The 271,171-nt window shown below is 46.7% G+C and overlaps 2 protein-coding genes across 2 annotated transcripts; one reads left to right on the top strand and one right to left on the bottom strand.

The window, feature by feature from the left end:
- The first annotated feature begins 39,561 nt into the window (after positions 1-39,561).
- Positions 39,562-120,244, top strand: LOC120836735 (neutral ceramidase). The gene is made up of 17 exons (XM_040205767.3): positions 39,562-39,949; positions 90,113-90,256; positions 91,656-91,835; positions 99,320-99,447; positions 100,546-100,623; positions 104,225-104,345; positions 104,770-104,892; positions 105,780-105,866; positions 106,681-106,785; positions 106,924-107,005; positions 108,216-108,328; positions 110,115-110,209; positions 110,401-110,440; positions 111,407-111,739; positions 112,013-112,066; positions 112,703-112,791; positions 119,478-120,244. The coding sequence occupies exons 1-17, from the start codon at positions 39,827-39,829 to the stop codon at positions 119,656-119,658; spliced, it is 2,076 nt and encodes a 691-aa protein (XP_040061701.1). The 5' UTR covers positions 39,562-39,826; the 3' UTR covers positions 119,659-120,244.
- Positions 120,245-122,212: 1,968 nt separating this feature from the next.
- LOC120836739 (tyrosine kinase receptor Cad96Ca) lies at positions 122,213-227,748 on the bottom strand. The gene is made up of 12 exons (XM_040205775.3): positions 227,286-227,748; positions 165,019-165,099; positions 158,385-158,536; positions 142,484-142,534; positions 140,432-140,926; positions 134,135-134,260; positions 131,179-131,332; positions 130,722-130,832; positions 129,373-129,554; positions 128,817-128,939; positions 126,182-126,293; positions 122,213-123,811 (listed from the first exon to the last, which is right to left on the bottom strand). The coding sequence occupies exons 1-12, from the start codon at positions 227,350-227,352 to the stop codon at positions 123,540-123,542; spliced, it is 1,926 nt and encodes a 641-aa protein (XP_040061709.1). The 5' UTR covers positions 227,353-227,748; the 3' UTR covers positions 122,213-123,539.
- Between the last annotated feature and the right edge of the window lie 43,423 nt (positions 227,749-271,171).

Raw genomic sequence — 271,171 nt, 5'->3', positions numbered from 1 at the left:
GTGCCGTGACACTTCCGCCCTTCTCCTGCGATGAACCGAGGCTGGGGGGTTCGATTTGTACTAATTGCGTCTATCTCGTGGTGGGACGACAGGAGATAACGAGGGGGGTGGAGCCAGGAATGTAATTTTCGCCGCGAAAGTTCGAAAATGAGAACGGACTAATATTTTTCTCTCTCTCTCTCTCCCTGTCCCCATAAAAAAAAAAAAAAAAAAAAATGTATGTCACTACAACGCGAATCTTTTTAGTTTTATTTAAACGAGAATAGGGTACATGGAAATATCACGGAGTTCCACACCAACACCGTTGGGCACAAATAGGCCGTTTGGCGTGAATGAACGCCGTTTCCTGTGGTGGTGTGGCGCGATGTAATTGCATAAAAAAAGCAAATGCCACTAAATTCCAAAGCCCTTTGAGATGCCCCTGTGACAGGGGTCTCTATTAATTAGCTTTTCCAATATGCCTGAACCCGTGTGCAGTATGGGGTTGTTGTGGCAAACAGTGCCGGCTCTCGAGCAACCACCGTTTGTCACGCAACCACCCCGCGGGCATCACACGTCGTTATGCGGTTGTGCTGCAGTGGGATGTCCTTCCCATGTCCTCGCGTTTTTTGTAGGTGTCCAGTGGACGTGAGTAAAACACTCGTGCCACCTGGAACGTGCCTAAAGCTGGCTCTTTTTTTTTGCCGGGGGAAACGAAAGTGTTTAAAGTGGCCGCAGTCTGTGCTATTGAGCCTGGTGGCGCTGACCACCGCCTAGACAAAACTTTATGACACACATCAAGGGGCCTTAGCCACGGTAGCTGGAGGCAAACGAGCGGGACGGCGCGGTGCCCGAGCGACGCAGAAAGCATCGCTCGTGGGACCTGTTTAGACATAGCGTCCTCTGCTCACAAAGCCTGGCAGTTCGACGACGGAGCTAGAGTGCCCGGTCGCAGATTTGGAGCGTGAGGATCTGGTAGCACAGAGCATCAAATAGCCATTTCTAGGGGAACCTGGACGCCAGCGCACAGCTTTTGCAGCGACGAGGAACCGAAACACACTTTCAGGTCCTCGCGTCTCGCCGCAGCGTCTAGCGGCAGTGGCGAGATCCTGCGTTTCGGCGTCTCGCCGCAGCGGGGCGCCAGTCACGTGGCTCTCCTCTCATCCTTTGTCCGCCGCTCCACCTTTTCCATTTCGGCGGCCGCTTCTCGTGGCAATCTGCCAGGCTTTGTCAGTATATAGGAGGCTATGATTTAGAGCAACTGTATATGCTCCGCTCGTGTTTTGGAAAATGTACAATTAAAACTCGTGTCCGCTTGGCCGCGCCTGCAGCGACGAACGCAGGACACTCAGCTGGGTCACTCTGTCCATATGCATCCCGCGGTAAAGCGGCAGGCCGTAGCGAAGCGGCAGTGATTAAGCGGCCGTGGCTCGTAGCACAGACGCTCCGAACATAGACACCGTCGGAAACAACTTCCTGTTGCATTTCAAAGGATATGAATAGTGCCAGTGCACATGCCTCGATCGGCGGTCAAGGTGCGTTCGCGGCCTTGACTCATTGCCACTGGAAGTTTTCCCCAGGTATAGGATGGAAACGTTCAGTTAAATCAGGGCGATGTCATAATTCTTTCCTCACAATTTGCAAATTATAGGGAAAAAAAAACTTCTAGAATTTTTGCAAAAAAAAATGTGGTTTTCGACCTTCTTTGAAGATTCGTGTCTTCATCCCTTTCATCACATTTTCTGGCTGTTTTGCTTGTTGCGTTGCTGAGCACACACCGGATCTACGATTTAGATTGAAGTGGTTTATTAACCTTCGCACAAAGTGAATCGGAATAGTTCAAGCCTTAAGGTTTATCTGGAGGACTGGATTCGAAAATAAAACAAAAAATGGACTTCTGCAGAGAATACGCAAAAAAAAACACCGTAGTAAAAAATAATAATAAAAAAACAGTGGTTCTAGTCATAGCAACAATGTGATCTATATGGCTTAATTACAACAAAAAAATTAAAAATAAACTCTGCAAAAAAATATTGTTCGTCGACAACTATTGCAATTGCGTTTTATTTCAACGCTGTAATCCAGATGGCTGGATAGCAATATGAGAATAGGACAAAAAGTAATCATTATCAAACAAAAAAAAATCAATTAAAAAAAAACGCTGGTAAGATTAATTGTAGTAAATTCTAGGTGCCATCTCAAATTTGCGATGAGGCTATCGCGGTATTCCTAGTACTTGAACCTGCTGCGCTGTCGACACATGCATGAATGTACACCTGCTGTGTAGAAGGTACCATATCCTATCAACCACGTGGCGTTGGCGGCATAAAATAGGCACCAGGCCACGTGGCCGTTTGTTCTGGCTCCGAGTTGAGGGGATAAAGAATGCCCATATTTCTCGAATTTTCCTGCCAATTGCCATTCCTTACAAAAAAAAAAAATATTAAGGCAAGTTTATATGATTATTAACGTTACGGAGTGATTCCGAGTTGTATTTAGCGAAAGTAAAAAAATCGTGTCATGGTCCCTTTAACTCTGCCCTCGATGAGGACTTCAGCGTGGCAGAAATACACGCTACCCTACAAGCTAGCCCTAGGACTGCCAAACAACACCAGCACGGAACTTCTGCTCCAATTAGGACTCTACAACACCCTCGAAGAATTATTAGAAGCACAGCGTCTGTCTCATCTGGAGCGTCTCACCCTCACAGAAACGGGCCGGCACGTTCTAACTAAACTCGGCATCACCTATCCACCGTCAACATGGAGACAAACACCCGATTCCACGCGACATACAGACCTGGCTACATGCCGACCCTATCCCCAAAAACATGCACCCGGACTACAATAAAGAACGTCGGAAGGCAAGGGCTGCCTCCCTCATTAGAGCCTATGGCAAGTTGGCAACACCACGGGCGTCACCTTCGTCGACGCAGCTGAATATCAAGACGGGCACCGCTTCGCGGCGGCTACCACAGTATAGGCGGCTCGCTCAAACGTACCGCCAGCATCGTAACCCGAAACGCCGAGACGGCCGAGGAAGAGGCCATCGCCCTGGTGACCCTCGATCCGGACTGCCACACCATCGTGAGCGATTCCCGCACGGCAATCAGCAATTACATGAAAGGTCGCATTTCGCAACAAGCACTACACATCCTACACCAAGCCCCTCACTCAACTGAAAACGAAATCACTCTCGTCTAGTTCAGCGCACGCCGGAGACGTACATGCGCACCGCACCAACCTCAACGAGGTTGCTCACTCCGTAGCACGAGGCCTAGTCAACCGTGACGGAGACAGCGCAGGTGCACCGGCGGAACGTGATCGCCTCACCAGCTACAACGACCTTACGAAATCATTCGATCTCGCAAGAAGAACCTTCCCCATCCCTCATAAGCTAAACAGAGCACAGGCAACCACCCTTCGTCTGTTACAGACAAACACGTACCCCTCACTAACAACACGTTACCACAGGATCTACACAGGATCTACCCAGACATCTACCATAGTAACACTTGCAAGATCTGTAAAACTCAGGTAGCATCACTTTCCTACATGCTATGGGAATGTAAACACCAATATCCGACAATCAATACTGTGACCCTCTCGTCGAGATGGCACGCCGCCCTGCGCAACTCCCACCTCGACGACCAACTCTGGGCTACCAAGCAAGCCTGCGAGGCGGCGGAGATGCAAGACCTCGACGTCCCCACCTGGGAGGCCTAGGTCCAGCCATATAAGCTGCTGGTTTTAATAAAAGTTTGTTCCTCCTCCTCCTCCCTATACGAAGTAGTTTAGTACTGTTCAAAGTTTCATGCCTTAATTATATATATATATATATATATATATATATATATATATATATATATATATATATATATATATATATATATATATATATATATATATATATATATATATATATATATATATGGTGTTTCAGAGAACGCAGGCCAAATCGCTCCTGCGAAAACTACTCATCGCAACGAAAAAATGCTTGTGGCGTTGTGGTCCTGGGCTAGGGGCCCATTTAGGAAAATTATTAAAGTCCTGGATAATTAAGTTATTATTTATTTTTGCGTAAATAATTTTTTTAATAACGTGTTTAAGGGCATGGTTTAAATTAGAAAATTGCTCGGCATCATCGAAAAACACTAAATCAACAAATTGCAGAACGATAGAAGGCACGCGAAGCATTTTGCGGCTTTCTGTAAAGCCGCACAAATTCGGTGGGTTTTTAAGTTTCGGTTTGCTATCGGAGCGCATCTCGGCCCCGGCGGCACCGCGCCCCGTAGAGAGATAGTGCAACCAGCCTCTGCTGCGCTGTCATCGCGCGACGCAGCAGAGGCTGGTTGCACTATCTCTCCACGGGGCGCGGTGCCGCCGGGGCCGAGGTAGGGTGCCTAGATGTCTAACGCGCGTGTGTATGAAGGCACTCTAGGCCGAGGTGCGCTCCGATAGCAAACCGAAACTTAAAAACCCACCGAATTTGTGCGGCTTTACAGAAAAATGCTTCGCGTGCCTTCTATCGTTCCGCAATTTGTGGATTTAGTATTTTTGATGATGCTGAGCAATTTTCTAATTGAAACCATGCCCTTAAACACAATATTAAAAAAGTTAATTACGCAAAAATAATTAACAACTTAATTATCCCGGACTTTAATAATTTTCCTAAATGGGCCCCTGGCCCAGGACCAGGGATGGGCAGTAATTCAAATACAAGTATTTGAAATACGTATTTAAAATACTTTGTGTATTTTGCATTTGTATTTAATTACAAATTGGGTAATGTATTTGACGTGTGTATTTAAATACTGAAACTTGGGTATTTTAAATACAATTGTAATTAAATACAATTTTGTGGGCGAAAATACATCCCTCAAATTTATTGCCACTGTCCAGAGCAGGAAGAAAACTATGTTCTGCACCGAATGCAGTGTCTCTCAATCAAGCACAAGCGTTTAGTGACTTTGTGATTACGGTGCTAGTCCAGGGCAAGAATAGTGACGAAATCGACGTTCACAGGCAGATTGGCTACATAAGTGCCTTGTGATGATTGTGATGCTTGTGATGCTTATACTTGTGATGCTTTCCAGCCTGATTCCTCTCCATATTTTTGCCTGGAACATTCGAAATGCGCGGGTCGTCCAGATTTTTTTAACTGGTGCGAGTTGCAACAATACAAAATTCTCTAGTTAGTGCTGCGCGTTTTGGTCGTCTCGGTTCTTTGTTGGTCCATACCAAAATGTAATCGACAAAAGAAGCTGCTTGAAGCTCTGTACTTTTTGCACCTATTACGTCCAAGCTGATTACATTTTTTTGTGATTATATTTCTATAACCTTAGTAGGATCTCGCACACTAACTCCCGAGTGTGCGATGCAAAATTAAAATGAGATACCCAGAAACCCGTTGCAGGCAGAGGTCGGCATTTTAGGTCGCCCTCACTCACCCTCACCCTCACAGCCACACTCACCTAAGCCCCTCACTCACCCTCACCCTCACAGCTACACTCACCTTCAGCACCTCACTCACCCTCACCCTCACAGTCACACTCACCTTCAGCCCTTCACTCACCCTCACTGAACCTCACGGCCCTCACGCACTCACCGCCCTCACGGCCCTCATGCCCCTCACGGCCCTCACGCCCCTCAAGCCCCTCACTCACTCATGGCCCTCACGCCACTCACCGCCCTCACGCCACTCACCGCGCTCACGGCCCTCACCGCCCTCACGGCCCTCACCGCCCTCACGGTCCTCACCGCCCTCACGGCCCTCACGCCACTCACCGCCCTCACACCACTCACCGCCCTCACGCACTCATGGCCCTCACGCCACTCAGGCCAGCTTCAGATGGGGCAATTTCGCCCAGAAACTTTACGTTGCAACACCAGCAACACGCGCCGCCCGCGATCACACGCAGCAACCAATTGCTGCAATTTGCCATCGTCATCATAAAATTTTATTTTTCTTACACTATTTAGACACAATTACGCGTTATAAACGTGTTTTTATGCATTAAAATCTCGTTAAGAATACTAATGCACCTTTCTGAAACAGTTTATTTCCAAAAAAACGATCGATTTCAAACGAGAACCAAGTCTTTCGGTGTCATCATCACCGGCACGAGGTATCACGTGAAAATTTTGCGTCCCTGATTAGATGCAGCCGCTTCAAACATATTCGAATTGCTCCGAGTTGCTTGCTTATTTCGAGCCGGACCCGATCTCAGCAATTCGTGTCGATCTAGGGAAAGCTAGAGAACAACCCGCCATTAACACCAAAATTGCTGAGAAAGATGCTCGATCTGAAGGGGGCCTCACGCACTCACCGCCCTCACGGCCCTCACGGCCCTCACGCCTCTCATGCCACTCACTGCCCTCACGCACTCATGGCCCTCGCACCCCTCACGTTCTCACCGCCCTCACACCACTCACGCACTCATGGCCCTCACGCCACTCACCGCCCTCACGCCCCTCACGCACTCATGGCCCTCATGGCCCTCACGACCCTCACGGCCCTCACCGCCCTCACGGCCCTCACCGACCTCACCGCCCTCACCGCCCTCACAGCCCTCACGGCCCTCACGGCCCTCACCGCCCTCACAGCCTTCACGGCCCTCACTCACCCTCACACTCATGAATTTTCCTGGTTCAGAAACTCACTCACCCTCACCTCACCTGTGAAGATGAGGGTGAGTGAGGGTGAGTGAGGGCCCTCATGAGTGAGGTTTGCCGAGGTATGGTTGCAGGTGCCCTGAAGTCGCTGACGCAAATTTTGAGGAATGTATTTGGAAAAGTATTTGGAGGAGACCAAATACATTTGGTTGTATTTGTATCTTGTATTTAAATATTTTTTTGGAAATGTAATTAGATTTGTAATTAAATACATTTTTGACGAAGTATTTTGTATTTGTATTTCAATACATATTTGCATGTATTTTGCCCATCCCTGCCCAGGACCAAAACGCCACAAGTCTTTTTTCGTTGCGATGAGTAGTTTTCGCAGGAGCGATTTGGCCTTCGTTCTCTGAAACACCCTGTATATATATATATATATATATATATATATATATATATATATATATATATATATATATATATATATATATATATATATATATATATATATATATATATATATATATTACTTACTGCAGCTCCGATTTGGGGGGGCTATGGCAGGTGTGGATATTATGTTTACAGACAGTCAAGGAATCACAATAAACCACTACACAGATAAATTCTTCAGGTTATGTAGTGACCGGACGTTTCCTGCTAACAAATTCAAACGTTGAATGGTGTGAGGAAAGAAACTATTTAAACATGTCGGTATGTGGATGAAAAGGTAAACTATTTATTTAAATCGTGGTGGCGCCTCGTTGAAGTTGGGTTGATAAACTTTATGTTCTTATCCGAAGAGTCAAAACGCGATGAGTTCATCATAAATTGCAATGTCTTTAAGCGCTCAATATCACGACGCTCAGAAAGAGGACTTAGGCCTAACACGGGAAGGTTAGAGGAAGGAGAAAAGTTTCGGTCGCACCGACCACAAATAAAACGTACTGATTAACTCCAGCCAAAACTCAAAATGAAATAAATTACTGGTATAGCTGTAGTGACACAAAATACGACCCCAGCCAAAATATTAAGTCCTGGGGACGCCGCATTCTCAACTAATGCCGATAATAAAAATGCGACCCGCCGCGAGCCGTTGTTCCTTAGCGGGCGACCAGCGGGTTGCCGATCGCTAAAGCAACGTTGGGCCGTGACGTCAACATCGTTCTCTTTTTTTTTTCCTCCGGTCCGGACGGGCGCAGCCGTTGCGCAGTCGAGCAGTGTAAAGTGCGCTTCTTTGAGTCGCTAGCACCACTACTTCGGCTTGTGATTGGCGTGTTTAGCCGTTGCTTTTATCTGTAGCCCATGTGGCTTCGGTATAGCCTTTTGGTTTATCTGCTTTTGAAGACTCCAAGACTCGTTTTAGCGAGCAACTCGGTGCGCCAAAGACTGCTGTTCCTCGAAAGATGCCAAGTACAATATTTAACAATGCCGCCCCCCCCCCCCCCCCCCAAAAAAAAAGAAAAACACTTGCCCCAGTCAAAAGTAACGAAGGAAAAATATAAAACCCTATGTATTAAAAAAAAATCGTGGTGGGGTGGGAATGTGGAAGGGAAAGAAAGTGTTCTTCTCACCTTACTAACGTTCTCTGTTTTCCTCTATAACCCACAAAAACTTTTGCTAGCTTTGAAAAGATAATGTCTGCCTATAGAGCCATTTTTTTTATTGCGCAAGTTTTTTCTTATATTGTTACAAATCGGATTTACCTCCTACACTGTTAGCAAAAATAACACGCCCAGACGTGTAAACCGTTGTCCCATAGCGGACACGTCGAAACGTGTTCGTTTTACACGAAGCCATCTGTGTTTTTCGTCTACACATGAGGTGCTGTGTAAACTTAACACGCTACACCGTGTCTGCCTTCCGCGAAACCGTTTCGAGCGTGTTCCTTATGAAACATGGCGGCCAGCGGCCGAGAACAGGCGAGAGACGAGCCCAGCGAGCCGCGCGCCTTTCAGCCGAATTGAAAGCACACAGGGAGCGTTAGTTCTCGTTCTAATTATAATGCAATTAAATGCAAAGGGGCAAGCGAGCTGGACAATAATGATGAAAATAATCCCTGGAGAAGGGGAACAAGAGGGACAAGGGACAAACATAAATCTCCAAACACAGCTAGGTGACTGGTGAGCGACCGAAAAAATCCGCCTGGTCCGGGTATCGAACCCGGGACCTCTCCATTACAAGTGGAGCGCTCCACCAACTGAGCTAACCAGGGGTTAGACGTCAGTAGAGCAAACGGGTTTTATCAGCTGCCACCAGTCTAACACCAACAAGGGTGAAGCTTGCAATTTAATGTTATAATTATAATGCAATTAAATGCCAAGGGGCAAGCGAGCTGGACAATAATGATGAAAATAATCCCTGGAGAAGGGGAACAAGAGGGACAAGGGACAAACATAAATCTCCAAACACAGCTAGGTGACTGGTGAGCGACCGAAAAAATCCGCCTGGTCCGGGTATCGAACCCGGGACCTCTCCATTACAAGTGGAGCGCTCAACCAACTGAGCTAACCAGGGGTTAGACGTCAGTAGAGCGAACGGGTTTTATCAGCTGCCACCAGTCTAACACCAACAAGGGTGAAGCTTGCAATTTAATGTTATAATTATAATGCAATTAAATGCAAAGGGGCAAGCGAGCTGGACAATAATGATGAAAATAATCCCTGGAGAAGGGGAACAAGAGGGACAAGGGACAAACATAAATTTCCAAACACAGCTAGGTGACTTATGTTTGTCCCTTGTCCCTCTTGTTCCCCTTCTCCAGGGATTATTTTCATCATTATTGTCCAGATCGCTTGCCCTTTTGCATTTAATTGCATTATAATTATAACATTAAATTGCAAGCTTCACCCTTGTTGGTGTAAGACTGGTGGCAGCTGATAAAACCCGTTTGCTCTACTGACGTCTAACCCCTCGTTAGCTCAGTTGGTGGAGCGCTCCACTTGTAATGGAGAGGTCCCGGGTTCGATACCCGGACCAGGCGGATTTTTTCGGTCGCTCACCAGTCACCTAGCTGTGTTTGGAGATTTATGTTTGTCCCTTGTCCCTCTTGTTCCCCTTCTCCAGGGATTATTTTCATCATTATTGTCCAGCTCGCTTGCCCCTTTGCATTTAATTGCATTATAATTATAACATTAAATTGCAAGCTTCACCCTTGTTGGTGTTAGACTGGTGGCAGCTGATAAAACCCGTTTGCTCTACTGACGTCTAACCCCTGGTTAGCTCAGTTGGTGGAGCGCTCCACTTGTAATGGAGAGGTCCCGGGTTCGATACCCGGACCAGGCGGATTTTTTCGGTCGCTCACCAGTCACCTAGCTGTGTTTGGAGATTTATGTTTGTCCCTTGTCCCTCTTGTTCCCCTTCTCCAGGGATTATTTTCATCATTATTGTCCAGCTCGCTTGCCCCTTTGCATTTAATTGCATTATAATTATAACATTAAATTGCAAGCTTCACCCTTGTTGGTGTTAGACTGGTGGCAGCTGATAAAACCCGTTTGCTCAACTGACGTCTAACCCCTGGTTAGCTCAGTTGGTTGAGCGCTCCACTTGTAATGGAGAGGTCCCGGGTTCGATACTCGGACCAGGCGGATTTTTTCGGTCGCTCACCAGTCACCTAGCTGTGTTTGGAGATTTATGTTTGTCCCTTGTCCCTCTTGTTCCCCTTCTCCAGGGATTATTTTCATCATTATTGTCCAGCTCGCTTGCCCCTTTGCATTTAATTGCATTATAATTATAACATTAAATTGCAAGCTTCACCCTTGTTGGTGTTAGACTGGTGGCAGCTGATAAAACCCGTTTGCTCTACTGACGTCTAACCCCTGGTTAGCTCAGTTGGTTGAGCGCTCCACTTGTAATGGAGAGGTCCCGGGTTCGATACTCGGACCAGGCGGATTTTTTCGGTCGCTCACCAGTCACCTAGCTGTGTTTGGAGATTTATGTTTGTCCCTTGTCCCTCTTGTTCCCCTTCTCCAGGGATTATTTTCATCATTATTGTCCAGCTCGCTTGCCCCTTTGCATTTAATTGCATTATAATTATAACATTAAATTGCAAGCTTCACCCTTGTTGGTGTTAGACTGGTGGCAGCTGATAAAACCCGTTTGCTCTACTGACGTCTAACCCCTGGTTAGCTCAGTTGGTGGAGCGCTCCACTTGTAATGGAGAGGTCCCGGGTTCGATACCCGGACCAGGCGGATTTTTTCGGTCGCTCACCAGTCACCTAGCTGTGTTTGGAGATTTATGTTTGTCCCTTGTCCCTCTTGTTCCCCTTCTCCAGAGATTATTTTCATCATTATTGTCCAGCTCGCTTGCCCCTTTGCATTTAATTGCATTATAATTATAACATTAAATTGCAAGCTTCACCCTTGTTGGTGTTAGACTGGTGGCAGCTGATAAAACCCGTTTGCTCTACTGACGTCTAACCCCTGGTTAGCTCAGTTGGTTGAGCGCTCCACTTGTAATGGAGAGGTCCCGGGTTCGATACTCGGACCAGGCGGATTTTTTCGGTCGCTCACCAGTCACCTAGCTGTGTTTGGAGATTTATGTTTGTCCCTTGTCCCTCTTGTTCCCCTTCTCCAGGGATTATTTTCATCATTATTGTCCAGCTCGCTTGCCCCTTTGCATTTAATTGCATTATAATTATAACATTAAATTGCAAGCTTCACCCTTGTTGGTGTTAGACTGGTGGCAGCTGATAAAACCCGTTTGCTCTACTGACGTCTAACCCCTGGTTAGCTCAGTTGGTGGAGCGCTCCACTTGTAATGGAGAGGTCCCGGGTTCGATACTCGGACCAGGCGGATTTTTTCGGTCGCTCACCAGTCACCTAGCTGTGTTTGGAGATTTATGTTTGTCCCTTGTCCCTCTTGTTCCCCTTCTCCAGGGATTATTTTCATCATTATTGTCCAGCTCGCTTGCCCCTTTGCATTTAATTGCATTATAATTATAACATTAAATTGCAAGCTTCACCCTTGTTGGTGTTAGACTGGTGGCAGCTGATAAAACCCGTTTGCTCTACTGACGTCTAACCCCTGGTTAGCTCAGTTGGTGGAGCGCTCCACTTGTAATGGAGAGGTCCCGGGTTCGATACTCGGACCAGGCGGATTTTTTCGGTCGCTCACCAGTCACCTAGCTGTGTTTGGAGATTTATGTTTGTCCCTTGTCCCTCTTGTTCCCCTTCTCCAGAGATTATTTTCATCATTATTGTCCAGCTCGCTTGCCCCTTTGCATTTAATTGCATTATAATTATAACATTAAATTGCAAGCTTCACCCTTGTTGGTGTTAGACTGGTGGCAGCTGATAAAACCCGTTTGCTCTACTGACGTCTAACCCCTGGTTAGCTCAGTTGGTGGAGTGCTCCACTTGTAATGGAGAGGTCCCGGGTTCGATACTCGGACCAGGCGGATTTTTTCGGTCGCTCACCAGTCACCTAGCTGTGTTTGGAGATTTATGTTTGTCCCTTGTCCCTCTTGTTCCCCTTCTCCAGGGATTATTTTCATCATTATTGTCCAGCTCGCTTGCCCCTTTGCATTTAATTGCATTATAATTATAACATTAAATTGCAAGCTTCACCCTTGTTGGTGTTAGACTGGTGGCAGCTGATAAAACCCGTTTGCTCTACTGACGTCTAACCCCTGGTTAGCTCAGTTGGTGGAGCGCTCCACTTGTAATGGAGAGGTCCCGGGTTCGATACCCGGACCAGGCGGATTTTTTCGGTCGCTCACCAGTCACCTAGCTGTGTTTGGAGATTTATGTTTGTCCCTTGTCCCTCTTGTTCCCCTTCTCCAGGGATTATTTTCATCATTATTGTCCAGCTCGCTTGCCCCTTTGCATTTAATTGCATTATAATTATAACATTAAATTGCAAGCTTCACCCTTGTTGGTGTTAGACTGGTGGCAGCTGATAAAACCCGTTTGCTCTACTGACGTCTAACCCCTGGTTAGCTCAGTTGGTGGAGCGCTCCACTTGTAATGGAGAGGTCCCGGGTTCGATACCCGGACCAGGCGGATTTTTTCGGTCGCTCACCAGTCACCTAGCTGTGTTTGGAGATTTATGTTTGTCCCTTGTCCCTCTTGTTCCCCTTCTCCAGGGATTATTTTCATCATTATTGTCCAGCTCGCTTGCCCCTTTGCATTTAATTGCATTATAATTATAACATTAAACTGCAAGCTTCACCCTTGTTGGTGTTAGACTGGTGGCAGCTGATAAAACCCGTTTGCTCTACTGACGTCTAACCCCTGGTTAGCTCAGTTGGTGGAGCGCTCCACTTGTAATGGAGAGGTCCCGGGTTCGATACCCGGACCAGGCGGATTTTTTCGGTCGCTCACCAGTCACCTAGCTGTGTTTGGAGATTTATGTTTGTCCTTTGTCCCTCTTGTTCCCCTTCTCCAGGGATTATTTTCATCATTATAGTTCTCGTTCGATGTCTTTTATACACAGTAAAGTCTCCAAGCGGCGGACGTAGCTGCTTGCAAAGGTACGTATGCGCGTTGTCGGCGGTCGGCGGCGTCGGCAGCTTCAACGAGCCGCTAGACACAAAAAAAAAGAAAAAAAAAAAGAAACGAATGCCGAACTCACATGGATAGATAACTTGAGCAAACTATTTAGAATCGGGCGGTAACTTGCGCCACCTATCGAGATTTCTAGCAGCCTGTTTTAAAAAAAAGACGAGTCTGTTAACACTGCGAACGACCACGACTACACAGCAACCCTACATACAACGCAGGCAACACAGCACACAGCTACACAGCACCGACATGTACATAAACACAACAACCGACACTACGCCCGACACTTCCTACTCGATATCCAATTCTCCCCGCGGCGCATATAAGCTTGACATGTGCGGGTGAGCTCTTTGGTCGCTGACCATTACAGATTTATAGGAGAATACACAAAACACGGCGCAATGGACAGCCGTGTGTTAGAACTGTTTGCATTTAAAAAGTATGGAGGCAAAATCTATAATGTTAGTCCGTTGCAATAAATAACGATATGTTAACAATAAATCTTAAACCGGTCATGAAAAAGTTCAAATTTTTGTTATTTTCTTGCTTGACCAGTGTTATGAGCAGTCCGACTGGCTTGAATCAGATAGGAAAACAAATTATTGGGATTTTGTCATTACATACAATAATAAATGAAAATGATCCTTGCGCAAAGCATTTTTTATATATTTTTGTGAAGGACATCCGGACATCCGCCCAACACTTCACTTCCGTTAGTTGCAGCAGTTGCAGATACGGGAGCAGACGCCTTCACTTTTGGGGCGTTTTGATGCAGTTTGTTGTCGTATGTCGTGTCGGTGTCGAGAAGAGCGGTGGGGCTTGGGAGTTTGTGACCGGTGTTATTCGTGAACACTGGTGTGGGGCGCTGATGCGTCTTTTTTTTATACTGCGACCACCCCGAACTTTGAAGATACACGGGCGCGTAGCACTGCATTATGCTGAATCGCGAGCTCCTTCTGTTTTGACGTCGCTTTCCTGGTACCACTCGTGGATACTGCAAGCGTTTAAACAGTGTGCACCGTTTCGCCTACATCCCCGGTGACGTACTCGACCTGTTGAAACTTATTGCTTCCGTCATTTTAGAGTACGCAAGGCAGTTATCTCGTTGGTCTGGTTTCGGTTATAAAAGCAAGGCAAAACGCTCGTAGTTCCCGCCCTCAGTACACGTTGGACATTTTCCACACTTTGACACCGGATAACTGAATGACGAGGATTTACATTCACTTCCGAGGTTACTCTCGCGGCTTCCTCACCGTTGAGCAGCAGGATGAGCTGGCGACAAGCCGCGGATGAAAGGCTTGATTGAGCATCAACAGCCCAAGCGCACTCGGTGCCGATGCGGGCGACGCGGGTTTCTGTCAACCGGGAGGCCAGCACAAACCGTGACCGTTCCAGCTTTTCGTCATGACACGGTGTTGCAGAGAGCAGGGTAAAATACAGCTACACGGATCACCGAAGCAAACGACTGCTATCTTAAATCTTGGCTTGTGATTGCGCCTTTGTAGTAGATCATCTTATTCGTTTTGCTGGAGAGACGCAAACGACGGGCATAACAAAATCGCTTGCATATTCAGCATATCTCACAAAAGCATTTACCCTGTCACTTTGCGAAAAGCGCGAAACACGGAGTCCGCACCGTCCTAAGCTTCCCGTTTTTTACCTGCTTTAGAGCAGTTTGTACCAGCTAGTAGATATGCCTACTGAAACTGAAACAGGGCAGTGCCAGAGAGAAAGAGACAAAGTTGAGAAAGCTTGCTCGCTCTCCAATTTCTCAACTCTCAAGTGATTGTACCATAATAAATGCACCAACGCGTCTTCCAAAATAAAGAAAGAGCACTACGTTCACAACATAAAAAATGGTCTCAGTACATGCATCTGTGGGCAGGTAGGAAACCTTGCCCTAATTTATTCACGCCGCATGATTGGCGCAACAAACTCGTTGCAGGACCGAATCATCTACTCGAGCGGTGTGCGTCGCTATGCAAACGCAGTCCAACACGAAGCATAAAAAACGGCAGATTTAAGACAACAATCCGGAGTCCATTATTCAATTAAAACAACGTAATTTTGTTGAAAACGCCCGCTGCTTCTTCCTCACGGTATGTGTCGGGATACTTCCACAGTTTGAAACGGAACGAAGGAAGATTTACTTTTAAAAACGCTCGCTGCGTCCTCCCGGACCAGCTGGACCGGATCAGCTGACGACGACGGGACTGTACCCCTTGAACCTCCACCACGCAACAAACAATTTGCGCTCCTTGTTAAAAGCGTGGTTCAAACAGACCCGGAATACAAAGCACCGCACCACACACGACGAATGTTTCAGCTCTTTTTCGCATCGCCGGGTTGCACCAAACAGAACGAGATCGCCAAAGTCAACGCCGCGCTGTCGTGTCCCTTGGCTTGTGGTTGCGAACTCGTGGACCCTGTGACTCCCTTCGCTTTCAAAGCACACACGACGATTACGAATGCTACTTTCCGTCTTCCAGGAACATCACAGGGGAACTTCTCCGGTCACGTCTTTACTATGTGCTCGCAAACTCCGAAGCTCTATGCGAAGCTTCTCGCGTCCCGTCAAACCAAAACAGTAGCGACGCCATGCGTACTTGCCAGATTTTCTCCGGTCGAACAAAAACAACGAAAGCCAACCGGCGCTTGCTTCCAGCCCTTCCAGCGTACATCGGCGTTGCGCTTGCGCCGTGGCTAGATCGCTTGCAGTTGAAGGTTGAAGCAAAAACGAAACCAACTGCAATGTCACGTGTTCACATAGGACACGCTTTTTATATTCATTTTAACTGTTCGGAACGAATAATTAGACCCATGACTTTATTTGTGCTGTCTAAGAAACTGTTATCAGGACCCCTAAACTAAATACAAACATGGGCGACATGAGGGAAGCCGCATTGCCATCGACCAGAAGATGGCGGCGAGCACGGTAAGCGCGGGTTTCGCCAACGTCCTGCGACATGGCGCAATTGCTTTTGGTGCATACCTGTCTCCGAGACATGTTTCTTTCCGCGGCATTTGTCTCGACGGTCCTTTCTAAGTGTGTCCCCAAGCATTCCGGTGCTTCGATAGCCGGCAATGCCGCGGTCGTCGCCGGGGGCGATGCGTGTTATCGAGGTCGGCTACACGGTTATGCGTGTATGACCGAACCAAAACACGTTTTTTACAACCTCGCATGATTTCTGAACGAATTATCCGTTACTCATCGTGTAAATTTATGGTAATTTGTGTAAATAGCGTGTTTTTCACCCCAAATATTCGCCAAATACACGGGACTTGCTAACAGTGTAGACGAACTTATGGGGTAAATTAGTGCCGTAGCTTACAAATTTGGCTTTTACGCGCCTGAGGAAAAAGAACGAAAAAACAGACGTGTACAGCCCAGCACACGTGTGTTCGGACGCCGCGGCCCGCGTCGGAGAGCCTCAAAGCTTCGTGTCCGCAGCGCGAAAGCGAGAGGGCCCCCAGTACTGTACGTCACTGGCAGCGCGGCGTAGAGCAACGCCGCTCCATCCACGGAGCCCCGATGACAGCTGCCGAGTACGGCACCGAACGAGTTCACGGGTTTTCCAGTCACTATACACGTTTGCAAGTCCGGCTTCAGGGCGCTGCCATCTTGCCTGTCTGGGGTGCGCTTGGACCAGTCATAATCCGATTACGAAGCCTTGCTAAGGCGTCGTAATCGGATTATGGCCATCCCGAGAGCGCACCCCACTGAGGAAGATGGCGGCGCCCTAAGACCGGGCTTGCAAACGTGTATAGCTTTTGGGTATACGCACTAACTCTTGCTACATATTCTGGATAACTACCACGTATACAGAATTAAAACGAAATCAGCTTTCCTCCTATCTTTAGGCGGCTAGCGCAACAGAGGTTGGTGCTGCTTGGCCCGCGTACTCGTTAACGAGAACGATCCTGACGTCACGTCCACATAGCGGCTGATTTCCACATTTGCCGGGGCCTCGAGCGGCTAGTTTCAGTTTTGTCGGCCACGCCCCAAGCAAAACTTTGAGGCGTCAATATCTTTCAAACTACGCAGAATAACGAGAAACAAAAAAATTACACCTTGTAATTCAGGGACGCTGACTGCGTTAAAATCAGTCATAATCCCAAAATCGAAAGTATGGACCGGAGTTGCCCTTTAACTGATTCGACCTTATTTTTGTCAGATTGTTTGTAGAGAAACCAAATTATAGAACCATAATCGAGGATTGGGCGAATTAAAGTTTATAAGTTAAAAGCTTTGTATCGGTGCCACACACGTAACGTATACGCCCCAGGTATCCAAGTATTTTAAGGGATTTGTTACAAGTCCTGTAAATGTGCTTTGTCCACCACGTACAAAAAATCCCAAATGAATTGTCGAGAATATTATGATTATGAGTATAGTTTATCATGTGATATAATGAACTTCGTCAGCGTAAAGTCGTATCTTAGTGGATATATGGCGCGGCCAATCATTAATGTACAATAAAACTAATACAATACAATAAAATATAATCCCGCCGTTTATCAAACTTTCTTTCTGTTTTTGCTTGTTGCGTTGCACACACCGGATTTAGGATTTTAAATTTAAATGGGTTAATAGCTTTCCCATAAGATCATACCGAATCGTCAAAGTTAATCCAGATGACTTGGTTACAACAGGTGAAAGCGAGTAAGAAATTATGTTCTATTTTTTTTTGTGGCAAAAAGTAAGATTTAGAAAAAGAAAAAATATTGTAAAAAACAGTTTCACTTTTATTTTAGATTGGTGAAATTAAAGGGGGAAAATACGATATCCTTGCAAGACACTAATGAGACTAGCTACAACATTTGTGCAGTGAACCTTCTAAAATAGATACAAGCGTTAATCCTTTTATTTTTCCGGAACTAAGATGAATGTAAAAAGAAACCAATAAAAACGTCAGAAGGAAACATTGACTCTAGTAGGGTTTTTTTTATTTTCGAGTTTTTAGAATCGTATGGGCTAAAATTGCGACACCAAAGCGATCCTGGGATGATACTATTGCTGCAACACACGCATGTACGTATTAGGCATATATGAACCTGCTGCACCTGTGCATGAGTGTGCCGGTTGCACTCCTTGTGTGGCGGGTACATGAGCTTCGACGTCCGATGAACCAGTACGCACACTGCGTCGGTCGAGGGATTGCGCTGGGTCACAGAGAAAGGCTCTTCACAGGCTCCGTGTCTCAGTTCAAATCGCATTTCTGGACTGACACATTGTCAGTAGTGCCGTGCTATTTGCTAGCTTCCTCGAGTTCTTTAGAGGGATATTAAAATGAATTTTACAGATATTTTTACTTAACTGAATTTTTTTTTGCTTTCTAGGGTCATTCTATTACTAATTTAACCCATTATTTTTTTTTTGCCATAATTTTTAGACGCATACTTGGCTTACAAAATTCACAGGAGCACCGGGAAGTCAGCAGTGACATCTCAAACCGGAACCGAACCTGTCGCTTGAAGTCTAAACGAGGAAGAGCGAGAGGTTTTGGTTGAATTGTGGTATTGTCTGCAGGGCTTACAAATGTATAACTGACAAAATTTAGATGCGAGGTTAAATTAACCTAATCGGCCACGCCGTGAATCAGTGGTGAGCCGTACACTGTAGATGCTCCGCCTATTGGCGACGTGAGCGATCGAAGGTGTCGCAGTGGTCGGCCTGCCACGATTGGCCGAACGCTGACGTCAGCAAAGGATTTCTCATCGACGGTAGTAAGAGTTATGTAACAACTTCGATCTTGACGATGTTGGCAGCGTTGGTTTCAGAGCGCAGTGATTTCAAGCTTCCACCATGCTAACTACGAACACCATCGAACTTGTTGTTCGCAAGGTAATTACGTCACGAGAAGGAACCGTATACGACGGCGCCACCGAAACATTTCGACGCCAATAGAGCGCGAGCTTTATGACTTTGATAGCACTTCGTGGCAAGCGCAGCCAAAGCCATACGCGAGGCAATGAACGCGTGTTGGAGGTGCAGCATCTACGGTGTACTTAACCTGTCACCCACTTTATAGACAAGAAAAAAAAGAAAAAGACTACAGTATGCGACGTCGGAATGATTAGAAGAAAAAGTGTGACTGATTAACAATTAACACATCTCGACGCTGAGGACTTGGAGGGAGTTGTCTGACAACTGGAGCGGTTGTCCACGCTACAAAGCTGCTGCTCTAGTGCCCTTTCCAGCTCGTGTAAAGGCTAGCCCACATGGTGCGCTTTTCTCCGCGTCTGCGTCGCGTCTGCGCCTGCGCTTTGACGTCACTTCCGGCGCCGGGACGAAACGCAGCGTTTTCTGGCGCATTCCGGCGTATCTGGAGGAGCCAGATATTTTGCGTCCACGCGTCGCGTCTCGCGCTGCGTCCAGAAGGCAACAACCAATGAACCGCCGTGTTCACTAGTTGCAAGGAGCGTTTGAATTTTCTCCACTGTTTTCGCCACTGTAAGACTGTAGTTTTCGCCACGGACCTCGAGACAAAGGCGATAATAATAATAATAATAATACTTTTTATTTGCACATATTGCGATACCCACTCGGCAGCGTGCGAGGCTAGGCAAGAAGGTTGAGACCCTTACGCAGGTGGGCCAGGTGGGCCCGCCGCCAAGTAGGGAAAGGGATACGGGAAAGGAAATAAAATAAAAACACTCAAAACAGAAAGATACACACACAAAAACGGGTAGCAGCCCTGTGCCATTCCAAGGCAGAGCGCACGCGCGCACGCACACACACACACCCGCGCGCGCGGAGTTTACAAAATTTGCACGCTCGCGGCCTTAAATAAAAACGGCTTTTAGGCCCCGCCAACGCTAGCAGCAGGGCGAACATGGGTAGTTACGTCCTTCCCCCCGCGGATTTCAGTTTATCATACCTTTTACACACGTCCAGGAAATCCTCTCTGCTCCGCGGGAGAGGCTGACGCTGCTTCAGCGGAACAGAGAGAACCTAGCGAAGTACAAAAGCGTCCTGCACTCTGGCAGGCCAAATGTGAAGAATACAAGGACACCGAGAGACAAAGATACAAAATCAATACTACCGGCAACAACCGCAACAACGTAACCTCTGTAGCGGCCAGCGGCCAGCTGTAAATGTTTTGGCGCGGGCGATGGTGATGCGCGGGCGATGGCGCCATCGCCTGAAGGTTGCTGTTGGCGTGACGGTGCTAAGGGCTGCGTCGTCGTACCAGTGGCCAGGTTTCTGTTGGCCGTAGGTGCTGCACCGCCGTTTGAAGTTTCCTGGATCTGCGACGTCGCCTCGTTGCTCGGGGTCGACTCTGTCTGGACTGGCAGCTCGGTGCCATTCTCGTCTGGACCGGGCGTGCTCCAGTCGTCGTCGTCACTCGCTTCCACATAGTGCTCTCTGGTATGTAGCATGTGCTGCCGGTTACGTCTCAGCATTCGGTGATCTTCTGTCAACACACGGTAAGACCTGGGAGCGGCCGTGTCAACCACCTTGGCTTTCCGCGACCATGCAGTGTCTCTAATCCTCACGACGTTCCCTTGAGCTAACGGTGGCAGTGGTTGCCCTTTTCGAATTTGAACGTGTTTCTTTACTGTAGTGGCTGTTACTTCGCCAAAGTCCGGAATGTTAGTCCGAAGACGCCTGCCTTGAAGAAGTTCCCCCGGAGATCGGCCGTCTTCTAATGGCGAAGCGCGGTAGGCCAGCAGGCCTAACCAGAAGTCGTCCCTGGATTCTTCAGTTTTCTTCAGAATGCGTTTGACAATCTGTACACCCTTTTCTAAGAGTCCGTTAGCCTGAGGGTAGTGGGGGCTGGACGTGACGTGTTTGAAGTATACCTCAACGAGAAGGCGGAGAACTCGTGACTGGAAAACTGCGGTCCATTGTCGGTGCAGACTTCGAGCGGTATGCCGTACCTTGCGAACATGGATCTGAGTGCCGCAATCGTGGTACTTGCGCTTGTGTCCGTCAGCTTCTCGACCTCTGGGAAATTGGAAAGCGCGTCAAACGCAACGAGGTATGAGTTTCCTCCAAAAACAAATATGTCAACCCCAACCCTGCACCATGCACAGCTCGGAAGTGGGCGCATTAGTAGTGGTTGTACTGGTTGCTTGTAAGAGAACTTTCTACATGTAGAGCAGTTCTGTATCAGCAGGGTGATGTCGCCGTTGAGACCCGGCCAAAAAACAAGGCGTCGTGCCCTTTCTTTGCATTTCTGTAAACCGAGATGACCGGCGTGAATTCTTTGTAGGATTTCCTGTCGCATGCTTCTCGGTACGAACACCTTTGTTCCCTTAAAGAGTATTCCGTTCACCACAAATAGTGCCGATGCAAAAGGTTTGAGTTCACCTTGGAGTGGCTGGCCAGCTGACAGGCTGCTGATGCTCGACTGCACGTAGTCGTCCCGAGCAGTCTCTTCAGCCAGTTTTTCTTGCGTTGCTTCCGTCACCATGGAACCCAGGAGCTGAATCGCGTGTACTTCCACGTCGTCTGTGGCACCAGCCTTGTCGACCTGACCGCCGGGAGACGCCCGTGACAGCATATCTGCCAAGACTAGGTGCTTCCCTGGAACATGCTGCAGGACATAGTCGTATTTGAGAAGTCTTAAAAAAAATATTTGTAAACGAGGCGGCATGTCACAAATTCCTTTCATTGCAACAGACAGGAGCGGCTTGTGGTCTGTCTCAATGACGACCTTCTGCCCGTAAGCAAACTGGTGAAATTTGTCGCAACCAAACAAAATGCTAAGTCCCTCTTTTTCTATTTGTGCGTAACGTTGTTCCACGTGCGTTAGCGCTCGGGATGCGTAAGCCACCGGTCGCCAGTGACCGCCGTGACACTGCAAAAGCGCCGCACCGACGCCGTATTTCGATGCGTCACACGTTATCTTCGTCTCCTTTCGAGGATCGAAATTTGCTAACACGGGCGCTGTACTAAGAATCTGCGTGATGCTGTTCCACTCGCTCGCATGGTTCTTGGTCCACTCAAGCACCGAATTAGTCTTGATAAGCGCTCGCAACAGCCCCGTTCTTTCAGACAGGTGCGGCACATTTTCCGAAGTGGTTAATCACACCCAGCATACGCTGAATGTCTCTTCTTTGGCACCGGCATTTCCAGCAGGCCTTGCAACAGCTTTGGATTGGGCGAGATACCTTTTGCTCCGATTATGTCACCCAGGAACTGTATTTCCGTTAAGCCGAACCTACATTTCTGTGCGTTAAACATTAAACCAGCTTTTTCAGCAGTTATCAACGCTGACACTAGCTAGGCGGTCATCATGCTCTTGCCGCGTCGCGCCCCACACCAGAATGTCGTCAATATACACGTGCACGCCAGGTAGACCATCGAACACTTGACTCAGTGTCCTTTGGAAAACTTCTGGTGCCGACGAGATACCAAAAGGCAGCCGGAGGTAACGGTATCTGCCAAAAGGAGTTGCGAAAGTACATATTTTCGACGTTTTCTCGTTCAGTGGTATCTGGTGGAAGCCAGAGTTTGCGTGGCAGCTGAAGTAGACTGCGCCGGCCAGTTCTCCTTCTATGTCTTCCAGCTTGGGAAGCTGGTAGTGCTGCCTCCTTACATGCTCGTTAATCCTTCTTGGGTCCATGCAGACCCGAAGTCTGCCGTCTTTTTTCTTGACCAAAACCAAAGGGCTTACCCAATCGGCCGGGGAGTCTTCTTTATTGATGATTCCCGCTTGCTCCATTCTTTGGAGCTCGTCACGAAGGGGCTGACGGAGAAACAGGGGCACCCTGCGGGCTGGCTGGACGACGGGGGCGGCACCAGGCTGCAGGACCCTGCTGTAGGGCTGCTTCAGGCAGCCTAATTAATTTATCGAAAAGGTGCCTGAAATATTTAGTAGCCTTGTACTCTTCCGAAGTTCCGATGGCGTCCACTGTGCGCTGCAGAATTCCTAAGGCTTCGCTTTTGTCCAGTCCCCGTATGGCCTGGCGACCATCTTTCACGACAAAGAACTTCACACTATTAGTAGCCTTTCCGACGGTCACCTTCCGGCACATCGTTCCAAAGTTTCTTATAACTCCTCCTGTGTACGCTCGCAGGACAGAGCTACTGGGCTTCAACGCTTCTGGCGCTCGCAGCTTTTTGTACACTGAAAACGGTAGCAGGCTGACTTGAGATCCGGTGTCAACTTTAAAAAAGACTTCTCGAGCAGAAACTTGAGCTTTGATGATCCAATCGTGTTTTCCGTTTTCGCCGCCTATCTCCAGAACGTCAAAGTCATCGTCAACGTCATCGTTGACGTCATGTCTGCTTACTTCACCAACTACGGTCGAGCTAGGACAGCAAATCGCGAAGTGATTAAGCTTCCGGCATGAGTTGCATTTTTTCCCGTAGGCGGGACACCATCTGACTTTGTGTCGCCGATTGCATTTTCCGCAGCGTAATTGTTTTTTGTCTTTTTGGGCCGCCTTGCTGCATTGCGGTGCCGCTTGTTGTGAGATAGCATCAATACGGCTGGCCGCCTTGTTCCAGACTTGGTTTTGTTTCGCCAGAGTTTCCGCTACTTTGCACATTTCTTCTGCCTTTTGCAACGTCCGACCCTTCTCGCGAAGCTTCGAATCATTCGCGCCGAACACGATCTGGTCTCTGATCGAGTCATGCAGTTCTCCAAAATTGCACTGGGCGGCTAGCTTTTTCAGGTATCGAATAAACTTTTCGACGGGTTCTTCCTCGGCTTGCGCTCTTGAGCGAAATACGTAGCGTTCATGCACTTCATTGCTCACCTCGGCGGAGTGTGCTTCAAACTTTCTGACGAGGGTTGCGTAATCGTCCTGGTCTTCCCCGTCCTCAAACTTGAAGTTGTTGAAGACGTCAAGTGCTTCGTCGCCGGCAACGCTCAGCAGGACTGCAGCTTTTGCAGCTTCACTTCTTGGACGTTCTTTCGATGCCGTAGCCTTCAGGAACAGCTCGACCTTCCGCTTGAAGCGCTTCCAGTTTTCGAAAAGGTTGCCCGACAGTTGTAAGGGCTCCGGGGTTTTGAGCAGATCCATCGTCGTCACTGCGTCGTCCGACTACGCTTGGGCCCGCACCGGCCACTTCTGACACCATGTATCATTGACGATAAAAAGGCAGTCGACAGGATCGTGTGCAGAGCAACAAGAACCTAGTTTAATGGACGTCGGCGGTATTTATCAAATAGCGCCGGGCGCAATGACTAGTGCCTTGTCATGCGAGGCGTTGTACATGATAAGCCCGATACAATTACATCAACAAACACCTACTTATCTATTAGGCACTACATATTATTTGGAGCTGAAACGGTTCACCACACCGCTATTCATATTAGCTCGCAAAGAACAAACCTCTTTATTTGACAGAGCTACCAACGGCGCACGGTCAGTTGTCAATAAATTGCTGTCTTTTTTACCGGTGTACGATGCTCTGATTTTATACTTGCGGCTTCATTATTGCACATTACAAAGAAGATGATATATTTTTAATGAAGTGACGAATGCGAATTGTGTTAAATTGCCACGTATGACGAAGAATCCGGTAAGTTAAAAAAAAAAAAAATCGGTGAGCTTTCTTCCGCATTTGCCGGTTTTCAGGTGAGCTTTTCTCCGGTGTGCTTATCTCCGGTGATCGTTTCCCCGGTGAGCTTCTCTCCGCCGCCCGCAGCTACGTGCAAGCCCCGAGAATAGCCTTAAACGAGAAGTTTGGATGGCGCCCCCTTACGGCGAACCGGGGTGACGTCACGGCGAGGACAGAATTTTTCCCCGACTCGCCCCGTTCGCCCTGTGGAAGCTGTGGCGACATTAGCTGTCGGCGCGCTCGTTTCTATTCAATTTTTTTTGCGCGCGTTTTTCGTAGGAAGTGTAAATGTTCATATGTGGCTTTATTGAGGTACGGCCTGTACCTGGAGCCGAGACTTCAACCAACATTTCAGGCACAGTTGACAGGGCAGGCAACGCATGAATCGCAGCTGGTATATGAAAATGAAGAAATATGGCCACAATTGCAGGAGCTTCACTACAGATTTACATCTCACACAATCAATGCCGCTGATGGTATGAATGAATTGGCAAGCTATGTATGCTATTTTTTTATATATCTCTGTTTTTAAACGAAAATGCCGAACCAGAAAAGCTGCATGCTGCTCGAGCAACGTGTTAAATGTAGTCTGAGCTATAAAGAGAGAATCACAAGTGAGACAGCCCAAGTACAGGCATAAAGTAAAGAAAGAAGGAACACTGATTTATATACATTTATCGCATTTCACCTTTGCCGGATTCGAATATATTTCAATAGGCTCCACTGGCGGTGTCTGTGGACTTGTTTATATCATCCCTGAAGTAATGTACAACAACCGTAAGCGAAGGTGTCTTGCCCGTTATTAATCTCTTATGCTCTAAAACTTGGAGTTTATTTAGATCAAGTTGTCCTGAAGCTAAAATACCAGACGCTTTTCTCACGCAGACTGTCACCCTTCCCAGGTTCCACATTTTCTGCTACTAGTGCTGCATCTACCACCGGACAGACAATCGAATGCTTGCTGTTCCTCCTGTTTTCCTCTATTGTCAGAGAGTCCAGCTGTAGGGAGCACACACACACACACACACACACACACGCACACGCACACGCACACGCGCGCGCACACGCGCACGCACGCACGCACGCACGCGCACGCGCACGCACACACGCACGCGCACACACACACACGCACACACACACACACACACGCACACACGCACGCACACACACACGCACGCACGCACGCGCACACACACACACACACACGCACACACAGAGACACACACACACACACACGCACACACACACACGAGAGAGCAGCAGCAGCGGTGTGGGACGAGAGGCTTAACATTGTCGACCCATCTCTTGCTCGTGTGCGCTTCCTGCGGCGATGACTGGATTTTTTTTCGGTTCCTTTCCCTTCTGAAATGTCTCAGGGTTCTTTTTCAGACAGTCAGCAGCTCACACACAACGTAAATTTACCAGAATCGGAGCCCGTACGAGGGAAGATGTCGCATCGGGAATTCGGAGCCGGTTCATTCGAAAAGTGTGGGGAGCTGCGGGGATAATCGTAAATATAAAATTGGTCCTTTCAACCTTGGTAGCGCGTTGTATATTACGTTTATATTATATATATATAATAAATTGTACAAGACTGCGCTTTTAAAACGTATATTAATGTCGGATAAACACGCACGAACACCACCGCGCCGCTCGAGAAGAAACATCTTTTTCACGTCGATATGCGTCGATGGCAGAAAGTTTCTCACGTAGTTGCGCCATGGCCTTCTTTTCTCCGACATTGTGACGTAACCACTCGGAGCGCTACAGCCTTATTTCTAGGAGGTGTTGGTTCGGCGCAGACTTGGACGTAGTTCAACTGCTCTACTCAAACTACTGTAGTTTAACTATTTTTTCGAGTAACTTGGTAACTTTCAATTACAACTTGATTTGGGTAATTAGTAGTTTAATTTAACTACTTTTTTCAGGTAACTTCTACTCAAATTACTAACTACTTTCGAAATCTGGTGCTAATGCTGCTCATCACGAAAGTTTGAGCGCAGAAATGAATAAGACGCCGGCAGACGAAGTGGCATTCCCGAACAAGGGGCCCCCTTGTAGGGGATGGCGTCCTTGGGCCAAGGTGGCGACGAGCAGCCAAAGCATAACACCGGCGCTCACGAACGCAGGTCGGGTATTCCTAATCCGGTAATGCACGCAGGCGCCGCGCTTCCAGCTGAAACAGTGAAAGACGAGGACACTCCGAGGGCTGTTGTTGTTTTCGTTTTGTAAGCAGTGAGAGAGTGCAGGCGAGCTGGTAATTAATCGACATCTTGTAAACCCTGAGATGGAGCAAGATGTTGATTTCGTGTTGTCTGTCTTTAGTGAGTTCTGACTGGAGGTTCCACAGGAATGACCTCGCAGCTGGGCGCCTGTTCCAATGGTCGCCTCGTCGTCAGCGCATACGCCTTTGCAAAGCCGGACTCCCCCGCGCACAAACCCTGGCACGGATAATCCGTTCATGGGAGCACGTTCCCGCTTCCAGCTGCAACTGTACGAGCGACGACGCTTGTTCACGTAATCGTTCGCGTCCTTCCGACCTTCCATGCCTGGGAGACCTCCTCCTTGTTAAAAACGATTTACTTGTCAGGCGCGTCAGAATATTGTAGTCGCCGGCGAGGATTGCGAGTTACCATTGGGAGATCCTTTTGTTGGACCCGGCGTCAGCGGCGAAGTATACTTCGGTTCATCTTCTGTTAAACAAAAACAATTTTTTTTTTTCAGTAGCGTAGCTCTATACTTTTTTTCACCTTATGTTGTACCACAGCGAAGGCTAGAAGCGCGAGCTCATAGCGTTGGCAGCAGCCCTTAGTGCACCAGAGCTTGTGCCGCCGAGGCGTGCCCTTCAGCAAGGAGATCGCGCTTATAGCCTCCCCTGCGGTACATCATAAGGTGAAACAGACTATAGCACTACAACGAGACGCGCAGTCGTCCGCATGATCTCATCGTCGTGGCGCGAGACTTGAACCCTTGACGGTCTGGTGCACACGCTTAGCGTACTCTCAGAACGTCGTCGAAATGGGGCCAGTCATAACAATCTCAACTTGCCGAAGAAAAAGAAAAAGGAAAGAAAGTTTGTTATAAAAGACCCTCTACCCGACGCAAACCTCACATGTTTCGTCATGGACACCTAAGATGCCGACATACGCTTTCCCGACCCTGCACAGCCTGTTTCTCAAATTCAACGGTGCCGCTCCATCCAGCGCGTCGGTGGAACGTCTGTTTAGCTTGCCTGGGGACGACGTCTTTAGAAGAAAAAGGGGAAAACTTTCCTATCAAAAACTTTGAAAGTCAATTGCTTCTGCGAGCGAATAAACTATTTTGGTGAAAACGCAAGCCATAAATAGACTTCATTTATTTTAGGCTCGCAGAAAGTTTTCATTGATCAAAACTGTTGTTCATTTTGCTACTACAAAAATATAAAAAAGTAACTTCGAAAGTAACTTCAAAGTAACTCGCTACTTTTTACAGTAGTTAGTAGTTTACTCAATTACTATTAAAATGCGTAATTTCTACTCTACTCCAATTACTTCTGGCGCCGATGCTCAGTAACTTAACTATCTTTTTTGAGTAATTTGTACGTGTCTGGTTCGGCGGAATAAAACGAGCGAGAGGGCACGCGCCCGACTCTGCTAGCAGACGACAATCCGGGAGGTTGCCGCTCTCCATCTTTGGGCTGTACCGGTGGGCTGTACCGGTGGGCTGTACCGAACATCGAACTCTCGCTCGTGGCTGCCGTTATGAAGTGGTTCGCGTTATTAGAATATTTATGGCTACTTCGAAATGAGCCTTTAGCGCTCTGTTATTTTATTTCAGTAAATGAACAACTAGCGTATCTTTGTTCCGTTACTTCAATAGCAGTGGAGTCAGCCGGCACCTCGACCACTGCGTTTATTGCGCCAGGAGAGCATGCCTTTGTTTATTATTCCAGACTTCCACTCACTGTCGCTAAATGCCTCTACACCTGTACGAACTTGGTGTAGGAAAATGGCTACAGCAACCGGATTTACTTTTCGCCGGAGCGACCGGGCACTTTGACACAGTTTGTCCTTTTTTTTTTTATTCGCACGCAGGTAACATTGCAATTAGACTCGGTTAGTCTTTTTATCGAGCATAGCATTACACGATAACTTGCATGTCAAAATCCGCGCATCTGCGCTTGAAATTTTCAAAATGGCGCGATTTTAAACCATTGCAAGTTTGAATGTCAGTCGGATGTTAGGCACAGCCCACTCCGCGGAGCAGACGACACACAGGGAGAGGGGGGAGGGGGGTATTTTTTGCTCTCTCTGCTCTGGAAGATGAGCAAAAGCTCCAAAGGGAGCTGGTGGTCGCTGGATTCACGCTTGGTGGCGTCATTATGGGACGAATTTTCGGTTCACGGACCCTTTATACGCTTGGAGAAGCACAGGCGTCTACGAGGATCTCATGCATGAAAGATTCCGCCTGTTGTATATATTAATAATGAAACTCAGAGGGAAGGGGTAAGATTCGCGTCGAGAAATTCGCTCACGCAGTTGGAGCTTCTTTCCCCCGTCACTGAACATGAATTACTTTTGTTTTTAATGAGTCAAAAAATTATATAGACAAGTTCTTGTTTGTTTTCAGACAATATTGTCATTGACAGCTTAAGAAACACGATTCTCGGCGACTCAAAATGCTTGAATTTGGGATAGTTGGTTTGACATTTCTGTCTAACATATCGTCCCATAGTTTACGCGTTTACGTGTTCAGTGTAACTTCGCAGTGCAGTGTAGACTCCATAATTTGTTCAGACACTAAAAACCATCGAAAGATATCGTGCTTTACGTGATTGCAGAGGGCAATAGAATCTGACACCGACTAATTGCTGCCGCCGTTTAAAGTTTTCACCGTGTGATGAATATACGCACTTCGTGCACATCTTTGTCTGACCTCGACTGATACAGAAAGCGACTGGTATACAGAATTATCAATACTTTTTTATCGTTGTTTTATAAAAAATCATTGCTGTGACCGCGTCTGCACCGATAGTTCCATTGTCTCTACCGCCACGCCAGACTTTCGATATCGGCTGTTTTATCCTGTCGCTTTGGTCCGAGCCTCTCGAACGAATAAATGATTACCCGACGTTGACCAGCAGAAATCGAGTGTCAGCTATCAGCTTAAAATGTCTCCTCGCAAGGTCAGGCATCGTGTGCAAAGGGGTGGATTTTCTGAACGATTCATACTCGCACTGCCGACAAGGTACGCGGCAGCGAGCTAGCGTCCGACGCTGCGCCAATGTGGGGTTCTTATTACCACGAAGATAAATGCAATTAGAAGCACGGAAAGCTTCGGTCGTGACACAGATTTGTCAGAGCGAAAGCTGCTTTATAAATGGGACCGCAAAATAACGTAAAGCGCTTCCTTTCTTATGCAACGGAGTCGTCTGTTTCGCGGACCGAACAGAGCGCATAAAATACATCAAATCACGCGTAAGCGTAGCGTAGCAATACAATTTTGTTATAGCCTTCGAGTTGCTATATCACTCTAAGAGAATCCCGAGCGTCTACTTTCCCGCACAACACTTGGAGAGCGAATCACCGCAACTTATGGAGGCAACTCAGCGAATGGCGATGGCGAAACCTATGTTTAGACCAAACAACGCAGTCTGAGTTGTTACATTAAGCAATGCAAAACGTCACGCTTGCGTTGCTCGTAATGTCACAACTCAGTCTGCGTTTCTTGGTCTAAACATATGTTTCGTCATCGTTATTTTCTGAGCTGCCTCCGTAAGTTGCGGCGATTGGCTCTCCGAGTGTTGTGCGAGAAAGTAGACGCACGGGCATTTCTTAAAGTGCATACGCCCAAGTAGTACCGATTTTGAAAGTGGGAGACCATTCTGATCCCACATTTTATTGCCCCATTTCGCTCACCAGTGTGCCATGCAAACTCACGGAGCATGTCTTGTATAGTAATGATATATCCCATCTAGACGATTGCAACTTCTTTTCTGCTAACCAATATCGATTTATAGAAGGTCACTCGTATACTACCCAACTGTTCGAATTCGTAACAGACCTTCCCTTTAATACTCACCTTACAGCTGAGACTGATGCCATCTTCAATGCTTCTGCCAAAGCGTTCGACACTGTTCCCCATCATCGCCTTCTTCTTAAACTTTCAAAAGTGCAGATCGATCCATCAGTTTTAAATTGGATATCTTCTTTTCTTAGAAACGAAAGCAGGGAGTAGAAATATATCAGTCAACACCCATCGCATTCGACTGTGCTGTTGAATCCATTGTCCACCAGGGTAATGTCTTCGGGCCTTTGTTATTTCTTATCCATATAAACGACCTCTCTTCTGCTCTAAAATCCACAATCAAACTTTTCGCGGACGATTGCGTTAGTTACAGAAATATCACTAAACGCAATGATCACAATATTCTTCAAGACGTTCCGTATGTTATATATTCATGGTGGGAAGATGAATAACACTCACAAATGCAAACAAATGTCAGTAACTAAATTTTCCACCAGAGCACTTAGAAAGTATTAATTACTATCACAACTGGAAAACGTATGATCATACAAATATTTGGCCATACATTTATGGGACACACTATCATGGAATGAGCACATAAAACAGACAACATATAAAGTACTAAAAGCACTTGGTTTCCTCAGACCTACATTCCATCTTACTCCCCGTAAGAAAAAAAAAAAAAAGAAAGAAAGAAAACGGTTTGCCCATTGAACATGAATTCTTCCCAAATTATATGTCCGCAAGCACCATTTCGAACCCCCATCAAATTACTCAATCGCGAGACTAGAATCCGTTCAAAACAAAGCAACGATCTCTTCATATGCAACATCTGCTCACTCGAAGCAACCTTCCACTTTTAGGAGAACAAAAATAACCAGATTATAATTTTTACACGAAGCCTATTACACCGATTTCCATTTTAAGTTTATTTATTTACGCCCAGTCAATTTTACGGTGGCGCTGTTTCACATCACCCAGGTTAGATCATTCGTACAAAATAGCACCATTTCAATGCCGCACGAACTCGTCTTTTTTTTTTTCCTCGTCTAGCACTTCCCATCAATGACTGGAACGATTTGCCTGATCTTATCGGAACCAATCATAATGTTATTTCCTTTAAACAATAATGTAAACAATTATTATATAACTGCTGGCCCCGACTTGTTTTTTACTGCATCATTGTAGCACGAGATTGTGAAAGTTCTACTTTTTCTTTTTGTGTTCAGTCATCCCCTTTGCCATTTTTGTTATTACCACTTCATTGGCCATACCTAGGGTTCCGCGTTTTCGGTTTCTATTTTTTCAAAATTCGGCGTACTTTTTTCGGTGTTTATTTTAAAATTCAATTTTCGGTTTTTTTCGGCGTATATGTATGCCCACAAAAGTTCATCGGCTTTTTTCAGTGAATATAAAATAAACACCAGCGGACACTGGAGCAGATGATCATTGTAGCTCTGATGTTTGTGATCACTCAAAGAATAACGGCACAGATACATGCAAAATAAATGGACACTTTATTTGGCAAATGTGTGCAACTGTAAAAAAAAATAAGAATAATCATAGAAGTACGAACAAGTCAGAAATGAAGCCTATGCCCGAAAAACATGGAACTTCTCCTTCTGTACATCATGATTAGGTGATCTTATTATAGTGCACACACCAGTACTTTCCGAGGTTCTCCTCGTTGATCCGCACTCTTTCTTTTCTGTTAATATGACCCAGAGCTTCGAGAATGCCCTCTCCAAGCTAACACTGAACACTGGCAGGCTGTGGAGATAAAGCGCTGCCTAAATCAAAATCGGCCAATCAACTAATTGTGACCGCCAAAAGAGACACGTTGCGCCGTTTTCAAGCACAGCACAATATGCAGAGCTTGCATCATGGCAGTCGTCCTTATAACGAGTTTGAAAACACGCTCGTACATGGCGAAGTCATGCGGCATTTCGGACTTCACGTTGTGATCGATGATGCGCACATTAAACCAAAACGTCGTGATGGCATTCGTGTATCCCATTCATTCGGACACGTTTCGATAGACACTGTCGTTCCAATTTTTCGCCACGGCTCCGCAGTACGACTGGGAGGTCAAGGTGACCTTTTCCGATTAAAACTGAGTTTTAGAAAATGGATTCCACGTACGTTTGTCGGTTTTTATCGGTTTAAATCGAAAATGCCGAACCTAAAAACTGACCTTTTTCGGTTAAAACCGAATTTTCGAAAATGGATTTGGCGTACCTTTATCGGTTTTTATCGGTTAAAACCGAAAACTCCGAACCCTAGCCATACCTTAATCGACTGCAATTCAGTTTCACTTCTTTGTGTTTGTTTTATACCTTTTTTTTTGTTGAATAAGGTGTGTATTATCTGTCGATGTTTTAATCCCTCCTCATGAAATGCGTCCTTAGGATGCCCCTGAGATAAATAAAATAAAATTAAAAGGAAAAAAAATGCTGACATAAGGACACCTTTCGTGCACTGAATAGCTTTGAGAGCCAATGTAGCTGAAACAAAACACATGCGAGGAGATGTCGGCTGTCGGCTGACGATCGCGTTGTTGTACCATCGGGTTCGAATGCAATGCGAACAGTGACGGAACTTCGAGCACACTACCAGCGCAGCTTCGAAGCTTGGGTTGTGTTAAGCATGGTTCAAAGTTCAAACACATCGGAATAGGACGCACACCCTCGCAGCGCCTCTCCACCCCGCAGTTTTGTCAGTTTGCAGAGGCCTCCAGGAGCCGCAACATACGTCGACGGCCACGCGCTCTGCAGTGTTAGCATTTCATTCAAACGCCATCCGTAGCGCAAGTAACCGAACTCTGATTGGCTCTGATTAACGGATAGGGGGTAGACCTCAAAGCAGCTTACATTGAGGTCTACCCGATATCCTTCCCATTACAGCCAATCAAAGCTCGGCGTTCTGACGTCACTGCAACCCCTGCCAAAGAAGCAGACGGACTTGCGCTCCGCATAGCAGATCGCAACTGCATACATCGCCAATCGCGGCATACTTCGGGTGTTTAAATAAAAAGTAAACATTGTTCTTACAGGAAGTTAAAAAGTAAGAAGAAGCGTATTGCCATAGCAAAGTTTCTCTGACAGGCTGTGTGCATTCCGAGCAGTCGGCATGAGCACATCGGCGCTGTTTCGAATTGTATTTATTTATTTGAGGGTGAAAAATAAAAATAAATATGATTTAAATCGTTAGTAAAATCGTAATTTAACAAAGATCAAAGAGCGTGTTGGTGGAAATACGGGAGTCAAAGAAAGAATACAAACGCTTAGGGACAAGGGCAGACAGCACAGTTCTTTCAATTAGCAACACACATTCACTGGTGTCTCCTTCAATAGTACTATCTCCCTTCTAACGTTTGAGACTAAAGAGGAAGATGCGGAAAATAATATTTATATACGCCCGGAAAAAAGCACTAAATCACCCCCAATACACTAGAAGATAAAGAATTTCAGAAAGAAAGAAAAGAAATACACTATTGACAAATTTAGATAGAGCGCCCTTTGACTAATCCAGCTCTGTCTTCAGGTAAAAAAACAAACAAATCAGTCGTTAGTTGTTTATACAGCAGGAGTTTAGTCTGCCAGAACATGGCGACGAGTCTCCCAGCTGTAGATGAGCAATTTAGCCAGTGCGGTACAACCGCTAGCCTGGGGTCTTTAACGTGCACCACGCAGTAGTGATACACGACCGCACGCCGGTACGATGCTCATCCAGATCGAAACGGGCAGGGGTGGGGCTCGAATCCAGGATCCCTGAATTCTGCAGCGCGAGCTTTCGCTCCACGCGCGTCGAGCTGGGTGTGCGCTTTAGCCCACTCGGCCACCGATCCTTTTTTTTTTTCTTTATCCTTTTTGTCTTCAGGTAGTTCATCTCAACTCCGGACAACGCGAGAGAAGGAGCAGCGATGTTGTGATCGTCATCGGCTATCTTGTATGCTTCAATGATCTCTCGGCCGAGCTTGTTTTTGTGTCTGCCGATCGTGCTGGTGTCCTGGAACCGGGCTTCACAGTTCGTGCAGAGGCGTTGATGCACAACTATTGGGTGAAAAGAGTCGCTCGAAGCATGAGAGACCTCGAGGACGTGCTCTCGTAGGCGGGTGTTCAGGCAACGCCCTGTCTGTCCAATGTATCGGTCATCACATGAGAAAAGGATGGAGTATACCACCCCCTCTTCACAGGGAACGGCCTGATTGGCATGTTTGATGAAACATCTTTTGAAGGATTCGTTATTGTTCACGCGCCTGCACACTTGTTTCAGGCGCAACTTGCACGAGAAGACAACTGAAGTGTTGAAGCGCGCTGCAATTGCCTTCAGTCTGTGCGCCGAGTTGTGCACATAGGGAATGCAGATAACACGTGAAGACTTACTACGGGGCTTTTGGGTGGCTAGAATTAACTGAACAAGAATGGTGCTCAGCAGACCTGGCGGATAACCAGCTTTGAGGAGACGTTCTTGTTGTTTTGCAATCAATTTGACATCAATTTTTTCCTATGAATTTAGCTCAGGAACTGAATTGGTGTATATGTCTCGTGATATTAATTTCCCGGCTAAATTTAGCGGCAAATGCACGGACGGGCGGACAGACGGATAAAATTTTGGGATTGAGGGATGGCGTTAAAAAGCATTTCCTGATTTAAAAAGAAGCTGAAACACTTCTTGGAAAAAAAAAAAAGTTAGAGGTGAATTCTGACGTATTTTTATCCCGTGAATATGAATATCACTTTCGTTTTGCCCGAAGATGTAACGAAACGCGACAAATCACGAAAAACCTCCGACCAGTCGTGGCGTCATACTAGGATCTTTGGGCTGCCAAGCGCGTGTCGCTCGTGCGAGCAGCGCGTAGAATTGCAAGCGTGCCAGGTATATTCCCCCGCACTGACACCAGTCGTGACGTATCTTTCTGACTTTTTTTTTGCAAATGGCAAGAGTGCGCGTGCATAGCTTTGACAGGCGCTGAAGATGCGCGAGAGTTAAGATTCCGAAAACTTCTTGCATATGACGTCACTCCCCGGGAAGGAGGGGCTTCAGCGGTACATTGAAAATTATTTTCTGCAGCCTCCCAGCGTCCGTGCACTAAATTGAAAAATAATCTCGATATTCTTGATCCTGGAGGCCACATGAAGACGATTTATGTGGGGTTTTTTTTTTGTTCTCAAATCAAGAATTGCTTTAGTTTCCCTTTAAAATAAAACAGCGCAAAAACACACAAGGACAAGTAGAAAAAACATGCATTCGTAGCGCTGTTTCTTCCTTCTTGCCCTCGTGTTCCTTTGCATCGCTTTATTTCCATTGCGACAGATACGCGTACCGGTCGACGCGCTCATCTCCAGACGTTGCGAAAACGATCTCGCAAAAACTGACGCAGGCAGAACGTCGAGGAAAAGGCGTCATCATACGCACGGAACAATATAAGACCTGCAGAAGAATTGCGTCGCCCTCCAATGCAAAAAAAAAAAAAAAACCTTTATTAAAAGGAAAAGAAATTTAGGGTGCAGCTCTTAGGCGCCCGTTTCCGGCTTGAGCGGCGTCGGCGTCACCGTCGGCGTAACCACGCGGTGCATTATGGGACGCGTGACGTCACTGATGACGGCATCGGCATCGGCATCGTCACTGATGACGTCAGTGACGATGAATAACAGCGGAAAATACCATAAAGTTAAACAATGGGGTACACATGTTTGGGAATATCTGAACGACAAAGAACACAATCAACAATTGACGTAAACAACGCAGGTATAGTGACTCCTTTCATTCGAAACTCCAGGGATAAAAATGAAAAACAATTGTTATAGAAGCTTTGTTACAGAAAAAAAAAAAAAAAGAATGTGACGCGTATTTTGTGACGGTGATTCAGGCGTGCGGAAACAAATGTTGGGATGATGGTGGGGTTATCAGCCGATTTCTGAGTATTCTGTGGTGATAGAAACTTTTGGAAAAGCGACAAATACTAAAAATTCAGCCGCGATCTGCAAGGATGGGTAGGATTTTTTTTATTTATTTTTATTGGTATGGTTTTAACAGTGTGATTATAGTTAGCCCGAATAAAACCCGTGAACCTGTTCTAAATTAATTCGAGGGAGTCAGTAAGGTAGGCGCTAACGGGATCCGAGATGGAAGCAGCACACTCGAGCTTCGACCACCCAAATGTTTTATAAAAAAAAATATAGTTTTTGATGACGAAGGGGCAGGAGAAAAAATACGTTCGAAATCACGAAGCATACGGTTAGCGCTATTAGTCGCATAATTATTATGTAGGTTGAAAGATCGGAGCTTAGGATCACTCAGATACTTTGAAGAGTTTACGAGCTCTAGTATTGAATTATGAAGGTTATACAGCCAAGTAAACCTAATTTTACAGCCCATGCGCATTAGTTCACACTTGTTAATGTATGGTTCCATTGAGTAGAGCTCAAATCATTTAAATATAAAATTCAAATCATGCTATAATTCGTTTGAGTCAAAATCATTAGATATTATTCCGTAGATGGCACAGTCCTCAGAAAATCATTTCTATAAGCTATAAACCGTCATAAGCCGGAGTCACACTGCTTATACATCATACAAAAGACAATGAAGCGGAGCGCTACAAGCGGAGCGCTGACCTCGCGCTAAGCGCGTGCTGACGGGAGCGTTCACCAGCTTTGTATCGCACCGTCAATACTGTTGTTCATGGCGGACAATAAGTAGCGGACGGCACGTGAGAAGCGCTACATCAGCGCATTGTTGCATGTGTGAACCGGCCTTAAGACTTGTGCTTCGAAGGCCGCATGGCAATGAGTTCAACGGGTAGACCTTTTTGCAGGCGGCATTCGAACCACGTATATTGCGGTGACTTGTGTTTGCAGACTGCCTTTTGTATGATATATGAGCAGTGGACCCCGGCTCTAGGGATGGCGTTTAACTCCTGCCACTAAAAAATGTTTTCTAATAAGAGCGCCACTGGCACAGCCCTTTTATTTGTCGGCTAACATTCCCCAGTAGATCTTATTAAAAAAAATTTAAAAAAAAATGCAAGCACGGCGTTTCGGCCGGTACCTCAAGCGCATCATGCACCTGAATGTACGCAGCTACACTCTAAAAGAAGTCTGTGCTTTTACTTTCACGCACAACACTTGGAGAGTCAATCACCGCAAATTACGGAGGCAGCTCAGCGAATGACGATGCCGAACCATATGTTTAGACCAAAAAACGCACTCTGAGTTGTGACATTAAGCAATGCAAGCGTGACGTTTTGCCTTGCTTAATGTCACAACTCAGACTGCGTTCTTTGGTCTAAACATATGTTTCGGCATCGTCATTCGCTGAGCTGCCTCCGTAAGTTGCGGTGATTGGCTCTCCAAGTGTTGTGCGGGAAAGCGGACGCACGGGCTTTTTGTTAGAGTGTATGGCAGACGTGCAAATACACGGCTCGCAGTGACGGCCCACACCAGCTTTTTTTTTTTTCTATTTGGGCGGTTTGAAGAGGTGTTGTTACTGCTTACGGCACACGTCATTTCACGACCACCGGCGACTCGAGAAACGCAGTGCGTGGGGAGCTTCGCACATCTCATTATCCTCCCGCAGCCAATGAGAGTGCAGCATTAGCCAAGGCGAACGTCGAGGAACCGATCGAAGAAGCGAGAAGCGTCAACGCGAGAAGCCAAGCCCTGAGCTTCTTCAGTTGTGAGAGACTATTCGCGACTCCAGCAAAACGGACGGCACCTAGCGAGAAAACATTCAACTGGCCGGAACATATGTCCTTTCGCGATGTCTGCTATGTACGCAATCTATGTAATCACTGAAACCACAACTGTGGCTTCCGTGATTACATAGTTGTGGGCGGTTGGCCTGACGGAACAGCTGTCCCGCGGTAACTCAGTCGTTGCTCTCGTATCATGCATGTTACCCAGGTCGCCCTAAACACAACCGACGCTACCGCGTGAACCAGGGATTGGGAGTTTATCGACGTTTGTCGGCACCCACTGCCTTTCCATAACTTCCCCGAAAAAAAGAAAAAAAAAAAAAGTCAAGACTCTGAAAGCAATCGCAAACGCGAAGACATCGTCGCTGGTTTGAAACGTCGTGAATAAAAATCGAGGCAAACCATTTTGAGTCCAATGCTTGCCTGCTGAAACTTGAGCGGGGCACATGGCACGGCAACGACCTGTTTTAGACTGCCACATCTGCCCGACAGTGGCGACTCCTATAGACCTTTGCGGAAAATCAACTTCTGGGCGCTGCCATCTTTGTCTGGTGGGCTGTGGAACGGCTTCTGAGCATGCGCTGTAGCTCTGACGTGCGGCCTATCAGGCACTGCGCATGCGTCCACAGCTCAGTGACTCGGCAGTTTTTCCCGGGTGATAAGCGATGGAAAGGCCTATAGGTCGCGGGAGGCGCAAATGGAGGTTAATTTTGTCGTGAGAGTAAACGAAGAGGAGGGGATTTAAAAACTTTTAGCGGCTCTCAGACTCCCCCTTTGTTTACGAGGGGGGGGGGGGGGGGGGAGGGGATGTATTGGCATAAATCTTTGGATACCACTTACTGCATGCTTGGCAGAGGATATGCACCAGTGCACGCGCACAAAGATACCACATCTCTGACCTCTTTCTTCTCTTTCGGCGATTCTCGCAGTGGATTTTAAAATTTTTTCCGAGAGAAAACTGTGGTGAATATAGAGAATTCCTCCGTGACTGCTATTTCCAACGAAGCCAATCGAATCAATATCTTATCATCAACGCGAAGCCAGAGCGCGCTTCGCGACCTTTAAAAACGCACCAAAGCCACTCTCGCGCTCTTTCCAAACCAGCTGACGGCTACTAACCCTTGCCGCCTGTTTGATACCTCCTCTCTCCGTCGATAATTACACCGAGGACGATACCGGCGACGAGATACCTGTGCCGTTATTCCGGTCTCAAATTGCGCCCGGTGCAAGGGGTACACGCCGCCAGCTGTTCGTCCGAGGCACCGCCAATCCGAGCCGAGGAAAGGCGAGCGAGCTTCCCGAGCGCGCCGGGCCGTGGCGCCACCGACGGCGTTCCACAAAAACCGCCAACCTAAACTGGCCATGCAGGAATGAAAACAGGCTGAGGTCGGCTGCTGGCGGCGGGAGGAACGGGGTGCTCTTTTAAAATTCGAACGGTCTAGGCACGGTTGTCGAGGTAACGTCGTCTCTTAAATTTCGGTTTCTTCTTCGGGCTCGGAGGCCATGTGGAACTACCTGATCGTCGGAGCGGTGCTGCTCGCCCGCCTCATCGCCGGCAGCGACCAGGAATACGACATCGGCATTGGCATCGGCGACATCACGGGTCCCGCCGCCGAAATTGGAATGGTGAGGTGCTCCTTTCTCGACCGATTAGATACGTTCTTTGGAAGGTTGGGGATTCTCGGGCAGATGGCTCCCTTATGACCGATGAGGAACGCATCGCGAGAACGGACCAGCTGTGTTCGGTTTTTTTGTTGGGTTTGTTTGTTTACGCGGTTGCTCGTCCCGTGTCCTCGTGTCGCGTGCTGCGGTCAGCATCGAGTTATTCGACACCTGCCTATCCTGTGGCAACGTTGTCCTGTGGGCGCGTCGTGTTTCTCCATATTCGTCGACGTAAACACGCTTTTGTTGCACGTGATTTCTCTTCTCATATGTTTCTTTTGCCATTGGGGTTTGTACTTCCGTCCAATTTGTGTTACTACTACTACTACTACAGCTGCTACTATCAATAATAATAATACGTGCATCACGATCTTAGCCATATGTTTCCAGTTATGCCTGTCTTAAGTTATGAGCTGTATTGGTGTTGAACGTAAGCGTAGCATGTAACGTAATTTGAGAGAGGATACCGTAAAACAATACGGAAATATGTAACGCAGCTAGTTATTTGTTGAATAGTAAAAACGACTCCCGTTTGAAGACACGACAAAACGTCATAATGATGCGCTTTTTCTTACTTTTTTTTCTTTTAGCGCAGTATAACACAAAATCAAAAGCAGGAGGGCTGGTGTAAGTCTGGCATCGTGAACCCAGAAGCGACGGTAAAACGCGACCAACGACAAAACAACACAGTTCCGAACACATAAAATAAAAAGTTTCTTCCATCATCGACACATCCGTTTGGAGCTCCGTGTTTGACCTTCCTCCCGTATCTTCCCCTGAGGCCGGGGTTTACAACGATAATATTAATGAGACGTCGTGACCACGTGACTTTTTTTATTTTTGCGCGTGATTGATTTAGTTGGTGATATCAAGCAAACTCACAAAGGCAGCGAGCGCCATGGCAACGCACTGTTTGCCCTGCTTGATTGGCACCATCGAGTCGTAGCGTCGGCTGCGGTTGAATTTAGTGTGAAACTAACTATACACCACCACAGTGTTTCCAAACAAGCCCGCTTTGACCACACCCGGTGTGGGCACTGCGCGTGCGCACAAACCAAATTCGAGAGGAGGGAACCGTCTGCGCATGCGCAGTACCGATAGCAGCGCCACGGCAGTGGCCTGGCGTCAGAGAGGTTAGACGGTTTATGCGAACAGACGATGTAGAATTATATATATATATATATATTTACCAAATACCTTGAAAACCCATACTGGAAACTCCCGTGGCGCGCGCGGGCGAAAACTCATCGCAGCGCCCCTCGCGAGCCTGTGGGGTCTCCGATAGCAGACGGACGCTGCAGAATGCATTGGAAGAATGCCTTTGCTATTAGCGTTACCGTTTTCAGAATGTGCAGGCTGGAACCTGTCTTGTCAAAAAGACAGTCTGGCCAGTCATACAGACACCGTTGCCAACAATAAAAATAAAAAGCAACATAAAACCTCTCGCAACGTATGCGATGTAAATAAGCTGCGTGGAGACGATTGTGCATATAAGATCTGAGGTCATTACCGAAATGGATGTACACGTGTGCTACACTGGCAAAACGCTGAGCTTGAAAGAGTACCTACCATTTCTTGCAGATGCGAAAACAAGAGTGCGTCCATAGCGCAAATAAAAATAAAACTCGTTCGCACTAATACAATGGACACATTCAGTCGAGGGATAACTTCCTACTCACAATACATACCAGCACTCGGAGGACAGTCTCGCTACTGAGTCCCTCTTTCTAATTTTACTTTACTTTTGGGAGGGAGGGAGGGAGGGAGGGGGGGGAGGGGGGGGAGGGGGGAGGGGTTCAAACACCGCACAGCGCAGCATCTTTTTTGTTTGTCTTTTTTTTCTGCATTTGTTTGCACGACCCCTGTTAGAGCTAGAGTTCCTGTATGTTAGAGCCATCGGGCTGTTTATTTCCATTATTGCTTTGTTTTGTTTGTTTTAGTAGTGCAAAGTTTTTACGAATTTATGGTTAGCGTGACCTAATGGTATTGAACAAGAGAAGTTATGTTACAGCTTGAGGACCCACACGACGTTATCTAAGGCTGCGGAGGTGGGGGCTAAAACTATAGGATCTGTTATCTATCACTTTCTAACCTTAGTGCATTGTATGCAAGTCGATTCTTATATTCACGCGAACGGTAATCCCTCACTCGCATGGTGCGATCTTGCGATTTTCCTGTTACGCTGTCGCTCGTGTGGCAAAAAAAAAAAAGAAAAAAAAATTAAAAAGGAAGAAGAAGCAGCAGCTTTGTGTAAGCTGCGGTGCTCGACGTCGCAACTGCGATATTACGAGCAGAATCGCACCCTGTGAACCAGGCTTAACACGGGCCATTTAACCGTTACGGAAATTAGTAGTGACTCCACCGGCAGGATACAATTATGCAAGGGCTGATTGAGAAGTAATGAGACACCTTCTGTCTTTCCTTGCAAGGAGGCAGACGGACAGTGTTATGCTGATATTCGTTGAGGGGCATGTCTAAACATGCATTTGGACCGTCATAGTCTCTCGCTGCGTTTACCTGATCGTCATGGCGGATGACGAAGACGTGCTCGTGAGGGTATGGCAGAGGTGTGTGATTGAATTTCGCGTTAACCTTGGAAGAGTGGTAACTGCACTGTTGCTCTCTTTCTTCGTATAGACCAGACTTATGGCCGTGTAAAATTTAACCATTTTTAAGACAGAAAACAAAATCTACGAGGAATCGTTTTTCTTCTTTTTTCGATAAAGTGGACGAAGTTGTGGGTGCAACGCTGAAAGGGAAGTCGCAAAACATTTTACAAAGTGTTACGTTCTCAGTTTTACAAAAGGACCGAGTTAAGAGACTGGACTCCACGGAGTGAACATGCGGCGAAGAACCGATGAACTTTACCCGGCGACACGTTCGCTTTGCGCGCGGCGCTGCAACCACTGTTATGACATCAAGCACAGGGCAGAAACCACCGGGCGAAATTCGTCGTTTTTTCTTTATTTTACGGAATTCCGTTTTAGTCCGAGTAATTCTGTACGGTTATTTCGCACTTAAATCACAAATTACCGCCAAATTATTGTTACAGAATTACTTGACGAAGGTATAACAGCAACATTACTTGAAGTATGCCTGAGACTGCCATGTCTCTTGGCGTCCTCCGTGCTTTTGCCCGAGTTACAGTAGACCGACAAACAGAAACAATCAACACCGACAAACTTCAAACATGTGCAGCATGCACGCGATAGTACCTTTGGCAGGCTTGACTCTGTGCTCGTGAAGTAAGCACGAGGGATTGAAAGCCTGCCAGAGATAGCTTCGCGTGCATGCTGCACGTGATCGAGGCTTGTCGGTGTCGGTTGGTTTTGTTTGTCGCTCTAGCGGGACTCGGACATTATTCGCTCTTTCTCGCGTGAGTTGAAACGTGGTGGCGCCAGTGTGCAAATAGACCCCAACCGCTTCCGGTTCTGAAGTAGACGGCGGGTTTCGCAGTATTTGCGAAATCAAATATGCACGCTATCTTCTGGAAATGACCACTTATCGCACTGTCAGACTCAACAATGTAGAGAGCTGGGCTAGGTGGTTCTCAGCGCTCGTCTTGTGTTGTGTGTTCCTTTTCTTAGTCCTCGTTGTTACGCGCTGTTACACCTACACCACTGTCAGAATCAATTCGCTCTTATGATAAACTGATGACGAGTGAAACATTAGAAAATATACGTAAACCGGAAGTGTGCCAGAGCTACCCAATAAATGTCACCACTACGTTTGTTGCCAAACAAAAAAAAAAAAAGAGAAAGAAAGGGCGAATTAACAGATTCTAGTTCCAGCCGAGCGTGCATAAATTACCGGGCGCCATGCACGAGCTGACGGCTTTTAGCAGGCCAGCATCACGCTTCGAGAGCAGGCTCCTCTTTGCATTTCTTTCATCAGCACCAAGAGCACCAACATGACAGCAGCCAGCTCCCCCCCCCCTCCCACACACACACACGCACACACACAAAAAAAGGGTGAGGTTGGGGGAGGGGGGCCTGTAGCACACTTGCGCCACATCATTATTGTGAAGGGCCTTGCTGCTGCGCGCGTACCTTCTGCATACGCCTCGCACCACTGAATCTGTCTCTTCTCGGCAAGAAAAAGTAGGAGTAACTAGATAATAACCATTGGTACGGTGCGATGTCGTCCCGTGCAAGTCATGTGTCACCGCCAGAGCTGCACGTGTGCGTTCATGTTAATGTTCATCAGATCCCTTTCGTATACACCGCAAGAGCTGTCGTTTTTGGCACACGGCGAGTCCACTCATGGTGCCGAAGACACCTTTATGAATACCTCCTACTATCTCTCGAGGAATAGGTATTTCTGCCTACCTCTCCACGTTGTTGTCGCGTTTAGAACGTAGCCTAACTTTACGGCGATAGCTCTTGTACTAGACATAACTCATTCCACTATATCTGCACACATGTGCCCTTTTGACTGCCTGTCACCGTGCAATTATAGAATAACTCAGATCCCGAACACAAAAATAGAACTGATGACAGGTAGCAGACAACCTTTCTGACGCCCGCGTTACCAAACTGCAACAAACGAACATATGTGTGAACAGACACTGTAGTCGCGCTACGGCTAGGGCGGGTTACTACCAACGGCGTTTGTCAACGGTCAAAGTGAGCTGAATGTTCTTCCAGTCTTATACTCTAATCCTATTCTTTGCTCGAAACAACTGCCTCAGTGGTAAAAAACAAAACAAAAACTTTCAACCTTTCCACTCTGGTGACGAAGGAAGACCGCGAGGCTATACTATATGGCGGGAATGAAGTGATGGCCGGCCGCAAGTCGGCCAGCCAGAGTAAAAAGGCTGGAAAGGTTGCCGCCATCTATGAGCGACGACGGCAACCAGACGACCGGCAAGCCGGTTGTCTGAGCGACGGCGGTAGCTGTCCAGAGTGTTGTGTCGACATTTGTTTGCTGGCGGACACGATCCTGGGGAAACTGGCCCTCAACAGCTCTGCTGTAAAAACAACAACAACAACGAGGATTAGCGTTGATTTAACAGGTCACAGCAACATGGCCAGGTCCAAATTACGCTATAGCGAAGATCAGCCCCAAGCTATAGGGCGCGAACATTCCTCGGAGTGGGAGAAAGACGCATACGCCCGGCGGCAATAAAGAAAGTACCGAGCGGGAAGAAAAAGAAAAGAAAAGCGTCTCGGCGACTAATGTCTCATGAAACCAGTTCTGAAGATGGGCGCAGCCAAGAAACCGTCACGGTCCCCAACGAGGAAACGTCTTTCAAGTCCGTCTCTTGTAGATGCCCCCCTATAGGGTCGTCGTCACCTCTCTCGCGGCTACGCTGGCGGCTCGCCGCGTGTCTTTCGATAACGGTTCTGTTCGAAACTTTATCTGGGATTATCTCCCGCGACGTGCCGACGGACCGACAAGCGTAACGGTAAGAGAAACAAGCAAACAAAGAAACAGTCGCTCGGTTCGCCCGCTTCCCCTTCGGCCACCGTGCACCTTTCGGCGCGTGTGCGCTCGGTACTGGACGTGTACAAGGTTTATATACGAGTTTGGCGTTTGTCTGGCTTCGTATACAACAGCGCCGCGACGTGGTCCTATTTTTGGGGTCCCCTTGCTTAATTCTTGCTTGCTCCCGCCGCCAACATGATTGCCTTTGTGGGCCGCGGTCTTCCTGGAAGGAAGCGGTGTTACGACGGCGGACGGAAAAGTGGCTGCTCCGGCCGGGCTCTTTTGCCGTCGACGAGAAGAAAGCGCCAACACACGAAGCGGCGTGTGTATACCTGTCGGGATTACATGACGGGTGGTTAGGTGGACGCTTGGTCAGTTGCCCGTTGTGGAATGTTTTTTTTTTTTTTTTTCTAATTTTTTTTTAAACGCAGAATGTGTTTGCTCGAGCCTAACGAAAAAAGCCGTTACAGGCAGGCAAAGGCATGATAAAGCATGCATAGCACGACCGGGTTAGCGTGTAGTGGCACGCTTTCTTGCGGCCTTCACATAGAGGGCAGTTTAGGGTGACCACCCGTCCCGCGACTCGCGGGACTGTCCCGCATTGAGGGCTCGTCTCCCGCGTCCCGCGAGAAATTCCAAAATCTTCAAAATGTCCCGCACTTCACATTGTCGTAACATTCACTGCGCAAATTATGGCGCTTCCAAACAACGGGCAACGGGGAACCGCGGAGGTCGCCGATAAATGCGTGAATCTCGACGCTATATAATTTTCTTGCCAAGCACTGCGGGAAGCAACCGTAGTTCTTGCAAGAGACTCACGCACATGCGCCGCTGTGCCTCTCCCCTTGATGTCAAAATATTGCGAGCGAAAATTGCTCGCCAAAAGCTGAAAAATAAACTATTGTAATGAGTTGCAAATCATACTGTATCATGCGAAAAGGTTGTTCTGGAAAGCTTTTTTTTTTTTTTTTTTTTTTTTTGAACACGGCCACAGAAGGCAAAAACCCTGCAACTCACAACGGACAAAAAACAACAACTTAAGGTTTTATTTTTGTGTTGGAGCACGTTAATATATGAGTAAGTATCGACAGGAAACCATAAGCCGAAAAATATTTACTGTTTTTTATTTCCTTTTGGTGCATTGGGGTCTGGTGCAGTCGATCTTTATGTTTTCAACTTAGATTCTTTTAATAAAATATTTACCATGACAAATAAACAAAAGTATATCAGTGTGAGTGAAACTTATCTTAGTTTAATGGCCGCGTACAATTTTCAGGTGTATAATACGCTTTCGGACAGCACAGGATATCGGGGTGTGCGCGTTGGTGAATTTCCCTTAATACTTATTTCTTGAGTCGTGAAAGTACCGTCCTCCTCTTACTCCCCCCCCCCGGTCAGAGTGGAAGGTGGTCACCCTATAGGGCAGTTTCTCCTCAGCACAGCAGCTCGACGGGGTCGAAGCGTCCTCGCCCCTTCTGCAGCGTTTTAGCTCCTTCCAGGGAGGCACCCTAACATTACCAACAGGACCTTTTCTCTCCGGGGTCAAATTGAAGCAATTTCCAGTTTATAGCTAGACCCACAGGCCATGGGGCCACCTGTCTGCTGGGACTTACGCGGAACACACCTTCCTCTTTGTCTTCTCAGAAAAACAATTTTCCAGAGACAAGCATGGATTTTTCAACATATTTCAATCGGCGTCCTTCCAGATGAGTTCGTTGGCACACGTTTTCGGTAACTGTGGACGGAACAGATGTCCAGGGTGATTCAGGCAGTACTGGGAAGGGTAACGTAATCGCGACCCCACGCGGATAAAAAAAAATCTATTGCTTTTAAGCGAGAGCAAGAACCATAGCCGCTCTCTAGCCCGGCCGTGCCCCATAGCGGGTAATGTATAAGACTACGAACCACGTAGAAAGCCTACTTCATGAAAATAAATCATAATGAATCATAATGAATCATGATATAAACAACATTAACGGTGATCAGGGAGCTTCAGCAAGCGGCGCAGCGAAAATCGAACCCTGCACCCTGCGGTGCGCAGTCGGACGTCTTTGCTTGGCGCCACGAAGAGGAGGTGAACAGGAACGCAAGCAGTTGGACTATAATTGTTACTCGTTAAAGCAGTCCTCATACCAAAAGCTATAATCAAGCAATCAATCAATCAAATCAAGTTTATTTCCAGAAACTCTGGTGGGAAAGCCCATACAAAAAGCTGTTCAAACCAGCTGGACAAGGTATGGGATCTCTTTACATACATTGGCAGCAGCAACAAATCAAGAACACATTAAAATTATACAATGCTAGAAAAGTACAAGGGCTCTCTAATGGCACACTCCACCCCTCAATAAATTTAAACTTGTCTCGATCGTTCTGACGATATTTGGGAGAAACCAGCTGAACATACAAATATCAACCGTTCATAAAAATGAGAGAAGAAATTAAATGCGCATTCAACCGCTGGACTACCAACTGTTTAATGAAAGTCTTTTTCCTCTTCAACTAGCTTTGTTTGCTCTTTTTTTTTCTTTTTCATTTGTTTCTGCATTCTGCATTAAATGAGAGTCTTCTTCTTCGACTAGCTTATGGTGGTTGAATGCGCATTCAATTTCTCCTCTCATTTGTATGGATGGTTGACATTTGTATGTTCAGCTGGTTTCGGCCAAATATGTATCAGCTCAACTTCTGCCCATCGTTCTGACGAACCCGGTGAGTACATGACTGAGTCGTGTGTGCGATACATCCACCAAAACCATTCAAAGCTCTCCAAGCATAACTACAGGCACGACACATTAGGGAGTTCTTAGCGCACGCTAAAGCTTTGCGTACTCAAATAATAGCGTCGTCGCCGATAAGCATGCCCCGATCGCTAACCACGTTTTGCGCTTTGCGCGCGCTATTCTCGCGTGCGCTATTTTTCGGAAATTGCGTGCGTACGCAAAGAGTCTTTGCGCTCCTCCGAGGAGGATTCCTCATGAGATGTTGGCTAAAGCCAAGACGAGCAGAGTTGAAAAATTGGGGCTTCCAGGGCCATGGCTGCGACCGCTTTCGCGGCGTCGTGAGGGCGACGTCAATGGCATCCTCGCGACTGCGATTTTCAATACGGGACGACATTGCACTCGGTTTTGAAAAGCCAGTAAGGTGGACAACGATCACCGGCAACTTGATGCTTGCGGCGAAGGTACGATGTGCGAAGGTCAGTACCTCTTGCCGAGGTGACGCAAGCGGACACGACCGGTCGACTGCTCGCGTTGCATAAAATGTTAGTCTGAACCAAAAAAACTTTTTTGTTTCTCAAGGTACAGTATTTCGCGTGTGAAATAAAATTTGTAACTGTATGTTGATGGCGTTGCAAGCGCGAGATACTTGGGCTTCTGCATCGCGGCGGAGAAACGCTATTCTAAAACACTCTTGTCTAGCGTGCGCTAACGCAAGCGCTAAATTTAGCGCTAGCGTGCTCTGAAATTGCGTACGTTATTCTAAAATTCCCTATTATATGTGCTCACACGGTTTATCAAAAATAGGCGTGTTTTTTTTTTTTTTTTTTTCTGCATTCTGGAAGGTTTTTGTTCCCCCTGAAGCAACAAACACCGCGAATCTTGTTTGCCGACGAAAATAAATATTATCTTTCACTGGGCACCCGCGTTACCTTCCGCATGCTACATTTGTTTGCCAACTTTTGTGACCAGTTGATAAAACTAAAAAAGGAGGTATTATAGCAAACGGAGCCGCATGTGACGTGTGTCCCCCAAGCGCGGTGTTTGCTGTGGAAGGAAGCTTGCTGAGCGTCGTCGAAAACAATTCAATCAGCTTTTGGCAACATTGAGCGCGGGGAAAGCGCAGTACTGGCGACGTGAGCGATCGAAAGCGTCGCTGTGGTCGGCCCACTACAATTGGCCGAATGCTGACTATGACGTCAGCAAAGGATATCAAATCGACGCAAATAAGAGGAATGTAAGAACTTCAATTTCGACGGTGTGGGCAGTGTTACTTTGAGATCGCTATGATTTCAGGCTTTCACCATGCTCATTACAAACACCATTGAACTTGTTCTTCACAAGGTAATGACGTTACGAAAGGTAACCGAACGAGGGCGCCACCGAAACATCCCGCCGCTAATAGTGCGCTGAAGTTGCCCCTTGTGCTGCAACAGGCACAAGGCAGGGTGTGGGAAGACGCGGATGATATGAGGCGGAAAAACCGCGCAGGTACACGTTGTCGCACCGGTAGGCTCGCTCCAGCTGCACGAGTGCTCCACCTTGCTCCCCACGCGCTCCAAGTCTTTCTATAGTGATTTAGTGGTTTTCCATGACGCTCAGCAAGTTTCTAAAGAGAACCGAATGTTTGTTTTCAATAATTAAAACGTTTTAATTATCATATTCTAGTTAGTTAACCTTCTCATCGTTACGATGAGAAGGTTAACTAACCTCATCGTAACTTATACTATGTACCCATGGCCGTATAACTCACCTACACAAACCAAATCAATGTAACTTTCGCGGCATTTTTTCTTCTTTTTTAAAACAAAATTGCTCAATACAAAAAACAAAAAAAAAACAAAAAAAACACACCTTTATATGAGGTTGAGGTGTTCACCGGCTCCCGTATCTATGCGTGCACGTCGAAACTGCGTGCTAAAAGCACGATAGTTTTCGCTACTCGCATCCCACAGTAGAGCTTGTATTAAAAAAAAAAAATTGCTGTTTCTTGAACAAACGTAATCGTTTGAATAGAAAGCCTGCGCGTGTGTATGTCCCCGCACAGGACTTGTAGGACAAAATCAATATAGCCAGCTACAGCTTAAGAAATGAAGGGTGTGGCCTATCATGATGATCATGCTCTTTGCTTCCTGATTGGTTCGTCGGCGTCCTTATCGGCCAGTGCCGCAATCTCATTGGCTAAGGAGCGATAATGAGATGCACGGGACGTGACGCCCCGCTTCCCTTGAGCTGTCGCCGACTGTATGGACCGACGGGCTGTTTGCAAACAAAACCCGTGTTTTGCCTACACCGGGTGCGGGCACTGCGCGTGCGCAGAAACCAAAATCGCCTCAGGCGAAGCACAAAGTCTGCGCATGCGCAGTGCCGACAGCAGCGCCACCACACTGGCGTGACGTCAGAAAGTTGACTTGGTCTATACATGATTAACCGACCGCGTACAGTGAATGAGAACACCAAAATAAACGGTAAGACTAAAAAAAAAAAAAAGATAAAGAAAATTTTAGGAAGAAGGGGCGTGACGTTTCAGACGCTCGTTGTTCTCTCGCGCAAATCGTCTTTCGAAACGGTGGCTAGTTGTTTGGGGCTGCGTCTTTCGCTGGACCTGCACTCTAAAACATCTGGTGCGTCTTACTTTCCCGCAAATCCTTTGGAGAACCAATCGCTGCAGTCTACAGAAGAAACTGGAATTTGGGCTAGGGGATTACATTTCATACTAAAATTTTACACAAAAAAAAAGTAGCAGGGACAAAAATTGACTGGCAACACAGGAAAAGTGTCTTGTCCCGTATACGTTGGTTCTCACTTTTTATCCTTGTGTTGTTGCTGTTCTTCTTTTTTTTTTTTTGGGGGGGGGGGGGGGGGGCGGGGGTTGCGTAAAATCTCACTGCGGAAGCAGCTCGGCGAATCATAATGCTAAGAATTTAATTAACCCCGCTCCCATCCCCCCCCCCTCCCCAAAAAAAACAAAACAAAACAACAAAAAAAAAAAACAGTTTGCGCTTTTACTTGTGTTCAAGTCAGGGTCACTCCTAAAGCAGTGTTACTGAAATTGTGACAAGTGTCGCGATACGCGTCAAAAATACCTTTGGTCATCAGAAAATATTTGGGAATACGTGTACAATACGTTACCATATAGGTCGAATGGCCGATATTGAAACACATTCGGCAAAAGTACTGCCCGCGTGCGCCGGTTGAACTTGACAGCATTAGGATGGTAGGGTTCCTTCTTTGTTGTTTTCACCAATCACAAACATTGGGCAGCCTAGATGCCGGCAATCAGAGGAATGGTAACATTTAAATTACATCACTTCGGGATTCCGATATAATTAGGACGCTATTTTATTCCAATTTTCCTTCTTCGCATCCTCGTCTATATAGGTTGCATTCGAAATTGAACGGAATCCCATCGAAACCCTCGGGAGTTCTCCGCTCTTTCCTGTCTATACTGTGGCTAGGAAATTCGTCTCAATTCATGACTGGCAAACTTTGCGGGCTGTCAGTGACGTTCATAAGCCCAATTTCACTTCTCTTTTACGCGTCCACGGTACGGCAGTTCGTCATTACCAACGCGCGGCTCTGGCGCCGCTGCGATGGGACGGCGCTGTTGTCTGCAATGCGCGTGCGCAAATGCTTAGCACACGCGAATTTCACAAATTTGAGTTCTGCGCACGCTCGCAGTGCCTTACACCCGAAGTAGGCAATTTTCCGCCTGTTCGTAAACAGCACGTTTGCGTGTAAGCACTCGCCGATTATTCTTTTTTTTTTTTTTCTTTTTCGGTGCGGTGGGGGGACGTTTCGGGGTCGACCACCTGAATATATGAGCCAGTGGAGGGGAGAAGAGGGGACCATTGTTGGGCCGGTTGAGGGTTGTATGCACTGCGATCAGCCCTCCTTAGCTGACAGTGTGGGGTGAAGCTACGTGCTCGTAGAACAAATCATGCGCATCTTTCTCTCGTCACGCGATCGCGCTCACGCCGATACACTCGCATGGAGAGCTTGACCATGCGGCGCAAAACAGACGGACGGCTGGTCCGACGAACACGTAGCATCGACCAGACTCTCAGCAGGTGCACGGGGAGTAGTAATCCGCTAAGAGGCAAGGGCCAGAAAAGAACGGGGGTCTTTAGTCGTCACTGCTCACTTTCTCTCAAACAATTCGCAACATATTCCCCGTCAAACAAGACCCGTTATACTCCGTTCACGGCTAAGCTGACAGGGAGGTAGAAACGTGTGCGTGCTTGCTGGAACAGTGATGGACCTGTTTCCTGTAGTATTCTGCGCACGCGTAAACCTTTTCCCCTGGCCCCGCTCCCCTCTTTCGCCATTTTCGAAGGCACCATCGCTCATGACCAACGTATTCAGCGTCTATCTTTGCGCATTTTCTTATTTTTTGACGATTCCGCTTTTTTTTTTCTTTTTTTTTTTTTTTTTTATCTGTAGTATCGGGCGTTAGAAGCAATGAAAACCGATACAGCGCCACGATGCCAATGTGTTCTGACGGGCGGAGGCATGTTAGACTGACCTTCACTTGTAGTTATATAATATGTAATAGAATAATGACTTTATTTTTCTATAATTTGATGAAAGGGAGGCCGGGGAAAAAAAGCTCTGAGGACAGCTTGACGGGTCCCCGGCCCCCTACATTGGCAGAACACAACAGCCCAAACAAACAAACAAATGTAGCTGATACAAAAATAACTGATGCACAAAACAGTCCTGGCAGAACACATCAGCACACAAACCTATTTACACTTTGCGGTTATTGTACGTAGTAATTTTCATGCTCATTCATGGTAAGCGAATTCAGTTGAATGTCACGACTAATGAAGCTGTTAAGTAAATGTGGTATAGTTTAACATTTGCAGACCATAGTTCGTTCTATGAGGGACCATCCTCCAATATTCGGCGTGCCATGTTTGATATGTTACAACCTTTCCTGTTAACATCACGGGAGTCGACAGGAATTGCGAATTTCGTTTTTTCTCACTTTTAAAACCAGCGGTCAACCTGTAACTGTACAACTTATGTATAGTTATAATAGCGTATTTTTTGAACAAACCAGCAGTATGAGAGTCGTGTAGATAATCCTAACCATTTTCTTTTGAAACAGGAATATCTTTTCTAAGTATCCGGCTGTGGTCGCGCCCCAGATACGGTGGCAAATAGCTGAGGTAGGAGTAAAAAGGAGAATTGTAGATAATCAGTTTGGCAGAAGTCGGTACCCGACAACCCAAGATAATTTACAGATCACTTACTGTACGTATTAATCTCAGGACATGTTCTCAGAAAAGATAACTCCGAGTGTTTTACAGCTATCAACGGTTTCTATGGGCATCGTGTTTAAAATGAGGCCAGTAATGCATGATACGGCTTTATTTTTCGGACGAAAAATAATGGCTTTCGTTTTATTACAGCGGAGCTGTTAAGGGCTAGGTTTCCCAGGATCGTGTCCGGTACGTCGACACAAACCTACCTGGACAGCTACCGCCATGTATAAGCGGCGGTGGCAAGCACACAACCAGTATGGTTTCCGCCGTCGCTCGTAGATGGCGACAACCTTTCCAGCTATAATACAAGAATGGATAGTTGGGCGAGTTGGTGGGAATTCATCGTAGGAAACAGCGCGAAAAACAAACGACGACGAAGAAGAAGCACACAGTGTATCGAATACAGCTCCGCTGGTCTTCCTTCTTCACGAGAGTGGAAAGGCTCAACGATATTTGTATTTATTTTTAATGCGTTCGACTGTGCCCAAGACTCTAGTTTCGATAAGTTTCTATTTACGTGCGCTATCAATAAATTTGGCTCGTCCACAGAAAACAAAATATGCTAGTATCGTCGGCATAAACGACAAGTTTAGCGATTTTATCTATATTGACTATGTCGTTTACATATATAATAAATTGAAAATAGCCTAGTATGCTTCCTTGAGGGACACCTGACGCGATAGGTCTAGTTGTAGAGGAACTCGCAGACAACTCCTCAGATGGTGCAAAGATACCACGTGATCACGCTCTCTCTGCGCATTCTCTCGGGCAGAGAGCGGGACCTGCAGGCCTCCAACAACGTATAGCCAGGCGATAAAAGGCAGGTCTTTGGAGACTTTTAGGAAATCGGTGTTCCGCGTCTTTACTACCGGAGCCTTTGAGGCATGCCTTTAAGCGCGCGCCCCACGGTCACGGTATCACTCCGGTGCGTGCTGAAAAGCATGATTCAAATGCTCCATTAGCGCGCCACGCGGAACACGGTAACGGTTCGGTAAAAGTCTTGTTGACTAACCCGGATAGCGCGCAACTTCTCCCGCCTTGTCGGCTTTACCGTGTACGCGGCTTTTGAACGGTTCCACTGCTCCATCGAGGCAAATGAGCCGACGATTTAACTTCACATTTTCCGCTCGTGATTTTATTCCCGTTCCTATACTCCGATTTAATATAAGCAGCGAAATCTTAACGGTTGCGCTAGAAGGTGAGTGGAAATGCCTCCCTCCACACATAATGAAATCGTCTGGAATTTCGAACTCGATTCAATGTGGAACTCGGATCGGAAGAGGCGCGATGCTCTGATAATGATTGTGTACGGGATACACAAACCTCGGATTATGTTGAGATGCCAGTCCGAACGCTTATTTCCACACATAAATGCGTTAAATATTGAAAGATGTATCGCGATGGCGTAACGCACACAGAAAAAAAAAAAAAAAAACAGTGTATATGCCGAGAATACAATATGTATCGCGGCCTGATCCTCACCGCAAAACACACCCTAAAAATAAAAAAATAAAAAATTGTTATATGTTTTTTTTTTCAGAACACGGGGATGTAGCTAATTACGCCGAATTATACTCTGAGCTTCGTCATTCGCTGAATTCCTTCTGTTGTCCGCCGTGATTGGTTATCTCTGTGTTCTGTGGGACATTGAACTCACAAACTTTATTTTTAAGTTCAATGTATACCTCAGCAGCTCTGCTCGTGAGCTTTCACCTTCACAAGTCAGGTCAGGTCACGTCCATGAGGCACGCAGACGGACATGAACTATTCAATAAACGCAAGCTGCCGTGTGATTAGTGACAGATATCTGCGCTTGCGTCTAGCCCCTTGCTTCTTTGTTTGAGATTTGTTATCTTCTCTTATCATACGGGTCCTCCCGCGGTGTCACGAGGGGTGTTCGTGGATTGCTCCGTTGGAAAGTATTTGTAAATCCTTCGATGACGATACTTGATGACGGTATACTCTTCTTGCGCAAGGGCTGAGGATTGGCTATCGTTATCGCAGTAATCCGAGCGATCTACTAAACACTTCCTATTATCTGAATAATTCTATCGCTCAGATTACTTATTACGCGCACCTATTTGATTACGCGTGCTTTCACAAGATCCATCCCCTTTCAAAGTTCCCCTTGAACACAATTCCACGCGCGGCAAGCGGAGAGCCAATCGGGGTGGGTTGCTGCATACCTTCGAGATCATGGCGTTTCCCGCGCTCCGAAAATACATCGACACATTCGGACACATTCGTATCGTGAAGGGAGGAGACATCCGTCTTTCAGCACTATAGTTGCTGGCTGTACTCTGTACATGACGCTTGACACCCACGAAGAGTGCGAATAGAATAGAAAATAGGACTTGGCGTTAAATTAAGCTCACACCTGTTATAACAGGTGGGAGCTCAATTTTACGCAAAGTCCTATTTTTAACATAAACGGTGAATGTTTGTTTGAGCGATAAAAACCGCTGCCTATTTTATGTGCGTGACACGTTAAAGCAGAGTTCAAATAACAGGAAAAGTTTGTCTTCGCAGAGAATAGAGCATTACAATATGTGTGACTTCGTAATAAGTTTAAAATGAGTCAAATCTGCGCATATCCAGTCCTGAGCATAAACCGTGCTCTATGTTGCCCGTATACTTCTGCTCATTCGTAGAATTCGCGTCAGTACAAGCCACCATCATCCACTATTATTATTTTACTCAGAGCCTCTGAATGCGTTTGTACGAGGAAAACAAAAAAGAAGAGATAAATATTGAATAGCGCATGACGTAAATACGCGCAGAAAAAGTGGATTATGTTGTCGACTTGGCTTTCCTCCCTGCTGTCTGTAGCACGTAAACAAAGTTCCGTTAACATAAAAAAAACCTTAACTACGGCAGTTGTTTAGAGCTGGCTTATTTGTACTGAAGGCGAGGGCAGTTCAGAAACACGCAGGTCGTTACTCTGCGGAGATAATGCACTGCAGCGGCGCTCCCATGTGTCGGTTGGACAGCGAAAGCTACTGCTCCAGCGAACCAATCGGAGCGTCGAAGCGGAGCACGTCACAGCATATCGCAAGAGTGCACAGCCTCCGGCAGAAAGCTGCCATGTGCACTGCTTCGCCACTTCGGTGGGGGATCGGTGGCCGAGTGGGCTAAAGCGCACACCCAGCTCGACGCGCGTGGAGCGAAAGCTCGCGCTGCAGGACCCAGGGATCCTGGGTTCGAGCCCCACCCCTGGCCGTTTCGATCTGGATGAGCATCGTACCGGCGTGCGGTCGTGTATCACTACTGCGTGATGCACGTTAAAGACCCTAGGCTAGCGGTTGTACTGCACTGGCTGAATTGCTCATCTACAGCGTGTGACTCGTCGCAACTTTAAATGGCTGACACACTACACGCTGTATAAATATCCCCACAACCCCTAATTTTTTCGTCACTTTGATCGACTCTAAAATGCTAAAGCCAGCTGCGATGAACGCCCGCATCCTCCGTTCGTTTTCCACAACCGTTCAGTCAAGCTTTTTTTTTTTTAATTTTTTATTTTATTTTAAAGATACTACAGGGCATTGAAGTCCCAGGTAGGCGTGAGGTAAAAAGAGTGAACAAAAATAAAATATATAGCACACAAATAACACGTCTATGCATCACAAATGGGAAGGAAAAAAAAAAAAGCAGAAAACAGGTCAAATAAACAGCCACTTCAACATTCAAACAATAAGCAGGGAACAATGTAAATCTCCAGTCGGCACAGGCTACATCACACATACGCACACATACACAAAAAGTAAAGAAATAAACGGCAGACTAGTGAGCAAGGCGTTCGAGACCTTGAGCCAAGTTAGTGTCATTGAACAGTTGAAGTGGTGAAGAGTTACAGTCGTTAATTGCGCGAGGAAAGATGCTATATTTTAACGTGTTAGTGCGAGCAAAAATGGTAGTTAAAGAAAACTGATGTATATGCCGCGTTGTTCTGGATGTTAAGGGGGTAAGGTAATGTAACGGACCTAAGCGCAGCTGCCCTTGTTGAAGAGAAAACAAAAATTTCATTCGATTAATTTTTCTTCGTAGCTGTAGAGCCTGGATCCCATCAGCCTGCATTAGTTGAGAGGGAGAATCCAGCCTTCGATGTTTGCCATGCACGAAACGAATAGCTCGCCGTTGTACCATTTTCAACTTCCATTTATCTTTCTGAGTGCAACGATCTTCAACGACGCTGGCATACTCCGATTCGGGCCTGACTAATGAATTGTAAGCATTCCATTTTACGGTAGTCAGAGCGTTTTTTAGCTTTCTTCTAATAAAACCCAGTTTTTGTTTTATGCCGAGGCACAAATATGAACCATGTGAGGTGACCAAGTAAGTGTCAGATATAATTACTCCAAGGTATTTATACCGCCGCTCCAAAGAAACAGGTATGTCATTGACCTTGTAGACGTAGTCTAGTAACTGTTTTGCTTTTCTTTTTTTTTTTGCTAATACGTAAAAGTACTTAGAAGAACTTAGTTTCATTTTCCCGTCATCACACGACGACATAACGGGACTGCAAACTGTGTTCTAATAAGACTGGATCTGAGCTTCAAGTTACTTCCTTAAAAATAATCAATCATTTGGAAAGGACGCTGTAAAAAAAAAAATACAGGGCAGCAAATTGGTGGTCGAGACAATTTTGTAGAAACCACAGGGGCGATTATCTATGAATGCGAATAGCATTTATTGTTGCACACCGCCAAATTTAGCGGGGAAACTGAATTGTTGAATAAGTCGTGACGTCAAATTTTCCGCTAAATTTGGCGGGGAAACTCACCACTAAATTTAGCGTCATCTTTTAGGACAAGGCTAAACTCTTGTCATCCTTAAGATCACCCTGGAGGTCGTCCTTGAGGACGTTCTGGATGGCATCTAGAACGACCTCTAAGACGACTTTAAGGGTGACCTCAAGGACGACCTCTAGGACGACCTCTACGATGACCTCAAGGACGACATCGAGGGCGACGTCCTAGAGGGAGACGTCAAAGACGACTTCTAGGACAATTTTTTGGAACACCTCTAGGGGGTTTTCAAGGACGACCTCTAGGACGACCTCAAGGAGGGTGTCTAGGATGACCTCCAGCACGACGTCAAGGTCGTCAGGTCTTTTGAAGAGGGTGCGAATGCGAAGGAGTGCGTACTACTGCTCCGCCTACGCGCGTCGCAATGTGGTGCAAGTACAGTGAGCTGAAATAGCATACCTACTGCGCATTAGGAGGCCAGATACCAGATAGACAAAAATCTGTGATCAGTAGCTTAATAATTCTATCGCATTAAAACAATACAAACACGAGTGACGAGCGCAGCCGGCAAGTTGTCAAGGCATCGCCGTCTAACGTATACTCGCATAATCGCAGCGGGTTAGCCCCGTTGAGTGCGCTTCTCACGGTGCACCCTTGCACAACGGGGAAGCAATACACGCGGAGCCCGCGACCTCGGCGGGTATTGCTTCCCCGCAGTGCACAAGGGTCGGCGAGAAGCACCCTCAACGGGGCTAACCCGCCTCGATGAACACTTTGAAAAGTACGAATATCGCAGTTCATCTCGAAGCGAATATCGAATAGCGTATTATTCGAAACTACTATTCAAAAACTCGAATATTCGCAAAACAGTAATCATTTCAGTCTAAACATGGGTTTAAAGGGACTGTGGCACCCCCAATGTGTTTTTGCCAGGCTATTTATTATGGTGTTAGAAGACAATCCAATCAATATTTTGCTACAGCATCACGCATATTTCTAAAACAGTAAAAAAAAAAAAAAGGCAAATGCTCGAAACCGAAACTGTGCCAGCGTCCAGACCGCGTAGTTACCGGCGCCCTCCCTCTCCTTTCCCCCTAGATTATGGCCAATAAACGCATTATGAACTGAACTGAAACTGGACTGGGGAGGAAGAAATATGGAGGACAAATTACTGGAAGGCACGTAGCTGTAAAGTGTTTTATTTTTTATTTTAATGAGCGTATTTGCGATTTTTAGAAGCCACAAAAAATGGGTGTCTTATTTGCAGTCAATTCTTAGTATTGAGTGCGTGCCTTCGATGACCCACGACTTTATCTTTGGTGGTTGTGTCTAAACCGTAGAAAACGGCACGTGACCACAGAGAGGGAAGTGAGCGGGACTCAAAATGGCCAGTTCTCGATCGGCGGTTTTCGGGAGGGAGGAAGACAAATTTCGAGGTGCGAATTATTTTCTGTGTAGTTGGGCTCTCGTACGTCATGTACAAATATAAACCTTGGCGAGCATAAGTACCCTGTCAGTGCCCCTTTAAAGAATGAGTTTCTACCCTGCTGGAATTTCACGTGAACAGCGATCTTGTGAAGCGAATGGAGGCTACGCGCGGCTTATTATAAACCAGGGTGAAGAATAAAAATCATAATGATATAAATCGTGATTTCAATCACCAGTTTCACTGTGAGGATTTAATTCGTACCTTACCCGCAAAAACAATCCCGAAGATATATTTTAATACTCTTTGCCTATCGTGTGATGCTTTCGGTGGGAATTTGTTTTGTATTTAGGTCAAAGAATCATCAAGTAAAAAAAGGCATAAATGTAATGCTAAACACGAGCTAAAAAAAAAGTGTTCTTTTGAGCAAATCGGAGCGTTGAGTTTGAATTCTGCCTTCCACTTTGTTCGTTCGTAACATCCTACTACAACAAAATCAGAACGCAAAAGAAATTAAAACTAGAAAAAGGTATGCTCTATCACAATAAAGTGAGAATGCGAAAAAAAAAAATGAAGGCTTTTTAACAAACTAAAAAAAAAAATCAAGCTGTTTTTGTTCTAGAGTGGTGGAGATTACATCATAAAAAAGTTGTTAATTACACTGTACTTTACATTTACAGTAATTATTTAATCCGCGTTGTTATGAGCGATCGGACGGAAGGGTCAATCAATCTGCATGTTGAGGAGTACATGTAGTTGTAAAGAATAGATTTTCTAGCTTCAATTATTTAAATGAAATAAATCATTAGATTAAAAAAAATATCGTGACTTTTTCTCAGCCCGTTATAAACACCCCGTATTTTCTGTCTAAATCTGATAAACAAATATACCGAGGTAACCAATGATATCACAAACACACACAGACAAAAGGGAAGACGTGTGGGAGTGCTTAGAGCCACTCGATGTGCCGAAATCCCCAGGCTACTTACCGTTATCTTTTTCAAAAGTTGTATAAGCCATTTCCAAAAATGTTTAGTAAGAAAATGGAAGCCAACGAGGTCCTTGATCACATGGAGATGAATATGGTGTCTGCACCGATGGAAGTACCGCACCATTGGCGCCAAATTGCGCCATGAACGAAATTATGTTGCACCTTGCGGCAAAATGCAATTTTTGCTTAAAGTTAGGCTACACATGCGCGAAGATAATCTTAAACGAAGCAAAAAAATGTATATATATATATATATATATATATATATATATATATATATATATATATATTGGTTGGTCTTGATATTTAGACAAGCAGTAGAAAATTAAAAAAAAAAATAGTACAAATGCGTATTTCACAGCGTCTCTACTCACTTTGTTTTATTTTAGGTTAGAGCACAGTCGAAGGTTCAAACACATACAACTACGAACACGTATACTAATAAACGTAAGTCACGGGAGAGTTGCTTCGCTTAAAAGATTTAGCTGATGAAGAAACTCGTGCAGAAGGATGACGAATGTCACAATGCCGTGCTTTTGACGCTTTTCGCTTGGTGTCATTGGCGGCTCGTAGCGACGGCTGCGCTTTGGCTTTAACAGTGAAACGAAATAGAGAGATTGCTCGTCAACCGCGCTGGCCCCGTCGTCGCCCGAATTTCCAGACGATGTCGGCGATGTCAGGAGTTCGAATTCGCGAGAAACATTTAGCAGTATGGTAGGATGGCGGCTTCTGGGATAATACAGAAACCGGGTGTTTTACTTCGGATGATACTGTCAAGACCGGTTAAAAACGAAGTCAGCGGGAATCGGAAATCACCTCGCTATATCCGCTATTGCTTTATAGACGACTTCGGTTATAACCACGTGCAAAAAAGTATGGGAAATCGCGATCGCTTCGTTGGAGCCGCTGTTTCGTTATAACCGACTTCGTTATAACGGGTCTCGACAGTATCGCTTTGTTATCCTGTCTGTCACATTCCTCCGTGCCGTGGCTACAGTCGCTCGCCCCCCGCCTCACACCAGCGCGCGCGCGTCGAGCTTCTCCGCTTTGCACCGGAGTGCTAGGAGCAGCGGCTGACATGGGTGAGCGCCTGGGTTAGCGCGATAGGCTCGGAGATAATGCTCCGTACGATTACAGGTCAACCTCCTTCGGACTTGACCGTAGGTGGGCCTCTGCTGTGCTGAGAAAGTAGAGAAATAAAGTAACAGAAGCGGGTCTATATTTGAATATATACTTTAGTCAAGCTAGTTCCCGTGCTGCTGCGTTCAAGGGCAGCGAACTTGGACTCAGCTATGGTTGGTACGTCGCTAAAGCACGCGGTCTCCCTTTTGAAGCACAACCGTATGTTTTGACAATGCCTGCCGGTGATTGTGCTTGCACTTTATGATATTAGAATATGGAGTTTTATTGGTTTATTGAGGGACGTATTTTTATTGACAGGCGCGAGCGAATATGCTAGCTGGATTATATTTGAAGGCGAATTTCAATACAGAGTGTAGGAAGGGGAGAAAGGCTTCATCTCAACCGAAGTATCGAGCTGTGCTTCTTTTTGAAACGATTTTTTTACCCATCGTAAATTAAACTTTCCCTGACCTGGGCCTTCTTTATTTTTTTCAAGAGAAGGCTGTGTTGTTTTTTTCGTCCTATCTATTCTTATCATGAACGATACAAAGTAATATTCTTCAGCATTACAGTGGTTTTGTCCTATACATTCTTATTATGAACTATAAAAAAGTAATACGCTTCATTCAGCATTACAGAGGTTTTCTCCTATATATTCATATTATGAACGATAAAAAGTAATATGCATACAGAGGATCCTTCAATCATTATCAAATATTAATTCATTTAACGATCGATTTAATCACTTCTTTTTATTTTTAAGTGCTATGCTAACAGATTCTGCCCCAAAAGCGTCACTGTCTGCTCGAAACCAATGTTTTGCCTGCTACAAAACTGCTACAAAAGGTCAAATGCCACTTCCATCGCTGCGTCTGATCCCGGGAACGGACCCTATTTTCTCAGTGACAATTTTTCGAAAATCGTTTTTTACTATTGAGACAGATAATTGCATTTGCTCTTCTATGTGCAACTCTTTCGCAAGCTTTTCGACTGAACCAACTCGCTCACCCCACTACAGTATTCGGTATACATTGCCTGCTTCGTAGGGCGTACCGGCAGCGAATCACGCCGTTCACTAATTAGAACTGGTACATCGTCGACCCGCTTTGGTGACCCCCACGGCAGCGTACATTCGGCTTCGACACGGGCATCCCCCGTCGCTCCAAGGTTATTGCCCGCGTCGAAACCCGCGAAATCCGACGGTCGCATCTCATGCATATGAGGGCGCAAAGGCTGCTCTCGTGGTGCTCCAGAAGAGGTGCGGCCTCCGATGGCCCCCGCCGCGCACTATCCTTGTCCCACTGACTGCCTAGCCTTGCCCGGCTTTCCCGTCGCCGGCGATTTATCCGGCCCGTATATATAGACGCGTGACTCCGGCACCGACGCTTATTAGCGGAAGGAGGCATCGGAAAGGACCGTTGTCGGCGAGGGTCGCGCCGTCCCTCTGCAAGGGCCGTGGAGGAAGAAAAGGAAGGAGAAGCTTCAGCTGAGGACTGTCTTGAGCTGGCCGCCTTGTTCGCCCCGCAAGCGTGGTCCGTAGACCCCTTCTTCGCGATGCTCGGCCGGTTCTCTTCTCTCGTCGAGAGAAAGAGGTCTTCGCGGTCGCGTGAAAGAGAATCTGGGACGTGCACGCGTCCTCCTCTTCAGAATCACTTTCTTTTGGCGACGTCCACTTCCTGGGTCTCCTATACCTCGTTGCTCCTGGTGGCTTCTTCTCAACCCTCGCTCGAGCTGCCCTCTTTTCTCCGACGCTTCGGGGCTCAAAAAAATACCGCTTACAAGACGAGGCTCGCCCATGACGTCACTGTGTGTGGTTCCCCGACCCGCCCCAAAGCGGCAAACGCGCTGAAGGCGCAAGCTAGACGGCGTTGCGTGGGGCCACTTGTGATGACGCTCGAGGGGGGGGGGGGGGGGGGGGGGGGGTTGCACGCAGGCCTTGTCTTCTTGGTAATATTACTCGAGTTGAACCCAGGATTGATGTTGGTGCGTGTGTGTCTCTCTTTCTCTCTTCATCTATTTGTCTTTGGAGTGTTGTAACTTGTGACAAGGCAGCAAAAGGACGGGTTGACCGGGAGCGGAGTCATCCGTCCGCGGACTTGACGGGGCACCTCCACGGCGGCGGTCTTTGCGGTGAATATTTCACGGCTCGAAAAAGAGCTCGCGGCTCTGGTTCTTGTCGGTGGTGGTTGAGAAGGACACGTTTCCGGAAGTGCACCGGCGGCGGCAATTCCGGACGTGGAAGGAAGGACACTTCCGCGAGATAGTGTCGTCCGGCGCACGACAGCTACCCCTACTGGCGGGCGCGGAAGTAGATCTTGAGCCCTCTGCAAGCCAGGAACGAGCACTGCTATAGCCAGGCTCTCTGACAAGACAATTACTAAGCGCGAGGGCCACGGGGAAAGAAAGAAGGGGTTCGACCGGCCCGGTATAAATATGCGTGCCCGCATTCTTGCGATAGATAGGCGCGAAAGCGATCCTGTTCCAAAGGGACCATCAGCTTCGAGATTTCCCTTTCTTCGGGAGAGTCGGCCCGGCGGTCTGGAGATTGCCTTACAAGTGCCGCCTCTGGGGCGGTGCCGCTTTTGCTGCTGGTGTGCATAGATAATCCGATTGCCCAGCCTCGCTGGTATACCGTATTTTTTGGGCTAGGGGCTATTCACTGGTGGCCATAACTGAGTCCGTGGCTGCTGAGTGAGCGCGCTGATGCCGAGCTTCCACGGTGCATTTGCAACGTGCGTTCCACATCGTCGAATAGGTGTGAGCCGGTTCTCGGCATCGCGCGATGAAAACCGCGCTCAAATATGGCGTCCGGTTGAATACCGTGCTCTGACCTCACGCCACTACGGTGGCGCTGGTGTCGGCACTGCGCGCTAGAGAGCCTTGATTGAAGAGAGAGTCCATCTCGAACCGGTTGGCGGACGCCTCCCGTGCCGATATCGCCAGTGCGCCCGCGCTGCGTTGTCGCGTGGCGAAGAGGAAGGCGGGTGGAAAGGCAGTGGCGTGGACTAAACACCGATTGAAAACTATTAAAAAAAAAACATTTTTCTTGCTTTTTTTATTATTACGGTATACACAGGCCTTACTAAGGCGTACCCACCGTTGCCAGACTTGTTCCCCGACAAAACGTTTTCCAGTAACCATGGCGACCAGACTAGCTTTTGAAGTTACCTATATGGTGTGTTTCTTTTGGGCGCAAACTCTGCCATTTCGCGTGAGGAACTGTTTCCCCGATGGAAGTGATGTCTCTTGACTGAGGGTTTTGCGGTACGTGAATTTGACTAGGGGCGCCGTCTCGGAGCATCGATTAAACATAGTGCAACGGATGAATACTCCATTGCTAAACTCTCGCTGACACACCGCGGACTTGAGTTTTGAGCAAACGGCGACCGGGAATACTATATACTCAGGGTCCTTCGTTTTCGCGATATTTTCCCATATTTACACCGCTAACATGTTTTTTTTTTCTTTAATGTAATTATTTTGATGTTTACCCGAATTTAGAAAATGCATTACACCATCTTCTGAATCACCCTTGTCCAAAAATATATATATATTTTTTTTTTATGAAACAAAAAGTTGCAGGGAAACGTACGCTATCTCCAGAGCGCGTAAAATATGCTAGATTCTGTAGACTTCATTGAACTGCAGTAACAAATCGATCAAAAAAAATATATTTATGTCCATTGCGAATTATATTTTGCACTTCTTCCCTTTCTATTTCAAAAAACGCAAAAAGAAAAAGAATGATAAACTTTGATTTGACAAGAGCAGCAGATTCCAGCGACATTGTTATGCATTGTAAAAGTTGTGATGTTGAGAGAATGTTTTCTCAATTCAAATATGTCCAAAAAATAAACGGGTCAAGGATGGAGACAGAGATGCCACGCATGCAAATGATTATGTAACCAACAAGACTTTATAAAAAAAAATCGAAAGAAAACAACCAATGAGCTCTTATATCATGCTAGAAAATGCTGTCTCGTGTACTTTAGGCTTGGTTGAAATATACATGTATTTACCTATTTATTCCTAAATATGAACTGCACAACCCTAATTACAAAAAACAATTGGTTTAAAACCCCGATTTCTCCCCGATTACCAATTTGCAACAAATCCGCGAATTTCACCCCCCGACTTTTTTTTTTTTTTTTATAAAATTGGTGACGAAAGATTTAGCGTATTCTGCGCTTGATTCGACGTAAAAAGCTGCTGGCGCAACTGGCGCTATGTCTGGATCCCAGTTTCCCTGCCACAACCAGGTACTGCCAGTTCGCGGCTGTTAGCTTTCTTTGTAAAGGTGCATGCAGCTGTAGAAGAATGGCGATCACGACGACAGAACTTGGAATTACACGGCATCCCGACGACTGAAAAAGAAAATATGATGGAAAAAGTGAACAAAGTAGCAAGGTCACTGCGCTTGCCAGAACTAACACCCACTGATATCGTATCAATGCACAGGCTGGCCTCTAAGCCTGATAAGATACCTGGTATTATTGTTCGTTTCATGAGTCAGACTACTCGAGATTTATGGCTTAGCAAACGATTGCACCTTAAAGAAGACGGAAATAATGTTTACCTTTTAGAAAACCTGACGAAACATGAAAAATCCTTACTTTGGTCTGCGAAGGAATGTGCAAAGGAAAAGGCTTACAAGTACGTTTGGTACAGAAATGGTAGGGTTCTTGTGAGGAAAGCGGACGGAGAACCAGTTATCGTTATCAAGAGCATTGATGACTTGGAGAGGTTGAGATAGAAAGGCTGGTAACGCGCCGCCATGAATTTCGCTAGTATTTTTTCCTTTTTTGTCAATGACAGACAGTGCTTATTTATTGCCGAATGAAGTGGGAAATTGCTTTAGATCCAAGTTGAAAACCCCCCTTTCTTTGTTTCATTTGAACGCGCAGTCAGTGCGTAATAAGTTTGAGCAATTTGATGCGTTTTTGGAAGGTTTTGGCATTTCTTTTGATGTGATTATGTTAACAGAAACGTGGTACAATCAAGATGACAGTGTTGATAACTTAGAAAATTACTATAACTATAATTTATGCAGAACCTCACAACGAGGGGGAGGAGTTTCAATGTTTATAAAGAAGTCCATAGAGTGCAATATTGTCCATCAATTCACTAAACTCACCGATGATTATGAAATTTTGACAGTGCAAAGTGCCCACGGTGTTTTTTCTGTTATGTATAGACCGCCAGGAGGCGATATGTCTTGCTTCAACGCTTTCCTAGAAACGTTTTTCAATTTTTGGGGGGAAAGGCATTTTAAATGTGTCCTTGGAGGTGATCTTAATATAAATATGCTGGAACCGACACGGCAACGTGAACAGTTTTCGATGTTGTACCAATCATATGGCTATATTAATGTTATCAACGAACCTACGCGTTTCACCGCTCAGAATCAAACATTGCTGGATTTATTCTTGACAAACGTTTTCGAAGTAGATGTACATGCTGGTGTGATCGGGGCCACCATAAGTGATCATCTTCCTATTTACATGTTCATTGATTCAAGTGTTAATCACAAGAAAAAGCATTCTCGTGAGTTTTATTACAGAGATATAAGTCATAGAAACCTCGAGCGGTTTCGAGAACAGATAAGTCATACCAACTGGGATTCTGTTTTTTCCAAGGTGTCGGCCGACGAAGCATATGAAAGTTTTCTTGAAACATTTTCCAACATATATAATTGTAATTTTCAATATAAACGGTATGTTAATAGCAAGAAGTGCAGAAAACCATGGGTTACACCCGATATATTAAAAATGATGCAGAAAAAAAATACACTCTACCAAAAATTTGTGCTCACTAAAGACTTGACTGTCTTATCAGCTTTCAGAAAGCAAAGAAATAGAATAACAAGTGAGTTACGACGGTCAAAACGAGCATACTACAACTCTCTATTTCTAAATGTGAAGCGAACGGAGGTTGTGTGGAAGAACTTAAATGCGATACTGCATGAAGGTAATAAATTGGAACCAATTACTGAACTAACAATTGAAGATGAAATAAAAACCGGAGCTACTTTGGCAAATGCATTTAATGATTTTTTTGTAGATTTAGTAAACAGTGTTCCTTCAACTGAAGCTACGAGATATGTTAAAAGTGTCCCAGAAAGTATATTCTTTTTCCCAACGGATGAGGAGGAAGTAATTTCTATTTTTACATGTTTAAAAAATAGTAAAAGTTGTGACATTAATGATATCCAAATAAAACCTGTTAAATACGTAATCAAATCGATTGCTTCGATTTTAGTGTATGTTTTCAATTTATCGATTCAGACTGGCATTTTTCCACGTAAAATGCAGGTAGCCAAGGTGTCAGTGCTTTATAAGACAGGGGATAAAAACGAACTGGGAAACTACAGGCCGGTTTCTGTTTTGCCAATTTTTTCTAAGGGATTAGAAAAAATAATTCATAAAAGATTATATCGTTTTTGTGAAAAGCATTCCATACTATCTCCTCATCAGTATGGGTTTCGTAAGGGCTGTTCAACTGAATTAGCCTTATTAGAACAAAAGGAACTAATTCTTAGCAATATTGAAAACAGGCTTCTTACGTTAGGAATTTTTATCGATTTTTCGAAGGCATTTGACCGCCTTAACCATGAAACCTTACTACAAAAACTGCTAGCTTACGGCGTTAGAGGTAAAGCTCTTGACATTATAAGAAGTTACTTGCAATCCCGGTTTCAGATGGTGGTAATAGATGGCTACCACTCTAATAGTAGACAAATGAAAAATGGCGTTCCGCAAGGAAGTATTTTAGGGCCGCTTCTTTTTAACTTATATATCAACGATATAGTAAATATTGACTCTAAGGTGCATATGATAATTTATGCGGATGATACTTCCATTTTTTTCTCGGGCAGAAATACTTCTGAATTGATAGAAGCTGGTAATCGGTTTCTTCATAAACTGAATGAATGGACTATTTCTAACTCACTAGTTATAAACAGTAAAAAAACAAAGTCTGTCATTTTTAGATCAAAAGGAATAAATAATATATGTCAGCAGCAGGCCCTTACCTTAGGTGCACAAACTATCGAAATGGTTAAGACAGTTAAGGTGCTTGGGGTAATGTTTAACGAATATTTGCGATGGGATGAGTCCATTCAGTCTACTGCAAAAAAGCTATCAAGAGTAGTGGGTATCATTTATAAGTGCAGGGAAAAACTACCTTCATCGGTATTGCTTCTTATTTACAACTCTTTGTTTTATTCTTGTTTTAATTATTGCTTTTTGGTATGGGGAAATTCTACTTATTCGAATATTAACATTCTTTATTTGTTACAAAAAAAAGCAATTCGTGCGATCTGCAATGAGGCTTACTGTAGCCACACAACACCCATGTTCAAAAGATTAGGCCTGATTAAAATAACAAATTATTATGACTATAAACTTATTCTCATGTACAAAACAGCATTAAATAAGCCAGACAGTATCTTCCTTTCCCTGTCCTCCTTACAAACAAAGCAGATTTCATATGCTGTTCGACACGCTGACACCTGGATAGTCTCTCGTTCAAGAACCAATTATGGTGACCAGATGCTGCAGTATAGGCTACCTAAAGTTTTAAATACTATGTCCCTTTTGGGTGTTGAAGTTGAAGTCATTTCCAAAAAGTGCTTACGTTCCAGATTTGTTGAATTGTAATATTTTAACTAGTCAAAATAGTGTACCTATAGTTATTTTTGTATCGTTACTGTTTTGTTTAATTTTGTATTTGAGATTGTTTACTCTGCGATGACTGCTGTTGCTGCCGAAGGGGAGGAAGGGACTCTGTCAAGCAGTTCCTACTGCTTTTTTCCCATCCTCCCACTCTTCATTGAAGAGAAATAAACTTGAAACTTGAAACTTGAAACTTGAAGCCGAAACTTCAAAAGCCAGTTCATCCAGCGTATCGTTTTTTCCCCTTTCCTTTTTGTGCTTTGTGCAACGTTTTTTTTACTCACTCCTTAAATGCGCATATATGGAAAGACTGATGTATAGATCTTCAGTTATGCCTAGATAGCTTACAATTAAAAAAAATTGACCTTTATTGTTAGTAATTTAAAAGGAAAATATTAATTATCCCAGACGACGTGTGCCGCTCTCAGTAGGGCCGTTGCAGTGCCAGTGACTAATATACCAACAATATTCGCGAGGCGTTATATCGCGGTGCCTTGTAAATAAACATAAAATCAATTGGTATACGAAGCGAGGCTTTAGGTCAAGACATCTTGCCCAAAGATTCTCTTCGGCCTCCGGAAGAAAGTTTAACAATTGGGACGCAGTGTGCAACGCTCCCACCCAAACGGCTTTTATCTCCAACCCTGGGGGCCTGATAGGAGGGAAGTCAACCACGATTGGAACGATTTGAGTTGTTCGACGTGACAACGCCGGCATCGCACTTTGCTGGGGCCTCATCGAACGACCTTCAACACGACCGAAGCGGGAGTTGTCGGTCCAGCCGTATGCTCATACGTGGTGACCTTAGGTCACTATATCTCGATGATGCAGCGACGCTAAGCGATATAAGCTTGGATCCGAGCCGCTATGGCTGTGTATATTAACGTGAAACGTTATTTAACTACATGTTTGGCATTTCGTGAAGCCCAGATAAAAGCGTGGCTGCAAGGCTCGACACTGGTTTGTTGACAGGTGGGAGAGGAGGAGTGAGGTGCTCGACGCGGATTGGTTAACTGGGAGGTTATGTGAGCAGAGGGGTAGGCGAGGAGGAGCTCGACCACCTGTGCGCACTGAGGGAGAGGAGTTCGAGAGTATGGAAGGCTCTGAAGATCGCCTGGTTTGTTAGCCCGATTAGCGGAGAGCAGCGCTTCATTCTAGGAACAACTATCGAGTGTACACATGGTACGCGTTATCTACGTGACGATATTTGAATGCGGCTCGTAGATTAGACCCGAGCATTGCTTGAACACTCGATTTGGGCTCGTGATAATCAATAGCTCGACAAGCATTCGGGTAGTGGTCCGTATCCAATCTCTGCAAAGACGGCAGTAGCCGAACCATAACAATGTCTGGAACTCAGCGCGTGTCCTGTGCTTTGCCAACCCCAGGGCGTGGCTATGATCAACATTGGCGGCATATAATCGACTCCAGATCACGTGCATGCTCTGGCTGTGAGTTAAAAGAATAAACGTTGCTCGCTTTTGTTTTTCTCCACTTCTATTGCGTGCGGTGAAAAACGAATGTTTGTTTCATAGGTCATTAACGTCAAGGATTTGCTATAAATTATATCTGCGCAAAGTACAAAAATCGTTGCATCGTCCGTTTAACGTCATCGGCGTGTTTAGGGGTTTTACGAATTGCTCTGTCAAAAATAAATATTTTAATATACCGTATATTTGTGCCCCGTTTTGTTTGTAACGTTGCAACCCGCCTCGCCAAAACTGCCCGTTCTAAGCTCTCGTCACGAACGACTAGCTAACACAGACGCCTTTAAAATGCTTTGAGCATTTCTTTGTTCCGCTTTGTAATTACCTGAAAGCAAGGAAGCGTATGCCGTCGTTTGAAAGTTCTTCGAGCAAATGGTCATGTTGCTTGTAACGGCCTTAAAACGCGAACCCATTCCCGATGTCTATTGTTCGACATTCCGTTGCGCGGTCAGTATCCTCCTACTTGAGGCAAAAAAAATAGACTTTTCCTAGACCAGGTATACGCTAGAGCTCCACTCTATACTAGCGGGAGCATGGAGAATAGAAGGGTAGGAGAGGGCATGACGTCAGCCGCGTAACCTCCACAAGCCATGCTCCCTTGACGCCTCGCCTCTTTCGCATTTTCCTCCTTACTCTCACCACATCACGTGACCGTAGCTAGCCTTCGTCTAGCTATGGTGTTCTAGAATACACCACAGCGTAGCCTTCGATCTAATAAAACCTACCGGACGGAGCGCGCGCAAGCCTGCAAGGAGTCCTTGTACAACCAACCATCCATTTCACACGTGACATGTCACGCGCACCAATCGCCAGACAGATCTGCGGTCACGCTGGGCACAAAATCGTTTAAACTTTTTATGACTAGGCTTCACCAATATTGCAACGTGCCCCCTCCTAGTACTTCTAACCTCCTTGAGCGGGAGCGTTTGCTGTGACATTGAGCAGAGATTGAGCTGGCGACCACAAGACCAGAAATCTGCAGCGTATGCGATATACGAAAAGTCCTGTAATTAAATTTAACATCCCGGTCCCAAATCGTGCAACGCTGTTGCTGGGCGGAACACGAAAATTCCTGTTTTAACGCGCTCACCTTTTTTTCGTTAAAACTGCTTCACGCACGGACACGCCGACCAGAACCATGCGGTAATGGCAGCACCGAGGCACCAAGGCCGACAGTCCTCCCACCGTCTCCACGCCGCCGCTGCCGTCCCCGCTCCTTTGGTTCTTCGTTCGTCCGCGAGAGGGCGAGCGGCGGACTGGAGTTGCGACGATTGTGATACTAGGACGCTTCACGTATGCAACACAATGTGCCTAGCAATTTGACATACATTTTTGTTTTAATGGAGATCTGGCTGGTTGGGGCACTGAACATGAAGGCCCGTTCACACTCCTGCGACCGAGTAAGACCGAGAGGGACCAGACCGGTTTTTAAGCCTCTTGCGATCTCTTAGGACCGGCTCCGCTGCAGCGCATCCGGTCCTAAGAAGTCGCAAGAGGCTCTAAAACCGGTCTGTGAACGGGCCTTAACGTCTAACGTACTCACCACCACGACGCCGATCGTGTCTTCGAATCCAAGGGGTGATCGGGGTGATAGACACGCCACGGGGGCTGCGGGGAGCGGCGGGCGCGCGGGTGTTTCTTTCGTGCTTTTCTGCGTAAAGCCGGGGTCACATTACTAAATACGATCGTACGAAAGACAGTCTGCACATACAGATTCGAACGCGAGTCACCGCGATATCCGTGCTTCGAATGCCGCATGGTAATGAGTTCAAGGAGAAAACTTGGCAAGCGGCATTCGAACCACGGATATTGCGGTGACTCGTGTTTGCAGACTGTCTTTTGTGTGATCCATGTGCAGTGTGACCCCAGGCTAATGCCCCCCATCTTAGCGATCCCCGGAACACCGGAGATACAGTGTTTTAGAGATTTCACCTCCAGAAGACAAGTGCCGAGCTCTTGGCGTCACGAACCTCAGCAGAATGATGACACGACACTCGTGCTGTCCAGCGTGTGCTCGCCCCAGGCTTTGTTATCTATACTCGTTTTCACCTCAAGAAAAAAAAAAAAAAGTTTTGCGCATTGTCCATACGCCGCGCGAAGTAGTTATTGGGTGATTTCAGATAAGATCGACCAAAGGATGGCTAGTCGACATTTTCAAATCATTTGATGTTTTTATATGTTATTGTCTAGTGTCTGGTATGAACGAATCCAAACTTAGTTTTGACTAGAAAAAATACTTGGGGACAGGAAAAATCGTAATGCATGAGGTGGTGGACAGTTGCATTAACGCGCACTGATGGAGGGGGCCCGTTTGAGAGTGAATAACTAAAGCGATAACATCAGGAGAACTTTAATACGTTTTAGGCGCAAACTATGGGTATAGCTTGCTTGTAATATAAAGTAATCATATTTATTTAAAATTTATTTATTTTTCTAAAAATTGACGAACATGCCTGCTCGAACGACAAATGGCAAAATTTGGAGGTCTGTATCTCATGAAATAATTTAATCATTATGATATAATTTGCAGATATTATTCTACTAATATATAGCTAATATTTAAAAAATAACTAAGGGATCTGTGTGATACAAAAGATAGGATATATTTAGTCAAACATAAAAAAAAAATCAAACAAAGAAAAATTTCGATGCGAATAAAAAAAAAACACCACCCTCGATTTTTTTTTAAATTTAGGTAACCTGTTATACTCTATTTCGGCACTCATTTCCATTAAAAACATGTTGCATCATTTTATTGAGAAAGAAGATACAACTCCCCAAAGTAGGGTCCTTTTTCAAAGCCTACACTTAGCAGTGTTTTATACAAGAACTGACTCTGAGTTCCAGTTTCATGAAACCAACACAGATCTTTTATATATTTTTATTCAGATGAGGCCAATGATAACTAAAGAAATCGTTCACACACTTAAATTAAGGAGAAACTACTGTGTACAAAGAGGTATCATATTACGGACTAGTGATCCGAGAAAAGATCATGCAGCCATCGGCCACTAGGAACTTTGTTTACTTTATTCTCCTGCGACACTATATGCTATTCCCTCTTCCGCTCTACCTTCATCTCTCTCTCTCTCTCATATATATCCCTGATATATATCCAGAACAAAAACATGTTCAAGCATTCCCTTTCTGCGTAATAGTGTTCTGTGGCTAGCAAAAATCATTTCCTCGCTAAGCTCACGATTATGGCAAAATAGTTGCCGGAAACCGCAGACGACACTCGTCGCTATAGTTCTGGCAAAACGGCCGATACAATCTTTTTTTCGCATTTCCCCGCTCGCTGTCAAGGACAAGGGGGTTCGCTTCAACCAGCAAAACATGGCCGCCGGCGCCTGTTTACTGAGCAGTCATGCCTGTCGCCATCTCACTCGCTGGCGTCACGGGCGATAATATCAGGCACAAAGGGGCACACCAACCGGCAGCATTATCCCCAAATACTCGAGCCTCGCGTAAATACGTAGAGTGTAAACGCTGTCGCCATGTTATCGTAGTAAGACCGCCCCCCCCCCCCCCTCCCCCAACGGGGGACTGCAGTACGCGACGGCGTACTAACACAACGGCGACGATATCGACATCGCGGGCTCCGAATTTTCCCATAGTTCTACTCCACGGGCATTTCTCGGAACGCTTGATATTGTGTACGCCCGCCTGGAAGGATTTCAGGCGCGTAGTTAAGATAAGGCGGTTCTCCGCGGCAAAAGAAAGCAATTTCACAAAAGCTTAAAAGCGGCGGCGACGCGTGTGCGGTGAACGCTTGTAGTTTTGGTGTAGACAGGGTGTGTGTGTTCTCGTTGTTAACACCAGCCGGCGATAAGGCACTGCAGGCGGTAGCTCAGTACAGCAAGGGCTAATCCGAGTGACCATCAACGTAACCCCACCGCCAACCCCTCGCGAACCGGTCGCCGACATGGCTCAGGCTGTGTCATGAACCACGTGGTAGAAGCTCGGGTGCTTTCATATCAGCGCGTGGAGGGACGACAGATAAGATCGACCAAAGGATGGCTAGTCGACATTTTCAAATCAACTGATGTTTTTATATGTTATTGTCTAGTGTCTGATATGAACGAATCCAAACTTAGTTTTGACTAGAAAAAATACTTGGGGACAGGAAAAATCGTAATGCATGAGGTGGTGGACAGTTGCATTAACGCGCACTGATGGAGGGGGCCCGTTTGAGAGTGAATAACTAAAGCGATAACATTAGGAGAACTTTAATACGTTTTAGGCGCAAACTATGGGTATAGCTTGCTTGTAATATAAAGTAATCATATTTATTTAAAATTTATTTATTTTTCTAAAAATTGACGAACATGCCTGCTCGAACGACAAATGGCAAACTTTGGAGGTCTGTATCTCATGAAATAATTTAATCATTATGATATAATTTGCAGATATTATTCTACTAATATATAGCTAATATTTAAAAAATAACTAAGGTATCTGTGTGATACAATAGTTAGGATATATTTAGTCAAACATAAAAAAAAAATCAAACAAAGAAAAATTCCGATGCGAATAAAAAAAAAACACCACCCTCGATTTTTTTTAAATTTAAGTAACCTGTTATACTCTATTTCGGCACTCATTTCCATTAAAAACATGTTGCATCATTTTATTGAGAAAGAAGATACAACTCCCCAAAGTAGGGTCCTTTTTCAAAGCCTACACTTAGCAGTGTTTTATACAAGAACTGACTCTGAGTTCCAGTTTCACGAAACCAACACACATCTTTTATATATTTTCATTCAGATGAGGCCAATGATAACTAAAGAAATCGTTCACACACTTAAATTAAGGAGAAACTACTGTGTACAAAGAGGTATATTACGGACTAGTGATCCGAGAAAAGATCATGCAGCCATCGGCCACTAGGAACTTTGTTTACTTTATTCTCCTGCGACACTATATGCTATTCCCTCTTCCGCTCTACCTTCATCTCTCTCTCTCTCTCATATATATCCCTGATATATATCCAGAACAAAAACATGTTCAAGCATTCCCTTTCTGCGTGGTAGTGTTCTGTGGCTAGCAAAAATCATTTCCTCGCTAAGCTCACGATTATGGCAAAATAGTTGCCGGAAACCGCAGACGACACTCGTCGCTATACACTCCGTGCGACGCGACTGGCACGCCGCCGCGCGGCCACTACCGAAGGTAGGCAGCGAGAACCCCAGAGAAAACGAAACCGAAACCACGCCGCGTACGTTGGTACGCATTGAAGTCGGAGTGGTGCGGTTGCGCTGGGTTCACAGCATGAAGTGCTGCCTGTGCTGCGTCATTAAGTGTTTCCATAGTTATGCGTCGTATCTCGTCGAGACAAAGTTTCACAGTTTTTCACCTCGCCGATGTTTTGTGGGACAGCGACAACGATGGAGCCGTGCCGTACGACGCGAGAAATTTGGTCTCCCGATCATGTCTGCCACTGTGTCCGGCACGGCTGACATATTCTACACTGCCGCTTTGCGCTCTGCGTTTGTTTTCGTACCAGTGACGCCTACATGTGTCAGCGCCGATGGGACGAACCCACACTCGCAGGTATGCGGTGCCCATTTCGTTGGAGGAATGCCCTCCAAAGAAGTTTCGTCCCCATCGTTCGTGTCGATGATATTTCCGGACAAGTATGGCACGCAATCTGTACTTCATGAAGAAAGATTCGAACGGTAAAAAAAGTGACAAATATAAATCTAAAGAAAACAACAATGAAACTCGCAATCACTGGAGAATCGACGTTTGAGTATGGAAGTTTATGGGGTGTGCTTTCTTTCTTGGTCAGCTTCCCTTTGGATCTGGAAACGCTGACACCCCGAGTTCTGTAGACAACTTTTTTTTTTCTCGGCTTTAGAGCCACCTATGGCAAAGTGGTTCGAACTGGAAGTACCGTCCACTGGTCCCTTCCTACCTGTAAAGTGTGCACCTCCCACGATGAGCGGTATTATCTGACAGCCTTTGACGGTCAAAGCCAGTTCCCATTTAGTTACGCCGCCCAAACTAAATTTCCACCTGGTTTTGCTATGCCAACTCTTTTTGTTATAATAAGTGTTGTGCCAAGTGACGGTCATGTCAAAGTACCTCTGCGCCGAAAATCAGCACCTCGCACAACAGGTTATTACACGACAGCTGACCGCAAAAGCCCTTGGCGGCCAAACCGTGTGTTGGCCGACAACCTTGTTTTCTCGGCTTTGGAACCACCTTTCATAAAGTTGTTTCAATTGGAAGTACAGTCCGCTAGTCCCTTTCTACCTCTAAAGTCTCCACCTCCTCCGACCAGTGGTATTCTCTTGACAGCCTTTTCATGATCAAAACCGGTTCAGATTGAGTTACGCCGCCCAAACCAAATTTTCACCTGGTTTCCCTATGGCACCTTTTTTTTTTTGTATAATAAGTGCTGTGTCATGTTACTGTTAAGTCCAAGCACCGGTGTGCCCAAATCTGCACTTTGCACAGCCCGCTATAACACAACATTTTGGGTCCAATATTGGATATCCCGTACAGCTTTATTTCTTTATTCGTTAGAAACATAACTTTCACACCTGCTGTCTTAAAGAAACTTGTCTCTCTTAGTGCACAAAATTAGTGAACCTCTCACTCGCCTCCAAATATCATTGTTCCAGCAGTCCTAGGTTTACAGCGACGAGCGAAATAAATTTCCCACTCAGAGCAATTAAGGTGGCGGCCGTCTTGTTTTTCGGAAAATTACTCCACCTCCTTTTTCGGTCGCAACTAGAGAAATTACCCTAATTACGACTCAAACTCAATATACAAGAAGTGGAGAACAGCTAAATGCCCTTCTGCCCCAGCACTCATGCAACGTCACCCTCAACTTATCGGCTCAAAAAGCAAAAGTTTCGTCCGTGCGCGCTTCCGCCGCCACAGCTTGGCATGCGAAAAGGCGCCGCAGGCTGCTGAACGCGCCTCACGGTCGAACGCCAGCTCCTCCGCTAGCGGCGCTGCGCGCGTTTTTCAAAGCGCCCCCTATAGTTCCCGCACGGAGTGTATAGTTCTGGCAAAACGGCCGATACAATCTTTTTTTCGCATTTCCCCGCTCGCTGTCAAGGACAAGGGGGTTCGCTTCAACCAGCAAAACATGGCCGCCGACGCCTGTTTACTGAGCAGTCATGCCTGTCGCCATCTCACTCGCTGGCGTCACGGGCGATAATATCAGGCACAAAGGGGCACACCAACCGGCAGCATTATCCCCGAATACTCGAGCCTCGCGTAAATACATAGAGTGTAAACGCTGTCGCCATGTTATCGTAGTAAGACCGCCCCCCCCCCCCCCCTCCCCCAACGGGGGACTGCAGTACGCGACGGCGTACTAACACAACGGCGACGATATCGACATCGCGGGCTCCGAATTTTCCCATAGTTCTACTCCACGGGCATTTCTCGGAACGCTTGATATTGTGTACGCCCGCCTGGAAGGATTTCAGGCGCGTAGTTAAGATTAGGCGGTTCTCCGCGGCAAAAGAAAGCAATTTCACAAAAGCTTAAAAGCGGCGGCGACGCGTGTGCGGTGAACGCTTGTAGTTTTGGTGTAGACAGGGTGTGTGTGTTCTCGTTGTTGACACCAGCCGGCGATAAGGCACTGCAGGCGGTAGCTCAGTACAGCAAGGGCTAATCCGAGTGACCATCAACGTAACCCCACCGCCAACCCCTCGCGAACCGGTCGCCGACATGGCTCAGGCTGTGTCATGAACCACGTGGTAGAAGCTCGGGTGCTTTCATATCAGCGCGTGGAGGGACGACAGTGCGATTCCGGAAAGTCTTTTTCGAAGGCCGCTGACCACAATTTTTTGTCTGGAGACTTTCCCTCTTTCTTCCTTTGACGTGGATCAAGCTTTGCCGACAGCCTCAGTTGTGACCTCTCTTTTCAAATGTACGTTTGCAGTGAGTGAGCTCCTCAGCCTCGGACTTATCACTTGTGCACCCAGTAGTTCTTTCACTTGGCAGTTATATGCCATCAGTTGGGGTTTAATTTCTATTATTTATGTATACATTATGAAGACGTCCTGGAGCTCCGAACGAGTGTTTTGTGCAGATTACTTTTGCAAACACAAAAAGACTATACCAAAGCAGCGGAATTTTCGAAGTGTTGGCGAGTTGGACTTAAACTCGTTGAAGCAAATTCTTCCGCCTGACTGTTCCACCAAAGTGAGTGCGACGGACTACCTGTGCCACCATTGCTTCATGCACATCACTAAGGAGATCTCGATGCGAAGCTCAGAGCAGTGCCCTGACATATTTGTGCCAGCTGAAGAAGCAATTGAAGATCTAAATCGCAGCATACTACCTACAGATGTGTCGCCGCTGAGACAACCAAGCGTCGTAAGAAGTCGGGACAGGCCTGCCTATGTCAAGAGAAAGCAGACAGAACTGGAGCAGGTTGCTGTCAAGAATATACGCTCAAGGCTGCGTATTGCGTACGACAGGGACGCACCATCGGGGTCGTCCGAACCAACATGCTCCACATGCACTGAGTGGGTGGACAACTTTCGGCAGGCCTTTGAAACCGCCACCTCTCTCCGGGAACGTTGTCAACTGCTTACACTCCTGCCGTCAACACTGACGAAGAATGAGGTTCAAAAGATGATTCCACAGGCCTCAATGTATCTCATCAGTAAATCCCGAAAACTCAAGGAAAAGCATGGCGTGTGGTATGAGCCGGGTCCTTACACGAGGTGCAAGGTGAGCCCTGAGAACCTGTCTGCTGCCCTAGAGTACTTCACGAAAGACGAGCTACAATGTTCGCGCCAAAGTCCCAACCAGAAGGACGTCATCTCTGTCATGCTGAACGGAGAGAAAACGTTCGTGCCAAAGCGCTTCATGACACTCTCAATACGAGAGGCCTTCCGTATATACAAAGACAAGCATCCCGATTCCGGCGTTGGGCTAACGAAATTTTATTCGTTGCGCCCTAGATGGGTCCAATGTATTCCACACCAGGAAGTGTGCGTTTGTGTGCGCTGCGCCAATTATTATCTTTGTATTGCCGCTCTAGAGAACGTTACAGGCTCAACATTCAACACTGGTGAAATGAACTCGGCATTTCTGTGCGACCCAGCAACAGAACTGTGCCTTCAAGGAGACTGTGATCACTGCCCAAAAGGCCAGTTTCTTGCACTCCAGGAACTTGATATCCCGGAGGATGAAGAGATTGTGCTTGCAACATGGGAGTCCGGCGACCTTGTGAAAAAAACTTTGGAACCTGAGACTTTCCTAAAAGTCATCCAAGTGACGGTTGGAAGTTGGTTACTTCACAAACATATCCGGCAAACGCAAGGTAAAGCGATCTACGATGAAAAACAGTGCATGCAACGCGGGAGCATTGTCTTTCATTTTGACTTTGCTGAAAACTGGACCATCGTGCTTCCTGACGAAGTGCAAGCATATCACGGAAAAAAAAAAACAAGTTTCGATATTTACATGTGTAGTGACGACAAGAAAATCTGCAAACAGCTTTGCCATCATCAGTGAGGACCTGTGTCACGACGCCGCTCACGCTTGCTTGGCTCTAGAAAAAGTGAAGGAGTGGGTTGAAGACAACGTTGCGGTATACTCGTACGTGACGTACGTAAGTGACGGCGCCGCCAGTCATTTCAAGAATCGCTACCAGCTTCACCAATTTGCAAAGGACGATTGCCCACAAGCCCAGTGGTTATTTTCTGCATCTGGACATGGGAAAAATGCATGTGACGGAGTTGGCGGACTCGTGAAGCACCAGGCCACGCTGAACAACCTGAGAGAACGTTCAGTAAGCGCAATTCAGACGGCCAGGACAATGGTGAGCGTTCTATCAAAGAAACTGAAAGGCGTGCATCTTGTATATCTGGACGAAAATGAGGTTGTTCGGTATCGTGAACAAAAAAAAGAAGAGTGGCTGACGGTGCGCGCCTTCCCTGGCATTCAGTCTTGGCACGCGTGGCGGCTCAGCAAGTCACCAACAGAAGGGACCTGTGACGTATATGTAGCACGGACAGTCGGATCTGCTTGGAAGCAACTTTATTAAATGGGTACAGCGAGGAAAACCTTAGCGTAAAGTGCCGAATTTGATTTCCCAAGGACTGCTCATTTTGAATGCAGGGACATCTTATTTATCACATTTTTCTTCACGGGGTATTTAACCTACTGTTTTTGTTGGTGGTTACTAATAATTTTTATCTGATCACTATAAAAAAAAAAAAAAATCCCAAAATGTTATCCTCGAGCAGGATAAAATATATCGGCTTGCCACGATTCATTCATACACCGAGAGCATCGAAGCTGCTCCAGTTAGGCACTATGGCATCCGTCACCTGAAATTGTTTGTAATCGTAAATACACAGCCAACCTAAATATCTTACTATTATATCTTTGTTTTTGTGTGTGGAAGTAAAGTTATTTATTTTACTCTAGATGTAAAATATACCGGAAGGTACAACTTCACACTGCATCATCTTTTCTCAAATCATTAGTCTCTAATATGATACCACTTTGTACGCTTATGTAAAATGCTGTATATAGTTTCTCCTCCCTTTTACTGTGTGACCGATCGCTCTTTTTATCAATGACCTCATCTGAATAAATGTATATAAAAGATTTGTGCAAGTTTTATGAAACTGGAACTGAGAATCACTTCTTGTATAGGACACTGCTAAGTGTAGGCTTTGAAAAAGGACCCTACTTTGGGCAGTTGTTTCTTCTTTCACAGTGCAATGATGCAACATGTTTTTAATAGAAATGAATGCCGAAATAGAGTATAACAGGGTACCCAAATTTTAAAAAAATCGAAGGTGGTGTTTTTTTTTTATTCGCATTGGAATTTTTCTTTGTTTGATTTTTTTCCCATGTTTGCCTAAATATATTGTAACTATTGTGTCACTCAGATACCTTATTTATTTTTTCAATAATAGCCATATATTAGTAAAATAATGTCTGCAAGTTATGTAATAATGATTAAATTATTTCATGAGATACAGATTTCCAAAGTTCGCCATTTGTCGTTCGAGCAGGCATGTTTGGCAATTTTTAGAAAACTAAATAAATTTTTAATAAATATTATTACTTTATATTACAAGCAAGTTGTACCCATAGTTTGTTTGTAAAAAGTTTTAAAATTCTCCTAATTTTATTGTTTTAATTATTCACTTTCAAACTTGCCCCCTCCATCAGTGCGCGTTATTGCAACTGTCCACCTCTCCCTGCCTTACGATTTTTCTTGTCTCCAAATTTTTTTTCTGGTCAAAACTAAGTGTGGATTCGTTTATACCAGACACTAGACAATGTCATATAAAAACATCAGTTGATTTAAAAATGTCGACCAGCCACCCTTTGGTCGATCTTATCTGAAATCACCCTATTACAAGATTTGGTTGTCGGAGAAATATGCAATGCTTTTGGCGTTTGCAACGTGTACGTCTGGATGACATATATGATATATCTAACCTAAAATTGCTCTACACATATCTAAATTCTTTATATAAAGGGGGAAATTAGCAATGCTCCGCCAGGAGGTGAAAGGTGACGTGGGGGGTGCTACGGTGGGCGCATTTGTTTGCCTGCGCAGTGTAAGCGGCCGTCGATGTGTACGTCGAGGCTCGGCAAGATACTGGAGAATTTGATCTTCCGCACCGGCGCTCGGTACTTTCGAAACGTTTGGATACCGATAGTGCTATCGGTACTATCGGTGCCGATTACGCTGTCGGTAATATATAGTAAACATATACAGTATTACGCAAAATGCCTCCACCCCCCCCCCCCAAAAAAAAAAAAAAAAAAAAAGGTTGCCGCAAAATTAAATTACGCTTTGCCGAACGCTCATTCTCCGCGCAAATGGAACGCTTTGAACCAGATGCCAAAATTTCAGAACTGTTACCTTATTCAAAATTTCTAAGCAATTTTCTATTATTTTCGACTGAAAAATGGCGGCCGACGGAGGTCACGAATACATGGAGCTGAATGACACTATACTGGGTGTCTCAAAGAGCGGCCAGGCTCTTTGAAATAACCGCAAAAAATCGCGCTACGGTTTTGTGCAGCGTTACCCACAGGTGGTGCGTTTTTTCTATAAAAATGTTGCAGAGGTAGCTTACCTGTGGACAAAGTAAAAAAAGAAAAAAGGCTTATCTCCTATGGAAAACGCAACGAAGCCACCGGTCTGCTAACAATGGGGCGCCCTATGGTTTGAGGCTGGTGACTTCGCGCGTTTTCATAGGAACTAAGCCTTTTCCATTTTTTTTTACTGTTTTCTCAGCAAGTTTGATCTTTGCAAATTTTATAGAAAAAATGCACCCCCCGTGGGCAACGCTGCCCAAAATCGTAGCGCGATAGATTAAGAAACCGATTTTTACGGTCGATTTAAAGAGCCTGGCCGCTCTTTGAGACACCCGATATGTTACGTACGAAAACGGGCAAAGACGGGACCCATTTTCCCACTGAAAGTTTCAGAAAATTATTTATAAAATTTGAATGAGATAACGGTTGGTGCTGATACTTTGTCATCTGTTTCGGATCGCTGGCGCTACATCTGGGCGGAGATTAATGAACGCTCGACGATACGTAGTAGATTTTTGTTGCTAAACAAACCCTGTAATTTTTGAGGGGCACGCCGTGCAGTAAATAAGGTTACAGCTTTGACTATATATTGCATCACTATCATATTATTATGTGCGTGTGTCTGTTTGTTTGTTTTCTCTCTTGAGGGGGATGCTTTGGTGCTGCGGGTATTTTCTGTAGATACCGACGACACTAAATGTTTGATACAGGTACCATAAATACTGTGTCTTAGATTATTCGATACGTCGTCGAAATCACAATACAAATGTATTACAATGATATTTTATATTGCTTTTAATTAGAATAAGAATATTATTTATGAAAATTGTTACCGAACGTTGTGGCGCATAAGAGCAGAGTGCTTGTACGATTAACAAAATGCTCAGCTTGCATTTCATGGTTTGTACCGCCGCCACTGTTGATCATAGCCACGCGCTGGGGTTGGCAAACTACAGGACACGCGCTGAGTTTAAGACATTGTTATGGTTCGGCTATTGCCGTCATTGCAGCGATCGGACACGGTACCCGAATGCTTCTCGAGCTGTCCATTACAAATCAAGTGTTCACAGAATGCTCGGGCCCACTCTATGAACCGAATTCAAATGTCGTCACTGGTGGATACTGCGATCCCCCAATTACGTCATCAAGTTTGGCGAAGAAGAGGTTGAAAGAAAACGCTCGCTTTTGTCCTGGAAATTACAACGCAACAAAGAAGTTTCTTGACCAGTGTAGTTGCGTGCGAGTGTCCTTGAGCCCCACTAGTGCCAATAAGCTCGTGTAAAGTAGACACATACACACACACACACAAAAAAAAAAAAAAAAAGACATTCCAATTAAACGTCGTTGCAGCTTCGCTTTGAAGTTCAATCTTACCGGAGCCTTTTTTGGTTCGAATAAATTAGAGTATGCCAAAGACTTGCGGCTTAGTAACTTGTTGAACCGCAGTCCAACGTACTGCCAACATCATTTATTTTTATGAGAGACGTTTTCATGAACGTTCACTGCCGTTCCCAAACACACACGACTTAATTGGGACGCATGATTTTTTCATTATCTTTTTTGTGGACTCTTGGCTACGAAAAACTACCCGCCATTTAACCACATATTTTTTTTTTGCCCGTATTCGTACAGATGTTAGAAGTTGAAAACCCTTTTTTCCTGCTAAAACGGAAACGAATGGCAGAAAAAAATATATATAACGTTCAGTTGTTCCCATTTGTTCTGCAGCATTGAAGTGCGGAAACACATGACTACTTTCCGTCTGTTGAACCCAATAAACTTCTTAACGTAAACATCTAACTAAAATTAAAACTACGTTGATGTGCACTAGATATTAGTAACAGGCTAGTAAATGTATGCCTCTCTAACTGTTACCACGTTTTACAAGCTGTTTCTCAAAGACGTCAAAGGTGGTAAATACTCCACTTTAGCAAAAGCGAAGGCTGGAGAAAAGACTACCTCCTTTCGAGCGTTCGCTCTGCTATGGGGCGTTTCCACATCAGATGGTGCAATGATGGCCCTGGTCATATTTCTTTTTTTTTATAATTATGTAAAAAAAAAATATACGTGAAATCCATGTTCTTAGGAGAAGCATTCAGCTGTATGAGAACGCCGTAGCTCATTTTCTTCCGGAGATATTCACTTTCGAAGCTCGAGGCGATGAGATTGCTAAGGTTTCGCTCTGGTACTTTATTGTACAGCCTTCAATTGCAAGCCGAAGCGTGCAGGTAGTAATACTTTTTTCTACTTATTTTATGAAACGTTTACAACACGCAGAAGAATATCAATCACCATCAAAGATTTCTGTGAAAACACATTTACGAAACACGTCAAATAAATCACGGTGTAGAGGAACATTCACAAATTATTACGTAACGAACCTTTTTACACTTCATTTGCCAACGCTTTACGATGGAGAATCGCCGCTGTACAGCCTTTGTCCGTTCTAGAAAATGTCTTTGGAACCGACGTCTTGCGGCAAAGCCCCTGCAACGAAGACAAGCTAGCTCCATTTGAGTGAAGGTTTGTTGTGGTGTTTCTATTGGGGAGGTCATATGATGCTCAATATTTTGCCGTCACAAGTTAGTTCAAGTCACTGTAAATGGTTAAAGAAAAGTTAGAAAAAAAACTGAGCTTTTTTTTTTAATTATTAACGCGCATTTTTTTTTTTACATTTAAAGAAATAAGTTGCGTTTCTGCATTAATAGCGGAACAACAGAGTGGGCTAGTCATATTGTGCTTATATATTTGTAAACTGCATTTAACGATGATCATTTTGATATATCTTGCGTCGTTTTATATTAAGTAGTTCGTTGATAAATAATGCGTGAAAATGTCTCTAAAACGTGATTATTTGACGTGTTTCGAAAACTTTTCCTTTTGCATAGAAATTTTAAATTTTTAATACTATGCGTACATGTTGTAAGCCTTTAATAAAATAAGTATAACAAATTATTACTACGTGCATGTTTCGGTGTGAAATTTACGTCTGTGCGAAGTACCTTAGCAAACCTTGGCGATCTCCACGCCTCGGTCTTCAAAAATCTATAGCTCCGAAAGAAAATTAGCTACAGCCTTCAAATATAAAACGCCTTCTGTTTCCTGTCCTTTTCAGTCACGTGGGTTCTGTATCTGGTATGCGGTACGAACAAACATTAAAACGTTTCAACCTGGAATTCGCGAGAAAATATAGGTGAGGCAAAACAAGAATGTATGATAATCACGCATTTTTCGTGAACACCTTCTAACCACGTGGCGAGATCAAAACGATGTTTTACCGCATACCAGAAGTGACGACATATAAGATGGCTGCCTTCTTGTGGAAAAGGTGTATAGCTGAATGCTCTTCCCAAGAACATAGGTTTCACATATATTTTTAAATAAAAAAAAAAAAATACATATTACGTTGAAACATCGTATGGTGTAAGGTCTCAAACACGCGGCCCGCGACTCTCTGGGACGTGGCCCGCAATTGTGCCCCGTGGCTGCGAGCTTCCGTCCTCATGCCTCGACCGCTGCATGCGTTATAAATAATGGCCTCTTGTTGTGCATTCATTCCCACTGGAAGCGCAACTTTACTCTTATGACGTTTTAACCTATTTCGCACTAACCCGTTTTCTTTCGGATCGAGGATCCTGTCGTCTTACTTACCGTTAAGACACAGGTATTTTCTTGCAATTCTGCTATAAAAATCGTCAGGAAAGAAAGAACTACCATACGAAAAGAATTTCGTTCGTGACACGTTGAATTCGGATACATCCCGAGTTTATTCAGGGACATAGTAAATAACGATTGTGTGCTTGGTCTCTAGTTGTATGGAAAAAATTCCAGCCCGTTGGCTAAATGGTAGTAATTTAAATCCTATAGTCCCGCTGGGTATAAACTCGAAGCAGTTGTATGCAATAATGAAAGCTAAAGACGGCACTGGCAAAGCGGTTATTTTACAAAAATCGAATAGCACGAAATCTCTTTTTTAGGAAATATCTGGGCGTCCCTAAAGGCCCGTTCACACCCTTGCAACCGAGTACGACCGAGAGAGACGAGATCTGTTAAAACTTCTTAAAATTTCTTAGGACGAGGGAACAGACTGGCATTGCTGCGCCCTCTATGCGGTGACCCTGCAGCCGCATTTCACAAGAGCGAAGGTTTTGTGGGATTTCCGGGGTCAAACGTGCGTAATACCTATAAGAAAGGCTCGCTTTTAGCGTTGACAAAAGTTTTCCGAGCCAAGAAAGAAAGGATAATGCGCGAGAGAAATAGAAAATATGCTGGACCGCCAAGTTTACGCTGCTACCCAATAGATGGCGCCAGTGTGTCCTCTCGTTGTAAGAGGTTTTAAGGAACCCAGTTTTAAGAGGTCGCAAGAGTGTGAACGGGCCTTTAAAGACTCGGCTGCTTTGCAACGTGGAACACCATGGCCTGTTACAGGTCAAGAATACAGTGATGTGATTGCTGCGCCAATTGTGCCAAACTGCGCCAAGGGGCTAACCCTGCTACATCCTGCTACATTTTGCCAAATTATGGGTGATCTGCGCCAAGCCTGCGCCAAAAGACCAATTTTGGTCGTCTTTTAAAACCGGAACTAAACTGAGTACCGTAATTGAGCATGTGTGAGCTAGGTAGCGCAAGCGGCCGTTCAACAAAAAGTACCCTCTATCATTCGTCCATCCGGGCTGCATAGTTTTTCCTGCCACCTCTCGTTTCACGCTCTCGTCATTAATGTGTCTCGTCTCGCGCTTTAAAAAAAAAAAAAAAAAAAAAAAAGAAAATTCAAAGATTGACGCGGGCATGAGTTGACGCTTCAGTGCCTCAGTCATTGTACAAAGCGCTCCAAGTACTTTTTGACCCTGACTCGCGAGGTCTTGTTTTGACCTGACTCGCTCAGGTTCTTTTTTTCTGTGTGTTTAGCTTGTGCCTCGCCTGCCGGCCTGGCAAGCACGTGCCGCTGGACAGTTTTTTGTCGTATGCTGAACAATTATACTTTGCATACAATTTTGGGGACCAGTTGGCGACGGAGCGGAGTGGCATGGTGTCTGTTTCGATCGAACAGCCATCTCCGCTCGCGCGACGAAGCACGTGCAAATGCAAGCCTGCCGAAGTTGCCCTCATGTGCATGCGAACATGACTGCACGACAGAAGCACTAGCCGAGACGCTTGCAACCCATTGTTTTACGTTCGCTTACTTTTGACGAAAATCTGGCACGTCGGGGACCAGTAAAATGGTGGCAAGCGGTTTTTCGGAATTGCTCGGCAACGCCCACAGCACTGTTCAGTTGTGGGATGTCTCAATGTCTCTTTGGAGACATTGAAAGTGGGAATTCATTACTAGCCAAAGGCAAAGTGAGGCTTGCAGCAGCGTTGTAGAAAGTTTCGAAAGGTAAAAAGAAAAGCACCCACTAGTCTTAATGCACCTTTGTCTTGTGTACAATTTCGCATTGTACTGCAGTAGTTACGTGTATCATCAGTTGGAGACAGCTTCCATTTATTATATCATATAACTATGGTAGTCAACCTAATGCTGTGATATTTACTAATAAGCTGGTCATTTTCAAATACATTTTAATATGTCCTGTTTGTTTCTTTTTTATCTATAACGGTACATATATGTATAATTTAACGAAAGCATTGCAAAATGTGTCATGTCATTGTCATTTCAGTTACATGTTGAAAGACTCCCAGGTGGTCTAACTTGACCATAATTTGTTTATTGCGGCGAGCGAAGTGTCCTTCGTTCGTCCAGCACTTAAAACGAATATGTTTATTTTTCTAAGAATATCTGCTCCAAAAGCCACTTTTGCTTCTCCGGAACACTGTTTTGGCTGCTCCAAAGGCCAATTTTTCTGCTCCAAAACACCCTTTTGGCTGCTCCAAAAGGTGCTCCAAAACGGCTTAGGCTAATCACATCACTGAGAATAGCAGGACAAGCTCCTCCCATAAAGCCCTCCACTCTTTTCACTTTAACAAAGCGAATGCTGGAGAAAAGACGAGTCCGTCAATCCGTCCCCGACGAACCGACGGACTCGCTCTAGTCGCTCTAGTGGGACTAGGGCATGAATAAGCAGTTTTGACAGCCTTTATTGCTAGGTCGGGATATCCAAACTGCGGCTCGCGAGCCGCATGCGGTTTTTTTTTGTTGGTCCAAGTGCAACTCGGGGCTCCCTAGTAAGCGCACCCCTCTTTCCCCTCCTGTGCCCCCCCCCCCCCCCCCCCAAAAAAAAAAAAAAAAAAAATCTGTTTGTGCATTTTTTTAGTACATACGTACATACACCTGGGCTGCTTTTCGACACATAGGTGTGTCCAGTGACCCTGTTTCCTTTATTGTAACTTCGAACCGTATACGCAAAACGGACGTCTGGAGCTGTGGCTGGCTAGGGAACCATTCATTCATTTTTGCTCAGCGGTTGAAGAAACGTTCTGCTGTCTAGGGTTGTTAGTTGTAGTCGACAATTATACTTGTCCCCTTTGGAAAGGAATCTTTCCCCCATTTCGTTCCTTGTTAAAGGTAATCCCCCCCTTTTTTTTTTCTTCCTGCGGCGCTTTGAATCTTTGTAGTTTCGTATGCGGCTCCCACCCCATGTCACTTTGGCCACCCCTGGGCTAGGCCCCATGGACAAACCAAAAGCACCCCTGGGTGTGAGAAAACTCCCGGTGTAAAAACCGCTCGTAGAAAAGAAAAAAACAAACAAACAGTGGTATCGATTTTTAAATTTAAAGTTCTATAACGCATGATACGCATAATTTGAGGAGCGATCGTTTAATACCCCTGTCAGACGGGAAAGTAAATGTCATTTTTATCGAATTCCATTCACCGCTCGGCGAATCAAGTCGTGATTCTGGCTCTGCACGTGGCGCATTAAACACGCGGATTGGCCGAGCTGTAGTCTCATTTTGTTTAAATCTCATTTAACGTGCCCGTCTGACAGGGGTATTAAAATGACATCTAAAGGAGTCGTTTCGGGGAGTGAAGACGAACCATATCTGTATCAATTTACCCGCTAAATTCAGCAGGGAAACTAAACTGGCGTATATAAGTCACGTGAATCTCACAGATAAACTTAACGTGGAGACTAAATCGGGGTATAGTTCACGTGACTTCTATTTCCTCTTTAATAAGTTTAAAATGTCCAGACGGACAAAACTTTGGGATATCATCGGGGGGTCGCCGTTAAAGAGCATTTCAAGCTTTAAAGTTTAAAGTGACGACTTCCTTTTCTCCCGCAGCTGGGCTACGCCAAGTCGGGCCAGGTGACAGCGGGCATCCACTTCCGCGTCTACAGCCGAGCCTTCATCATCGGCGACGGAACCTCGAGGGTGGTCATCGTCAACATCGATTCCGGCATGGTCTCCGACATCGTCAAGACGCAGGTATGCTTGAGAGCACATCCAGTCGATAGCATTTTAAAAGAGGAGGCCTCCACGTGACGTCGTTGTTAGCGGCGCCGTCACAAAGCGGCAGGCCCGTTCGTCTTGGCGTTGTCGCCTGCTAGCGTCGCGCTTGTTAGAGGGCGCTGCTAGAATACCAAATCAGCATTTTTGGCGACGCCAACAACCGTGCGCAGTACTGCTCGTTTACGTTGTCTTCTGTTCAGTCAATAACTCTCAAAAGTGACGCAAAAAAAAAAAAAGGTTTCGTAAATTTGTATTTTTTACGTCTGCTAGTGATGTTTGTTGTCTGTGTCTCTGGTGGGACGACGCCATTGAAGTCCCCAGGTGCGCAGGGACGAATGCCATTATAACGGAACTTCGCCCTTAACCGTATAAAAAAGGCACCCTGTGGCGAATGTGTAGAGCTTCTTTGGAAGCTAAGAAGAGGACAAAAATGGACAGCGACCTTTACCTTCAAACTCATCTAATGCACGAGTGTCGCGTGGCGTGTATTTTCCCTCTAAATTTAGCGGGTAACTTAGATGGTGTATTGGTCACGTGACGTCGATTTCCCGCTAAATTTAGCGGGGAAACTGAATTGATGTTTTGGCCACAAAAAGGTGAATTTTCCTGCTAAATTTTAGCGGGGAAACTGAGTTGACATAGGTCACGTGCCGTCAAATTCCTCGAGATGTACAGGTCACGTGACGTAACGTGACGCTACTTTCTCCGCTAGATTTAGGGGAAAATGCACGGACGGACGGATGGACGGACAAAATTTTGGGATTCGAGTTAGCGTTACAAAGCATCTCATGCTGTAAAATAAAATTTGGAACATCCTATCACAGACCACATTGGAAGCAATCGAATGGTGCAAGGCCATCTATAAGTTGTGGATAGCGCTGCACGTTTCGTGCGGCAGTGAACAGTTCAAAACACGGATGTTCTTACGTTCTTGTTGCCGCCAAAAAATGTGGTAATCAGTCGCTAGGTGGAAGGCTGCGCGCGTATACGCAGGGCTTTTAAGGTTCATTCTTTTATAGCGACGCCCCGTTAAAGCTGTCATTTTGCGAACACCATAAATGTCCGACTGTCCCGACTTTAAGGCGACAGGCCTTGCATAAATATCCCCCCCCCCCCCCCCCCCCCCCCCCTGCGCGCGTATACGCAGGGCTTTTCTATTGAAAGGTTCGTTCTTTTATAGCGACGCCCCGTTAAAGTTTTCATTTTGCGAACACCATAAGTGTCCGACGGTCCCGACTTTCCTTTTTCTGTTCTCGTTAGAGTAAGGCGACAGGTCTTGCAGAAATATCTCCCCTCCCCCCCCCCCCCCCCCCCCCCCGTCCATATTAATTTTGTTTGCCTGGCATTAACCAATACCTGCGTGGTGTGTCTGTAGGTGGTGGCGCAGCTGCAGAAGCAGTTCGGCCAGGACCTGTACCGCGAGGACAACGTGTTGCTGACGGCGACGCACACGCACTCGTCGGCGGGAGGCTTCATGCAGTACCTGCTGTACAACCTGCTCACGCAGGGCTTCATCAAGCAGGCGGAAGACCTCCAAGTCACCGGCATCGTCAGGGTACACGCCGTCCCCGCCCATCAAAATTTATCAAAACAAAACCGACTTATGTTTTGCGAGGAAAAAAAAAAAAAGTATTGGCGGAAAAAAAAAGTTTAGAAGCACGTTTTCATTCCGAAGCGCTTTCTGCGCATTGCGCAAAGTTGGCATTTCAGGCACGTCCCCCAAGACAACTGTTGCGTCTACGGGTCTAAAAATATTAACGTGATAGCGTTAAGGAGCTCTGTCGCAGAAAAGCCGGCCTCGGTGGCGTGGCAGAACTAGAAGAACCGGCTGCGACGCGAATTCGGATTGTTCGATAGGCTCATGACGTCACAGCCACATGACCTCGCGCGGGAATTTCAAACAACCCACAACGCTCACGTGAAACTTGACGTCGCGCGTGGAATGAAAGTGATTAAAAAACATGACATGTAATGCGAATTAAAGGTCGCCGCATGTCTCAAATGATTTCACTTTATAAAGTACCAATTCATTTGCCTTAAAGGAAACTTTGACTATTTTAGGCGGGATTGGAACCCACGACCTTTCGGTTGCGAGCGCGATACGCTACAGATAGGCCACACAAGGCACGCTTGCACGGCGAATGAGAAGGCGATGCGAACGGTGACCAATAACGCTGCCTCGTTCCGCTCTTTAAGGGGCGGTGCAACGATATTCAATTGGAATGTTTTTTCATTTTGTTGCGGTGTAATTTCAAGGACAAAAGCGAGCGTTTTCAATCTCTCCTTCGCAAAACTTGATAACGTAGCTGGGCAGTCGCAGTACCACTCAGTGACGATATTTGAAGGCGGCTCATAGATTCGAATCGAGCATTGCGTGGGCACTCGATTTGGGCTCGTGGTAATCGGTAGCTTGAGAAGTATTCGGGTAGTGGCCCATGTCTAATCGCCGCAATGACAACAATAGGCGAACCATAACAATGTCTTGAGCTCAGATCGTGTCCTGTGCCTTGCCAAACCTACTTTAGCCAACCCCGGCGCGTGGCTATGATCAACATTGGCGGCATATAATCGGCTCCAGATCACGTGGCCGCTTGTACTGGCTGCGAGTTGAGGGGGTAAACGCTGTTCGTTTTTCTTTAATTTTTTTCTGGAACTTCTATTGCGCGTGAGGTGAAAAACGAACGCGTGTTTCATAGGTCATTAACGTCAGGGATCCTTTCTATGAGGTATTTGCGCAAAGTACAAAAATCGTTGCATCGCCCCTTTAAAGGAGCGATGCAACAATTTTTGTACCTTGCGCAAATACCGCTTAAAACGGATCCCTAACGTTAATGACCTATGAAACACGCGTTCGTTCTTCACCCCACGCAATAGAAGTCCCAGAAAAAAATTTAAGAAGAACGAGCAGCGTTCACCCCCTCAACTCACAGCCAGAACAAGCGGCCACGTGATCTGGAGCCGATTATATGCCGCCAATGTTGATCATAGCCACGCGCTGGGGTTGGCAAAGCGCAGGACACGCGCTGAGTTCCAGACATTGTTATGGCTCCGCTGTTGTCGTCGTTGCAGCGATTGGACACGGGTCACTACCCGAATGCTTCTCGAGCTAGCAATTATCACGAGCCCAAGTCGAGTGCCCACGCAATGCTCGGGTCCAATCTATGAACCGCATTCAAATATCGTCACTTAAGTGTACCGCGATCCCCACGTTACGTCATCAAATTTTGCAAATAAGAGACTGAATGAAAATGATCGCTTTTGTCCTTGAAATTACACCGCAACAAAGGAGTTTCTTGGCCAGTGGCGTTCCGTGTGAGTATCCTTGAGTCCCACTAGTGCCAGTAAGCTCGTGTAGAGTGAAAAACATTCCAATTGAATATCGTTGAACCGGTCCTTTAAAGAAGAAGCTTAGGTGTCCTCCAAGTTTTTTTACTGACAAAATACGCACAGGAAGGTTTGATCCTAAGTATTTACTACGGAGGAATGACTTCGTTAGTTCGCGAAGAAAAATCGCAGACTCGGCACATTGCGCAATAATGCTTACCTTTTTTCCTCACACCTGTAAACGCTAAGACTTTACAACTGCTCGCGTGTTGCGCTGTATTTTGTTACTCTTTCAGCTAAGTATTGTTATCCTCATTAGTGGGACAAATAAAAAAAAACGCTCAAATGGGACCAGTTTATTAAATATTCTAAATTAATTAAAAATAGTCCACCTTCGATTTTTCTTAAAAGTCTTCCCATTTAAGCTTAATAATATGTACTAACAGAATCTGGAAGCACAGGTTGCATTATTTTTGTGTTTTTGGGGTTATAAAGCGAGAAATCTGGTCAAATAATGGGCTTGTTTGTTACCCATAGATGAGGCGGACGGTTGTCTTAAAGTCACAAATCTGCGTGCGTTTCTGTACTAGAGTCGCAGAAAATGCGCACACGGGAATAAGCAAGCGAGAGGCGCTATCATATACCGCATGCTTCGCGGGGACTGTTTTCAGTAGTCGGTGTGTAGCGTCTCTGTGCACGTCTCTGTGTTTCCTGCGGCTCACCGTTACGGTGGCTTGATTTCCGCGTGGAGGCGCCGGCAGCTTCAGTTGTTGTTGTTTTTTAATAAAAAAATATATAATTTAAGAAACTGAATATGGTTTATTAGTTCGAAATCTAGCTGCGGGCAAATTTTGCTTCCTTCTCTTCGCGTACTCAATTCTCACTTCAGGAACACCGTCCGCCTCTGTGTTGTCAATTTGTTTCTTTCTGACCACTCCCGAACATTTTTACGCTCCGTAAAAATGATGAACTCGTGAACTATGGGTCTGTACGGCACTGCGGTAGCTTCAGTCTGGGCAGATTTCTCGCTTTATAGCATTAACGACACAAAATAGTGCAACACGTATTTTCTGATGTTAGTGCATACCATTAAATTGGAATTGGAAGAGTACAAAAAAAAAATCGAAGATGGCCTTTTTTAATATTTATTTTCAAAAAAAAAAATCGTATTTTGTCAAATTTGCGGGATCCTCTTAAATTTGTCCCTCTTACACTCTAAAAAAAGCCAGTGCATCCACTTTCCCGCACAGCACTCGGAGAGCCAATCACCGCAACTTACGGAGATAGCTCAGCGAATGACGATGCCGAAACATATGTTTAGACCAAAAAACGCAGTCTGAGTTGTCACAACTCAGACTGCGTTTTTTTTTTATCTAAACATATGTTTCGGCATTGTCATTCGCTGAGCTGTCGCCGTAATTTGCGGTGATTGGCTCTCCGAGTGTTTTGCGGGAAAGTGAACGCAAGGGCTTTTGTTAGAGTGTACCAGAACAACGATATTTAGTGCAACGATTAATAAAATACAGGGCAACACACAGCGAAGTCTAAAAATCTTAACGTTTATAGTTGCGAATAAAAAACAAAGTAATCAGTTAAGCATTATTGCGCAATGTGCCGTGTTTGCGATTTTTCATTGCAGACTAACGACGGTGTTACTCCGTAGTATATACCGTACTTGGGATCAATACTTTCTACACGTATTTTGTGAAAAAAAAAAAAAAAAATATATATATATATTTTTAGACCCGTAGGCGAAACAGTTGCTTTTGGGGAGGTGCCCGAAACGCCAACATTGCGCAATCCGCAGAAGGCGCTTCGGACGCAGGGCGTGCGCTTCTAAATTGTTCAATAAAAATTAAAAAAAAAAGAAATATATATATATATATATATATATATATATATATATATATATATATATCAACAAACAAATTTTTTTTCGTCAAAATTACAAATGGTTATTGAACATGGTCGGCTGAACTCATCTGAAAACATCCTCTTTGGGTGGATTGAATAATCAATCAGCCGACAATGTCTAAAAAAAGTAGTGAGAAAAAAAAAACTACTATTTTTAGGCAGTGATTAAATCATGTAATTTTGACCTAAATAATATAAATCTGACTTTTTTTTTTACGCAAAATTTGTATTTATTTGGTTGTGGCGCCGCCGCCTACGGCGTCGCACTCGTCGAGGCACTGGAAGACGGGCTAACGGCGATTCCAGCGCGTCAGAAAGGGTCCATCCGCAGGTTTTTTCCTCAATTATCCAGCGGGATCACGTACGGTGCTTGCAAGTTGTTGAGATTTTGAAGCATCAAGGGGAAATGTAGGAAAAGTCGGCACCTTTTTTCCATTCAGTTTCATTTTGGCGCGTCCGCTTCTGCGACATCATTCCGGCAATTTGAGATTCCGAACCTGAGGTACCTTTACGGAGCTTCTCCAATGAAACGGTGTGCTCTCATCCTCTGAACTAAATTCCGACAAGCGTTAAAAGTCTGAATTCGGAAGAGCCCACTACCGCCAGAGAATTCCGATTTGCGAAGCGGCCATCTCTCCCGTGCCACGTGCGCGGAACGTCTAATTTCAAGACTATAAATAGCCTCGGCAAAGTTGTGCGAATGTAACGTTTCTAGTTCGCCGAAGACACGACAAATTGCAACAACACACGTGGTGCGCGCGATTTCGCTTAAAGCAGACACTTTCAAATGTGTAATCACTGCTGTACATACATGTGCTGTGAGGAAGTAGTGCCCGCCTGGGTGTCCAAACAGGACACTACAAAACCCGCGACTCCAGCAAATCGTGCCGCGCTCTGCCGCGATCCGCTTCCGGCCGTCGGAGGGAAATTACCCTCAAATCTCCCCCTCGCTTCCTCCACGGCGGCCTTGCTCTGCTCATCACGTGGGTCCGGAGAGCCACTCACACGCTCTGTTGGCTGTCGGTCAATCGCTCAAGGCCTCCGCTCACAATACGGAACCGCATCGGACGCCATCACGACGAAAGTGAATCTCGACAAAGAAAGCAGATCCGAGGCGGGCGAAACGCACCCTTCGACGCAGGAATATCCCAAATCCACCCGAAGCCGGACCTCCTTGGCCTTCGAGCCGAGGCGACGGCGGTACGCGAGGGCGTTGGCGATGTGAGACAGACGCAGGTGGCGTGTGACGTCAATGTGAAGAGGAGAGCAGTCGTGATCGTAAAAATTTTCACCGCTCCTGCAAACATTTTCACGACTCCGACAGCCCGTAAAAATAGAAGCGTCCGCTTCAATTTTCACCATTTGTCGGAGTCGCGGGTTTTGTAGTGTCCTGTTTGGACACCCCTGTGCACTTCTTCTACTCGTCCTTCGTCGGTTTTTTCCTGCGCTGTTCCCACCTATTAAGACCCTTAATGGACATCGCGATCTTGCGCGGCTCGCTTCCCCGCTGCGCAGCCATGGGCTTTTGGGGGGAAAGTACTCTTCCAGGGCGGGCCGTATACTTTTGGGGGAAAATAGTAAAGTACTTCTTCCAGAGCGCTCGAGCCGATTGCTTTGGAGGAAAGTACTCCATAATCGAGCACGCGCATACGATGAGTATTTGAAGAAAAAAAAGGAAAGAGAAACTGGTGAATGGCTAAGGCTTATGTGGCAGCTCTACCTCGATGTAAAATATTCAATACATGATCGTGGCTAATACTCGAGATTTCGTGGTAATTTTCTCTTGTACCGTCCAGTCGCTCGCATCGCTGGTCGTGATTTTGTTCCGAGTTCGAGGTCTAAGTAGAAATGTAGAAATATTTGTGTGTATACAGACCATACGGAGCTAGGATTTCTAAATACCCTCGACACGCTATAGCTGAGCTGCACTATAGAAGTAATTTTTGTTCCTCTCGTAGTTACCTCCTCTGTAGAAAACTTCAAGCCGCGCGAAGGCGATGTCTCTCAGCATACGGACAGTCCAACGCACCAATCTTAACGTGGTGCTCACAAAATGAGAGCGAACAAACGCGTTGTTTACAAGCACCTGTATATACAAGATAATCGATGGTAGACGCTTAAAAAGGATTGCAGGGCCCCTTTAAGGCTGTCACTTAAAGTATCATAGGGAGCTGTAGTGTAGCTCGTTTTCACGTTCCGCTCCGAGCCTGCCTAATCGCGCGTGCGCCGCGGACAACGCTCAAGCTTAGAGCGGCCGTGCCTGCGCTGTGGCGATTGTGCACCTCCGGAGTGCGGAGCGGGCGTACGAAAGCGGTCTATGCTAAAACTCGCTACTTCCCTCTTCGAACGTGCACGTTTACGGATCTTCACGACCAACTAGCGCGCAGCTGGAGGGCTCCATTTCTAATAACCTAAAAAAAAAAAAAAAAGAACATTTGCGAGCTTGACATTTTTTACGGGCACGAAATAAAAGCGGGCTGACAATTGCCTCCATTTTTTTTTTTTTTTCTTTTGGGGGTGGAAGGAGATAAAAGTACAAGGTGTTAGGCGACAAAATAAAAACGGCGACCCTTCTCACAACAACAACAAAAAGAAAGTACGTATCGTTTAACGTTTAGTTTGAGGATCTGCGACCGGGAGCCGCCAGTGTGAGCATTTTCGATGACGACCGCGAACTTTCGGCTCTAACTTTGTGTTTGACGAGTTTAGGGCCCCAGATGTCCAAGTTTCATGAGTTACCCTGATCTCATTCAGAAGTTACGAGTGAGTTTTGGGGAAAGAGAAATTTTAATAAGGAGATGGAACGAGGCTCGAGAATACGTGGCGCTAAATGACGATTTCGAAAAAAAAAAAAAAAAATCTGAAATTGGTTTATGATTTTTTAATCAGATAACGGTAAGTTCTGAGGCTTTGGCATTGGGTTCCGTCCGCTAGCGCTACATTTGGGTGCAAACCCAGCGTTGGGTCAAGCGTAGTTTATTTTCACTGTGAGAAAAACCCGGAGTTATATTTTCTCCAAAAGAAAAAGATAGAGAAAAAACCTGAACAACACCAACAAAGAATAAACTTAACAGTCCCGCAATAAGGAAAATGCCTTCATCGTGCCATGTGTCAAGAAAAATCAGTACAAGAACACGTTACACATGATTGACATCATAGATACAAGATGGAGATTCTTCTGTATCTTTATTTTCTGGGTAGCGCATTCCATTCTTCGATGACTCTAGGCTAAGAACGGAATTTAAAAACAGTTCTAATGTTCATTTGTGAAAAGAGCACACTGACGGCGGTGAGTGCTCTGCGACGTTCTACCGGACGGTAGTCTCTACTACCAGCAGGAAAGTGGTTTCACGGCTGGCGGAACATGTCAGGCCTATATAGTCGCCATTTAAAGCGGGTCTTCGAAGGGCTTCGGCTTTATATGTCCACAGCGCCCAAAGCAAACATCGGATATATATATATATATATATAAAGTCGAACTGCCAATAATTGTCAAGTTTGATTGAAGAATAGATGCCGATGCAAAAGCTTCTGATGGTATCGGTCACGGGGAGTGTCGTTCCGCACTTTATTAAAAACAACCTTTGGATGAAACCGAAAATGCCAACGAACAGCGGACTGTGTAGTAAGAAGATGCCCATGGCGATCAAAAAAAATATATATATATATATATATATATATTTTTTTTTTTTTTTTTGTTACGAAGGTAAACACGACATTGAGCAAACGATGTCCCTGTTTTCTATAGGTTCAAGTGCGATCGTATTTCTGTTTCTTGTTGTCTTCCTTGCGACTGCGCAGAGCATCGAGCGGGCCCACAAAAGGATTACAAAAGGCTACATCTACTGGAACGAGGGTGACCTCGAGGATGCCAACATTAATCGCAGCCCGTCCGCCTACGAAGCCAACCCCGCCGAGGAGAAAGCCAAGTGAGTAGCGACGACGAGTAGTGTCAAGGGCCAAAATGTCTAGGTGCGTTCAACCCGACCCGACCCGACCCGACCCGACCCGACCCGACCCGACCCGACCGGACCCGACTTGACTCAGCCAGATCGTAGACTAGAACCTAGCTTGAACCCGACCCGACCGAAACTTCTAAGTGCGCGCGATCTGACCCGACCGGACCCGACCCAAGCTGATCTCTCCTGACCCTACGCGATCTTAGGCTGGAACCTATAGCTCGAACCCGACCAGACTGAAATTTTTAGATAAGCTTGACCCGACCTTACCCAATTCGGCTTTAGGCCTGAACCTAGCCTGAACCAACCTGAGCCTCGCCCGAGCCCGATACGGCTGAGAAACGGCGCGACCCGACCCTATCGAAGGTTCAAGGTCCCCAACTCTTGACCTTTTTTCATAACTGTTGCAGGGTTTGACCCACCCCGAATTCCATAATTATAGAAACTTTCAAAATTTATTTAATGTGTATCTAGCAGTAATGTAGGCAGGGGGGCGGTTTGTGGGAACCCTGACCCCCCCCCCCCCCCCCCTTCCCCGAAAACAATTCCTGGCTACGCCACTGCTTATCTAGAGATACATATTTACCGAGCGTGCAAGTCGTCGCAGCGCACATAGTCTTCAATTCGATGAACGCGCTGGAAAGCTCCCTAAATGACCAAAGTAATTAACTAGATAGTTGTCCACACTTAGCGCGCAAGAGAGACCACTTGCGCCCATACCAGCTTTGCTGAAGATGGTGACGACATCGGCGCCATCTGGGTCTGTGCATGCAAGAGAATATTGGGGTGCTTGAATTAGGCAGCCAGCTTGAACGATGGCCTTGGTTTCGGGCTTCTTGCTCGCAATTGCTTTGACCTCGGGAGTTTAGCGAAGAACAAACACGTCCACAGAAATCATGAGCAGCACGGTAGTTGTACTTTTCATTATTTTTACGGACAATGTCATTCCTCGTAAAACAGGGCAGGAGAGGCACCGCGTCACGGGAAAAAAGATCGGTTCGATTCCGGTGGGCGCAGTACCGTCATTGAGAGTCGTGATCACTCATAACTTTGGAAATAATTTTGCAGATACAAGAACAATACCGACACGAAGATGCTCTTGCTGAAATTCACAGACCTTCAGAATAATCCCATCGGAATGATAAAGTAAGTTTGACTGCATTGTAAATAGTAATCTACGGGTGGGGGAGTTCATCTCTTCAAATTTAAAAGCTCTCTCTCTCTCTACCGTGCCGTATTTCATATATTTCACAGTAAATGCGGCATGGTAGAGAGTGAGTCGAAGACGTAGACAGAAGATGATCCATATTTGGATCATCCTCCGTCTATATCTTTGACTCACAAGCGGGACAAGAGTAGGGGACGAAAACATAAAGTATTGTATTAAAAATGTTATATTTCCTACTTTAACGCTTTTATGATTAGCGTCTGTGTTTTGGCAGAGTCGAAGTTGTACCCTAAAGTTCGTGAAGCAAAGATTAAATTCCTCAACGAAGTCTGAAATATGTTTGCTAATACGCATTTTGTTATATGTGCACTTTACTCAAAATACGTTTTTTTTTTTTTTTTTTTTTTATGCTGCGTATAAAATATCTGCACGTCCTGCGTTTTCTTGTCTCCGTGTCTAAATGACACGAAGACAAGAAAACGTTGGTATGTATAGCGTACCAACGCGGCTTTAGTCAATATCGTGCGAAACAAACTAGCCCGTTCTTAAGCTTTGTTGTTACACAAGATACTTAAAAAAAAAAAAAGTTTGAATGTAAAGTATTGGGGAGTAAAGTAGCCACAACGAGGCCGCATTTCTTGTTTACCTGTACACTAAGGCACGCCGCGAGGGCGCGGTAGCCGGCCTGGAGGTGCGCTTCTCCGCATTCCCATGTGTGCACCGCGGGAAAGCGGTAGAGTCGCAGAAATGTGAATGCGCAGACTCGGGCTGGCGCGAGTGCAGCACTCCGTGTTTACGTACTAAAACAGTTTGCAGCAAGGTTTTTGTAGCGCGTCAAGGTTGCTGTAGATGTGCGAAGCCCTTGGCATGGTGCGTGAAGGACGTAACGCCGCAACTGCGGCTGCGGTGAACATACGTCCCTCTCATTCACCCTCCGCAACCTTCGTTTCAACGGCGCATTTGCCGAAGTTTCGCTTGTGGGCGTTGTGGAAACCTCCTCAAGGTCAGCCAGCGCTTTATGGAACGATCGAGCTTTACCTTATCTTGTGCTATGCCAGCAGTTTTCTCCCATAGCCGACGCTACGACGCTATGTAGCCCATCGAGCAGAGCCAAAAGTGCGTTTTGCGTTTGCTATTTCCAACTCAACTGATATGCGCAACACCAATTGCCTCATAATCCTGCGCTTTTTTTTTTCTTTTTTTTCTGAGTGAGATTGGTCTAGCCGGTGAGATAGCAAAGGCACAAAGACGACAAGCGCCATGACGATGCGTTTTTGCCGCTGCTTGACTGGCTACATCGGATCGTGCGTATACGCTACGGAGCATTGAAGAGTTCGCGGTTAAACGGGGTGGGAGGAGTACCCGGGCGAGTTGCTTCTTCCAGCGCACCGTGTGATGCGGCAAAGCCGAACTCAGTGAGCGCTGGGTGCCGGGGCTGGGCAGTTATATTCCAAAAAGTCTTCCAGAATACAAATACTGAGATATACTTGTGCAAAAGCACTGAAAAAGTATTCCACGGAATACAGATACAGGGAACTACTTTTGTTCCCGAACGGTACTACGTGGAGAGGGCGTGGTGAATGCAAATGGAAATTTAGGCTTGCGCTCCTTTTTTTAGAGCGCAGCTCTTATACGCCCGTTTCCGATTTGAGCGTCGTCGTCGTAACCGCGCCTTGCATTATGGGACGTTTTCCCGCTAAAGGCAGCGGGGAAATCTTCTCGCTAAATTTAGCGGGAAAATTGTTCCGCTAAGTTTAGCGGGAAATTGACGTCATGTGACCTCAACACAAATTCAGTTTCCCTCCTAAATTTAGTGAAAATTTTCCCGCTAAATTTTGCGGGGAAATTTTCCCGCTGAATTTAGCGGGGAAGGTTCTCCGCTAAATTTAGCGTAAAAGTTTCTTGCTAAATTTAGTGGGGAAACTGACGTCACGTGACCTTAACACCAATTCAGTTTCCCTGCTAAATTTAGCGGGAAATTTAGCAAAAATTTTTCCGCTAAATTTAGCAGCGAAGCTAAATGGGAAGGGAGCAGGAGAAGAGGAGGGGAGGAGAAAAAGGGGGCATACCTTCCCCTCCTCCTCCTCAAGAGCTGCACTCTAATTTGGTATTACAGAGAATTATAAACGTCTTTAATTTTGATCTTTTTGTGTCATTTAATGTACTTACCCCTTACCTCAAACTTTTTAATTTATCAAAAATGCCGCTAAAAAAAACATGTCATTCCCAATGAACCACATAGTTACTAAATGATAAAGACTGCTTGCCATGCTTGACAAAAGGTGTCTGCACGAAACAAACCCTGTTTTGTTGAGAGGACAAACCTCATATTGTCGTCTTAAAATTCCTGTATAGGCTCCCTACGGGAGCCAGAGTTGCGTGTTCATCCCCATGGTGCCGTCTTTCCTGCTCAGCATGTTGAGCTGCTTTTCACGTGACTGAATTTGGCGAATAGCGGCGCCGTGTGTTCGAGGCACGCAGCACGCTCAAAAGCAGGGGAATGTACGCCGGGGCGTGCTCAACGTCTACTTTCCTGCACGGCATTTGAGTCTGCTCCTCACGTGATCGGATCTCAGCGAATAGCGGCGCGGCGACACGCGGAAAACAGATGTGCAACTCTGGCTCCCGTAGGGAGCCCATACAGTAATTTCATGTCGTCTTATATGCTTCCGATTCACCTATAGCAGGGTTAGGCAGTATCGCGATACAAATGTATCGCGATAGTTTTTAGAGATATTTACGAGTGTCTGTATCTCTGTATTGAGATACATTTGAAAAAGGAATAGTATCTCAGTAGCGAAATACATTTACAGTGTATCGCTTGTGTTGTGATACTTTGCCAGACATCGGAAAACAGTCGTACCCTTTCTCCACTCAACTCCTTTACAGCATTTGCTCTGCTAAATTGGAAAGAGTGGAGAGCTTGGTGGGAGGAGCTTACTCTGTTACTCTTTCAAGTAGCCTTCTTAAAACCAGTTTTTTTTTATTTAACGTTGGTGACTGTGATGGATCATAGGGTGGGCTCATGTTATAAATTCTGAAGCACCTTGCACCCAAGTAGATGTTTTTACCTTTTCTATTCATCGTAAAAATGGCAACAAATGTAACGAGGTACCTATGTCTAGAAAAGTATCGCGATACAAGCAATACACTGTAAATGTATTTCACTACTGAGATACAAATACATTTTTTAAATGTACATCGATGCAGAGATACAGATACTTGAAAGTATCTCTAAGATACTACTGAGATACATTTGTGTCGCGATACTGCCCAGCCATAGCTGTGAGGCGCAAATTTTTCCACGAAAGCGACGCCCACTTCGGCACCACACACGATGTCGGACAAACATCCGCTGAATTATAGCTGACAAAGGAGCCTGTATATCGTACATTTTCTTCCTTAACATACTCTTTCATTCACAAAACTCGTTTCGTCTAACTAGTCATGATGAATGATATTGAAAAACAACAAAATTCCGCATAGTTCACACCTGTAGATAGTCAACGCCGAAACACGTGAAATTTCACGGAGTCTAATCGTGAAAATACAGTATATATTTTCCGCTCCGTCTTTCAGTTGGTTTGCCGTGCACCCAACCAGCATGAACAACAGCAATAAGCTGATCAGTGGTGACAACAAGGGCTACGCTGAAATGATGTTCGAGAAGAAGATGAATGGGAACGGTTTACCTGGCAAGGTGATGGGCCTCCTATTTTTTTACACAATCATGTCAGTACTAATGAAATCAGTCTTTTTAATTTTAGGCATTTAATCGGATAATGTACAATAGCCAAAATATAGATTTTTCACAATTCATAAAAAAATTCAAAATTAAAAAAAAAAAAGAATAGCAAAACATTGACCATAAATGTTGTGTCTGGATTGTTTCCTGGAGCTAGTTTATTTGATTTGTCAACTTCTGCTTTCCATTAAACGGCTTTATATCGGTAAATGGAGTTATTTCTGGGGTCAAGTAAGCCAAGCTTTTTTAAAGAAAGTTTAATAAACATAATTTTTTCAAGGTTGTAGTGAATCAATTTTTAACTCTTTGTTTGTAGTCTCTGCATGGTGTTCAAATGTAATTGCTGTGCATTGATTTTTTTTTTTACAACATTCTATAGGGACCGTTTATAGCTGCTTTTGCCCAGTCCAACGAAGGAGATGTCTCTCCAAACCTGAAAGGTCCTCGCTGCATCGACACGGGACGTCCCTGCGACTTCGAAAAATCCACCTGCAATGGAAGGGTAAGACACGCTCTTCACAAACTCTCTTCACGGTGTGTTCATTTACATTTAAATTTACAAAATTAGAATTTTGCAAACTTTTTATAGTTGAGCAAATATTCAAACAGTGTTGCGGCGGTGAACTATGGGACTAGTGGTCAAAATTCTCTCATCGTAGCCCTTAACTGATCTTAGCTAGCACCACTTTCAATCTTCAATTTAACTCTCAAATTAATATTTGAAAACACAAAACGCTTGTTTTGCAGGAACTGTTCCTATGTGAAGAAAGGGGAAAGGACACAGGCGAGCTGGTGAACGACATTCATAGTAAACTCCAAACAGAGGAATAATAAAAACTGTGTTTTGTTGTTGTTGTTGTTGTTTTTTTTTTGTTTTTTTTATTCCTCTGTTTTGGGTTTACTATGGATGTTCTTATGTCCTTGCGGAATGCATGCCATAGAAAGCTGGCATCCATTGAAGCACAGTTTTGATCACATGCATTGGTAATTGATCCTAACTTTCTCACGGAGAGTTGGATTTGTTTTTATTATTTCTGCAAATAGGTGTGAATGCAAGCTGGTAGCGCTGACTGAGGGTCTGCTGTGCATTTCATAGAAGCATGGTAAATGGCTGGGAGAGGTGCAAAAATGCAAATGAGGTGCATATTCATGGCCACCTGATGGAGAAATGGGGTTATCTTTGGTGAAGCCTCTCTAGGACTGCAAGTTGGGCAATTTTTACAGGTTTTGGCACTTCGCTAGTTATGCATGCATGTTTTCTGTTTGAGCATCTGGGTTTGGATAATATTTTTATGTTGTCCCTTTTAAGCATAAATGCTTGATCGTATGCGCTGGTAAAATGTACTCGGGTAAAGAGTATACTTCTCATGTCTTTTGCTTGTTTTCCAGAATGAAAAATGCATTGCATTTGGGCCAGGCAAGGACATGTTTGAGAGCACTAAAATTATTGGCCAGCGTCAGATGCACGAGGCCCTGGTAAGCTTACTTTCGGAGTACGCTGAGTAAATTCTGGAAATATTGAAGTACCTCTAATTTGTTTTTTACGAGGTATCTGGGGAACATTTCTGAAATATGCAGATGAATTAATTGTGCCCATGAACAAGCACAATAATAAGAAACACCACCCTCTCCCCTAAAATAAAAAAAAAGATGAGAAAGACAAGGTTTGATTGGGGTCAATAGGGCTTTTTGAAATATGGTTGTCTCCTTAATAAAGAGCAGTCAACCAAGCTTTGATTCTTTTATGAAAAGATGCTGGGCTGTTTCGCAAATGAAGTCCAACGTGCAGTTAGAGCCAGAGTACCATATTTTATGGAGGGAATAGTTAATGACCGATTTTAAAGATACAGTACCCTACGTAGTTGCGGCAATCTGAGCAACAAATAAAGATGCTGTTCTGATTAGGTAATTAAGGTAAACGGCTGCAAAACAAATATTTTCTTTGAAACTGACACCGTTTACGAGGTTTGCTTCCCGGTCCTGGGTTAGTTCTAGCTGAATCGGCTGCCATAGTTTATCAATGTGGCTGCTAGTGCTGCCTTCAGTAAACGTTCGGGGTGCCGTTGCATTACTCACTTTGGACTTTAAGAATGATTTAGCAAGTGAAAACTTCTGGAAAAAATAACCTTTATTTTAAAGTGTCACTCCAGCCAAAATGATCATACCTATTCTTTTTTTTTTGTTACTGATCAACGCCCAACGGCAAGTGTCCGTATAACCTCTCTGCACATCCAACATCTGTTCTGTCTTCACAGCAATATTGACGTGTACACTTTCCCGTTTCTTGCAGGATCTGTTCAATTCTGCGTCGCAGAAGCTCTCTGGCTCGGTAAAGGTTGCTTACCAGACAGTGAACATGGGCAAATACGAAGTGGGCGACAACGAGGCCGAACCGGTGTGTGCCAAACTGCTGGAAATCTATTTTGCACTCCTTCGGCTCAAATGCATGTGCGGCACCAAGTGTGCGCGTGTGCATGGAGGATTTTATGGGAATGAGTTTGCCAGCTAAACGGAGGCTGACATTCAATTGCAGACCACGACCTGCACCGCAGCACTCGGATACAGCTTCGCAGCAGGCACAACCGATGGCCCGGGCGAGTTCGATTTCACCCAATGTGCGTTTTCCAACCTTCGTCGTGCATGTGCCTGAAATATGTCAGCACCAATTGTTTTACGTGTTTGCAGCGGGGTGTTTGGTAAAATTAATGTATTCTACTCATGAAAAGTTAAGTCCAGCAAGTGGTGAATGTGCAAAACACACTTTTATTGAGACATTTCATGCTTTTATTTTAGCTTTATCTCCAGGCTTTTGTTTTCAATTTATTTTTTATTGTTGTATGTGTCACCAATTGGGAGTGTGCATTGATGATAACAGTCGTGCCATATATATGGCACAAGAAGGGACTACCATATAATACTAAGGGCCACACAGGCACGTAGCCAGGGGGGGGGGGGGGGGGGGCATGGGGCCCAGCCCCCCCCCCCCCCTCGAAATCGTCAATTTTGCTGGGGCCTTCTCTCCCCCCCTCCCCCTCAACAGCATTTTGTCATGGGCGGGCCACCCCCCGAAACAAAATCCTGGCTATGTGCCTGGGGCCACATATATGCTTGCAGTGGGTTATTTATTCAGATACCTATACTCTGCCTGTATACTCCTCCCCACTCCTTACCCTGGACTCATCTTGCCAGAACACTTAACACACACACAACAGAGCGCTTAGTGGCAAAGCAAGCTTTTATTAATTTATTGCACAAAGTGAAATAAAAAGTGATGCTTCTGAGTGGCATGAAAAAGCGACTGGTGATCAGGCGTGGATTTGGGGGGGGGGGGGGGGGAAGGGGAGGAGGGGGAACACAATGACGACGATGACCCCCCCCCCCCCCCCCAAGCCCCTCAAGGTCAACATTTCTGTTTATGAAAAATTAATATACACTAGCTAAAAGGTCAGCTTTCGGTGACATGGCAGATATTGGGTCAACAGATTAAATCTGGGCAACAATTCATTTGTAACGTCATATCTCTGCAGACTCCCCCCCCTCCCCCCCCCCAGCCAAATGTTTACCGCCCCCCCCCCCCCCCCTCCCCAAGCCTGACCCATAAAACCGTCCCTGCTGGTGACTAACCAAAAAATACATTCGCCTTTTTTTTATGAGAAAAGCTTTTTGGCAATCCAATGCTTCCTATCTGAAGCTTTGAGCTGAATTTCTTGCTCACTATATTTCTTAGACAGTTAAAGCCACATGCCTTAAAAAAGGAAGGTAGGAGGGGTGCATAACTGACTTTATATGAAGAACCGGATTTTCCAAAATGTTGTTCCCCTGCAGCTACTACACGATCAACGCCATTCTGGAACTTTGTCCGGGATTTCATTGGCAAACCTTCAAAAGAAGCCATCAAGTGTCACTCCCCCAAGCCCATCCTGCTACCTGTGGGAGAGGTACGTCCCACTCAGTGAAGAGAACTTTGTGTTATACTCGCTGTCAACTCGAGAAATGCAGGGTGTGGTGGGTCTCGAGAATCTTGTTATCAGACTGCAGCCAATGAGATTGTGGCACTAGCCAATAAGAACTCCTGAAGCAAGAAGCATGGATGTATTGAATGACGCGCCCCGCAGTTCTCAAGTTGTCGGTGACCATCGTCAATTTAACTTTGGCTCTATAGTTTACTACTTTGGCTCTATAGTCTATACTAAAACACAGCTGCAGTGCCCAGGACAGGATGTCATGCATGTTCAGTTGGCCAGAGAGACCTGTAGTATTGGAGCAAGAAAATAGACAAAATGCACCAAAGCCTGGGAAGACACTTGACAAAATTACTTTCTGGTGCTGTCAGTATGAGGGGCACAATCTCTTCGTTAGACTGTGAAGCGACGCCAGTGATATTTTTATTAAGCCTAAGAAAAGTTGAAATATCCGAATAATCAAAGAAACAATACAAAATTGGTCTTGGCTCCACACACCTTCCAGTAGCCTTCTTTTACAGATGTGCTGGTCAAGCAGCGGTTGTCGGCACATTTAATCTAGATTGTGTACGAATTTACCTTGCTCGGATACATTGTTTCTGACGCAATGACCTGGCACCACCTCAACAGTTGAATGCAGTAGGCTCGCGGTAATTCAAACTCGGATATTTCATACTTCTGGTTAATTCAAACAAACTTTAAAATTTTATTGTTCCTCTATGTTCTCTTATGTGTTCATAAGCCGCTTAATTCGAACGTTTTCGTGTAATTCATGCTTTTTATTCTCGCGGCCCCGCTGAGTGTGCTTCTATCCGAGTATCGGTGCACCGCAGAGGCAACACGCACGGAGCTTGCTTCCGCGGGTGTTGCTTCTCCGCAGTACACCGGTGAGGTAGGCGAGAAGCGCACTCAATGGGGCTCAAGCGGGCACACATGAGTAATAAAAACGGGCACCACACGAAAATTGTCATAGAATCTTTCGTGGACGTTGTGACTTGGCGGCATGGCATAGGTCAACGTTACAACGTCCGTGCAAGTTGCTATGAAAACTGCCGCGCGGTGCCCGTTTTCGTCACTCATGTCCCCCGCTTAATAGTCCACATTCAAACTTCTCGGCCTGAGGAACTAACATCATTTTGTTTTGAGTTGTCATGTGCTGTCTAGAGTTCATGATAAACAACATTTTTGAGGGATAAATAAACCTATGCCATACATTTTACAAATGTTTCTTGTGTGGCATACCTGCTTGTAATCAGTAGGCCTATATGTAGGAAATCATCAAATAGCTGCTTTGTATGTGTAACCATTCATATGGAAAATCTTAATTTTATCTTGCATCATATTGTCACGTGGCGACGTCACTCAGACAACTTGAAAGAACATAAACAAAGGGTTTATTAGGCGAACTTGTGCCCTCCGAAAAGAAAGACCGGCGGGAGGCGAGTGTGGGCGGTAGCCGGCGAAGAGAATAATAATAGTAGCGGTCGGCCGGCTGCTATCTTTTTACCCGCTCATCGAACTTTCTAGAATCTTCGAATAACAACGTGCTGTTTCAGGAGCGGCGTCTCGATAAGCGTATGAACGAAAAGCGCGCACTCATGGCGCGCGTGCGTAAAGGAGGATAGATAACATTACGCAGCTCGCGGCTTGACACAGCACGACGCGTGGCAATATTTAGATGATTTTCTGATAATTCAAACAAAATTCATGGCTTTCTCGAGTTTGAATTAATGAGAGTTTACTCTATTTTCCTGTGTTGCAGATGAGATTTCCATATCCGTGGGTAGCCTCAATCATTCCCACCCAACTTTTGAAGATAGGCCAACTGTACATAATTGGAGCCCCTGGTGAATTCACGTGAGTGTCTTGACTTGGTCACTCAGACTCCCGGTTTTCCTTTCGTGCATAATTTTATAATAATTGTTACAGCTTTGTGGGCTGCAATCATTGAACAAGCTCTTACTCGAACAACTCTTGTCGCAGAAAAAGACACTGAAAAATGCATGTTCCTAACTTTTTTTTTTTTTTCACAACAATTTCATGTGCAGAACCATGTCTGGAAGGAGACTCCGTGCTTCCGTGGAGAAGGTATGTGTCGTTCTGTCTCCCTGACAAACCTCCGCTATGGTCGCTGACGAGACGAGAGTGGCAAGGCGTCTCTTCCGAACATTCGACCTCCAGCACAATCGCATTGTCTTCTGCCGTGCATTGGTTGTGCGCGCACTTTGGATGTTTATGAAATGCCGGAGAGCTATCGAAGGTGCTCGAGGCAATGGACCTTTTTCTAGTAACAAGAGCCGTCTGCAAACTACAAATGAAGGGCAGTCCAAAGTTCATCGACCCATCGGAACACATCGGCATTGTATCACTGTATCGGCTTTTATTACTTTTTATGCTCCATACTATACCGGCACTCAAAAAAGATCTTTGAAAAAGACGAGACAGGTGCAAAGATAAGTGCCGACAATGTTGGTCGCGTGGGACGGTGCCCTCAGAAAGGTGCGACAGCGGAAGGGGGGTCAGGGAAGAGGGTATATGCATATGCACAAGTTTGCCAGAACAAAGATCCACCGAAAGACCTCCCTGCTGCTTTCATCTTGTCAGTGACACTACAAGCAACAACTCATTTTAACGCAGAATGTATTTAATAGGTTGTTTTGTACGAGAACGAGCACCATGAATGAGCAGGACGCTGGGAGCGTCACACAATCCAGTTTCCCCGCTAAATTTAGTGAAAAGGTTTTGTCATGTGACCTCTGCCCCAGTCCAGCTTTCCCGTTGAATTTAATGGGGCAGGCACTGCAGGAAGGAAGGAGGAAGAAGGGAAAAGAGACAGATGGAGAGGGGAAGGGGAGGAGGATAGGGGGACGAATTGGAAAAGGGGGAGAGGAAAGTAAAAGTAAAATTTAAAAAGTAAAAAAAACTGAAGAAAGTTCTGAAAAAAAAATTGGGGTTTGTGCGAGACACATTCAACGCTCCCTGGTCTTTGTCAGCACGGTCAAGCTTGCACAAGGTTTTTGTTTCATTGACGATCATACCTTTCCCGTTACGCAGGTCGTGACGGCAAAGGACAAGGACGCCATGGTGGTCCTGGCCGGCCTGTCCAACACGTACACGCACTACGTGGCGACATATGAGGAGTACCAGGTCCAGCGCTACGAGGGCGCCTCGACCATCTATGGCCCGCACACGCTCGCCGCCTATCAGAAGCAGTTTGAGATCCTGGCGCAGCACCTGACTTCGGGCAGCAACCTTTCTGCGGGCCCTGCCCTGCCAAACTTGCTCTCCAAGCAGATATCTTTCAAGACGGGTGTCGTCTATGACGGCACCCCTCTGGGCAAGCGATTCGGTGACGTCGTGACCGACGCCAAGCAGTCCTACTCGAAGGTGGGGTTCCGAAACCGATTCTGCGAATTAAATGGCTTGCGGGGCGGTACGATTATTATGCTAGCTCACACACTTGCGACTGCTTACAACCGTGTGCCTTACGACCTCTTAAAACCACTTATGACGATTGAACACACTGACACTGGCACCTGTTTGCAATTCTACTCGTGGTCTGCCTAAAGCAAAGAGATACCGTGGTGTGGCATCTTCGTCGATTTTTTCAAGTTCGATTATGTTTCCTTATTTACTCACTTTTTCTTTTTTGTGTTTCAGGGTGAACGTGTGGTCGTGACCTTTGTATCTGGCCATCCAAGAAACAACCTACTGGTCAGACTTCTTTACAACATGTATACTGAATATGTCATTAATTTCATGAAAGCTGTATCATCAGTTATGACACACAACTTAATAATGCTGTCATTAATGCCCTAATTTCAGTTAAATAATTACTTATTTTTTTTATTAAACTTAACAAAAAAAGAAACAAAGTATGGGGGCCGTGCAAGTTCGGCGGAAAGTTTGGAAGAGGGTGGGCAACTTCGCCAGGAGAAATAACATCAGACTGCTAAGCTCTGGGGAGTGGTGAACATGTGGCGAAGGATCAGAAATTTTAAAAGCTCAATCCCATCTTTGGACATCTGTTACTACCGGGCCATAAGCTCGGAAGTTTTCCCAGTGTAGGCTTCCAAGTCGTAACCTATGATTGTTAATGTTGTCACGCTTTCAGGTTGAAGGTTATAATGTAAGCAATACCACATGTTTTATTACCTTCAACTTTACCCTTTTTTCATTTGGTCATTTCGCACATGTAAGACTTGTCGATCCTTAAGCAATATTCACACAAATTATAGTTATTAAATAAAAAGTATTCCTGTATAACATGTTGGTGCTCATGAGAGCTTGTTGGTCTTATAATGGGCATATCTCAAAGATGTTCACAAGTACCGAAAATGTGTGTTCCAGTTGGAGGGTACCTACCTGAAGGTAGAGAAGCTGGGCAAGGACGGGCAGTCTTGGGACGTCGTGGCTACAGATGGCAATTGGGAGACAAAGTAAGTTGTGCTCTCATATCCTCTTCACAACATGCTGCTACTTCTTAAAACATAGTTTTTTGTTAACTTTTATTCTAAAACTCTTTTGCTTGCATCAGCGATGCTTCTTTTTTTTGTTCCCTCTTATCACAATGATTACGGCAGTCATTGAAAAAGTGACTGTCACAAAAATACAACTCAATGTTTTCAAGTGGCACAGTCTAGAATATGCCGTTCCAGCACAAAACATGTAATAAATATGCCCCTACATAATATATTTGAAAAAAAGAAAGTCATTAAAAAGACGCTAGTATCTCTGTTCACCTGTGGCAAGGTATATGTGAGACAGTCGGGAAGATGCATCAACGTAAGGCTCAGAGAACATGCGCTATCTTTAAAATCCTCTCCGTTGGGGCATCTCGCTCTACATGTGAGGTACTGTAGATGCGCCCCGCTACTGTCCAGCACAAGGATCCTGAAGAGGTGTCCAGATAAGCGAACTCGAGAAATCCTTGAGGCTGAAGTGATTGCGACCAAAGGAGACTGTGGTGTATTTACAAGAAAAACGGGTTACAGAAATCAGCCCGGTTAGAACACGGCTGCATGCTGTTGCTCGGGTAGGCAGTCAGTCAGTTCACGTGATAGTCTCGCGCGTACGCTGCACGTCAAGGCACGAGTACTGCCACACATATAACATTTCCCCCGGCGTAATTGAAGAAACCAAAGGAAAACACACACTGCACACAATGCCGAAAACGTTATGCGTCGTATCTGTCTGGAGGACGACGATGTCTTGTGGGGTAGCGCTGTTGCACAGCGGGATTGTCGGTTGCCCTCTGTGGAGTGGTTGCAAACTCACTGACCACAGGCTCGTCGACGCAGTTCTCTGGATCCCTCAGATTGGGCAGGAATCCGTCTGATGTGGCTTGCATCGAGTTTTCACGATGATGAAGCATCTGGTCTTGGTGACGGCGCCAGATATATATGCCCCGAGCAGTCGTGACTTGAACCTGGAACGACACTGGGCCAGATTACTTGAGAATTGTGCCGGGAACCCACTTCTGGGAGCCTCTATAGTTCCTCACGAGAACATTGTCGTTCACACTAAAAATCCTTGTTCGTGCCTTTCGCTGCGAGGTCTGGACGAACTGTTGATGTCCTACTCTTCCCCCAACGGAAGGCTTAATGGCATCGAGTCTTAGGCGAAGTCTTCTGCCTAAGAACAAACTGGCAGGTGTTTCTTTTGTCGTCGTGTGAGGGGTATTGCGGTACGTCAGAAGAAACGTTTGTACCGTCAACTCCAGGGAGTCTTGCGGTCGTCCTTTTCGGAGAGCAGACTTCAATGTCTGGACAAACCTCTCCGCGAGGCCATTAATACTCGGGTGATAGGCCGCGCTCAAGATGTGACGACCTCCTAGATTCTTAATAAAAGTCTTGAATTCTGTTGAGACGAACTGAGGACCGTTGTCCGTAACAATGGCCTCAGGTACACCAAAACGACAAAACAAGTCCTGAAGACGTTGGATTGTGTGCTGTGATGTCGTCTTCTCCATCACATAGACCTCGGGCCACTTTGAGTGTGCATCTACGGCGACCAAAAACATCTTCCCCTTGACTGGACCCGCGAAATCCAAATGCACCCTTTGCCAGGGCGATGTCGGCCATGCCCAAGGGTGGAGGGGCTCAGGGACTGGCTCGTTCCGCTGTCCGCAAGTGAAAGCATTCTTGACATGCTTTCACTTGCTCTTCCAGGTCATTGTCAATTGAAGGCCACCAGATGTATCTCCTGGCTAATTCCTTACTTCTGACAATACCTGGATGACCCAGATGTATTTCTTCAAGCAGGAGCTTGCACAGTTTTGGTGGTACGACTACCCCATGCCATACATCAGACACCCTTGATGCACAGTGAGTTCCAGACGTCTGTCAAAGAAAGGCTTCATTTCCTTGTCAGTGATGGACGATGGACGATGGCCAGCCCACGTGTGTCAAGTCGAGTACTTTGCTTAACAAAGGGTCGTGGCGTGTGGCACGAGCAATGTCACGGCTGGTGACAGGTAGCGTATCTAGACGCAGAGAATAGAAAGTTTCGTTTCCTTCGGTAGATTCATCTGCCACAATGTCAAGTGGCAATCTTGACAAGCAGTCTGCTTCAGCGTTGTCACTTGATTTCTTGAACTGGAGCGACTAGCTGTACGTAGACAGCGTCACTGCCCAGCGCTGCATCCGTGCAGCAGCCATTGCTGGAATACCTGTTTTCGGGCCGAAAATGGTTTGCAAAGGCTTATGGTCTGTAATCAAGGTGAAGAAACGGCCGTAAATATACACGTGGAATTTTTTAACTCCGAAGATCAGGGCCAGTGCTTCTTTCTCAATCTGGCTGTAGTTCTTTTCAGCCTCCGATAAGGTACGAGACGCGTAAGCCACAGGTTGAACTTTTCCGTCCGGAGAAACTTGAGAAAGAACGGCGCCTATGCCGTATTGCGATGCGTCACAGGCGAGCTGCTGGGGTCTTTTGGGATCATAATGAACTAAGATCGGTAGGGAAGTCATCGCAGCTTTGATTTTCTGAAAAGCGGACTGGCAAACTTCATCCCACGTCCATTCTTCTCCTTGTCTTAGCATCTTGTATAAGGGGTGTGCCAGCGTAGAAAGTTGCGGAACGAACTTTCCGTAGTAGTTCACCATCCCAAGGAACGACTGCAGTTGCTGCTTGTTTTTCGGAGCAGGAGCATTCAGTACTGCAGACACTTTCTCAGGGGATGCGCAAACACCTTCAGCGTTGATGACGTGGCCTAGATAACGTAGTTCGTGCTGAAAAATCGAGCACTTGTCACGCCGCACTCGCACACCACGTTCTTGTAATCTCGACAAGACGGCTTCGAGATTGCTGAGGTGTTCTTGCTTTGACTTTCCGGTGATCAGGATGTCATCGAGATAGCAGCTGACACCCTTCAGGCCCTTCAGCATATTATCCATTATCCTCTGGAAGATGCCTGGTGCTGATGAGATGCCAAAAGCAAGACGGTTCATGGCGTACAGCCCTTTGTGCGTGTTCAGCGTTAGCAACTTTTTTGAGTTGTCCGCCATAACCACCTGTTGGTAAGCCCTGCTGAGGTCGATCTTTGAGAATTCTTGTCCGCCAGCTAAGGCCGCCAACAGCTCATCAATATGTGGTATGGGGTACCTGTCCACCTCCAGGCAGGGATTGAGCGTAGCCTTGAAATCTCCGCAGAGGCGTATACTGCCATCCTTTTTTACTGCACGTACAAGGGGTGTCGCATACTCGCTGGTAGCCACGGGCGTGATGACTCCCAACTTTTCCATTTTTGCCAATTCTGTCTCGACTGCTGCTTGCAGTGCGAATGGAATGCTTCTAGCCTTCAGAAACTTCGGCTGTGAACCTTCACGAAGCAAAAGTTCGGCTTGTTCTCCAGAAATGGTGCCAAGCTCATCTTTGAACAGGTCGCTGTGGTTCTCCAACAAGGCGTCCAACTTTTGTTTGCGTCTCTTCGACGTGTCGAGCCTGTTGACAGGGACCAGGTTCTTCCAGTCTAGCCGAATTTCTCGCAGCCATTCTCTGCCAAGCAATGCCGGTCTCTTGGTTTCCACGACGTACAGTGGAAGCTCCTTACTTTGGTCGTTGTGCTGCACAAAGACCAAGGCCAGACCCTTCGGCTTCACAAATTCTCCTGTATACGTGCGAAGTGTCAGCGTTGTAGGTTGTAGCTCCTTTCTTGGGAACAGCTTCCGAAATTCAGTCAAGGAGACAACGGACACAGCTGCGCCTGTGTCAAGTTCCATTGTAAGCTTCACACCGTCAACGTTTATGGGTACGGTGATCGGTTCCAAGCCCGCAGCCTTGACCGCTTGCAGAGATCCCGCGTCGTGAACGGACGTCAGCGTTTTCATCTGCCTTTGTCGTTTCGATTTTGTTGGCTTCTTGTTACCCGAACGGCAGGTGCGCTGAATGTGCCCTTTCCGGTTGCACTTGAAACATGTGTCACCGACGTGGGGGCACGCATCACTGCGGTGGTTGGTCGAGCCACAACGGAAACAACTTGACTGCGCTGGTACTTGCTTGTCGATCCGCGCTTTGTGGTCGACCCGAACCTTGTGGACGTCAGGGACCGATGCACCGCTGGTGTGCGTTAACGCTGCACTTTTAGTTGCTATTTCCATCGCAAGAGCCCTCTCTACGGCTTTCTGGAAAGTCAGCTTTTTGTCTTCTGTGAAGAGGACGCGCTGTACATCTTCTCGGCGAAGGCCGCACACAAAATGGTCGCGTAGCGCCTCATCAAGAAAGCCTCCAAAATCGCAGCTCTGTGCTAGATCTCGAAGTACCGCTACAAATTCGGCGATGGACTCACTTTCTTCTTGCGAACGCTTGTAGAACTTCGCACTTTCCGCTATGACGGATGGCTGCGGCGCAAGATGATCGCCCAGAAGCTTGAGTAACGCGGTAAACGACTTTTCGGACAGTGACTGCGGGGCCGTAAGCGACTTCAACAAAGCGTACGTCTTCGGACCGATGAGACTCAAGAAGGCATGGACCTTCTTACCTTCGGGAACCTCGTTTACCAGGAGGTATGACGCCAGTCTTTCTTCATAGGAGCGCCAGTCGCTCGTCGTATCGTCGAAAGAATCGATGTGCCCGATGCGACTCATGGTCTTCGCTGAGGGGTTGCCGCTTGATGGCCGCTCCAGGATTCCGAGGCTGGACAATCCTTGGCTCCAGTCAAGCCCCCAGCAGTAAGACGATGATCCAACCCGTGGACCCGACCATCCTCGTCGCCAATAAATGTGGTGTATTTACAAGAAAAACGGGTTACAGAAATCAGCCCGGTTAGAACACGGCTGCATGCTGTCGCTCGGGTAGGCAGTCCGTCAGTTCACGCGATAGTCTCGCGCGCACGCTGCACGTCAAGGCACGAGCACTGCCGCACATATAACAGAGACGCCTGCATCAGTGCTCCTTCGGTGACTTTGTCATCAAAAGAATTAGAGTACATGAAATATTTTCCTTAGATATTCTTAATTTGCTTTACCTTCCTCTTTCTTTTTTTCTTAATATATTCACTGTCATTTCTTTCACTGTTACTTTAATCATGCCCACCATTTCCTATTGTTCTTACTAATTTTTTTTTTTCTTTTTCAATTCTCAGTTTTTTCAGATCCTTTCACTCCTTTCTCATAAATATTTCTAACATTTACTGTTAGGGTTCTTCATCTTCCTCATCTTCCGAATTAAAACGTCAGTTGCGAGTAAGCGCTTGTCCTGTGTTGTCTCCCTCTTGTCCTTGTCTTTTGCGCTTTTTAATTTCCGTAATGTTTAACCAACTAGGCCAACAAATCATTTTGCTTCAACGTGCCCCTGATTGTTCGGTACATTTCAAGTACCGTTTCTCTGAGACACCCTGACTTTGCTCCTTAATTTCTATTAAAGAAATAAAACTGCGATACTTTCTTAGTCTGACATGCTCATAACAAAGCAACAAATATCCAAACAAGAAGATACACTTTTTATGGCATGCCACAAACACTTTGATTGTAATCACAATTGATCGAGGCACTAAATAATCATATCCTGTCGGGAATATAACTAGGGTTCGGATTTTTCGGTTTAAACCAATAATAACCGTTAAAAGTATGCCGAATCTATTTTCGAAACCGATTTTAACCGAAAAAGGTCAGTTTTTAGGTTTGGCATTTTCGATTTAAACCAATAAAAACCGATAAAATTATGTCGAATCCATTTTCTAAAATTTAGTTTTAACCAGTAAAGGTCACTTTTACCTTCCAGTCGTACCGCAGAGCCGTGTCTAAAAAGTGGAACGACAGTGTCTATCAAAACGTGTCCGAATGTATGGGATACACGAATGCCATCATGGCGCTTTGATTTAATGTGCTCATCATCGATCGGAATATGAAGTCCGAAATGCCCCATGACTTCGCCATGCACGAGCGTGTTTTCAAACTCGTTGTAAAAAGACTGACTTGATGCAAGCTCTGCATGTTGTGTTGTACGTGCTTCAAAACGTCGCACCGTGTCTCTTTTGGTGGTCACAAATGGTTGATTGGCCGATTTTGGCTCCAAAGGCAGCGCTTTATCACCTTAGCCTGCCACTGTCGAGTGTTAGCGTTGAGAGAGCATTCTCGAAGCTCAGGGTCATATTAACAGAAAAGAAAAGAGTGTGGATCAACGAAAAGAACCTGGGAAAGTACATGCGTGTGTGTACTGTTATAAGATCACGTAATCCTGATATAAGAAGGTGAATTTCAATGATTTTGGGCATAGGCTTCGTGTCTGGCTTGTTCGTACTTCTGGTTTTTTTTTTTTCTTTTTTTTTTTTTTACAGTTGCACACGTTTGCTAAATAAAGTGTCCATTTCTTTTTCAATGTATCTGCGCCATTATTCTCCAAGTGATCACAAATATCAGAGCTACAAGGATAATCTGATCCGGTGTTTGTTGGTGTTTATTTTATATTCACCGAAAAAACACTATAAACTTTTAAAGGCCAAAAAAAGAACACACACAAAAAACATTTAGTTTTAAAATAAACACTGAGAAAGGTACGCCGAATTTTGAAAAAAAAATAGAAACCGAAAACGCGGAACCCTAAATATAACCGACCAGCGACAGCAGCAGATCGTTCACAACTGCCCATAGGCCACCAACTCAACCATTTCCTCTCTCTCACGCAGGTTCTACTGGCGACGCACCGCTCCCATCTTTGGCCAGAGCCAGGTCACGGTGACGTGGGACATTCCGGACGACGCCGAGCCGGGCACCTACCGAATCCGGCACTTCGGCCACAGCCGAAACCTGCTGCAGATGGTGTCTCCTTACGAGGGCACTAGCGGTCGCTTCAAAGTAAACCCCTAGCATCGGGCCTCGACGAGGACTAAGCGCCGGAACCGCACGGGAGAGGACAAGAGTGTGAACGTCAGATGTCTTCGCCGCCGCCGTATGATGTCGTTCGTACCACGGTCCTCCACTTCGGGGCGGTGCCAGGTGCCCGTCGAAAGCCGCCTCTCCGAAGTCATAGATTTCGACGTCCGAAGGAGCAAGCGGCTTCGAACAGCTCTCCTGCCGTACCCGCGGTTGGCGCGCACCTCAGTGGTAGGAACCCCCGCCGGATCGGGCGCTCTGCTGACGTTCTACTTCCCGCTGGGAATCCAGGGTATCTCGCTGTGTTTCGGCGCTGGTGCGAACTGTTGACTTGTCCCGTCGCCTGGGTTGACGAGGGTTTGGGGTTGCTTATTTTTAATTTTGTTACTGCTAGGCTGTGCTGCCATCACTCGTTTGCCAAGCCCTACGGTGAAAGCCAGGGACCATGGCCGTCCTCAACGAAATCGGCAGGCTGACAATCGGCAACGAGTTTGCCGAACACCTGCCGAGCGCACGAAGCCAATTTCGCATTGATGCAGTAGTGAATGAGTGCCTAATCATATTGAAATTTAATCTTTTACGGTGGTGATTGATTGAAACGTCCCAAAGGGGCAGTTTATTTGTCAACTTCGCTCATGGTAGTGCAGGAGGAAGCCAAAAATAGGTCTGCGCATGTTAAATTCTTTTTACGGATATTTTTCAATATTTCACAAAGTGATTGAGGCGTTCTACTTAGGTTGTTTGAAGGAATATTATAACAAGGCATGTTGTTAGGCTTGTCGGTGGTGCATACTTGTTTGGTGGGAACAGCGCTAAAAGACGTAGGACCAAGACAAAGAATCACACAGACAGGTCCCTGTCTGTGTGTTTCTTTGTCCTGGCCCTACGTCTTTTAGCGCTGTTCCCACGAAACAAGGAAAATTTCGTAGGCATCTTATCTGTGTTGTTATGTTAACTCGAGCGAAATTAGCCCCAAAAATTGCATCCCAATTGTTCTGCAGACTGGCATGCCTTGTGATCCGGTTCCTGTAAAACTTGTGAACTTGCTTCCTTCGAAGTGCAAACAATGAAAGGTTTTGGCTAAATATAGCAAACCAGATATAATATATTTTTATATTAAAATATTTTTCCTCTAGTCACTTGTTACATTTCTTGTAAAAGAAAATGCCTAAAGTTTTTTTTTTTTTTTTTTTTGTTTCAGATGTATTTACTATGTACTCACTAACAGCCATGTTGATAAAATTTTCTGTGCACACATCGAAGTTCTTTTTCTGTAGTGACTTGCAAATAGTAGCTCTAAATGTACAGGAAAGAAACCAATGTCTGTTTACCCTAATATCCCAAAAGATAACCCACCCCTATTTTTGACATCTGTTATTTAAAAAGAACAAAAAGCTGAAAGATAATCCACTTTTAGTAATTGCAGTGCCCTGGCCAACATTGACCTTGGTCGAAATGGGGTTAGATAGCTACAGTGGGAGATCAGCAAACATTGCTGACTGGGTAGGACAGTTAGTTCCCTATGCCCCATTGCCCCACAATCTGGAAACATGCTTGGCAGATCACAGGATGCAAAAATAGCACTTTTAATATATTTCCTTATTGCACACCGGAAGTAAGCCCACTACTCATTTTCACCTGATTTGCTCTCGCTTTCAGGTGGGCTATCCCTCCAAATATTATGGTATTTTTAGCGTTGTTACATGACTAACAAACCTGCCCAATATAAAATTATTAATCTCGTCACTGAAAAGTGGCAATATTTATGTGCAGCTGCAATATGCTTGGTCTTGGTACGTCGATCAATCTGCAGTGCCAAATTTAGGAAGAAATGGTACTGGAAGTTTCATAAATATTTAGTTATTGGATAAGAGCGCCTCGTAAATATTTTTCATTTTTCGCTAAGGTGCCTTGGTTGTTGCGACTTGCTGAAAACAGTCATAAAGGTTTAGAAAATATTGTTTTGACAAAATGTCCGAAATTTTTTTATATACTGTATTCCTTTTACCGCATGTAAATATGTCAAGGTTTATCTAGGTGTGAACATGGTGGTAATAATGCGCGTTTTGTGGGATGTGCGTCCAGAAAGAAGATTGCTGCACTTTCACTTCCTTTTGAGTACTGCTCTACGCTTCTTAAGGTAATTTTTTCTCCAATTTAGTACAACTGAGTTGCAAGTAGTATGCAAGAAAACACTCTTTAGTTACCAATGTTATTTTGAGAATACCAATTTGTTTTGTCCCCACCTCCCCATCGAAATTATCGTAAAATACTGGGCATCCGCCCAATATTTTGTAACAACGTAACATTTGGAAAATGCACAACAAACATCTTTACATATTGTTGACCTAAGGGGCACCCATTTCCCAGTTTTACATGGTTATGTCCAAATTTTGAGTGTGCACTTGCTCGGGATTTTTCGGTAAACACCGAAATCAAAGAATTTTTTTGTTTTCTGGTACTTAAAGATAGTATTGTGCAAACTCAATAAAGCCGACAAAAAAGAAAAAAGATAATGAATAAAGATGGAAAACCCAAGCTGATGGTGTAAGCTTGTGTATACATAACCTTTTTATTTGTGATTCATGTAGAGAAATACTCTATCATTCTGGTAATACATTTAATACATTATTACAAAATAGAGAGACACATTCAATGGTATAATCTTATTACTACTATACACATGATGAAATGAAATCACTGCATGCAATCATTTTCTTTTCACATAAATATGCCAGTACTGCGTCATTTGTTTCCTTCTCCATAATCTCGGAGACCCAAGCATCAATCGTTTCGACTCGTGAATGGTATCGAATGAGCAAGCCAGACTGTCTCCTGGTCTTTTGTTTTGACTCGTGCTGCTTGCCGCTTTGAATGCACTTTTAAAGTGAGCTCTAAAAATGGTGACGAAAAAAGAGAAAAATAGCAGTGTGCTGCTCTCAGTGATGCATCGAAATGGAAAAGTGAAAAAAAGGTCCGTCACTTGCCAGTTGTGTCCACATTCGGTTAACACGTCACAAGCTTGAGGTTGCCTCGTATCAAGTGTAATAAAAGACCTTGCCTTCTCATCTGGCGCATTCTTTGAGAAAAATGGGAGAAAAACTTGATTGAGCAAGGAATGAAAGTGGAAGATGACCCGCACAAATTAAGGAAAAGCAAACCATCTGGGGCCTCTCAATCTACAACTTGAAAGTAAGCAGATGTTTTGCCATAGCATATCCAAAGCAGCAACAAAAAGTGAGAGAAATAGATGTTTGCTTTTTTCTCATTCTTTTTTTTTTTCACCGATATACATACACACTTTGGGCGGCATCTATAGTACTCTGAGATACGGCAAGGGGTCCAGAATTGGCCCGCGCAACCGGAAGCAATTAATAAATTCCTCTTATTGTACAGTAAAATACAACACGCACTGGAGCTGCTTCCCGTCAAAAAATATCCAACCGAAGAAAAAAAAGCGAAAACAAAAATAAACGCTCGCTTTGCACATTGAAACCGAAACAACACGACTTGCCGTGCACTCCCGAAAGTGCTAAGGCACTCTTTTCAAGAAGACCAACCTCTGCTCCACAATCTCTCCAGAAAAAAAAAAAAAAAAAAAAAGATGATCGCCGGAAGCCACAAAAGAAAAAAAAAGCGCAGTGCATCCCCTGAGATGAGTGATGAGCAAGTTCTCCCTCATACACACACAGAACACTTTTTTTTTTCTCTCCCCTCGTTTGCACGGCGACGTCGGTCCGAAGAAACGCGCACGCGCGACTGTCCTCGGGTAGGTTGGGGTAGGGGGCAAGTCGAACGGGCGTCCGCGTTGCGGTGTTCGTTGCCCCGCCCCCCGGTAAGTTCTTTGGCAGTCTTTCGGTTGCAAGTGGTCCGGCCTAGAGCTTCTCGCCGGAGAGGTTGGTGATGTTGTAGTAGGAGTGGTCAGGAAAGCGGTCCAACTCGATGTAGTCGTTCTCGCTGACGAGGAGCTTGTCCAGGAGGCAGGTGACCTCGCCGAAGGACGGCCGCTCCTTGGGGTCCGGGTCCCAGCAGTAGTACATGATGTTGTACATCTCCCGCTTGCAGTGCTCGGGCTTCTCCAGACGGTATCCCTCGCGCACGCGGCGCATCACCTCAGCCGCAGCCAGGCCAGGATACGGTGTAGAGCCTGCGGCCGAGACGGAATAAACGGTGCTTGTGAGCCACCGCGGGTGCTCGAAAACCACGTTCCAAATTAGCGTAAAATATACCTAGCATACACTTGGGTCACATTAAAGGGACCATGAAATGATTTTTCGACTTGGTCCCTGCTTGGCTTTCTTCCTCAACTCGAAAGCGAAATCACGTGGTCGTAAGATAGTATTTCACCTGATGCGATGACTCCAAGCTTCCATTCTATGTTTTAAATGCACCGTGGAGCTTGTCATTCGCAAGTGATGATAAGTGCCGTCGAAGCACTCGTTGGCCTCGAGCGCGAATTTGAATATTCGTCAACGGATTGATTGTTGACGAGCACAAACATCCGAGCGACTCGGTGCTCGTGTCCAATGCGTCAGCTGGGTTCGGCCGACGTGCTTGGGCACTGTGGATGCTTTGCAGTGAAAAGGCAGAGAGCTTTCGAAGGAAGTAAGGTAACAACTAGTCTGCTATAATGTCAAATTTTCGTACCAAAAAGGAGCCTTTAGGCTTTCTATCCTTGTGCATATTATTTTTTCATTGGACCACTAAATGACATAGGATTAGTAAGATCCCAATATAAAATCATTTATCGCAGCCCAAAATTAATTTTATGGCCCCTTAAGTGCCCACCAGCAACATTTGAAATGTTTTAAACATATTAGCTGTCCTGTGTGAATCTACTGAAATCCACTGTATAGGGGGTGTTACTATAATAAGGCCAGCTGGCCCTATTATAGTGTTATGCACCAACGAGCTCAACTAAAGCCCATTATTCACTGGACGCCATATTTGAGGGTACGGTTTAGAGTGCAAACTCGGAAGGAGCTCACATTATTAGGCTGCTAAGGCCGGCAATCTTGGTGTGGAATGCACGTTGCAAGAGAACTGTGTAAGCTTGCCATTAGCACGCACTCAGCAGTCGTGCACACAGCTATAAACACCAGTGAATGCTCCCTATAGCTGCTACGAAAGCTCCGATACGTTATTGGACCCTAGTGTATCCTTATGTACCTTGCTCCTCACGTGGAAGAACCATCGCCAATGTCTGCTCGAAGATTGACACACTCATTGATTTTATACGCGCAGAAGCCCTCTAATCAATGTGCTGCGAGACTCGTGGTGGCGTGATGCAACATCACCGCAACTGCAGCCATCGGGCAGTCGCTGCGCGACTTGTCCGTCCAGCTGTCTTCAACTTATGCGGTTTATTAGGTGGCATGTCCAAGCGGCTGGAGCGATTCTGTGGCAGCGTGCTCGCTTCACAATCGGCGAATCTGGGATCGAGTCCAGAGAAAACTGTGGCGGATGTCAGGGGATCTCTTTTCCGAGCATTTGGCAATATCGACGACCGACGCCTTACAACCACATCATTTTGAGTTAGGGGTTAGAGTCCATGGCTGTAATAAGCGAAGGACGTGCCAAGTGCCCACACCCCAGACTCCTGAGACCACCCAGCTAACCGAGGAACTTGTCCTCGTCGGCCGCTTCTCCCGTCTCCCCCGTGCAAAGCGGCGAAGCCTACCCTATTGGTGCTGCTTCAGCATTTTTGCTCCTTTGACCTAACAAGAGCCCGTTCACCCAGTTTTTCAAGATAACTTCGAAATTTTTAGTAAGCACTTGTTCGGTATCTTACGGTATGTCGGTGCCACGCATTGTGAAGGAACACCCAAAAGTAGGCAAACAAAGAGGGACACTGCACGTAAAAGAGTTTCCTCTCCGGTTTATGTGAAAGTTCTCCGGCTCATTCATTCTGAAATGGTAATGGGAATATGGTACTCTTTTATGTTTTCAAATGTTCTTGATTACCTTGAACATTTGTTACTGCCCAGTAGCGGTGTGGTTACACATTTTCACTTCATATACTAGAATGGCCACATTTGGGCAGATGAATATCTTTCTGACATACTGGCAACATGCTACAATGCCAAGTCAACGCCTCTGAATGCACAACGGGCAGTGTTTAAATTCACTTGTACAACAAAAAAAGTATTGTAAAAGCAAGGTGGCGAACATGCCGTGCATGCCGGACAAACATTCAAGAATTAGGGTGACCCTTTTCCATTACCTACAAATCTGCAAGGATATTTTTCTTTTAGATCAATCATTTATTTTAAGTAATGGGTCTAGTTGATGGAACTGAACGAAGTTTAGAAATTAAGGGCATGCAACTGACCCCTTTCACGGCTCGCTCAAAAGATACAGTAGCCTTGGGCTTGCCAGAAAACATTTGTACCAGGGCTTATGAATGCCTCTGAAACATCCAGAAGAGCTCGGCCAAAAGGTTATGCAGAGAAGAAAGCTAAGATTGGAGTGGATTGGATACAATCTAGAAACAAGAGAATGATGACGATCGTCTTACCAAGAGTGACGATTTCCCACATGAGTATTCCAAAGGACCAGACATCGGTCTTGGCTGTGAAGATGTTGTCGTAGAGAGACTCCGGTGCCATCCACCTGATAGGTAGACGACCCTGCAAAGCGGCGTTCAATTCCAGGATTTGAAAGAGTGCAATGTTGACTAGACTGCAGTCGTGACTAGCATATCGTTGATGCAAGGAAAGAAAAATGAGAGAATGGTTAGCTGGTGCATTCTGTGGGCAGGATCCAAAGCGTTGAACCAGGCGGCTGCCGTGCCAAATCGTTCATATAGTCAATTTCACCACGAAGGGGGGTGCAAGTGCAATTGGTCATGGGCAGCAGCAAGGGAATTCCTACAATTCTTAAAGGGATACTTCAACGAAATTTGAAATATTCCCGTCGTGTTCAAAAATAGGTTGAATATGATCCACAATATTCGTAAATGACAATCGCACGTTTGTATTTTGATCCTGGTGGCTGTATTTTTCGTTATAAACGGGCCACTCTGGCAAGCGCTCGGAGAAGGCCCAGCTTAGAGCACGTGACATCCAACGCAATCGACGTAGGTCGTCTCAAGACGAGCAAAGCTACGGCGAGGCTGACGTCGAGAGGATGGCCTAGTCGTTCCAGCCACCGAAGCGGCTGCTTTTGTATGAATTTTGAGTGACGGGTTAATCTTCTATAATCTTCTAGGGGGACAGTAGCGACTTCTGCGACACACAAAAGGGATTGTCGGGAAGAGGGGAGTTCCTCCTTTCCCCCAGTCTCTCGTCGTGGCCGGAGACGAGACAACCTCCGTCACTAGCTGCCAAGGTTCCTAGACGAGCATTACAAACGAGGCGTTAGCGACATCCACCAGGTGCTCTTTGCTAATCGTTTAATTCGTATTAAAATTCCTTTTCGACACTTTTTTAACAAGATACAGTAAAACCTCGTTATAACAAAACGGGATATAACAAACTAATGGATATAACAAAGCAATCATAATTCCCCTTGCTTGCTAATAGTGGGAAGAAATGGACATTGGCTATAACAAACTAATGGTTATAACGAAATAATTACGACCGCTCCTTCAACTTTGTTATAACGAGGTTTTACTGTATTGGCATGTTTCATGTGATACTGCTCTTTTGAACACATATAGACCAAAAAATGAGCGCCGAAATTTCGTTGTAGTATCCCTTTAAGGGGACACACTCCCCGGGAGGGTCAACTTTTGAACCCTTGGGTTAAAATTAATTAACATTGCAGGGTAGGCTGGTGGTCAGAGGGTGCATAACAAAATTTCAAGTCTGTCGGTTAAATGGGAAGGAAATTAGAGCAGCTTCTATCAGCAATATGCCTACATAGTTTAGTTAATCTATCGTCAGAAAACTATAACAATGTTCAAGATTTTTATTCGCTAGAGATGTAGCAGAATGGCTATGGAAATTTTTTGTAAAAAGTCATTTATTTTTATAAATTTTCTCTTTTGCAAAATTGGTCAACTTTTTGGTCTTCTGTGTCTTCGACAAAATGTCAACATTTTTTATAAAAGACATTCGTAAAGTGACAAAAAAGTTCCATAGCCGCATTCCTTATTAAATTTCAGTCAGGAAAAGTGAAGAGCATTTTTCAAAATCAATTTTTTTTGCAGAAATATTTTTTCTGGGGAGTGTATCCCCTTAAAGGACTACAGGATAGCACAAAAGGGTAAGTGTATTGCTGTGTATAAAGACTTTAGTACCACCTTGTACAGGTGCCAAAACAAGCTGAAACAAGGCTTGGTTCTCGTCTCCTCCTCATCCCATATTGTGCTCATAACCCTTCAAGTATTACCTTCTAGCATTGCAGAATACAAATAGCATACTCGGCTCCATTCACCAGTCATATATATATATATATATATATATATATATATATATATATATATATATATATATATATATATATATATATATATATATATATATATATATATATATATATATATAAAAACTCGCACCAAACACTTGGCATCAAACCGACAATAAAGGCTTTGTAAAATTCAGTGCGGTTGCTTCAGTCAGTCTGATGGCACAAACTTCGGTCAGTGAGCCTCGTTGTGTCATTGCCCGTTTCCATCTCGGAAAGTGAAATAGAGAAACTGAGCAGCATGGTGATGCCACTTCTCTCTGAGAATTGTGAGTTGCGACTTATCTCGTAGTTCCTGTGTTGTGACAGGCAATAGATGACACTCACTCTCGAAAAGAGGCTAGACTTTGTCTTTAGGAGTTAAAAATAAAGACATTCCTACAGGGGCGTCGGAGGTGTTTGGGAGATGGAAGGGTGACAGGAGGGGGCAATTGACTCCCCCACCCCCTCCCATTTTGTAAACAATTCAATGTTTATAGTAAACACTATATTGTTACCCAAAAATGTCTCAAATGTCTAGAAAAAGCTATTGCCCCCACCCCCCTTGTTTCAATGCAACTGCATTTGTATACCCCTAAGGGTTCCCAAAACTGGTTCTAGTGGATTTCTTGCAAGTCAGGTTTGCGACAGGCTGCAATGCTCAGACCTTCTTACGTCAGCTTTAAAAAGAAGCCTAGCGATGTATGGCGATTTAGTATGTTAGCGTTGAATCAGGCATTACCTCGAAAGCAAATCGGTCTTACCTCTGACTTCCTCTCGTAGACATGGTTGGTTATGACATCTCTCGCAAATCCAAAGTCAGCCACTTTGCATGTCTTGCTCTCTCCAACAAGGATGTTCCTGGCTGCTAGGTCCCTGTGGATGATCTGTAGAAGCATGAAGAAAACAATGTCAAGCAGCGAATTTGAGTCTGCAACCAGTGTATCAAATGTTTTGTTAAACAAGCATAGAATTTACTTCCAATAGAATTAGAGCTTAGTAAACAGGATAACTGGGCGAGTTGGTATGGATTCATAATGGAACAGCGCGAATTTTTGCAAGGACAGAGGAAGGAACTGGACAGGACGAGCGCTCGTCCTGAATGGGCAGCACTCGTCCTGTCCAGTTCCTTCCTCTGTCCTTGCAAAAATTCGCGCTGTTCCATTATGAAGAAATAGAGTGTAATATTTCAAGTGCGTGCTACTAGTCCGACGAAGAAACTCTCATGTTTAGCTGCGGTTGGTGAAAACGTGATTTGAGCAAGAAACTTTTCGTAATAGTACATTTCTTGTAGAAAGCCCAAAGAAAATGTCATCTCACCCCTTTGGATGACAGGTACTCCATGCCTTTGGCCACTTGGTAAGCGAAGGAGGTCAGGTCCCTGGAAGTCAGGTGCTTGCTGCTCCCATGAAGGTTCCCGTACGACCTCTCCACTCGGCTTTCTCTTAAGTACGTCTGGAGCTTTCCGTAAGGCACAAATTCCATGATGACGAACAGGGGATCTGAAAGGCGAAAAGTTGTGTACGGTCAGCCTTTGCATTACCTTGATTTGAATTTTATTTGAGTGCAATTGGGTGTGTCATTAAAAGTGACAAAGCTTCTTAGAACTGGGCCAACCAGCTTAAAACAAAAATGGGCCAGCATGTTGCTTGAGAGTGTTTCAGTACAACACGCCGAGACTGGTCCCCATTTGCTAGCTTTCAGTGCATTCGTTGAAACTGTCAAGGACAAAATTTCAGCTCCTTCTCTTTTTTTATCTAGCAGTCTTTGGTTTGAAATGTTTAAGCTGGAAGCTAGACACAAACAAACGCAACACCTAGACAGGCAGTATTTTCAGGATGCAATTTACCAGCTAACCCGGTTCTTAGCACTTATTAAATGCTAAGCGCGTTTCATGAACATTTTAATAACTGAGGCCCGCAGAGGGTAAAACCCCCGCTCCTTTGAGTCGCTATAAGAAAACCGCACGGGCATGCTAGAAAAGACTCGGCATGAGCACAATACTTGTGAAATTTCACGAGGGTAGCAAATGAAAATGTGATGGTGCATGTGTATTCATTTCTAAACCTTTGGTCGTAAGCTTTTAGTTATGTGGCATTAACATACTTCAGATGCGCTCTTGGTTTTCAAGAAAAAATATTAAGCCACAATCACACTGCTAATACATTATACAAAAGACAGTCAGCAAAAGCTGTCTGAGGTGTGTTTCTTCCTTGCATGACGTTCCTTTCGCATTGGTCATACAAAAACTGCCTGCAGACATGTTCAAAGCATACACATGTATGAAGCAATCATGTTTCGAACATGCTTGGGAACTGTCCACACATAGTTCTGTCATCACATCAGCAGCAAACACCATATCTTTCTTATGACATACGAAAGGTGTGATTGCGGCTCTAGGGTCTGTGAAGGTGTCTGCTGCATCATATTTGAAAAAGAAAGTGTCCCAGCACATGGCACACCACCGAACACGTGTTTCACAAAGTTTGGTACATGTTTCAAGGAAGGGATGCAATAGCTAGTCGCTCGCTTCTTGCCTCCTCGTCGTCTGCAACTTGCATGGACAACTTTGCCCGGCACTCATTGAATGTCACCAACCGTTTAGTGTGCACTGCTTTCCACTCTTCATGTTTAAAGTGGCTCTACTAGTCCAGGCAACTTTTCCTCACCTCTGTCGGTGCAACTCCCGAGCAAGGTGACAACATTTGGGTGTGGGTTGATGAGTTTCATGACTCCCAGCTCGCTTAGAAGATCCTTCTTCTCCTTTTCTGTTGCATTTTCTGAAAGAAATAAGGAAGTGTTAGGAACCTTGGATTTGAAGTATAAGGAGATTGTGATAAATTAAAAGCATGTATTTAATAAATTAAAACCTAATGGTCATTGCAGAAATATAGAAGAGATGGTCTATTTGCCCATGTAACCGCAGATGTAAGGAGACTTCTTCACTCAACACAGTGGCAACATTGAAGCTTTAGTGATGGTATTATTCCTTGGCATGAGGCTTTAGATTTATATGCTGGTGAATTTTCTCTATACCACGACTGACGAGATAATAAATAATCATCATGGGGGAGTGATCAAAGCAAACGCAGTAGGAAATTGCAAGAGCATTGAAAATTTACCGACCTTTGAGTGTTTTGACTGCCACAATGACCGGCTCTTCGGATCCCGTGATATTCATGGCTTCGCATTTCCAAACCTGGCCGAAGCAGCCTTCTCCGAGTATACCAATGAACCTCAGGTGATGCCTGGGGAATTCCCATTTGTTGTGTTCTGACAGCTGGAAAAAATAAGAACATTTTTAGCTTTTTTATATGACCTCTGTATTTTTCAGACATGTTACAATTTGTACACTTTTAAATAAAATTGCCATAATGCTGCGCACCTGGGACAAACTTATTTTAGACCTATATTTGCAAAAGAGCAACTGAATTATTTAGCAGCTGCTGAGTAAAATCCCGTAGAATGCCTACCAAAATGAAGAGAGAAATTGTGAAATACATGGGGTGGGCGATCTTCGAAAATGTAACAGCAAAATTTTATAAAAACATAGGTGTACTATGCTGCATAAATTTCCATAGAACTATGTGTGGGTGGCACAAGAAATGAAGGGGGGGGGGGGGGTTAACGCTTTGCCGAGTCGCGCTTGAGAGTCGCGTGAACTGCACGTGTTGCAGAGGACATGAGCTCGGCCACTGTCCAGAGAAATGAGTGAAGAAAGTGGAATAGTAATTGCCGGAGCGGCGACCATCGCTGTTTAAATCAAAGAGGAGCACGTCGTGTTGAAGCGAGCAAATAAGCAACCCAGCAAAATAAGAAATTGTTACAGAAACCACTATTGTGGGTTATCTATGAATTGCGATAGCATTCGTATAGGACAACCTCAAGGACGACATCTAAGACAACGTCGAGGATGACGTCCTGGAGGACGACATCAAAAATTACGTCTCGGACGACCTCTGGTGAAATCTCATGGATGACCTCTATACTGCATCTCATAAGTTCCGTGCAGCAGAGGCAAAAGCACAGGCGCGAGGGCCTGGCTTTCATATTTGCTTTCCTTTCACGAGCACTCGCGAAAAAAAAGCACATCTGAAAGCCACGTGCCTGCGCCAATGCCTTTGCCTTTGCTGCATACAACTCCTGAGATAGAGTATAGGACGACCTCAAGGACAACGTCAAGAACGATAGTCTAGAGGACGACATCAAAGGTGACGTCTAGGATGACCTCTAGGACGACCACACGAATGACCATAAGGACGACGTCGAGGACGGGTGTATGTCAAAACGTCCCATTCGCATTTCGTCCTTTCTCGTTTGGTCCCATTCTTGTTTGGACCTTCTCGTTTGAACCTTCTCAGAACACCCAAACCAGTTTTGTCGCATTAGGATCTATTCGCATTTGGTTCCATTTGCACTAGAACCGAATGGCGCGTAGTAAGTTTTCAGCCTGGACCGGCTTCAACGCCTGGTAGTGTATACTGCAGTCCACTTTAAGGAAAAGTATAATATGGAGTGGGAGGGGGGGGGAAGGAGGGACTACTGTGAATGCACCCTCCAGCGGGCCAAGAAAACAGAGACATACAAAGCCGTGTTTTGACACAAAAGAGTATTTCGGTGTCTTACTGCCCAGCGACAGCTACCACTTCTGGAAAACCCAACGAGCAAGTCCTGACCTTCGCAGGAACTATTAGCCAAACTGCGGGACTAAAGCACATGTGCATGTGTACATGAGCGCTTGCATATAGGCGAGTTTGAAAGGGGGAGGAGCGGACTTGAAGAAGCTCGTTGGGGGTATATGGTGACCCAGAGATAACAATGACATCTCAAAGTGCCCCTCTTTGATTTTTTTTTTCTTGGAGGATAAAACGCGAACAATGTAACAAATGCGGCTGGCCCAACCGATGAGGACGTTTTAAGAATGGTCCTCTTGAGAAAGTCCAGACGAAAAGGTCAAAACAAAAATGGGCCCAAATGATAACCACCCATCGAGGACGACGTCAAGGTCGTCAGGTCCTTTGAAGAGGGTAGGAATGTGAAGAATTGTGAGAATGAGAGGTGAAGTGGTCTCTGCGCATACCTACTGCGCATTAGGAGGCCTGAAAGTGCAAGAAATTTGGGGGGGGGGGGGGGGGGGGGGGGTAGCTAAAGAAAGCTATTGCATTAAAAGGACGGGCGTGCGCACTGCGCAATTCTAGGCAGCAGGCACGGCGCGCTGTCAGCGAGCGCAGTGACGCAAATCGGTTTTAATCGGTCAGCTCTCCTGTGTTACCTGTGTGACATCACTTCCATGACCAATTTTTCGTGTCATTGATCTCCCAACTTCGCACCCCCTACCAAGTGCAGAGAAAGACAATGTTCTAGGTCAGAAGTGATGATACACACTGGGGCACCCACCTCACACCAGGTGAAACGGGGGCCGATACTGCAGATCGCAGATGCGCTGCGATAAATCCACGAAAACCCGCTACAAACTCAAGCACGTAGATCGCGGACAAAAAATGCTGGAACCTGCTACAAACTTGTATGTCACAGGAATGGAGCCTATGCAGCAGACTCGCGTTTCGCGGTGCGATAAATATGCCGGAAATAGCTGCAAACTCGCTTGTCACCGGTGACAAGCAAGGTGCGATCTGTGGTACTGGTACCACAGATCACGCAGTTGGAGTGATTCAAGTCTGACACTGCTAGATACCTAACGGGAATGGGAGGGTGGGTGATGTTTCGGAATTTTTATGTTATGGATATTTAGCCAACTAAACGGGATGGGCGATCTCTCGAGGGAAGGCGTTCATGTGAGATTTTACTAGTGATCAAGCACAAAAAACCTGGCTTTTAAAGTTCTTCGCATACTGCTAATGCCATGTTGAAACCACACTTATGTTAGAACAGGGTTGTCGTATCAAACAGCGCTTAAAAAGTGCAGCCAGGGAAGATGCTACTGCAATGCACATTGATTGCATCCTGTAGCTAACTTGTGTAACAGATCAACGAAAACTTATTTAGTCGAGTACACCTTTGCTCTACAAGAGTTGGTTTCTGTTGTTTTAGGAAAGAAATCACTGACTGCTCCTCTCCTTACCGAACTTAGGAAGTCTGGCTCGTATCTGTTGGACAGGGCTCTCCTTGCCCTGGGGTTGTACAACGTCGTTGGAGACAGGTCGAAGTTTGGAGAGAAGTTGCTGTCCAGTCTGTCCGTGGACTTTTTCTGCAAATGCAAACAAAAAAACAAAGGTTTTTCAACAGAGTTCTTTGATTCTTCCATTCTCATATCACCAGTCCAGCTTGTGGGTTGGGCTTGTGTATCATGGTATGTGTTAAAAAGTTCAAACAAATTTTGTTCATGCATGGGATGATAGGGTAGTTACTATGTTTCGGGGCAACTTTTCTGGGTCAGTTTAACAATGCATCTCAATATCTTGTATCTTGCTAAAATGATAAATTATTTCTGTATGCAGCCTACAAGCACTGTCTAACACTTAAAGAACATGGGCTGACTTGCTAGAAAAATCTTAGCAAAAGCAGTTTGAAAGGAAGCATGCAGACTCTGGGGCATGCAAGCGCTTGATACTTGACTTCAGGCGACACAACACTGATGTGCTAACCTTGGCAGGGCTTTCTCTCGCACAATCTTTCCTATGACTCAGTTTATAGTAAGCCCGCCCAGCAACGCAAGCAAAGAGCACTAATACCACCATTAAATTTCTCCAAATTTGCCCCTATACCCATTTTGAGATGGGAGAGCATTGTACCAGTTGACAGTTGTGTGATGACAACTAAGTGATGTACGTTTAAAGATCCCAGGTTATCAGTTGCACTAGACTGGCCAAATTGCCAATCCGTCTAAACCTCAATACAACAAATGTTTTCATTATTTTACTGGCAGATAACGCAATAATATTTATCATTCATTTTTTTTCTTCTACTTGAGAACATCATAACAAGAGGGTGATAATGAGCACCTTTAGAGCCAAGAGTCGTTCAAACCCTAGCATTCACAAGATAAAGACTTATGCCCCTGTTTTATGGGTATGCTAAAGGCCCACACAGGGGCGGATCCAGACCTCCATTTTGGGGGGGGCGGTTCCTCGGCGTAAAACGGGGGGGGGGGGGGGGGGGGGGGGGGAGTGTTTATATTTTTTTGTGGAGTCATCGTTTTTACTAAACTCTGATAACATTATATAGATCTTGAGAGCTTTTGTATCGGTTTACCTGTAGGGGATGAACTCTTTGAACTTTCTGTGGCTATGCACACCAAGGCACACGCTCCCATATTTTTGACTGCATAGCCTCAGAAAGCTGGGCATCTGGCCAACGCAATGTCTCTGCTCGTGCGGAAAATCACGTGCAATTGCAAGCCTACCAAAGCTATATTCACGTGCGCGCCATACGTGCCTGCTCGTCTGGGGCACCAGTCAGGACGCTACACTGTAGCGTCCTGACTGTAAATTTGACCGTAAAATTTACGGTCAAATACCAGGCAGCTGATGCTGCCAAACTTGTACAGTAAAAATAACGGTGCACTGTAAATCTGGTTTACGATAAATTTAAACGGGGACCGTAGAAATCTACGGTCAACCTTCAAATTTGCGGTAAAAAAAAAAATTTACAGCGCGCCGTTATTTTTACGGTGCAATTTAAACGGCGAGAAAGGTGGTAGTATTCAGGTTCATAACATCATTGTATAGTGATGTTATGAACCTCGACTGAACCAAGCACGTTTTGAAGGCTTTCAGCAAGTTGGCCGAACATGTATTGTTTGTACATGAAATGCCGACGTTGAAATTCATAAATGGTTTTTTGAACTGTTGATACCGGCATAAGAAGCGTTCCGTTGAACTTCAGGTACAAAAAAAACAAAAAACAAGGTCGTATTTTACTGCCTTCCTTTTTTCTCCTGCAGACAGAGACATTAACACGTCGTAGTTATCATTAGGGGATTGCATCACGTTAACAGCACCGTCTTCATTAGAATCCGCACTAGTCGACCGAGTCGAAGAGTCCTCAACCTGAAGCGGGCCTGCAGGCGATGCGCCGTCGCCCAAGAAACCCGTCACCCGTAAATGCGCCCAGTTCAAATGTGCCGTGATCGAACTATGATTTCACACCTTCTGACAGTTGGAGCACGAACACGAAAACAGAATACTGTCGGTGATGTGGCCTTTTAGATGTTTTAGCAAAGCCTCCCTTGTGTGGCACTCCTCTAGGCGGGAGGCACTCACTTGATCGAATGACGTTTTAGCGAACGCCCACGTTTCATCGAGCGACACTTTAGCGAATAGTCGGACGCCGCGAAGCGGCGTTTTCGGGTGGGCCAAGTGAGTTCATATTTTTGTAATGAGTTGCCGCAGACTGTCGCCGCGAAGCGGCGTAAAGCGCAGCGCGACGGATGGGTTAACGCGCGCCCCCGGTATTCGCTAAAACGACCATTCGCTCAAATGTCGCCGTTCGCTAAAATGTCATTCGCTCTTGTGATATGGACCCCAATGCCTATGTCTTCTCAAAATATGACACCTGAGAGCATCATACGTAACAAACTGGCGACAGCATCCTTCGTCCACACACTGAAGAATTCGAGAGCTGAAAACGTGCTCATCGAATTGCACAACCATCAAGCGTGCTTGAACAGAAACTACAAATTCTGCAAGTAAACATCTTTTAGAGTGTTGTATTTATGCCACCATTACACTATCCTTGCCAATCAAGCAGCAGATTGATAGTGAAATACCTGCCTCGAGTATCCAGTTGCCTTCCGCTCCAAATTTTCAGGTGTACAAAAATCCGGGAATGCCACAAACGAACGAGGACAAAATGGCGCGGAGACGGGTGGGAAGGCGGGAAAATGAACTGAACGTCAGCTTTTTCCACTTCTTTCCGCGTTGTCCCAACTAACGTTCCTTTCTTTTGTTTAAGCTTCTAGCTAGTCGCATTGTTGCTCTACTGTTTGCTCTTAGTTCTCTTTTTTTTTTTTTTTTCTATTTTCAGTTAAGGCAGTTACGCTCTGCGTTGGCGCGGCTGGCGCGGACAAAGAAAGGAGGTGAAGGGGCGAGAGGAGACTCTCTGGGTTCCCGCAGCTTCCGAAAGGTCAAGCGTGGTGACCAATTAGCGAAGCGCGTCTTTTCTTTCTGTTTTCTTGCTCCATGAAGTTTTGCATTTCCCTCTCGGTTTTTTTGCTCGTTTACGGTGCATTTCAGATAATTCCTCTTCACGGCGTACTTGTAGTTTTTATTAGCGTATAGCGCCGTAAATTTGACGGTTACTTTTTACAGTGTACGCTTTCGAAGCTAAGCGCTTGTGAGCCCGAGCATGCTGGGCGACGATAAAAGCTGCGCACAATGCCTGGTTACTACTACTGATATGTCAAAAAACACCTCGACCGCACGAACACTCGTGTGGGGGAAGCTCCAAAACTAATAGATTGCGTTTGTCCAAAGGGAAGTAGGGTAAGATGGGCCAAATGAGACGCGGGGCAAAATGCGACAGTTGGAGTGAAGGCACCCAACGAAAGTTTTTGTTTAGTGCCAGCTATCACCTAGACACAAGTCTCAAGCTTCACTGAGACGTGCCTTAGCCTGTTCACTTTGCGTGAGCCATAAATGACTGCCTTTGGCAAGTCCTTTCCGGAGAAAAAGAAATGCCGATTTGAGATTGCCGAGTTTACCGCCTGTCAAAGAGGTGCATAATTCCCCGCGAGATATCGCTTCGAGAAGTACGCCCCGGTTGGCACAGACTTTCTACCAAGGTATAATTTAATTTCATTCCTAAGTTTTATTAGCTTCATGCAGACCAAATTTGAGTGTTCAGAGTGCTTTTTTTTACGGAAATAATTATTCACGTAACGGGATATGCGCGAGACAAAACGCGACAATGTGGCATTGTATGACGCGTGTGTCAATAATGTACCAGTTTCCTGGTTGTTCCTGAGTCATATTTTCCTCTCGGTGTCTAGGAGGATCAAAACGTACAAAAGAAAGACAACAGGGGCTTCATGGCGCATAAGTAACACTACGAATGCTCTTGAAAGTGAAGCAACAGCGTCACTCCCTTCGCGTTGCCGCCACACTTTTTGGCGCACCAAGGGATGTGCTTCAAAAGCGAGCAAAAAGACAAAAAATGGAAAAAGCAATAACTCCACAAAAAAAAAAAAAAAAAAAATGGCGAGATGTTTGGGGGGGGCGATCGCCCCCACCGCCCCCCCCTTGGATCCGCCACTGGGCCCACATATTGAACTCCGTTGAAGAATCGGCGAGCCAGTGCTAGCCGATGGGCACACACAGACTTGAGATTGGGAGCTGATTCACCGATTCTATAATATTTTATTCTGAAGGCCTTTTCAGTGACTGTAAAACAGGGGTATCAGACTGTCCGAGCCGTGGAAAAACGCGCACACTCTGCAAGCGCGTTTTTCGAAGAGCAGTGATGTGATCGGTTCGAGTCATTTTGGAGCACCTTTTAGAGCAGCTAAAAGTCCACTTTGGAGCATAACCGCCGAATGCAGAAACCTCACTCAAACTACACTCAAACTGAAGGGCCCCTCCACTTCCTCGAGGAAGGCGCGAGGGCCGGCGCTGGCCAATCGCGACGGCGGATCCGTCCTCGCGATTGGCCAGCGCCGGCCCTCGCGCCTTCCTCGAGGAAGTGGAGGGGCCCTTCAGTTTGAGTGTAGTTTGAGTGAGGTTTCTGAATTCGGCGGTAAGTCTACACTTAATTTTAATTCCTACCGCTGCAAATATCAGATGTTAAGATTAATCTGTTGACCTGTCCAACGAGAGACATTGCCTACTTTGCCTTCCCCATGTGCAACTTTTTGTTATCATCAATTTCACGGCAGAATTAATGGCTTGTTCACACACCTGCGTTTGACTATGACCGGCGGAGACAATACCCGGTTTTAAGACTCTTGCGACGGCTTACGACCGACTGCATTGCTGCGCAGCCAGTCGTAAGCCATTTTAAGAGGCTTAAAAACCGGTCTTGTCTCGGTCGTAGACGAATGTTGGTGTGTGAACGGGCCTTAATTCCTTCAAACACAGAACTAGCTGTTGTGTGTATAAGTACCAAGCACGACAACATTATGCTGAATGATGAAGGACAGTAGGACTGCTGTGAATGGTTAGTTTAGCTACAAAGAAAAAGGTAAACCAAATAGTATATTCCATGAAAATCATATTAGAACAAAATAATACTGAGCACTCATGATGTTTTAAAAGTTGCAATAAATCTGGAGTTTTTAATTCATATATAAACAAAGCTTTTGTCATTTTAAATTATTTTATCAATGACAATTTATATGTAGGACTTCACAATAACAAAAAAATCATCATTTTGAACAATAAATAAGCCTTAGAAAATATTCAGTCGAACTCACCAAGATTAATTCCAAGTTTACATCCAGTTTTCCATCTAATCGAGTTTTCATTTACTCCATTCACTGTGCCCTCATGCAGGTTGAACCTATGTAAAAGTACTGACTAAACCAGATATGGTATAAACAATAAGCTTATAAAGAATTTCATATAAATTTTTCTGCAATACATAAGTATCCTTGCTAAATCACGGTTTTGAAAGAAAAAGAATCAATATTTTAGTATATTATTATGCTAGTCGGTTTTATTCAGAATTTTAGTGCAAGGTAGAGTTGTTACATCATAACTCGCAAAGTTCCCTTTTCTTTTCTTTTTTTATTATATACCCGATGTCTTGTTTTGGAGAAGTGCTTTCCCTTTACTACGTGGCTGCGACGCGGTGAAGCATGACAGAAAAATCGCGATGTCTACTTTGCTGTTTTCGCTTCACTGCACTGCACCGGTGCGCGGTGGGAAGCGCACTCAACGAAACTACATAACCCACCAGAACAGACCACGAACAGAGAATATTGCGCGACTTCCGAGTATAGTCAGTATCTGATGCAGAAATCAAATCGAGTAGTACGTTATTTTAATCAAAAGTTCTGAAAATTAGGACAAGCCTACCGTAACGCTCCGGCAGTTCGGCGGGTCTTCAGCTGTTATATTGTCAGTTTTAATAAAGTGAAATTACGGATTTAACGCAAATTCATCGCATTTTGTCTAAATGTAGCACTTTGGTGCAGTTTGGCGCAAATGGCGCAGCAATCACATTATTGCAAGAGCAAAAACTGCGTGACCGCATTTGTGAAACCGCGTGAGCACAGAAGTGAACAAGCACGACGCTGTGCATCGCATCGCCGAGTGGCGTAACCATAGCAACCGTCGCTGACGCTGTGACGTAGTGGCGTGGCATTCGATCACGTCAGAGCATCAGCGGCGGTCGCTATGGCAACAGCTCTTTGCGCAACTAGGCGGCGCGACGCGACGCGATTTTTGCTCCCATGTGCTTCACTCCCGAAGCGGCGACTCACCGGCTTGAGCTTCTCGTCCCTGTTGCACCTGCGGTGCATGAGCCAGAAGAAGAGGGCGACCAGCGGCGCGAAGCCGACGACGGCGACGATGGGCAGCACGGTGGCCGTCATGTCCAGTCCGGTCGCGGGTCCCCCCGTGCCGCCGGCCCCGTCCCCCAGGCCGCCGCCGCCTTCCGGAGGGCCCCCTTTCTGCGCTGGGTCTGCTGGATCCTCCACTGGAGCGTCTGGTCGTACCTGGCCCGGCCCTGGGCGGGGCGCAGGGCGGCCGAGCTCGCCTCCGAATATCGGCGGGGGGTCCTTGGGGGGCCGCTTCTTGGGCCCCAGGGAGGGCGGAGGGGGGGCAGGGGCAAAGTGGGCGGAGGGGGGCCCAGACGGCCCCCGGTGCGGAAAGGGCCGTGCCGGTACGCCGTCTGGGGACGGGAGGTCCAAGCCGTCCGCGCCGTCCTCGGAGCCGATGCTGGGCTTCTCCACTTTCACGTACACCTCGATCTTGGCCTGCATCGGAGAAGAGGCGACGACCGTCAGACAGAGGCAAACACGAACATGGCGACATGGCCGCCCCCTTGTTTCTTCTGCTCGTGCGAGCAAACATGAGCAAAAGTTGCGTTCACGCGCATGCTGCAATCGCTTGTACGCATGGAGCACGCAGCTGTGCCCCACCCGCAAAAACCTGAGCGCGGTGAACGCTTAATTGTGCGCGTGCGTATACGACTTAGTACGGGAGGCGAGTTTCCACAACGCTTTCGGAACGTGCATTTTACACTAAAGGCTGGTTCACACATTTGCAGGGGTTGCGTTCGCAAGCAACCCAAACGACCGTAACGACGAAAAGACCGTAACAACCGTGATTCATGGATTTCTTCGCGAAGCTACCCCTTGCATCCAGTGGCATACCAACTTGTGTGTGTGTGTGTGTGTGTGTGTGGGGGGGGGAGGGCAAACCAGACCCCCCCCCCCCCCCCCCTCCCCCGAGCCGGGGGTCGGTGCCCTTGGTATCCTTCGGGGCCTCCGGCCAGTGTTTGCCCTGCCCAGTGGCGGCTGTTTCGGGGGGGGGGGGGGGGGGGGCAAAGCACATGAATTGCCCCCCCCCCCCCCCCTGAAAACTGGAAGGGGGGGGGGGGGGGCAAGCGCCCCCCTTGCCCCCTTTCCGGTTGATACGCCCATGCTTGCATCGCTTGCCATGTTGTGTACGGCGGACACTTGTCCCCGTGACTCTGTCGCTACGGTTTCATGCGAACGCAACCAACGCAGATGTGTGAACCAGCCTCTAGTCAATATTATTGTTCTCTGAAGACAGAAGAAAGAAAAGCTTGCTCTGTACGTATACATAGGTTGCACTGACGTCACGTCCCATATTTTTGGCCTCCATGTAAGAGGAGGAGAGGGAAGCTGCTTTTGTAAGAATTTTGAGTGACGGGCTAATCTTCTATAATCTTCTGGGGGGGAGAATAGCGACGCCTGGGTAAATCCGGGAGGCATAAAAGGGGGCCCTGATAAGAGCCGAGCTTCTTCTTGCCCTCCTCTCTGGTGGTCATCGGAGCGCCCTTTGAATGACGTCAGGTGCAAGCCATGTATGCGCTGAAAAACAACAGGCTGAGTTATGGCGGCCGGGCGATTCTGTCGTCTTCACGCAGCAAGTCGGAACAAAGCATGGATCTACTGATACTGGACAGAGGAGGGCAGGCTAGAAGCCCTTTTACTTCACGAGCTTGCACGCAGGCAAGACCGGCGCCTTTCAAGAGCTTTCACTAAAGTAAAACGAAGGGTAGTTGTGTAATTCATCACCGTGCGTACAGCGGTCGATTCCCGCGTGGCCATAAGCAACACTTTTGGTGGCAAAAACAAACTGCGTGGGCTTAAAAAGCAGCGCCCACTAACAGCGGCGCATTTATGGAACCAAATTACGCGAAAAAGCGCGGGCTGCGAGCGTTTCCATAGGCCATAACCCGCATAGGCATAAGCAAATTTGCGAAAGGAGGCGCGAAGATGCGAATGAAAGCCCTTCGTATAAACACCAGTCTTCTCAACCTTAGAGGGGATACTTATACTCACAGTTTGATGGCCGTCATAGGCAGTGATGAAGAGGTAGTAGTCCGACCCGGCCTGGAAAGAAACAAATCGAAACATTATATAAATATCGTAATATACGACTTCACAACGTCTGTCGTTCCACATATCAAAAGGCCTATTTATGATGCATTGAACCGTACAATTACACATTGTACATTTCTTAAAGAACAACACAATGCTGATAAAAAAAGACAAAAAAAAAACGCAACCAAAATTCGATTTTATTTTTAGCGCGTGGTAATCACATGCGGAGATCTGCTCACTACTATCAGAAAAGCAACATCGCCCTGTTGCCAGCCTCTGTAGTCATCTTTCGGTAACGGCTGATTTCGACACTACTTTGAGCACGTTTTCTGCCTAATTTGCGTATTTGTGATCCCAGAGCCAAACGAACAGTCGATAGTTTACACCAGTGACATCACCTTCCAGCAGTGCGGCGTAGCAACGCAATGGCCACGCGTGCACTGTCGTATTCATCCAGGGCATCCACGTGCTGAAATCCTGGGCGCTGAACATGCTGTGGTACTTAATTTGTACAATTACTATGTCAAGCGTGCTTGTGGCACACGAAGGCCAAGTGTGTTCTGCAAACGAAGACCTGCTGTATGTGAATCTGTAATCCCACCACCACCCGTCAGCAACGACCTCTGGTGTAAGGTTTCTCTGGAGAAATTATATTTCGCAACGGCGATTTCATGCCCACGCTTCGCCACGTGGCGCGTGCCCGGCGTCCACGGTCTCCTCCTCCTACACATCCGTAGCAGGAACGTGTATCCGCTAAGGCAGTCCGCAGCTCTCGATGCGCCGCGGTAAGAAAGAAAAAAAAAATAAATAAAAGAACACCAGTCCATTGGTCCCCTTCAACGCGCTCCCGACAAAGATCCATCGCACTTTCGCCGGACGCCTGCTCGCGCGTGTGATCCGGTTGCGCCATCGCGCGCGCGCGCGCGCAAGCGTTTTATCTGAACGCAATGTCCCGAAGCAGTCTCAAGAGTCCATCTTCAGAGCGCAGGTCCACGGACATGGGCGTGCTTTCCCCGACCCCGCTCGCTCGCCTTCGAGACGGAGGAGCGCTTTTTGGGCGCCCTGTAATTACGGGCCCTGGCGAAAGCTGCGCAGGCCATATCCCGAATGCAAACGGTCGTCGGCTGGGCCTGGCGCGTGGCAGCGTTGCCCCCCCTCCGAAAAAAGGCTGGTCCGGGTGTGCGGCCCCGCTGCTCCTCTCTCGGTGCTCTCGGGACAGCGACGGACCCCCCCGTCCATTGTGAAGAGGGCCGCACCCAAGAGGCGCGTGGACGGGCCACATCCGGAATGCCCCTCCTCGTGCCGCCCACGGAACGCTTGTAATGAACTGCCATGGCGGGGAGGACGGCGAGGGCCCGGGGAACGCGATCTGGAGCAGGGGCGCCGAGGGGTCGCCGCCGCCGCCGGCTGGCTCGTGCCGCCCGCCGAACTTCGACAGGGTTCAGGACGTGGAGGGCCTTCGCGGGTGTAGGTGTAAGGTTCGCCGAAAAGCCTGTCCCGAGTGGACTGCGTGGGCGGGAGGTGCCGGTCGGTCGAGCACTTCCGCGGCTCCGTTCGGGAGGTTGGGGCGCCTCGCGCTTGTGCTTCGGTCAGTCTCGACGGCGCGGTCGCGTACGATCGCGTGCTATCGCGAACGTGGTGGCTGGCTGGCGGCGCCTCGCTCGTTCGTGTCGCCCTGCTCGTAAAGTTGGGAAATTTCCGGGTGTGTACGACTTGCGGGGTTTGTTACGCTCCAGAAATATGCGGCATCGGGGCGCCAAATTCTCGAGCTCGGCGGGCGGGGACGAGAGATCGAACTATCGCGTACCGATTTGGAGGGAGCGGTACCCAATTTCGAAGTCCGTTAGCAACTTTTTCATTTTCCGCGCGACGGCTGCGCCCGGTGTAACAAAGATGCCCCTTTCACTCTCCGAACACACAAGAGAACGGAGGAGGGAGGACAATTCTCGCTCAGCCCTGGCCTCAAATTACCCAAACCGTCTATCAGACGTGCTTCGCACCCTTTTTCGGGCTTCGTGATCGCATATTTGCACCGCGTGTGATAGCACTTTCCGAGGTACATACGCAAGGACGGCCAGTCACGTGACCCAAGAGCTTCCCGTTGACTGGTCCAACTGGCACGTAGTTTCCATGGCGCTATCGGCTTCAAAACTGAGTGTGCTTGGAGAAACCGGCCTAGCGCTGCAGACAGCTCCAGTCCTTCTACGGTCTGAGCTACAAAAGAGACTGGCTGCTTTGTCTGCAAGTCGCGTACGTCGGACAGCGAAGCCAGCTTGGGTCAGGAACGTCTCTCGAAGTTCGGACGGAAAGAACAGCCGTGCTCGAGCGCGCTTTGACAAAGAGGGGCGCTTTTGGAAGACGTCCCGACCCGGTGCTTGAAAGGAGCTGCCCGGTGACGTCCATTGTGTCCGCATCTAAGAACCAGAACGCCCTTCCTCAGGTCGAGCAGCCAAGGGGTCTCGATCCATCTTCTCGCCTGCGCATCTCGCTGTTGTTCTTTCGAAAAAAAAAAGCAAGAGTCGCGCCACGCTTCAATCGAGATCGCTTTTGTCTCGGATTAAAGGGTCGGGTACGTGACAGCTCGATCTGACGTTGATGAAGTCTGCGGGAGTGGAACGCGGTCTTCACTGGCAGTCCGTTGACCCCGAGAGTGAGAAAAAAAAAAAAAAAGCAACGAAAGGTGCCACGTTAGAACCAGCTGTTTCTTTTTCCTATTGGTTCAGAGCATCACCGTGACATCAAAGTTCCATTTTTAGCCGGCTGCGGCACTGAATATGGACCGTTCCAATAATCACCTTCTGTGCACTGCCATCTTTGTCTTCTGCAGAGCAACGGGAGAATCATAGCAAATATGGAGATAATTGAGAATAAAGGAAAAACTAATATTAAATACATTAAATAAAATGCAAATATTAAAATCATTTCAGCATGACTTTGAAGGATGAAGTTTGAGATGATCATCCATCTAACTAGAAACCTTCTGGCACCTCATGTAGGGTGGTGGAGGTATAATAAAGTGTTTCCGAGGAACGAGAACAGTGTTTTCCAGCTCGGGCAAATGAACTATAAGCATCGCAGATAGCTCAAACTTAGGGAGAATATGACGCTAGCGGTTGAGATAGAACGCGAGAGTTTGAGAACATGACGTCGCCTAGATCAAAAGATAATTGAGAACAACAAAATTTCTCTAAGAGCCGAAGTCCAGATAAGCCTAATATCGTCAAAACAAGAAGAAATGTCACTGTGAACGCCTGTAATACCTATTTTAATAAAAAAAAATATAAAAAAGCTTGTCAGCGAGAAATAAAACAATATCCTCTTTCTTGCTGAGAAGTGTTTTTTCACTGAAATAGGTGCGCTCCCACGGCGTCTTTCCTTGTTTTAACAAAATTAGGCTTAGGTGGACGTCGGCCAATAGAGAAATTTCGTTTTTCTCAATTATCTTTTGATCAAGGCAACGTCTTGTTTTCAAACTTTCGCGTTCGATTCTAACCGCCAGCGCTCATTCTCACGGAGCTTGAGCTTTCTGCGGGGCATATAGTTTATTTACCCGGGCCGAAAAACACGGCTATCGTTTCTCGGAAACGCCATGTAATTCTTTGTCTGACAAGGGCACAGAAAGCGCGCTCTGACACAGACGTCACCATAAGCCTCGATGATCTGCGCCTTGTAAAGTTCTTTGACATTTTTCCAAGGTACTGCCCCTGGATTTCTGTCTTTTCGAAGATTGGCGTGCAGTGGCAGTCACGGGCGTGCACTGCCGGATGTCCTGCCGGTGAGGAGTTGCATGAGAGGTGTTGCATGTTCCCGCATGTCATATTCATACACCGGCCAGATTGTCCAACGTGAACTTTCCCGCAGGTGAAGGGTGTTTTGTATAGACCTTTTCTGCAAGTACGCCGCCATTTTGAATTGACGTCACTTCCAGTATGGGCAAAACATTGTTTTGCCTTTGCCACGCCAATAGAAGGCATTTAGGATATAAGCGTAACCGTCACACTTTCTCTTTTTGCCTCCCCTTTATTTTTTTACTATTTGCAGGTTGAAACGTTTGATTATTTTTTCGTCGCCCATACCGGATACGCCTATTAGGTGGCTGGGGACGAGAGTACACAAAAAAGGTCTATACTATACACCGTTGCGATCTGCTTTATATCCTTGTCTGTCTATCGCGCTTTTTAGAATTGCAACATGCTGAACAGCTATCCCACGTTAATATTTTAGTAAATTTTGACATGAGTGATGGAAACGTGTATCCTGAATTTTTGTCAGTTCCACTTGCACGGTTGTCCGCGGTCCTGAACATGTCCCGTGGGAATTGTCTTTACCCTTCCGTACATAAGTCAGGAGATTCGAGGGCCAATGAAATAACGAGATATGAGACACATACAGATGGTGATGGGAACTGGAATCGACCTCTGGACAGCAGCGCGGGTAGCGGAGCTCTAAAGCCGCGGTCACGATGCTCATACATCATACGAAAGACAGCCTGCAGACAGTGTCAGGGGCATGTTTCTTCCTTGTCCTGCCGCGTTGGTCGTACAAACAGCGTTTGTCTTTTTAGACTTAGGCTAGGTGGCGCAATTCTAAGAAGAAAGGTGGTAGGTGGTATATATATATATATATTTTTTTTTTTTTTTTTTTTATTTTTGTGTGTCCAGTCCCAAAAGAATCAATATCGGTGGTAAATAGCATTTTGCCGGCCGTGTGACAGCTGCTCCTTTAGCAAAATATCCTTTAGCGGAAAGGATAGTTAATAAAAAGGAGCTTTGGGGCGTCGTCTGACAGTGGCATTACTCTGAATCGTCAAGACGCTCGGCCGAAGTTCTTTTACTCTGGCGCGGAGTGTTTTAATATTTGTGGAGGAGGGTAAACGGCTCCCTGAGAATTCAGATAAAGCTCCGGATAACTGGCAACTATGATCTTAAGCACCAAGATGGCTGAAGTGTTGCTACTTTGGGGCATAGCTCCTTATACAATAGCTCTATACTCGTCACATAAAAAAAGAAAAGCAGTTTTTCGCATTAGTCTGCTCTGCGCGAAGTAGTTCTTACATGATTTGGTTGTTGAAGAAATAAACGATGCTTTTCAGCATTTGAGACGTGTTCGTCTCGATACAATAACAAAACTAATCCAAGATGCACTGACATGTATACCTTAATTAATCGCATGAAGAGGGGAATTAATGAAGTTCCTTAAAAGATTTACTTATCTTTTTTTTTCTTTTTTTACAATGGTTTTTGAGGTGAAAACGAGTAGTATAGTTAATACATGAAGCGAAAAGTGTCAAGAGAGCCGCCGAGCGCCTCCTGGCACCCGCTGCAATATTCGGGCGGGTGCCCGCATTCTTTGCAGAACCATGCGGGGGAGGCACTCGCACTCTCGGAAAAGACGGGGGGAAACGATCCGAGAACTGGGCCGGCACTGCCGCCGACTGTGCATTAGCGACAGTCGGCGATGCTCTATGATTACCAAGTATCACACTCCGAAGCCGACCGCTTCCCGCCGTTCCCTGATGGCAGTTCGCTGCGGCCATCAACGTCGCGGCAGCAACCGCCGCTCTGGAATGCAGACCGCTTCTTTGCTATCTTGCCGCAAAAATGCGCAAAAAAAGAAAAACAAAACGCACCGACGCTGCCTGTTTACGCTGCAGTCCGCTTACAGGAACATACGAAGACCACGAGCCAAAATGTGGCTATATTTAGAGAGTGATTATAACCGGAATGTATACACTGTACGAATCAGAAGTAAGCTCAGCTAGGTTATACAGATGACCATCGCCGAGGACGGTGTATACAATATGTGGAGCTGATATAAATGCCGCAATGCACCTGCTTCGTTCCTGAGGGATGCTTTGGGTGCGCGTAAACCGTGACCGTCACTTTGTTTGTTGGTTTGTTCGTTAATACTTTTCGGACGTGTGCGTGAAGCCGACTCTTTAGGCCGAAACGAGGCCGAGCGGAACGAACAAATCAACGCGCAGCGAAGCGCGGTGTTGTGTGAACCACCATTAGCCACTTCTTGCCTCGCATACCTGCAAGAAGAAAAAAAAAAAAAAAATTAAACGAAGCAGAGCGGAATAGCGAAGGAAACCCAGGACCGTGGTAAACTTCGGTGCACCGTGTCTCTAAAGGCGCGATGACACGGTTAATACGTCATACAAAAAACACCAAGTTCTCTGCAGATATGATGACGGAAGTACCTGCGGATAAACCCCGAGCACCTTCGCATCGTTCTTGCTTCGTGCATTTGTATACACTTCGAACATGTGTCTCTGCAGACAGTTTTTTGTACGATCAATAAGGAGCAACCGTCATACGAGGAAATTGTTAGACATCGTTCGGAAACTGTCTTTTGTACTAGCAGTGTGACCCGCGGCTTTAGGCTTACTCATTAATGAGCGTGGTGACTCGGTTGTGCTGCGTAACTTTTTGTAAGCGGATGCGTATACTTTTTCTTGGTCGCGTATTGTCGTCCTACACGCAAGACGACTCCAAAAACATTATAAAAACAGTGCTCTTGTTCGTCATCAAACTCAACATATCATCTGTTCAGTGGGCACACAAACGTTAAAAAACAAACGTAAAAAAAAAAAAAAAAAATAATAATGAGAGTATTCTGGTTATTATTCCCTTCCTAGTTCATTGTAGAGAGGTTGCATTCTCGCGGTCTGTCAGTTTCGACTTGCTTGCACATATATGCCATCGCGCCATTGCCGTCATGCTGAAAACGATTTTTGGGCCTAGAAACTTCGGACAAACTCGAGAAAAGCCATCGCCACCTGGACGCTGCTTCGGATGGCGCGTGCAAAGGTAAACCTTGCTAATGGGCTGTTTTTTTTTTGTTGTTGTTTTTTTGCGTGTGTGTGAGTGTGTGTTGTTGTTTTTTGTTTTTTTTTGCATGTTTAATCGCGGTGCAAACGTAGGGTTACTGTATTTATTACCCATGCTAGCACACGGCACGAAAGTGTTCCAAAACGCGCCTTCGGCGTCTCGGAACCAGAGGAGGGACACGCTAATCAAAGGGCAACACAAACATGGATGGATGAATAGATGTTAAAGGCCATACCCTTTGTAACGGGCGGTGGCTTGCGCCACCTAGCCTATGTCTAAAAAGACCAACATCGGATTCCTCCCGCCCTTCTGAGCTAATTTCTGCTCCTAACTGTCACCAGGCAGTGTGGGATATCACTAGGATAACCTATAAAAAATCAAGCAAAAAAAAAAAAAAAAAAACGAAAAAAAACATCATTTTTTGTTTTTTCGCCCTGGCGAGGCAGCCGCCAATTTTCCTCTGGTCAAACCTTGTGGGCGTTACCCCAGCACCGGACCCACTGGGAGACAGGGTTGAGACTTTGGGCCGGAGCCACGCGGGAGGGAGTCCCAATTTTCCTCTGTCCCGCCTGTCCCCAGCAGTGCTAGTTGGTCGTGCATCAGTCAGGTTTCCCAGATAATTTCCACCAATCTTCTAATCGACTCTTTGTAACTGTGATCCGTTTCTGTTCCGTCCTTCCATCGTCGCCAGCGAAACCCAGGGCCCTGGCCACTCAGAGAACGTGCGATGACTATGCATGGGCAAAGCGGGCGCCGCCATTGGCTGAGACCAGGGAAAACAAAAGCACGTGGGCGTGTCTGGCGAGCAAACAGACGCACGAGGACACGCAAAGAGCAGACGAGGTGGCGACTCCAGCGAAATCGACGGCACTTGGCGGTTACAACAGAAACCTGTGGCGGCAGGTTCGCTCAGCAGCTTTCTCGAGCGAACCATTTATGCACAGTACTTGGCGGTCTATGGGCGAAGCTGTAAAAGTTGCTTCGAAAACGCACACGACGAAAATCGCCGATTCTCGGGGACAACTTTTTGCGGTATTTTGAGAGATGATGAGTGTGCTCGAGCACGCGTTCCCTTATCTTCGACCGCGTTGCTACAAAAAGTTGTCCCCGAGCATAGCTTGCCCGAGTCAACCTCGGTGCTTCAAGTCGTCACGACCCCATCCGAACATCGCTCCACCACACGCGAGCTCCCGAGGGGTCGCAACTCCTACTTTGCGCACGAAGTTTACACAAAACAATTTCAAGAAATTTGAAGCTTGGGCTAGTTGGTGTGACAGATTTGAGAATTAAAACATGCACAGCGCACATTAAAACAGCATAGCGCTGTGTCTGAGTCATAGCTAGACTCAGACCAGATAAAGAAATTTCTTTATTTGGTCTCTCATCCTTTGCCCCTGTGTTTTAAATTTCAAATTTCAAGAACTTTTGATGGAAGAAATTGGCGTAATATTGGCCCAATACTGGGACAAATCACGCACGCATACTCAACACGTCTGGCACACTGGGGTCGGTTTGTAGCGAGGGCAGACTATTTTATGACATGAGCCATGTCCTCGAGCGCCCGGCTAGCCTCGCTCGGCGGCCACTGACGACTGCCGTTGATTTACGGCGTGCCGCCAGGTATCGGCAGCTGTGGAACGTTCTTCGAGCTCTTTGTACGCGGCGCCGAGTTGCCAAGGGCGTTTAGTTCCACAAAAGCGTGTCTTCGCACCCCTGCGATTGTCGGCCAGGCGGACGTCTTTACCAGGACGTATTTCAGTCTTTAGCAGAGGTCTTAAGAATAGACCAAAAGGTCTACACGAGACAGTCAATCCCTCCCGTGGCGTTCTCAAAGAAGTCGAAAAGATCAAAGCGGCGTCTCTGACAGGTGATATATAAAAAAAAAAAAGAAACCTGTGACCTTGTGAAAAAGAAAAAAAGAAAACTTATTGTAACCTACTGTAGGCGCGTGACGAGAACGGAGGCGGCTAATATTTCTGGTCGTATTTTCGAAGGGGGTTGTCATCACGGGCGCGTTGAACTCGCTTTTTGACAGAACAAAGATGGACGACTCTAACGCTCACCGGTCACCACCGCAACCACACTACACTGGGACGGTCGCCAAGAGCATTTGACCTCACCACAAGGTTGAAGGGCTACCTTGCGGACAGAACAGCCGGCCGCAGCGGAGGCTACGACCCATCCCAACCAATCGAACGCTCCGGAAGGATCACGTGACAACGCCAGTCGCTGTGCCACCCATCCCGAAGGTCACGTGGGACGCACGCGGCATTTCATGTGCTCCGACTGCTCGTAGCGTTCACTGCGATCCAACGTCACGTAAAACGGAGTTCAGAAAGAGGGCACGTCTTCCAACGAAATTCGGTCAGGTGGGAGATGTGCAATGGAGTCATACTCGTAGCAACGCCGCGGAACCGTGACGGAGGGCTGCTGTCATCTTCTTTGCGGTCCTTTGTCCGGCGACGCCGACCCCAAAAAAGGCGCGTATCGGGGACGCGCGGCGGCGTGACGTCACGGCGATTCGACCACGTGACCCCTTCTTTGGCGGTTGGGTCACGAGAGTCGCTTCCGCCCAAGCGGTTCGCGCCCGACCCGTTAACTCAAGTTCACGAGGGCAAGCGCCGCTGTGGCGGTCTGCGAGCTAACGGCGCCGCCGAGCTCGTGACGGTCGACGACAAGGACTCTTGCAGACGCTCGTTTTCGAAAGCATGGCAGAACAGGCACTCTGTCGGAAGTTTCCAAGACCAAGACGCTGTTTACAAACAGGCCCGCATTTGCACATACCAAGCGTGGGCAAACGCGCGTGCGCAGAAATCAGGCTCGCGTGAGGTAAAGCGTCTGCGCAGCGTCGACCCCAGCGGCGGGCCTGGCATGTCCCCCAAAATCTTGTCATCATTTCAAAGCCAATGAAATGGCGGCTTCAGCCGATAAGAACGCCGAAGAACGAATCACGAAGGAAGAAACGTAAACATCATAAGCCACGCCCTGCAATTCTTGATGGCCTCGAGTTACAGCGGAGTTGCTAAGGGCTATACAGTTTCGCTAGGATCGTGTCCGTACAAAACAAATGTCGACACCCGTGGCCGACAGAACACCCTGGTTGCCGCCCGTCGGTCATAGATGGCGGCAGTTGTCTAGAGTGTCGTGTTTGCCGGTTGTCTGCTTGCCGCCGTCGCTCATAGGTCGCGGCAACATTTCTTCGGAAGAAGAAGAGCGGGAATGAACGAGCGGCGATGTGCGCAGCAACGCGATTGGTTCCTTTAGGCGATAGAAGCCGCTATCGCCTAAAGGGTTTTTTTTTTTTTTTTTTTTTATTATTTTTTTTTTTAATGAACTTCGACGACGAACCGCCAGGACTGCGACATCCGGCAGTATGAGGCTCCGGGTTCTGTGACGTCATTTGTTGCCTCTTAGGGACCACTTTTGATGCATGGGCGGGTTAGGACGCTAAACGCACCAGTCGGGGGGGCGTGGCAGGCACCCTGACTATGGCCCCGCAGACACTCCACGTTCGTGCGTAAGACGCTGTTGATTCCTGCGTTTATTTTGTCGCATCGTCAGACTTGTACCGTACGCATTACAAGTAATCAAATTACTTGTAATCGATTACTTTTTGGAGTAATTTTGTAATCAGTTTATTAGTTTTATTAGGCAGTAATCGCAAGAGTAATCTAATTACTTTTTGAAGTAATAAAATTACTTGTAACCGTTACAATATGTCCACGGGATTAAACGATTGTCGATGAAACGGCTGTCGGTTAAATAACGGTCGATGAAGCGACTTACCGAAAAAATATTGTCAAAAGACGTCCTTGTTAGTGAGCGCGTTGGTAATGATATAAGTTTAGAAAGAGTTATATACGTAACTTCGTAAAGACAGGGGACGGGCCCAACATATGTTTTAACTTTTAACAAACAAATGATTTATTGCCGGTCGGGAAGAGGAAAGAGGGGGCAAGACAAGGGCCCCGGAAGAAAAATGGTGGAAAGTAAACCGCAGAGACAGCGGGAAGGAGAGGAAGGAAGGAAGCATCCCGATTTCTCTCTCAAGAGCAAGGACCACTCGCCCGGCCCGGTCAACTCCGGTCTCAGGTCTCCCACAGCGACAACGAGGCCGACGCAATGTTCTTCAATCATTCATGTCATTCATTAAAAAAAAAAAAAAAAAACTTTAATGAAACGAAAAGGGTTACAGCACGAAGAATGTCTTAATGCACGGCCATACTGCTACTAAATACACCACGCAAAATACAGCCTACAGACATTGTCCGAGGCGTTTTTTTTTCCTTGTACGACGGTCCGGCCATATGTCCTGTCAGACACTCACGTGTTCCAACATTACATATGCATGGAGCAAGCATGCTTGGAGTGCGTTTGACGCGTGTCCGCAGATATTCTTGTTATGCCCGAGTCCCACTAGAGCGACAAACAGAAACAAACGACAGCGACAAACACCGAACCGGAGTCTTTCGGGATTTGACAGGCTTTGTAGAAGAAAGGAGGCTAAGCGCATGCACGCGAGGGTATCTTTGGCAGGCTTGCAATCACTCCTGCTTACTTCACGAGCACCGAACGATTAAACACCTGCCAAACGCACCATCGCGAGCCTGCTGCATGAGGCAACTGTCGCTGTCGTTTGTTTTTGTTTGTCGCTCTAGTGGACCTCGGACATGATGGCATGATGTCTGCAATGGACACCGTGTCTTTTGCACGATGTGCGAGAAGTGTGACTGGAACTTTAGGCTACACCAAATCCTGGGGGTGGCCGTGTCTTACGACGTGGTCAGGCAACCAGGCTCCTCGTGGAGTCGCTGATACAGCCACCCTGCCAAGAAGAATCAACCAGAACCGTTTACCTGGCGTGCCTGCGCGGTTGCGGACGTTTGGCGCCAGTCTCGTCGGTTTTTTCTTTCCCTTCGAGTTAAGGAGGGGCGCCGAATGTAGTCAAGTGGCCGGTCGGCCCGGTTACAGGAGTATGCCAGTAGGACGCCGCATCCCAATCGAGGCCGCGCTGCGCCGACTTTGCATATGCTGCGAGCAAACCGCGCGACGGGTCTGGCCTGGCGCGTGCACACTTCCCCCACTCCGATTCCTCTTCTTACTGTCCGCCTAGTCCTTTTATTTATCTATTTTTGCTTCCCGTCTACGCATTGCGTTCGAGACGTTTGGTCAGGGCAAAAACGAAAAAATAGAAATATAGGTACTGCTTGATGCAACGAGAACCATTCGAGAAGCTGTCGTTGTTTTTTGTGTGTTTGACATGACCCCATTCCCGCAGTTAGAAGCCCGTTATAGTTTGAGCGAAGAAATCGGTGGCGGCAACCAGCGTCTTTCTGTGAGAGGATTTTTGTTAGACGCGCGCTGTCGAAACCGTCGAACGCACATCAACAAAGTGCCGGGGAGCCTAGCTACCTCTCCCCTCTCTATAACCCTCCCGTCTTTTAAAAACTGATTTGGTCCTCAACCGTCAACTATCGGTGGGCGCAAATATACAAAAAAAGAAAAAAGAAAAAAAAAAAAAAGAAAGCTTTCAGCCTTTCCACTTTGGTAAAGAAGGAAAAGCAGCGGAGCTGTAATATCTGCCGCCGTCACTCATAGATGGCGGTAGCTGTCCAGAGCGTTGTGTCGACACTTATTTGTCCACGGACACGAAACTGGGAAAAATAGCTCTTAACAGTTCCGCTATAAAAGTGAATGCCGTGTTTGTTCGAATGTTATGCTCACAATTTATGGACAAGGACGCGTCGCGGCTATATATGATCCCAACATTCCGACTTGCGCTCGTTCTGAACACATGAAAAAGTCATTCTGGGTGATCGTAGCCCAGATATATCGTCTTCAGGTCAAAATTTGTCTCTGTATCATTATTGGTCAGATCACCTTTTTATGAACTGAAATGGACTGACTGTACGCTAATCCGAGAGAAAATAAGCGCATGGGTCTTGTTTATGCCCTACTTGAGAGCGATTAGTGCAGAGACTTTCGATGATGCTCACCACGTTTCTCAATAAAAAAAATCTGCGGATTATGTGGTAGCGTTTCATGCCACAATACACCAGTGAAGGCGTTTTGTAAAATTTAAATAATGGGCAGTATTTGTTTTTTCTTGTTGGTAAGGTAAACGATAACAGCACTGCTACCCGTATAAATTTCACTTTATTTTAAGAAAATAAATATGTATGGGGAAGTACCTAGTTACTTTAACCACAATAGAGAGTTTTAGTAGATCGTTCCGATACCTCCGATAGCCCCGATAACGATACTATGCATGCGCAAGGGAGGCGGTGGCGGAGTATCGGGTATGGTTATCGGAGCCATGGGAACGATCTACTAAAACTCTCTAATGCCACTCCAAAATATCCGATCGGCAACGATCATTAAACACGAAAAGCTACCCTGAACGACGTGTAGTTTTTATAGGAAACGTTTTGTCCACGCCAGAGTTTGATGACTTCTAAGAACCTGTCTAGATTTTGTAATAAAGAAAAAGAAATACCTGTCATGGACTGGCGCAAGACGCGGCTTCCGCGAAGCTTGTCTGATGATATGGTGGACATGAAGGGGAGGTGTGACAATCGCGCGGGAAAGAGCGTTTCCGCGCTTCATGGTAACAAGCGCTGTACAATCCGTACTCCGGCAACCGCGATATCTTTCACTCTAGGGCTAAAAAAGAAGAAGACGCTAAAGAAATGGCTGATTCAGCATTTTATTAGACCCTGTAGACTACTGTTTGGCCGTGAATAGGAACACGACCCGTTACATGTTTTGATATATTTCCTACCTACCCTGCTTTATTTTTATTTAAATTTCTAAAGAATTACCTGGTCTTTGCAGTTCTACTGCTACTGCTAGGTTACAGATTGTACCACGGTGATTGCGACGCACGACACGTGAGAACCGTGGGACCGCACTCGGTCGCTGGGAGAAGCGAGCGATCGTCATGCCGCCCCTTCTAGCCAACATATATCAACGCGCGTTACTGAGATCTGCAGTACGAACCACCTGGCGGAAACTCCACCGAAAGATAATTTCACAGAAAATCTAAATCATACCGCCTGCATAAAAAGGGAAGAAAAAAGAAACTGAAAGGGGAAGGGAACGCGAGATAAAATGAGCAATATTTAAAAGAATTCAACGGCATCCTGCGCCTGGAACTTGTTCCTACTCGGAGAACGAGGCTGTCTATATTTAGTACACAAGCGGAACGCGAAACTCGTAATGTGTCCCGCTGCCTTGAGACGACAATCAAACTGACGACGCGACCTTTGGAATGCAAAGATATTTCCTGTTGTCAGACGTTGCTTTAAGTCCGGACGCCCTGTCGTTTTGGACATTATGAGCGGGGGAGTTTGGACGGTGATGATGATAATGATGATGATGATAAACGCCGTGCCACGACACTCACAAGTCTGGATGCAAATTATGAAAGCGATACCCGAGCGACCGTCCGTCCTTCGTGGGGACCGGGACAACAGCTGAAGCCACGGCGACCTTGGTCAAAAAGGCATGCCTGCCAAGAACTTCTATCTTTTTTTTTATTTCATTTTTTTTTCTTTTAAGATGGAAGGTGATGGTCTGTTTATACAAAACGACTATAGTCGACCATAGTCCACGGTGTGGTAGATAGCAGGAGAGTTAGCGTAGATGAAACATAAACAGTAATAAAAAATGTAAAAAAAAAAAAAAAAAATCTCGTGACAGAACATGATTAATTTTCCGTTCGTCCTGCCCTCTTCATTCTCGAGTTTTAATTATATTGCATGGACATCGTAGCTAATTACAAACCAAGAAAGTGACAGAATGATTTCATCAACCTTGACTCCGTGCTCCAAGCATGTCACTCAAAAAGAAAAAAAAAAAAAAAAAGACTACAACGTTGTGTGTGAAGCAGCGCAGGACGTCACTTGGTGCGATGATCGAGCATGGTTTCATCTCTTCCAGTGGGAATATCGCCGAATACACGCTTGCAAATTATTTACGTAAATATACGGTATACAGGCACAGAAAACACGATCACAATTTGGTTCGAAAAAGTCACGAGATAATATACTATTAATTGCTCGTCATTTTGTAGTGTGAGCAAAAAGGGGCCCTTGCTTACATTAAGGACGTATTTTATTGGCAGCTCGGTGCCGTCGGTTTATGCTGGGGTCGTTACCACTAAACTACGTGTGGGCCAGACACCAGATCTGGAAAACTCGGGCAAATGCAGGGGCCTTAGGCAAATGGATGACGAGTCTCCAGAAGGGCCTATGCTGGGGAGAAGGACACAGTAGCTCCTGAAGTGACAATAACCTGTCCTGCTGTGGTAATGATGAAGTGGAGCGAACGGAATGAGAGGGAACAAAAACTGAAGGTCGGTAATGGCGGCGTCTATGCACAGCTACCTGAAAGCGTCTATATGGGATGTTTTCATATGACGTGAACCCGGCATTTGGTTGTTAGATGTCAGCGTGACGAAACTCGTAAGCTCTTTGTGTACTATCGATTTGAGAGCACGATGCACTCCTCGAAATTCTCGCTTCCTGCACGCGCCAGACTGCTCGTAACAACTAAAATGGTGGACGAAATCACGTCAGTGAAAGCAGCCTATTCGCGGTGAGAAGCTCGCTAGGGGCGCTTTTGGTTTTCTTCACTATGGGCAGTTCACGTGCTACCCACGCGGCTTTGTTTTAATTTTCATAGTGTACAAAAGCTTGGCATCGCACGTGCTTGCCCCAGCAGAGGAAGTTGAAAAATCCTCAGTCCGGGTTTGTGGAAAAAAAAAAAAAAAAATCTCCCGGGCGGCGATATTCACACTTTTCCTCGCCGCAAACACACCAACTCAACTCTCTGACTGCAGCGCCACCGCACCGGCGTGACGCCAGTGCGGTGGCGCTGCAGTCGGCATGGCGCATGCGCAGAAGGTCCCCACATCACGCAAATCTGGTTTCCGCGCCTGCGCAGTGCCCACACCTGGTGCGCGAGCAAACGCGGGCTCGTTTGTAAGCGGCCTGCAGGCCCGAGGTGGTAGGCCGTCGTCTCACCTGTCCCGCGAGCGACCTGGTGAGGAAGACCTCCCCGGAGCGCTTGTTGATGCGGAAGTAGCTGGAGCCGTCGAGGAAGACGGCGGGCTCCAGGCCGTACTCGATGACGTCCTGGTCCTCGTCCCGCGTCCGGACCGTCATCACCCGACTCCCTGGGACAGGACGGGGCGAAAACGAGAGGGAATGAAACGTTCGCCGCAGACACGACGACAGAATCATCTTGATGGGTATGCTTTGAACACGTCTAAAGACGGCTTTTGTATTACCAATGGGACGGCACCCCTCATAAAAGAAAAACAAAAACAAAAAAAAAAACGACTGTTTTTTGTAGACTGTCTTTTGTATGAAGTGTCAGCGATGTATAATGTGTTAGGTGCCCACCTTAGGTGTCGACCCACGGTGGGCGCCCAAGATGCCACACAAGAACTGTTAATCGCAAAAAAATGGAAAAATACGGGATTTAGGAAACTTAGGAAAGAGGGAAACAGGAACCCGGTTGACCCTAGTAATCCCCAAGCTCAGTTTCTTGCTTTTTTTTTTTCTGTTTTCTTTGTCAAGATGACGTTTAATTTTGGTACAAGTATTTGCGACACAGTGCAATGATGAGTCGATCCGACCAGGCCAACCGGCCAACCCCCCCCCCCCCCCTCAAAAAAAAGAAAAAAAAAAAACAATTAAAAATAAATAGGTGGTATTGCACAAGGTTGCTCGGGCCTCCAAGAAACTGCATTGGTTTTTGTCTGCGAAGACTGTTGGCCGTTTGTCGGTCAAGTGTGAATAAACCCTGAGAACAAAGGGCGTTGTCTTCGTTTCCACTGAGCGCCCACTCTATATATATATATATATATATATATATATATATATATATATATATATTTGTCTGTTTTGGAGGTCGAACTATTCGGAAGATAAACGGCGCAAGACCTAAACGAGAGCCGGCCTCAAACTATAGCTCCTGGTGCCTAAAACAAACAAGCACATAATAAAAAAAGTGCCTGTTTAACGTTCTTCCATTTCCCAGAAGCACTCTTAAAAAGCAATAACCAAATCTCCCGCGCATCTCTGGGGAGGTCCACACGGCCAGAGAGATGTACTGAGACGGCTATGCACGCGCCGCCCAGTTCCGTCACCCCTAACCTGACAGCGCGGTGGAAGCTACGCGCCCGTCCGACCAATCAGCCGCCTCCCTTTCATTGACTGGCCCCGCCCCCTGCTCGCGTTATGGACTGGAGCGTAGCCACGTGACAAAATAACCACGCATGACCGGTCTCACGAGCGCGTAGCTTCCAGCGCACTGTCAGCTTAGTCTCGAACGGAGCATATATAGTCTTGGCTGAGTTTGCTTTCGGGAGTTTTCCGAGGTTCTTCCGTTCGCGCTCCGCTGCCGCTCAGAAGTGCTCCGCCAGGCCCAGCTGCTTTTGCAGACGAGGCTTTGCGGCGACACCCACGGTGGGCGCCAAGATGCCACCCGTGAGCGGCTCCCTCGCTCGCCCAACCTAGTGCGGGGTCCGCTTTTTTCGCCACGCGCATTCCTAATCCGTATTCACGACCCAGCAAAGCAGGCGAAGCAGCCGCGAGCTGGTTCCGCCGCATATGAAGAAGACGGGGCCAAAACAAACCGGTAAAGAGAGAAAATATGGAAAGGCAAGGACAGGCGTCGTGAATCGTGATGAGTATCCCTCTCTCCTTCTCTCTTTTTGCCCTGAAAAAAGAGGGGAAAAAGAAAAAAATGCCAAGACTGCTAAAAATAATGAAGACAGAAAGAAAGGTGACGGAAAATGGAAGTGCGCAGTGTCGAGCACAGACGAGTGCAAAGCAGGCAGATGCATGAGCGCTAAAAATAATGCCCGCGCCTCGGCTTTCCAGCGGCACTGTACCAGCGGAGTACGCGACGGGGGCCTATCGTCGCGATCGAAGGAGCGCAAGCGCCGAGCGACGGCAACCCAAAAGACTGCGGGACAATAAACGCGCGGGTGTTTTTGCGAGTGCAGCCCGTGCGCATTTTTGCTGTATACGAGTAGCAGTTGCAGCATAGTTGTGGTAATATTCGCAGTAATTGGCGTTCTAGTTGAAATGGTAGTAGTAATTGTTTTGTAGTAGTTTTGTATAGTTGATGGTTGTGTTGTGTAGTTGTTGAAGTGCCTGATATATAAACCCTAGTAGTTAGTGTCGCAGTAGCTGTGTGGCTAAGTGCTACCATCATCGTTGCCTCATTAAGAAAACAGAAAGTTTTGAACATTATTAATCCGCTGCACGAAGTACTTCTCCTAATATTTGTTATCCGAGGGAGAAACGATGATTTTGGCGTCTGAAACGCGTACGTATTGAAGAAATAACGGCAAGCTAATATAATATTCACCCACGTGTATCTTCACCACATAAAGGAGTAAACCAGTAATGCACCGCGAGAAGCCGAACTTTTTTTACTTCGGTACTTGAGGTGCCTACGACTATACAATGTTGTAGTAGTAGTAGAGCACTAGTTTTGTAGTAGTGCTGTGTAGTTGATGTAATAGTAGAGTACTAGTTGTGTAGTGGTAGTAGGTGTAGTATTCTTGTAGTTCATGTAGTACAGTACTTGTGAAGCAGCAGTAGTCAGTATATAGTAGTATTGCTAGAGGTGATGTAGTAGTGACAACAACAACGTTAAAATGTCACACCGATTGCATCCGCACGCTGGTTACAGTAATCCACACCGCTAGACCCCATCTGGCCAGCAAGGAGAGCAAAAACCCACAAAGAAGACGAGGAAAGGAAGGACCTCTCGCGGCTTGAAGGGGCCGAGCCGAGCCGTTCCCCCCCTCCGTGTCCGCCTTCGTGACCCGACTCCTACGATACGGCGTCCTGATTCCCGCTGAGCCGCGGACAAACCTCCTCCGCGAAGGAGGAACCAGCCGCGGAGCCCGCGTGGAATACGCGTGGTCGTCGTCATCGGCGGGTCCGGCCAACAACACGCGGAAACGTGCACGTGCGTGCCGGCGTGCGCGTGCGTGAAGGCAGCACGCGCCGCCGCTCGAGCGGCCATGGCGTGTTAGGGGAACCGTGAAGCGGGATTCGGCTGCGCAGGAAGCCGCCGTCGTTGCTGTGCGTATCGGCTCGTGGCCGCCGCAATGCTACTTGTACGAGCGAAACAGCACGCCGCCGTGACCTGTTGTTACTTCGTGGTGGCGCTGCTTTACCGTTTTGTTTCTATTTTGTTTTCACTCTTTTGGATATGAATGTGCTCTCTGTGTGTGTGTGTGTGTGTGTGTATGTATGTGTGTGTGTGTGTGTGTGTGTGTGTGTGTGTGTGTGTGTGTGTGTGTGTGCGCGCGCGTATTCGTGCGTGAGTGTGTGCGTCTGTGAACGTGCATCTGTGTGAATATGTATGCGTATGTGTGAACGTGCATCTGTGTGAACACGCACGTAGCCAGGGGGGCTACGTGCGTGTTCACACACACAACTGGCGTCTGCCACATAGACTACAGATGTTGGAACGCCGCCAGTATCGCCACTGCGACAACATGACACTACTATGACGTCATCAGTCGAAAATCAAGGGCCCACTTTTCAGTACGACGTAAACGCACCAGTCGGGGACGCGTTCCAGGCACGACAGTTGTCACCACCCTTCAAGGGCAGCCGTCAACGAATGAGCTACTCGCCCGCAGCAGCGCCTCTGGCGGCGGCCTGCCGCCGCGGCACTGGCGTCTCGCTCCCGGAACCCCGTTCCGTGACGTTCGGCGCACGTTTCAACAATACCGCCATTAGCAGGAGGATCCCTCCGCGCTGCCATCAATACGGGTAGCAGGCAACGTTTTATTAGTCCGCCTTATTTTCGTCAGTCACGAGCCAGCGTGACGTTTTGGGCTTCTGCTTTCGCTGCACCGGGCCCCTCTCGCGCCGCCATCGGGGGAGGGGGAGATGGATGGCCGGAACAGCCAAGAACAGCGCTGCCATCGCCCAGCCGACCAATGGCGCGCCGTCAAGGCCGTGACGTCACGGGCCGTCGTGATCGCGCCGATTCGTGTCTGCTCTTTTGGTTCGGTACGCACGATTTCGGCTGCCGCGTTTTTTGCCGTCGGCTTCTCTGCGTAGTTCCGCGTTTCTTTGTGTTTTGTTTCGACAGCTCCTCAGGAACCGGAACTGTAGCCGGGTGTACACGTCGAACGAGCCGATGAAGCGATTGAGCCGAGTCCTGTGTGACACTGATAGCTGCTAAATTAATGTGCGGACAGAACACGTCGCGGGTCTCGTAGCAGACGTCTTAGCTAATAGACGTTCAGAGATGCATGAATAGTACTTCTGAAAGGTGCATACGGCGGATGGAGATGTTTTGACAATGACACTAATTTCTATGTAAAGCGACCTTCAATCAGGACTATCAAAGAGTCACTCAAAGAGAAGGGAAAAAAGAAACTAGTTACCACAAAAGAGAAACAAGTCTTAATGCGTCCACACAGTTACAAGTTCACAGATATTAAATGCCACTAATATTTCTACTAGAAACAGTTAAAATTTAGTCTCAAAATTCCCCCCCCCCCCCCCTTCAAGCAGGGATTTCCTCTCTAACCGCACTCTCGTTTTTTCGTAGTCAGGATACAGAGACGTGTGCGGTTCAAAACTTCACGTCACGTTTTGACGTCACGCATGTAACGCCACGAAGCACTTCATTTTTTTTTTTTTTAATATTTAAAAAAAAATGTGAATACTGAGACCTAATTTATATGTTTTATTCGAAATACCCTGAGGCTCAAATTTCGAGACCGTAGAAATTTATCCCTTTTCAAGTGCACGCGCAAAATTTAAGAATGGATAACTGGGCAGGTTGGTACGTGTTCATAATTAAAACAGCGCGATTGGAGAAGGACGAAGCGAAAAACTGGACGAAACAAACTCTGACTAGCAACAGACTGGTTTACTTTTTAAGTAACAAAGAAAAACATACACGACCCTTTACTAAAGTTTCAAGTTAGTTGTGTAAGTAGTGTGCTCGTTCACTCACGTGTAAAGCGCACATCTACGACGCCTCTGACTGGCAGCCGACGTTTTGCTAAGTCAGGCTTATTTATTTTTACGGCATGGCATAGTTGCCAAAACCGAACGCTAAACATTTCTTTCAGACCATCTACTGAGCCACCTGTAGTAGATGTAATAATCGTAACATCGCTCTCCCACAGAAAGAAACAAAAACAATCAATTGAGGTTTGCTGACACTGGGTATATTTCTGACCGGCGCTCGATGCTATGAATGTTTCGACGTGATGTGCATGACCTGTAGGAATTACGAGGTGCTACGGGGAATATCACAAAAATGTTTTTAAAACGTTTTTACAAGGCTTTTTTTTTGTTTTTTTATGCCTTGAAGTTTTTGAGCATGTACCGATCTTCGGAGACGTGCGACAACATACATACGGCAGTGAGATGAGACGTGGAATTGCCGATTTCTCAAAAGAGCGAAAAAGAAGGAAAGACACGAGCGTTTTGGGTACTTGTACATGTTACTCGAAAAAAAAAAAAAAAAAAAAAAAAAAAAGTAAGCGATTACAATTACTTTAGGTTAGAAAAAGTATTCAATTAAAATATTTGATTTCTGAAGAAGACAAGTAATTGGCCGTTACTTGAAAAAGTAACAGTTGCTTTTCCAATTACTTCAGATTTTTAGGACGACAGATTTTTCTGCCGGTTTGAATACAGGTCTTTCTTACTATGCATTGTTGGATTAGAATCACCGAACTGTAAACTACTCATCTTCTTAATGCGCCAATTTCGGTAGACATCCTCCTGACGGGGAGACTTGGTTCGTGGATTCCTTGGTAGGGAAGTTGTAGAAACAAAGGGGCGTCATTAGGAAAGGGAGAAAATGTAGTAACGGTTACAAGTAACTTTAGTCCTTCCTAAACTAACCAGATTACCCTCGAGATTTCTTCCTAAAAATGTGTTCAAACGATTACAAAATCACCGAAAGAAGTAATTTGATTAGTTGTAATGATTATACCATCCACGAGTCTGGTACTACACTACACCTGCGGTATGACTGCATATACCACTCTTTAGCGCTTATCAGCCAGACGAAAAATGCTGCTAAGCTGTGGATGCACATGTGCGGCGTCAGATACTTCTTCCACGAAGAAAAGCTACTGCTCATGCTCAGAACGCCCTCAATATGAGCCCAGTAAACAAAGATGGCACCGCGCAGAAGGCGATTACCGGAATTGTCTATGCACCAACACGCGGACATGACGTCACACCGGTGCGGTGGCGCTGCTATCGGCACGGCGCATGCGCAGTAGCCTTACCTCGCACTAGTCTGGTTTCTGCGCACGCGCAGTGCCTACACCTGGTGTGGGAAAACGCGGGCTTGTTTTGTAAACAGTGTGTTAGCCTGAATGTGAATACTACGAGGGAATGTTCCTCGTCAGTTTGTGTGCGGCTCAAATCTTGGGCCATGCGTCGTGGCCAACGTGGGAAGTGCGTAGACTTGTAAGCGCAAACACGGGGGACGACACGAAGGAGTGGACAAGGACATGCGTATGTCCACTCCTTTGTGTTCATCCCCTGTATTTGCGCATACAAGTTCACTCGGTATACATGAAACCAGCTAACCCAACAACGAGTCTCGCTAAACGACAGAAGGAAAGCAGGACGCACTTACCGACTTTCTCGTCTTCGCCGATGACCCATTCTCGTTTGAAGTCGAACACTGGTGGCGTATTTTGTCCGGGAAAACTGTAACCTGCAACACAAGAAGAGGGAGGAAACGTTTGACTCGATATTTCAATTATCATAAACCTCTTCGAAGCCTCTTCGAAGAAGCTGTAACCGACACAGGCCGTAGCCCCCCCCCGGCCCCCCCCCCCCCCCCCCCCCGGAAATCATAAAATTTTTGAGGGGGGGCACCTCAAGAAGGTAGGGCGAGGGAAAGTCGGGGAGGAGGAAGCAAACGGAACGCTGGAGAGGAGAGGGGGAAACCTCTTTTCTCCAGCGTTCCGTCCGCTTCCTCCTCCTTTGTCTTCCTTTCCCTCGTCCTAACTTCTTGAGTTGCAACGGACTGTAACCAAATACCCTTCTTTTGTTCTCTTGTTTTTACACCTCGCGGCGCCAATCTGAGTATTTGTTTTTGGTAAGGGGGCCTCAGCTATATTCCGTACGCCGCCAAGCTGAGATTAATTAACTGAATTGAATTGAATAGCTTATGAAAAGCACTAGCTTGAGCGACTGCCAGAGTAGTTTCTTCGAATTCACAAGTAAACCGATAAAACAAACATGTTTATAACGCAAAAAAAAACAAAAAAAAAACGACGGAGAACGTCGGACACACTTAGGTCTAATATCACGAACAAACAAATCCCTTGATGTTGATATTACCATGATTTCTAAGCATCAGAGAACATTCAAGTCAAACGTTCGTCATCTATTTCCTCCACGAGTTCCCCATATATAATCAAAAACTGTTTTTTTTTTACAGGAAACAGACATGGTGGCTCATTGCATTCGTCGCATGTGTCACCTTCCTTTCGTACATACAGCAAATAAAATCTCAAATACGCGATCCTAAATACCCCTTGCAGCGATGGTGAAGTACGATTGCGAATGATCTGCCCTTTTAAACATCAGCGGGCTGACTAACAGGCGACCAAAATGCCTTCCGTTCGCCGCCCTGGGGCTATATGCGAGCCATAGCCTGCGAAAATTGCGCCTTCAAAACAGCAGGTAGGATTTGCGCATGCGCAAAAATACGGGCTAAAAAAAAAGAAAACGAAGAAAATTGGGTTGTGTGTATGTTTATACAGCCTAGGAGCTTGGTCTGTCTCATCGGATCATCGGAAGTTAGTCAGTCTCAATGGGCGTCTGGTGTCTCGGTTGCAGATGAGAAAACTTTGCCAGTGCAGTGCAACCACTAGTCTGGGGTCTTTAACGTCCACCACGCACTAGTAATGCACTACCGCACGCCGGTACGATGCTCATCCAGATCAAAACGGGAAGCGGTGGGGATTGAGCCCAGGATCCCTGGGTTCTGCAGCGCGAGCTTTCGCTCCACGTGCTCCGAGCTGGTGTGCGCTAGCCCACTCAACCACCAATACCCCCCCCCCCCCCCCCTTAAAAAAAGAAAAGAAAAAACCGAAGCATTTGTGCATACGTAGTTAGGAACATACTACATTTATATAAATTTTCTTTTTCAAATATCGGTTATTTTAGGTATCTTGTCCATCTTCTCGACAAACTCCCCTTGGAGTCGAATGCCATTGCACCAAACTTGTCCGTAGTCCAAGTACTTTACTCAAGTTACTGTAGTTTAACTACTTTTCAGGGTAGTTTATTAACTTTCAATTACATTTTTATTTCCGTAATTAGTGGTTTACTTTACTTACTTCTTCCGAGTAACTTCTACTCAAATTACAAATTACTTTCGAATTTTAGTGGTAGGTTGGCTTATCAACAAACATTCCACCACAAAAAGAGATACGATGTTGGAAGATCAGCTGATATTTGCAAAGAGGTGGAAGCATGTGGTGTGAGCAGAAGGAGGGAGAGGGCCGGGGGGGGGGGGGGGGGGGGGGGGCGACAAAAGACGTCGCAAGTGAGGATGAGTAACTGCGGAATTAGTGCCGAAAACACGTTTTTATTGTCCCGAAGCTCAAGGACGCTTGGCGCATTTGAAAAATCGTTCAGCCTTTCCACTCTCTTGAAGGAGGAAGACCAGCGGAGCTGTACTCGATACACTGTGTACTTCTTCGTCGTCGTCTGTCTTTCGCGCTGTTTCCTACGATGAATTCCCACCAACGCGCCCAACTATCCATTCTTCTATTATAGCTGGAAAGGTTGCCGCCATCTACGAACGACGGCGGAAACCATACTGGGTGTGTGCTTGTCGCCGTCGCTTATAGATGGCGGTAGCTGTCCAGGTAGGTTTGTGTCGACATACACGGACACGATCCTGGGGAACCTAGCCCTTAACAGCTCCGCTGTAAAAAGGGCTTGACCCAACTTCTTTCTAACGTAGGAACTCTCGCCCACTACAGGTGTACCGTACACACTGCATCCTCACTCAAAGGAGGCAACAAAATGCAGCAGCGGCACTGAAGCTAATCTGGTGCTCCCGTAGTTTGTGCTGTACCCAAATAGTATTAATATTGTGCTAAAGGGCAACGCAAAGGGAACCGCGTTGCTTTTCCTCCCAAAACTCAGAACATGCAGGACTTGCAGGATTCGAAAATCGTTCGAGAAACCTTAGTAATTCCATCAACGTTTTTACATAAAAAAAATAATAAACTAGCAGTGTTGGGAAATACTTTAAGTACTACTTCAAGTAGGTTTAGAAAACTTGCATTTTGCTTGAAGTAAACTTTCTGAGCATGTATTTGTACTTTACTGAAGTTATTTTTTTCTGGTACTTTCAGAAGAAAGTACAACTCCCGACTTCAAAATACATTCCCCAAATCTGAAAAAAAAAAAAAAAAAAAAAAAAAAAACAATAAAATGGCTATCTTTATGCGAAAACGCGCTATCGTCTTTCGAGGCGTCATTTGGTCATTTCTCTGAAGGAAGCAATGGCCGCTATAAGACCGACAGAAATAAGTCCGTTATAAATTTATTGTGTTAAATAGTTTGTCAGTAAGAGTAAGACAGCTACTCTGTGGCGACTTGACTTTATCTAATATTTGCCGCCATTTCTGAAAAAAAATTGATGCACCTCCGATTACCCCTAAAGCAATGCATATCAGTAAAAAAAAAAAAAAGACACCATATATGGGGTGAAAAAGCATCACGAAAAAAATGAAATACGTTTAAAATCCTCTGTAACGCCGAATTAGAGCGCAGCTCTAGAGGAGGAGGGGAAGGTACGGAGAGGAGGGTAGGCCCTTCCTCCTCCTCCGTACCATTTTTGCGATAAATTTAGCGGGGGAATTTGCCCATAATGCAACGCGCGGTGACGTCACGAGTTACTTCACACGTGACGTCATTATGAGAAACGTCCCATAATGCAACGCGCGGTTACGCCGATGGTGACGAAGACGCCGGTCAAGCCGGAAACAGGCATCTAAGAGCGCAGAAAAGTACTTCTACTTTACTTTGAAAGTGCATTGCATTGCATTTATAGTACACACTTAAAGTTTTAACACCCTTTTTGGTGTAAATGGCTTGTCCTATGGGGAGCACCCTTATTCGTGTAACAGAACACCCTAGGAAAGGGGTGTAATTCTTAGCACCTTAAGAAAGGGGTGTGATTTTCGGACATCCTAAAAAGGGGTGTGATATTCTCACACCCTAGAGTAAAGGTGTGATCTTTCTAACACCCTTATTCATGGGTGTGATTTCCGACACCCTAAAAAGGGGTGTGATTAATGTATAACACCCTAAAAAGGGGTGTTACTTTCTGACCCCCCCCCCCCCCCCCCCCCCGGTATTGTCCACCTCTCAGAAATTCCTGGGGAGAACCCTGCTTGCGACATTTATTCTTTCTAGCACTGGTGACGTAAGCAAAACTCGACAGGCTTGGAAAGACGGAACGACCGGAAGTTACTTGGGACGCGAGCGGCAGTTCATGTTTTTAAGCATGCTTGCAAAGTACTTACAAATAAGAGAGCGACCTCACGTAATCCGTGATAGATGAATAATCCGATTCGGGCAGCACAGAACAATTCGCAAACACAATGCCGGGGATGAAGGCGGTCGCTCACATTCAACGGAAGCCTCGCGATCACCGATGAGCAGCTCTCTGTCGTGATAGATGCACAATCCGATTGGGGCAGCACGAAACACCGCAAACACAATGTCGAGGATGAAGGCGGTCGATCACATTCAACGGAAGTCTCGCGTCCGCCGATGAGCAGCTCTTTGTCGAAACTCGTCCAACAAACACAGCACAATGATTCCATAGACTCCGACGAAGTAAATGGCCAATAGATGAAAAAGTTTGCATAGATGTATTCTGGCCGTTCACGACGAAAAACCACGGTCGCGAAATGGAACTCGTCAGGACCTGCTTGCACGGAAAAGAGAACACTGACGGACGCTTTTTGGAAACCGGATTTACGTGGTCCCTACAGCTCACCATAAACTGGCAAACGGCGAAGGCTATGACTCCAGTAAGCCACCAGCGCGTCAGAGCGAGTCGCGTGACCAATGTTCGTCCACGCGTTTTTGTCCTACGGAGAGCGGTCACGTGTTTCGCTCCACACCTCTGATTCGCTAGAAGCGGCCTTCGCACTCGCTCACAGCCACACGGACACAAAAGAAAGTGGGGAGGCTTATCAGAAGAAGAGGTCAAAGGGGGGTGGACAAAGCTGCTAATCTCCCTCTGCTGCCTCCTGGGCTGCACAGGGAGGGTCGCCTTGTATGTGGGACCTTGAAGTTGTTGTTGTTCGAGTGGCGGTTCCCTTTCGAAAAGTGTGGAGCCGGGGAGTGGCTTATGCTTTCTGGGTAGAACTCGTTGATCGTCGTCTTGTTTATGCGTTTGAATTCCTTCTTTCTCTTTCCTTTTTTTCTTCATGTGTTTGGAAGTGTATTTATTGGTTCAGTCAGGTGTGTTTGTGCTACCCAAAAAAAGGCGCCACTGTTTGTTCCAAGCTTCAGCGCAGTTAAAAAGAAAATGAATAAAAAGATTAAGCAAAGCGGAATTTGCTCGCTTTTTGCCCGGAAAAGACTTCTCGGGCTAAAAGCAAGCAGATTCCGTTTTGGCTAATCTTTTTTTTTTTTATTTTTAACGTCGTATTTTAGGCGGCAAAGAAATAGAAATACCTCTCCGGCATAGCCGATTGACGCAGGATACTCTCAACACTCAACTAAAAACGGTGTCGCGTACGTTATGTCAGGATATCGTTGGCGCGACTCATCCCATTCGTTAAATATTGGCTAAACCAAAATGGTGTGCGCACAATCTTTTCGAATAGATCCAATATCGGCGACATACGGTGTGTTGCCTGGGCTGTATATTTACACGTCTTCGGTCACCTTTTGCGACGGGAGGTGATTTTTTAAATCGAAGTTGAACTGATGAAACTGATGCACGCGCGACACGTAATTTTCGGCTCCTCTCGGACGAAGAGTTCGATCGGAGTTGCAAAAAACATTCTCTAGCACTTCCTAATCATACGCGCCTTTGTGTGGAGATTAATTATATTGGATGTTGGTACCGCCGTACATCAGCAACCGTTTCATCAAAGCAATAAACATGAACGGTTATAAAATCATGGGTGTAATCGACAGTATCAACATTACGCCCGTCTCACACCGTGTGGATGAAAAGTGTGTGGACGTCCGTTAAAAACCACTTGACCGGGGACGGAAGCATAGATCGAGCACTGCTCATTGTCATTTGCGCCGGGTTGTCGGGCAAAAACCGGTACGAATAAATGGCCTCTCCTTTGGCGTGAAGAAAAAAGGCGTCGATGACAATGATATTGACCGAACAGAGCGGAAAGCGGATTTGTGTAAGATTAATGTGACGCGCATTCTTGCACGTTCTCGTTGATGTCCTGAAGTTTTGACGGGACGCGGACCGATGCATCGCTACATAATTCCAAGCAATTTGAGCTACGTCTTGGTATTGCACAAAGTATAAAATCCACCGCTTAAAGCACATATTAGATAAAAATTCGAGCTTGCTAATGCAGGCGACATTTTTTTTCCCGACTCATTTCATAGCTTGCTCCTCGATTTGGGGCACATGCTGCTATACCGCGATGACGATCAATCGATGTCACGATGTCCTTACACTCTAAAAAAAAAGGGTGTAGTACTTACACCCAGTGGGGTGTATGTGACTTGTCCCATATACGACACCCCCATGGGTATATATGCGACACCCCAAAAAGGGGTGCATACATGCACCTCATTTTGAGGTGCACATGTGCACCTCAGCGGGTGCATAAGACACACCCCATCCCGAGGTGTACATATATTCCGTTTCTCACTTACTGGGAATACTGATACACCCCATTTTTAGGTGTACATATATTCCGCTTCTCACTTGCTGGGAATACTGATACACCCCATTCTTAGGTGTACGTGTATTCCGTTTCTCACTTACTGGGAATACCGATACACCCCATTCTTAGGTGTACGTATATTCCGTTTCTCACTTACTGGGAATACTGATACACCCCTCTTTTAGGTGCACATATATTCCGTTTATCACTTACTGGGAATACTCATACACCCCATTCTTAGGTGCACATATATTCCATTTCTCACTTACTGGGAATACTGATACACCACATTCTTAGGTGCACAGATATTCCGTTTCTCACTTACTGGGAATGCAGTTACACCCCATTCTTAGGTGTACCTATATACCGTTTTCCACACCCTTCTCACTTACTGGGAACCGATAAACCCCACTCTTAGGTGTACATGTGCGAAGTCAACAAAACTAACACTAGAACATTTTCCATCAGATTGACAGGAAATGTCTTTGCAGCTCTTTTCCAAGCGTTTAACCGTCAAACGACGGTGTTTTGTGTCATTTTCATGTCCCATTTGTCAACCCGAAAACAATTAAGCTGCCAATCCGACATTCTATCGTCATTTCATTATATGGCCTGGCATCATTTTGACGTCCTAACTGTCAACCTGAAATACAATTGAGAGCTTTTGTGTCACTCCTGCGAATATAACATTGTCAGGATCATGCAATATTTTATAAAATAAGCTACGAAAATTGGTATCTGTTCCTACATATTTATTGCTCAGAAACACTGGGTGAAACATATACTACAAAAATACACATTGAATCCATGCACCAGAAACGTCGCTTGTTTCTTTTCTTCTTCTTTTTGCATGTCTTGTTTTTAGTCTTGTGCCTTGGGTGTTGACCACCAAAAAGAGCCATGGAGCATTCCTGAAAAGCAAAACCCAGTTGTATACCATGATTAGATATATATAGGACACTGTCAAGGCCCCACACCTTACTTAATGAGCATTACGAAAAACCAGGAACTCAGCCAACTTCATAAATATTTTGCACACCACTTAAGAATAGTGGGGTGGAAAGTTGACCACTTTAGATACAGATGCAAGGCTGGAAAACCGAAAACACAGATAAAAAGCATGTGTTTTCAATATACTTAAACAACTGATTTCGGCGGTTTTCAACAATGCCAGCCTGTTTCTTATTGCAACTGTGTTTACTTTTTACTAATAAAATGCACAATTAGCCGAAAAATGCCATAAGCAGCCTTGTACTCAGTTGCGCCTAACCAGATAAACGAATGCCAACATCAGAGGTGTCCTAATGCAAGCTTCCTTTAAAAAAATTTGGACCATCTAAAACAGTGTTCTCAAACACATCTGAGTGTAGAGGCCAGATAGCCCACCCCCAAAAGATCGAGGGCTTCCGTAAGGCATGGGGGTCAAGAAATTTGTTAAAGGGGCCTTGCGCTCTCCACATTTTGTAACTTGCAATCTTGACAGTGACATTTTTAGCCGTGATTCATTTGTATAGTGCTCCCCTTATCCCTTTCCTGATGCAATCACAAGAATTAAATTGGTACTGCCGCCACCATACTGGCATTTTGCAAGAGGACAAGAGAACAAGTACACTGTTGTTGCCGTTGCTTATTTCACTCAGGATATATTTAAGCTCAACATGTCTCGAAAGAATGCCTTTTGCTTTTCTGAGAATTACTGATAGCACCAGTCTGAGCGAATACTTGTATTTTAATGGTGATATTTTCTGAGGGCGAGAATCCAGAGCTCATGAATTTATCTTTCGTGGTTGCTTCTGACAAGCGAGAGTTCGTGCAGTTGAAGTGCATCCTTTGGCAAAGAGCTCGTGGTTGCAGCCTACCAGCGGAATTGTCGTGCAGGTGCTAAATACTAAAAACAAAGACGGGAAGGAAAAATAGAGACTAAACACCTGAGAAATCAAAACGAAACTACATTAACTATGTGGATATGTTATAAGAGCATAGCTACGTTTCCAACGTAAATGAATAGATGATCCCACCAAGCGTTCCACGCATGCGTGACGCCGCCATAACTGTAGTTCGTAGGAGGCAGACTCCAGTTCACGCGACAGCTCATGCTGCCTCGTGCTCTGCTCGCGCAAACCTCCAGCATGGTTGTCGCGCGTGTAGAAAGACTACAGCTCCCACGATGCATATCGGCAGCGGTGGCGTACTCAAACTAGCCGGTGAGATCGGTCTATTAGCGACATATTATAATGCATGCCATTTGTAATGCTCGTTATATGAACGGGAGCTTGCAGCTGGTTTCCTGTGGGCCGTGTTCAAGCAAGTCGCGAGCTGCGTCTTCAAGCACTGAGCAGATTAATTTTACCCAGTTATCTATTACCTGCCAGTGCATCATAATCTGTACAATGGTGAATATATTCCGAGTCACTACTTGCGCGCAGCACAGGCTAAGGCAATGCCCGAAGGGGAGAAAGGGCAAGCGCTAGAAAGGCGGGTGAGGAGAGTAACCTCCTCTCCAATCTAACATTCGTAGTGCTTTCCCCCTCTCCCCCAGCCCTGCCCTCCCCTCCCATATGCCTTCCTAGCGCTCGCCTTTTCTCTCTTCGCATGGCGTTGCATTCACCTGCACTACACACAACGAGTGACACGGAGTATAATTGAAGGACGGTACACTCACAGATGTCAAAGCACTTGAAGAGTTCGCAACTTCGGTGCAATGCCACTGGTTGCACTTTTGTATCGCACTTCAGATGGGTTGATTTGCCCGAAGTGCCTGGAAAATAATAAGAATGATAGAATAAATTAATGTGCCATAAACCAGGGCTGGGCAGACACACTCCAAAAAGTATTCGGGAATACTGAGATACATCTGCTTTAAGGCCAAAAATACAGATACTGAGATACATTGTCTTCTATGCAATGCTATATCCCCGAGACACTTCTGCGAAAAAAGTCCAATTTCACAATACATGCATTACAAACTAAAAAAAAAAACAGTGCAGGATATAGTTGGTTGCTTACCTACCCAGAAAGGGCATCGGGACTATGGTAGCGACTGTGCTACAAGCAGAGCCTCTCGCCTGGGCAGTAGAGATGAAAGTCATTAGTACACGTGATCTAAGCAAGCACTTAGCCTAATTTCACAATATACGCTTAACAATCTGACAAGAAAACAAAAATCAGCAGGCTAGTTGATCGCTTACCTTGCCAGACGGTGCCTCGAGACTATGGCGACATCTGTGCTGGCAGCAGAGCTTCACTCCTGTGCGTTAGGGATTCGAGTCATTAGTACACGTGATCTAACCAAGCATCTTATGTTATCTCACACTTCACAGGTGCGTGAGATGACTTGCATACTACAAGCACAAGGAGACACTCGCGTTTTTGAACCATTAACACTGCGACACCTAATTGTTGCTGTAGTGTGACACAGTGTATGCTTCACAAATGAAAAATGCAATAAAACGTGTAGTCTAATTTTACAAATTTTGCGCAAGAAAGAGTCTGACAAATAGGGTACCAACATGACAATTCAAAGTTAGCCAAACTCGAGCTTCGCAAACGTTAGCATCCGCGGGTACAGCCACTGCACATGTTTCCGAATAGAGCTCTCAAAGTAACGCCAAACTGAGCACCACACACGCCGAAGCTGGTGAATGCTGTCCTAGAGTTCCTGCATAGGCTTCCTATGGGAGTCAGAGTTGCGCGTCTGTTATCCACATGCGGACACGCCGCTATTCGCCTAGATCCGATCATGTGAGGAGCAAAATCGAAATACTGTGCAGGAAAGCCGCCGATACGGCCGTTTCAATCTCCTCAGCGTACGTTCCCCTGCTTTTGTCTCCTCCTCCTCCTTTCCTGTTTTTCAGGAAAGGAGAAGGAGCACGTTGCTATTCGCCCAATCCAGTGAGATGAGGAGCAGAATTTCGTCCCCTGCAGGAAAGCCGGTGCTCCGGGGTGAACGCGCAGCTCTGGCTCAGGGTTGGCAGGTTGGGCTATAAACAGCCCAATTGGGCTACTCAGTTTTGTAATAGGCAGGAAAATCTGGTGGTTGGCTATTAAGCTATTTCATACCTGATATTCAACAATTTTCAAAGCCTTAAACATGATATTTCTGCGCCGGGTAGAGAAAAACAATCAACTCAAGAGGTTAGGAAAGGAAAATATCCAAATCACAAGTGTGCAAATACAATATGTGGACCCTCATTGGTGTTGGTTGCGGAGGTGCAATATCGTTTTTCCGAAGTTTTTTGGCACGATTTAATACCGCAGGCAGGGGTGGAGGCACGCGTTTCCAGAAGGAGGGAGGAAGAGGAGTGGGGGCAGCTTAACAGATGTTTGAGAACCCCCTTCTTTCGCTGCACTAAAATATACATGGGGACGCTTTATCCTCCTATTGCCTTCTTCTGTAAATAATTGTCTTATGTCATGTATCATGTTACCCGTGTTCCAAAGAGATGTAAATACCTTGTATCAAATTTTATGTTAAACTTGAGGAAGAAAACGAGAAAGGACGTCCTTTCTCGTTTTCTTCCTCAAGTTTAACTATCCATACCAACCCGCTCGTTCTGTCCCTACAAATTTTATGTGTTGGGCTATTTTTATAGCCCGACATTTGGCTATTCTTGGGCACAATATCAGGACATTTTGACGGGTTAATCTGCAAATACCTGGCAACCCTGCTCTGGCTACCGTAGGGGGCCTACGCAGGAACTTTATGCTGCCCTAGAGTTCCTGCAGAGGCAGCCTACGGGAGTCAGGAGTTGCGCGTTCACCCCAGTAGCTCCGGCTTTCTTGCACTTCAAGGCTGCTCCTCACGTGACTGAATTCGGGGAATAGCGGCCGCCGCGCTCTACCTCCTCATTTCATGGAAAGCAGGACAGGAGGAGGCAAAAGCGGGGGTATGCACACCGAGGCGCTTTCACCGTCGGTGAAGCCGCCGTACCGGTGGCTTTCTTGCACGGCATTTGGACTCTGCTCCTCACGTGATCGGATATCGGCAAATAGCGGCGCGGCGGCACGTGGAAACCAGACGCGCAACTCTGGCTGGAGCCTATAATCTCAATGCTGCACTAGAGTACCAGTTCCTGTATAGGCTCCCTACGGGAGCCAGAGTTGCGCGTCTATTTTCTACGTGCCGCCGTGCCGTTATTTGCCGAGATCTGACCACGTACCGTGCAAAAAAGTAACGTTGCACGCGCCCCGCCGTACGCACCCCTGCTTTTGAGCGCGCCGCGCGCCACGTCGGTTCGAGAGTCAATGGTCCCAGTACCCTCTCCCTCTTCGTAGTGGCCGAGCAGGGAGGGAATATGGTTTCGTTGTGTCGACCTCGGGGGCGAAAGATTACGCACGATGGGGACAAAGGCGAGTTTGGGGGAGCAGTAAATAGGTCACAGCGCCTCAATGGTTGAACAGGATGTAGCTGACGTTTTGGGTGTGGAACGGGTGGGAGAGGCCTTGCGCGCGCGTTGTTTTCTCGACACTTAGCCTCGTGTCGAGGTGGCAGCACATATTCGCCAAGAGGTCCAAAAGTCGCGTGAGGAGCTGGATCAACATGCCGTGCAGGAAAGACGGCGCTACGAAGATGAACGCTCAACTCTGACTCCCGTAGGGAACCTATAAAAGAACTGCCTTGTCACGAAGCGCCACCTTAGTTCCATCATCCCCACTGAAAATCGCATTGTATAACCATACGTGCGAGCGAAGCCGGTAACAAGCGTGACATGACGTGTAGGATACACCCGCGACGAAATGTCCCTACAACGCTAAGTCGGCGTAACGACTGTCGATGGAACGGTAGTGTCGACGAACGAGAGTCCATGTAACATCTGTCCACAAAAAGTGTTTTTTGGCGAAACGATAGAGACCCGTTGCTCTGAATGACGCCAGCTCTACACGCAAGAATAATGTCTCGAAGCTGCAATGTCGTGCTCGTTTGTACACTCAGAGAACCGGGCACCGCCACCGCGCACACATGCCACAAATACAAAGGCGAAGAAACTCTGACATAAACAGGAGAAAAAGGAAAGCACGTCCCCAGCTAGCAGGCCCCATGCCAACGAGTGCATGTAAACGGCAGACTTACCTTTATCGGGCGGGCACATCTTGGTTTGTGACTGCAGTGCAGCTACGTGCCAAGCATCGCTTCGTGAACACGATCCGCTTTGTCCAACCACCTTCTAAAAAAACACGCAATTCAAAATAGCGCGAATGAACAAAGGCGATGTCACCCGCCAGCCGAAGCAAAGTATGGCCACCGAAGCACGCCGAGATGTAATGCAGGAGGTGAGAGGTCAAGTCTCCTAGCAACACGAAGGCCAGATAACGCGCGAAACGCGATCGCTATCGCGATAGGTTGTCAGTCGGATGACGTGTAACCAGTGACTGCTAATCAGGACGCACGCTCTACTCTATTACCGCGCGCGTTTTGTTTGTTTTCTTGCGCTCTCCTGATAGCACTCCCTCTCCCCTTTTTGAAAAAGGAAAAGGGGGGGGGGGGGTGTAATGGTGCACCTGGCAACACCCTCGCCTCGCCCGCCGATTCCTTTGGGAGAGGAGGATTCGAGTGATGGGAGTGCGATTACGCTCGCCGGGTGTCTCCAGTCGAAGGGGGGTGTAAGGGTGCGCGATACACCCACATACACCCTTTTTTTCTGAGAGTGTACCGGCTCCTCTCGTAGACAAGGGTTTCTTCGACGTGATTAACTCCGACTCCTTGAAATCATACAAGTCCATCACACCCTTTCTACACGTTATGAACGGGGGGTGTTGCGACGAGTGCCTACACCCTTCTAACACGATTTCCTGAGCATATTGCAAATTGTAGGTGTGATAGGGGTGCAAGAGGGGTGTATGTAGGGTGTAAGCCTTCTCGTACACCCCTGTTACACCCACCAATACTCAAAATCGTGTAAAAAGGGTGTAGTAGGGGTGTAGGAAAGGTGTTGGTTAAAAAAAACACCATTTTAACACGATTTTGGGTGTTAAAATATTTACTGTGTACTTCAAGTACATTGGACCCGGTGCACCTACTACTTTACTTGAAGTACATAACCTCTCATCAGTGAGGTTTAGAATTACGTACGAAATTTTAAGCGCACGCTAGCGCTAAATTTATCGCTTGTGTTAGCGCACGCTACGGAACAGCTCAAAATTTCACATATTTTAAAGAAAGTGTCCAGTAGATACGATGCTACTGCGGTATTTTCGGCTTCCCCCAAAAAATGTTTTAGATCATCTCAGAAGTTCGCTCAAAATGTGACATCCTTACGAAAGTAGTATGCCAAATACGCCGTTTGAGAAGAGCGTTTTTCCGCAAAAGCCCAAAGCATCTCACGCTTGCAACGCCGCAGATGCAGTACAGTAACAATCTTTATTTCACACACGAAATGCGGTAACTTGAGAAAGAAAACAAGCTCTCTGGTTCAGAGTAACATTCTAGATTTGTTTAAATATGAAAATCTGACTCCATGCAGTACAGCATGGAGGGGAGGGCACTAGGGTCCAAGGGGAGTCTGTCGAGGAGGGGGGCATATGGATATGCCTCTCGCTTAGAGGCACAATTGTGACCGGTATCTGTAGCAAGAAAATGAATTGTAACTCAATATAATACGTCCCTCGCACATATACGTTTACGTCATTCCATAGGCGTGGCGCCAGAAACTTTGTACCCCAGCCCAGGTTTATGGTACCTGGCGTACTTGGGTAGTAAATCAATTACAGTAACTAAATTACTGTAATTTAATTACTTTTTTGGTAATTTGTAATTATAATTACTTCCGGCCAAAATACATTTTAATCGTAATTTAATTACTTTCTAGCGTCGGTAATTGGAAAATTTCAGGCACAATTACAATTACTTTTGCCAAACTTTGCAGTGCCGATGGATCCTCTCTGAAAGCCTCAGCGCTCGCACAAGCGGCCTAACTCTCGGTGAAACAGTTGCACAAAGACACGCACTCACACACACGCAAAACATAAATAGCGTCGCAATGTTTGTTGTTTTGCTGCTGACACTGCGGGCTGAGAGGTAATCCTCTTTGGAACCTACCTCAATGGCGCCGTGTTGCGCCGTCTGCTGTGCGATCAGAAAACAATGGCGTAAACGTGCCGAAATATTGAAGGAAAAAAAAAATTGAACTTCAGCTTTCAGTTGAGCTAGGAAATTTTAATTCTATATGAGGTTATTTTTATTTACTTTTTTACCAGTTTTTTACGTCTTTCTTTCAGTACTGTCGCATATTTGTATTTTCGTATTATTTTCAAGTTTATTTCCTGCTGGCTTTACTTCGTATATTTTTTTATATAAGCATTTCGGAAACTGACCTCGCACTTGTGAATATTGTCACCAATGATTCGGGAGCTTCGATTCGGTTCTTATATATTTCTGAGCCATTATAATTTCAAATGAATGTAAATAACTTACAATACCATGATGTTTGTATGTAAATGTGGTCGGAATAGCGCGTGTGGATTTAAGTTTTATATGAACACTTGTAGAATATTCATATATGTCTAATTGTCGCATATTTATTTGCCGGGCTAAGAAAACGGTCAACCTATTTTTTTTTTCTTTAGCGACCTGGCGTCTTCAAGCATATAAACTAATTGATTATTATTTATAAAAAAAATATAAGAACGTTGTACTTCATTGCCTTAAACTGTCAAGTTCTATCATGAATTAAACAAATTCATAAAAGGAAAGTACAATACGTGGCATTTATGCAGCGATGCTTAAGCCTCCTCAGACATCGGGGCAAGAAATGAACGAATATGCTGCATTCTATACAACTCGTTTAAAGTTTTATGGCTGAAGTCGGGTCGCTCTCAGAAATAAGTAATTGTAAAGTAATTGCATTACTTTTCTAATGTGATTTGCAATTGTAATTAATTACTTTTCACGTAGTAGTAATTGTAATTGCAGTTAAGCTACTTTTGAAGCAAAGTAATTGTAATTGTAATTAAATCACATTTTAAAAGTAATTTACCCATGTATGGTGCCTGGAGCGCGTCTCCGACCGGTGCACGCTTACCACGTCCCAAAGAAGCGGTCCCTAGATTTCCGCCAAATGACGTAAAACACGCGTCATCTCGTCGCCGACCGCGATCCTAGTGGCGCTACATCAGCGCGGTGCTGGATGCGACGGGCGCCTGTGTTCTGCCGCAGGTCGCTCTGCAGCTTGACAGACCACGCAAGATAAGGCAGCCAGAAGTCGGAACGCCGTGACGACAGCGACACTCGCGTTTGCTCGTACTTTTTTGCCGGAACTTCCATGGCCATCCACCAGGATCGGGACATCCGACAGCGTGACACTCAGGTTTCCGTGTTACGTCATTTGTTGGCACATCGGAACCACTTTCTGTGCATGGGAGGAATAGGAAGGAAGCCAAGCACACCAGTCGGAGACGCCTTCCAGGCGCACTACACCGAGGCCATAGAGACCCGTTTTCCTGGGTCTCCGGATACTATACATATAAGAATTATGTGAGTGGAGGCAGCCAATGACGACGAACAACGGACCACTCGGAGGGGTCGGTGGTCGAGCGTGTTGGCGCATCGCAGCCCAAAGTGGGCGTGGAGCGAAAGCTTGAACTGTAGAACCCAGGGATTCTGGGTCCAATCCCCACCCGTGCCCATTTCGATCTCGATGAGCATCGTGCACCGGCGTGCGGTCCTGTATCACACTACTGTGTGGTGCACGTTAAAGGACACGGTCTAGCAGTCGTGTACTGCACTGGCTAAATTTATCGTCTATACAGCGTAAACCAGTGTCGTCGCACTTCAAAAGCAGAAAGAGCTTACACTGTACAAACACGAACGCAATTTTTTTTAACGAATCTCTTTTAGCAGGTAAAGGCTGCTCAGAATACGGGCTTCCAATCATTCGCTGGGACCCTCATCCGTTGTTCGCGTTGATTGGCCGTCTTCGTGTTCTGCAGGAAATACACACACACACATATATATATATATATATATATATATAATGTTTTTTTTTTTGTTTTTTTTTTTCTGGTGCAGACGGCGTGCCAAGACGTAATTTACAGTCGCTCGCCTACGCCGCCAAACAAATCCACAACGTTGTTCGCAGAGTCGCACAAAAAAAGAGCATCCGGAAAACCAAACCTGCGCGCACGCGGATCTGTTCGGTCGGGATGGTGATTTTATGCGGATGACGACGAGGACACAACACCGATTATCGGGCTTCGCCCAAGAAACGAACGGCAGTCGGCGAGCCGAGCCAATCCACCTAGAAGACAGGGCCTCCGTGTGACGTCATCCTCAATGGATCCCCCGACGCGCCCCATGCGGCAAAGCACGCAGAAGCTCGACGAGCGTCGCCGCAGCGTCGCCGCGTGCCATAGCGTCGCGCTCCTTGTGAGACGCTCCGAGACGCGTCCGCGGCGACGCTGACGCGTGGTGCTAGGCATGCAGTGCTCCCTGGGTCCACCGGTGATGACGTTTGGGGGTGGAAAGGCACAGGCCTTCATCTGCGAGGTGGTGCTGGCCCAGCATAGGAGAAAGGCGCGGTTCGACGGAGAAGCACGTATGTGTGTGCGCGTGCACGTGGTATAATATTGCTTAGGGCAAGTCTCTCGAATCATCCCGGATGCGGTAAGAAGCGCACCTTGGTGGAGGAGGGTGGCGTCGCCTTCTCTCCCTCAACAGCGCTTCCCCACCCTCCAAGTTCGGGTTGCTCCGGTCTTCTTGCCGAGAGCAAACTGGAGCGTACTCACGGGGGCCACTCAACCTTTCCAAACTAGTTTCGTTGTTTTGAGAAGAAGGGACCCGCTTCTTTTGCTCCTTGTCTTTTTTTCTTCTCGTTTTTGGATGGATCCTCAAGCGGGAGGGCGTCTGAGCGCGCGCGCAACAGCTTCGCGGCAGTAATCCATTATAAGCGACGCCGTTACTCGGAATCCATTAATGACTCGTTTTAGTTTTATACTCGCACTTTCCGTTTGATCGGCGGTGTGTTAGAGGCCCCTCTTTCGTTTAAACGCACGTTTTCATTTTTCTTTTTCGAATGTGAAGGGTTAATGCGACTTGTTCGACTTACACCGTTACATGCACGCACGTTGCCCATAGAATTCGTGAAACCTCCGAGGGGAAAAAAAAAATGCTGGCCAACATAAAAGCTCATTTCGTCCACGAATATCTAGGCTGCGCTGAAACGCCGTTTGTTCATGGGAAACAGACCAGTGCTGCCATCGGTGCAAAGCGACGTGTTCATACAAGTGATGTACCGACAAGCTCGTCGGCGATTAAAGAGTGATTCTCATTTTCAATGTTATGGTACAAGTACAACACAGTTGGTGCCAACGGGACATCGACGCTTTTTTCCCATACTATTATTTGTGCGGGTAAGCTTTGAGCACCAAAGTTTCTCACCTAGATTATAGTTCACAAAATGATTGGATGTTTCGATGAAAACATTCAGCTGCAAGAGGAAAAAAAAAAAAAGAAACGTCGATTTTGTGCTTATGCGAACTGCGTGGCGCTATTTATACAATTACAACTTCTCGTAAACCAGTAACTAAATACCGTTATGTGCACTTTATTACAAGCCTTGTCACCCAACAACGAAATCCGGACATTTCACCTTTTCTGCGTTGGGACGGTGCCACGTGGTCAAAAAGCAGCCGTCTCATATGTTCTCGGGTTTCAGGATTCACGCCGACGGAGCAGTGAATACTTTGCAATAAAAACAGACAGTAAGCCATACCCGTACAGGTCTTGGCAGGTAGGCCCTTGTGACCTTTTACGACATGTTGTACCAAGATTCACTTCCACTCTCAAGCGATGTATCGAAAGGGCGTTACATGCATTTAGTCTGTCCTCTTCGCAAGAGTAAACCAAGTCGGTTCCGCATCATTAAAATAAGTAACCCGTTACATTAAAGGGAAGCTAAAGCAGTCCTGTATTTGAAAAAAAAAAAAAAAAATCACGAATGTCAAAATTATAGTCCTGATGCACCAAGTCGCCCCATCAGCGCTTTCAAAATAGCGTTGAAGCCCCTCCTTCCCGGCGCGTTCGGTGGGTAAAGGAAATCGTGACGTATTATAGAAAGTTCTCGACATTTCCACGCTTTCCGAAATCTTTACCCGAGCAGCGAAAAACGCTGCACGTTTTCTCTCACAAGCGGCAAGCGCAAGGCAGTTGAAAGTTGAAACTTCTGGGTTTGACGTCACACCACTGGTCTCTATGTCTAGTGCGTCACACCCAGCGTTTTCTTTTTTCCCCTCACGTCTGGTGAAACTATTGGGGGAAAGGCTTATGGTAAAAAAATTCACAGGGCAAAAATTAGGTAGGATTCGCTTCTAACTCGTTTTTACAGCAGAGCTGTTAAAGGGACACTGACAGGGTGTTTATGCTCGCTGAGGTTTTTAGTTGTACATGACATATGGGAGCTCAACTACCCAGAACACAATTTGCGACTCGAAATTCGGTTTCTTTCCGCCCGAAAACCGCCGATCAAGAACTGGCCGGTTCGAGTCTCGCTCACTCTCTTTTCCGTGGTCACGGGCCTTTTTCTAAGGTATCGAAGCGACCACCAAATTTAATCAAAGTCGTTGGTCACTGAAGGCACACACTCAATATTAAAAATAGAAAAAAATATGAAACCCATTTTTTTGTGGCTTCTAAAAAGCTGCAGATACGTTGATTGAAAAAAAAAAAAAAGTTCCACAGACAACCGGAAGCATTCTGTGCGTGCGGCGTATCGCGGGACTCGCGGGGACGGCGATTGCAGCGGACGGCGGGCGTGGAACCTCTATTTCAGAACTGTCGTTCGCGGTACCGGCTAATTCTGTCTGCCTTTAAAAGAGAAATTTGGGACTGATCAAAAGAATTGGTATTCATCCCGTACGACACGCCCGACCGCCAAGCCGATTTGCACGAAGACGTCGCCGAGCCGTCGCTCCCTTCTCGTGGCTGAAGACATCGCTCGCGCAAACTTCAAGCACGATGTGTCTACTTCGAGTAGAATATGCACGCGTACGATTTCTTTACTAGGTGAGAATGTCGCCAATGCGGGGTGCTACCTGATTTCGACTCGGGAGTGCTTTTGCTGGAGGAAAATCGGCAACAAACTTTCCAACTTACAGTTTACCAGCTGTGTTGTTATTGGAAAGAGATCACCCCGGAAAGTGGTGCTCAGTAGCTCAGTGGGAAAGACGTCCGCTTCACACGCGGTAGGACCGGGTTCGATCACAGTGAAACCTTTTTTTTTTTTTACATTTTCCGATGTTTGCATTTCTTCTTTTTTTTTTTACAATTATCACTGAAGAAACAAACAAAAAAAAATAAACAAATGTTGTGGACGACATGTCGCTGAATTAGATGGTATGGGATTTCCTTTTTGACACCTGCGATGTCAATGTAATCACTTTCCACAAAATGCAAGGAGCATATAAATCAGGCAGCGTCCGCTTTCCGAGGTGCCCGTAAATGTTCTATAGGAATTGCAGCCAGCCATTGGTCCCGATCCCGTTGATCGTTCGGAAACTCTGTCGCACATTGCCACTTTTTTCGGACGCAGGACATGTGAGCCAGCTCTTCACGCAACATCTTGGGTGTATTCTTTTCGGAGCCGATCATGGAAATTCCCACCACGGGCACTCACTACTCATCTCCAACTCCTCAATGTACAAAACAACTCATCTTGGAGTACAGAACAGCGAGCGGAACAAACATAACTGCAAAAGAATCGCGCGCCAAACAGTTCCCACTACGCTGCATGTCGTCTGCTACGGAGAAAAAAAAAAAAAAAAAACGCACGGTCGGGTGTTGTTACGTGACTTCCGCCACCCACTCTCTCCTCTCCACTTCGACCTCCGTGCGCGGGTTTCGGTTTCGGTTTCGAGCAGTTGCGTCTTTTGGCTTTATTAAAAAAAAAAAAAAAAAGCTACTCTGTTGCAAAATATTAATTGGGTAGTCCTCCGACACCATAATGAAGCGCCTGGCACAAAATGAAAAAAAAAATTATTTGGGGGGTGTCAGTGTCCCTTTAAGGGCTAGGTGTTCCCCAGGATCATGTCCGGTATGTCGACACAAACCTACCTTAGAGTGCCTTGATACACACGCGCGCTTTTGCTTGAGTGGTGACAAGTCAGCCATTTTTCCTCCCAAACGTTGTTTTTTTTTGTGCATTTTGAAGCGCGCGTAGTCCGGTGTCACTCAGCTCGAGCGCGTAGCTTTGGCTAATGCATAGACGCCATTTTACCACCCAAGTCATGCACCGAGTGCGCGAGAACGTCACGCGCTGGCGCGTTCAGGGCAACAATGGATGTCTTCACCCTGAGACAGACAGACATGTAGGCACCCTAACCTACCTGGACAGCTACCGTCATCTATAAGCGACGGCGGCAAGCACACAACCAGTATGGTTTCCGCCGTCGCTCGTAGATAGCGGCAACCTTTCCAGCTAACGGGAGCCAGAGTTGCGCGTTTGTTTTCCACGTGCCGCCGCGCCGCTATTCGCCGAGATCCGATCACGTGAGGAGCCGGATCAAGTGCCGTGCAGGAAAGTAGACGTTGCACGCGCCCCAGCGTACGTTCCCCTGCTTTTGAGCGCTCCGCTCGCCTCGAACGCGCGGCGCCGCTATTCGCCGAATTCAGGATCGCCAGAAAAAGACGAGATACGCTCAAAGATGGGTGCTGAATATGTTGGTCCGGAACTTTGCCCTGTGAAAATGGCGACAGCGAGAAACAAGGTCAGGTGAAGCGGCGTACACATGCGCAGAAGCTTACTGGAAAAAGGTTCATTATAATGCCACCCGAGCGCAGAAAGAGATATAGAACAATTTACAATGAAAGGGTGCAGCAGCCCCTGTAGTCGCTAAGAGAAAACTGCCCCACTTTCGCAGGACCAGTTATCGGTCAATATGTGAAGGTCGTTTGCTCAGCCTTCGGGAATCAAGTGTCGATTCCGATCGAGTTAAGTGTATAAACACTGCGTACCCATGAAGGTCAGCGCTTACGGTGAGTACCTATAACAATTACTCTAATCTAAGTGCTGCCTCGAAAGCAAATAGACCTTAAAGGGGGCCCTGCAATCAGATTTAAGCGTCTACCTTTCTTTGCGGTTGCCACATCTCTTGGAGTTCGGGCAAGCCAGCGGGCACGGAGAGAATAATTAAATATCAGTGCGTCATGTTTTAACCGGACGACGCGGAAACCTCCTCCACTTACGGGGGCGACCCGCGGTGCCGAAAGCGCGCGATATGTGACATCTGTGGTCCTGGCCTAACTACTGGTCAGAGCCGCTAAAAGCTTCTTTTTAGTCGAAATACAAAATATAAGTTCCATTATTTACGAAAGTAGTTTTTGTTCAGTATTTTACATCAGAAAAGACACAAATGCAGTTTATAAAGTATGGAAACGAGAAATGACCCGTCGACATACCTACCACCAAGCGGTGGAAAAGACGACGCATACTAGAAAGGTGTAGTGGGATCAGGTGCTGACGAGCGGCGAGCGTAGAAAGGACCCGGATGTACGCGGTGGCACTGCAGTCGAGGATCCGACCGGTTCCAAGCGTTCCGAAGGCCTTCGGCGAGCAGCTTTGGCTTGCGGTTCGGCCCTCTGGCGGTATGGCAGCTCGAAGTGGCTCCCGTTCTGAACTGATCTTTACCCCGTGTTTGCTGTCGTTCGTGGCCAATGAAGTGTCATGCCGAATTAGTGTTTAATCGCGCAGCAAATGCAACGGGAGCCGCCCTGACTGTTCGCTTCATACAGCCTATCCAGACCATGCTTTAGTGGCGCCCTTTCGAGCCGTCGACACGGAGTGCAGCAGCCGTGAGAGCTCGCTGAGCGCTGAGCTCACTACCCCTCCTCTAGTTCACGCCCACTCAAGCGACCAAGGACGTCACGAAGGTGGTTATGTTTTGCTTGTCTTTGTAATTTTAGTTTGCCTATAACTTTTAAAATTCAGTGAAATTCGAGAAAGGAACAGTTTCATTAAGTTACTACGTTCAGTGCGCTCAGGTTCGGTGCAAATTAAAAACAAGTAAAAAGTCCTTGCAGGGCCCCTTTAACCGCCGCCGTCACGTGGGTGCTGCCATCTTGGAATCACGTGACACGGTCGCCAGTAGTTGGCTTCAACTCGTCACTCCGCTTTCCTTTCCGCGCCTTGGCGAAGGCGTTACATTCGTGTGTTTCGTCGCGTTTTACCGCGTTTGTCGCCTTATTTTGTAAAGTGTGGTCCGATGCCTACATTTATACTACCTAATAGCGTGTCATCATTATGTGCACAACGTGTGCAGTAATTCTGTAACACGTCTAGACTATTTTCACCGTCGGCGTACCGTATACGTATGAGGAGGGTGAAAGCACAGGAATCAGCGTTTTCCCTGGCGCATGCTGAACCAGTCACTTATGACAACTCAAGTTCGCTCCGTGGCGGTAGAACATTCGAAATAAGCAGCGGAATGTATATTTATGATCGCGCATTTAGGATCCTAAGGAAGGTGACAAATAGTCAGCAACTAAGCGTGTTTCCTGATTTGCCTTCATGACACATCGAAAACGGTTGCTTTTGATTATACGGGGGAACTCGTGGAGATAGGTAATGGACGTTTAACTTGCATCTTATCTGATCCAACAAATAAAGGTAACGTCAACATCAGGCGATTTATTTGTCCATGTTATTACTCAAAAATAATTTAGACGTTCTTAATCCCTTCTCCGACATGAACATTCGCTTCATCTGTTCTTGATTTTAACACATTTCTTAAGACATACAATTCAATTGATTTGTATAAATGTTTTCAACACAAAGGTTGGGACCGCCGCGACGAAACAACGTTCGCATGTTGTTTGAGAGTGCCTATAGGGCTCGCAGTCGTGATATGTGATGCAGAAAAGAAGCTGTCTTTATTTTTATTTAATTATTCTCCAGTTTCCAGGGGCGTTCCAAAAAAAAAAAAAAAAAAAAAAAAGATAGCACACTTGTTCTTTCGTGAGTCGATTCCATTGTGCAATCGTTCGAACAATAAAAAAAATTAGCAAACATGTTCGTCCTAGCGCGGTACTCTCAAATTCTAAAGGGATACTGAATCGAAACTTAAAATGTACGTCTCACGTTCAGAAATAAGTTAAACATGATCAACTTTATCTCCTAATGACAATCGCACACTGGTATTTCGAACAGATGGCTGTATTTTTCGCTCTAAATGTTCCGATTCTAGCGAGCGCTTCAATATCAGCCATCGAAGAGCGCGGTGCGTCTCGGAATATCCGTCGCGCCTTGCACGACGGATATTCAGAGACGCACCGCGACTTGCCCGCGACGTCATCGGCCTCCATATGGCTAATGTACCTGAACGCGTCTCCGACTGGTGTGTTTACCGCGTCTACACCGCGTCCAAAAAAGTGGTCCCTCGATTTCCGCCTGGTGACGTCATAGAAGTGTCATGCTGTCGTCGGTCGCGATCCTGGCGGCGTCCCAACAGCTGTGGTGTATGTGGCAGACGCCTGTTCTGCCGCAGGTCGCCCTCCAGTGTGGAGGCACATTTCATTTGGTAACTTTTATTCGAGACAAATGCCAGACTACACGTGACGGGCCTGGCAGTTATTCATATCCTGAGAACGCCCGTAAGCAACTGCCCATAAAACGAATAGTTCATTTTCTAACGTCAACAAACCCAACACTATGACATGCTGTTAATTAGTACTTCAGAAGGGCCGATAGTTAAGGAAAGTTCCCGCCCGGCCTGATGGGCGATCGAAATATTTCTGAGTGCTTAATTTCTTTAAAGAAATAGGCCGGAGATAATATCACTTGTTTTTTTAGATTATGTGCGCTATTATATGAGTCAGTTCTAGCGTCTGATGCTTGTAAAAAGTCGGTGTCCGTGAAATTCAAACCGTGATCAGGAAACTCGCGCATTCATGTGTCCTCCGCGATTGAGTACTTTTTTTTTTTTTTTTTTTCACTACGCATTTATGATATTAGTTTCCTTTTTTTTTTTAATTAGTGTTATCGGGAATGGCCGTAGACGATGGGAATCATCCCCGTGAATCAGTTTTTGTCGTTTTGACGCCGAACCTGGCCGAAATTAACGACAAACATGACCAGATGCGTTATAAAGTGTTTGTTAAAAAGTCCGCAATTATGACTCGAAACCACTTGGTAGTTCTCAAAGTAGCCCACTATACCGACTTTTTCTTGGTTGTGCGCTACAACGGACACGTTTCTTCCACAAAATTAAGCGAAAATGGCATGAAACACCAACAAAGCCACGAGCGCGCTGAAACCGAAGCCAACCAAATTAAAGCCACCTAATGGGTGGATGCATGCATGGACAAGGTTGAACCCTTTGAATCGGGCGGCGACCTGCGCCACCTAGACGGTGTATTTTTTTTTTTTAACATTTACTTAACATAGTTATATATCTAGAGGTTTATCCTTGAAAGCTACCATCCATTTGACGGATGGTGGCGAGTACATTAGCCGCTAGTGGACTGTTCGTGTTACACGAGAGCTACTTTTTTTAAAACTAAAAATTGAAATAGGTAACGGGTAAAAGAGATGAGTGCAGCATTACTGCTCGCCCCTTAGCTTAGGTAGTTGATTCATCACCGTTTCGATCATAATGAACGAAGGAAGCTGGCCCCGGTGATGTAGCTTTTCTTTTAAAACACCGACAGACAGCGTGGTTTTTAACGTTACTACTTCAACGAAAAAGATTGAGTTGACCTCATTTCACTCGAGGCCTTCAGAAAGCAAACGCCAAATATTCTACACCGTGTGCCAAACAGATGGTCTCTTTTTTCGTTTTCTTTCCTTTTCTTTCTCTCTCTATAGAGGCGGGGAATCCTCCGCGCAATCTCGAATTCGGAGAACACCTGACGAACGGCGCAAAACAAAGTGTCGAAGAGGGGAAAAGTCTGAGCATACAGCCTGTCTGAGTCTTGGAAAAGTAGCGACCCAGTCAGCCCATAAAGGGGGGGGGGGGGGGGGGGGGGACTGGACAATCCGAGAAGTGGGGAGGGCGGGCGATTCAAACCCGGATTCAGCAGGCGCAGGTAACGTATACAATATACAGAGGGCATAAAGGTAAGCGTAGTGGCTACAATATCCACATTTCTCACCTCCGTCCCTCTATTCTTGTCTGTCCACTGCCCTTTCCCTCCTTCCGGTCTGTTCTCTCCGAGAGGTCTTTGTTTTATTTTTTTTCTTCCTTGTTTTTCTCCGCGTTTGCTCATCAGACTCCGATCAGCGACCGCTGACTCGTGAGTGAGCGCGCCGCCGACAGAAGCTGCAAGCGTCAACGTCGTAAAATAACGGCAAACTTTACAACAACAAATAAAAGACAAAACAAACAAAAAAGCGAGGAAGTGAAAGTCGGCAGCGCACACTATTCTCCTTCTGGCCTTCCTACAGGTTATCTTGACTTTCAGGTCTACGCAGTTTTTTTCTTCTTTTCTTTCATTCTGGGGGAAAAAGAAGGGGGGCGATCAAATATCCATTTCGAGTCAAGGCTGTCTGTCGTCTGCGCTCTTACGTGTGCGGTCAGTCAGGCTCCTGTCTCCGTGCTACTACCATCTCGCGAGAAAGTGTGCTACCGCTGGCTCCCTTTCTTGTGCACCGCGAAAACGCGGCACCTTCAAGTCGCAGTCACATCAGACAAAAGACACGCTCTGCAGACAGTTATTACAAAGAGTAGCAACACTGTATCTTCCCATCGGTTGACTCGGGCACTATCAGTAAATGACTATTGTGGTCGCCATGTTCTTTTCCGACCAGACTATTCACGGATTCATTCCGTTCACCTACCTTGAGGCCTCCAAGTATCTTATTGGACCATACACGAGAGCTTTGTGTGCGCGAGAAAAATGCGGGTCGGAAGTGCGCATGCGCAGAACGCGACAGAAATCCTAGCATACTGCGTGCGCACGTAACGCTGGGAATTTCGCGTTGCGGGCTCGAGGGCCTTGCGGACGTTTTGCGGAAAGTTGTCCAGGGATTTCGTGCCCAGCGAGAGCAAACCATTTAGAGATGGCGGCTACCTCGACTGTCAGCACAGGCGACGTTGTGTTCATCACGACTTTTCAATCAAACAGTATTCTGACTCTCTTAGGATGAAGTTCGGCTCGGCAATCATATCCGAGAACTATCGCAGTCGACCCAGATCGTCACGCAAGTGCGGGAATGCACGGCAAAAATGTTCCCTCCCGTAATATGTGTGAGTGCTGCGACCTTCTCACCACAGTCTTACTCATCGACCAGTTCGTCGCCTACGACCGGACGGCTCTTCAAGAAATCTGCCAAGTTGTCGTCCTGCATTGGACGTCGGTATAGGTCGAGCATCTGTTCCCACGATTGCACTGATAAAAGTGCCGTCTAGCGTGATCGACAGTGGCACCGAATTTCGCGACGCACTCATGGTCGTAGCGAAATGCAGAAAAACGCGGGTGGCCAGGCAGCAGCGGCTGGGATTATTTCAATATAAAAAGATTGGAGAGAGTTATTTTCAGTATTTCTTTTGGGGAGCATAGTGAGCATGTGAAAAATTTGATTAAAACGTTTACGGAACAAACAACTAAAATCAGTCCCAGCAGATGGCTCTTGGCCTACGCTAGGCCACTGGTACGTCACAATACTTCGGCTAAAGAGAGTCGATAGCTCGAGCTAGGGGCGCGTCTTTCCCGGAGGGAAGCGTTTTCCTTCATCACTCTGTAAGCTACCCAAAATTCGTGATAACAAACAGTTTTCAAAAACAATTTCTCAAACACCGACATTTTTTTACGACTATATTTGATTAATGTACCAACGCACCGGTCATTCAGTATTGATATCTAACAAGGTAACTTACAAACACCCTTTTTAGAGTTTTTTTTTTTTCAAATAAAACAACGATTTTGCCAGCGAAAAAGTGCTAGGCACTTGAGCGCAGTGGTTTGCAGTGGCTCTACTAGATGGCGCTAGTCGTATAGTGCTGAATTTTGAAGGTGAGGGAGGTATTGAAAGGTCGTTTTGAGAAAAGGAAAAAAGGAATAAAAAAAATTGGGCGACGATCAGACGGCGTGATGCGTTTAGACAGTGACAGCAAGGTTGTGACTTGTTTTCCCACCAGATTTAGCGTGGAAAGTAAATCCGTGCATAGGTCACGTGAAGTTAATTTTTCCGCTAAATTTAGCGGGGAACCTCTGTTTGTCTGTAGAGCCCGTGACGTCAGGTCACGGGACATCAATTTTCCCGTCAAATTTAGCGGGTAAACTGAATTAGGGCATAGGTCATGTGATGTAATTTTTCCGCTAAATTTAGCGGGGAACCTTTATTTGTCTGTAGGTCACGTGACATCAATTATCCCGCAAAATTTAGCGGGGGAACTGAATTGGTGCATAGGTCATGTGACGTCAATTTTTCCGCTTAATTTAGCGGGGAAACTGAATTGGTGTAAAGGTCACGTGACGTCAAATTTTCCGCTAAAATTAGTGGGGAAACTAAATTCAAACATAGATTACGTGACGTCAATTTTTCCGCTAAATTTAGCGGAAAAAGCTTTGCAGCAGCTGTACATGGGCGCCGCCATAATCGACTTTCAGTTTTTGTTTCCTCCTTGTTACGTATTACTTTACTTCATCATTACCATAGCATGCCAGGTTATTGCCAAGTTAGATTCTGCTGTGTCCTTTTCTCGAGCATCGGCCTTTGTGGAGACTCGTCAACGACCGTTTCAGTGGCTCGGTATCTCGGTGAGGCAGGCGAAGGTAAGCAATGGCAGCTACAGTTGATTGAGAGTACAGGGCCGAAAACACATTAACAAGAAACGTTTTTGCGATGACATGTAATCTCAATTTATAGGTGTACGCCACAATCAAAGACGGTTCGAGATTCCAATGCGCTTCCGGGTTGCCAGACTCCCAGCAGTGCACGCTAGCTTGGACGCTCCTAGCGTATTAAAGGACTCTGGCTATACTTTCGCATATTGCGTACGTGCGAGCCAGTATCACTAAAACTGTTTATTACGTTCATTACGACAAAAGAAACGCGATATAGGCGTCAAAAAGGCTACTTGAAGGCTCAAAGGAGCAGAACGGGACTTGCTCCGTTACTTTACGGTTGCGTGAATTCAGAAACCGTCACTTTTGGAGAACTTAGCGCACCGAACGACCAACTCAAGCAGACTGTCTGCACGATAAGTTTGTCGTTCCCCAGCATTAGCAGAAGCGACCGCAATTATAGCTTTTCCGCTCAACTCTGACCCGTACTCGTCGGGTTAGGCTTATCAAGACACGGGTAATTATGGGGACGGAGTGACCTCAGTGGTGCTTCAAGGACGCGCTAGCGCCGACCACGAGCGTTCTTTGTTCTCCCGAGTTGTCCTCGTTTCGTTACGCAAACGCCCCGACGCTTTTTTTTTTTTTTGCACTTGTTCCAGACACCGATCGACCTTCGAGCACGGTCAGCTCCGATCAGGAAACGACGAACGTCTGTATTTTACGGACGACCGCACGTTCCTTGCGGAGATGGTCGGGGCCTCAACGAGTTGCCACCCGGCGTTATCTAAACAAAGGACGACGAAGCTGACTGTTTCGTTGTTCTTTTATTTATTTATTTTCACTAAAAGTAACGACGCCCGCTGAAGAGCTTTTGACGTGGCCTATTCGGCTGGAGGTAATCCTAAGGACACAAAAAGACGAGTGCAATTATGATACAAACCTCCCAGGAGAAAGTAAAAAGGATACACACACCCGCACGCACGGACCGCACACACACACACACACACATAAAACGCGCGCGCACGCATACTGACACACAGAAAGCATCAATAACTTGCTATTTACAGCAACGACACAAATATGTTCTGAGGAACAAACTGACCTCGTCACGGAAAGGAGGACGCGTTTATGTTTGTCATATGGTTTTAATCTGATGATTCGCGTATGGCCGCGCAGCAGTGAAAGACGCCAATGCTGCTGGTATCGGCAACTTTCACGACCAAAATGGTTGCCACCTGGTTGATCGTCGTAGAACACTGCGAGGTTGGGTCTGCGGCGAGGGATATAAGGACCTTCATACTTCCACGTCAGGAAGGCACCTTCATGGTAAATCCGATCATCCAGCTCGAGCTAGGGAGCGCGATTCTCACACCGCGGTACCACCATCGCTGAAAGTTGCGAATATTGTCTTGAAGTAACCAGAGCATATGTTCTGCAGGAAAGTAGACGCAAGGACCTTGTACATAAATAGCGCGTCTATCGCTTGATTAAATATAGTATTAAGACTGTTAAACGGCACCATTGTTTACTACTCCGTTTTGTACCCCAGCGATCTTTTTAGCTAACCCAACTAGCTATATCCTTTGGAAGCACCTGCTTTTACCCTTTCCGATATGCTATTTAGTATCTCGGAATTCCCAATAGTTGTTGTGAAATCGGCAAGTCAAAATGATGCCAAAACCAACATCCAAATATACCCGCGTTTTTGAGTGCCGTGAACGTCAGGGGAAGGCAGGCTTGCAGGTCGAGCGGGCAATCTAAAAATGGACTATCTTTCTTCGTGCTGCTGCGCAGGTGCCTGGAGCGAGCTTCTAAAGCGTTCACTTAACACCATAAAACTGCTTTTCATCAGTTGGAAACAAAGTCTACGGTCCAAAGAGTGAACCTCTGCCTTTCCTCGACGCTACTTTTTCATTGTTGCCAGTAAAGACTTTCACTTTGAAAACTCGGTGAGGACTAAAATTGTAAATTCACTACCTTCGCGAAAAAAATATTTTGGCCTAATGTTTGAATTCCTGTTTTAGATATTTTCTGGTGTGTTTAGCGAATTCTCGGGCAAATCGGGGAATCTGAAGGAAACGTCGGAGTACCCCTTTAAGCATAACCTCTAAAGTGGTCACGATTGCGGTACAGAGCGCGACACTGTTAGCGCGAACAAGCGATCGCCGGTTCTTCCAGTTTTTCTCTTTGAAACCAAGGGATGTCACTCAAGTTATTATTGCTATGGAAAGAGCTCATTTAGTTCTATAATGTAAGCGATAAAATTTCGTGCTCGCTATTATATATTTAGAAGTAAAATCCGAAAATGTGCCGATATCGTGTTCGCGCTAACAGTGTCGCGATGTGTACATCATCAGTGAAGATCATCGCAGCAAGTTCTGTTAGCGAGGGCTGCTATCGTTTTTGCAACGCTCCATACGTGAGAGCTTCGCGAGCAAGATCGAACCAGGACGCGGAGAGACCGCTGACCCAGCACGTAAAGAAACGCCGTTCTGCAGTCGCCCACCTATACCACATCGGACAGGCAAAGCGCGTGAGTTGTGGGGCATTCGTGTTTTCCGCGTCGCACCGAGCAGGTTCCTCCCCTGATGTGAGCACGCAAGCGCGCAGGTGTTGATGCGCGGCAAGCAAGTGGATCGTGGCTCACCAGCGCTGTCTCTCGTTTCCCGGTGGCTTTCAAGGTCGTGAGGTGAAGGTGAAGGTCACACGCGCGCACGCGCCTGCCCTCTTGCCTCCCACGCGTGCTACCTTAGCCCGAACTGGTTGGCTCGTTGCACAAGCGGTTTCGGTGGACGGTGGTGCGTAACCGGTGGAGTTCACCTGACCCCCGCAGATGCCTTAATTTGCCGAAAGGGGGACACGATGTTTCCAGGTGCTAAGTTTCATCTGGCGTTCGCGTATATATTGTCACAAAGAAAATAAGGACTTCTCTTTTCTCCGTCGATGAACGAACAGAGTTGTTTTAACAAACAACTCTGTTTATTTAAGAGATCTAGACAAAGACTCTTTTACATAACTTTGAACATTATATAATTTGAGATTAAACTTTTTTTTTTGGGGGGGGGGGGGGGGAAATAATTCCAACCTCTGGAAACTTTCCCTGCCGTCCTCCCTGACCACACACACCCTCAGCGGGGGCCCCGACCACAGCCAAACTCGACAAACACAGTTCCACACAAAGGCGGGCGAGCCGAACTCCTCCACAGCCGTAAGGGGGACCAAGTTTGCGACCTAGCGGGCGGACGGCTCCACAGCCGAAGGGGGGTCGGACGTGCAGGTTGGTTTTCCAGAGGCAGGGAGATGTCCAAGGCTTGGTATCCGGGAGCCAAGTGCCTTCGGTGGCCGCTTATATTCAGTTCACCAGCATTCTGGGCTCCTCCAGTCCACCAATCAGAAAGTTTGGGAAGGACCAATCAAGAGGGGTTTTCTTAAAGCCAATCAAAGGCTCGGAACCTAAAGCAAATACGAACATTCCAAAAACAAGCGGATATACGAGACAGAACACATTCCAAACGAAGCTCACAAGAGCAGCCATAAACAACAGAAAGCACATTCGTACGTAGACAGAGAAGTTACACATACACAGCGCAAAACCACCTCCGAAGTAGATATCCCAAATGCAAACATACACAAGACAAAACGTTTCCAACGCGGGGTTCTGTAAACTAAGTGTAGCGTTACAGCGTTCACGTTCTCCCCCATTTGGGGTCCCCCGACCCCGGCAGAGGCCATGAGCCGTGCCGTAAAGACAAGTGAACCCCCGAAGAACGCCAAAAACAAAGTAAAGCTGTAGACAAAAAACTCGCGCGAGCAAAACTTCGCGACAATATTGTATAGGTAAGGTACTCGGTGTAGTAAAGGCACACTGGTTGCCCTTGATACGTCGCGTAAACGGCTGCGTGCGGAGTAATTGCTGCAGACATTCGCGTTGGAGAACTTACTCAGAAGCTCACCAGGAATAACTCCAGTCCAGAACCATTCAAAACAGCTTAAAACACATTTCTGGTGTTTCTTATTTCTTCTTTAGTTCTTATTTCCCTCACAGATCATTGTGATTGCCTGGTGAAGAACTGCTAAGACTTCTTCGTGAGCCATCATAAATACTTGCTGCGTTTCTGGGCACTTCTGTCCCGCTGTTTCGGGCGTTTGTGAACGTATACGTTTACTACAGCCATTGGGAGTTTAAGAAACGCGGGACGTGGAGAAGACCGGGTATTTTATTATTGCCTCGCAGCCAATGAGATTGCAACATGAGCCCATAGTTCATGCACTTCACAATAACTGCAGTCATAAAAAAAAAAAAAAAATCTGGAGCACTATTTTTTTCTTTATTTGCAAAACATTTGGCGAAGTAATCATTGGACTATGGTGGGAGCTCGTTATCTACATTGAGACTGCCTGAAGTTATAAAACACAAAACAAAATTCCTGTACAATCGCGGTTACCAATGCAGTCGGCGACTACTCTGCAGAGAAAGCAATTGAGCACGCGTGCTGTCTTTGAGCCCCTGCGGCAACCAACATAAATGATGGCACAATCTATTCACGATCGCATCACGACGAGCTACAAACGCGCCAACGGCGAACAAGACAGACGACGCCACAAAAGCGTCGTCAAAGTACTGCGGTCAATCAAAAGCCACCGATGTACCCTTGTCTTCGAGCGGTTATCGTTCCACTCAAGCTAGAGCTCGATGCGGAAGCTGCCGCGTCGTCAGGCGTCTCCACCGAGAGCAACAATATATCTCACAGATCCCTTACTCTGATTTTGGTTACTTCCGCGTCCCGATAGCATTTACTACTTTATGTTTTACTTCTCAGATTGCAAGTGCAATGGAAGCGATTCCAGTTGGATTCCAGTTGATGTTGAAGAGATGACACACGTGCCATCGGCGAATCCTTCGTAGAACGCCAGAGTAATAAATAGATATGCTGTTTAGACATGGTTAGACAGTAGGCTGGACAGTAGGCGTCTGCCGTCTCTTCCATAGGTGAGAAATTTTGCCAGTGCAGCACCACTATACATGCGGAGAGCAAGTTTTCTGCTTCTTGCCCGGGAGTTGCGGTGACGTCCGAACGACGCCGTGCTCTGATTGGCTTTGATTGAAAGAATAGTAGGTAGACCTCAATGCTAGATGCCTCGAGGTCTACCCACTATTTTTTTTTTTTCGATAATCTAATAAGCGCTCGAAGTTTTGACATCATCGCAACCCCTGCGCAAGAAGCAGACGAACTTGTGCTCCGCATAGCCTGGGGTTTTTAACGTGCGTCACGCAGTCATGATACGCGATCACGCGTCGGTACGATCTACGCTCAACCAGATCGAAACAGGCGGGGGTAGGGATTGAACCCATGATACCTGAAGGCCTAGGAAAAGCAGTAAGAACCAGGGAATTTCCATTGCACTTGCAATTTAGCCGGCCAAGAGTGGTGCTCTCCTCTCCCACCCCCCTTCCCCCCTCCCTACTCCTCTAAGAAAAACCTGGAAAAGCTAAAGCCGCGGTCACGTTGCTGATACATCACACAAAAGAGTCTGCGGCGTGTTTCTTCCCTGTATGGCGGTCCATTGGTCATACAAAAGCTCTCTGCAGACTTGTTCAAAGCGTACAAATGTATGACTATGAAGCAAGGATATGCTTCGCACGTGTTTTGAGGCGTGTCCTCAGATACGTTTGTTACCATGTCTGTAGTGATACCGGATTACCTGTATTGCGCAACACCCTGTTAGTGCAATAAAGCTTCCAACGACGCACCTGGAACTTCTTACGTGGATCTTGGTTGCTATCTAGAGCACGCCTAAAACCGAGTACCAGCGACCCTAAACCGATCAAAAGAAAGGCTGGTGTCCTCGAACATAAACCTTGCAGAGCACTCGCCGGTAATCCGACGTCAAAGTTTTGCACGTCTTCGCAGCAAGTACCAGGAATTCCTGGACGAAGTCGTACCCGAAAGGAAAGCATTCGCAAGGTGAAACCGCGGGTGGCGTAAGCCCCGGCCCGTCCAAGAGCGCAGCAGATTGAAGAAAAGCCCCTGTCAAGGACACGTGCAACGAAGACGAGGTGCTAAACGCGCTTTTCAGAAACACACTCGAGCGCTGACAGTACCAAAAGTGCTAAGACGCCCTTTTATTTATTTATTTATTTTTTAAATCTGGGACACGTTGGGATTTCGAACAAGGACGTCTGCTATCGTAAAACTCGTTGGCTCAGAAAGAAGAAGAAAAGAGGGCGAGGAGATAAGAGGCGAGCCTTTTGTTGTTACGCCTGCAGATCGGGTGAAAGGCTAAGGGGCCAGCGGCAGCCTCATTGTGCAGAACAATGGCGAGCTGCCGTATCGTTCCTTCTACTCTCACGGAGGACTACAAAGACCCTGGAAGCCGTCGCACCGTACCCTCCCCCCTCCCCTGTTCTCTCAATGACAAGCCAGACAAAACTGGGGAACATGGGTGGTCACTTTGTAGTGATACCGTTGTCAACGCTGCGTCTATTCGACTGTCTAAACAGTTATCTTCATTCAGTCTTGCCATTTCATATACTATAAGTAATACGATAATTAAGTTCGATATAAGTAAACCGATCATAATAAAAAAGTTTCGATGAACCGCATTACCCGGACTCTGTCGAAAAGGTTGACATTATAGGCGGTGTGGACTTTCCAAAAATGCAAATTTTACAAGCACTTTTTTTTTTATAGCGAGACGAGGCATGTTTTCTGCATGACACGAACATACACACGAACACTGCAAATGACATCTGCCAGAAGCCTTTTCTTCTACTTTTTTTTTAATGGTCTGTAATGCGCTGCAATGACAAACCGTTAGTCGTGCAGAGAGATGTCCTTCATCGTCTCGCTACAATACTGGCGTGCTCTGACAACCTCGCTCGTGCGTCGCACACCGCGTCGCTACCTAACGTTATCGGTCAGCACGTGCTACTTCCTTTCAGCTGTGCCACATGAAAGGTCCCACCTTTCTCTCCGCCGAAAGAACGTTCCGATACCTCGTTGGAGCGAGTCACTTCGGGTCATACACCGACTCTCCCACCGTCAAATCGCTCGTTGCGGCGGCCATTAATGCCAGCGGAGTTCTTAACGAAACGTCATTGTTTTCTCACCCGCGAAGCCGGAAGTCGAGGTCCAGGGCACTCGATACGGGGTGAGCGAGGCATTGGAGTCTCGTGTTCCTGTCCGAATGAGGTCGCCGATGTCGCAAGTTGTCCGCGCCGGCGGAACGTCTCTCTCCGCTTGAGACGTGGGGGTGAATGCCCCGTCGCGGAAATGAACGCACCGAACGGGCGCCCGCCCGTCCGTGCTCGTGGATCCATTGAACGCGTTGTTTGTCCCTTTGGCGCCCAGACTTTTCTTTTGGCCGTGCGCCGCACGCACCCGAAACCGCCAATACGAACTAGAAGACAATTGTTCATTACGTCATCGTGCTATAGTCACTGGCAGAATGAGAACGACAGGGAGGTCTTTCAGTTGTTCCGCCTCCAGCGCCAGTTTTCCTAAGGCTTCGCTTCGTCATCTCGGGAGCCTCGAGCGTGCACAGCAGCCAAAGCACGACGGAAGGCGACAAGAGCGTGTTGGAGGCCGAGCGTTCGAAATAGACGCCCACCGTTCTCACGCTATCACTGACCAAAAGCATCGGCAGTCCACTCCTGGGTTTTCTTGCGGGCGCCGCCATTTTGGTACACGGTGCAAAGCGGTTCGATTCCAAAACGCGACTCGATGAGTTTTTCGATACGGCGTCAGGAAGGTCGAGCGACGGCGTCTTGATCCGTCGTCAACTGTTTTTAAGATTTCTGGGGGACGGAAGAGCGTTTTCTGCGATTTAGGGTAACTACGGTGATTTTCAGGGCGCTAAGTATCGTTCTTCGAACCCCGGTCGAGCTGGGTTTCGACAGCCCGAGATCACGGGGGGAAAAATAATACGAAGGTATGGCGTGGTCCGAAATGGCGGCGACGCACCAGGCGATGCTAAGAGACAGAGTTTGGAGGACGTTTTTTTCACAAGCTCCGGGGCAAGCTAAAGAAAGAAGACGTCGCCACAGCCAGTGTGAAACATTAGAGGCGACGTTTTGATTTGCGAAATTGTATTAACGTATGCTATAACGGCGGTGTCACTTGATTCTTGTGGTTTGACACCATACCATCGCTACCAAGGAATAATAATAATAATAATAAATAATAATAATAATAATAATAATAATAACAGTTTTAAAAAGAAGAGAACTCGGGTTACTTCCTTCTCCAGATCATCTGCAGTAGAAAAGGATGAAGCGTCCTTTCCTTTTTACATTTATCAAAGACAAAAATTACTGTCCATACACCAAGCTTTGCGACTGTCTTTTTGTTTGTTAAGTATTTTCTCTCAGATTATCGCCTTTCAGTGTCTACACCAAAATGCCCTGCCCTGCCCCCCCCCCCCCCCCCCCCCCCCCCAGGGAGACTTGACGAGAAATCTGCAGCGTATTTTTTTTTTTTTTGGGGGGGGGGGGGGGGTGCCGAGAACATGCAGGAACAAGGGATGATCTTCAAAATGAAATCACAGCAAATAACATCGGCAACCAAGACACTCAGTCTCATTTTCCCCAAAGGACCACGGACGACCAGGATTAATTTTTTCCCGATCATCTCTGATTTCTTCGAGGTCGCGGACCTCTCATTGCGACTGCCACCCCGACTGCCAGGCATCAGCCCTCCTCCCGCTCATCCCAAACGCTCTTGACTTCCCTCTCCCCAAGCAGAACGAAAAATTTTACCCCCCCGCATGGGGAGGCTAACCTTTCGTTCCGCATTTCCCCACTTTGTTTCCTTATTTTCTCAATAAACTCGCAAACGGAGATTTCTTGTGGGGATTTTGTTCTGTTTGTACACACCCATAAAGTTCTATCAGATCATCGGATCCGAACGAGCATATAATTAAGTATAAAATTTGCTGGGCAACTGTGTTACATACGTGACACGTTCTAGCCTCACGTGACATCAGGTCAGGTGATATCAATTTCCCCGCTAAATATAGCGGGGAAACTGAATTGGTGTGTCGGTTACAAGACGCCAATTTTCGCAAGAAAATTCAGGTCACGTGACCTGATGTCACGTGATCTATACACTAATTTAACTTCCCCACTAAATTTAGCGGAGCAACTGAATTGGTGTGTAGGTTTATGACGTCCCATAATGCAACACACTGTGCGCGTTGCATTATGGGACGTCACGGCGTCACGAAATCCGAAACAACTAGCCAAAGAACGTTTCACGTTAAAATACGAAAATAAACGTACGACAGCGGCTGACAATACGGTTCATATGCAGAGCTTCATCTGTTTCCCATACACTGGCTCGACAGGAGGGACTGACGCACGATCAGCGGAACCAAAGCATTCCCGCACCGCACAGTGCTGTCTTCTTGTCAACCCGAGACGCACGACTAAACGTCACGTTGTCTGCGTGGCACCAAGGGGACAGCTATAAGGGAAAGGTCTTGACGTGTAGCGTGTCTCAAAATAGGCCTGTCGTGTCTTGAGTTCTACTTGATGTAGCTTCGGTATTCGGCTGACTCTGCAGCTTGACACCCGAGGCCCGCCTGTTCCGTTCCACGTTCGACTTCCCTTGTCCGCGACACCGAAGCAACTCGGCGTGACACGAGGAGCGCCATTCAAACTGGTCCCTCGACGGAGAGGGCGCAGTGGCGGTCATCTCTGTGCGATGTCGTTTCTTATCCGGCAATACCATGTGAGAAAAAAAAAAAAGTGACACGAAAAAAAACAAAATGTAGTCACTTTGGTGTACCAGCTGGTTTCCGACGGAACGATCTTTCTTGGACCAAACTGTTCTTACTTATGTGAAAACCAAATCGGGTAACTTGTGCTGCTCGCCGTTCCCCTCCACAAGTAACTAAATACCGCTACTTGCGACTCCATAAAAAGGGAGCGAATGTACAGTCGGGGACAAAAGTCCCCAGAACGCGCGAGCTGCGACTGAAACGCTTTGCTCTGCCATCTGCCGGCGGGTCACCTGGTTTCGAGATCACACAAAGGCGCATGCGCGTCCTACTGTGTCTGCAAGCATGTGTGTTTTTCCGCTTTTCTGCGGCGAGGCGCGTAACTCGGAATCGGGCGCGTGGTACCACCTCGGAGATAGCGCTTGCGGCTGACGAGCGTCTGCTACACATTTCGAAACTGGAGATACCACCTACGGCATTGCGCCGTATTTCGCCGTGTAAAAAAAATTGGCTTGCTCTCTATGTTTATACAGCCTTGATGGAGATGCGCCTCAACGGGTAATCGGTCTCTTAGCTGTAGATGAGAAATTTAGCCAGTGCGCCGTGTCAGCGCATCTTGCTTTATAACCAGCTGAGCTTATCGCTCAGTTCAGCAGTCGTGACTCCTTGCTTCATGAGTGCCATGTCAGTAAGCGCTATCTCCGAGGCGGTACCACGCGCCCAATTCCGAGTTAGGCGCCGCGACGCAGAAAAGCGGAAAAACACACATGCTTGCAGACACAGTATAGGACACGCATGCGCTTTTGTGTTATCTCGAAACCAGGCGACCCGCCGGCAGATGGCAGAGCGATGCGTTTCAGTCGCAGCTCGCGCGTCCTGGGGACTTTTGTCCCCGACTGTCCCCGACTTTTTCAAAAAAAAAAAAAAGTATATATATATACTTTTTTTTTTTTTTTTTTGCGTGGTGGTACGAAGTACATTTAAAATGCTCGCCAACTGCCGTAGCCAAAATAGCTACCCTGCGCACGCAATACACTTATAATATGTTCTGCAGTGTTTCTAGTTTAAAGAAGAGTATAGATATATGCTCGTGCAGTGATGCTAATCAGTGGTTGCCGAGAAAGCCTGCGTGCTGACGAAAATATCCGGATGCTCTAACGGCGCCATTTTTACGAATATCGGACAGGGTTTCGGTTAATCCCCGACGTACACAGCGTTAGAACACCTGTAATACGCCATTCTTCGCAAAATACAAAAAAAAAAAAGAGGAAAGAAGGAAGAGAAAGCGAAAGAGGGAGGGAAATAACTGATGCTGTATTTAGAAAAATTGACAGGCATATTAGTAGCTTTAACTTATGACACCGGCTACCTATCGACTACTCCATAACAAGACAAAGAGAGAGAGAGAGAGAGAGATTTAAAAAATGAGTCAAAACCATTTAACCGGGAGGAACGATTACATGCAGAATCGTAAAATAAATCGTTACGGCCTACGCTGATACGCTCTTCGAGGAAAAAGACAAGTGCCGAAAGACCAGGACAAGGTAAGAAGACGACAACCATTATGAACCAACTGGCCCAACTCACCATTTTGTTACACTCTTCGAGGTCTGTCATTTTGACAGAAGAGAGACCAAAACGACGCTTGCGGAGATCCTCTTCAGCGACTCGTTTGTTCAAACAGTCGAAAGCAAGCAAGACTATCAGGTCTGAACTCCGTGTGCCTTCACCAAGCTCAAGACTGACTAAGACCGAAAAAAAAAAAAAAAGTGCGATCGAGTGTTTCGTTTGTTTGCGCTGTAGGTTTTAATCAACAACGGCTTACCGAATGAAAAAAAAAAATTATAAGTAGGCTTGAGGTTTCACAAATTAACTGCGTGACGCCATTTTAAATGTAAGCAACAAACCAGTTTTCTAAGCACACAATAAACGCAGAGAATCGTTTGAACAGTGCTTCGAGAACTGCGCGTTGCGAGTCCCGGAAACCGACAGAAACCAGCTCAGAAATGCACGTTGAACCTTATGGGGATCCTTAGGCCTCCAGCTTCGTCACTCTTCTTTCTCGCTATCATGACCCGCCAGCGTGTGCAAATGACCCTACGTGTTGCTGGAACCGAACATAATAATGGAACGCCAGCGCTCAGACGTCCCAAAATAGCCTACTCGAGCGACCGAGTCACCACGGCGAGAGCCGACATATAAAGACATCCCAATGGGAAACCAGTTTCAGCGAACACAATACGTCCTAATTGCAATCGACACCTACATGCTTTATAGGATGACGTTCGTGTAATGAGCGAGTTCCGGGTCACATATGATCTGGGTAACGACAACGTAAATCGTGGTCCTAAGACGTTCATTCTGTTCCCTCCGACGCCAGCTGTGTTGTACGCTGCAAATGTCATCCGGGGGTTGTCCACATACATAATGCAGCGACGCGGCCCTATACATACAATGGTGTCTTGCGAATGGGCTGTTATAGAGTGGATGGATATAGTATATATGGTAGTATATGGTATCTAGATATACCACAGAGGGTGCCAAGTCAAGAAGAAGAAACTAGTGCCAATACACTGAGTAAGATGTGGTTTACAAAAGAGGGAAAACGACAACAAACCTTCACTTAAATTCAGCTAACCTGTCTTCTTTATATGGGCCTTGCCGCATGACGTCGTCTCTAAAGATACATTTTATAGAACCGACAAATACTGTACAGCGGTGCTTCTCTATCGTAAGGTGTGGGAAGTCGTGCTGGATCTAACTTAACTATATATTTCTGTTCCATTGCGTTGCTGCCTAAAACCCTAAAAACAGAAGGAAAAAAAAAGAAATTAAGAGTTTGCTTCGCGAACAGAATAATACGTTCTAGAAAATACACATATGTCTACGTGATGCCTCGTTAAAATGAACACCTCCATTCCGAAAGAAGAAAAAAAAAATGTCCATAAGCTGAGTCGTCCATAATAACAAGCAAAAAGGCATGTATTAATCCAGCCTGGCCACGGTGGCTGGTAAACGCTTTGTTTTGGGTGCCAGTCTGGAAACCGCGGGTACGCCATAGCAATGCTTGACTATCAGACGATCCACCCACACCAGCAGCAAGATGGCGGAGCTCAGGAGCCGTACTTGCGAACAACGCAGGGCGCTGATTATCTCTTCGCTGTTTGCTTCGTGATTGGTTGTTCAAAGCTCTTACCGGCCAATACCGTAACATCACTGACCACGGGGCAATAATAAGATGCATCAAGACTTCCCAAGCCCTGCGTATCTTAAGTTGCCAGCGAGTCGAAGTTCCGGAGTGACCAAACCATTGCGTCCTGTAGTATGATGATGCCTGCCCAAACGCCGATTCACGGCGAGGCTAATCCTGTTCGTGACGTCCCAAAAGGAAACCGTAAGAGGGCGCCACCGAAACATTTTGAAGCTAATACCTTTTTGTCATCCTGGCCAACATCTTAGCGGAATTTATTGACATAAACACTGCTGCTAAATGTCCCGTCGCAATATACGTCGTGTATGAACTGTTTGTTTGTTTTGTGACATCAACAGGTATAGAGACATCAGAAAGAGTTCACACACGAGCAAGTGTGGTCGGCTAGAAGCAGTGTTGTACACGTTCCTCAAGACAAGGAACGAAAGCTCGTTCCTCGTTCCTTCCGATTTTTGGAACGCGTTTCTATTACATGTTTCATAAGTGAAAAAGGAACTCGTTCCTGCTACAGTTAAAAAATGGAACGTATCGCCATATATACGTTACATTAGTATTTTGCTGATTACTATATGTAATTAGATCGAGCAAAGTTTTCTCTTTTTCCTACTTTTATCTATCCTATCAAACGGCAACATACGAATTTGAATGCCGTGATGGAAGGGCACCAAGAGAACGGAACAAGCGGAAGCGGAGTTTTATTTGTTGACACATTCACCTTCAACATCTCGGCTTTCCAACGTATACAGTGTCACAAAAAAAAAAAAAAAAATAGTCTTTTTTTTACCGCAAAATTAATCTAGGCATCGCCGAACGCTCATTCTCCGCCCGAAGGTAGCGCTAGAGGTCACAACCAGATGCCAAAGTTTCCAGCCCAATCCTATAACTTAATAAAAAGTTATAAGTGATTTTCCGAAAATTTCAATGGGAAAATGGAGCCCATTTTTGCCCGTTTTCGGATTCTTTTGCCGTAGAGCCCCATGTATTCGAAAACTTCGTCGGCCGCCATTTTCTCATTCAAATTTTTAGAAAATCACGCATAACTTTTGAATAAGGTATCGGATCGGGCTGAGACTTTGGCATCTGGTTGTGACCTCTAGCGCTACCTTTGGGCGGAAAATGAGCGTTCGGCGATGCCTAGTTTATTTTTGCGGTAAAAAAATCCCTGTAAATTTTCTTTCGTGACACCCTGCACATGTTTGTGGTGGACGATTCAAACGAGCCAAATGTACGGTTACCTTACATTGCACGAGCGTTTTACAACAACCTCACACGTCTCAATCTAACAAAGTCTCTTGTTCCAACTTAACAACAGAACTTTGCTTCTCGATGTTTCTGTCCACAAGACGAGCATGCGAAGAAGGGGGTAGGGCTTTTGGAAGGTCAGCCTTGAAAATTCGTGAAGTTTGGATTCGTTGTTCAGTTTCAAAGTGGGGGACGAGGGGTGAAGGAATAGAGGTTAATTTTTGCGTATATTTTAATTGACCAATGTTCGGGATACAAGGGTGCGTTCGATGTCTAATAACCTGTTCTTTTGTTGTAACTGTAGGTCTCTTTGTGGAAGTTGAGTCATGGCTGAAGTCGTCCTTAAATTTCTGATTGTATGAGGATCCCTGGAAGCAAAGAAAGTAGCTGAGCTTGAAACGACCCTCCTTCTGTGTAATCACCTTTGACTAAAAGTTTTGCTTTTTTTTTTACCGCAGTCTCGGACACTAAAAAAAGAATCGATGTCCGCTACCTCTCCTGCACCCGACCGTTACCCAGCGAGGGCCGCACAAAATAAACCCTAAGATAAGTAACCAAAAATTCAACGTGGTCCTGCTTTTCGTAAATTTATTGTTTTTGTACTCTTAGAAATTCCCTCTTGAAAATACAAAAAAAATTACCCCACTGGACAAAAAAAAAAAAAAAAAAGGAACACCGTTCCTTTTTTTTGCTCCAGTAGAAATGTAACGGCGGCATTCCTTCGTTCCGACTAAAAGGAACAAGTTTGAGGAACGCCGTTCCGTACAACCCTGGCTGGAAGAACCGCAAGCTGACGTAATTTGACAGCTCGTATAAGGATGCATTTATTGTAGCACCGTCCTTGGGGTTTCACGATTAGTTACTTTTGTTTTTATTATTTTTTAGGAAAACAAAATATAAATGCTGTAGCGTATACTGAAAAGGTATGGCGTGGTCGGAGCTGGCCAGCAAACCATTCTCTGCCACATTTCTGTCTGCTTGCCAAGTGCCTTTCTGCAAGTAGGTGCTTTTGTGAGAAGCTCTTGAAGTGAGCGTCAGCTCGCTTCAAGGAAATTCTCACCAATCTACTCAGTGCCATTAAATCATCACGTTACTGTTCAGAAATTCTTCACGGGCCGTATCCCGAACTGCTCCGATTCCGCCCTCCTTCTCTAAACGCATTAAGAAGTCAAATTGGATACAGTAGACATTTACGACGAAAACAGAGGTGGTAACACGTTACAAAAGAAAGAAAAGCTAAGGCGTTCGTTGTCCCTTCAAAACTCACACAAGAAAAAAAAAACAACAACAACAGAATCAACAACGCCAGAGGCTAGCCCAAGAGGTCTGCGACAAGTACAGGAGTACAACGAACCTTTAAAAACACACACAAAAAAAAACTCACTTCATCTATCGCCCCCGGCGCTTGTCTCAAAACACTGTCCAGGAGCAATCGATTCGCCTCATCCTGTTTTTTTGCGTGTCATCCTTGCCGCAACGATCATCTTTGGGGAGCAATTAAAATCGCGGCGTTCCCGCGCCCGGCGACTCCCGATGTCGATGGGCCACAAGCAGCTCGATGAACAGGCACTGAACGCCGTCGACGATGTCCAACAACAACAGCAACGGCAGCCACAGGTAAAACGGGCGTTGAGGCGCGGAGGGCAAGGGCAGGCGGGCCAGAGGGGGACAGCCTCCATTCCCAGTCTCACCGCGACTCAGCAAATGGCGAAGGCTACGGTCCCAGTAAGCCAATCAGCCCGCTCGAAAGGGACACGTGACTATACTCTATCTCAACAGCTGTACGCAGCGCTGCCAAAGCCGCGGGCGGGAGGGAGATAGAGAGGAAAGCTGCCTCTTGTTCGAATTTTAGGTTCCGGGAAAGAGAAGTCTCCTCACCCTCCTCTCCGACTGCTCGGGTTACGCTTTCGTCCCTCGTACCTTTGGTAAGCGCTGTCATGTGCTTCGCCTCCGTCGCTCTGATTGGTATCGAAGGGGCCGCAGGGTTCGCTCTTTGCCAAGTTACGGTGAAGCCGGCGCCATCCGGGCATTTCCAGCGGCGGGACACCTCTTGAAGGGCGAGTCCCCACGGTACCCACGGAATGGACGACGGTGCGCTCAATTATCTCCAAGGTTGGGGACGTGCTGCGAGAGAGTACCACCTTGGCGCCGCACCCCGAGACATTCTTCTTTGTTTCTTGGTACTGGTTCGAGACGACAGCCACGCCCATCTTCGGCAGCGTGGCCCCTGCTGTCCCTGCTGGGATGGTGCTGCAGCTCGATCGGCGTTGTTCTTTTGGCTCGCCCAGTTGTTTCGTGATGGTTTTTTCGTTCGCGGAATTGGCCTCTGAAGTCGCCTCGGGCTAGGGTCTGGTGTTGATGACATCAGCAGGTGGCGGATAAGTGCGAAGCGTCACTTTCTTGCAGCGTCTATGACTATAGCGCGTGAACTAAGCTCGAATGAAACGCGTCGAATGAGACGACTAAAAGCTATCAAGTTTTATAACTTAGCAGAAGCTGCGAAGTTATGAATTGGAGCTATTTTATGCTGGCAGTCTCATCCGGCAACCATAAAGACAATCGGGCCAACTGTCATCGCGCGCCTAGACCCGAGGTCTGAGACCTTCGTGTGCTAATCGGATAGAAGAAGGACCAGTCTTCGAGTTTTCTATTTTAGAATGCGATGCTCGCTGGGATTGAACAGCCGTGCACGACCCTTGTTCAGTTTGCTGGTTCCTGAGTTCGTGCATCGCGGTGCCCATAGATCTTTCCTGAAAACTAGGGATTCTCACCGTATCCATTTCCAGCACTCTCGCATACGTTCGCTTGCTTTCCAAACCGACGAACCCAAGTGTATACGCAGAGCTACGAATGAATTAAAACAGTGGAATGAAGAACGTTCTGTTTTGACAAAGTGCAAGAAGATGTCGATGACAGGAGAATGTCAAGACTGTTTTGTGTCTCGTTCTAAGATAGAAGGTAAAATTAACAAATGCCATGACGAATCCTGTTTTTTTTTTTTTTTTTTTTTTAAGGACACATGATTGGCGTCTAAGGTGTGAGATAATGTCACCAAGAAAGAAGTTCGCGTGAGTGCACATGACCTGGCAAGAACAATCAAAGAACGTCACGGCGTATTGGAGCGTCTACATCAAGATATGTCGATACTACACAGCTTATCGCAAATCATATCGAATACGTTTACTTTTGTCTAAGTCGGCGGTTTTTTTCGCAACGCCTCGAGGCACTTTTATCGCCAACTTTTTCCGAAACGTTCGCCACATAATTTCGGCGCTTTCTGTGCAAAGAAGTCCGGAACTAATCGGGACGGGGAATCTGGCGAAGCTGCAGGACAGGCTCGGTGCATACGGGGGCAACTTCCAGTTTACGTCAGGTCGACTCCCGAGTTTAGCTTTCGCGGTGGCAACGACCGCCGGCGACAAAGACTCGCATGACCGGCCGCGCGGTTCCTTTGGAGGGAGGCTTTCTTTCGGCCGATCCTTTCCCGAGGACCCGAGCAGATTTGAATCTTCAGCACAGATACGGGTCAAGCGGATCTTGCGACCAGAAAGAAAGAAAACAAATTAAGAGAAAAATCGCACGTCTCGAATACTAATGCGGCCCTATCTTTACGGCTAACGTCGAGGATGGTCGGGTGCCTGTCGTTCGGAAAAAAAATCAATCAAGGGCTTAAACAGTGTTAAAAGACCGCGTCCCGGATGTGAGGTATCGAGATAACTTCGGAGCGACAATGTAAAACGAAGGAAGAAAACAGAACGATGTAAAAGGGAAAATAAAAAATCATCAAGAATGACCAAAAAAAAAAAAAAAAAAAAAAAAAAAAAAAAAAAAAACATCAGCAGTGACACGTCACAAAGTCACGTGACCTGACGTAACGACGGCACGTGGCACGATGCCACGGTAAGTCGTCGTGGTGTCGAAAAAAGGAGCATCCTCTCTTTGCGGATGATCACGGATACTTCTAAAGATTCTTAATATTGCCGCGATTAATCTTGCATTTTATATTTCTCAGCAGAGAAATGCTCGAATAGTAGTGCATGGTAGACTCGCGGTACTCGAAGATTCCGAGGCCCCTGTGTGACTAGAAAAGTGCAGTGGCACTTCGTGACTGCTCTCTCCGAGAGATATTCTGTTCATGCGTCGCGACTCTCTCGTTGCTCATTCGTTTCGATGCTCGAGACAATTTGCGAAAATCTGGCTGCAAGCCCGCAACACGTGCCGCACGTGGGAACACTGAGATATCCGGTTCCCAAATCTCACGCAGAAGCAAACTAAAAACAAAAAAAAAACTTGTTAGGTTTTTTTTTTTTATGTTTTTCTTGAATCGTTTCTACGCTGCTGAACGAGGATGCAAAGAAGCACGAAAACCGGATTCCCAAAGATTCGACCATCTGCCTTTGCTGCCTGTTAATCTTAGCTGCGCGTTTGTTCTGCTCCGTATAGCCTATCCAGGTACGTTTGAGCGATTCTATTTTCGTAACCAGCGAACCATTAAATCGCTCTCAAACTGATCGGTCACCCAAAGACGCGTCGAACTTGATATAAGCTCCAGTTCCTAGACATTTCGAGCAAATGCTGGTTTCAGTGCCCAACGTTTCCGACGTCCGCGTCTTTTCTTTTGCTCAGACGAAACGAAGAGACGGGGTCTCCTCGTTTCGGCACCTTTTACTTGCTTCACCCGCGTCATAAAAACACCAACTTGAGACAATTTCTTTTTCCGCTCCTCTGTTTTCGCCCGACTGAAACGACAAGATGAACTTTTCTTAAGCGTCCGGTCACGCTGCTAATATACATCGTATACAAAAAGACAGTCTGTAGACCAGGCACGGAGCCAAGGGGGCTACGTGCCTGCTATAGACACTGTCTGTGCGGAGCTTAAGTTCGTCTGCTTCTTTTGCAGGAGTTGCGATGACGTCAGAACGACGCCGAGCTCTGATTGGTTTTGATTGAAAGGAAAGTGGATAGACCTCAAAGCAAGCTTCGTCGAGGTCTACCCACTATCCTTCAATCAGAGCCAATCAGAGATCGGCTCCTCTCTGACGTCTTCGCAACTCCTGTACAAGAAAGAAGCAGACGAGTTGCTTTCTGCAGAGGCGTGTTTCTTCCTCGTAGGGCGGTCCCGCAACATGTAGCATATGAAACCTGTCTGCAGACATATGTTCCAAGTCAACATTAATGTACGCCTTCAATGAGAGCCAATCATAGCTTCGCGTCTTGGTGACGTCACCGCAACTCGTGCACAAGAAAGAAGCAGACGACTTGCTTTCCGCGTAGGCATGTTTCTTTTTTGTAGGGCGGTCTCGTAACATTGAGCATATAAAACCTGTCTGCAGACACATGTTCCAAGCCTACATTAATGTATGTACGAAGGGCAAACATGCTTCCAACATACTTCAAGCGTGTCCAACAAGGGGGCAATTCTGTCGGGCTGTCCCGCAGCGAACACCTCGTCTTTTGTACGATGCATTCGAGCAGCGTGCGACTGCAGCTTAAAAGAGTTTCATTTTAGCGTTCGAACAGTGAGAGAAACTGACGTCCTTAACTTTATTGCAAACTTGTTGTCTATCCCAAAGAAAAGAAGGTTTATCTGGATAAAAATTAGAAGTCACAAAATCAACCGCGATACTCAACGCACTCCCTTTCATTATTATTGGCTCGTACTCGACGGTTTGACACGACAGATTCAATAAACAAACGGTGTAGAAAAAAATATACCGAGCTTTAAAAAAAGAAAAAAGAACGTGGCATGAAAAATAAATGTACGAATTAACTAAAAAAAATTGTCGGGGTACAAAAGACAACAACAAAAAAATGAATTTTGATTTTGCTACCGAATTTCGCAATCAAAATCTCCCGGCACTGTTATGTGACTTGTAAAGAGGCCACGGCCGAAGCCAGCCGCAGTCGGTAGTCCGCGCTCCACATACCGCTGGGAATTAGGCTGCGAAGACGAGGCGCGCGCCCCGCTTCCGAGAAGGCGTCCGCAGTCGACCCCGAGACAGCGGAGAAAAGGCTGCGGCGGGGTGTGAAATGTGATCCAGATTCCACCGCCATCGAAACAGAAATATACACACATATATCAAATAAAAATAAGAAAGCCACCAGAAGCCAGATATCCTTCCCGTAACAACGTAGAATGTGTTCCGAGCATGCGCAGTAGATCTCCCCTGCGATACGTCAGACGTCGCGCATGGGTTCACAGCCCTCGCCAGTTTGTGCCTGAATGATAAGCAGTAAAACAATGTAAAGAGTGGGAAAAAGCGATTGTGACGCTTTTTTGATTTGGTGGCGCAATACCCTTTGGAATTAGACGCGTGTATATATGCGTGCTACGTTGCGTCGGCGAATCGGAGATGCAGACACGCACACACACACACAGACACCCTTTAGTTACGCTTCAGAGACTGCTTCCCTGTGTTTCAACGGCCAACGGGAAACAAAACTAAAATAAAAAGTAATGGCGAGTCATTTTGGAGCTAGCGCGGCGTGCCAATCCTTTTTGTTTTCAGTTTAATGCTGTTGTGCGCGCTGCCCATCCTTGGCAGAAAAAAAAATAATAACAAAGAACGGTGTCGGCCCAAAGAAAAGAAATCTGGGTGACCCCAATGCTGTTCTCACTTCTAAGTTTACCCCCTCCCCCCCCCCACCCCCTTTTTTTTTCATTAGTTTTTTTTCAGAACCACTTACCCACACCAGGTTTGCTCAGATGATCCGAAAATATATGCGCTACGGCTTGTTTCTCTGTAAAGGCTGGTTCAGATATTTCCACTTGAGTGTGGCCGCTTGTGACTGCTTCCGACGAGAGTGATAGCTGTGAGAGCCAAAGTCCGCGCAATGCGTCATAATTGAACGCAAGTCGTTATGCCCGAGTCCCACTACAGCGACAAACAGAAACAACCGGCACGGACAAGCCCCAAACACGCGCAACATGCGCGCGATGGTACCTTCGGCCATAGCCTCGTTATACTGACAAAGCCATGGCAGATCGCCACGAGACGCGGCCGCCGAAAGTGAAACGGTAGAGCGACAGACAAGAGGCTAGGGTGCCTACATGTCTGTCTGTCTCAGGGTGAAGACATCCATTGTTGCCCTGAGTGTGCCAGCGCGTGACGCTCTCGCGCACTCGGTGCGTGACTTGGGCGGTAAAATGGCGCCTATGCATTAGCCAAAGCTACGTGCTCGAGCTGAGTGACACCAGATTGCCCGCACTTCAAAATGCATAAAAAAAGATTGGGCGGAAAAATGGCTGAGATGTCACCACTCAAGCAAAAGCGCGCGTGTGTATGAAGGCACTCTACAAGAGGCATGTAACGGGCGCCCCGCTGCGGCGAGGCGCCGAATCACACTTGTCCCGAGCGATGGAATGTCCGCTTTTGCTTCTCGCGTTCCTCTGGCTACCGCTTCTTTTCTCGTCGGGTTTGAACATGGCCTCCGAGATCCCAAAGCGCGTGGCGCGCGCTTAGGGATTTTGGAGGCTATGGTTTGAAAACCATGTTTCGGGTCCTCGCCGCTGCAAAAGTTGTGAGCTGACTACAGGCTCCCCGAGAAATGCTGTGTGCTACCAGATCCTCGCGCTCCAAATCTGCGACCGGGCACATTATGGCTCAGTCGTCGAACTGCCAGGCTTTGTAAGCGTCGGCAGGTCTTGCAGCCTCTCGGTGCTCATGAAGCAAGCACGAGTGATTGCAAGCCTGTCAAAGATACCTCGCCAAGCATACTGCTCGTGTTTGAGGCTTGTCTCATAATACATGCAGCTCAATGGCACCAGTTACCGAAAACGGGCAAAGCCCGGCCCCATTTTCGCACTGAAATTTTCGGAAAATCAACTACAACTTCTGACTGAGATAACGGTTAGTTCTGAAACTTGTGGCATCTGGGCCGGCTTGCTAGAAGAGCGTCTCAACTGAGACTGGGTGAAAGAAACCGTCTTGAGACGCGGTTTGAGTCCCGCTCAGCTTGTGCGCTGGCTTCGGCAGTGCTTCCTTTCACCCAGTCTCAGCTAAGACACTGTTTCTACTTCTAGCAAGCCTCCCTGGTTTGGACCTCAAGGACTACATTTGGGCGGAAAAGAAGAGTTTGGTAATGCGTAACTTATTAGTGCAATAACAAAAAATTGCACATTTATTTATGCTCTGCATCTCGTTCTGATTCCTCCGATAACGATACGATGCATGTGCAAAGCCGCCGACTGAGTATCGTTTTTTGTTATCGGAGGTATCAGAACCTAAAACTCCCTATTTACACCCCATTGCTCCGACTAGAGTCTTGTGGCGAATTCCACTGGTCGTTTTGGAGCGCGCCGAGATCGATTTTTCTGGAGCTCGCCTATTTCACATGGGCAATGCGGATCGAGACGGACATGTTCCACTCGTCGTTTTGGGCCAGCTCCTGCCCCAGATTTCGATCCGGATCCGACAAAAGTCACTCCACCGATTTTGGCGGATTCGACCGGAAGCCAGCCTGGTCAGCCTTCCTCGCCGGACATCTCGCATCTCGCTTAAGATTAGAAGAATTCGTAATGGCCGCTCGCGATGGGCCGCCCGCTTTACTGCTGCTTCTTCTTGACGAGTTCCTCGAGCAACTCTTCCAGCCGCAGCGGCTCGAGTAGCAGCGACGACGAGGATTGCTTGTTTGTCCGGCATGAATTCGACTGCCCTTTTCGGACTTTTCGCAGCATGAGGCCGAAAATCCAGACGTACTTGGACGCCGTTTACGAGTGTTCCGACGAAGAGGCAAGTGGGCCACGCTGATGCGCATCGCTTATCCACACGTATCTTTCACATCACGATCAAGTTCGATCGTGCGTTGAACACGTGTTGTTAGCGCCGCGATTGCGAAAACACGTGATTCGAGATTCGGGACCGCGGGAAGGCGATTCCCGGGAAGGTGAATGACGGGATAGCATCCGCCAATCCCAACGCAGTGGTCATGTTCCACTGCAGGGATCCGGAGGCGGAGCGACTCCGTTCGGATCGCGCACTCCATCTCGGATCTGGTCCACTGTTCCCGGCGAACTCCAAAACGACCAGTGGAATTCGCCGTTAGATTAGCGTACCCAAAAGCGTTGCGTACGTAAAGTCGCCATTGCGCATGTGCGTGCCCAAACCGCGTTCCGGATTGGCGCGTGGCGGCGACGCATTTTCTTTGCACACAAAATGTTTTTAGGATACACTATGCTAAAACTCGTTACCAGCAGTTGAATGTGCAAACCTGACTGAATAACCACATGGTACGTCGCGTTCACAGCATCGAATTAACGCGGCTTGCCCGAAGCCTTCAGCTCTGAGAAAAAGGTGAAGGTAGATGTCAGCTTTTGCATAACAGCGTCCCCGGTCGCCTGGCGCCGATAAAGCGGCTTTGGATAAAGTGTGACGCGCTCAACCAGGCCGCTATCGTTAATCCCAACTGTAATTTGCATGGGGAAAACGGGCGAGGCACATCGGGCGTACAACGCCGCTTTTCAGCGATTCTTTTGTGTGTTCACGGCGTCTAGTCGGTATCCGAGGGACGTCTATGCAAATTACGTGCCGTCTCGCGTTTCTCCCAAGAGCCCGTTCGAAAGATTGTGCAAGGCCACGTAGCTCGCACGCGCGGCGAAATCTCAGACTCCTTAATAAACTAAAAAATATATATATAAAAAAATACAGGACGTTTTGAAGCTTTGTCACGCGTCTTTACCCCCTGGCACCCGATCGACGCGAAGGTGAAAAGGTCGTCGTCGCACGCGCACTGTGCTTGCTGTATTTTGAAACCAACCCTCAATGCTCAAAAGTCCCCATAATACTTAAAATAGAAAGAATAAAACAGGGAGGAATTCTACAGACAACCACACTCAGAAACCTTTCTAATTTAAGTATTCATGATTACAACGCGCTCCCCAATAATGCTCAAAGGAAAAAAAGAAAAAAAAAAGAAGATCACGATGGTATTTTTGTTTTATTTTGCCTAAGTAGTGAACTGAATAAGACCTTGGTGTACCGAAAACATAAAACAGGAATAAGTTTTTGTCTAAACGGAATTAGTTTTTGTTCATACGCGGCGCATAGTAGTTCTTTCGAGATTTGGTTGCCGGAGGAAAACGCCATGCTTTTAACGTTTGGAACGCGTACGTCCTGATAAGATAACATACATCTAATCTAATCTAAAATTCACCTACATATATCTTAATTATCAAGATAAAGAGGGAAATTAGTAATGCTCCGCGAGGAGCCCTACTTTTTTTTTATTACGGTTCTTCAGGAGAAAACAGGTATAGACATATTTACTTTTCAACTGTGCCCCGAACAGACGGTCACAGCTCTTTTCGAAACACACACACACACACATACAAAAAGAAAAGACATTTCTTGGCAATGGATGATCAGCTTGCACTTCGTTTTACTAGAACTCGGCAAAGACCGAACGCTTGGGCACCCTCGAGCCAATCAGAACGACGGAGCGAAGCATGTGACAGCCCTCAGCGGGAGGAAGGAAAGCACTCCGACAATGGGAAATTGTAGTAGACCGTTTTCCCACCTCCGCTAAGCTATCCGCAACGAAGGGGCCGCTACTGCGCCTGCGCGCCGCTAGCCCTGACTGAAGAAGCCCGAATATCGCAGCGTGTTGCGGAGAGCGTTGCGGGACGGCGGAAACGCTCTACGAAAACTCCCGAATAAGTGGTCACGTGCCACGTTTCGCCGTGCCGATTGGCTCACTTGGGTTGCGGCCTTCGCCATTTTCCAAGATATGGTGTAACGAAGTTTAGTGAGGCTTGCTTGGGATAGAACACGAACTGTCCGTAATCATCAGAAGTGGCAAAACAAGCGGCACACGAAGGTTCCTGTGACGTCATAAACAAATAATCGTCCATAGTTGCCAACAGTCAAGCTTCCTTTACATGGGGCCTTGAACGAGAAAACTGTCACGAACGCAGCGATATGCCGAGTCCTTTTTTTTTTTTTCTTTTTGCAAGAGTGACAAGAAGTTTAAAGACCGCACGACTCGCAGCAGGTGTAACCAGAAAATGTCAGGAACTGACATTAGAGGGTTTTAGTATAGAATATAGATCGTTCCGATGATCCCGATAACCACAGCCGATACTACGCCGCCGTCTTTGTACATAAATGCATCGTACCGTTATCGAAGCTATCTGAACGATTTACTAAAACTCCCTGCTAAGTCAGATACAGTGGCCCGAAAACCAGCAAAGACGATCATCCTTCTGAAGTGGAGTCCAGAACTAAACAGATTGAAACATTTTTATTCAACACAGACAAAATGAGCAAAACTAAAGAAAGCAAAGTTAATCGTCATCTTTAGTGTTTAAACGTGTGACTGGGAACCACCTTTCTGGTCCCCAGGTCTTAATCACGGATCATGTTATCCTTAAAAGCGTCTTAGATTGTCTCATCACCTAACCACTGCTTATTATGTTCTCCCGTGTGTTATGCCAGCTTTCCGCAGTGTAATGCTCGCGCTCTGGGTGTAAATAAATAAATAAATGTGCTTGATTGAATATTTCGATGATATGTTCTTTTGGAGGGCCATTCGAAATTCGAGCGTTCCAAATAATACCTTCCAAAACGGCGAATTCATATCCGAGGATCATCAACGACGTCTCAAAAATCCTGGACAGACGAACGCTACATGAGAAGATCGCGATTTATCACTTTTTCCTGGAAGTCGAACGATCCTTTAACTTGGACCGAAATCGAATGTCGGAGTCTCTCGATGTTTACGCAACGAGGAAGTCTGAACGCAACACCCGAGGAGGCCTCGAGTTGTCTCGGGAAGACGCCCTGATGCAACGGCGTCTCCACCGTGCACGGCGCGCACGAGAGAAGCCAGCGAGGAAGTTGTTTTTTTTCTAAGCCGGTCAGGTTTACGGCGTGGGGGTTTTACAAGACGCATTCCGAGGCAGATGCATATCGTGGCGGCGCCTTCGGCCCATAGCTTGTTGCTAGGTGTGCGCCTGCACGCACACCGGCTTGTAAGCCAGAACATGAATGTTACTGTCTGAAGCAACGCCTGTCTCTTCCATAGACTCTCGGATTGCGTTTAAGTAACCCCGCAACACGAGTCTTTTTCTTTTTTTTTTTCAATAGGTATATGTTACTAAATGTCGAAGTTTATTTGTCCCTGTTACAAGTGAAAGGTTTTTGCGGTGACGTGCGTATTGTTATGTCGAAAGATGCGTGAACGTAATTTACGGACAGTTAACAATTTAGTGAATACTCCAAATTCCAGCGATCATTCCCAATCCTTGAGACAAGGAGCAACGACCGTGGACTGTTCAGTAAAACAACGTTTCATGAAGAAACCTGTAGCTATTTTCGACATAAGATTTGCAGTAGAAGAGGCCGCCTTCAGCGTGAGCGTACTGCCTTCGATAACATTTCGGTGCACGCGCAGACAATTCCACGACGGAAGCTTACTAGCGCGGAGCGGAGCATCTCTTGCAGATCATATCTTACAACAAACAATCGTAATTCCTGCGAAAAACATTTAAAAAAATACCGATTTGATTGAACGGCGACAGCATGGCACGTCTCGTTATGTAACATTTAAAAAATAAGATGAAGGCACTTTTCTCTCAGAACGACATTGGATATAGTTTCTGTCACGTGGTCGGTGCCACTATCGGTCACGTGACAGCCTGTCTTGACACCGCGATGTCGTCATATTCCCTGACGTGATATGCACTGCGCGACACATTGGCGCGAACAAGCGATCGCCGTTTATTTCTCTAACAGTCAAATGTTTGCCACCAAAATTAGCAGAGGGGCGGCAAGTGCTCATTGAAGGCACTGACCTAAGCCGAAAGGTTTGGTGCCCGACAGTACCCTTTCGGAGACGACTGCGAAAAAGCGCCGGAAAATCCCATAACAAATCTCTCATCAACCTCACATTCCACTGCGCGGCGTCGGGTATTGTGGGACAGTTCCGGTGTATATACATAGCTTGCACATGACGTCACGCTTGGGAAAGATGGAGCCCCGCGCCATGCTGGTGGTTCACTGCTCTGCGCATACTAAGGCGTATGGGGGCCGGTCATGCGCTGACATTAGCTTTCGACATATGAACTTCAAAAAACGTCCCATACTTACGACGATGACGTCCAGCCAGTATACGTGCAAATTTTTCGGAGTCGGTGCGATTGCGCACGCAAGGTCTAGACGCGAAGGTTTGCCGTGTCGGCAAAACGAGCTTCCTACGCGGTTCAATATGCCGTAACCAACTGGAATTTCACATTTATTTGGCAAGCGGTTCTAGGAGCCGCAATGAAAAGTTCGTTTAAGCAGCGAAGTTTTCATTTCGCGGAGCACTGGTAAACAACGCAAGGGGCGACGGCTCGGGGAGCGTGCACTCGGGGACTGCCGCCAACCGACCGCCGCCCGTCCATGGCAAGCCCCGCCGATGCGCTCCTAGCGTGGAAACGGCGCGATGAAGCGAAAGGCATAGGGCATCCACATCACGCGAACGGGCAATGCAAAGGCTTGCACGAACATGGACAACGTTCGAAAAGTGCCGTCACTGGCGGTTGTGAAATGCGTCCAAAAAGTTCCAAACTCAGTCTTGTGCGGCCGCATCCCTTCTCTGCCACCTCCTCTTCCTTGACGGCTGCCCTGTCCCGGGGCACGGCGATAAAACAATCACCGGGATACGTAAAAGCCGAACGCGGCGCAATTTACTACGGCTCTCGTTGCAAATCGCCGCCAACATGGCGGTTGTCAGTGTTCGACGCCATCTGGTAACGTAGTGCACAGCTGTACGCGCTCGGGCCGGCTCGTACATTCCGAATATGGGCAATTCCTTCTCTCCCACTAAGTGTTGAATGCACAAAGACGACATAGCGAACACATCACAGAGCTGAAACCTACCCTTTATTATTATTATTATTATTATTAATATTATTATCCTCCGCTTTCTTTGGGTGCTGAAATCGGAAAATACAAAGCCAACGAAAACCGCTCCTCATTAGGCAGTTTTCGTAGACCGCGTTTCCCCCTCCGCTAAGTTCTCCGCAACCCGCTACGATGCCCGGAACTCTACAGTCAAGGCCATGGGCGCGCAGGCGCATTAGCGGCTTTTTCGTAGCGGAGGCCTAGCGGAGGGGGAAGCGCGGTCTACGAAAACTCCCTATTCATACTCCTTCACGATGGGAAACGTTGCGTATTACCGGAAAGACGAATTAGTGCATAAGCGCGTTTTCGTAATGCTCGAATGTAGTGATGTCTCGCTAATATAAACGCCTTCGTTATCACAATAATAATAATGATAATAATAATAATTTAAAAAATGGTTCATAATGCGAGACACCAGTGTTTACCCAGTTCGTCCCCGAAAAGGGTGTTGATATTAACCGGGGTATCTGTATTAACCGGGTCGAGACATGACCGTAAAACGCGGGAGTGGCCAGGCGTGAGATATTTAAAAGATCCATAAAACGGAACTAACTTAAAAGAACAGCCGCAATAAAAACAGGGGCTCGGTACTTTTTCTTTTCTCCTCAGTTGGTGGTTTCGTATAATTCCACTCATAAAGCGATTGCTCAGTACGTGTCTTTATTGTGAGTCCCCTTTTGTAAAACAGGAGCCTTGCAGTCCCTCTGCGTATGTTGACACAAAGCTGACAAAACACAAGCGGACCTGTTATTTTAATGTTTCCCACCTCTGGAATATTTCATTCTACAGTAAAACAAAAACAAAAAAATGCACAAAAAAGCTGCAAACACGCAGTTGTCCGCGTTCTGTCTGTTACAGTTGCCAGAAACGCGCCGACGTACGCAAAGTTCAGCCACCTTGTCCGCTACGCACCACCAATTCGCGGAGGCACTCGACGATGATGACATAACCTCGGCCTCGCACGTCCCAAGAGTGGCCATTTACGCCCGAGTTCTCCGCAAACAGACGGAGTCGAGCCTCGACTGCTATTGGACGGCGGAGTTCTTTCTCGCTCCCGAGGGCAACGACAGGTTTCGAGTAATGCCAGAAAGACACGGGACAACGTCTTTGCGCGAGTGCAAGCTTGTTACGTCCGGCAATCGTGTGCCGTGGTGTGTGTTTCTTCCGAATACAGGCGCGAGCTCGTAGCATTTTGTCACTACGGCGTTGCCTGCTGTCTTACGCATTTTCTTTAGCATCCCAGGTTCAATCCCCATCCCTGTCCGTTTCGATCTGGGTGAGCATCGTACCGGCGTGCGGTCGTGTATCACTACTGCGTGGTGCACGTTAAAGACCCCAGGTTAGCGGTTGTACCGCACTGGCTAAATTGCTCATCTACTCCAGACGCCCACTGAGGCAGACTAACTTCCGGCTGTATAAACATACACACAATTTGCCTTCGCTGTTCGTGTAAAGGGAAGCGCCGTCATTCACGGTGCCGCTTCAAAAAAGTCTCAAGAATTTCGAACTAGGTTAATTCCGGTTACATTCGGAGTATCGCCACCGTTTTCGACGTCAACATAAGATTTTGTTCTTATGTCGTACGGCACGGGTGGCATTTTGTCCACGCGGCAGCAACGATGTTTTGCACAGGTTCGGAGCACTGCTTCGAAAGTATTCGTCGGACCAAAGTACCGTTCGATAGCCGAAATGGTCTAGGCCCGAAGTCCTCGACTTGTATCAACACCAACTAGAATAATCAAAGCCCGTGCAGCGGCACTTCGACGTCATCACAGTGAGATAGGGGGCAGACACCGATTGGACAACGAGCACCGCGTCGGCGTTCGGCCGGGCGCCATTTCCCTGTGTGCCGACGTTACGTGGAGCGAGGCTGTCCACGGGCTTCGGGCATTTTAGGTAGTGTTGGTAATATACAACGCGGATGCCCTTATACCCGAAAAAGCGGCGACAAATCCCCACTCCGAGCTGAGTCGACGGTGTCGTCGGGTCTTCCGAATACTTCCGGAGACGGTGTCGCCGAAACTTCCGAATAATTCGTGCGAGAACCTTCATCTAGATCGAATCGGAGAGCAGCCCTAATGCAACTATGCTTAAAAAAAGAAAAAAAGAAAAGAGAAAAATTAGTATTGCATATCTTTAATAGATTTGTCTTCCAGCAAAATGTGACAGACGAAACTTCAAAAATTTGTCCCCCCCCCCCCCTCCCTCCCGCCCCCCCCCCCCCCCCCCCCCCAAAAAAAAAAAAAAAAAATAGAGCGGTCGTTAAGAACGTTAAATAGCAAACAAAAGAAACTTCGAGTTCGGATTTGTTCAAGGCGATCACGGGAAAAAGAAGAAATGAAAAGGATGAGACATGACGAAGAAAAAAAATTTGGACTACACCCACTTCAGAGCCTCAAACTCGACTTTTTGCGCCGACAAACTCCGTCCTTCGGGCGACTTCAGCACGTAGACGGACGAGTTCAGAGCACATTTTCCATCGTGGGGCCAACCGGAGTAAGACCCCAAAACTTTGGCGGCCAGACGCGATGGATGACGGGAGCGTCGAATGCGCCCCGTGCCAATGGAAGTCGACTGCGTGGACGGAGGAGCAGGCGTACTCGCGCGATGCGCCTGCCGCAGTTGTACTGCGGCACCTGGAACGCGTCTCTGAGTGGTGAAAAAATATTCCAAAAGCCGGGAATCACAATGATAAAAAAAACTGCTCCGACTTTACTCAACAAGATTAACATCCCTGCTTGTAGGTTTCACTGAAGATGTTTCCTGCATGGGAGACGAAACGTTTGATTAAATTGTTAATCTTGTTGAGTAAAGTCGGAGCAGTTTTTTTGATCGTCTCTGAGTGGTACGTGTAGCGAGCGCCCTCATTTCCGCCAATGCACCGAAAATGGTCCCAAAGTGGCAACAGATTTCGTCACAAAAGCCAAAGTGTCATGCTGTCGGATGCCGCGATCCTAACAGTTGTGCGTAAAGATAATGAAAAAGAAAGAAAAAGCACGAGACGACGCGAGGGTTGTTGTCAATGCGGTGTCCCAACTCCAGGCTGCCGACGCCTCCTTGAACCGTCAAGCTGGACAGCGACCCGCAGCAGAACAGGCGCCAGACGGGCACATTTACCACAGTTGTTGCCACGACACCGCCAGGATCGCGGCAGGCGACAGCACGCCACTTGGATGACGTCATCAGGCGGAAATCGATTCCAAAGACATTCTTGTTTTGTTTTGTCGGAGACGGCTTCTAGGTATCGTACCTTTACGTTCAAATTTCTGGACGTGTCTGAAACCACAGCGCCCACGATGTTAGCGCGATTGTCTGGCACCGTGACGACAGTATTCGTCCGCCCGTGCCGCGTGACACTTGATCACGTGTCAGCGGCTCCCGGGCGCCTTCGTTTTGTCGCGCAGAGGCCCGAAAGCGCCTTTCACAAAAGTTATGGCCCTGAAGTGAAAAATTTTAAAAATATTGATAAGGTGTTTATAGATTCTGGCAACCTCATTGCCGTGGTATGTTTTAACAAAACAGGACGACGAAAAGCGCTTTCTGCTTGTTCAGTTTCGCACGTCTGCGAAAGATAGTGACGACGGTAACATAATATAGGCAACACTAGGGAACTTTAGCGCATCGTTCCGACAACCCCGGCATCGCTACCCGATAAAGATACAATGCGCACGCAAAGTCGCCGGTGGACTATGGAATATCGTTATCGGAAAGATCTACCACCGAGCTCGACGTTCGTCCCAACACATGGCCTACAAAGTGTCTCCCCTTCCAACATGTGCGTCGGCTCGAACGCCAGGCTATGGGGCCTCAGCCATGCGGGAGGAACGGACTGTTCGTCTATGCTCGATGTCCCCCAGCCAGGTTACTGATCTGTGACATTTGACCGGTTCCTACCCGCCTAAGCCGCTCTCTTCCAGCGTCCTCTTTGTGACCTCGACCGTTTTAAAATCCCGTCCTTCCATCGTCAGCGGCGAAACCCTGGCTTTCGGGCCGTTTTCCCCTGCATTGTTTCCTTCGACAAATGGCTCGTGCGTTTGTCTTCACTTTCGTTGCCCTCTTTTCCGCGAAAGGATAGATCCTCTCGCGGATTGGGGTTGTCCGCGTGACAAATAGCACCACTGCACACTGATATTCTCACGGCACGCGCATTATTCAGCACGTTTCCTATGTACCGTTAACAATCGTTAGCAATTTTTTAGTTTTTTTTCTTTCTTTCTGCTAAGTGCTGTAACCAGACTTTAGGGCACCGTTAAAAGAATCTTGTGTTCTTTGCCTTAGCTTCGCACCTTTTTTTTAAATTAAAGAATGCAGATTTAGTAATTCGATACTCTTGCATTCGTCAATAGGTCTTTTACTATACGCCTCAAATGTACGACTGATATTTTCGACGAATAGGCAGAAGAAAAAATATTCATAACGCCACCGATTATTCGGCGGTTATAAACGTTTTACTCCAGATAAATTGGCGAATGTCACGAAAACGCTGCCCATGTCGAAAATGTGCGATCGGAACGGCTCAACGAATGAAAGAAATAGTTCTCATATCCTCACCACCATACGTTCCCTCGCTTTCGGAAACTTTTTAAAGTTTTTATTTTCTTGTGTTGGCGTCGTATTTACGTAGTACTAGCACCGATAAACATCCATTTGATGTTAGGAAAATGTAAGCAGATTTACTACTCCGTGCACTGTCAGAAACACGTGGCGGTGTAGCGTAGATTGGAGCAAACCCGTCACTCTCGCGCAGGCTGAGTGAGGCCGTGTTGCCTGTACACGCCGTGGTCGCTGGCAAGGTGACATAATTCTCGCGCATCCAAACTTAATTTATATTTAAGTAAGGCGGGGTTGCCTAGCCGATTTAAAGCCGGCAGACTGCTTCAGGATAACAACCGAAGCATGTACCACTTAGAAAAGAGGAAGCGCCAAATGCACACCAATGTAAACAAAACTTAATTTATATTTAAGTAAGGCGGGGTTGCCTAGCCGATTTAAAACCGGCAGACTGCTTCAGGATAACAACCGAAGCATGTACCACTTAGAAAAGAGGAAGCGTCAAATGCACACCAATGTAAACAAAATGTGAGCGAGTATGTTATAAAAAATAGTGCTTAAGTAGGTTCTCACACTCGAAAACAACCTAATTAATGTCAAGCACTACACGAGTTTTACCTATATAGTGCATACTTCACAACCAGGAATGCGGGACTTTCAACTAAAGCGTAAAACCGAACGTGGTTTGCACAAGACGCGACCTGATGACTTCGCTACAATCACCAGTATTGTTAGATGATGTCACGGTGTGAAAGATTGAGATTTGTAAAGGAAAAAGAAGGAAGTCGGGGGGGGGGGGGGGGGCGGGGGGGGGGGGGGGCAAAATTAAAAGCCGTTTTTGTTAAAGCCTGACGATAGCTTTGTTCAATTGACAGACAGCAACGTTATCAATCCAGTTGAACAGTACTCGTCAGACTTGTTTCGTTGTCTGCAATGCCGTTTAGAACTTCGAAGACAAGGTCCAAATAGGTCAATGACGTCTACTGCAAGCGATTTATTCGCGACAAGGTCACGTCGAAACAAAGTAAATAAGCATGTCTCATTGAAAAAAGAAAAAAAGAAAATCGGATACAAACAAGAGGCATGGCCACTACAGAAAAGCAAGATCGCAGCAGCATAGATAAGTTACGTCCGCGTGTCACGTAGGGCCAGTACTCCTCGGCAAGACCTCATCTAGATCAAAACTAGGGCAAGACGCCGAACGCGATAAACATAGCCCGATACGATGACTTGACTCAGCTAAGTAGCATAATGAGTCAGCGTTCCGAAGTATGTCTCGCGTTTGTTATCATCGACCAGCCCAGCATGAGTAACACGCTCCGATCGCGAGTCTTATTCTCCCGGAATTTTTCGCAACACTCGCCAGCAAATTGATTCGAACGACAAAACGCGTCCTTCAGAATCAAACGAAGCGGGAAACCGATGGTATCCGTGCAAGACTAACTGCGCCAATCCAGGCGCGGCTTAAAACAGCGTAGACGGTTAGCGATGCACGTGACTCTCTTGCGCCCAGCCCCACCGTGTGCAGACTAACTTAACATGTCTGATAACTGTCATTCTACGATCATTAGTTTTGTGGTCGAGGGAGGAGCGTAGCGCGCACATTTCAGTCGACAAGCGGGGTGCTACGCCTTTTTAGTACGGCCGAGGACCGGGGTGCATAAGGTTGCTCACCTGTCTGAAGCACAGAAGACAGCACGCATCCTAGCAACGCCAGTGCACAAGCGCCCAACACTCTCATGGTCTCCGAAGCCGCCTTAGCACCACACCTCAAAAACAACACCACAATCTCTTCTCCTCGAGGACCACGTAGTACGTATCCTGGGGGGTTGGACTGGACGGCTTGGCCCGCCGAAAACTCCGGCGCCGCTGGGGGCTTCTCAGCCTACGGCACCGCAGATCCGCCGAGTCCTCATGGCGCGTCGTCGCCGATGGTCATCCCGTCCACAAAGACACACGACAAGACACTCGGCAAAGAAGGCCTCCTGCGCTGCTGCTGCCGCCCGCCACAAGGCAACGTTGCAACCGCTTGGTCGCTTGGTCCCGCGCCGATGGCCGGGCCTGTAATTTCGAGGGAGCCTCTTCTTTGGCTTGGGTCACGTAGCGTAGACTCCGCCTTCCCGGCACTGGCTCGACTGGATGCCAGCAGGAGCTCGCTGGCCGCGGACCCTTTCCACCCTCCCTCCTTGCGGATCAAGATGCGCCTCCTCGCCCTGCGATGCCCTCTTTCTTTCTACCTGCGCAGCGCCGCCGGTGAACAAATGCAGCTTTTCCAAGTCGAGGAGACTTGAGGAGCAGTTCGAGGGGAGCGGATGTTAGCGGATGGCTGTTGCGGGGAAGCGGCGGATTCCGCGCGGTGAGAATGAGGGGGGAAACGCGGCCGCGTGGTGGCGCTCGCGAGGACGCCCTTGAAGCCCCCTGGAGGCTCGCGCCTGCGTTTCTTGGGGGGAGGTTGGCGAGGATGCGGATAGGGTGTATCCATGGGCCGTTCCGTAAATATGGCTTATATGAGAGAGAGAGAGAAAGAGAGAGAAAAAAAAAAGCTTTTGTAAAAGTAGCAAGCTGGTTTATTTGTCGGTGCGCGAAAAGAAAATACGCAAGCTGTCCGGACCCGCTAGGATGTAGTCGTACTTGTTAAATGGTCATTCCATCTCAAACGCCTCAAACGTTTCACTCGACCATTTCCAATAAAAAAAAAAAAAAGAAAAGGAAATTCATGGCTTCTTACTTTAGGATCTTTATCCTCTTCCTAAACTATTTTCGCCTAAAAAAAGAAAAAAAAAAACAGCACAAATATGGCGTGAGCGTGGTCTGAATTTCTAAAATGGGCGTAAAACAAGGCATCTTCAATAATTGAGTAAAAATCATATTTTATTCGAAACAGTTCACGAATTGTTTTATGAAATTCGAACAGCTTTGAGCTTGCTCTGTTGTTATAATTATGCGATTTTTTCGTTAAAACAATTTTTTTTTAATTCAGCCAAAATGCGCAAAAATAAGTTCATTTCTCTCTTTTTTTAAATTTTATTATGGCTTTGTGCCTCTCAATTCAAACTTTTTTGTTGGAAGCCCTGTAGATGTATTAAAAAAAATGTTTGAAGCTGTACAAGGAAGTACTTCACAGACAGAAACATTCTAAAGTTGTAAAAAATCCAGTCTTGCTGCCTAAACAGCCGTCTATTGTACCCTGAGGTGGCCCAAGTACGAATACGAACCATAACGAAGAAGCCGCTACTGCGCCTGCGCGCCGATGGCCTTGACTGCAGAGTTCCGGGCATCGTAGCGGGTTGCGTAGAGCGCTGTAGGACGGTGAAAATGACCTATAAAAACTACCTACTAAGGTGCTTTTCCCCGTGGCAGAACGTTCAAGTATCGAATCCCCTTCTGTAGTAACTGTGTTGTTATTCGGCCCTTTTTTGTATCTTTTTTGTATGGCAACACACTCAGTGGCGCCATCGATTAGACAGCCCCGGATCACTTACGGTTAACGTTTATCTCCTATTTTTTTATCCATCATTATTTTATCATAAGAGGGAATTAAGTCTGCAGTGCTATAAGTGGTCATTTCCAGAAGATATCGTGTATATTTAATTTCTCAAATACTGCGAAACCTGCAGTCTAGTTCAGAACCGTAAGTGGTTGGGGTCTTTTGCACACTGGCGCCACCACGTTTCAACTCGCGCAAGAAAGAGCGAATACATTGAATTAGCGACTATGCGACAACCCGCACTGCAGAATATGCGAGTGCAGCTTCATATTTCGTCATTAATCATATAGGAACGAACGGTTTGATTTCTAGCGCGTTCCAAATTCGGCGTTTTCCCGACATTTGCCAGAATTAAACTCGATAATGATGTCACACCGGTGCACACGGGTGCGCTCTGGTGACGCGGTGCTCTGGTGTCGTGTGCTCTAAAGTCCTTAGATCAGAGCTTCCTACAAGTAGCAACAAACTTTGAAGCGCCGACTGCGTGACGGTGCAGGTTTTACGAAGCGAATGGCGGCGCGCAGCAGAGGTCTGAACTTAATGACGCCATTTTGTTCTAGCGGAATATGCTTTGTCAATTGTATCGGTTGTCGTTACTTGTAAAAAAAGTATCAAGGGACTTTAGACGCTCTATAACGTTATACGGCCCACTATGGAACGTTTGGAAACATTTGGCTTTTGTTGCATTTACCGTAAGAAGAAAGGGACAAGTAAGTAATGCAAAGTTTCAGATGGCTTTCCTAATGCCACACTCCTTAGGACGCAAATACTGTCCTAGAAAACGCGTCCCGAAGACGCGAAGGAGGTGTGTGCTAAGGAATATGCGCCTCCTTGATAAGTTTTTGTACAAAATTTCCCATAATTTCCCCATTTTTCCTGAAGAAAAACAGATACTCTCGGAAGACCAGTATTTTTCAGCGATTCAAACTTCGCTAAATTTTTAAATCTCTAGACTGCTTCGTTGGATGCGTTCAGAGCAGGGACTCAGAGCGCAACCGAAACCGAAAACCGTGTAGGAACGAAATTTTTTTTCAGTAACCGTAACCGGAACGAAACCGTTATTTGAAATTTATGAACAACGTAACCGTAACCTTAAATTATTTGCTAATAACAGAAATTAAACAAAAATTAAAAATATTAGTTTTTCTCAAAAATTACTTTGAGGGGGGATCTTAAAATGCCGTGGCCATTTGACAGAGATGACCCTCAGTAATTACTGAGGGTCATCTCTGTCAAATGGCCACGCTGCAGCTAGGGATGTCACGAACCGCGGTTGACGTTTGAGTTCGACCAGGTTCGACTTTCTTTAACTTTTATTGAAAAGGTCGAGAAAGTTCGACTAGGGTTCGACTGTTAGGCGCATGCGCGACGGGCTGGCTCAGTTGGCTTTGGATTGGGGGGTGATGAGTCGACCAAATGAACGATGAGATTACGACAAAATGATCAAGTCAAACATTCTACTTTTGGTAAGGGAAGCACTGTTTGGTTGAATAAATTATGTTATTAACGTTTACGTTATTAGAATAATGTTCCGTTGATTGTAACTTTTTATAATACGAAACAACCTATTCCGTAAAAACATTTTCTCCAAACCTAGGCATGCTTGTATCAAAGTCTAGCAGCACTGTTCAAAAAGTCGATCCTTCTGGAACCTGGGTTAATGTTTGAAGGTTTGTCGAACCAGTCGAACGTTGAGGTTCGACGTAAAAATATGGCTCGACAAAAGTTCCTGACTTCCCTAGTTGAAACATGTCTGTAGGAGAAGCTCCGCCTCCAAACCCCGGAGAAAAATGGCGCGACTATATAAATGCACAAATTTTCTAGCGTCACAGAGTCATACAGCGAGAAACGTGCGCTTTTATAACCACGTGCATTTGCTTGGAAATAGCAAAAATGACATAGGTGTAACAGCGCAGAACAAAGAAGACAAGGGAAAGGAACGAACAACACAGGACATATTTTTACAGCTTTCTGTGCTGTTCGTTTCGCTCCTTAGTCTTCATTGTTTTGCGCTGTTGCATTTACATTATGTTTGACTTTCACCAACTAGCCCAGCTCTCCATTTTATAACTTCATTATACTCAGCAGTATTTAACTAGTGGAGGGCTATAGTTCTGCGCCTTCCTTTAGTGTGAGTGATGTTTCTTCTGCATATCTTAGGTTGCCACAAACTGCAGCGACGAGGAGGCCTGCGAATGGTTCTTCCAGCACCAAGTGGAAACATTCTGATGGTTGTTTACAAATGCTGCCGAACCACAAAGTAACGATGGTTATTTTATTTCTTTATATTTTATATAGAATGCGATGATCCCCGAGTAGCGAAGGTAAAATGTATGCGGGGGTATCAAACTTTATAACACAAATATATGTGGTGAAGAAGTGTTGGAGCTAGAAACGTGTGCAACTTTTGACCAATGAAAAGTACTAAGACGTTTTCGAGTTCTTGTTATTGTGGACGTCCCGTTGTTGGATATCTGTGACTACTTGAAACCGTTTTTCATAAAACGGCTGTCTAGCATTGGAATAAAACAATTTATAGAAAAACGAAAAAAAAACCCGGTTTTTAGGAACGTGTAATTGGTAACCGAAGCCGTAAAAATTAAAACTGTTAAAAAACCGAAACGAAAAGGATATTAATAGGAAACGGTAATCGTAACCGTAACCGAATTGTTGTATTTTTCGGTTTGAGTCCATGGTTCAGACTAACTGAAAAGACAGCAACAATAGCCACCGGGACAAGTGATCACCGCACACAAGCTACTAGTCACGAGTAATGTTGGATATCTACGTATAGCGGCCTCCAAGGCTCAAGTCGTATACCGAGCTGCCTGTCGTTTCTGCCGTTTTGGTTGTTGTGTTCGCCACCAATTGACCGAACCAGACCTAAACTTTGACAACGATAATTCGACACCCACACAACGGAAGATGTTTTTATATTCAGGCAAACAGAAGTTGAGAACATTTTTTTTTTCGACTCGTATTTGAGGCCACTGAAATTATATTTTATTCAGTTGTCCTGCACAAAAAATATACAAAAAAAATTTGAGCTTGTTCATTACCTAAAGATGCGGAACCGCCTTCCCGCACCCTCAGGGTCTGAGTCGTTTCATTTAAAATTGTGATAACCAATCAATTTTGTTAATCCTTGACCGCTCATGTTTTTACCGAACTCCTGTACTAGACCTGTTTATATCGTCCTTTTTTTCCCCTCTGTGCCTCCTGGCTCTAAGGATATTGAAATAAATAAAAAAAAAAAAACATACTTAATGAAGAAGAAAAAAAAAACTAAATTAAATTTGTTTTCCGCATTCTTTGAATGTCGAGCAATGCGCTCTTTTATTCTTGGTTCCATTAGGTATACTTCTGACAGAAGTGTCATGTATGGTCACAGATATGGCCTTTCTGTACGGGTACCCGAACCGCCTTCCCACAAAACGTCCATTGGCATAGAACAGCACGTCTCTGCTGCAGATCGAATGACATGCACCCGGCGAGGGAACCAAACTGGTGAGTGAGGCCTTGCTTTACCGCCCTCTCCCGATGGCGCAAGGACTTTGAGAAGCGGCCCGCGGGCAGGAGCGAAGGAACTCTTGAGACCAGGGATGCTTCCAGAGATTCGCCTCTTCTCTCGGGGCGCTCGTTTTTACCGTCATCCTTACTTTTTATCTTTTATTGTTCTCGTTTATTTCGACTCAGAGGAGGGGCTTCTAGGCCTCCGGACATTAATGCCGCCAAGCCCCTCGTTGCAATTACCCGTTGTTGTTGTTGTTGTTGTTGTTGTTGTTGCTGTTTCTTGTGGCCCTTGTCTTTGGTCAACGTTCGCTTTTTTTTCTTTCTTCGCTGTCCTGTCCTTATTATTACCGCGCAAGAGTGATGTGCCGGAGAGACGGGTCTTTGGCATCGCGTGTGCGCTCTTTCAATGACTACTTCCCCGTCTGGAGAGGAGGATGCTGCTCGAAATTTAGCCCCGGAGGTGGGTCGTCCTTCGTGTCGTGCGCTCCGATAAAGCGGACTTCGAGGAAACCGTTTATGTAATAGGGGCCATAGCATGATGCTGGCTTTGGATTTTTTCTTGGAAATTCAATCAGTGCGACCTGCAGGAAGCCCCACAGCCGCGGAAGTGGGAGGATGATACCAATCATGCGTGCATCGCTTGGGTATTATTGTTCCGGGAGCCTGTATCTATACCAGTGAGTTCCAGAATAGCGCACCAAAGCAGACGCAAGCGCTTTACGATGTATACGCTCAAGAATACCGTGCTAGCCACTGCGCGTCCACCACTGTGCATCTTCTTAGGTAAACGTGCACGATACGGTACGCTATTTTCCTAGTTTTAGCGCGCGTACCTGAAGGCCTTCTTTGGTGCCACTCTCGTTGCTCTACGTGCGTATATATGCGTGCCGTTTGCGTTTCTGTGCACTGAAGCCGCTGTCACAGTGCTCTTAACATCATACAAAAGAAGGGGTGTTGACTGCAGACACGATGACAAAATTATCCGCGGGCACATATCAAGCAAGTTCGAAGCACGACTGTTTCATACATATATGTGTGCTACGGTCATGTCGATCTGCAGTCAGTTTCTGTGTGACCGATACAACCGTCCTACAAGGAACAAACAGGCCTCAGACAGTAGGGAGCTTTAGGGAACAGTTTTTGCACATCCGATACCTTACTAAGGGGCCGTCCGGTACGAACTGCGCATGCTCTGCCACAGAAGTCTCGTTTGCTGACGTCATGTCAGCAAAGGATTTACCATCGATGGAAATAAGAGGAATGTAAGAACTTTATTTTTGACGGTGTTGGCAGTGTGACTTTGAGAGCGCAATGTTTTCAAGTTTACACCATGCGAATTACAAACGCCATCGAACTTGTTGTTCGCAAGGTAATGACGTCCCGAACCATAGGAACCATAGGAGAACCATGGGGAACCATAGGAGGGCGCCACCAAAACATCTCGCCGCTAATAGGGCTTGTCGCGATGAGACTTTTTAAGCCGCGCTCACACTGCGGCTACATCGTACATAAAACAGCCTGCAGAAGGGGAGTTTAAGGAAACCGTTTTTGCACACCCGACATGGTACGATGGGCCCACCTGTACGAATTGTGCATGTGAGAGTGCATGGATGCATGTGACAGGTATCGCCCATATAAGTCAGAGCAACTATAGAGTAACTGTTTACGCCCCGTTCACACCAGTTACGTGGAGCCCTCGCGCAATGCAACTACATCGCATCGCAAAAAAAAAAAAAAAAAAGTTAGATGGTTACATTGGCTCGCGCTATAAAAGAGTTGTTTCTCGGAAACTCACACTCCGAACGCCGCTCCGCGATAGATCGTATCGCAAGAAAGTCGGATCAGCTAGCGACTCCTCGAAACATGTTCACAGCGGGTGCTTTGCTCGCTTTACGAAGCCACGAACACACGTGTGCTGGGCTGTGGAGATCAGCCACTGGGCTGTGGATATATAAACAACGGAAAGGTGGCGGCCGTGCGTGGAAGGTAAAAGAAACGAAATAAATCGGTGCACGTTTATTTTTACATGGGAACTCTTAAGGGCTGGTTTCCTCAGGATCGTGTCCCCCGCAAAGAAATGAAGACACCGAACTCTGGACACCTACCGCCATCTATGAGCGACGGCGGTAAGCCATGTATCTGGTTGCCGCCGTCGCTCATAGATGGCGGCAGCATTTCGACTCTGGCTTGCCGACTTGCGGCCGGCCGTTACTTTCTATTGTAAGCTCCACTGGTCTGCCTTCTTCACCAGAGTGGAAAGGCTGAAAGTTTTTTTTATCTTCTAATTGTGTGGAAAAACCGGCGATAAAAAAGCGAGTATTGGGAACGAGGTGGGCGGAGGGGAGCAAGCGTCGCCCCTCTTAGGAAAGGCCCTGGGTGACATCACGCAGGGCAGGGGAAACGTCGCCGAACACGAGGAAACCGCGGACGATAATCGAGAACGCACGGGGGTTGGCCAATAGGTTTGCCCACTAACAACTGATTCAGCGATGCGGTTTTACGATGGACCTCGTATTACATGGCAATTTGCAAGCTTGCCGTACGTGCCTGAGGTCGGATGTCGGTTGTCGCTGTTTCTCTCTCAAATGTGACTAGGACTTTACCTCATTTGGTTAGGCACACGCGCAGCTATTACGAATGGGAATGAGCATAAGCTATTGTCAAATAATTAAAATGTAAACAGATGGTGAACATGGCTTGCTCATGGCATCATCGCATCATGCTGGTTGGCACTCCTACTTGTCATTGCCGAGAAAAAATATTTCGGTGGTATGAGATGTCCGCGGCGGCTGAGCCAACACCGGTTCAAAGAGACGAGAAGAAATCAACAGCACGTTAGTGCATCCCATAGATAAACAGAAACACGCCGTGCCCCAATTGCAGACGAACTTGTACACAGTATTTAGTGTGTTCCTTAAGAGCACATCTGTCGCGTGCCACCTACGCCTCGTTTCACCTTAGAATGGACCGCGAGGTACACGACGAGCCATGGGAGCTAGTCCAATGCAGTGTGAGTCTAGTGTGACCTTGGCGCAGCTCAGCAAGGCAGCCGAGTTCTGGTTTTCATACCAGAACCTCTGGAACCATGATTTGTAAAGGGGTGGACTGGCTAAGAGTTGGCAATCGCTCTCGTCAAAAAAGGACACTCTCATCGATTTTAATCATTTCTTGTGCGTTGCAGAGCTCTCATAAACGCCATATGGATTACCTGCGTAGCATGGGTACGTACATTTTTTTTTAAAGTGAGTTCTTTTTATTTCGACATGACTGTACGCAAACAGTTAGAGCAGTTTTTGGGAGCGACGTTATGCCCGTCCAATCTTTCGTCTGTCAAGTGTCACGTCAGCATCGAGTGGTGATTGTCTAGTGGTCCAGCGGTTTATATATAATCGGTTGTAAAATATTTTTCCCGAAGTGGTCACCAAGACGCAGCCCAACAGTGCGGTTCCGCTCCCAGTGTGAACAGGTATTTACGTGGCTCTTGCCGACACTCTTCAACTCTCGTATAGTTCAAACGTATCTTCCCAGATGTCGGATCCCTCCCGCACTCCCGAAGCCACGAAAAACGCCTCGGCGATTTGTTTTTATCTGCGGCGCTTCGTATAGAGCTGTGCGGGCCATCTCCTTTTAGCAACGATGGTGGTTGTGTAGACTTCGTGGTGATCGAGTCGACCAAGGCGGTTATCCCCTCGTCAGCAGAGCTGAAGGTATTGGGGCCCATTTAAATCGATATTTCGTAGCGTCGACATTACATCGCGTGGACACAATCCCCAAACCACGGTCGTACCCCGAACAACCCCAAAATATCGTTGCTGGAAAGGCGGCCCGAAACTGAAACCAATGGTGGCAAACTCTGCAGTGACGTTTTTCACCGAGGCACCTCTGTATACATACTGGTTCAGACCTAAAGTAATTTCTACGAGTGAGCGCACTTCCGGTTGTGGCGCTGCTATTACTGACCCGACGCCGTCACGGCATTATTTCATCAATCGAAGCTTCGCAGACATCCCACCAGGTGGTTTTTGTATATCGTTTTATTCGGTTTAAAATACGTTTTCTCTTGTTTTCCTACCAAATATCGGCATTGGTAAGGTATCACGCTTCAAACCCCTTCATGTTGGAGCAAAGAGTCGAGCTCTGAAATTTGGTTTCGCAATCACCATACATCGTACAAAAGACACGGAGTTCTCCGCAGACACGGTGACAGGAATATCTGCGGTCTCGCCCCATTCACGTTTGAAGGAAGTTTGTTTCATACGTACATACGTATGCTCGGAACATGTCTACAGAGTTTTAGTATGACCAATGTGAGAGGACCGTCTACTGATCTCTATGACAAATGCTGGATCGTGTTTGCCCACTCCGCGAATGCCGCCACTGGCGGCCGTCTGTTTGGTAGAGTTATATTACCTCTAGCCAAGGTACAGCTGCTGCAGCCACTATCATCCATCCATGGCAGACAGCGTTGTGGCAGTTGGGGTCAACGTTATTAGAACCAACTCAGTTCTGGCACTCCGCTCCGGAGGGGGGTCCCTTTGCGTGGCGCCTGTTAGAGGGCGCGCGCTCCGCATTAATACTCGCTATCGTCATCATTGACGGCGCGCTTGTGTCCGTTGCCATAGAGATCGTACATGGCCGTTGCATTTGGCGTGCTGAGCCATAGAAATCATTACTGAGCTTACGGATGTTCGTGACGCTTTTTCTGACAGTAGCAGACGACTTCCTAATTGTTTCTGCTGCAGTTGGTAGCCATCGGCACATCTACTATTACAGTATGTACAAACTTGCCCTGATTGTAGCCACCGGATTGTGGCGCCGACGAATTTGGGTTGTTCGAAACGCTTCGCGCTGTCAGCACAGCTAAGGCAGCAGCCTTTTACAATAATGCATAGCGTATGCCAAAACGGTCGTAGCGCTTTTCATGCTCAAATTGTAATTTTTACTGGCGAAAGGGAAAAAAAATGGACCAAAAACCATGCTGAACCTCGAAAGGAGTCGGGACTCGCAAGCAGCCGCGGAGCAGTAGCAGACGAAAACGCGTGGAATAATGCGCCGGCAGCGCCACCTAGCTGCAAAAAAATTGGACACGGTTTCGGACCCCCTCCAATGTACAGCGTCTATGGGAAGTTCCATAACTGAGTTGATCTAGCAACGGTGGTTGGGGTGGCAGACTGCCATAAAAATAGCGCAGGTGATATTTCGTGCTTGATTGAAATTCTTTGACGAAACATATTTTTGAAACCCGGCGTGAACGGTAGCACGATCTTTGAGGACCCGGTAAAAGTTTCACGAAATCGCAGCGCTGGGGAAAAGAAGCACAGCACGCATTGAAAGTCGCATCGAAAGAAACATCGAAAGCAGACGCCGGTACGGAGTCTGCTTTCGATGCGAGCTGCCCTGCTTTCCCCCGGTGCTGCGCTTTCGTAGAACTTTCGCCGGGTCCTCAAAGATGAAGCTACCGTTTACGCCGGGTTTCAAGAATCTGCTTCGTCGAACAACTTCAATCAAGCACGAAATATCACCCACGGTACAGTGCACTAGATCCACGGCTATTTTGTGGCAGCCTGCCGCTATAGCGCTGTCCGCCATATTACCCCCCCCCCTCCCTATGATGGTTAGAGATAATATAACTCTACCAAAAGATGGCCGATCGTGGCCGTATTCCCGTCCATAGGCGGAGCTGGTCAAACGCGATCCAGTAAATAGATAGAGATCAGTGGGACCGTCATACAAGGAGGTTATAAGTACTAGGAGGGAGCACATTGCAATATTGGTGAAGCCTAGTCATAAAAAGTTTAAACGATGTTGTGGCCGACGTGACCGGAGATCTCTCTGACAATTGGTGCGCGTGACATGTCACGTATGAGAGGGATGGTTGAATGTAGAAGGATTCCTTGCAGGCTTGCGCGCTCTCCGTCCGGTAGGTTTTACCAGATCGAAGGCTAGACGAAGGCTAGCTACGGTCACGTGATGTGGTCACGTAGCCTGATAAGTGAGGGGGTGGGGGGGGGGGGGGTAAGGAAGAAAATGAGAAAGTGGAGAGGCGTCAAGGGAGCATGGCTTGTGGAGGCTACGCGGCTGACGTCATGCCCTCCTACACTTCTATCCTCCTTGCCGTCATACAAGGAAGAAAGGAGGGATGGATGGATGTTAATGGATATAGCCTTTGTAACGGGCTGTAGCTTGCGCTACCTAGCCAAAGACAAAAAAGGCAAACATATGGTTCCTGCCGCGCTTCTAATCCAATTTTCTCCCCCCAAATATCACCAGGCTCGCCTCAGACAGTCCCCGCAGACTGTCTTTTTTGTACGATGTATGTTAGCAGTGTGATCGCGGCTTTAGGTAAAACGGAGTCTAGCGCGTACGTGAATGAAGGCGAAGTCATACAGCGGCAGGGGCGGATTTACGGGTCAGGCTTGGCGGAAGGGGTTGCAACAAGATGTCACGTCACGAACAAATGTTACGTCACGGACCAGTGGCGTCACTAGGGTCAGCGCCACCCGGGGCGGTAGCCCGCCGCGACATACCCCCCCCCCCCCCCGTCTCACCACTCTCAGGTAGCACCCCTCGACACTCCCCTCCCCCCCCCCCCCCCCCGCTCTCAGGTGGCACACCTCGACACTACCCCCCCCCCCCCCCTTGTTTTTCCGCTCTCGCGGGGTCCCGCTGCGACCCCCCCCCCCCCCCCCCCCCCCCGCTCTCGTGAGCCGCCGCGACATCCCCCTGAGTCCCGCACCCGGGGCGGTCCGCAACCCCCCCCCCCCCCCCCTCCCCTTTGTGACGCCACTGTCACGGACGAATCTGACGTCGCAGACGAAACAAAACACAGACGGGGGTAATTGCCACTTCACCAAGAACGAGCAATTTTTTCGTAAAAGCAAACAAACAAATATATGCTATTTTTTAATGAAAAAATATATCCCCCCCTCCCCCTTTATCATTCTCCTTACATCTGCCACGGTACAGCAGAGCATGCAGACCCAAACAAACAACAGAGTATGGCTTATCGCAGACTGCCGCCCGCTGCCAGCGGCACTTTGCGTTCCGTTGCTCTTCTGTGGATCCAGTTTCCGATAAGACGGTCTGCTTTTCTCGTTTATCTATGGTGAAGAATACGGACGAGGAAAACCGGCATGGGGGGTGTCAGGCGGCCGCACGAGTTAGTTAGGCCTCGCAAGACGGTCGGTGCGAGGAAGTGAGAAGAGTGTGAACGAGTCGTGCAGGCATTGCCATATGACTTATGCCGGCCTTAGTCACCACGTCTAGCGCGACTGTTGTAGTTCGCGGCAGAGGTTGCAGCAATGACGCTGCTGCAATAAAGTTACGGTAGATTATCTACTTTTTTCGCAGTAATGAGCAATGTAAAATCCCTACCGAACGAAGAACGTAATGTAGGAATGTAATTTAGTAATACTTACTATAGCCGGTGGCAGGACGAGTGGATGCTCTGCCTCCAGCGGACGCTCCTTGCCTATCGCAGCGCTATGACTGTGCGTGCGACGAAGAGTTCCCATGCATGCAGAAAGCTGGCACTTGAGGTTGCGAGTCTCTGTGTTCTTAAACTGACACCGACTATGGTGGTCGATCATTTAAATTATATTAGTTAATTAATTTTGTAAGCTTTTGTAGTCTAAGGACTACCAAGACAACAGTAACTACTTTAAAAGCAGCCGTCGAGGGAAGGAACAGAAGGAAAAAAAAAGGTTGAAATTAAACCTGAATTTAGAAAGGGTCTTGCTCCATGCCGATGACGAGTCAACTAATATCAGGCACGGGGAGACAAAAATGAATTTAAAATGCCATGTTTACTACACAGTATTTAACAAAAAGTATTAAAAAAAATTGAATAATTAGTAATTTGCATTTTATGTTATAGAATGCATTTTTCGATTACGATTAAATTACTGATATTTTGGTATGCATTTAGTATACAATCGTAATCAAATAGAACTACACGCACTTTTTGCGATGCGAGTCGCGCGTCAAAAGCATGTTCCTTGCTGCGGTTAGAGCAGGATAAACACCACTAAAAAGAAGCGTAACAAGAGCGGAGTAGAAATATTGAGTTAGTTGACTTGAGATGCAAAAAGGTGTGTAGTTGGGCCAGTTCGTCGGTCGTGTTGAAATGGTATTAAAACAGCGCAAAAAAAAAAGAAAAAAAGGACGAACGACCAATGGAAGTAGAACACAGACACGAGGCTGGCTTACAATTGAAAAAATTTACTTGTGCACGGTACAGCAAGTAAACATAGAAAGAACCGGATAGACAAAAAAAAAAAAAAACAATAAATAACAGTACATTTTTGCGAATATTTTCTAGGTAAGAACGTCAAGGAGGAGCTTCAGTTGTCTCGCTTCTTGCGCGAGCTTGCATGCCTTCGGCAACGCTTCGAAGTCGCGTGCACCTCGAGCGACGAGCACGCTCGCGCAGCCATTGCACCGCGGAATTCACGGGGCGCGGACTGGAGGTCGGGCGTTCCGAAAGGCACACCCTGTCGTTTTCATTCTGTCAGTTATTACACAAGCCTATCAGGGGAATAACCCCCCAACCCCCGATGTCAACTTTTTTTTTTATTGAAGAAAGAGCATCCACCAGTCTTTTTGGGGGGCGAAAAAAGCCTCGTTCTTGGTGAAATATTGTAATTCTCTTCGTCCGCGACGTCACATCTGTCTATGAAGTCACGCAGGGTCCACTCATGGTGTGGGTCAACGTAACTAGATTAAGTCAGTTGTGGAATTCCGGGGGAGGGGGGGGGGGGGGTACCCCCGTCACTCACTTCAGTCCGCCTCCAGGGCCCTTTCCGTCCCGTCGCTTCAAGCGCCCTCCATACACCGTTTTAATGTTTACAAAATCACAGCAAGGAACATCACAGTCCAGCACGCGCATGGTCATCGCTCCGGAAAGCGAGCGAAACGCACGCCATGAGCACGAGCACCGCCATTGCTCACCTTCTCTTGCCGTAAAAGTTCCTCAGCCAGTGAAGCGGGAGTTGACGACCTTCCACGAAGGCTAACGCTGGGGAGAAGGAAACAGCATAATCTAAAATAGAAGTAACCGGCCCTGCTGTGGCCATGGTGAAGTGAATTAAGTAAACGTAATAAGAGGAAACAAAAATTGAAGGTCGATTATGGCGGCGCCCATGCACAGCTGCTGCAAAGCGTCTATAGTATGTGATAGGTTGAGAGCTCAGGGGAAACCTTTTTCCTCCTCCTTCCACTTTAGCAGAGCGAACGCTGGAAAGGAGGCGACCAACCCTCCAGCCTTCCCGGTGCTAAAGTGGGGAGAGGGGGGGAGCTTCCCTTGAACTCCTAACCTGTCACCAACTATAGACCTTTTCCGCTTACTCTCGTCCCCGACCGCCAAGAAGGCATATCCGGTATGGGCGACGAAAAAATATTAAAACGTTTCAACCTGCAAATAGTAATAAAATAGAGGGGAGACAAAACGAAAATGGGTGATGGTTACGCTTATCTCCTAAATGCATTCTATTGGCGTTGCGACGACAAAACAATGTTTTCGCCCATACTGGAAGTGACGATATTTCAAAATGGCGGCGCTCTTGTGAAAAAGGCCTTTAGATTGTCGATGCAAAACTGCGCATTCCATAGAGCATGCTGAAACGCCATCTAGACGCTGTGCATCAAAACATATGCGTTCCATAGAATACACTGCAGTTACCATAGCAGTCATCCTCAAACAGTTGGTGCGTTGAATGATAGGGAGCTTCCCCTGAACTCTTAACCTGTCACCAACTATAGATTGTCGTTGCAGAACTGTGCATTCCATAGACGCTGCGCATCAAAACATATGCATTCCGTATAGTACACTGCAATTACCATAGCAGCCATCCTTAAACCGGTGGAACTCGTAACCTCTCACCAACTATAGATTGTCGTTGCAAAACTGCTCATTTCATGGAGTACACTGAAACGCCATCTAGACGCTGTGCATCAAAACATTTGCAGTCCATAGAATACACTGCAGTTGCCATAGCAGCCATCCTCATACCGGTGGCGCGTCGAACGACAGGAGGCGAGCCGTGGGGGGAGAGGGAGGTAGTACTTGTGCAAGCAACTTCTATGGGCAGTTCTGTGACTCAGCTAATCTAGTAACGTTGGTATGGGTTGTGGCGTTTCTTTAAGGAGGTCCACTACTATCAATCGCCGCCCGATCGGTATGCGCTCCGCCCGTCACCCAGGGAGTGACACACATCAACGAGAAGACAGCGATTGGGTTTACTGTACCTCTCGGTTGCCGGTCGTCGAGAGCCGGTAGTCCGGGCCCGCCGAGCCTTGTTGTTGCCCGTCGATCAGAGCTCGCAGTCGAGGTCCGTGTCCAGGCCTGCGGATCGCCTTTCCCACGCCAGCGCTGCGTAGGCTGGCTGTCCCGGGCTTTCAATGCCCGAGTCTCGCTGCGGAACCACCCCGGGATCGTCATAGCCCAGGTCATATGGCCCGGGCTCGCCGTTTCCACCGGTCTTGCTCCAGACCTCGCTGGTGGACCGCTCCAGGGTTCGATGGGCCAGGTCAGGCAGCCCCGGCTCCGTCGTTCTTGTCCAGCTTAGCTCCAGCCTCGCTCAGCTCGCAATGTCTCGCCCAGCTCGTGCCTTCTCCGCCGGCCGCCCGTCACGTGCCCTCTGCCTCGTCTTTCACCCCCGGCTCCCACACTCTCCTGCTGCCCAATCGGTCCCTGCCTGGTCCGCCCTCCCAAGAAGTCACACGAGCAAGAATGAATTCAAATCACTTTACTGGTCCTGAGAAGAACCCACCCTCTGAGTAACGCAGCTAGCGGTTTCGCCGCATCGCTTGCTCACAGATGGGAAGGGCCCTATGAGGTAAAGACCATTTTAATGTGGGGTTCTTTACGGAGATCCCTCTATACTAATAATCGTCGCCCGATCGGTATGCGTTCCGCCCGTCACCCAGGGAATCACACATTGCAACGAGAAGACAGCGAATGGGTTTACTGTACCTCTCGGTTGCCCGTCGTCGAGAGCCGGTAGTCCGGGCCCGTCGACCCTTGTTGTCGCCCGTCGATCACGTGCCCTCTGCCTCGTCTTTCACCCCCGGCTCCCACACTCTCCCCCCCTCAAGGCCCGGACTTCGGGGGACTTCATGGGCCTCAGGGAGCCGCTGGGTTTCATGGGCGGCCGCTGTTGCTGTTGCCGGAGTGGCCACGTTGCAGCGTCCGAAAGCGGCGTAGGTGGTGGTGGCTAGCGAAGCCGGCAGACAATGCCGACCTGTCTGTCGCTCGCTGTCCCACTCACCGCGATGCAGAAGGGGGCCTGCTCCAAGCTGGTCCGGCTGACGCAGACGGACTTGCCCCGTTCCGCTTAGAGGTCACAGCGGGCTTAGAACTGCCCGCCTGAACCGTTCGTCAGGCCGAACAACTGTCAGCCACCCTGAGCACTTGGGAAAACGAATGGTCCCGTCTTCCCTCCCGGTGGGCTTCCTGGGTTACAGCGTCTATGGCCGTCTTTCCAAGAAGCTATTCTGCGCAGAACAAACTGTTAAAACAACACACAGCGAACAAATACTCTGCCGCAGAATGTGGCAGTGGCCATAGCCACTACCGCCACATAGCTTGCCGACGGGTTCGTGTACCATGCGGCCAACTCAGCAAGTCTGCATTCCAGAGCTCGCTCGTGGGTCGCCAAGAACAGGGGATTTCTTGTGTCCTATTGCAACCTCATGCTATACGTCTTCCTCATCGCGACGACGGTAGTATCCTTTCAAGTCAGCGATGTGAACCGGGCAAGTCTCCTCGTTTGTATCTCGCCGAGTGAGCCTAGAAGTAAGACACGACGCTTGCGTCTTTATACCTCGGGTGCCCTTCTCACCTTGGAGCAAGCGATGCGGCAAAACCACTTGCTGCGTTGCTCAAAGCGTGAGTTTCCTTCAGAACAGGTAACTATGGCGTAAACCTAGTCCATCTTTTGCGCAAGCGAAGGGATCCAAAGCCTGTGGCGGGATGACCAAATACCATACCCGCAATTCCGCAACGGCTACATATACCATGTGCTACTCGATGTAAGCGTCAGCGTCCCATTCCGTCCACGTGCATACGAGCTCTAGGGACTGCTCGGTCCTCGGAGGGGCGGCAGCTCAGCGAGCGAACCCGCTTAAAGCATTTACGCCTCAAGGCCAGCTGGACAACTACAAGCCACCTAAATGTCTACCGCCTCATCCCCGGCCAGGTCGTGACGCGACATAACTTATTAAAAGTCTTGCTGTCACTGCCACGACCGGCCAGAGTGAAGTCGAGAAAGAATCATTTTAAAACATTTCGTAGCTTTCTTGGAACGACCTCCCTCAAGGGAGAGTCGTCCCTCTGCCCTCCGTCGGTTGTTGGAGTGACGCGAAGCAACTAGCCGTCTTGGCCCAGCGGTTACAAATCATACTGCTCCTTAACTCGCCGGCCAGCGTTCCCGGTGTCAACTGCAATTTACGCCAGTTTATTCAACACCCGCTGACAATCTCGTCCGCCAGTGTTCCCGGTGTCGACTGCAATTCCCGCAATCTTTCCGACACCCACTGACAAAACCTCATCTGCACCCCGGGCCTCGACAAGCGCTTGCTTGCCTACCGCATCACTCCAAGCCTAAATCCTAAATATGGAATAAGTCCTGGCTGTGTTCCCCCCTGCCAGTCGCTATCCTGCCTTCCAGCGAACATGCCGTGGCTCGCCTCTGCCTCCGAAGACGACTTTCTTACATCTTAACCGCGCTCCTCGTGTTCCCCCCGGTTGGGTCACCTTCTGCCAACCACTATTCTGGGGTACCCGAGAACGCGCGTCCGCAACCTCGTCCTTCGAGACCTTTAAGTACTCGATTCGAGGAGACACCTGCTGAGCTCTGCTTCGAGACAAGTCACCATAATTCCAACATACTTTGTCTCAACGGGCATCGTTAGCGTTAGTGAACAACCCGCTCAACGAATCCATGGGACTCTCTGGGGACGACTAGAAGCAGAGGCATACCGAACGGGCCCCACGTTGGATGCGCCATTTTAATGTGGGGTTCTTTACGGAGATCCCTCTATACTAATAATCGTCGCCCGATCGGTATGCGTTCCGCCCGTCACCCAGGGAATCACACATTGCAACGAGAAGACAGCGAATGGGTTTACTGTACCTCTCGGTTGCCCGTCGTCGAGAGCCGGTAGTCCGGGCCCGTCGACCCTTGTTGTCGCCCGTCGATCAGAGCTCGCAGTCGAGGTCCGTGTCCAGGCCTGCGGATCGCCTTTCCCACGCCAGCGCTGCGTAGGCTGGCTGTCCCGGGCTTTCAATGCCCGAGTCTCGCTGCGGAACCACCCCGGGATCGTCATAGCCCAGGTCATATGGCCCGGGCTCGCCGTTTCCACCGGTCTTGCTCCAGACCTCGCTGGTGGACCGCTCCAGGGTTCGATGGGCCAGGTCAGGCAGCCCCGGCTCCGTCGTTCTTGTCCAGCTTAGCTCCAGCCTCGCTCAGCTCGCAATGTCTCGCCCAGCTCGTGCCTTCTCCGCCGGCCGCCCGTCACGTGCCCTCTGCCTCGTCTTTCACCCCCGGCTCCCACAGGGTAAACGCAGACGTGTTTGAAAACAGCGCTTTCTACGCACGCGCAAGACTACTTGCAGGGCCTCGCAAGATCTGCAGTAGTCCAAAACTGAACTACAGGGCCTGGGCCAATCCGCAGATATGAGGCACCATTGAATCAGCAGCCACCACCGCGCTGTGCACTTCGTTCCGATAGGAACAACTCTGGGTCCTGGTAACGACAGACCGTATACGAATTCCTTTCGTGAGGAGAGGCTATTGAGGCTGCACCGTTCACGGAAGAATGACAACCAGAGGTAATCGGTGAGACCATATTTCAACCATGAAGTCGTTGAACTCTGTACGCGAAGGAAAAGAGACAAGCGTCGGGTAACAATAAAAGAAAACTGAGAAAGCAAGGAAGTGAAAGTAGGGTGCCCGTATATAGTCCAAAAACTTGTTACGGAGTTCCTTCAGTCGTTCATGCAGAAATTAGTTACAGTGAAATGAAGGGAATGCACGATAGATGTTGCTGGGCGAAGCTCACGAATTAAACGAGACTGGTTTGTTTGCTTACTTTTTTAGTAGAGGATGCGGAACAGACAGTGTGATTAGAGTCCTCTATTCATGATGACAGAAGCGCGTTAAATTTATTTCAGTTGTGATTCATATCAGCACCGCATGTTTACGGATCAGCCTTCGATCAATGCCTATCGCATATCTATTTTCTTCTTCTGACAATATTAAACGCGCAATCGAAGGAGCTCGAGCTCTTTCACGGGAAAGCTTTACGCATATGCTTAGGCCTCCTAAAACTTCGCAGTGCCTACCTACACTAATCGAAGCAGGGGATTCGCCACAATGAGCTGCTGGCCCATGAGAGGGCTCTATGACACATGACTAGACTTCACCATGCCCAGTAAACTTCTAAATTAATCGACAAGCTGGCATTCTGACACCATTCTCGCTTTGGTCAAGTCGCCAAAGCTTTCCGTGACTCAATCGGCTATCCGGAAAACGTCCCACCTCTGCTGCCACCACAACAGGAGTTGCTCTTGAAAGTTGCCACGGAGATTGCTGACGTACCACAACGTCGGAGGGCAGCACCGGTGATATCGCGGAAAATTGCACGAGAACTAATACACATAGATTACGATAGAATGTTACATATTTACATTGATGGCAGCATTAAGAACAACGCAGCTACAACAGCGTACACTGTCCCGGAACTTGGCCTGAGCAACATGGGACAGCTTGATACTTTCTTCGACACCACAACAGCTGAAATAATGGCTATCTGGCTAGCTATCACCGAGACACCGTGCACTCTCTCCAGCTCCCCGATTGGTTGTGGTCTTTACGGATTCAAAAGGTGCTTTACGCCAATTCATGAACCTGGAGGATGCTTCCCCTCTTGCTCGAACAACGGCAGGCCTTGCACAAACCGCAGGCAGAAATGGAAACACCTTTTACTTTCAGTGGATTCCTTCTCACGTCGTCATCGCAAGGTAACGAAAACGTCGATGCTCTTGCCACAGCTGCCCACTCCGCCAGCTCACCAAGCTTCTTTGTGCATACATACAATTCGGCCAATGCTTTTATTCAAAGAAGCATTAGAATGTTACACCCCGACCCTGAAGCAGCAGCAGGATCTCCTTGAGATCTCATTCCGCGGAATAAAATTTAAGAGAAAAGAACAGGCGCTTCTTGATCGACTTCGAGTCGGATGCGCCAACACAAAGCACGACTCCACCTCAATTGGGCGCTCCTCTTCCCCGCTATGTGAAGCCTGCAACGGGGTGGAAGACCTTGGCCATATTTTATGGACGTGCCCATTACTTGCCGACTGCCGTAAAAGTTTCCTTGAAAATGTGAACATAGCCGCCATATCTTCTCTGAATACGACAAAGGTTTTGTTCCCAACGGGACAACGTGCCGTGCGAACAAGTGTCCTTTGAGCGGTCCTCGACTATTTCTCGTCATCAAGAAGAATCGCATCCCAACTACGATGTATACTTACTCCCTTCCCTTCCTCACCTCTGTCCCTCTTTCACCCCACTTCCCAGCAGGGTGATACAGCTGTCCCATCTGATGGGAGACTAACCTATCACCCTGCATCCCACCTCTTCTTTTGGGTTATTGATTAAAACAACATCGCCTCCAGGGTCTATTCATCTGTTCCTTACTTTTAAACCAATGTTTGTAATTTCAAGGTTATATACGAGGGACAAACATAAAACTGCGTGATCTTCGTTCATACCGAAACAAAGTATCCGCAATTTCTAAGGTGCATGATCATGTTCGCGTGAGGCGATGTGCAGGTTGTTTCCGACAACGCGGGCAAAATCACTCTTGCTAAAACCACACTTCGTACAGAAATGTGCCGGATGCCGTAGTGGTCTGTGTCAAAGGGCCAATTAAGGAAAATGATTAGTGTTCAATATTATTGGGTAATTAAATAATCTAGAGTGATTAAATTGTTAATGATTGAATTCAAAGGCATGGTTTCAATTAGAAACTTGTAGGACGTCATCGACAACTACTAAATACACCCACGTTACATTGATATATGGTACGCGCAGCGTTCTACGGCATTCCGAAGAAATTCTCTATTTGGACGTGTTTCTGGGTTTCGGTTTCTTATCGGAGCGCACCACCGCGAGGTCTATCCCTCCCCGCGTGTCTAAAACGCGCAACGTGCCGTGCGCCGCCCCCCCACCGTGGCCGCCACACATCGCACGTAGAAGAGGCTAAATAGGAAAGCCTCCGGACTGTCACATGAGGTTTGCAAATTTGACGTCGGCGCCAGTGTTAAGACGTACCTTCACGTGCGATGCCTGGCGGCGCTCGCACGTTGCTCGTTTTAGACGCGAGGAGAGGGACTGCCCGCGCGTAGATGCGCTCCGATAAGAAACCGAAACCCGTCCAAACTGAGCATTTTTTCGGAACGCCGTAAATGCTGCGGGTAGCTTATATCATTGTTATGCGGGTGTATGTAGTAGTTTTCGATGATGCCCAGCAAGATTTTACTTGAAACCACCATTAAAGGGGCGGTGCAACGATTTTCGGACTTCGATCAAAGATTTCTGGAAGTTGTCCCCTGACACTTCTGAAGTAAAGAACAGAAAACCGATTTCGCCTGCGTGTCCTAGTTGTTGCGTAAAAAAAAAGATAAAGATTGGCATTTCGGGCACCCCTCAACTCACCCCCAGCCTTCAGGGTCACATCTGGTCGTACTCCCAGTGACGTCATTCGGAGTGCCGTGTAGCTTCCCGTGTGCTATCTCGGAGGACGCTTCCCCTCCCTCTCTCTGCTAACATTAGCGGGCGCTATGCTGCACCTTAGAGCCGAGCGAGGTCACGTAATCTTTCCGCCGTAGTTCCTTCGGCTGCCACTTGGGGCTGCAGGTGGGGGAAAAAGCTCGACTTTTGCTTTGCGATTATGCAGCGGAATCGCGACATTTTTAATGAAGGAAGTGTTTTCTCTATCCTCTGGGACACGATAAACAACGTAAACATGACAAGATGCAAATTCTTTTAATCATAAAATTGTTGCACCGCCCCTTTAACAATTTAATTACTCAAAATTAATTAATTACCCAATAATATTGAAAGCTGCAAACTTTTCTTAGTGGGCCCTTTAACACAAACCACTACGGCATCAACCTTTTTCTTTTGCGATGCGTGGTTTCTGCAGGAGCGATTTGGCCCGCGTTTCCCGAAACCCTCTTTACAAACAGAATTAAAAAAAAAGGGAGGGGGAGGGTATGTACTGTGACACTATGCGCTGAATATGGTCCTACAAGTGCCAGTACTCGGCTTCACTTAATATCTCATCTCCACAACTCACCCGTAAATGTAGAGAGTTTGGCCATTCGTTGAGAAGTATAATAGACAAATGAGGAGGCGTCATTGGCCGAAAGCGGGATGGGCGTCTTCCAGGGCGTCTTCAGAAATTCGATTGTGGCCAACCAGAAGCCGGAAATCATACCCGGGTGGTGGTCGCGAGAAACAAACTTGACAAGTGTGTCGGAGCAACTTTCGGTGACTGAAAATATGGTGCACGTGATGTTTCAGTCACGGGTCATCCAAAATCATGGTGGAAGAGTGCGACTAGAGGAACGATCGACATAATCCGTACGCCAAGCGCCAAGGGCCGGGTATCTGCCGTCCGAGCTGTCACACTCTGTCCGAGCAAAACAGAGTTACGCGGCGCATTCGTTTCTTACATCTTTCTGCATGATCATGAACGAAACATCACGTGCACCCTATTTTCAACCATAAAGGGTTACTACATTTAACTCTTACGCGCTTATTAAAACGACCAAAACTGTTTTTCTCTACCACTGCTAGGGGATTCTGTTCGGCTCCTGGTTAACTAAGAGAGCATGCCAAACCTTCTGTTTGCGTCTGGTGCACGCCCTGGCTCCGCCCGCGCCTCCCACTGTCCAAACTCTGTGTATACACGGCTCATCTCCACAAGAGCCAGTCCAGTGTAAACACTAGTTTCACCCACACGCCGGCGTCCGCAGCTTCGACACGGTTGCACATTAAGTCAAAGTCAAAGTTTATTTGGACATAAATACAAAGTACAAACGTCCACGAGGTGCGGCTAAAGGAGACCAATGCTTCTCCTGACGAAGCCATCACTCCAAATTTACACATCAAACAGTAAAAAAAAACAAAAAAAACGGGGAAATTGAATGCGCATTGTTGCATTATGAGACATCACAGACCTTCACACCAATTCAGTTTCTTCGCTAAATTTAGCGGGGAATTGAATTGGTGTATAGGTCTGTGACGTCCCATAATGCAACGCGCACAGTTACGCCCACGGCGACGGCGACGCCGACGTCGTTATACACGGAACGGGCGCATAAGAGCTTCGCTCTAAAAAAAACAAAACAATATACGTTAATATAATTTTAACAACAGAGCAAAGACAATGACAACACACACACGTAGGGCACATACACAGGAACGCGTTCCTCCTAAAAGGAACGCGTTCCTTTTAGGAGGAATGAAGGAACGCAGCCATTTCATTTTGCATCAATGGAACTGGAACGGGAGCTCGTTACATTTTGCTGGAACAGAAAAAGGAACGCCGTTCCTTTTTTTCGTCCAGTGGGCTAACTTTTATTTTATTTCTAAGTGGGAAATTCTAAAAGTATCAAAAAACAATATCTTTACGAGGAGCAGGATCTCGTTAACATTTTGGTTACCTATCTTAGGGTTTATTTTGTCCTCGCTTGGTAACAGTCGGGTGCAGAAATCTAAGGCTGACTGCAGCCCTCACTGAATGTCTACAAAGAGAACTACAGTTACAAGAAAAGAACAGGTCACCAGACATCGAACGCAGCCTTGAATCCCGAACATTAGTCATTTAAGATATACACACAAAAAAAAAAATCTTTATTCCTTCTCCTCTTGACCCCCACCTTCAAACTGAACAACGAATCCAACATTCACGAAGAAGGACTTGTAGTTTTCAAGACTGACCTTCGAAAAGCCCTACCCTCGTCTTCAATTGCTCGTCTTGTGGACAGCAACATCGAGAAGCAACTGTTGTGATGTTCGAAAAAGGGACTTTGTTAAATTGAAACGTGTGAGGTTGTTGTAAAACGCGTGTGCAATGTGGGGTACATTAGTACATTTTGCTCGTCTGAATCGCCCACCACATAAATGAATATAGTTAAAAGCTGCGATTTTTGAAGGTGAATATCTCAACAAAGGAAACTCCGCTTCCGCTTGCTTTCTTCTCCTGGTGCCCTTCCATCACGGCATTCAAATTCGTATGTTGTCATTTGATGAGATATATAAAAAAAGAAGAAAACTTTGCTCGATCTAACTAAATATGGTGATCACCAAAATACAAATGTAACGTATATGTAACGATACGTTCCATTTTTTCTTAACTGTAACTGGAAAGAGGAACAATCTTTGGTTCCTTTTTCTGAGGAACGTGTACAGCACTGCATACACCCAAGAGACAAGATATATTGTTGCGCTTTTCGCGAAGACGAAGAATATGAAGAAGTTTTGTAATCCTCGTTCCTCGCGCAAACGAACCCCGAAACAAACCTGGGCAGAAATACTCAGAAAATTATTCCGAGATAGAAATACTGAGATATATTAACAAAGTATTCTGGAATAGAAATACTGAGACACATTTCTTTTTGCTGTATGGGGATATTTTGGAGATACTCTGCAAAAAGAGGAAAAATGTATCCGAGAATACAGATAATGAAATGCACATACTGAAATACAGATGACGTCATGTTCCGTAAAAACATTTAGGAATGCACTATAAGTAGGGTGTGCATTTTCCGGTTTTAACCGAAAAACACCGATAAACATCCGTCGGTAACGAAAATATAAAATCGGTTAAAACCGAAAAACACCGGTGGTGTTTATCGTTGTTTATCGTGTCCCAGAGGATAGAGAAAACACTTCCTTCATTAAAAATGTCGCGATTCCGCTGCATAATCGCGAAGCAAAAGTCGAGCTTTTTCCCCCACCTGCAACCCCAAGTGGCAGCCGAAGGAACTACGGCGGAAAGATTACGTGACCTCGCTCGGCTCTAAGCTGCAGCATAGCGCCCGCTAATGTGCGCAGAGAGAGGGAGGGGAAGCGTCCTCCGAGATAGCACACGGGAAGCTACACGGCACTCCGAATGACGTCACCGGGAGTGCGGCCAGGTGTGACCCTGAAGGCTGGGAGTGAGTTGAGGGGTGCCCGAAATACCAATCTTTATCTTTTTTTTACGCAAAAACTAGAACACGCAGGCGAAATCGGTTTTCTGTTCTTTACTTCAGAAGTGTCAGGGGGCAACTTCCAGAAATCTTTGACCGAAGTCCGAAAATCGTTGCTAGTTTCCGACCTAGCGAAATCCTTTCCCCGTAGAGGTTCGTCAAACGTGTTATCTTGTGGATCCTCCATTCTTCCGGTGTTTATACATGGCTTGCAGGTGGCGTCAGTCCGCCCTCCTTTCTGGGGGTCAAAAGCGTCTAGTGAACGCAGTGGAAGCTAAGCTCTCGTACGCCTTTCCCCCATTGTGTCTCCGATAGCCCCCTTTTGGCGAAAAATTAACGCAGTGGAGGGTAGGCTTTCACGTGCCTTTTCGTCATTGTGTCTGGCCAAGTGATGTCGGTGCAAGCCATGTATTCAGAGGTTGCTCTGGTTCCTGGAAGACAATGCCAGCGTCCGTGTCATACAAGAGCGTGCGTTTTCATAATTGCGGGTTGCGAACCGCAAGGAACGTGCTGCCATGACGGCAGCACGTTCCTTGCGTGTAGATGCAAGCATGAAAGTATGCTTGCATCTACTATAATAACCAAGTGTGAGAAATAGTGGCTTCCTAGAGAAGAAGTATATGAACTATGTGAATAAAATTGGAACTCTCTGTCTGTGATCAATCGCTTTTTTTTTTTTTTCACCGATAATCACCGATTTTAGCCTCGTCGTGAGACGTTCCACCGAAATACACCGGTGTTTTGAAAATAAATAAACACCGAAAAACATCCGCCGATTTTTCTCACAAATAAACACCGGAAAGTACACACACTAACTATAAGCTACGCAATGACCCATTAAAACGCGAGTCCCAAATGTGGCACAAGAAACAAACAAACCTGAAATTTAACAACAAAAAAACATCTCTCTTTATTCATGAAAGGTTCTCACAAACAGAGAAAAATAAAATTAATTGCACTTGGGTAGGTAGGAGAAGCTTCTCAAACAGTTCGTCGTTAAGACAGCGATGGTTCGGTTTTAGTACAAGACTCGCGAATGAGAAACGTCTCTCCACCGCTGTAAAAGAGCATGAGTTCGTATTAAAACCAATAAATACCGCCTTCATGGCTGGGAATTCCTGGAGCATGGAGACATCTTTTTTCAGATCATTAAGATAGCGGAAAACCTCGCCTCTCACGCGAGTCTGTTCAGAGAACTTCATACCGTGCCGAAACCGAAGAGTTGCCATCCTTAAAGTCGTAGAACCCGTGATTCATCTTTGATAAAGACGCCTCGTCGCTTGGGTCCTTTGGGTCTGGTCCGTGAGTCTCAGTGGTGCGTCCGAGCAAGTTCTCAAAGTCGAAAATGTTTGCCACTTCGCTGGATGTCCATCGCAGTTTGAAGAAAGAGTGCGAACAGGTGGCGAGTATCGCCTCATCATTTTCCATTTTGAAAATGATGAGGCGATACCTCCTATTTCTCTTCGTCTCGGTACTCCTCCTCCTCCATAGTTACTTTTCATGATACGGATAAGAAACCATGGTGTTCCCCAGTGAAACCCATAGAGGACAAAGAAGGACGATCGTTTCACAAAAGGAGTGAACCCTAGACCGTCTCACATTATCCTCTCTATAAAGGAAACCTGACGATTGCCGTCAGGACAATAAACCGCTGTCCGCTCTAAAATAAAGCGGGCAGCAAAGGCGAGGTTGACATTCTCCCAGAAATGGTATTATTTGTTGGGGCCCTTTTCATCTCATCGATCTTTTGGTGACGTCTTCAAAACGCTGCCAACCCCCTCCTCCCCTCCCCCCCCCCCCCCCCCCCCCCCCCCCCCAATGCAACGAGATACCTTTGCGTGGCCGAGTATCGCGTTACAACCGATACATCGGAAGTGTATTCCACTAATGAGATACAAATACATTTTTTAAATGCATTTCGATACAGAGATACAGATACTCAAAAGTATCTCTGAGATAGTATCGCGACACATTTGTATTGCGATTTTGCCCAGCCCTGCCCCGAAATGACAATTGAGTTGTAAGTCACCGCCGTGTGTCTTTTGGGTGTGTGTCCTGTGTGTGTGTGTTGTTGTTTTTGCGCTGTTGTTAATATGATGCTTCACCAACTCGCCCAAGCTGCCATCTTCACAATATATACTTATATATTTACCTATCACAAGCGCAATGCAAAGGTATTCACCAGCTCGATTAATAAACAATTAATACCAAGGAAATCAAAACACGTACGGTAAGGTTGTTTAACGTTACAGACAGAAAAGCGATGCTCATAATTGAGTTACTTTTGAAATATTCTAATTGATTTTACTAGTATTAACAAAGACTAGAAAACAGAAGAAACATAAGAGTTTTTTTTTCGAATAGGTAGATGATTTTGCAGGGTGCATATTGCACAAAGCTATATTTGATTATCAATAATTTGGGTACCACAGTTTGTTCGGGGCCTGGACCCCACCAGGAAACGGAGTTTTCATGCGCTTTGTCGGAACTGTCTACACACGCCGTACACGCGGTGTTTTGGCTGGTGCACTTCGTGTTCAAGTAAATGCAACATGTGCGCAGGGAAAACTTTGTCAGTCTTACAATTGCCCGCGTTTTCTCACACCAATAAAGGTATAGCTTCCGTCCTTCAACTTTACCTCCATAAAAAAAATTAAATTTTTTGGCAGCGGTGGCAACTGAATTAGCTGATCCCGCCCTATAACGGAATGTCCTCTGAGAGAGATAAACAACACCAACAATAAAACGCTTAAGACAAAAAAAAAAGTAAGAATTGTATGGCGTATTAATCATTTGTGCTCCCTGAAGTCTGCTCCGGGCAACCGGAAAGTGCAATTGCTCGTTTGGTGGCACAGCAGACTGTACAGGGAAAACACTACCATGATCAGTGATCACGTGTGATTCACTTTCCAAGAGTACTAGATGGGCTTGAAGTCCCCATCCGTGACCACGCCGTCGACTTGCCGTTCGTCTCGTTCTTACGCCCTCGCGTTTTCCACCTCTCCGCACACTGCAAAGCAATCAAGATTCAAGACGCCTCCCTCGAGATTTGCCGAGCCTCCTAACGCTCTTCCTGCTTCCAAACGCATGAGTCGTCATGACCATCTATTTTCCCGCCCTTTCCGTTTCCCGCCTTTTCGGAGCGTCCGCACTCCTCGTCTTCTCTGGTCTCCAGCGAGAACGGTGGTGGCCGAAAACCAAAGCCGAATCTTGAAGACGTCTTCTCGGACAACTCGCAGGTTGGCCATAGCCGCGGCTAATTGTCGCCCGATGGCTGTCGCCGCTGCTGGGCCATTATCCAGGAGCGAAATGACAGTAAACAAGGCGACGGGGCGGCCTGAGCCAGACCCGGCATTAGCTCCAGGTGGAGGTAACTGATCCCGGAGCAGGCAGGCGGCGCTGCCGACGGACCGGCGCGCATGACGCCCTCTCCTGGCAGAGGGGCAACAGCAGGCCCGCTCCGCCTCGTCCCACAACTCAAAAGAAGCAGCGGAGGAAAGCGATCAAACAGAAAGAGGCCCACAAGAAGACGAGAAAAGTACCAGGCAGAAAGAGTAACAGAGCTGCGCGGACTCACAGCGGCCCCGGGAGAGTAACAGGTCTTGGCCAAAAGCAAGCGATCATAAAGGCCGCACAAACTTCATAAAGAAATGAAAAAGAAAAATTCGCGAAGCAGAAAGCGAAACAAGAACCAAAAACTGGAAGAGGGGGGCGCAGAAGACAGCAAGAAAAACAGAGCTCGAAGAAGCAGCAGGTTGAAGCAAGCGAGCGAGCAGGCAGGCAAGCACTGCTGGCAAGAGCATGAGCGCTGTTCTGGGGCTGCTGGAAATCCGGTCTTGGGGGGTGGGTGGGGGGCCGTGGGCTCCCCCCCGAGCCAACACACCTCTGCGATGGCGCCCCCCTCTTCCTAATGACGGAGCACGCGGCGGACCGAGCTACTGGAAGGCACGAGCCGGCCCGCATCCAGGCAGGGGCTCGGCAAGGCTACAGGCCCTCTCCGCTTTCTTCGGAGTCCTTCTTCTGCTCGGGCGCTTGCCTTTTTGTGCTTGGATTCAGCTTTCGGGAAAGAGCTGGCGCTGCGCACCTATGCTACGGAAAGGGAGCCCTGTTGGACGCCACTTTTCGGCCCAAGCCAGCGTTACGGACGCCTGAAGCTGCTGCTTGGGCCGCTGTTGTGTGTACCAGGGTCCCTTTCTGGAAGTCCTCTTCTTTCTTTTACAGAGGTCGAATTTTATGGTTCTCTTTTGTTTGTTTGTTTACGTCGCTGAGGTGAGTACGCAATGCGTGCAAGGCCGGTTCTGCGCGTTGCGTGCGTTCCGCTGCTTGTGGTGACGGCGGAGAAAATAGAGCGTCAGATGGCGTTCTTCATCAAAGGGTGCGTACGGTGTTCGTGAGCGGGAGTTCCGGCGGCGATGCGCGGCCCGATGATGCGGTGCACGAGCTTTGAGGAAGACGGAAAGGAAAGAAAGTAGAAGCAATTTGCGGCGATGACAAATCAAAGACGCCATTATTTCGCAGATGTATGCGACAACTCCCTTGTGCTTCGGCTGAAGGTTCTGTGAGTTTGGTTCACCAATGCTACCTCTGGCTGACTCGCCATAGTGGCGCCAGTTCTTGACGCTGCCGTCGGAGGGGTTTGCATGGACAGGTTTTGCACAAAAAGCAAAAAAAAAAGTCATAGTACTTTTGAATAATTATATATAGTCACTAGGTTTCTCATTTTCAAGCTTCTGTGTTTCGCTGTAAGGCGTGTTTATATACGCACTTTGCAGCGAAACAGAAAATAATGACAAAGAAGAACCCAGCTGACCAAACGGTGTGTTCTAGCGAAGCCTCAATGCGCGTGCTTATCACTTTAAGTAAGTGCTCTAGTTAGAGGAGCTATCGAGCAGGTAGCGGACTGAAACACGGAGTTAGCATGCACTGTCTGACTGGAGATCGACTATATTGTATAGAAAATATGATAGGTCAAGGTTATGACCCGGAGGAAATAAACATACAGGTTCGTAAAGTAAAAATATGTACATATGCGTGCGTACGTGCGTGTGCGCACGCCCGCGCGTCTGTGTGTAAGTGAGATTTAGCAACATTACCATGTGGAGATGTTGCTAAACCAACTTACGCTAACCCCAGTACAGAGTAGCCGACTAGGTCAAACGTTCAGACTAACCTCACTGTTTTTCTGTCACCAACCCCAATCCTGCGACATAATGAGTGTGTGACCGATATTTAGAACAGCGAAGCTGATGCGATTGCCCAGTGTCTACACTACTATAGACAATTGCAAACCTGGCGCCCCGACTGGTGCCCCATGGATGCAAGCGCGTGAAACGTGCGCCTAAACGTAGCTTTGTCAAGATTGCAATTGCACGGGCTTGCTGACACGAGCAAAGACGTGGCGGCGGCCAGTCGCCCCCCACTTGCAATCGTCCATATGTATCAAGGGTTTCCAAACGTTTTTGGATAAGGGGCTGGATTGGGGACCTGTTGCAGTCTCGAGGACCGAAAATTAGGTAAGACAATACAAACGGGGAAATACCAAGAAAGTAAGCCTAAATAAGCATTTAATTTTACGAATTTCCAACGAGAGCAAAAAGTCTAAAAAAATGTAAGGTGGTCAAATACATATACTTTTTTAGGGCAATATTTTACTATTTGTGACATTACAAGATAATTGCGGCCCCGAGAACTTGCTAGTCATAAATAAAGGCGCATGGGAGCTTTGTGATATTCGCACTGTGCATAAGACTGATGAAGAACTCACAGAAATATTTTTATAGTTACGCAGACATGAAGCAGGGAACTACCAATAGTAATTCTTGGAATGACAATGCACAAGAAATTATATGCCGAAAGAACCGGTATTTTTGTGCAGTTTTCTAGGCATGTGCAAATAGTGAATTTTGAGTTCAAAGCATTTCGAATGTTTTCGAATCCAATATCGAATAGTTTCTCCAAGTCTTTCACTACTGCACCACGCCAAAACGAAAACCCGTCTGGACTCGTAAAAGTTGCTCCCAAGCTTCCACTTGTCCAAATTGGAGCCAACTTAATTTAAATTTAGCTATATTTATGGGTTGTGACATCAGAAAAACATTGCCTAGATGGAAATGGCAAGTGAACAATGCATTTTGCCTAAAACTAAATTTATAGAGATGCCCAGCTATACCTAATCAAGGATATTTATGAATCTTCTTGCTATGTGCAAATATTTTTCTTATTAAATCTAGAATTTGAGAAAATAAAGAAGACAATCATGAGTGATCAACGTAGGTTGTCAGGACATCTCTTCCTTACACATACGCTTGCATAATAGCCGCAGTTTAATTTTTAAAAGTTTACTTTAGTATATATTTCAACATTCACAAATTTTCCGTTTCTTTTTACATTGACGCGCCATCCCGCTTTGAAACGGCCTTTGCTCCTGAGAACGTGGGTTAGCCCCGTTCGCGCGCTTCTTACCGAGCACCGGCGCTCTGCAGATAAGCAACACCCGCGAAGCTCGCTTCCGCCAGTGCTGCTTCTCCGCAGTGCAGTGGTGCTTGGTAAGAAGCGCGCTCGACGGGACCCGCGAACCTCGCTTCCGCCAGTGTTGCTTCTCCGCAGTGCAGCGGTGCTTGGTAAGAAGCGCGCTCAACGGAGCTAACCCGTTGAGCGCGCTTCTTTCCAAGCACTACTGCACTGCGGAGAAGCAACACTGGCCGTTGAGTGCGCTTCTTACCAAGCACCGCTGCACTGCGGAGAAGCAACACTGTCGGAAGCGAGCTTCGGGGGTGTTGCTTCTCTGCAGTGCGCCGGTGCTTGGTAAGAAGGCGCGAACGGGGCTAACCCGCCGCGGTCAACATGTCGAAAAATACGAGTATCAGAGTTAATCTGGAAGCGAATATCGAAAATTGTATTATACGAAGCTACTATTAAAAACTCGAATATTCGCACAACACTACAGTATTCTCATTTTTTCTGATGTATTTGTTTGCGCTTTTGGTGCGTGCCGCGGCGCCGACTTTCTTTTACGAGCGCTTATTTTCTGCGTTGATAGCAGTGGGCCGAAGGCCGGGCGTCAACGTAAAGACCGCGGTCATCCGCGGACCGGCCGGAACACCTCCGCGGGTTGTTTCTGGCCCGCGGGCCAGGTTTTGGAGGCCCCTGGTCTATACCATATTACATTATCTGCTATGCGATACTATATATTGCATAGAATATAATTTTGCTGTTTACAAACATGAACCGCTGCTTGAGTCCCAAGCGAATTGCAGTCACTCCGTCTTTGCAAGCCTGTTGAGCTTGCTTATGTCACCAGTGCTAGAAAGAATAAATGACACATGGACAACAAAGTTGGAGATTTGGCGAGGCCCTTCGGCTGTACGATTTGACGTCTTAAAGGAGTGACAAGTTGGTTTACAATAATATTCGAAAAAATTGAACAGATCTCACTTTCTATGTTCTTTTGGCTTTTGCTTGGAGAATCGGAGGTCAAATGTTTCATCGACGTTTCAGGCAGCGGTGTTACGGTGGGCTTTATTGATTATTTTGATCAACTGGAAGTCCGCTAGGACGTCAAAGACAGAAACATCGCCTGATAGCGTTTGCAAAAAAAAAAAAAAAAAAGAAAGAAGAAATTTTTTTATTGTGTTGTATTATATGTTGTTCGTCTCACTAGACTAAAGCCGGGGGTCATACTTCTGATACATCATACGCGCTGGTAGATTCCATCGTATCCGATACGTTTTGAAGGAAGGAGCTCGCGTTTATATATAGACTTTAGAGTTACCTGCAGGACTATTTTCGAGTCTGACCTACTTTAAACGTGTTTCTTCCGGGTTTTCTGTCGGTTAAAGACCGGTCTAATATACTTCACTCAACAACTTGAAACACCAGGACGCTTCACGGATATACACGTAGAATATTTGCTGTATTAGCCGCTGCTCTCGATAAACACAATCACGGACACAGTAATGCAATCGTCAATGCCTTACATTTGGTCATATCGGCCAAATATGTAAGGTTAGATTCACTGACAAGGTAAGAACGGCACAATGTCTTTTTCGAATGTCCCGCCTCACGCACGCGCTCGTTGCCTTCCACCATGCTTAGGCTGCGCGTGCACGGTAGAGGCTTACGACGAGACGCCGAAGCGTTATCCAGGGTAGGAAAGCTGGCGCTGGGGGCGGTACAGAAACTCCTCTCTGTTGTTCTCATCCTGTCAGTCACACGAGCAAGCGTGAAGAAATGGCACTGCGGCTAAAAACATATGCGAAAGCTCTCTAAAACAAAACAGAAAAAGAAAGAACAGGTGCTTCAATTGCGCTTGCATAGTATAGATCCACATCACCCATGCTGTAACCGACGTATAACAACCTGGTGTCGCGCGTCACACGTCAATATACACGCTGTATAGGCGTTCGCAGATTACTCGCTCAATGAATGGAACCCGGAAAAGCGGCCCGCATAACGGTGTCGGCGGTTTCGCACAAGGAATGCCCTTTCTTCGAAATCTACAGGTGGACCAGGAAGACTTGCGATAAGCCGCCGTCCGGAAACTCGCCGTTCGGTTTGTTGGTGGTCTCAGGGTCTCGGGGAAGAAAGGTGCGCTCGTCTCAGACTCGTTTGTCGAGGTGCGCTATCAAAGGGCGGAATCGGTTCTGCTCCCAGAGTTCGAAAAGAAAACTAGATTGGAAGGCCGTAGCTCACTAACGAAGGACAGGAGTGCACCGACAGCCGAAGTATCAACAATTTTTGTCATTGTTATGCACTCGTTACTCCCAGAGCCTTTTATACTGGGAGAGTTCGGCGGTTCTTTGATCCAGCCGCCAGTCTGGCAGCACTGATCAAACAGTCTGGCAACTGTGCGTATCCACCATGATGTGCCTTGCCGTCTAGCTTGATTGCACCTTTGCATTTAATTGCATTATAATTATAACCTTAAATTGCAAGCTTCACCCTTGTTTGGTGTAAGGCTGGTGGCGGCTGATAAAACCCGTTTGCCCTACTGACTCGAGCCGGCAGTCGGCTCGCTAGAGACCATAGAGCGAGAGACGACGATGAAAATGATCGTTCTGCGCTGCGCTCTGCCAGACGTTAGATGAAAAAGAAATGGGGGGCTGCAGTGCCGTTGGGTGCTCGAACAACGCGAAAAAGGGGTTCAGGATGTACCGGTTCCCGCAAGGAAAAGAAAACCGCGCAAGGCACAAGATCTGGGAAACCAAGAAGGGCTGACTGGAAGCCGAGTTCTCGATTGTGCGAGGTAAGTTTAGGATTAACGTATGATTAACGTAACAAAATGCTTGATTTTTCGACGTTCTCCTTACGCCAACAAAAGCGCAAACGGCAAAACCTACACGCGTATACATCGCATGTCCATGGGGACCCACTCGCCGGGAGGCACATCATGGCGGAAGCGGCGCCCGCTGAGTCCGCTATAGTCAGTTACAGGTTAAGAAGGTAGCGGCAAATACCCCTCAAAGGGAATCAGATATCCCTCCGCCACCTTTGCATCCAATAGCGTCCCACCGTTTCCGTGACGTCGCGGACAACGCGCGAGGAGGGTGTTGCCTTTCTGTACATATTTGCTTTATCTTTCGACTTTGACTTAGCATTGTGGAAGCCACGAGAGGGAGATTAGAGTTCTCCCCCACCGACGGAAACAAAAACGACTTTCGGGGATTAGCTTCCCCCCCGATGGATACAAAGGCTGCTTTCAGGGGCTCGGTTCCCTCTCCGATGAATACAAAGGTCGCTTTCTTAAAAAGTGGGATCGGAGACAAGTGGGAATCCATTGAAGCGGAACAAGGAGCGTTTCCAGTGAACTCTTCTTTCGACTGCGGAGAGATTTGAAACGGGCGCATCACACTTGTGGGAGGAGCTTCTCCTACCTTCTTGACTTGTAACCGACTATAGACCTAGCGGGCCGTAAGCCCCTCCCACCCGCCGAACTCTCCCAGTATAAAAGGCTCTGGTTACTCCGAGAGAGGCAACGCCACTCACAGCCTCGCGCCCTCGCACCTGTCGAAGTCTGCAGCAGAGCCGTTTATACTGAGAGAGTTTGGCCTTCTTAAGAAGATTTTGACAGCCTGGCAACCACAGCAGCGTAGTCTGACAACCGGGAGATTACTACTTCCGTCCGCCATTTTGAGGCTGTGACTCATAGGAACTCTATGCGATTTCTCGCGCCCATTCTGCATAACGCTTCAGAAACTCGTTATGTATAGCGTCGGGACCAGGACACTTCTTAGGGCTTCTTTTACTTAACAAGTGAAAAATTCCCTGCTCTGAAATGACTATGTCCTCAATACCAGGTGAAAGGTCGATGCCAGTCCCTGTCATAGATCCATTATCCGACGTAAATACCGATTCTAATTACTTGTTAAATTCATCCGAAGTTATACTTGTTAGTAAGGGTTTAATTTTAATAAGCGAGACATTCCTCCAAAACTTCTGCGGAGCACTGGATAGAATGTCACGCTAAAGAAATGTCGCTTTGACTCAACTATCATGTTTTTTTTTAACTTGCTGTTCAAGTTGGATACTGTTTTGCCAGAAACACCAGCTTCGCGTTTTTTTATTCCTTCTCTTCCGTCGGGTAGTTTTACGTTTCAAATGAAGTATGTCTCTAGTGATCCATGAATTTCTAACAGTGTTTCTATTTTTTCTAAACGGCACGAATCGTTCGTCACACGTCTTCACAAAGTTCAGAAAATATGGCCAGCATTGATCCATACCTGCCCCACAGTTACCAGAAAGACGAGTAAACTCTTCAAGGGACATTTCTAAATAATCTAAGACGCCAACATCGTCTGCTTTTCTGTAATCTGGAATACTAGTCAGTTTTACACATTAGAGATTGCTTTTCTTGAAAGGAATGATCACTTCAACCATTTCATTACCAGAAATAGCTTTATGAACGTTGCAAGTACAAGGAAGGTCACTGAGCTTATTGTTTAAAAATACAAGGTCGAATGATGATTGAGACCCACCTTGGGATCGTGTGAAACCCTCAACAACTGGGACTAAATTATGGGAGAACGCAATGTCCAAAAGAGCTTCACCATGGAGGCGATCCACATGGTGAAGTTATAAGTCGGCAAAGCTTATCCTGCTAATATCAAGATTCTATCAAAGTTTACATACTTACACAGATTTTCAGCAAGAACGTTCATTCCGTCTAAAGGGCAGTTCGGTGGTCTATAAAATGCGCAAACAACGAACAACAAACGATACACCTTGCACAGCAAAATAAGACTGTATTTGGCATGTCGCACAGTTGCCTACATATCACTTCTTGACGAAAAAGTATCGCAACTCCATATCCTTTAGATGGTCTATCTTTTCTTAAAACACTAACAGGGGGCATATTTCAGAATCCAGTATATCTTAATTTACCCATGTTTCGGTAACTATCCTCACGTCAAGAAAATGTTCTAATGATACTTGCTCAAGGTCTTCAACTTTATTCGCAACACTCCTGGCATTTATATAGATTAATGTTAGCTCACGAACACATTCACCCCGACATCAGTTTCCCTGTCTCTTCCGCTGACCAGTAATCTTCACTCGGCACCTCTTTTCCATGTCCCAAGCATATGTACCATTATTTACAACCAGCTTGCCGTACCGTAAATACACGTTGTCCTCAGTTTGTTTTTCTTCAAGGGCATCTACAATTACTTCCACATCGCCTGCACGTTTTTAGAATAGTCATCCGACTCCTAAATGTTTCTTCTCTTAAGCTTTCTGGCGTGCTTTATAATTTCTGGTTTCTCAGTGAAATCGTATAACCGCATAATGACCGGACGAGATCTGGCGGATACATTCCTTCCAAGTTTGTGGATGCGTTCTACACTTGTCACCGTGACTCCTAATTTGTCTTCAAATACGTCTTTCAAAACAGACTTTTTAAGCGACCCCGCACTTTCCCCATCATTTTCATTTATGCCATACACAATAACATTATTTCGTCTGCTGCAGTTTCCCAGATCGTTAATTTTATCTGTCAGCAAACCTACCCGCTGCTTCAACTCCTGTACCTCACGATCATATTTAACAAGTTTTTCTGCGCTTTTTGAAAACGACTCAATATTTTCCTCTATTGCATCCAAGTTTCGTCCCGTGTCGGAAGTGTGCTTTATATATAACAAACTGTATGACAAAGTTAACCCCTTAAGTGGGGAGTAATATTTAGCTGTGATGCCTTGGGGAGTTTTTGTCACTTAAAAATCCTGAAAATTGTTTTTGCACTAAAGTTATAACTTGTTTTTTATGTGAAGGAATAACACGTTGTTCCTTCGAAGTAGAAAGAAAAGGAAACGCTTGTTATTTTGAAACATTTGATTTTGTCTGGTAGGTCACGAATACAGGTGTTTTCGTAAGTGGGCCCGGACAAAAGGATATTGCCCGGCTTGGCTCGTGCATACTTCCGACGTTTCGGTGTCCCTGAGCATGTGAGCACGTGAGCGTGTATACTCAGGTCAGACTTTCGGAGTCATTACAGCCAAGTAGCTAAGACAACGCCGCGATTTGTCCGTCGCTCAAAGCTTTGCGCCGCTCCCGAGCGCCTCTGATCGATAACGAGAACAAGAACATGTATTTCCCACCGAGGCAATCAAATTATTTCGCCAGCCAGCAAACGCAAATAAACCTAAACGTGTTTGGTATTGTGTTCGATAGATGGCAGCACCTATAACCTCCGCCAAAAGCTGCCATCCCTCCGTTCGAAAGAAGTGTGGCGAGTCTTTCGACAGGGGCTCCCCATTTTCAGGTTCAAAATAGAGGAAACAAAGCACACAAAAAAATGTATCGTAATAAGCCACGCCCTCCGTTTCTTAAACTATTCCTGATTATAAAAAAAAAAGTAACCCAAGAAAACAAACAAACAGCGAGTTTACTTCTCCGTAGAACACAGAGTCAGCCGATCACAGCGACCGATAGAAAGATGCAGGCTAATGACGAAGCTCAGAACACGATTAAACCTGTACAATGCAATGTGCGCGCGCATGGACAATGCAATTACAATTTTCTAGAAGTGTTTAAATACAAAATAGAAACACCGAAATGCCGTCGTCCAACAAATAACCGAATGCAGGTATGCAAAAAAAAAAAAAAAGAGTTTAGCTGTATCCGGACATTGTGTGGCGCTAAAGATGAGACAAATATAGCGAGGTATGTACTAGATTTACTTTTAGATACTGAAGAGGCAGCTTTGTTTCCCCGCACGCTTTTCCGAGCCAACAACTGTCTCGATTGTTTCGAACGTGTACGACCGTGCTCGTTGTTCGCGTCACCCGCGTTTCCTGGCGCCCATTTTGGGGCTAATTCGAACATCCCGAAGAGCGGATATTTTTATCGCATGCAGGAAAACGGAACGAGCTCAACGCCGGAATTGCTATATGCGTCCCCACTACTACGCGCGGCAGTCCCAAAATATAAAACCCGTTAAAACGTCTGAACATAAAACGATGTTCATCAGACTAGGACGTCGTGCACTCTCTATACAGGGCGCACCATCACGGAAGTGAATATACCAGGTGTTTCTCCAAATACATTAAAAAGAATTATCCCTACAAAATACGGTGGTTGAGAGAAAAAGAAACTCTTTTCGGTAACGAACTGCCAGCCACGGCGGACGTCAGAGGTTGCAAAAAACACACTATTTAGCGAAACAACTACCTAACATTTACTCATTGTGCATTTTAACTAAGGAAAATAGACAAGTCAACTTAAGGAAAACTTTAGGAAGGCGCTCAGCAGGTTTCTGGCTGGAACTACGTTCATTTTCACTCGTTAAAAGAATTATCAGTACACTTTAGGCGCTTATTTTGCTAATTACTTGTTTCTGGCAGTCCCTGGCGTCGGCCGAGGCTGGCAGTTAATTTCTAAAAAAAGTTTCGTTTTTTGTCTATTAGCCACTCTGTGGTAGGGGTGGTGGAAAGCATCCGCAGAAACAGCCGGTACGCAATAAATTCGTTCCAGTAGACCTACTAGTGCCTTTAGTTTAGTATGATTATATGGCGCCTGGACGGAGTGCGTCTCCGACTGCTGTGTGTACCTCGTCAAAAAAAAAAAAAAAAAAGGGTGGTCTTTTGATTTTAGTTTGACGTCATGCAAGCGTCATGACGCCTGTTCTGCTGCCGGTCGCTCTGCATCCGGACAGCCGACGGAAACCGAAGCAGACACAAGTTGGGACGCCGCGACGACTGTGGACTTCGCGATCCGTTCGCCTTTTTCGCCGGCATTTTTATAGGACCAACCGCCAGGATCGCGACAGCCGACAGCGTCACATACCGGCATGGGCGTACCAACCGGCGGGGGGGGGGGCAAGGGGGGCGCTTTCTTCCCCCCCCCCCCCCCCCCCCCTGAAACAGCCGCCACTGGGCAGGGAAAACACTGGCCGGCGGGGCCCAAGGGAAGGGCACCACCCCCGGCACTGGAGGGTTGGGGGGGGGGGGGGGGGGGAGGATCTGGTTTGCCCCCCACTCAAAAACAAGTCGGTACGCCACTGCGTACCGGCTCTTGCGACGTCGTTTGTTGCTGCCACCTTCTCGATGCATGGGCGTTACATGACGGTGCACACACCAGTCGTCAGAGACGCCTTCCAGGCAGACACACGACGCCCCATGGATGTTAAAAGCGCGTTTGTTTCATATATGCTAAGAACATGGCTGCAGACAGTCTTAGTACGATCAATGTGTCAGGGCTTTCATACAAGGAAGAAACGCGCCTTATGCAAAACGCAAATCCGTCTGCGTTTTCTTTTTTTTGCACGAATGTTTGTGAGCACATAACGCCGACCTCTGATTGGGTCTGATTGAAGAATAGCGGGTAGACCTCAAAGCAAGCTGCCTTGAGGTCTACCCACTATCCTTCAATCAGAGCCAATCAGAGATCAACGTTCTGACGTCACCGCAACCCCCGCAAAAGAAGCAGACGAACTTGCACTCCGCATAAGCAGTGTCTGCGGACTATCTTTAGTATAGTGTATTAGGACTGCGGTTTAAAAGGCCCGGACGTTATACCTCCGCGGTTCCACCCCGCGCAACGCAACCGGTCTGTCATCATCGAGAAACTCTCGGAAAGAGTTTTGATGCGCGCGCGTGGAACTCCAGACGAGGAATGCCCCCCCCCCGCTTCCCTTTCCCCTACATTGTGTCACAGACGCCGGGCGCCATGCCAGGCGGGCTGCAGCGAAAGAATCGAGGAGATCTTCGGCACGCTTTGGCGCCCACACACAATGGAAAGCGCGGCCGAGCCGCTCTCGCTCGTATCCTTATACCCTTCCTTTTTTGGCTCTTCTGGGTGTATATATTTATTTCTGGAAGGAAGAGACGACCCACATAGCCGGGCTCGTTCTGCGGCACATGCTTTCTTTCGCGTCTAGGGATTGTTTTTGTTGTCTTTTTTTGCTGTAAGCGTACGCGGTGGTGAGCGGCCGTGCCAACGCGCCGTGACTGATGATGGAACAGTGGCACACAATGCAGGTAGGCCCACACACGCCACCGCACGGCGTTCGGGAATATATAGTCGCTGCTGGACGCTGCTTTCGAAGACGAAGACCAGTATACCTCGAAGGCTGTTGGATGGTCGCGGAGCGTTTGCTGGGTGCCAACGGGCTTTGTCTACGGTTACCGAACCTGTGTGTAAACCGTCGCGTGGTTGCGGACTGTTGGAGAACTTCTGCTAGTTATAACTTATAAGAATACACGAAAAGAAATTGCTTAGCAATTTGTCAGCTCACTTAGTTTCTTTGTCTGTTACGATATGGCTGCCATGCTTGTTATGTTTGTCTCGCAAGATCGAGCGTTTGTGGAGTGGCTTTGACTGTTGTCCGACCAGCAGTCGATCAGCGTGTGTTGTTTGTTGTGACGTGAAAAGAACTCTGGGCATCGTCTGATGAGGACAAAAACTTACAGACGTGCTCCCAGACTAGTCGCCCACACATTGTTGTCAACATTTATTATTTACGAGCGTCACAAACTAACCACAAAATAACATGTCTAAAAAAAAAACGATACTTTGGGCAATTGCTCGGGTCATTGAGAAGCTGATTTCGCTTCGCCGGCCGACAAACAACCAATGTTTGTCCGGCCAGTGGGACCAGCTAAAACTCGGTTATACGATTTAGCGACACATACACATTATGCTGTAAGCACCTGAGCCGAATCGGAGTTCGAGCTAAGACGTTGTGAAAGAAAGTAAAAAGCTGTTTCTTGACACACAAGACGCTTGTGTGCACATTGATTGGGGAACACAAGATAGGTTCCTCCTGCCGGGTGCTCCGATCACAGATGGCCTGATGGTAGCACCCGACCTTAATCTCTGTTAGCGACATGACGACGAGTTGTATAGTGGGTTGATTTAATCAGAAGTCTTGGGTAACATCGGTGCAAAAACGAGTCCGGTTCTCCAGTCCGTCCGTCCTCGTCTCCCCCGGTTCCAAAAACAACCCCTCGGGAATTCTCGCTGTCCTCCTTTCCCTCGGTGCTGTCGCCTTCCCATTCGTCCCTCGCGCTGCAGGTCCAACCACCACACTCTCCCCTGGTCGTCCCGTTCGCAGCTGCACGTTGCATACAGCACCGAGGGCGCACCAGCCCCGAGGCGCCGCAGCATCCCCAGGCGTCATGTTGCCGCAGAGGTCGCATTCCTCGTTCTCGAACACTCGGCTTGCCGGAGTCAAACACGCACACAGAACACAAACCCACATCGGCAAAAGGAGGGTTCTCGCTTCGGTGTAATTGCCCACGCCTTCCGGTCCCTGGTGTCCTGCCTGGAGAGGACACGGCCGCGTCTGTTTTCTTTGCCGATGACAGGCACGGCACTTGAAAAAGCCACAAATCACGTTCCGCGGGGTCCTCCCCGGCAGAGTGTTCGGGGGTACCCAGGCCATGGGGAGAACAATCGCCTTCCCCACCCCACGGCGGCGTCGCGAGACGGTCCGTTTGAACTTTCGCCCTGCCGGTGTCCAAGAACGCCCGACAACACACAGAAACGACGAAAAAAATCTATAGATTTGTATGCCGAAAAGTGAGAAGTATTGCAGAGCCGTTTGAATGACCGAAACGGCAAAGTCGACCTTGTCTGCGATAACTGGTGTGTGTATGTTCATACAGCCAGAACTTGGTCTGCCTGAACGGGCGACTTGTCTCTCAGCTGTAGACGAGCAATTTAGCCAGTGCAGTACAAAGCGCCAGTCCGGAGCCTTTAACGTGCACCACGCAATAGTGATGCACGACCGCACGCCGCAGTACGATGCTCATCCAGATCGAAACGGGCAGGGCTAAGAATTGAACCCGGGATCCCTGGGCTCTGCAGCGCGAGCTATCGCTCCACGTGCTCTGACCATGGTGTGCGCTAGCCCACACAGCCCCCGATACCCCCCCACCCCTTTTACTCCGTACACTACACTGCGGGCTTCCGCGTGGCTTCGCTTCGTCGTCCGTAGCAAACACACACACACAACTGCATACAGCAGTGAAAAAGCAGCGTTCATTCATTGTTTTCACAACCAAGCACAGTTACACCCTTCTCTCACGGGGATCACAAATGTCATTTAAGTTCAAAGTGTGTATAAGGTCAACGCGCTGTTACAAGCACGCATTTGGCCACACCAGGTGTGAGCAGTGTGCGTGCGTAGAAACCAGATTTGCGTCAAGTGAAACCTTTGCGCATGCGCCGCGCCGACATATGACGTCAGAACCGCGTGTTGGTGTCGCCGCGACAGCTGAAAATGACATTAATCCCTAACAACATGTATAGTCCAAACTTGTCCCATTGGAGTTTGCGGAACTCCAGCAGTAACTTTTAGGTCTTGTTTCTACATAGCATACGTGTACCGAAGGAAGCACACACCAAGGAATGTATACATCTGCCTAAACAGTTTCTTTTTTTTAATTCCTGGCAATTTAATGCATGTCTCTGGAATTATTCTTTCTGCAAAGATGTGGAAGCTGTCATTTAATAAATTGTTTAATACATTTCACATTCGGCCAGTGTTGGCGGTATAACGCGTTACACAAATAACGGCGTTAACAGTAACGTTGTAAAGCGTATTTCTTACATCTTCAAAACGGTAGCGAGTAACGTACTTACGTTCCTTATCTCGAGTAACGTAGTTACGTTACTCGTCGCATATTCTTTCCAAGACTTAACAAAATTACACTTCAATCTTTTTTTTTTTGTCTTTAGGCGCCAAGTTATATTAGCGGCGAGATGTTTTAGTGGCGCCCTCCTATGATTCCCCCTTCTGACGCCATTACCTTGCAAACAACAAGTTCGATGGTGTTTGTTATTAGCATGGTGGAAGCTT

The sequence above is a fragment of the Ixodes scapularis genome, unplaced genomic scaffold, assembly GCF_016920785.2.
Source record: "Ixodes scapularis isolate PalLabHiFi unplaced genomic scaffold, ASM1692078v2 PGA_scaffold3__209_contigs__length_174095766, whole genome shotgun sequence".
Taxonomy (NCBI): Eukaryota; Metazoa; Arthropoda; class Arachnida; order Ixodida; family Ixodidae; genus Ixodes; species Ixodes scapularis.
This window is presented reverse-complemented; position numbering and strand designations above follow the sequence as displayed.

What these genes read in the sequence shown, in the direction of transcription:
- LOC120836735 (XM_040205767.3), top strand. Translation starts at nt 39,827, where the DNA reads ATGTGGAACTACCTGATCGTCGGAGCGGTGCTGCTCGCCCGCCTCATC. An exon ending in CCGCCGCCGAAATTGGAATG is followed by an intron (nt 39,950 to 90,112) that starts GTGAGGTGCTCC and finishes TTTCTCCCGCAG; the next exon opens with CTGGGCTACGCCAAGTCGGG. An exon ending in CCAAGCAGTCCTACTCGAAG is followed by an intron (nt 111,740 to 112,012) that starts GTGGGGTTCCGA and finishes TTTGTGTTTCAG; the next exon opens with GGTGAACGTGTGGTCGTGAC.
- LOC120836739 (XM_040205775.3), bottom strand. Translation starts at nt 227,352, where the DNA reads ATGAGAGTGTTGGGCGCTTGTGCACTGGCGTTGCTAGGATGCGTGCTG. An exon ending in GTCTTCTGTGCTTCAGACAG is followed by an intron (nt 165,100 to 227,285) that starts GTGAGCAACCTT and finishes CTTGTGTTGCAG; the next exon opens with GTTACAGTTTTCCCGGACAA. An exon ending in CGGGAGTTGCACCGACAGAG is followed by an intron (nt 129,555 to 130,721) that starts GTGAGGAAAAGT and finishes TTCGCCTTTCAG; the next exon opens with ATCCCCTGTTCGTCATCATG.